The sequence below is a fragment of the Coregonus clupeaformis genome, chromosome 24 (genome assembly GCF_020615455.1).
Source record: "Coregonus clupeaformis isolate EN_2021a chromosome 24, ASM2061545v1, whole genome shotgun sequence".
Classification (NCBI taxonomy): Eukaryota; Metazoa; Chordata; class Actinopteri; order Salmoniformes; family Salmonidae; genus Coregonus; species Coregonus clupeaformis.
In genome coordinates, this window is record NC_059215.1 from 39,464,237 (window position 1) to 39,752,594 (window position 288,358).

The 288,358-nt window shown below is 45.4% G+C and overlaps 11 protein-coding genes across 15 annotated transcripts; 9 read left to right on the forward strand and 2 right to left on the reverse strand.

The window, feature by feature from the left end:
• Positions 1 to 5,435: 5,435 nt before the first annotated feature.
• Positions 5,436 to 74,734, forward strand: LOC121537237 (cadherin EGF LAG seven-pass G-type receptor 3-like). The gene is made up of 58 exons (XM_045206916.1): positions 5,436 to 8,619; positions 17,109 to 17,446; positions 17,955 to 18,243; positions 20,358 to 20,580; positions 21,216 to 21,331; positions 21,467 to 21,555; positions 22,114 to 22,271; positions 22,742 to 22,905; positions 23,107 to 23,232; positions 25,055 to 25,224; positions 25,437 to 25,622; positions 26,318 to 26,428; positions 26,583 to 26,751; positions 28,319 to 28,460; positions 30,519 to 30,639; positions 31,817 to 32,000; positions 32,262 to 32,363; positions 32,629 to 32,723; positions 32,842 to 33,051; positions 33,568 to 33,751; positions 34,198 to 34,347; positions 34,444 to 34,630; positions 34,913 to 35,080; positions 35,246 to 35,579; positions 36,214 to 36,388; positions 36,558 to 36,670; positions 36,794 to 36,873; positions 37,033 to 37,159; positions 37,412 to 37,531; positions 37,924 to 38,021; positions 38,321 to 38,412; positions 39,244 to 39,417; positions 39,702 to 39,899; positions 40,120 to 41,077; positions 45,136 to 45,341; positions 50,774 to 53,444; positions 53,598 to 53,675; positions 53,874 to 53,990; positions 54,178 to 54,670; positions 59,548 to 59,802; positions 66,098 to 66,282; positions 66,577 to 66,716; positions 66,893 to 67,003; positions 67,253 to 67,401; positions 67,483 to 67,647; positions 67,790 to 67,942; positions 68,047 to 68,129; positions 68,309 to 68,456; positions 68,580 to 68,693; positions 70,614 to 70,691; positions 70,871 to 70,966; positions 71,090 to 71,196; positions 71,381 to 71,450; positions 71,548 to 71,637; positions 71,909 to 72,052; positions 72,169 to 72,223; positions 74,184 to 74,302; positions 74,448 to 74,734. The coding sequence occupies exons 1-58, from the start codon at positions 5,436 to 5,438 to the stop codon at positions 74,475 to 74,477; spliced, it is 15,192 nt and encodes a 5,063-aa protein (XP_045062851.1). The 3' UTR covers positions 74,478 to 74,734.
• On the reverse strand, positions 43,818 to 46,735 carry LOC121538155. Of its 2 annotated transcripts, XM_041845949.2 has the most exons (4): positions 46,647 to 46,735; positions 45,021 to 45,454; positions 44,741 to 44,802; positions 43,818 to 44,572 (listed from the first exon to the last, which is right to left on the reverse strand). In XM_041845949.2, coding segments are annotated over exons 1-4 (1,044 nt in total). In that variant the 5' UTR covers positions 46,649 to 46,735; the 3' UTR covers positions 43,818 to 44,026. The 2 variants fall into 2 exon arrangements, with proteins under 2 accessions (XP_041701883.2, XP_041701884.2); XM_041845950.2 differs by lacking the exon at positions 46,647 to 46,735 and having other exon boundaries at positions 45,021 to 45,533.
• wdr6 (WD repeat domain 6) lies at positions 45,733 to 55,011 on the forward strand. Of its 2 annotated transcripts, none has more exons than XM_041845948.2 (6): positions 45,733 to 46,413; positions 47,462 to 47,585; positions 50,774 to 53,444; positions 53,598 to 53,675; positions 53,874 to 53,990; positions 54,178 to 55,011. In XM_041845948.2, exons 2-6 carry the CDS (start codon positions 47,513 to 47,515, stop codon positions 54,848 to 54,850), a joined length of 3,612 nt encoding a protein of 1,203 aa, XP_041701882.1. In that variant the 5' UTR covers positions 45,733 to 46,413; positions 47,462 to 47,512; the 3' UTR covers positions 54,851 to 55,011. The 2 variants fall into 2 exon arrangements, with proteins under 2 accessions (XP_041701882.1, XP_041701881.1); XM_041845947.2 differs by lacking the exon at positions 45,733 to 46,413 and adding an exon at positions 46,891 to 47,005.
• A 2,319-nt stretch (positions 74,735 to 77,053) lies between the features above and the next one.
• slc26a6 (solute carrier family 26 member 6) lies at positions 77,054 to 91,290 on the forward strand. The gene is given in 16 exon segments (XM_045206917.1): positions 77,054 to 77,095; positions 81,490 to 81,597; positions 82,985 to 83,074; positions 83,077 to 83,118; positions 83,388 to 83,470; positions 83,821 to 83,968; positions 84,112 to 84,144; positions 84,147 to 84,227; positions 87,901 to 87,978; positions 88,078 to 88,170; positions 88,619 to 88,725; positions 89,064 to 89,133; positions 90,106 to 90,165; positions 90,475 to 90,596; positions 90,764 to 90,920; positions 91,240 to 91,290. Coding segments are annotated over 16 exon segments (1,365 nt in total).
• A 12,722-nt stretch (positions 91,291 to 104,012) lies between these two features.
• mgll (monoglyceride lipase) lies at positions 104,013 to 133,284 on the forward strand. Its single transcript, XM_045207186.1, has 8 exons — positions 104,013 to 104,245; positions 105,708 to 105,852; positions 118,608 to 118,714; positions 120,378 to 120,514; positions 125,230 to 125,340; positions 125,592 to 125,681; positions 131,742 to 131,957; positions 132,125 to 133,284. The coding sequence occupies exons 2-8, from the start codon at positions 105,728 to 105,730 to the stop codon at positions 132,245 to 132,247; spliced, it is 909 nt and encodes a 302-aa protein (XP_045063121.1). The 5' UTR covers positions 104,013 to 104,245; positions 105,708 to 105,727; the 3' UTR covers positions 132,248 to 133,284.
• Positions 133,285 to 161,285: 28,001 nt separating this feature from the next.
• On the forward strand, positions 161,286 to 195,181 carry LOC121538150 (cAMP-dependent protein kinase type II-alpha regulatory subunit). 2 transcript variants are annotated; one of them, XM_041845943.2, is made up of 11 exons: positions 161,287 to 162,703; positions 185,105 to 185,140; positions 185,564 to 185,700; positions 188,878 to 188,984; positions 190,360 to 190,513; positions 191,760 to 191,861; positions 191,959 to 192,033; positions 192,152 to 192,217; positions 192,376 to 192,384; positions 193,397 to 193,535; positions 194,182 to 195,181. In XM_041845943.2, the coding sequence occupies exons 1-11, from the start codon at positions 162,457 to 162,459 to the stop codon at positions 194,304 to 194,306; spliced, it is 1,197 nt and encodes a 398-aa protein (XP_041701877.1). In that variant the 5' UTR covers positions 161,287 to 162,456; the 3' UTR covers positions 194,307 to 195,181. The 2 variants fall into 2 exon arrangements, with proteins under 2 accessions (XP_041701878.1, XP_041701877.1); XM_041845944.2 differs by lacking the exon at positions 192,376 to 192,384 and having other exon boundaries at positions 161,286 to 162,703.
• Positions 195,182 to 195,620: 439 nt separating this feature from the next.
• Positions 195,621 to 204,849, forward strand: LOC121537235 (N-alpha-acetyltransferase 80). Its single transcript, XM_041844919.2, has 3 exons — positions 195,621 to 195,733; positions 203,541 to 204,186; positions 204,235 to 204,849. Coding segments are annotated over exons 1-3 (819 nt in total). The 5' UTR covers positions 195,621 to 195,731; the 3' UTR covers positions 204,406 to 204,849.
• Positions 204,850 to 208,980: 4,131 nt separating this feature from the next.
• si:dkey-20d21.12 (uncharacterized protein LOC556245 homolog) lies at positions 208,981 to 211,273 on the reverse strand. Its single transcript, XM_041845942.2, has 4 exons — positions 211,008 to 211,273; positions 210,305 to 210,469; positions 209,971 to 210,174; positions 208,981 to 209,870 (listed from the first exon to the last, which is right to left on the reverse strand). The coding sequence occupies exons 2-4, from the start codon at positions 210,462 to 210,464 to the stop codon at positions 209,734 to 209,736; spliced, it is 501 nt and encodes a 166-aa protein (XP_041701876.1). The 5' UTR covers positions 210,465 to 210,469; positions 211,008 to 211,273; the 3' UTR covers positions 208,981 to 209,733.
• A 103-nt stretch (positions 211,274 to 211,376) lies between these two features.
• Positions 211,377 to 241,089, forward strand: LOC121538148 (aminomethyltransferase, mitochondrial-like). Its single transcript, XM_041845941.2, has 8 exons — positions 211,377 to 211,637; positions 223,047 to 223,259; positions 224,930 to 225,061; positions 225,169 to 225,247; positions 228,889 to 229,034; positions 229,215 to 229,395; positions 239,092 to 239,247; positions 239,498 to 241,089. Exons 2-8 carry the CDS (start codon positions 223,134 to 223,136, stop codon positions 239,674 to 239,676), a joined length of 999 nt encoding a protein of 332 aa, XP_041701875.1. The 5' UTR covers positions 211,377 to 211,637; positions 223,047 to 223,133; the 3' UTR covers positions 239,677 to 241,089.
• A 224-nt stretch (positions 241,090 to 241,313) lies between these two features.
• Positions 241,314 to 261,454, forward strand: LOC121538146 (interferon-related developmental regulator 2). Of its 2 annotated transcripts, XM_041845938.1 has the most exons (13): positions 241,314 to 241,759; positions 243,109 to 243,171; positions 246,445 to 246,561; positions 248,292 to 248,382; positions 256,978 to 257,102; positions 257,474 to 257,631; positions 257,744 to 257,797; positions 257,939 to 258,117; positions 258,415 to 258,523; positions 258,807 to 258,941; positions 259,110 to 259,238; positions 259,447 to 259,539; positions 260,662 to 261,454. In XM_041845938.1, the coding sequence occupies exons 1-13, from the start codon at positions 241,720 to 241,722 to the stop codon at positions 260,740 to 260,742; spliced, it is 1,374 nt and encodes a 457-aa protein (XP_041701872.1). In that variant the 5' UTR covers positions 241,314 to 241,719; the 3' UTR covers positions 260,743 to 261,454. The 2 variants fall into 2 exon arrangements, with proteins under 2 accessions (XP_041701872.1, XP_041701873.1); XM_041845939.1 differs by lacking the exon at positions 243,109 to 243,171.
• A 245-nt stretch (positions 261,455 to 261,699) lies between these two features.
• Positions 261,700 to 279,556, forward strand: zgc:136971 (S9 family peptidase). The gene is given in 23 exon segments (XM_041845935.2): positions 261,700 to 261,815; positions 262,064 to 262,249; positions 263,920 to 264,052; positions 264,235 to 264,322; positions 264,437 to 264,512; positions 264,719 to 264,870; positions 265,098 to 265,208; positions 265,210 to 265,236; positions 265,450 to 265,541; positions 265,688 to 265,725; positions 265,875 to 265,996; positions 266,274 to 266,334; positions 266,536 to 266,630; positions 266,714 to 266,765; positions 266,866 to 266,954; positions 269,768 to 269,903; positions 270,012 to 270,095; positions 270,312 to 270,392; positions 270,483 to 270,571; positions 270,731 to 270,939; positions 271,164 to 271,266; positions 271,418 to 271,524; positions 279,191 to 279,556. Coding segments are annotated over 22 exon segments (2,181 nt in total). The 5' UTR covers positions 261,700 to 261,815; positions 262,064 to 262,122; the 3' UTR covers positions 279,300 to 279,556.
• The last annotated feature ends 8,802 nt before the right edge of the window (positions 279,557 to 288,358 follow it).

The following is a 288,358-nucleotide window of genomic DNA, read 5'->3' on the forward strand; positions in this document are numbered from 1 at the left end:
CGTTGTATTTTGAGGATTACATTTTGTCTGTCATTGGTAATATGGCAATGTGGATTTATGTTCTGAATATTCCCTTATAGTGAATGATTTCATTCTAGGCATTTTTACATCCGTGTTTTATCTGAATGTTCACATTCATTAGAATATTTGCAATTTGATACATTCTATGGGAGTATGCTGGGGGGGGTTGTAGTGACAGAGCAATGGTGATAAATAAAAGCTGTTCAGGGACTGTAGGGAATATATAATGTTTGATATTTATTTCTGCGCTACATACATTTTCCACATTCTCTTTTTTTAAATGTCAACTCACTCTCTCTCTCCCACTCTTCAACCCTGTCTGCCATAGCTTATTAATCACGCACAACTCACAGGCCCTATAAGCTGTGGCAAGATTCACACAATCACCCCGCACATGCCACGCAGCTGTCGCCATATGTCATTATGACTTGTACGAAGAGAGGGGAGGGATGGAGGGTGGCTTCCCGGATAGCGGCCTTCTGTGTCAACCTGTCTGAGTGGCAGGACGGCCAGGGCCTTGGCCTCCTCCTCTAGCATAAATTGTGGGTGTAAATGACAACAGATGATTGGCTGGCAAACGACACTACACGTCAATCGATGTCCGTCCCCATCACACTTCCGTCACTTCTCATGAATGTATTACTGCCTCATCATTTCCAGTCGAGGCCATATGCACACCGGGCCTCCGCTACCACCTGCCACTCAGGATTTCAGTGAGGGGGGAAGGATCTGGCGACTCTGTGGCACCGGGCCTGGTCAGACAAGGATAGAGGGGCCGGGGGAGTGCAATTACCGAGTATGTGACTGGCAGGCGAAATGAGTGAAGAAAGCCTCAACACCGCCCCTCCCTCCCGGCACACTCAACCCCTCGGAGGGGTATAATCCACCAGAGGCTAAAAGTACCCCCACTTTCGCTGTTCCCATGGCAACTCACACTGTTGAAAAGCAGGGTCTTGCATGGCGGCTTGCGGTAGTTAGGAGACCCCCAGTGAGGAGTCAGAGCTTATTGATTCACCGTTGCGTGGAGGGGAGCCAACCAGCTAAATTTGGACACACCCGCATGTTGAAAAGGGTGCTGTGTCTATACATTCTAAAACGCACACGTGCACATACACACGCACACGCGTAGGCCTAAACGTGCATTAACCAAGTGGAGTGTATTTAGCTGACTAATTACTGTAGGAAGTATATTTTAAAAGATAATATGTAGACTAAACGGGCCGAGTGATGCAGCAGGCCTATTTGGAACGCCGCTGTCCATGGTGCTGTATGTAATGCGGTCGGATACGGCACTACTAAAAATAACCCATGTTAGCTTAGCCATTTCTCCTCGGAAAGAAATTCATGGTGTGGACTGCCCAGACTTACAGTTCTTTGGTTGAAGTGTTCGACAGGGCTTCCTAATGTAGGCTTCTTTCAGCATAGTTTACATGGGCGCTGTCCATGGTTTTGTAATGCTGAAATTTCCCATAGCCTACTCGTACGCTCATCTATCCCATCAAGTTTTCGTCTTATTTTATTACTTCCCTCTTTCCTAAGTTAATGATATTGACCCTGAGCCAGGTTGAAATGCTCAACATATAGGACTGATGGCTCATGGTTTTAGGCTACATTATGAACAGCTAAAGTTTTACAGCACCCTGCTTTGGTGTCACTTTACATTTCAGGCACTTTCCATTAATACAAACTTGTGTTTATATCCAGATACATTATTCATATTAAACGTAGGAAAAGCATGGAATCATAGCCTATAATGTAGCCTACTTGGATTTTCTTCATCCCACTATTTCAGTACAAGAGCCCGATTGTCTAGACGACTTTGCGCGTGTCGACATGTATCCGTCCTAATCACGGAGAGGGCGGCTCGCCAATATAACCTAGCCTACTTTTCACACCTATTATTGTTGGTGTGCAGGCAAGGCGAGCGATGATACCCAACAGGGCTGACTGCCTACCCCTCGCTTCCTCGCGCCTAATGACTGACTGTTCTCAGCTCGGAGAGAGCTAGAGCATATAGATCGCAGACGTTTGAGTTTTTTTGTGCACTTCATTACTGTGGTCGGAGCATGAATATTTCAACATACGTGGATTAGCTCCAACCGTGGCGGCGGCGACAGCCAGACTGAGAGAAACAGATTGGTTTTCATTGCAGAACTATTTTGTGCCACAACACATCCGATGATGCAAGCCAAGGCTGCCAGACACGCCTTCCCTCCCTCAGCCATTTCCAAAATGTGGGGATTTCATTTTAGGTTGTAGAATTCACCATCAGAATGAATTGTGTTACCTGAATTTGGAATAAAAATTATATTTCCATATTAACGACTTTTAATCCACTTTGTAAATACAATGAAATATATTGCTCATATCCATATAAATTAATGTTTGATTAAAATAATAAGTGAAGGGTGATGACCATATCGAAGGAAAAGCAATGAATAGGAAGCCTACTAATTACTCATCGATGTGTAGGCAGAGCATGACGTCATGGAGAGGCTCAATTCATTAAGCTAATTTTGTAGGCTATATAACATAGGCCTAACTGTCTTTAAAATGTATTAGGCTACAGAGACATAAAATGTGCAATAATAAATATAATTGACAGTGCCCTCTGCGTTATAATTTCATATTTAATAAAGCCTAAATATTTCTCATTATTACCAAAATGGAATTAGGTTTCATATGCTTCATGGCTACTATGCTCTGCTATAGCCTATATACAATTTAATTTATTTAGATTGGTTTATTAAAATATGAATGTGAGTGAGATATAGTTCCGAGTCGCCTTCCAGTTGTGGATATGGCGGCTACGGGTGGTGTAACAGCCCTGCGAGCTGGAATAAACCATTATCTCCTATTTCTGTGAGCAGAGAGAGAGAGAGAGAGGGAGGTGGAGGAAGAGAGCAGCGAGGGGGAGGGGTGTTGAGAGGAGGAGAGTGTAACGAGAGGATGGACAGTACCACCGGGGTCTGCTGAGAGCCATGTTGGATATGAATGAAAGGGAGAGATGCTGCACCCCTGACGCCGACAGACCGAGTTCTACCGAACACAGCGAGTAAATGCCAACTTCCCGGGCCCACGGAAAGACGGGGGAGCGCGGGGGAAGGTGTCGGGCAGTGCCGTTGGAGCTGGCTACCTAGCCGGCGACGGAAGAGAGAGCGAGAGAGACGCACTCGAAGAGAGAGAGAGAGAGAGGGAGAGAGAAAGAGAGAGGGGTGAGCGGGAGAAAGGGGGAGAGGAGAAAGGATTTTACCAGACTAATGGCTGCACTGCTACTGGGTTCCAGCCTGCTCTCACCACTTCTTCTCCACCTGCTCCTCAGCCCTTTGTTCGCGGTTAACCCGGGGAAGTTAGCAGGGCCCTGCGGTTGGAGCTCGGGACACTGCCCTGAGACACCGAGCCATCCAAGGGAAGCTGGGGTCTTGGCGAGCAGCAGCGGTTCGGTGATCTGCCCCAGGTGGACGTTACAATGGCTCCCATCGGGACGGCTCCCATCGGGACCAGAATGCCCAGTGTGGAGTCCTTTTATATGGCAATGCGCGCATGGAGACCCTTTTGAACCTTTGTGCACGGAAGAAGGAGGTGCGAGAAGGCCGTGGAATGGAGTCAGGCATCCCCACCCTGTAGGTAGGAGCAGGAGCAGCGGTGGGGAGAGGGGCGTTGTTTCACCTGTTTTCTCTTCGCTGGTTCAAAATGCCAAAAAGAGGTTTGTACAAAGGACTAGAGTTTGCGCGCGGTCACCACCCTGTCTGCCGGCCGCCAAACCCGACACAGGGAGAGTCTTTGTGCGCGGCCAAGACCGGGGACCTGCGACCAAGTCATCGGAGATTGCTAGAGATGTTAGAGGGGCTTCTGAAAGGTATACAAGGACCCTCCACCGGCCACTTCCCCCAACACAGCACATATCTACAGCTAAGCAACCACCTGGACCGCTGCCATGGGGCACTCCTCACTCTCATTTGGGTGATAATGCTTTGAAGGCTAGAGAGGTGGCCACCAGTGATTGTTCTCATTTGGGTAGTCACAATGTTATCGCTATCCCCACTGATGGTTGTAATCATTCATTTACTAAGGCCATTGGGAGAACGTGGAGGAGTGGGGCACAAGGGCCCTACCCATACTATCTCACTTCAGCCACCGCAGGCAGCGCGGCCAGATGTTACCAGTCACCCAGGATTACTGAAGGGGCCATGGTCCTCACAGGTTGTTACTTCAGCCGTGCCCGAGACAGGCTCCGCGCCAGCCCCAGTTCTGGGCATGCATTGGGTGTGGGCCGGAGGAGGGAGGGAGAGAAGGCACAAGGCAACAAACACGTGAACAAAAATGATCCGGATAAGGATTTGGCCTCTGTTTATCTAACAACCAAGCTTAAGGAGCTGGCTGCTCGTCCACAGAGAATATCAGTGTTGGCAGGCGGAGAACAAAGCGCTCAACCCCAGGTAGAGAGTAAGGGGTTACCCTGGGAGTCTCTCCCCGGAACGAGGTGTTGTGGTTTGCAGCGGATGGATGTAGGGGGAGGACTTTCAGCAAACATTATAGGTCCCAGGGGAAGCATAGCAGTGAGTAATCTCGGCATCCAATTTTCCCCCACCACAAATATCACGGACAGTCTCTGTTTGCCATCTAATGGAACCGGTAATGAAAATAGAAATTCACTTACCTCTACTAGCTCGTTTTCCTTATTCCATGATGACATACAGGCAGTAGATTCGGCTGCTCGAGCCAATGTTCCTCATCCTCAGTCTGAGCCAGCTCACAATGAGTCAGCTATCGTCACGCCTATATTGTCTTCCATCACCGCTCTCACTATATCAGCCTCTGGACAGGCTGGGGCAATTAAGTCTGGCGTTACTCACAGGGATCTTGTTACCACAAACCTCTTCTCATTCTCCATGGAGCTCAATCTGACTAAACGGGATAGTGAATCAGACTCACCTTCCCGGCCACGGGCTAGCCTCCTCTACACACCTCCTTCCCTTCACATAGGTTCAGCACCACAGGCACAATGGACAGCACCCATGAAAACTTCTACCCAGCTTTCTCCAAATAAACACGCATATTCGGCTCACCACTTTCAGCCATTCTTTTTGGAGAGTGTTCACAACGTCAATAATAATAACAACATCAGAAATTTCAACCAGAACAACAATAACAACAAGGAGAACAAAGAGGGGAATGTTCAGACGAATGATGAAAGTAATGATGCCAATAGTAGACAGGCGTCAGCGGATCTGAGTGGACCATGCTCACAGACACAGCAGGGCTCGGTCCCGGAAGAGTTGCTCCATGCTGCGTGTGTTGACAGCAGCTCTGGCGACAGCTTAACTACTGTCCAGGGGGGCACGCGCCCGCAATTAAAATCCGGTAAACTGGTGCCATTACAACAGGAAGGTGTCAGTCAGCCAGAGAGACATATGGGGGGTGAGGTTGAAGAGGGGTCTGGGGGAGGCGAATTACAGGTGGGGGAGGGGGAAAGACAGGCCAGAGTGGCACGGAGGGAGGAAGTGGAAGAGTGGGAGTCAGAGGGAATAACAAAGAGAGCTACAGCCCAGACAGATGCAACTGTAGAGGCAGAGGGACAGAGAGAGAAAGGTCAGGAGAGGGCCAGCCTCACACAGGCACAGAGTGGAGCAGCAGGAAGAGGGGGGGGGAAGAAAGTGTGGCAGGGGGATGAAAGCACACAGGAAGAAGAAGAGGAGGAAAAACACAGTTCAAGGGGAGAGAGAAGTCTGAAAAGGCAGATAGTGGAAGATGCAGGTGAGAAGGACAGAGAGAAAGAGGTTTTGGTGGTGGGGCGCGCTCGCCGAGCTGCCAACAGACACCCTCACTTTTCCCAGTATAACTTCCAAGTGCAGGTTCCAGAAAACCAGCCCCCAGGCACCTCAGTCATACCAATGTCAGCCACCGACCCAGACGCAGGTGACGCAGGCAGGCTCAGCTACACCATGGCCCCTCTCATGAACAGCAGATCCACTGACTACTTCCACATCGACCCTGACACGGGCCTCATCACCACCTCCCAGGTGCTGGACAGGGAGCACATGGACCTGCACTACTTCCGGGTTACGGCGTCAGACCACGGCTCTCCACGCCTTTCTGGCACCACCATGGTGGCAATCACCGTGGCCGACCGCAATGACCACTCGCCCATCTTTGAGCACACAGAGTACCGGGAGACCATCCGGGAGAACGTGGAAGAGGGCTACCCCATCCTGCAGCTCCGAGCCACTGACCTGGATGCCCCGTCCAACGCCAACATCCGCTACCGCTTCATAGGAGACACCGCTGCTGCCGCCCGGGCCGCATTCGAGATCGATCCCCGCTCAGGGCTGATCACCACGCGGGGCGTGGTCGACCGGGAGACCAACGAGCGCTACACACTCCACGTGGAGGCCAGCGACCAGGGAAGGGAGCCCGGGCCGCGCTCGGCCATCGTTAAGGTCTTCATCACGGTGCTGGACGAGAACGACAACGTGCCCCAGTTCAGCGAGAAGCGCTATGTGGTGGCAGTCAGGGAGGACGTCCGGCCCCACTCTGAGATCCTGAGGGTGAGCGCTACGGACCATGATAAGGATAGCAACGCGGCCGTCCACTACAACATCATCAGTGGGAACAGCCGGGGCCAGTTCTCCATCGACAGTGTGACAGGGGAGATCCAGGTAGTTGCCCCTCTGGACTTCGAGGCAGAGAGGGAATACACTCTGAGGGTCCGAGCCCAGGACAACGGCCGGCCACCGCTCTCCAATAACACAGGTATCATCAGCGTGCAGGTGACCGACGTCAACGACAACCCTCCCATCTTTGTGTCCACGCCGTTCCAGGCGTCAGTGCTGGAGAGCGCCCCCGTGGGAAGCTCCATCCTCCACATCCAGGCCATCGACACCGACTCTGGGGACAACGCCCGTCTGGAGTACAGGCTGACTGGCACCAGCCCTGACACGCCCTTCGTCATTAACTCTGCAACCGGCTGGGTTACGGTCAGTTCGGCCCTCGACCGGGAGTCTGTGGAACACTTCTTCTTTGGGGTGGAGGCTAGAGACTATGGCATCCAACCTCTCTCCGCCACAGCCAGCGTGACTATAACAGTGATGGACGTCAATGACAACAGGCCAGAGTTCCTGCAGAAAGAGTACTTTGTGAGGCTCAACGAGGACGCGGCTGTGGGCACCAGTGTGGTCGTTGTGACCGCGGTCGACCGTGATGTCAACAGTGCGGTCACCTATCAGATCACGGGGGGCAACACCCGTAACCGCTTTGCTATAAGCACAGCCGGGGGATCGGGGATGATCTCTCTAGCACTGCCGCTCGACTACAAACAGGAGCGCCGCTACGTTCTGACTGTGACCGCTTCTGACCGCACGCTACATGACACATGCCAGGTCCACGTCAACATCACGGACGCCAACACGCACCGGCCCGTGTTCCAGAGTGCTCACTACTCGGTGACCGTGAACGAGGACCGCCCCCCGGGCAGCACGGTCGTGGTCATCAGCGCCACGGATGATGACGTTGGCGAGAACTCTCGCATCACCTACTTCCTGGAAGACAACATCCCCCAGTTCCGCATCGACCCATCCAGCGGAGCCATCACCCTGCAAGCCGAGCTGGACTACGAGGACCAAATGACCTACACTCTGGCCATCACCGCCCGGGACAACGGCATCCCACAGAAGTCTGACACCACCTACGTAGAGGTGAATGTGAACGATGTGAACGACAACGCACCACAGTTCCTCAGCCCCAGGTACCAGGGCACTGTCAGTGAAGACGCCCCACCCTTCACTAGCGTCCTACAGATATCCGCCATGGACCGAGATGCCCATGCCAATGGCCGCGTCCAGTACACCTTCCAGAATGGGGAGGACGGTGATGGAGACTTCACCATAGAGCCCACATCGGGCATCGTACGCACGGTCCGTCGTCTGGACCGCGAGAGTGTCCCATTCTATGAACTGACGGCGTACGCCGTGGACCGTGGTGTGCCTCCACAGCGGACGCCCGTCCACATTCAGGTGACGGTTCTCGATGTCAACGACAATGCGCCTGTGTTCCCGGCGGACGACTTTGAGGTTCTAGTGAAGGAGAACAGCGCTGTGGGGTCGGTGGTGGCCCAGATCACAGCCACAGACCCAGACGAGGGGGCCAATGCCCAGATCATGTATCAGATCGTAGAAGGCAACATCCCTGAGATCTTCCAGATGGACATCTTCTCCGGGGAGCTCACCTCCCTCATAGACCTGGACTATGAGGCCCGCTCCGAGTACGTGATCGTGGTCCAGGCCACCTCAGCCCCCCTGGTGAGCCGGGCCACGGTGCGCATCCGGCTGGTGGACCAGAACGACAACCGGCCCCAGCTCCAGGACTTCCAGATCATCTTCAACAATTTTGTGTCCAACCGCTCCAACAGTTTCCCCAGTGGGGTGATCGGCCGGGTGCCGGCCCATGACCCTGATGTGTCAGACCGCCTGTACTACTCCATTGACCAGGGAAACGACCTGCACCTGCTACTGCTCAACCACAGCAGCGGGGAGATCCGGCTGAGCCGCAAGCTGGACAATAACAGAGCCTTGGTGGCCCCCATGCTCATTACTGTCACAGGTGAGAGACAGAGGGAGAAAGTGTGGCTGGATGTGTGAGAGGATGTTGAGAGAGATTTGTGTGTGAAAGAGAGGGTGTTGGTTTGTGTGTGTGTGGGAGAGAGAGAGGGTGGGGTAAGGGCCTGTCAGAAAATGCGAATGAGGGGTATTTGAGATACTTAGGCTCTTGTTCCATGATTAATGTTATTTAGTGAATTAAATGAAAGAGGCGATATGGGACATGGAATGATAAACTGCCTGGTAATGATGGTTTATGATTTATTTAACTGTACAACAGTCATGCATTTTTAGTGTGTTAAATAGCTTTTATATGGCCAGTGTTTTTTTTGTGTGACCTGCTAGCCTATTTACAGAGCTTTTATTCCAATTGCATTGTGGCCGCTTAATGCATATTTGTGTGCGATTATGAATGAGTGTCTTTGTTTGTGTGTATGCACGTATGTACAGTACATGTGAGTGTTTGTGCATCTCTCTTTCTCCCTCTGTACCTGTCCCTTTCAATGTTCCCTCTGCAGTAGGAGTCTCTGTTCATCCTTACCCTCCCTCCATCTCTCCCACACTCAGCCTCTCTCAGCCTCTCTCTGCCCACTCCTCTCCTCCAGGACAGGAGTGTTATGAGATTATAATGAAATACAGTCAGTCTGAGAGCAAGTCTGTCAGATTCATTGTGTGTGCTGCTGTCTGTGTCTTCCTGCCTGGCTCTCCCTCCACTCTCTTCTCCCCTTTAGATGCTCTCTCTCTCGCTCTCTCTCACAATCTCTCTCTCTCTCTCTCTCTCTCTCTCTCTCTCTCTCTCTCTCTCTCTCTCTCTCTCTCTCTCTCTCTCTCTCTCTCTCTCTCTCTCTCTCTCTCTCTCTCTCTCTCTCTCTCTCTCTCTCTCTCTCTCTCTCTCTCTCTGGCTCTATTGCTCTCTCTCTCTCTCTCTCTCTCTGGCTTTCATGCTCTCTCTCTCTATCTCCCTGCTCTTTACTAAGACTAGAGAGAGGGGAGATTAAGATGTAATATAGTCGGTCTAAGATCCCAGCAGGACAGCAGGCCAGGCCTGTACTCATCTGATATCTGTCTCCGTCCATCTGTCTGTCTTTCCTTCCCTGGGGCACCAACACACAACACCACTTCCCCTCTTTTGTGTGTGTGTGTGCGTGCGCGAGTGCTTGCATGTGTATCTGTGTTTGTGTGTGTCTGCACAGTACATATAAATTAGGTGTAGACAGAGAGATTTAGAGAAGAAAGGCAAATTATAGAGATTTGATTTGAGCATTAAATCAAGTCAAAATAAAATACAATTGTATTTATCACATGCTTCGTAGACAACAGGTGTAGACTAACAGTGAAATTCTTACTTACTTATTTTCAAAGTTTAAGTTAAGATAAAAATAGAAATAGTGAAATGAGGAATAAATACACAGTGAATAACGAATAGAAATAACAAGTAAAAATAACGTGGCTGTATATAGGGAGTATAAAATAACATTTCTATATGTAGGGAGTATAAAATAACATGGCTACATTCAGGGAGTATAAAATTACATGGCTATATACAGGGAGTAGAAAATAACATGGCTATATATAGGGAGTAGAAAATAACATGGCTATATACAGGGAGTAGAAAATAACATGGCTATATACAGGGAGTAGAAAATAACATTTCTATACATAGGGAGTAGAAAATAACAAGGGTATATATAGGGAGTAGAAAATAACATGGCTATATACAGGGAGTAGAAAATAACATGGCTATATATAGGGAGTAGAAAATAACATGGCTATATACAGGGAGTAGAAAATAACATTTCTATACATAGGGAGTAGAAAATAACATGGCTATATATAGGGAGTAGAAAATAACATGGCTATATACAGGGAGTAGAAAATAACATTTCTATATATAGGGAGTAGAAAATAACATGGCTATATATAGGGAGTAGAAAATAACATGGCTATATATAGGGAGTAGAAAATAACATGGCTATATATAGGGAGTAGAAAATAACATGGCTATATACAGGGAGTAGAAAATAACATGGCTATATATAGGGAGTAGAAAATAACATGGCTATATATAGGGAGTAGAAAATAACATTTCTATACATAGGGAGTAGAAAATAACATGGCTATATACAGGGAGTAGAAAATAACATGGCTATATACAGGGAGTAGAAAATAACATGGCTATATACAGGGAGTAGAAAATAACATGGCTATATACAGGGAGTAGAAAATAACATGGCTATATACAGGGAGTAGAAAATAACATTTCTATACATAGGGAGTAGAAAATAACATGGCTATATACAGGGAGTAGAAAATAACATGGCTATATACAGGGAGTAGAAAATAACATGGCTATATACAGGGAGTAGAAAATAACATGGCTATATATAGGGAGTAGAAAATAACATGGCTATATACAGGGAGTAGAAAATAACATGGCTATATACAGGGAGTAGAAAATAACATGGCTATATACAGGGAGTAGAAAATACATGGCTATATATAGGGAGTAGAAAATAACATGGCTATATACAGGGAGTAGAAAATAACATGGCTATATACAGGGAGTAGAAAATAACATTTCTATACATAGGGAGTAGAAAATAACATGGCTATATATAGGGAGTAGAACATAACATGGCTATATATAGGGAGTAGAAAATAACATGGCTATATACAGGGAGTAGAAAATAACATTTCTATACATAGGGAGTAGAAAATAACATGGCTATATATAGGGAGTAGAAAATAACATGGCTATATACAGGGAGTAGAAAATAACATTTCTATATATAGGGAGTAGAAAATAACATGGCTATATACAGGGAGTAGAAAATAACATGGCTATATACAGGGAGTATAAAATAACATGGCTACATTCAGGGAGTATAAAATTACATGGCTACATACAGGGAGCATAAAATTACATGGCTATATACAGGGAGTAGAAAATAACATGGCTATATATAGGGAGTAGAAAATAACATGGCTATATACAGGGAGTACCAGTACCGAGTCGATATGCAGGGGTACGAGGTAATTGAGGTAGCTATGTAATGTACATATAGGTAGGGGTAAAGTGACTAGGCAACAGGATAAATAATAGACAGTAGCAGCAGCGTATGTGCAAAAAAGTTAGTGTGTTAGTGCAAAAAAGGGTCAATGCAGGTAGTCCAGGTAGCCATTTGATTACCAGTCTTGTTTAGAAGTCTTATGGCTTAGGGGTAGAAGCTGTTCAGGGTCCTGTTGGTTCCAGACTTGGTGCATCGATTGCTGTGCGGTAGAAGAGAGAACTGTCTGTGGCTTGGTTGGCTGGAGTCTTTGACCATTTTTAGGGCCTTCCTCTGACACCGCCTGATATAGAGGTCCTGGATGGCAGGGAGCTAAGCCCCAGTGATGTACTAGGCCATACACACTACCCTTTGCAGCACCTTGCAGTCGGATGCCAAGCAGTTGCCATACCAAGTGCTGATGCAACCAGTCAAGATGCTCTCGATGGTGAAGCTGTAGAACCTTTTGAGGATCTGAGGGCCCATGCCAAATCTTTTCAGCCTCCTGAGGGGGAAGAGGTGTTGTTGTGCCCTCTTCACGACTTTGTTGGTATGTTTGAACCATGATAGAGCCATAGTGATGTGGACACCGAGGAACTTGAAGCTCTCAACCCGCTCTACTACAGCCCTGCCGATGAGAATGGGGGCGTGCTCGGCACTCCGTTTCCTGTATTCCACGATCAGCTCCTTTCTCTTACTGACGTTGAGGGAGAAGTTGTTGTTTCTGACCTCCTCCCTATAGGCTGTCTCATTGTTGTCGGTGATCAGGCCTACCACCGTCGTGTGTCGGCAAACCTAATGATGGTTTTGGAGACGTGCGCGGCCATACAGTTGTGGGTGAACAGGGAGTACAGGAGGGGACAAAGCATGCACCCCTGAGGGGTCCCCGTGTTGAGGGGCAACGTGGCAGTTGTGTTGTTGCCTACCCTCACCACCTGGGGGCGGCCCGTCAGGAAGTCCAGGATCCAGTTGCAGAGGGAGGTGTTCAGTCCCAGGGACCTTAGCTTAGTGATGAGCTTGGAGGGCACTATGGTGTTGAACGCTAAGCTGTAGTCTGCATTCTCACGCAGGTGTTCCTTTTGTCCAAGTGGGAAAGGGCAGTGTGGAGTCCAATGTAGTTTGCATCATCTGTGGGGTGGTATGAGAATTTGACAGGATCCAGGGTGTCAGGGATGATGGCGTTGATGTGAGCCATGACCAGCCTTTCAAAGCATTTCATGGCTACAGATGTGAGTGCTAAGGGTGATAGTCATTTAGATAGGTTACCTTGGCATTCTTGAGCACAGGGACTATGGTGGTCTGCTTGAAACGTGGGTATTACAGACTGGGTCAGGGAGAGGTTGAAAATGTAAGTGAAGAAACTTGCTGCTGGTTAGCGCATGGTAATCCATCTGGACCTGTGGCCTTGTGAATGTTAACCTGTTTAAAGGTCTTACTCACATCAGCTACGGAGAGCGTGATCACAGAGTCGTCTGGAACAACTGATGCTCACACGCATGGTTCAGTGTTGCTTGCCTAGAAGCGAGCATAGAAGGCTTGTCTGCTAGGCTCGTGTCACTGGGCAGCTTGTGGCTGGGTTTCCCTTTGTAATCCGTGATAGTTTGCAAGCCCTACCTCATCCGACGAGTGTCAGAGCCGGTGTAGTAGGATTCGATCTTAGTCCTGTTTGATGACATCAGAGGGCGTAGCGGGATTTCTTATACGGGTCCGGGTTAGTGTACCTCTCCTTGAAAGCGGCAGCTCTAGCCTGTAGGTAATGTTGCCCGTAATCCATGGATTCTGGTTGGGATACGTACGTACGTGTGGTCACTGTGGGGACGACGTTGTCGATGCACTTATTAATGAAGCCGGAGACTGATGTGGTAAACTCCTCAATGCCATCGGATGAATCCCAGAACATATTCCAGTCTGTGCTAGCGAAACAGTCCTGTAGCTTAGCATCCACTTCATCGGACCACTTCCATATTGAGAGCTTCGCTGGTACTTCCTGTTTGAGTTTCTGCTTGTAAGCAGGAATCAGGAGGATAGAATTATGGTTAGATTTGCCAAATGGAGAGTGAGGGAGATCTTTGTATGCGTCTCTGTGTGGGGAGTAAAGGTGATCTAGAGTATTTTCAACCTCTAGTTTCACAGGTGACATGCTGGTAGAAATGAGGTAGACATACTAGGCACATCGACGGTACCGATTTCAGACGAGTCCCCTGACACTTTTCCATAGAGTGGTCATAATAGTTTGTATGTCAAACCGTTCGGACGCTACAGACGTTTTTGTGAGAAGACCGATTTCCGGGATGTCTCATGGTCTGATAAACACCACTCTAGCTCTAACACCTTTCACCACAGATGCGGAAGTGCGACATAGGTGGATGCGGTGGACTGAGACTCATTCAATGATATCTCTAGCTTAAACTGACGGATCTTGATGTGGATCTTTTTATTATGTTACTTAGATTGACTCTAGGGGGTTTTAAAACGTGCGTTGTACACCTTTGTTTACCATCCAACATACATCATTGTGTTCTTGACTGATCATGCATGGAAGGGCAAGAGTTTACACAGTTTACAGTGTCCGTAAAGAGGTCCTTCTCTTCCTACTCCAGTTGTAGGATTTTCCCAATAAATAATCCCTCTGTAATGCACTTTATTAAACCCAAGAGACAGCAGGGTACAATACCCCTCTCTTTCCTCTGTCAACGTCATCCTTTACTTATTCAACAGACATAAATACATCCTGTAGTGAGTGTCCAGGCGTATTTTATGTGTGTGTGTGTGTGTTTGTGTGTGTGTAAGTACAGTATAGTCAATGAGTCATTTCTCATTATATACATACAGTAGTTGTCAAGTATTCAGACCCCTTGACTTTTTCCAAATTTTGTTACGTTTCGGCCTTATTCTAAAATTGATTAAATTGTTGTTTTTCCTCATCAATCTGCACACAATACTACATAATGACAAAGCAAAAACAGGTTTTTAGAAATTTTAGCAAATCTGTAGATAGATCTGTACATCTGGGTAGGAATGAGTGTTGAGGAGGATAATGTGTAGTTAAGATCAGTGAGACTTTAAGCATCTGTCTAAGTGCAATGCATTTTTATGCTTATGCCTTATGTGTGTGTTTGTTAATATGGTGGAGTAATGTGTGTGTGTGTACGTTTTTGTGTAAGCGTGAGTGTGTGTGTGCATCCGTGCATCTGTGTGTGTCTGTACGTGTGTGTGTTTGTGTGTGTGAGTGTGGTTTAATGTCTTGTAAAGATGCAATTTAAGCCTACAGAGAGCCCTTTTACTGTGTGGTTTATTCCGCTCTGCACTGAGAGTAATGAGTGCTCAGACCTCAGGGGGAGAGGGGCTTTTAAAACAAACAGAGCGCGGAAATCATCTGTCAGACCACTGCCTGTAGTGTGTGTGTGTGTGTGTGTGTGTGTGTGTGTTCACACGTGCAAGAGTGTGAATGCATGCAGGCTATGGATGCGTGCCTTTCTGGTTGTGTGTGTTTCTTTCTAGGTGACTGTGCTTACGCTACACTTGATGTTGTTAACTTTTAATAATTTCCATCCATTTGAAAAGGCCAACCCCTGTTCAGTTTCCCCTGATATGACTGGAGGGAAAGGGAGCTGTGTGTGTACATGAAATTAAAGTTGTTCAGGCGCAGGCTGAAGTGAGGGAGGAGCAAAGCAAGGCAAGGCTCCATCTCTTTAAAAGGGTTTCGTTACTGATATAGGCAGCAGGCAGCTTGCTATTTCCAGCTGAGCTTTAGGAAAGGAAGCATTACTTATGTCTAGGAGGCTGTAAAAGCTCTATTAGCCAAGTCTACCTGGAAGAGCCCCTCTCAACCCACCAGCCTTAAAACGCCCCTCCTCCGTTTGAAGTGTGGATTCACAACACGAAAACATGGATAGGAGCAAAACGAAACCCACAAAGTGTTATTTACAAACTCCTGTTTTCCCTCGGTGCTTAAAAATGCTAAAATAACCTTCATTTATGGTTTGGGGAGGGTTATACAAGTTTAAAGACTAGAACGGTAGCTTAGCTTTAGAGGGCCAGTGGCTATGCATTAGGTCTGGGTTTTATTGTACTCTCTGTAGCTACCTGCTTCTGAGTGAGTTAGCTACTAGCTGCTAGCTGGGTTATATTATTAAACTGCATGTACAGTATTCAGTTCCTAAGTTAGTTATCTGATGGCGCGGTTATTTTGTAGTCTTTGTAGGCTACCTGCTCCTGACTTAGCTAGCTGCAAGCTCGGTTATATTGTACTGTTTTGGATTAGCTTATATTGTAGCTCACTGTATGTACCTGCTACGTAGCTGGTTGCTGGACAGAAGCCAGGTATGGGGGCCAAATCACACACGATTATCCTCTTAACTACGATACTTCTCATTTCAATAAGAAAGGGTATCAGGAGTAATTAGGAATGCATTTTTGCAAGCTATTCAATGAGGCCATTGTAATATCCTTTGCCTGAGCAGTATCCCCTATTTTGTATTCTGTTTTTATAATTAGTTTCTCTTTTTACAATGAGAGAAAGTCGCCAATATCCAATGTTTTTTCCCATATTATTTCTTGAACATGGATAAATTAATTTAGGTTTAAGCCTTCCTCTTATAATCCTGTTCGACCCTCTGGCTGTTCATTTATTAACGTCTGGTGTGTGTGTATGTGTATGTATGTGTGTATGTGTGTGTATTGTGTGTGTGTGTGTGTGTGTGTGTGTGTGTGTGTGTGTGTGTGTGAGGTCAATAGGGAGTCAGCCTCCTCATAATCCTGTAATCAAACCAGCTGCCACCACACCCCTCCCCCCACAGTGTCAACATTCTCATTCTGCCTCCTTTCTCTACTTTTCTCTCAGTAGCTCCACCGACCCTCTCACTCTCTCTCTCTCTCTCTCTCTCTCTCTTTCTCCCTCTCTCTCTTTCTCTCTCGCTCTCTCTCTCTCTGTCTGTCTCTCTTTCTCACTCTCTCATTATTTTCTATCATCTATTTCTTGCAGTTTTCATATTCACATGCATGTAATTGTTCTTGTAGTATTATACTCAATTCATTTTTTGGGTCTTCTGTGGTTTCAAATTGTATTTTTATTTTTTTGATTATATTGTACTCTCATCATTGCTTTTATAGTAATAATTTTGGGCAATCTCAGGAAAAGTAGTCTAATTATCATGATAAAAGGAGGATAAAACTGCTCTTTGCACTGATAGACAATTTAAGTGTGTGTGTGTGTATGTGTGTGTGTGTATGTGTGTGTGCGTGTGTGTGTGTGCATGTGTGTGTGTGTGCGTGCGTGTGCACACACTTGTATGTATGAGTGGGGGCAGGGGAAGATTATGGTCAAGATCATGCACTTGTAAGACGGCGGCTCACGCTAACTAAATATATGTATCTCTAGAGATTGACGTTGCGACCTCATGCCCCTCTCTCTCCTCCCCATCCCCCCTCCCCTCCTCTCTCTCAGACGGTATCCACAGTATCTCGGCCCAGTGCATCCTCCGAGTGCTCATCATCACAGAGGACATGTTGAGCAGCAGCGTGACGGTGCGCCTTCAAAACATGTCCCAGGACCACTTCCTGTCCCCTCTGCTTGGTCACTTCCTGGAGGGGGTGTCGGCGGTGCTGTCCGTCCCTCCGGAGGACGTGTTTGTTTTCAATATCCAGCCGGACGGCGAGGCGGGGGGAATACTGAATGTTAGTTTCACTGCGGCGCTGCCCGGGGGTAACTTTTTCCCCTCTGAAGCCCTGGAAGAGCAACTCTACCTCAACCGGCCACACCTCACCTCCCTGGCACAGATGGAGGTACGGAGAGGAGGAGAAACAGACAGATCAGTCAGGAATATAATATGATATCATATATATATGCGAATAGACATTTGTCATTACACACTAATACACACATTACATTACATTTACGTCATTTAGCAGACATATAGATGTAAGCACCTACTGTAACTATCATGTCTACATGACCATAGTTTATGTACACACACACACTCTCTCTCTCTCTCTCTCTCTCTCTCTCTCTCTCTCTCTCTCTCTCTCTCTCTCTCTCTCTCTCTCTCTCTCTCTCTCTCTCTCTCTCTCTCTCTCTCTCTCTCTCTCTCTCTCTCTCTCTCTCTCTCCTCTCTCTCTCTCTCTCTCTCTCTCTCTCTCTCTCTCTCTCTCTCTCTCTCTCTCTCTCTCTCTCTCTCTCTCTCTCTCTCTCTCTCTCTCTCTCTCTCTCTCTCTCTCTCTCTCTCTCACACTACCACTGTCTTTCCCACCCATCCACTGAAGTGAAACCATCTGTGTGTGTGTTGTATAACAGGTGCTCCCGTTCGATGACAACGTGTGTCTGCGGGAGCCGTGTCAGAACTACATGAAGTGCATCTCGGTGCTTCGCTTCAACAGCTCTGCTCCCTTCATCTCCTCTCCCTCCGTCCTGTTCCGGCCCATCCACCCCATCGCCGGGCTGCGCTGCCGCTGCCCCGCAGGCTTCACTGGGGACTACTGCGAGACGGAGATCAACCTGTGTTACTCCAACCCTTGTTTCAACGGAGGGGTGTGTGCTCGCAGGGAGGGAGGCTACACCTGTATCTGCAGAGAAGACTACACCGGTAGACTACACAGCTAATGGGGTGTTGTCACTGCTTGTGTGTGTATGTGTGTGTGTGTGTGTGTGTGGGGGGTATGAAAAACGCTCCATATGGAGTGATGAAGGAGAGAGGGAGAGATGGAGCAGGAGATAAAGGGAGTGAGAGAAGGTAAGATAGGAAGAAGGAGAAGAGGCTTCTGAGGCAGAGAGAGGGAAAGAGAAGGATGTAGAGAGAGAAAGAGAGAGAAAGAAGGATGTAGAGAGAGAATAGGGAAGTAAGGAGGTAAAGACAGAGACTGAGGGAAGGAGGAAGAGAAAGAAAAAGAGAAAGTGAGAGGGAAGGAGGTAGAGCGAGCGAGAAGGAAGGAGGTAGAGAGAGAGATGGCCTCTGGGTACCATGTGTGGGAGCGAAGAAAGGGTAGTAGGGGGAGCGACAGCTTTGATGAATAAAACATCCTATGAATGAAGGGGTGTGAATGCATTAGCTGGAGAAATAAAACAGATATACAGAGAGAATGAGGAAGAGAGAAGAGAGGAAATTGAACGCAGGAGGGAAATATAAAGTAGAGCTAGGGAGAAACGGATCGAGGCCAATAGGAAGATTGTTTTAAGGATGTGCAGGAACAGGGATGAGAGAACGAGGGAGGAAGAGAGGAAGAGGGGAAGTCAGGATGGACTGCGGCGTGGGGAGAAGAAAAGAGGGAGAGGAGAGGGGGAGGAGAACAGAAATAGTGCTCTGTTTTTCCGTAGTAAAGAGAGTTAGAGAGGCACTAGTAGAATGGAGAGCGTAAGTGCAATCTATCCATCTTAGGGAGAGCTTTTGTACGGTAATTGCTCTATATCCATGTACGTCTGCAGATAATATGAATGTAGAAGCTGATCTCTGCTCTCTATCTTGTTTGAGTGGGCCTTGAGTGTGTTGAGTGAGTGCAGATTTGTACAGTAGAAAATGATAGGAGAGCATAAGTGAAGTGAAGTGAAGTGAAAAGAATCTTCTGTTCTTTGCCGGGGTGGATGAAAGAGTTGATCTTAGCTCTGTTCTGTCTGTCTGTCTCACCAGACAAATAATTCATGATTATTAATGTCTGTTTATTTATTTTAATATTAATGAGTCAGTGTGTGCGTGCGTGCATTTGTGTGTGAGCATACACGTGCGAGAAAGAGAGAGAGAAAAATAATGTAATTGGTGTGTGTGTGTGTGTGTGTATGTTTCTTGGGGGTGATTTGTAGTGTTGGTGTGTGTTTGGCAGGACCAGCTGGCAGTGAGTGCTTCTGCCTGGGGGTCCGGGGGAATAGAAAGGAGAGAGGAGGGGGGGAAAGTGGGGTGAAAGCCGTTTAAACTCTTGATGCTTTTAGGCGCAAAACCCTGGCATGTTTTAACACCATACCCATCATACCGGGGGGTACAGACAGTCAGTTTGTGTGCGTGTCAGCATGTGTGCCCATTCGTGTGTAAGGAAACATACAGTACTTGCACGAGGAAAAGTCCAGGGCACTCTGCGGTCTCACCCACAAAGCACAATCGTCTGGCTAGTGGTTGGTTTTTAAACCATGCCAGTGGCTGCATTCATCACAGTAGTGCCTCGACGCTGAACAAACATTGTGCCAACGCTGAGACAACATTAGGCCCGCCATACAAAGGCCTAGCCTGCAGGTTTAACATGATCAGCATGTCTCCATGGACCTCAGCAGGCCTCTAAACTGGAGGCCTGGAGGAGCAGTGTGTCTGCAGGGTGAAGGCAGTACATCACCACACTGTTTATGCACCAGCTCATTGTCAGTGAGGATGGCTGGAGCAGTCTAGCTCTCTAGCTGGGATATTGGACTCACATGAGTCTGACTATACGTGTTTTATTTGCTGGGGATTCAGCTGAGACTACTACGGCTATACTGTGGTTCTGTTAAGAAAAATATTTGTGTGTGTCCATTTGTGTTTATGCCTAGTTTATTACGTGAATAAATGGTTCTGTTTATGTGTGTATTAGGTGTAAGTCTGTTGTATGGTCCATATAGTTAGGATACTATGTGGACCATGCACACTTTAGGTTTCTGTATTTGTATTGATCAGTGCTGTATTATACAGTATTGTGTGTATGCACTGTATGTATAGTAACCTGTGTGCCCTGTCCTTCCCAGGCGAGCGGTGTGAGTGGGACAGGCGTCAGGGCCGCTGTGTCCCTGGGGTGTGTAGGAATGGAGGGATGTGCAGGGAGCTGTCTGGAGGGGGGTTCCGCTGTGAGTGCCCTGGAGGGGGGTACGAGCGGCCCTACTGCGCTGTCACCGCACGCTCCTTCCCCCCCAAGTCCTTTATCATGTTCCGAGGCCTCCGCCAGAGATTCCACCTCTCCATCTCTCTCACGTGAGTACCGAACATCTTTCTCTCTGTCTCATTCTTTTCAATCTTTCTTTTTAGCACCTTTCTCCAATTCCTGCTCTTTCGTTCATCTGTCATTTTGGCCCCACTTGGGACCTGTCCTGGCCCCTTGGCGTGTTCTGATTGGTCAGAGGGTGGTTGCTAGGGTGAAGTGGTCATAAATGTGATTTACATTTGATTAATTTAGGAGACGCTCTTATCCAGAGCGACTTACTGTAGTGAGTGCATACATGTTGTACTTTTTTGTACTGATCTCAGGTGTAACTAAATCCCATGACTCAGAGGTCCACTGGAATGGATGTTTTATTAAATACTACTTTTATATACTACTATATTCTAGTACATACTCATATAACCTTGCAGTGGAGTAACACTTTCAGTCTTATACCGTACCATGTGTTAAGAACACTGTAGTAGAGCTTATAGCACACATATAAGACCAGGGAAAACCCTATGATAAAAGGCTGACACCACATCATCATTGTTAACATAACAAACCTAGTATTTCACCCATGCAAGTGGACAAAAGTCTGGTTTTGGGTCTGGGCTGGTTACTGGGGTGGATGTGTGAGGGATGGTTATAACTCACAGCGCCCTTACATGGTTGTGGTGTGTTACAGCTTTGCCACCCTGGAGAACAGTGGCCTCCTCTTCTATAACGGCCGCTTCAACGAGAAACACGACTTCCTGGCTCTGGAGATCTTAGAGGGCCAGGTGGTGCTCAAGTACTCCACAGGTGGGTGTCTATTATCTGTGTGAGTGTGTGTGTGTGTGTGTGTGTGTGTGTGTGTGTGTGTGTCTGTGTGTCCAACCTATATAATGGTAGGTGAAACCCTGGTTTGAGTGTGACCTCTGACCTATCTGTCCCCAGGTGAATCGTCCACTCAGGTGAGCCCCTTCCTACCTGGGGGCGTAGCCGATGGCAACTGGCACACTGTCCACATCCATTACTACAACAAGGTGAGTCCCAGTGTGTGTGTGTGTGTGTGTGTCTCTACTACACATACCATGCATTTTTTACAAATTTCTCCACTCCTCCATTTTTTGTCAACCCTGTGAGTTCCCCTGCCATCTTAGCCCATGTGTGTGTTCCTTTGTATGTCAAACTTTCTGCCCTCTCTCAAATCAAATCAAATCAAATCAAATCGAAATTTAGTGTAGAATAACATTGAAACGCTCACTTACGGGCCTTTCCCAACAATGCACAGAGAAAAATAGAAAAATAATAGACACAATTATAACACAAGGAATAAATACACAATGAGTACAAAAAAAGTTAAGATCAGCGTAAAAAAACCCACACAAAATAGAAGAATTGGTTAGAAGCCCGTAAAACGGCTGCTATCCACTGCAGCGCCATCTTAGTCATCTCCGACAGCCCACTTGTGTGTGTACTGTATATGACTATCTCTCTTTGTTTCAGCACAAGCGGAAAGAGTACAGCAGGGTGTTTTGGTGTACATGCTTGTGTGTGTGTTCTGTATGTGTTATATTTCACTGTCCCTATCTTTGCCCCAGCCCAAGCGTAGTGTGAGTGGGGAGGCCCAGGGTCCGTCTGATGAGAAGGTGGCGGTGGTCAGTGTGGATGACTGTGACACGGCCGTGTCGCTACGCTTCGGAACGCAGCTCGGCAACTACAGCTGTGCTGCTCAGGGCAAGCAGACCAGCTCCAAGAAGTGAGTCTCTCTCTCTCTCTCTCTCTCTCTCTCTCTCTCTCTCTCTCTCTCTCTCTCTCTCTCTCTCTCTCTCACACACACACACACACACACACACACATGGGCGTCAATTGCAAGTCAGTGTCAGGGTTAAACGCTCAGCATTGCCACTTAAGCCTCTTCTCCCTGTCTAGACTTGACAAGTCACCACATCACTGCTGCTGTGCTCTGTAAGCTCTGGGGAAAGTACAAGGATAAAATCTAATAATGCTGTGTCTCTCTCTCTCTCTCTCTCGCTCCCTCTCTCCCAATCTCTCTCTCTCTCTCTCTCTCTCTCTCTCTCTCTCTCTCCCTATCTCTCTCTCTCTCTCTCTCTCTCTCTCTCTCTCTCTCTCTCTCTCTCTCGCTCTCTCTCTCTTTCTATCTCTCTCTCTCTTTCTATCTCTCTCTCTCTCTCTCCCTCTCTCTCTGTCTCTATTTCTCCTTCTCAGATCTCTGGATCTCACCGGTCCCTTGTTTTTGGGCGGAGTGCCCAACACGCCTGATAATTTTCCATTCCACACCCGCGAGTTTATCGGCTGTATGAAAGACCTCCACATCGACAACAGTCCTTTGGACCTGGCTGGATACATCGCTAACAATGGAACCCTACCTGGTCTGTATGGTTGTTCCACACTGTGAAATCAATCCTAACATTCACTTAAGCCAAATGTTATTTTAGTCATGCATTGATGTCATTGGGAGACGAAGTGAACATTTGACTTAAGTGGAAATTAGGATTCACTTCTGATGTACAGGAAGCTGCCATTTTGGTTGAGCTTGTTAAAAATGTAGTTGTTTTCTCTGGTTCTGATAGGCTGTAGTGCCAAGATGCCCTTCTGTAAATCCAACCCGTGTCAGAATGGAGGAACGTGCCAAGTGAGCTGGGAGACCTTCTCATGTGACTGCCCCCTAGGTTTTGGAGGGAAGGACTGCAGCCATGGTGAGAAACACCCTGATACTTATCGAGATTCCCTAAAAACATGCCACTTCGATACAGCTACGACCGGAAGTGACTTTTTCGTAGCAGGTTTAGAAAACTTACGCAGCAGGTTAGGAGAATTAACCTAGCAGGTTAGGGGAATTAGGTTAAGATTAAGGTTAAGGGTTAGGGTTAGCAAAAATGCTCTCCTTATCTACTATGTGCCCAAGAAAGCGAAGGTAACCTCCTTAAATCACTACCGCCTTGTAGCACTCACGTCGGTAGCCATGAAGTGCTTTGAAAGCCTGGTCATGGCTCACATCAACACCATCAACACCATCATCCCGGAAACCCTAGACCCAGTCTAATTCGCATACCGGCCCAACAGATCCACAGATGACGCAATCTCAATCGCACTCCACACTGCCCTTTCCCACCTGGACAAAAGGAACACCTATGTGAGAATGCTGTTCATTGACTACAGCTTAGCGTTCAACACCATAGTGCCCACAAAGCTCATCACTAAGCTAAGGACCCTGGGACAAAACACCTCCCTCTGCAACTGGATCCTGGACCTCCTGATGGGCCAACCACAGGTGGTAAGGGTAGGCAACAACACATCTTCCACGCTGATCCTCAACACAGGGGCCCCTCAGGGGTGCGTGCTTAGTCCCCTCCTGTACTCCCTGTTCACCCACAACTGCGTGGCCAAGCACGACTCCAACACCATGATTAGGTTTGCTGATGACACAACAGTGGTAGGCCTGATTACGACAACGATGAGATAGCCTATAGAGACCTGGCAGTGTGGTGCCAGGACAACAACCTCTCCCTCAACATGAGCAAGACAAAGGAGCTGATCGTGGACTACAGGAAAAAGAGGACCGAACACGCCCCCATTCACATTGACGGGGCTGTAGTGGACCAAGTTCCTTGGTGTCCACTTCACCAACAAACTATCATGGTCCAAACACACCAAGACAGTAGTGAAGAGGGCACGACAACACCTTTTCCCCCTCAGGAGACTGAAAAGATTTGGCATGGGTCCCCAGATCCTCAAAAAGTTATACAGCTGCACCATAAAGAGCATCCTGACCGGTTGCATCCCCGCCTGGTATGGCAACTGCTCGGCATCCGACCGTAAGGCGCTACAGAGGGTAGTGCGTACGGCCCAGTACATCACTGGGGCCAAGCTTCCTGCCATCCAGGACCTCTATACCAGGCGGTGTCAGTGAAAGGCCCAAAACTGCCAAAGACTCCAGTCAACCAAGTCATAGACTGTTCTCTCTGCTACAGCATGGCAAGCGGTACCGGAGCTCCAAGTCTAGGTCCAACAGGCTCCTTAACAGCTTCTACCCCTAAGCCATAAGACTGCTGAATAATTAATCAAATGGCCACCCACATTATTTACATTGACCTGTTTTTACACTGCTGCTACTTGCTGTTTATTATCAATGCATAGTCACTTTACCTCTACCTATGTACAAATTACCTCGACTAACCTGTACCCCTGCACATTGACTCAGTATTGTTATTTTATTGTGTTACTTTTTATTTTATTTCTTACTTTAGTTTATTTAGTAAATATTTTCTTAACTCTATTTCTTGAACTGCATTGTTGGTTAAGGGCTTGTAAGCATTTCACTGTAAGGTCTACACCTGTTGTATTCGGCGCATATGACAAATAAAAATGGATTTGATTTGATTAGATGAAAAGTAACTTCTGGGGATAGCTGTATCGAAGTCCCAATACCTATCCCGTGTAGGCTTTTTCTCACATATATGAACACACACACTCACACACCTCACTGACTGTAGTCCTTCTCCCCGCCCCCCCCTACAGTGATGCCCCACCCACATCGTTTCCTGGGAAACAGTGCCCTCTGGTGGGACCTGAAGAATGACGTGACCATCTCCACTCCCTGGTACCTGGGGTTGGTGTTCAGGACGCGGGCCAGGGATGGCACCCTGCTGCAGGCACAGGCCGGACAGTACACCAGCCTGGTCTTCCAGGTCTCTACACTCATACATGGAGACTCACCTGTGCTGCCTTACCTGCACTAGTTTATCTGTGTCTGTTTTTCTTCTTTGTAAATGGGTCAGTTTATGTTGGAGTAATACCAACCTGCAGGGGGATTCCAAACCATGCAATGTTAATATGTGTGTAGTCATCTACATGTGGGTTACTCTGTATATTCACCAATGTATCTGTGTTGCCATGGCAGCTGGTGAGTGGACAGCTGGTGTTCTCAGTGACCAAGGGGTCGACGCGGCCGGTGCGTCTGCGTCTGGACCAGGTGCAGGTGAGCGACGGGCGCTGGCATGACCTGCAGTTGGAGCTCCGAGACGTCCGCAGCGGGAGGGAGACGCGCTACGTGGCTACTGTCCGCCTCGACTTCGGCCTCTTTCAGGTGAGAGTCCCACGTTGTCCCTACTCACTGTTCTAAAGTCAGATTTAATCAGATTTCTTAATGGGTTAGGTTTTGATTGGGGGAGGGGTAAACTGATCCTTGATCTGCGCCTAAGGGTGACTTCTACCCGGAGGGACACATTAAGGCCGTGACCAGAATGACCAGTGACCCGTGACCCAATGATCCTCCCTATCACTCTGCAGCGCAGACGTCTCAATGCAAATCATAACCTCTAATCTGGCCCTGTAATCCTTTAGGTCGTTAATCCCAACATCCAATCTTAAAGCCAGTGTAATGGCTCTCTGCCTGGCTATACCCTGTCTACCTACTGCTGGCATTAAAACCTGTTTTGTAAATATTGACTCCAATGTACCACCACACACACACACACACACTCTTTTATGAGCTCTCCTGTACTCTTCACTTGCTTTCTATCAAATATTTGTGTGTCTGTCACTCTTTCTATCTATTCTGTTCTTTTCTCTCACGTATTCACTCTTTTCTCCCCCTCTTTCTCTAACTCCATCTAGTTGAAAGCACTGACTGTCATTCTGAATAAGAGCGTCTGTTAAGTGACATTTCTTTGTAAAAGTTTAAAAGTGTAGTCTCTCTCTCTCTCTCTCTCTCTCTCTCTCTCTCTCTCTCTCTCTCTCTCTCTCTCTCTCTCTCTCTCTCTCTCTCTCTCTCTCTCTCAGGGCACAGTGATAGTGGGGAATGAGATCCATGGGCTGAAGGTGAAACACCTTCATGTGGGCGGAGTCCTGGGCTCGGGGGAGGTGCAGAATGGGATACGGGGCTGCATCCAGGTAAGTGTCCGATCACCATGGCAACTGTATCTTAACCACTGCCCATGATTCTTTCTGGGACTCTTATATACTAGTAGTATGAATGCTATGTATGGTATAATGGTCTATGTTCTTACAAGACTCTATTTGACATGTATTTCGTCTGTGTTCTCAGGGGGTTCGTTTGGGGGTGCGACCAGATGCCCCGCCCCTACCCCGCCCTTCCAAGGCTGTCAAAGTGGAGACGGGCTGTAGCGTTGGCAACCCCTGTGTCTCCTCCCCCTGCCCGCCCCACAGCCGTTGTAGTGATGATTGGGAACGCCACACCTGTCTGTGCGAACCAGGTAAGATACTGCAAGAGAGAGAATGTGTTTGTGTGTTTGCGAGCGAGCGAGCGTGAAAGGATCTAATTTAATTCCTCTGTCGGCAAATTATACAAAACTATAAAGTGAGACGACTTAAAAGAGAAAGAACATTTGAGAGAAGGTGTGATGAAGAACAAGAGAGGGAGAGAGTGAGAGAGGACGCAATGAGCGCCGTGGGGGGGGGAGAGGAAATGGAGAGGCTCAGACATCCCTTCAGCACCATCTAACACAAACACCTCTCCCTATTAGCACAGTGTAGCAGCGCTTCATTACCACGGCGATGGCTTTCATTAGCACAATGAGCATTAAGTATAGAACAGGCCAATAAGTGTCAGGGGGAGACGAATCAAAGTTTCATAATGCCACACAGAAGTGCTCTGAATAATTCCCTCTCATCTTTGGCTGTGAGTATGCCAGTACAAAGGCAGTACAGTGGCACTGCGCCGCCCGTTGAATTAGCTTAATGGCTCTCTCCCGCACAGGAGAACATTTACAGCACTGTTCACAGACTATATACTGTACAGGCACACACACACACACACACACACATACAGGGCACTGCACGACAGCGCACTGACACAAGGACATCTGCTGTCAGTGTGCTGCTGTGAGGCGGTTAGTGTGTGTGTGTGTGTGTGTGTGTTTGTGTGTGAATGTATGTGTGTGTATTTGCCTGTTTGGGTATGCACAGGATAAATAGGTGCAATAAACATTTGTTTATTTTGATAGATTGCAGTTGTATCGACCCAGAGATGGCTAGGGGGAAAAGCTACACCACTCCATAATCAGAGAATATATGTTAATAATTTCCCAAAATGTAGGATTTAAGACTCCAGTAGATTGTCAGCACAAGGATAGTGTAATTGAGTACATTTCTATGCAGTCAAGGCCAACATCTCTGTTTTTGTCAGTTTCCTGATATCCTTATATGGTGAATTCAAGGACATTGTGTAATAGGCGTAGGATTTTTTGTGAGGCCCTTTTTTAAGAGGTGTTCACAGAAAGAGGTTCACAGCTCACAGCACTCACCTGGTTCTATAGGGAGATTCTTTTCAACTGGGTTCTCTGGTAAAAATGATGTGAGAAGAGCTCTATTAGGAAACTGTGGTTTTATATGGAGTTCTTTGATGCACTGATATCGTAAAGGATACGGTATCAGTGCATAGAAAACAAACAGCAAAACACCATAGAGCCCTACAGTCCACACATTTTGTAGGTTTCTTTAGTTAGGGCTATGTTCTTGAAAGTCTATGTATCTTTTGTGTGAAAGCTTTTTTTGTGTGTAGTATGCATAAATACATGAATGTCCAGAGCTTTGCTCTTGTTTTAGGCTTAAATGGTCCTTTTCAAAGGACTGCTTTTTATATTAAGGTGTGCGTGTGTTCTAGGTTTCTAACGCCTGTGTGTGTGTTCCCATGGTAATGGCAATGTGCGTGTTCCTGTGGTAACGCCTGTGTGTGTGTTCCCATGGTAATGACTATGTGTGTGTTCCCATGGTAACGTTTGTGTGTGTGTTCCCATAGTAACGACTATGTGTGTGTTGTAGGTTTCTATGGTAAGGGCTGCAAAGACGCGTGCCAGCTGAACCCGTGTGAGAACAATGCCCAGTGCCACAGGAAGCCCAGCTCATCCCACGGATACATCTGTGACTGTGGAGACAACCACTACGCACAGTACTGTCAGCACAGGTCAGTCTGTCAACCCTACATGAACTATAGATCAACCATACTACATCAACTATTCATCAACTATAGAACAACTATAGATTATCTATAGATCAACCACTACGGCCAGTACTGTCAGCACAGGTCAGTGAGTCAACTATACATCAACTTTAAATCAACTAGCTATTAACATAATATTATACATCTGTGACTGTGAGGACTTTAGATGACTGAACCCCGGCAATATGACTGAATCCCAAATGTCTCTGTGTGTTTATAATGTTAGTAACGGTACACCACAGCAGTGCCCGAGGCTGAGGCAGGGTTGAGACAGCAGGGCAGCAGTGTTCCAGTGCTCTGCTCTGTCTATCTGTCAAAGTGGCTTTTGTTGTCCTTTTTTCCCCACAAATATGCCCTATTCCACAGGAGAGGATAAGAGAAGGCTTACGTTTATCTGTGATGATAAAACACAGTGTATATCTGTGACCCGGGCGTCACCCTGCCCCCATGTGAAATCCCTCCCAGCTTTAGGTCTCAGATCTTTCATCTCCTCTGTTCCCTTTGATCTAGATACTGTGATGTACTCTGGCCTATATAGCAGACAGGGAGTGAAACTCAAAGAACTACCACTTTTAAAGGTCCAATGCAGCTGTGTTATCGCAATATCAAATATTTTCTGGGTAACAGTTAAGGGGCGGCAGGTAGCTTAGTGGTTAAGAGCGTTGTGCCAGTAACCGAAAGGTCGCTGGTTCTAATCCCCGAGCCGACTAGGTGAAAAATCTGTCGATGTGCCCTTGAGCAAGGCACTTAACCCTAATTGCTCCTGTAAGTCGCTCTGGATAAGAGCGTCTGCTAAATAATGTAAATGTTAAGTACCTTACTCTGATTGTTTTATGAGCAAAAGAACAATTTTTCAAACAAGAATTTTGCTAGGACTGTCTGGGAGTGGCCTGAGTGGGGAGGGGAAACTGAAAACGAACTGTTATTGGCAGAGAGGTTTGGAACTCTCTTTCTTATTGGTCTATTAACTAATTTACCGCATGGTGATGTCACCAGGCAGGCCAAAACTCCATCCCACCAAAACAGGCAAAAATTTCAGGTGGTCTTTTCAAACAGCTCTTTCACTGATATAAATGCAACATGCAACAATTTAAACGATTTTACTGAGTTACAGTTCATATAAGGAAATCAGTCAATTTAAATAAATAAATTAGGCCCTAATCTATGGATTTCACATGACTGGGCAGGGGCGCAGCCATGGGTCGGCCTGGGAGGGCATAGGCCCATCCACTGGGGAGCCAGGCCCAGCCAATCAGAATTAGTTTTTCCCCACAAAAGGGCATTATTACAGACAGAAATACTCCTCAGTTTCATCAGCTGTCCGGGTGGCTGGTCTCAGACGATCCCGCAGGTGAAGAAGCCGGATGTGCAGGTCATGGGCTGGCATGGTTACACGTGGTCTGCGGTTGTGAGACAGGTTAGACGTCCTGCCAAATTCTCTAAATCGACATTGGTAGAGAAATTAACATTACATTCTCTGACAACAGCTCTGGTGGACATTCCTGCAGTCAGTATACCAATTGCACGCTCCCTCAAAACTTGAGACATCTGTGGCATTGTGTTGTGTGACAAAACTTTACATTTAGAGTGACCTTTTATTGTCCCCAGCACAAGGTGCACATGTGTAATGATCATGCTGTTAAATCAGCTCCTTGATATGCCACACCTGTCAGGTGGATGGATTATCGTGGCAAAGGAGAAATGCTCACTAACAGAGATGTAAACAAATTTGTGCACAACATTTTGAGAAATAATCTTTCTGTGCATATGGAAAATTTCTGCGATCTTTTATTTCAGCTCATGAAACATGGGACCAACACATTACATGTTGCGTTTATATTTTTGTTCAGTATATATATAAAACACAGGAAAATCAAATTTTTGACTGCATTGGGTCTTTAACATGTGTGTCTGTGTGTGTGCGTGTGTGTGTTTCACTGTGTGTTTGTGTGTTTCACTGTGTGTGTGTGTGTGTGTGTGTGTGTGTGCGTGTGCGTGTGCGTGTGTGCGGTGTGTGTGTAGGATTGACCACCAATGTCCACGTGGTTGGTGGGGCTCTCCAACATGTGGGCCCTGCCACTGTGATGCCAGTAAAGGATTCGACCCCGACTGCAACAAGACCAGCGGCCAGTGTCACTGCAAGGTGACTTGCCTGCCACGACACACACACTCGTTCATATCAGCAGTAAATACTCTTACTGATAATCAACTCATATTTTAACCCCAGGCACTGATCCATGCTCTTACATACCTCAGCAGACCTATGATCACCCTTACCTACCGATTTCTAATCAACTCATAACTGTAACCCCAGCCTAACCCGTAATCCCTGTTTGTGACCTTAATCCCTAATCCTTGAAACTGATCCTAGCTCTAACCTGACACTGCTGTCAAAAAAGCATTATTTTAAGAGGCATTATCAGCAGCTTCATCTTGTTAATCTGAACACCCCCCATTATCCTTTAACACTCTTAACGCCAACAGACACCCCCTTATTCGTCATACCCCCCTCCACACTGTGACCCCATCTTAAATACTTTTTCAAGAACAGTACAGAAGCATGTATCATTGACTTTCAGTAGCACCGTTTATTTAACTGTAGTTTTCCATGTGTTTTCCTTGCTTCTGGGTCTGTTTTCTCACATAGAGTATTGTAATTCAAATGTTGAATTGCTCTTTTACGAGATTTTACGTGCTATGTGCTGGTTTTTCGAAATGCTCACCGGACAATATTTTTGTCTGTCTATTTTGTGTTTGTCTGTCCACGTCTCTGTATGTCTCTCTGAATCCATCTCTTTTCTGTGTGTGTTTGTCTGTTGACATGTTCTTCACTCTCTTTTTTTCATATAAATGTGTATGTATGTTTGTGCGTTTCTGTGTTTGTCTGTCTGTGCATCTATGTAAATGTGTATGTAAATGTTGATGTTGATGTAAATGTCTATGTATATGTTTATGCCTGTATATGTTTGTGACTTTGCTATGTATGTCCTTTCTGTCTATTTGGATGTGCTTGTCTTTGGTCTGAATGTGTATGCATCTGTTTATGTATGTCTACATGTGTCTGTCTGTCTGTCTGTCTGTCTGTCTGTCTGTCTGTCTGTCTGTCTGTCTGTCTGTCTGTCTGTCTGTCTGTCTGTCTGTCTGTCTGTCTGTCTGTCTGTCTGTGTCTGTCTGTCTGTCTGTGTCTATCTCTTTGCGTGCGTGTGTGTGTGTGTCTCTGTCTGTCTGTGTGTGTGTGTGTGTGTGTGTGTGTGTGTGTGTGTGTGTGTGTGTGTGTGTGTCTGTCTCTCTGTGTGTATATATCTGTGTGTGTGTACCAGGAGTTCCACTACCACCCGCGGGGCAGTGACTCCTGCCTGCCGTGTGACTGCTACCCTGTGGGCTCCTTCTCCCGGTCATGTGAACCAGAGAGTGGCCAGTGCCAGTGTCGGGCTGGCGTGATTGGTCGACAGTGCAACATGTGCGACAACCCCTTTGCTGAGGTCACACAGACAGGCTGCGAAGGTAAGACAGAGGGATTCCTCTCCTCCTACCTGTGATCTTCTCTTTGTCTCTTCCTCCCACGTCTTCTCTCTCATCTTCTCTGTGCTTCCTGGTTCTCTGGTTCCCTTATTCTCTCAAAAACCTATCTCTCTCTTGTCAAACCTCTCTCCTCTCAAACTAGTATGGCGTTCTCATTGCATTTAAGTAGCATTTTTTTTTTACTTCTAAGTGATATTGAGTATACTAACACTCTGTTTGCCCATTTTTCTCTCTCTGTGTTAGTCATCTATGACGGCTGTCCTAAGACCATCACCCTGGGGATCTGGTGGCCCAGGACTAAGTTCAACCTGCCAGCAGCCGTACCTTGTCCTAAAGGATCTGTGGGTTAGTCCCTCAACATTCTCCACATTCACTGTAGTTAAGTGGATGTCTGTAGATAGTATAATTCCTGAGTCTTCCAAAGAAGGAAAGATGATAGCAGCTCCCATTAAGACTCAGGATCTATAATGACTATTCCCAGTTAAACACCCCTTTTAACCTAGTATAGTATCTGTGTTTGAATGTATCCCCCTGTGTTGGTTTTTAGTGTTGTGGATGTGTTATAAAGGTATTAGTATGTATAGTATCTGATGGTGTCTGTTCTCTCCAGGTGCTGCTGTCAGACACTGTGACGTGGAGAGGGGCTGGCTGGAGCCAGATCTCTACAACTGTACCTCTCCTCCCTTTGTGGAGCTCAATGCAGCGGTAAAAATACTCTGCTACCCCATTGCTCATACTGATCAGAACTGTAAAGACTGAAATGGTGTATAATAAAGTGTGTGTGTGTGTGTGTGTGTGTGTGTGTGTGTGTGTGTGTGTGTAGCTGGAGTCAGTGGAGCGGAACGAGACAGAGCTCAGTACCATCATCGAGAAGAAACTGGCCCACCAGCTCCGTGATGTCACGGAAGCAACACCCCGTCTCTACGGCAATGACCTTCAGATTGCAGAGCGGCTACTGTCCCGCCTGTTGACCTTTGAGAGTCTGCAGACGGGCTTCGGCCTGACCGCCACCCAGGACGCACACTTCAACGAGGTGAGGGTTGCCCGGCAACACGCTCGTAACACACGTCAGTCGAGTTTGGAAAATGTAGTCACCGTTTTATTAGATTGTGTGTGTGTGTGTGTGTGTGTGTGTGAATGAACTGAATCTGATCTTGGCTTTGATCTCATCTCATGTGATGTGTCTCCACCTCACTAACTGTGACATTAACATCTGCTTTGCCTTTTGTCTCTGTGCTCCCTTTACCTCAAACTCCCCTCCCTCCCTCCCTCCCTCCCTCCCTCCCTCCCTCCCTCCCTCCCTCCCTCCCTCCCTCCCTCCCTCCCTCCCTCCCTCCCTCCCTCCCTCCCTCCCTCCCTCCCTCCCTCTTTCTCCCTCCTCTCTCCTGCCTGGATCATGCTTTTGATCTACCTTCTGCTACCTGTTTCAATCTCTCTTCTTCTCTCTCTCCCTCCACCTCTCCTCTCATCCCCTCTCCCTCTCCCTCTCCCTCTCCCTCTCCCTCTCCCTCTCCCTCTCCCTCTCCCTCTCCCCCCGCTCTGTCTCCAGAATGTTCTGCGGGGCTGCAGTGCGGTGCTGGGTCCCGGCAGTGCAGGGTTATGGCGGGCCCAGAGCCAGGTCCAGGGAGGGGCAGGGGGGCTGGCTGACCTGCTGGAGCAGTATGCCCAGACCCTGGCCCAGAACATGAAGCTAACCTACCTGAACCCAGTGGCCCTGGTCGCCCCCAACATCGGTGAGTCACTGCCCCCATGGAATAAAAGGCTGCTCTCTTTCCCTTTTTATGTGGTGTGCTCAGTACATTGTGTCAAGTAAGGTCTGACTCTTTGTATTGAGTGGTTGTTCCTGGTTTATTTCAAGGTCAAGTAGTCCATGCAAGTGTGAAGGCCGGCTAGTCCATTTTCTGTGTAAAAAAGAAAGCGAGAACCCTGTGAACAGCAGTGTGTCTAGATCCAAGTTTTGGTTTTGGCAGGAACAACTAAGTATCCACAACAAGTGTAAAAAACGTAGACTATTGACTGACGACCTTGACTTTAATAATTTGTGTATATATTTTTGGCAATGTAGTGCATAAACAAACAACGTGTTTCACGTGTAGCTTCATCAGGTTTGTTTTGTTATGTTGTGTGGTGAAACCTGGACTCTCATAAACTGGTGTGTGTGTGCGTGCGCGTGTTGCAGTGATGAACCTTGACCGCGTGGAGAACCACACCCACGTGCGCAGACGTTTCCCTCGCTACCACAGCCCTCTGTTCCGCGGCCAGGCTGTCTGGGACCCCCACACACACGTGGTGCTGCCCCCTGCTGCCCTGGTGCCACAACGACACCAGTGTAAGTAGAACACACACACGCACATGACAGTCGCTGAAACACACACACACACACACACCTTATTGTCACTCCTCTTATGTCTTATGCCTCTTCCAGTTTCAGCTTCACAGAACACAGCTCCCGCCCCCATCAGTATGTCGGCCAATCAGACAGGAGAATATGCTGCGGCCAGCCGTTCTGTTTCGCTGCCGGAGCCGCCCGTCACCATCGTCATCATGTTGATCTATCGTAGCCTTGGAGCGGCACTCCCCCCCAAGTACCACACTGACAGACGAGGAGTCAGGTAATTCATTGTGTGTGTGTGTGTGTGTGTGTGTGAATACTGTATATGCCTGCCCTCCAGTGTCTATCTCTCTGATGGCATCTGTTGTACCAGGTGTGTGTGTTTACAAGTGTTTATTTCTGTTTCATTTAGACTTTTCGAAGCACAGCATTGGAATTGTGCCACTGTGTTTGGTGGACCATAAAACCCTGTTTGGGCTATTATGTCCGTCCTACTAAATCTAAATCTCTCCCCCTCTCTCCCCCTCTCTCCCCTCTCTCCCCCTCCTTCTCCTCCCTACAGACTCCCCAGACATCCTGTAATAAACTCTCCAGTGGTCAGTGTGTCTGTCTACAACAACCAGACGTTTGTCGGGGGTCCGCTGGACTCGCCCCTGCAGCTGGAGTTCCACCTGCTGGAGACCGCCAACCGCAGCAAGCCCCTGTGTGTCCAGTGGAACCACAGCAGCCCGTGAGTGGAGCTTTGCATGACTTGAGTGGACTTGTGCTCTGTGGAAAATAGATAGAGTGTACAGACTGGTGAACTCTCTCTTCTTCCTCCTGCCTTTCTCCCACCAACCTCCTCTCTCCCTCTCTCTCCCTCTTTCTCACTCACCCCACTGCCCTCTCTCTCCAGGTTGGAGGTGGGAGGTTGCTGGACAGTGAGGGACTGCATCGTAGTATACAGGAACACGTCCCACGTGCGTTGCCAGTGTCAGAGGCTGGGCACCTTTGGTGTCCTAATGGACAGCTCCCAGAGAGAACAGCTGGAGGGGGATCTGGAGACTCTGGCCCTGGTCACCTACTCCTCTCTGTCTGTGTCTATGCTGGCGCTGCTGCTGACCGTCCTGGTGCTGTCCTGCCTCAGGGGCTTAAAGTCCAACACCCGCTCCATCCACTCCAACATGGCCGCCGCCATGCTGCTCTCTGAGCTCGTCTTTCTGCTCGGCATCAACCAGACCGAGCAGCAGGTACGTGTGTGTGCGTGCGGACGGGGGCTATGTGTGTGTGTGTTGGGGTGTGTGTGTTAAAGGGCGGTCTGGGTGTGTGTGGGGGGGTGTCTGTGTGTGTGTGTGTGTGTGAGACAGAGAGAGCGATCATAATGTGTTTATGTGTGTGTGTGTGTGCACCCAACCAAGACGGCACAGTATGCGTGGGTGCGTTCAACATGCGTGTGTTCCAACTGTGTACTGTATGTCCAGTACGTTAACAGTATGTTATATCATTGTCTTCAATGAGCTTGAATATCCGCTTTACTACAGAATCAGGATCACTACCATTAAAACCATACTTGAAAGTTATTCTGTTTGAGTGAGTAGACAAAATGAGCGTCTGGCTGCCAAGGCCTCTTTTTCTGGTTCTTTCTCTGTGCCTTGGTGTTCATTGGAGATGTGTACTGTGATGCTTACAGTATAACACCAGATGTTCTAACTGGTCTGAAAGCCAAAGGCCTTAAACAGAGGTTGGAAAACAAACCAATAGGACACCATCTTGGCAAGTTGGCACTGAACTCAGCTAGCACGCCCATAGGAATATATTGAAGGTTGTCATAACAGAATCTCTATACATGGCTCTGACTGTTCTCTCTCTCTCTCTCTCTCTTAGTTCCTGTGTACGGTGGTGGCTATCCTGCTGCACTATTTCTTCATGGCCATGTTTGCCTGGCTTTTTGTGGAAGGGCTCCATATATACCGCATGCAGACAGAGGCACGCAACATCAACTATGGAGCCATGAGGTTCTACTATGCCATCGGGTGGGGTGTACCTGCCATCATCACAGGTACTCACACATACTCACACACATACTCACACACACACACACACGTCTTAGGATGACAGCTTAGATATGACAGTTCCTTACATAGCCCTGTTTCAGAATGGATTTCTTAAAAACAGCCACACACACCTGTGCACACAGTGCTACCTCATCTTACTCTCTCACTGTTCAGGTTTGGCGGTAGGGCTGGATCCTGAGGGCTATGGCAACCCAGACTTCTGCTGGATCTCCATCTATGACAAACTCATCTGGAGCTTCGCTGGACCCATCGCCATCGTCATCCTGGTACTGTCTCACTCTCGTTCTGCGCCAGTCACTTCGTTAGGGCCGGTTCACTGTGTTTGCCTATGTACCTCTGTAGTATCTAGTCTCATGTAGGTCTGCCTCATTGCTGTCTCTTTGTTACAGATAAACGGTGGGATGTTTCTGATTGTGGCGCGCATGTCCTGCAACCCCTCCCAGAAAGAGACCAAGAAACTACCTGTCATGTGAGTGACCCAGAGAGGTTGAACAGATGGCATAATAGGCCAGGTTCTGCTGATGATGAGGAATACAATTCTATTGCAGTAACAGACCTTTAAATTCAGCCATAAAAGCCTTTTCATTTCCCTGGCTGACACGCTCTCTCTCTCTCTCTGTCTCTCCAGTGGCACTATACGCAGTGCCTTCCTCCTGCTGCTCCTGGCCACCTCTACCTGGTTCTTTGGGCTGATGGCTGTCAACAACAGTATTCTGGCCTTCCATTACATCTTCATTGTACTATGCTTACTGCAGGTACTGAACATGACGTGTGTGTGTGTCTGTGTGTGTGTGTGTGTGTGTGAGTGTGTGTGTGTGTGTGTGTGTGTGAGAGTGTATGCCCAATTAGACTGTGTGAGTTGCTTTTTGGTCTTGCTGAGTACTTGGTGGTGTGTTTTGGAGTTAATGTGTGTTATTGTGTGTTATTGTGGGTTATTGTGGGTTAATGTGGGTTAATGTGTGTTATTGTGTGTTAATGTGTGTGTTCCCCTCATCCCCTCTGCCCAGGGTCTTGCTGTGTTCCTGGTGTTCACGGTACTGAACGCCGAGGTGCAGGAGGTCTGGAAGTTGTCGTGTCTGGGTAGGAAGAGCCCCAACGAGGACACGCCCAGAGCCCCACAAATCCCTGTGAGCATGGCACCCTCCCCTCCACCACACACACGCACACACACACACGCACACACACATCTGGCTCCATTCTACCACACACATCACCCCCCAATCCACATCAGCACACCCTGGCCTTCCCTTAACATTACCCCCTCAGGGCTTTTCACTTGACCCAGATTCCACAATGTACTGTGCTTAGCCTACCTTATTAAGATTTGTACCACTGACTCATCTGGGGAATGATTGTTGCTGTGTTTTCTGTCATTTATTTGGACTCGACTAGCACGGTTTGACGTAGAATGTTGATGTGTGCTCCTGAATGTATTTTTGAACACGTGTGTGTTTTGTGTGTCTGTCTGTCTGTCTGTGTGTGTGTGTGTGTGTGTGTGTGTGTGTGTGTGTGTGTCCAGGGTCAAAACCCCTACAACAATGCGTCGTTGCTGGAGCAGAGCGGACTGCACCGCATCACCCTGGGAGCCTCCACTATCTCCTCTGTCAGCAGTGCTCGGTCAGTAGGCCATCTGAGATACACAGGGTCTGAAACATATAGGTGCGGTTTCCCAGACACAGATTAAGCTTAGTCCTGGACTAAAAAGCTATTTCAATGGAGATTCTCTATTGACCCAATAGTAGGGTCAACCTGTATCCGGGAAACTGACTTCCATTGTTAGTATACTGTATGTAGATCAGGCTTATGGAGCCTGCCTAATCAGGCTTATGGAGCCTGCCTAATGTAGTGGTCAGTAGTCTCAGTGTCTGTGATGGAATGTGTAAATACTTTGGTTAACACCTCCTTTCCCCCCACAGAGAAAACCTGCTGGCCCGCCAGACCTTGGAACACAATCTGGGACACACTGGCGCCACAGACCTGGACGTGGCCATGTTCCATAGAGACGGAGGTACCCCCCACCCCACACACACACACTAGGGCTCCACGATATGGGCAAAAAAATCGAATAGCGTTTTTTTTTTTTTTACAAATAAAACTGTTGGAATCATAAAAATACAATGATTAATATTAAGAAGCAAAGTGGAAAGCAGCATCGTTCTTGTTTGGAACAATCTGTTGACTGCATCTGACCTAACAGAACAACAGCATGCAAACGTATAGTGGCTCTAACAGCTTGGAGGAGGGACTGTGCTGCTTGAGTGGCAGGGGGCGGGGCTTGGTGTGTGACGTCACAGCCGCAAGAGGAGAGAGGGAAAGAGACGACAAACGAGTCAACTATAAAAACTGCTGAGTGGCCTTTTAAAATATTTCATGCGATATGGATCTATTGCGATATGGATTCTGCACATGTCAATATTGCACAATTTGATTAATTGTGCAGCCCTAACACACACACGCACGTGCACGCACACAGGACTCTAGGAATGTGCACATAAACATGCATTGTAAAACAAATAAACACATTCATAAACACTCTAGGGTTATAATACTGTATACAATACAAGTCAAATGATAACAAATGTGCATGACCTCTTTTTGCTTTTAATAGTAACTGAGACTATAACTGGTTCTATAACCTCTCTCTCTCAATTCAATTCAATTTAAGGGTTTTATTGGCATGGGAAACATATGTTTACATTGTCAAAGCAAGTGAAATAGATAATAAACCTATCTCTCTCTCTCTCTCTCTCTCTCTCTTTCTGTCTCTCTCTGTCTCTCTGTCTCTCTCTCTCGCTTTCCCTGTCTCTCTCTGTCTCTCTGTCTCTCTCTCTCCTCTCAGGTGAGGACTCGGACTCAGACTCAGATCTCTCTTTAGAAGAGGAACATAGTCTCTCCATCCCCTCCTCCGAGAGTGAGGACAACGTTCGTCTCCGTGGACGCATCCAGCGACGCTTCAAACGCACCAATCACAGTGAGCGGCTTCTCACAGAGCCCGCCCACAACGGCACCAAAGGTACACAGACAGACACTATGGAAATGCAAGACTGATAGACTCATAGATTCACAAATTAAAGCAATTCATACGTTATGTATGTATGTAAGTATGTGATACCTATAAATGCCATACCAATATGCAAACACACTCTGAAAATGTCAGACACAGAGATCCATAAATCAATAAAAATCATTATGCATTTAGAAGTGTGGCACTTCTACAAAACCCTCTCTCATATTGGATACAGTTGTGATTTATTTGGAATTGTTGGCCAATGGCAATTGTCCATCTTTGTGTATCAGACCTGGATGGCAATGATCTGCTCTCCTATTGGCCAGCACTGGAGGAGAGCGAGGTCCACTCCCTGCAGAAGTGGGGCTCAGAGCGCCGCCTAGTGGCTGACTATAGCAAGGACACCGCCAACAACAACCAGCCTGAGACTGTGCTGACCAGCGGGGACGAGAACGGCCTGACAGGACAGCCCAACCGCCACCGCAAGGGTGAGACACACACGCACATGCAGGCACATACACGCATGCACACACACACACATACACACTCAGCCCGACTACCACAGAAAGGGTCACAAACTCAGTAACATTGCCCCAGTAACCTTTCTATTCTGCTAATGACCAGCTATTATTACCATACAGATTAATGTAAACTCAAACACCAAAATACCTATTAACCCTTTTTTCTAATCTCTCCCTGCTGACTCAGGCATCTTGAAGAACCGCATTGACTGTCCCCCGGCCCTGCAGGGTCTCTCCACCATGGGTCAGGCCCCCAGCGAACTCTCCTGGTACCGCACCTCCACCCTGGGCCACAGGGGTGTCCCGGCAGCCTCCTACGGTCGCATGTACTCTGGGACAGGCTCCCTGTCTGGCACGGGCTCCTTGTCCCAGCCCGCCTCCCGGTACTCCTCCAGGGAGCACTTGGACTCTCTGGCCCGCCGCCAGCTCTCCAGAGACCCCCTGGGCCGCCAGGCTGGAGGAGGGTCCCAGAACCGTCTGGACCGCCAGGGTCCCCGGGACAACCTGGACCTGCTGCCCCGCCGGCGTGAGCCGGGCCTAGACAGAGCCTCCAGGGAGAACCTGAGCAGCTCCAGAGACAGGCTGGATGTCCACCAGCACAGCACCCACGCCTCCCAGGAGGACTTGAGTGGGAATGGGGGTGTGGAGCCCGGTCTGGGGGGGTCGCGCTCCCAGCTCAACACCCTGACACGGCGCCAGGCCTCCTCCCGTGAACACCTAGGAGGAGCGCTGATGAGCAGCCGCTCCCGCGAGCAGCTGGAGGCCAACGGGAGCGGCGGGGTAACCCAGTCCCAGCCCTGCAGGGAGTGGCTTCGCACCCTGCCCCCCCGCCAGCCCTCGCACCCCGACCAGCCCCCGCCCTCCTCCCCTCCTCCCCCCATCAGCGAGGAACCCCAGGAGCCCCCCCTACCCCGCCGCGGCCGGCTGGACTCTGCCCCCCAGTGTAGGTTTCCCCTCCCTGCCCCCGGCGCCCCCCCCAGCCGCCACCCGTCCAGCGAGCACCTGGACATCCTTTCCTCCATCTTGGCCTCCTTCAGCTCCTCCGTGCTCACACCCCCAGCCCCCTCGTCAGCACAGGGACCCTCCCCCTCCCCGCCCCACTCCGCCACCTCCCACAGCATCTCTGAGGTCTCCCCAGACTCTGAGTAAGTCCTGCACTCTCACTCACCTTCATCTACCTGCTTCCTCTCCTCTTCACACTCCTGGTCTGCTCTCTTTCTCTCTCTGTCCTCACACATCCATCTTTTTGGTCCCTATCAAAGATGTGGTGATTTGGATTATAAACATGTCATAGCCTGCATGTCAGGAGATGCACACTGAGTGTACAAAACATGATGAATACCTGCTCTTTCCATGACATAGACTGACCAGGTGAATCCAGGTGAAAGCTATGATCCCTTATCGATGTCACTTGTTAAATCCACTTCAATCAGTGTAGATGAAGGGGAGGAGACAGGTTAAAGAAGGACTGTGTATGTCTGCCATTCAGAGTGTGAATGGGCAAGACAAAAGATTTAAGTGCCTTTGTACGGGGTATGGTAGTAGGTGCCAGGCACACCAGTCAAGAACTGCAACGCAGCTGGGTTTTTCACGCTCAACAGTTTCCCATGTGTATCAACAATGGTCCACCACCCAAAGGACATCCAGCCAACTTGACACAACCGTGGGAAGCATTGGAGTCAACATGGGCCAGCACCCCTGTAGAATGCCTCGACGAATTGAGGCTTGGGTGGGGGGGGTGCAATTCAATATTAGGAAAGTGTTCTTAATGTTTTGTACACTCAGTGTACGTAGCATTGATCAGTTGTTATTTTGGCTTGTCACTGATTGTGGTCTCTCTTGTCTCTTCACAGAGTCAACAGAAGTGAAGGACAGTCTTGATGACACCCTCCATATCCCACAATGCATTATGTCTGTATTGGGGTTACCAAGGACTGTGTGGGGGCCGGGAATAGGTCAAGGAGCACCCTGGACTGCTGAAGCACCCTGGGATACTTGAGGATCTAAGTGTTGAAAAAAGGCAGACAGTGAGATGGAGTTTGGTTGGTTCGTTCTGTTGTTGACTATTTTCTGTTACAAGCAGCACCAAGTATGGGGAGGAGGTCTATATGATTGAAACAGAGGGATGGCTACCTTAGCCACTAATGTTTAACGAACTTCGATCCTCAGATTTAGTCATGAACACAAGGATCGGAATTGAACCTCTAAGAAAAAGAAGAACCTGTACATAACATTTTTATACATTTTGTATCTTTTTCATTAGAGAGGAAGAAAAAAAATATCTTGTGACGTTTTTGAAGATTGTGTCAATGTGTGGTTGTGAATGAGGTGTGAATGGAATCTGTTGCTAGGGGCAATAACCCTTAAATCAAAATACCGTTATCCTGAAACGTTTCCTCAAACCCGTCAACTATATGTATAAAACTAGGGACAGGGGTCGGTTAGTGTTGATTGGATGAGATTATCAGACCTGAGACATGATAGGACGAGGAAGGTGTTGGGGCGGGTGATTGTAAATAGGAATGAATTCTATGAAAGAGGGATCTGATAGAACAAATGATTGTGACAAGAAAGAAAGCAGATATAATTTACTTTGATATTTGAGAGGCTTGATGGCTTGATTATCTCATTCTTTAGTTGGTCAGAATACTGTTTAGATGGAAGTGTTCTGTTAATCAAAGAAAAGACCCACTGCATTTGAATGTCGATCATCTATTCTACAGCATAAAATATGTCTCTCTGTGCTACTATATATCAGAAACAAAACATACCAGTAAAAAAACGGCACTGTTACATATCGAATGGTTTCTCTGCCTGATATATGGTCCATTTTAGTGTACAAAACCCTCTGTTGGGAAAATGGTCACGTATACCTCTGGGGTTATAGGGGTATGAGAGGTAAAGAAAGAGCGGCCATGTTTAGGTTAGCACTAAAGTGGTGTTAAATATTGGCTCTGAGATTAAGGCAGATCAGAGAGGAAGAGGAGTGGGTAGTGAGGGGTGAGTCACCTGTGCACCAGTCGTTCCAGGACCATAACAGGAGAACACGTTGCACATGTAATAACGCCATACTAAACAGACGAGTGGAACAGAAAAAGTGGGTCAAAAAGAGAAATGTGTGAAAAAGAGGACAGAAGGAAACGAGGGAACTATTACTCATCATCAGAGGAAGGATGAAAAGACAGATTGTAGAAAGAAACCAACTTCTCTCACACCGACGGTCTGCAAATCTCTTTTCAACGACTTGCTTTCATCTTTAAATATAATAGTTAATATAAATGTGACAGTATTATTGCCAAAAATCTCCCCAGGGTCCCCAATATCCATCCTTAGCTATACTCCATCTATGTTTAACTGCTCCAGTTCTTTTGCCACTGGTCAGTTCTTTTTTTAAACATTATTTATTATTGCAGTACCTTTAACTTGTACAGACATAAGATTTATTTAATTTATTACTTTGTCATTTTGTGTGAGAGGATGTTATTTATAAAAGAGTATGCAGCGGTATTTGTTCAAATGTCGTTTTTTTTTACATGTAATGTTTCGTATGGCCTGACTCTCCCACTGTGACAAAGTGCATTGAGAGAAAAGGAAGTGTGTGAGAGGAGGAGAGTGAAGAGGAAAGTCATTGAAGTGTAATGATGGAGGGAGGGAGAGAGAGGGGAATGGGGGACTGTCAGTTTGTGTGCTTATTCTGGGGTATGTGCTATCCCATCGGCATGAGGGGAATTTGAAACATCTGCTCCTCAGTTACCGACATAAAAAGAAAAAAAGAACTATTCCTAACAAGATGTTGTTTGAGTCCTATTTTCTTTGAGTGACATTCCCTGGTGAAAACAACAGTGTTGGCAGAGATCAGTTTTGACAGTTTGTTTCCGGAGGGACTCGCTCTTTCAGGTATTTTTATTTGCCAGGTATCTTTTCAGATTCAGAGATCTCTACCAGCCCATTACAACAAAACTCCTACAGATCCTGAGCAGCAATGAAAATGACTACCAAAACAAAGATGTCACTTTGTACCTGAAATACCTGAAACTGTCAAAAACTGTACAATTATCTTCATAAAAAAAATAAAATCAACAACAAAATAACAGTCAAATGATTTGATCGTGATTATCGTCCTCTGTGTCCTCGCTACTCGAGGACGGTCGTACCTCTTCCCCCATCTTCTTCAGTTTAGCCTGGTAGTATCTCTTTTTTAGCCTGTAGGCTTTCTCCTTCTGCCTCACCGCCTTCCTCTTGTCTTCTAGAACCTTCTGTTCCATCTGTAGAACTCTGATTCTCTGCTCATGTTCCAACTCCGACAGTTCCAGCATGCGCGGCCCATACCGTGGGTCCTCAGCCTCTCGCCCTGCTGCCGCTGCCAGAGAGGTGAGGGGTTGCAGGGTTGCCCGGGGGATGTAGGGCAGGTCAAAGTTCACACGGCAAGAGTTGAGCAGGCTGGAGGATGAGGCAGATGGGATGGGCAGAGGGGGGAAGGAGGGGGACGTCCCAGACCAGGAGGTTTCACTGTGGGTGAGAGTGGAGGTGTTGGGCTGGCTGGTGGAGAAGGGGATCCGGAGGGGTCCATCACTTCCTGCTAGTGCTGTGGAGGAGGCGATGCCGATGCTCATGGCTACATGGTCTTTACTCTCATACTCCTGGGAAAGACAGATTGGGTTATATTTAAACTATACTGTCACACATTGTGTGCTCTTATTATAGAAGCACTTTCAGTTAATATTGAACTGTATTGACATTTTCATATGTAAGATCATCATACACTAGAGGATTGTCTATGGAGATGTGCTCTAGCTGTGACACGTTACCTCATTGTGACTGTTATCAGCATCCTCCTGGTCACTCCCACTGGTCCCTGCAGTACATGTCACTAGATCACACAGAGACAGAGAGAGCGAGAGACAGAGACAGAGAGCGAGACATCAGTTTGTAATGTTCTCCCCTAGCACCATATATATTTATGTGAGAAAATTGGTTGACAACACATCAATCTATCATCTAAGGAATGCACATTTTATAAATGTGTGAACTCAATATAGATGAGCTCAGCTTAGCGGAGTGGCAGTCCTGAGAGTAGTGTGGTACTACCTGCTGTGGGGGAGCCAGGCCTGAGGCTTGCGTAGCCCATCTCTCCGTCCATGTCATCCTGGTTGGAGATGAGGTTGGGCACCATGGCTGTGATCTCCTGCTGAACCTCGGTCAGGGCTATGACAGGCATGCCGGCGACCACCTGCTCCTGGCGCCGGTGCAGCGCCTGGCGGCTCTCCACCTTCAGCCTCTTCCACAGGGTCTTCATGGTGCCCACCGAGCTGGGTGGCCGGTCGGGGAAGGCGGCGTTGAAGGCTTCCACCACCTCGCCCCACACGGCGTTGCGGTGCACAGTGGTGTTGGTGTCCTTCCTGAAGTCCTGTACTGTGTGCACCACACCCTGGATCCTCTGCAGGAAGTAGAGCTTCTGCTGCATGGTGAAATTGGGCGTGCGGTACGACATGATCGTTGGTCGCCAGGGCAATGGGGTGGACCTGAGGGCAGTGTTGCCAACTTAGCAACTTTGTTGCTATATTTAGCGAGTATTCAGACCCCTCTAGCGACACATTTACAAAAAAAAGCGACTAGCGACAAATCTAGCGACTTTTTCTGGTGTTATTGGAGACTGACGTGAAAGCACGTATCGTTCTTACTCTTCTCAACGAGCAGCGGGTGCTGCCGTCCCAAAGCACTCACATGCGGCCCAGTCCTCTCTCCTACAGCGTCCATCACAATTACATGCACATGGTCAATTATGCAAATTAGGCGATGACGTCATTTAGTGACTTCTAGCGACTTTTAGAACAGCCAATAGCTACTTTCCTTACTGAGGAGTTGGCAACACTGGCTGAGGGGAGGGTTCTAGTCCTGCTCGGGTCTGTGTGTGAGAGAGGGATTACGGGGCCGCAGTGAGCATTCTCTTCCCAGCAACATACTGTATGAATTTGATTTAGGTTTTAAGTCTTCGTGAGGTTGTTCTTTCCATGAGCAGCGAGTTGATTTTTAAACTAGGGTGTTTTCAGTGACAGTGTTGGTTGTTTGGTTTAGTCCAACTTGATGTCCTGTCAGAGATCATGTGGAAGAACTGCTAGGTGCATGTCATCTTTACTGGGATAACCAGCTGTTATGCAGTGTTAAACTACAGCAAAAGGTGGGTGTCCACTGTCATGTCAAATTACAGCATGAACCGTGTTTTATGGAGCTGTGGTCCAATCTGTGATTATTCTTAATCTCTGGGTTGGAATAGAAGGAAACATCAGAATGACATTCAGATTGATATGGATACCTTACAGCAAGGTTGAGATTTTTAAGAACACGTGCCATCATTCCCAAGGGATACCGCATTTTTGCATTCACCTACAGGGCTGTTCAATGTCGTTCCTGGGGGGCCGAAACACTAATGATTTTCATCCTCTCCTTCTATTAAGGGACTAATTCAGACCTGGGACACCAGGTGAGTGCAACTAACTACCAGGTAACGTTAAACAACCAGAGCGTTTCGGGACAGAAACAGCCTTTATATCGAATGCCTTGCTTGCTACCTAGCAGGTTAGCAAGATGACAGTAATAATGCTAGCCAAGCTAATACACCTAGAATTCCCCATTTAAATGCACTTATTTGGATGTACATTTTAATTGTAAAACATGTTAAAACAAATAAATATATGATTTGTTATTATTACTCACATGCAACAAGACAGCCAATAACAGCGCTGAATAATCGTGGACAAACACTTTGTTGTCCTGCCACCACCACCACCACCACCCCCTCCTCACGTTCGGCGGCCGGATATGGAATTTAAACAACAAACCTGCGTATCTTACGCAAATGGCACTTTCGACTATTTTCTAACCAATGGGTGTCTGCTTTATTGTGAAGTGCGTTGCATTATGTCAGTGTAGCCATATTTGATTTGATCCGTGCGGGAGAAACACATGGGTAGCTAGCTAGTTCTTCAGAAGAACATAACAAATGTGTTACAAAGGACAACGAATACAATTATTTGCAAGAAATTAAAATATTTTCCTGGCATCTAGCTAGATATGTAAGTAACTAGCCATATTATTTCCAAGACAGTAGCCCTGACATGACTAGCTACCAAAGACAAATATTATTATAACTAGCTAGCTAGCTAACCCCCTTCCATCTGTGTGACAACCTTAGCTAGCTACCTAACGTAATAAAAAGTTATTAGCATGTTGTCAGCAATATTGTATTTTCATCCCATGCCTTGGTGTTGACAAGAAATCAGAAGTTATTGTAAATTAGCTAGCTATAAATTGTGACTGTCACTGTACTGCACTGATTGGCAATGGCAACCTCATTTTTTTTCGGATTCTCATTCATAAGAGAAACATTGAAATAATAAGATAATGAATACCAGCTAAAGCCACAAATTATCAAGCGCACACGTAGCTAGCTAACAGGTTGATGTCATCTCACTATGCAACATGATTTTGGATGAGAAGATTACTAGCTAATGTTTCTGTTTGTGTGCCAGGTTATCAGGTGCTGTTGAGGGGAGGCTTTCAGCAGGGAGTATGTCACAGTGATGATGGAGACTGCAGCCCTAGTAGTTCCTATCACCGCTCTGGAGTTCCTAAGGGAGGAGTCCCTGCTGACAGGTAGGGGATCCCTGGCTAGTTACAGAATTATAACGTGATATGTGATTTCTTCATACAGCGTTACAGTTTGGCTAATGGAAAGCGCCTGAACCCATTTTTCAAATAACCAGTTCTTGTCGATACTTTCTTCGTTTTCGATTATAAAGAATAGTGTATCTTTTAAATGTCCGTGTCCAGCAGATAAGCTCGAAGTGATTTTAATTTTGGAAATCTGTTCCAAAGTATTCCCACACATAATAAAGAGATGCATGTGATCATATACATATGTAAGCAAGGTTTGAAATGATTATGTTTTATTTAACCTTTATTTAACCAGGTAAGCCAGTAGAGAACAAGTTCTCATTTACAACTGAGACCTGGCCAAGATAAAGCAAAGCAGTGCGATAAAAACAACAACAACACAGAGTTACATATGGCATAAACAAAACGTACAGTCAATAACACAATAGAAAATCTATATACATATATAAATCTATATACAGTGTAAAATAAAAATAACAAATGTGCAAATGTAGTAAGTTATGGAGGTAAGGCAATAAATAGGCCATAGTGTAAAATAATTACAATTATAATTTAGTATTAACACTGGAGTGATAGATGATGTGCAGAAGATGATGTGCAAATAAAGATACTGGGGTGCAAATGAGCAAAATAAATAACAATGTAAATAACAATATGGGGATGAGGTAGTTGAGTGAGCTAATTACAGATGGGCTGTGTACAGGTGCAGTGATCGGTAAGCTGCTCTGACAACTGATGCTTAAAGATAGTGAGGGAGATAAGTATTTCCAGCTTCAGAGATTTTTGCAGTTCGTTCCAGTCATTTGCAGCAGAGAACTGGAAGGAATGGCGACCAAAGGAGGTGTTGGCTTTGGGGATGACCAGTGAGATATACCTGCTGGAGCGCATACTACGGGTGGGTGTTGCTATGGTGACCAATGAGCTAAGATAAGGCAGGGATTTGCCTAGAACGGATTTATAGATGACCTGGAGCCAGTGGGTTTGGCAACGAATATGTAGTGAGGGCCAGCCAACGAGAGCGTACAGGTCACAATGGTGGGTAGTATATGGGGCTTTAGTGACAAAACGGATGGCACTGTGATAGACTACATCCAATTTGCTGAGTAGAGTGTTGGAAGCAAACTTGAGTAGAGTGTTTAGTCAAATATGATATCTGTTTGGGCTTCTTGCGGTCAATTTGCAGTCTACAAATTATTTGTAATTATGTTCTGGCCCCCTGACCATCCACTCAATAAATAATCGGCCCGTGGTTGATGATACCTGCTTTACACAAGCTACGTATCAATGGCTTTCGCCCAGCTGGAACAGCTAGCAATAGTCGGACTAGCCAGTGATTTATTAGCCAATCCCTGGCTAGACAATACAAGACTGTCCTTACTGCCTTGTCAAAGCTGGCAGGCATATTCACAGTCATTTTCAACCTCTCCTTGTCCCAGTCTGTAATCCCCACATGTTTTAAGATGACCACCATCATTCTTGTCCCCAAGAACTCTAAGGCTTCATTCCACAATTACTACCGCCCTGTAGCACTCACTTCTGTAATCATGAAGTGCTTTGAGAGGCTGGTTATGGCACACATTAACTCCACCATCCCTCACCCACCTACATAAGAGGAATACCTATGTGAGAATGCTGTTCATTGACTACAGCTCAGCATTCAACACCATTGTCCCCTCCAAGCTCGTCACCAAGCTTAGGACTCTGGGTCTGAACACCTCCCTCTGCAAGTGGATCCTGGACTTCCTGACGGGCCGACCCCAGGTGGTGAGGGTAGGCAACATCACCTCCACCACGCTGACCCTCAACACAGGGCCCCCACAGGGGTGTGTGCTTAGTCCCCTCCTGTACTCCCTGTTCACTCACGACTGCATGGCCATGCACGACTCCAACACCATCATCAAGTTTGCTGACGATACGACGGTGGTAGGCCTGATCACAGGCGATGATGAGTCAGCCTATAGGGAGGAGGTCAGTGACCTGGCAGTGTGGTGCCAGAGCAACAACCTCTCCCTCAACGTCAGTAAGACCAAGGAGCTGATCGTGGACCACAGGAAACGGGGGGGGGGCGAGGAAGCCCCCATCCACATCGACGGGGCTGCAGTGGAGCAGGTCAAGAGTTTCAAGTTCCTCAGTGTCCAAATCACTAAAGACTTAAAATGGTCCAAACACATGTGCACTGTTGTGAAGAAGGTGCAACAGCGCTTCTTCTTCCTCAGGAGGTTGAAAAAGGGCCCTCAAATCCTCAACAAGTTCTACAGCTGTACCATTGAGAGCATCTTGACTGGCTGCATTATTGCTTGGTATGGCAACAGCACCGCCCTCGATCGCATGGTGCTACAGAGGGTGGTGTAGACAGCCCAGTACATCACTGGTGCCGAGCTCCCTGCCATCCAGGACATCTATATCAGGCGGTGTGGAAGGAAGGCCCGGAAAATTGTTAAAGACTCCAACCACCCAAGCCATAGACTATTCTCTCTGCTTCCGCATGGCAAAGCGGTACCGGTGCATCAAGTCTGACATCAAAAGGCTCTTGAACAGCTTCTATCCCCAATCAATAAGACTGATAAAAATCGAACAAAATAGCTACACAGACTATCTGAGTTAACCTAGCATCTTTATTGACCTTTTATTTTTGCACTGTCTCTATGCACACTCACAGGGCAATACACACTTGCATACACATTCACTCCATCTGCTCACTCACACATAATATGCACATATATTTATACTGACTATACACACTCCCACTCACATACAAGCTGCTGCTACTCTGTTTATCTTATATCCTGTTGCCTAGTCCCCTTACCCCTATACATATCTACCTCCATCACGCCAGTATCCCTGCACATTGTAAATATGGTATTGCAACTGACCCTGTATATAGTATGCTTACTTACTTATCGTGTTCTTCATATTTCTTCTTATTTCTCGTGTGTTTTTTCTAGTATTACATTGTTATTGATTATTGCATTGTTGGGTTTTGAGTTTGTGAGAAAGGCTTTTCATTGTACTTGTTCATGTGACATTAAAAACCCTAGCATGACCAATCTGATCTGGGCCATGTTCCAAATACTTATAAATTGCATCCTTCCTCTCTTCCTTTGTCCCTTTCTATGTTCTGTCATTAAGTTTGATTAGATATTTGACATGTGCATGCGTCCATACAGGTGAGGGTCCGATCCTGACAGTGTACAGCCTCCAATCTCAGCCCAAAGCCTTCACCTCACTGAGCGTGCTCCTCAACTACCGCATCCATGGGATTCGTCCCAAACCACAGACAGGAAATAGACGGACCAGTGACCCAGAGGATGATGTGGTAGTGTTTGGGGGGAAGGCTGTGCGCCTGCTGAGGCTGAGTGCTGGAGGGCAGAGGCTGGAGCTGCTGGGCCCCCTCATGGAGCTGCAGGACTGGGCCCTGGATGTCCGCTGGGTCTCTGGAGAGAAAGGGCTACTCGGCGTGGCTCTGGCCCACAATGCTGCTCTGTTGCTGGACCCTGTTGAGGGCCGCGTCCTGGCCCTCTGCTCTTGCCAGGAGGGGTGTTTGCTGTACACCGCCCTGCTTCTGGGTGGGACCTGGGAGGACTCTGTCCTGGTGGGGGGGACCGTGTTCAACCAGCTGGTGCTCTGGAGGCCAGGAGTGGCACAGCCAGACGGGAAGGCCCCAGTGGAGAGGCGTCTGCCAGGTCACAGTGGTGTTATCTTTAGCCTCTGTTACCGCCGGGAGACTGGCTGGCTGGCATCCGCCTCGGACGACCGCAGTGTGAGGGTCTGGGGGGTGGGGGACCTGGGGGGTGCTGGAGGGGGGTGTGGAGACCCCAGCCCGACGTGTCTGCGGGTGCTGTATGGACACCAAGCCAGGGTTTTCTCCGTCAAGCTGTCCCCTGGACGGGTGTACAGCGCTGGGGAGGACGGGGCCTGTCTGCTGTGGGACTGGGGAGGTGGGGGGAGGGTGGCTCGGACACTGAAAGGCCACCGGTCCGGGGGGGTGAGGGCACTGGCGGTCAGTGAAGGAGGGGAGGGCCGGGGCAGGTGGGTGGCCACCGGAGGGGCAGATGGAGGGATCCGCCTGTGGCGGGTGGGGGGTGAGGAGGAGAAGGGGGAGGCTGAGCAAGGGGAAGCGGAGAGCCTGGTGGACCTGGGCTTCCAGGGCCGAGGCGTGCCGAAAGTGGTTGGTGTGGTGGGGGACGGGCACTGGATCCAGGGCAGGGTGGTGGTGAACACAGACCATGGGGAGGTCTACCTCTATGAGGGGGGGCAGTGGGGTCTCCTATGGGAGGGGGGTCCTGAGTTCCAGTCCTACTGTGTAATGGTGGTGCTAAAGGTGAGGGGTTGGGGGGCAGCTGCGTCCAGGGAGGGGCTGTGTGCTGTAGGCAGCCTCAGTGGAGGAGTGCAGGTCTTCCCCCTGTCTCAGCCTGGCGCGGGGGTGTTGCTGAGGGCAGGGCCAGGGAAAGTCCACAGTGTGCTGTGGGTGAAGGGCCAGGCAGAGGGGCAGAGGCAAGGGGGGTACCTGCTGGCATCCGGAGCAGAGGGGCTGGTCCATCGTTGGCAGGTGGAGGTAGAGATGAGAGACACTGGACTGGCTCTCAGGGTGGAACCTCTCTCTCCTCTCCTTCTGCCTCCCTGTGCCAAACGCTGGCTCACTGCTGTAGTTTACCTCAACCGCCCACAGGGGGCACTGTGGGTATGTGGAGACAGGAGAGGGTCACTGCTGCTGTTTGAAGAGAGTGAACACCATCAAGAGAAGAAGAGGGGAGATGGAGAAGAGCACGAGGATGAAGAGATAGGAAGAGAGGCACATAATGGGATGGTTGGAAGCAATGATGAAAAGGGGGATGTGATAGTCAGAGAGGGGGGTGAGGAGAGAGAGGCCAGCAGGGCAGGGCTGACCCTCCAGCCTGTGAGCTCTCTGTTTGGGGTGCACGGGAAGCAGGGGGTGACGTGGGTGTGTGAGCACCGGGGGCTGCTGTACAGTGCGGGGAGAGATGGCTGTGTGAGGGTCCTCCGTGTCGGACCAGAGGGACTGGAGGTTTTGAGGGTCCAGCGGGCCTGCAAGGGGATGGAGTGGCTGGAGAGAGTTCTGCTTCTGGATCCCCAGGGCTCAGAAGAGGACCAGAGGGTCCAGGAACCAGAAGGGACTGGGAGTGGGAAAGAGGCCCGCTTTGTGATCGTGGGCTTCCACTCGGTTCACTTTGTGGTGTGGGACCCTGTGAGGCAGGAGAGGCTGCTGTCAGTGCCCTGTGGAGGAGGCCATCGGTCCTGGTGCTACTGCCCCCACCAGGATGGCCTCTCTACGGGCCAGGGGGCACTGGTGTTCATCAAGCAGGGGGTGGTCCTGGCCTCTGAACCCTCTGGTGAGGCACCCAGCCGGGCAGGGAGCCTGGGCCTGAGACAGGGGCTGCACGGCAGGGGAGTGGGCTGTGTGTGTCGCTTGGGGGTGGTGGGGGAGGCTGGAGAGGGCCACTGGGAGGTGCTGGTGACAGGAGGAGAGGACACCAGCTTGACCGTCCTGGCGGTCCGACCGCAGACGGGCGCAGTCAGAGTGCTGTCGGTCATCACCGACCACATCTCGAATGTTCGGACTCTGACATCAGTCAAACGTTTGGATGGAAGGACTGACAGAGGGACAGATGAACAGACAGCAACACAGTCCCTCTCTGCACTGCTGGTATCTGCAGGTGGGCGGGCACAGATGCAGTGCTACCGGCTGCTGATTGGAGAAAATGGACAGTTAGGCTTGCCCTCCTGTCAGGTGATACAGGTGGCCAGCCACCGATTGGACGATCAGTGGGAGAGAATGCGGAACCGACACAAGACTGTGAAAATGGACGCAGAAACCAGGTGAGTGTTTGAACTTGTACTTTATATAAATGCTTTCTTTCATTCCAAGATATCCTCTTACTTTCTACCAGAACACACCAACACACAGATACTGTCTTGCAGCTGCTCTCACAAGCACAATCTGTTGTTTTACTCTGCTGTTTGTGTTTGCAGGTACATGTCCATTGCCGTGGTGGATGATGGGACAGAGTCAGTCCTCCTGGCATTGGCCTGCAGTGATGGAGCTGTGAGGTAAGCGTGTACTACACAATCATTATTTTACCAGTCAAATTCATGTGGTACACACAAAAGATTATGACCTAGTGTTTTTATTGGACCCCTTTCCTAAAATATGTCTGTGTCTCTCTCTCTCTCTCTCTCTCTCTCTCTGTCTCTCTGTCTCTTTCTCTTTCTCTCTCCGTGTTTCTCTCTCCTTTCTCTCTCTCTCAGGCTCTTCTCAGTCAGTGAGGTGAGGGGGAAGTTTGAGCTCCTGTGGGAGAGTTTCCACCACCAGAGATGTGTACTCAGCATCGCCACCTGCAGCCTGGAGGATGGACAGGGCAATCGGTGAGGCACTGGGGGGGCTGACGGCTCATGTCAGGTGGCAAAGCCAACACATCCTCATTGCAATTCATGCAATTTATGCAATTCATGCAATTCATGTTCTGAATAACCAACAATTTCCTGCATCATCATTTTGACCTCATCATAATAACATCTGCCTAACATTCTCTCACCTGTCTGTCTCCCTCAGATGTGTGTTCCTCTTCAGCGCAGCCACAGATGGAAGGATAGCAGTGTGGGATATGAGCACCATGGCCAACTCAGAAGACAAGCCCCATACTGTGGCCCTAGCCCCAACCAGCCCCTGTCTAACAGTCCCCGCCCACCAGAGTGGAGTCAACACCCTGGCCGTATGGGAGGAGGGCCTGGGGGCGGGACATACAGACGGAGCCCGGATAACATTGGCTAGTGGAGGAGATGACGGACAGCTGTCAGTGGCACTCATCAGGGTGCAGTACCTGGGGGAGGAGGTAGAGGGCAGCAGAGTGTATCTACAGCTCCAGTCTCAGTGGTCAGTGGCTTTAGCCCACGCTGCCCCTCTGACCGCCCTGAGGATGCTGAGCCCAGGCCTGTTAGTGTCCACATCCCCTGACCAGAGGGTGTGTCTGTGGAAGCTGGCCAGTACCGGACTCAGCCAACAAGGAGCGCTCATCTCCCATGTGGCAGATGCAGCAGGGCTGGAGGTGTGGATTGGGGCTGATGCTGGGGTTGGGTCTGTGTGTGGGGACAGGGGCTGGGTAGTTGTCTGTGGACAGGGGTTACAGCTGCTGAAGGTGACAGACATGGAGGATGGAGGGAACAGAGAAGATAAAACTAAAAGAAAGAGATGTGTGGGAGGGAGGGAGGAAGACAAGATAACATGACCTGTTGTGAACAGGACCCAGTGCTTTCAGACCCATGAACTAGATTAGATTATTTTAATATCTGAAATTTGCATGGATTACATCTAAATGACCCAAAGATCCCAAACACCTTAATTTTATAATGTACATTTGGATTTTTAAATAAACTTTATTTAAATCAAGATATTTATCTCTAATTATTTATAGATGTATGACTGCTTGAGGTGTACTGCTTCTGCTTGTGTGGTAATAATACTATGGGTCCAATTGACTGTGTGATTGTGTGTGGGAGGGGGTAATGCAAGTACTCCACCATTGTAATGTGAAATGGAGGTCTGGATGGGGGTCAGTGCACAGGTTTACAGGGAGGCAGGACTGCAGCAGATGAACATGAATATTTTAGTCACGTCTCCAATTGCTTTTCATTCACCACCCATCAGAGTGCCAACTTCACTGATGAGATACAGAGAGAGAGAATCAGAAAAAGGGGAAGGAAATGGACAGCAGAGGTGAATGAGGAGAGAGTGGGAGAGAGGGGGGGAGGGGAAGAGAGAGCAGGAGAGAGGGAGGGAGAGAGAGAAAGGGGAAGAGAGAGAGGGAGGGTGAGAGAGAGGGAGAGTAGTTGTTGAAGAGCCAGATGGAGGAGGGAGGTGATGCCTTCTGACCAATGACATATACAAACAAATGTATATGTGAATACTCTATGGGAAATATCTGGATTGGTGTTGTTTCAGAAAAGACCTGGATTTCAACTGTAGTATGCTGAAATCACATGGAGAAAGATATGTGAAGCGTGAGAGAAGACTCATGGAAGGGATCTATTGATGTGTGGAGGGAGTCGGTGCTGAAGGGTGAAGCAACTTCACTGTAAGCTCAGTTGAACAGAAGGCATTGTCTGCTGAAAGGCTAAAGAGAGAAAGGAAGAGTTTGTGTGTGTAGTGGTGTGAGGGATGCCTCGGCGTAGCCGGACCCAGGACAATGAGGCTGAGGTGACCCCCCGAGGGAGGAGGAAAGAACCCCAAGTTGAGGAGCTCTGCACACCCACCAAAGAGGTACAGTACTACAAACTGGTGACATTCTTGACCAAGTTGTTGTGTGTTATCATGGAGATAAACTGAACTCTCTGCTCTGTCATCACAGGCCACAGGATCTATGATGTCACGGGATCGGTTGCCTATGATTGGCTCCTCTGGAAGTAAACCTACAGGTGCAGTGAACTAACTATCAGGCCTTTTCCCAATTAGATTTGCTCCTGTGTCCTCTCTGGTCTCCTTTTTGAAAAATGTCAAAGATCATCGAGGAAAGGCGGCAAGGAGAGAGAAAATGCGCTTGTATGAAATTAGATTCTCCTCCAATCGCGCGTCATCAGGCAAATGACGTTTACAGGGTGGAATCCCAAAATAAATGTGTAAAGTGATAAAAACTAATTTAGCTAGTTGTGCAAGACATTTTATAGATAAAGGGGGAAGTAGAATATCGTTTTTTAAATATTTACATGCTTTTCTCCTCCGAGAAAACAATAGCTGATTCAAAAGGGGTGTGGCAGATTTCAAAACTCTTCCGTGAAGGAATCCGGTAGGATACACTTGTGTTTGCTCGCCATAAGGAGGCTATCGAGAAGGGGAGGACCGTCTTCCGTTTGCCTACTAACGAATTGACACACTCCTCGAGCACTTATCAGTGTCCAGGTCACGGAGGAGAGAGGACGGACCTTTGCCCAAACAAGAAAACCCCCTTGTGTTGCTATTCTCACTTCCAATCCAGTATGTATTTGAAGACGCTCCCTAGGAACAGCAGTGAACAGACATACTCCCTTTCCAATAAAGAAAAGTGCTGGTATGTAATATAGACACTGTAACATGAGTGTTAACATTATCTGTCCTTCTGCTCCATTGTATTGACCGCTGGTCCTGGACCAGTGTCAGATACTAACTGGTCTAAGAGACCTGTTCCTCTCTCCTCTCCTCTCTGTTGGCTCTCAAGTGTTTGTTTTCCTCTGGCTTTGTCCTCTGTCAACGCACAGACACTTGATCATATCAACAGAGACACACAGGGAAAGGACAGCATGTTAGAACAAGGGCAAGGAAATGCACATGAAAAATGATACACCTTGTACATTAAATATACAAAACATTAGGAACACCTTCCTAATATTGAGTTGCACCCCCTTTTGCCCTCAGAACAGCCTCAATTCGTCGGGGCATAGACTCTACCAGGTGTCGAAAGCGTTCCGCAGGGATGCTGGCCCATGTTGACTCCAATCCTTCCCACAGTTATGTGAAGTTGGCCAGATGGGAAACTGTTGAGCAGGAAAAACCCAGCAGCGTTGCAGTTCTTGACACAAACCTGTGCGCCTGGTACCTACTACCATACCCCGTTCAAAGGCACTTAAAGCTTTTGTCTTGCCCATTCACCATCTGAATGGCACACATACACAATCCATGTCTTAATTGTCTCGAGGCTTAAAAACCCTTCTTTAACCTGTCTCCTCCCCTTTATCTACATTGATTGAAGTGGATTTAACAAGTGACATATATAAGGGATCATAGCTTTCACATGGTCAGTCTATGTCATGGAAAGAGCAGGTGTTCCTAATGTTTTGTACACTCAGTGTATAGCCTATGCAGGTATGAATATCTTGATTTAGTAAAACACTTTTATACACTTGAATAAGATGTCACATTTACATACATTTATAAAACTGTATACTATACAAATTCAAAGACAACCTTGCCCTATGTCAACTGTACAGTGGGGAAAAAAAGTATTTAGTCAGCCACCAATTGTGCAAGTTCTCCCACTTAAAAAGATGAGAGAGGCCTGTCATTTTCATCATAGGTACACGTCAACTATGACAGACAAATTGAGATTATTTTTTCCAGAAAATCACATTGTAGGATTTGTAATGAATTTATTTGCAAATTATGGTGGAAAATAAGTATTTGGTCACCTACAAACAAGCAAGATTTCTGTCTCTCACAGACCTGTAACTTCTTCTTTAAGAGGCTCCTCTGTCCTCCACTCGTTACCTGTATTAATGGCACCTGTTTGAACTTGTTATCAGTATAAAAGACACCTGTCCACAACCTCAAACAGTCACACTCCAAACTCCACTATGGCCAAGACCAAAGAGCTGTCAAAGGACACCAGAAACAAAATTGTAGACCTGCACCAGGCTGGGAAGACTGAATCTGCAATAGGTAAGCAGCTTGGTTTGAAGAAATCAACTGTGGGAGCAATTATTAGGAAATGGAAGACATACAAGACCACTGATAATCTCCCCTTGATCTGGGGCTCCACGCAAGATCTCACCCGTGGGGTCAAAATGATCACAAGAACGGTGAGCAAAAATCCCAGAACCACACGGGGGGACCTAGTGAATGACCTGCAGAGAGCTGGGACCAAAGTTACAAAGCCTACCATCAGTAACACACTACGCCGCCAGGGACTCAAATCCTGCAGTGCAAGACGTGTCCCCCTGCTTAAGCCAGTACATGTCCAGGCCCATCTGAAGTTTGCTAGAGTGCATTTGGATGATCCAGAAGAGGATTGGGAAAATGTCATATGGTCAGATGAAACCAAAATAGAACTTTTTGGTAAAAACTCAACTCGTCGTGTTTGGAGGACAAAGAATGCTGAGTTGCATCCAAAGAACACCATACCTACTGTGAAGCATGGGGGTGGAAACATCATGCTTTGGGGCTGTTTTTCTGCAAAGGGACCAGGACAACTGATCCGTGTAAAGGAAAGAATGAATGGGGCCATGTATCGTGAGATTTTGAGTGAAAACCTCCTTCCATCAGCAAGGGCATTGAAGATGAAACGTGGCTGGGTCTTTCAGCATGACAATGATCCCAAACACACCGCCCGGGCAACGAAGGAGTGGCTTCGTAAGAAACATTTCAAGGTCCTGGAGTGGCCTAGCCAGTCTCCAGATCTCAACCCCATAGAAAATCTTTGGAGGGAGTTGAAAGTCTGTGTTGCCCAGCGACAGCCCTAAAACATCACTGCTCTAGAGGAGATCTGCATGGAGGAATAGGCCAGCAACAGTGTGTGAAAACCTTGTGAAGACTTACAGAAAACGTTTGACCTGTGTCATTGCCAACAAAGGGTATATAACAAAGTATTGAGAAACTTTTATTATTGACCAAATACTTATTTTCCACCATAATTTGCAAATACATTCATTAAAAATCCTACAATGTGATTTTCTGGATTTTTTTTCCTCATTTTGTCTGTCATAGTTGATGTGTACCTATGATGAAAATTACAGGCCTCTCTCATCTTTTTAAGTGGGAGAACTTGCACAATTGGTGACTGACTAAATACTTTTTTCCCCCACTGTATATCTGTGACAAATGAAGTTATTTTAAAGCTGAAATCCGTAAAGGGGGAAACAGCACCTTTGTTATTGTTTTTGTTTTGTTGATGAACTGAAAGAGAGAGGAGCATCCAGCATCTTGGTAAAGAAAAGCAACATTACATATTCTGCTGTTCTAATCGTGCGTCCTAGGGAAGAAACAGTGTTCATTGTTTGAAGTAATTGTTGTTGTAATATAGCAAACAGACGTGGCAGTTTCACCAACTGTGGATTTCAGCTTTAAATCAGTCCATTTGAACATTTACTGCCTTATCTTTTCAACATGGTTTAAACTGAGAAGAATCTCTCCTCCTCCACAGTCAAGCCTACTATGACAACCCACCAGCGCCCCTCTCAGGCCACACGGAGGAAGCGCACCCAGCCGGCCCAGACCTCTGCCAACATCCCCCCTGACAACATGACCCCGTGGGGCGGGCTGTCCCTGTCCGAATCCTCCTTCACTAGCATCCCTCCGCCCCCACCCCCGCCCGCCCCTCTCCCCACAGCCCTGTCCCCCCAACTCCCCCGACACCTGTCAGGGGGTGTAGGTGTCCGGAGCCCTGCCCCCTCGCCCCCAGTCACAGCGCCCACGGAGGGGGGCAGGGCTGTGAGGGTGAGGCGCAGGGTGCTCCCCCAGCACAGGCTCCCCCGTGCCCCCCGCTTGCCCCCCCTCAGACCTGTCACCAACCTCAGCTTCTCTCGCAGCTTCACCTTCTCCTTCTTCGAGCTGCCGCTGCACCAGTCCCCCCACAGCCGCGCTGAACGCATCCGAGACCTCATGCTGCTGCTGAGACAGATCCACTACTGACTGACCACAACACACCATGACCTAGAACAGCAACTCAGGACTGACCACAGCATGACCATTACCTAGGACAATACTTGACCACTCACCAGGACAATGGTCCAGTTCTGGTTGCATCACAACCTCACCAAGGTCAAGCACTTGCACCGGTGGTCAGGTACTGTCCTTCTGAAATACGGGACAACTGTCCAGCACTGACCACCTTGATGGTACACCAAGGACCACACCAGGACCATGGTCATGTGCAGATCATCTGAACCATTTCTGATAAACTCTGTCCAGGGATACTGCTTTTAAAGCACATTTATTCTCAATGTTTGTATGTTATAGTGCCCAGTGATTACAGTACTAAACATTTGTGTGTGTGTGACGTGTGTTAAGAATGTTTTGTTATTGGCTGTCTGGATCTGGGGGTGGGGCTTTGAGACAGTATATTAAGGATTAAATAAGGTAATTTATTAGATTAAAACATATCAACAAAAAATCACAGATAAAAAAAGTAAATTTTCCCCCCAGACATGCTGAAACAAATAAAACTCAGAATTATTTGATGGTAGAGTTTTATGTAGTCTGGTATGCTAACCATAGTCTATCTAAATTCATGTTTGATACATTAGCTATAACGTGGCAAATGGTTCCATTGCAGGTTGGCAATCATTCTCTCCCAAGACATGGTAATATAAAGACCTGTATTTCTCTCTCAAAATCATAAGATTATAGCATTTCATTTAGTCATCATAACACTTTAAATGATATAAAGAAAGTTAATGTTTGATATAATGTGTCAATGTTTATAATGTAAGGTTGGCAAGAATTATCTCCTGAGACTGGGTAAAACATTTTAAAAAGTCTCTATTTGTCTCAGAATAATTTGTTTTAGTCACTATGTCACTTAGTGTGTGGTGCCGACGAAGATGATGGCCTCGCGACTAGCTCTTAGGAAACTTTGCAGTATTTTGTTTTTTTATGTATTATTTTTGACATTATTAGCCCAGAAAGTGTTTTGCATCATTACATACAGCCGGGAAAAACTATTGGATATCAGAGCGGCGGTAACTCACCAGCATTCCGACCAGGAATACGACTTTCCCGAAGCAGATCCTTTGTTTGCTCTCCCTAGGGCAACTGAACTGATTCCAACGGCTGACCCAAAACATCGCTGGTGGAGGAGAGGCACTCGGAGCGGCCTGCTGGTCCGACTTAGGAGGCACGCACACCACCCACCGCTTCCAAGTATTCTACTTGCTAATGTTCAATCTTTGGTTAACAAAGTCGACGAACTACGGGCAAGGATTTCTTTCCAGAGAGACATCAAGGCCTGTAACATACTCTGTTTCACGGAAACATGGCTCTCTTGGGATATTCTGTCGGAATCGGTCCAGCCAGATGGGTTCTCAGTTCATCGCGCAGACAGGAATAAATATCTATCCGGAAACCAGAAGGGCGGAGGTGTGTGTTTCATGATTAACGACTCATGGTGTAATTGTAGTAACATAGAGGAACTCGAGTCCTTCTGTTCACCCGACCTAGAATATCTCACAATCAAATGCCGACCGTATTATCTCCCAAGAGAATTATCTTCTGTTATAGTCACGGCTGTGTATATCCCCCCTCAAGCCGATACCACGACGGCCCTCAAAGAACTTCACTGGACCTTATGCAAACTGGAAACCACATATCCTGAAGCTGCATTTAGTTTAGCCGGGGATTTTAACAAAGCAAATTTGAGGACTAGGCTGCCGAAGCTCTATCAACATATCGACTGTTGTACTTGCGCTGCTAAAATCCTCGACCATTGCTATTCAAACTTCCGGGATGGTTATAAGGCCCTCCCCCGCCCTCCTTTCGGCAAATCTGACTACGACTCCTTTTTGCATCCCCCTTCCTATAGGCAGAAACTCAAAAAGGAAGTACCTGTGCTATTCAACGCTGGTCTGACCAATCGGAATCCACGCTTCAAGATTGTTTTGATCACGCGGACTGGGATATGTTCCGGGTAGCTTCCGAAAATAATTTAGACATATACACTGAAACAGTGACTGAGTTTATCAGGAAGTGTATAGGTGATGTTGTGCCCACTGTGACTATTAAAACCTACCCTAAACAGAAACCGTTGATAGACGGCAGCATTCGCGCAAATCTGAAAGCGCGAACCAGAAATTCAACCATGGCAAGGTGACTGGGAATATGGCAGAATACAAACAGTGTAGCTACTCACTCCGCAAGGCAATTAAACTGGCAAAACATCAGTATAGAGACAAAGTGGAGTTGCAATTCAACGGCTCAGACACGAGACGTATGTGGCAGGGTCTACAGACAATCACGGACTACAAAAAGAAAACCAGCCACGTCGCCGACACCGACGTCTCACTTCCAGACAAGCTAAACACCTTCTTCGCCCGCTTTGAGGATAAGACAGTGCCACTGACGAGGCCCACTACCAAGGACTGTGGCCTCTCCTTCTCCATGGCCGACGTGATTAAGACATTTAAGCATGTTAACCCCCGCAAGGCCGCGTCCTCTGGCTGGCTGGTGTGTTCATGGACATATTCAATCTCTCCCTTTCCCAGTCTGCTGTTCCCACATGCTTCAAGAGGGCCACCATTGTTCCTGTACCCAAGAAAGCAAAGGTAACTGAACTAAATGACTATCGCACCGTAGCACTCACCTCTGTCATCATGAAGTGCTTTGAGAGACTAGTCAAGGATCATATTACCTCTACCTTACCTGTCACCCTAGACCCACTTCAATTTGCTTACCACCCCAATAGATCCACAGATCCATAAAATTGCCATCACACTGCACACTGCCCTATCCCATCTGGACAAGAGGAATACCTATGTAAGAATGCTGTTCATTGACTATAGCTCAGCATTCAACACCATAGTACCCTCCAAGCTCATCATTAAGCTCGAGGCCCTGGGTCTAAACCCCGCCCTGTGCAACTGGGTCCTGGACTTCCTGACGGGCTGCCCCCAGGTGGTGAAGGTAGGAAACAACATCTCCACTTCGCTGATCCTCAACACTGGGGCCCCACAAGGGTGCGTGCTCAGCCCCCTCCTGTACTCCCTGTTCACCCATGACTGTGTGGCCAAGCACGCCTTCTACTCAATCATCAAGTTTGCAGACGACACAACAGTAGTAGGCTTGATTACCAACAATGACGAGACCGCATACAGGGAGGAGGTGAGGGCTCTGGGAGTGTGGTGCCAGGAAAATAACCTCTCACTCAACATCAACAAAACGAAGGAGATGATCGTGGACTTCAGGAAACAGCAGAGGGTGCACCCCCTATCCATATCGACGGGACCGCAGTGGAGAAGGTGGAAAGCTTCAAGTTCCTTGGCGTACACACCACTGACAAACTGAAATGGTCCACCCACGCAGACAGATTGGTGAAGAAGGCGCAACAGAGCCTCTTCAACCTCAGGAGGCTGAATAAATGTGTCTTATCACCTAAAACTCTCACAAACTTTTACAAATGCAAAAATGAGAGCATCCTGTCGGGCTGTATCACCGCCTGGTACGGCAACTGCACCGCCCACAACTGCAGGGCTCTCCAGAGGGTGGTGCGGTCTGTCGAACGCATTACCGGGGGAAAACTACCCTCCAAGACACATACAGCACCCAATGTCACAGGAAGACCAAAAAGATCATGAAGGACATCAACCACCCGAGCCACTGTCTGTTCACCCCGCTATCATCCAGAAGGCGAGGTCAGTACAGGTGCATCAAAGCTGGGACCGAGAGAATGAAAAACAGCTTCTATGTCAAGGCCATCAGACTGTTAAATAGCCATCACTAGCACATTAGAGGCTGCTGCTGCTTATTGAAATCACTGGCCACTTTAAGAAATGGAACACTAATTTTAATAATGTTTACATATCTTGCGCTACTCATCTCATATGTATATACTGCATTCTATTCTATAATATTCTTCTGTATCTTAGTCCATGCCGCTCTGTCATTGCTTGTCCATATATGTATATATTCTTAAATCCCATTCCTTACTTTTTTGTGTGTATTGGGTATATATTGTGAAATTGTTAGATATTACTGCACTGTCGGAGCTAGAAGCACAAGCATTTCGCTACACCCGCTATAACATCTGCTAAACACGTGTATGTGACAAATACAATTTGATTTGATTTGATTTATGTTCTACAGTGTGATGTGGCAAATGGTTATAATGGAAGGCTGGTTTGAGAACTAAGATAATTTATCCAAAGACCTTTATGCATGTCAGCACAGCAGAAGAATTAACCCACACCTACAAATAATCAAACACACCTGTCCTCACTCACTGTTAGAGATACCTGAGCTCACCTACACAGAGACGTGCACACTCATACTCACACCTAAAACCTAATCCACAGACACACACACACACACAGACATGCCCACCCTTGCTAACTGACATATGTGGGTATCTGATATCAGTGGACGGTGAGACTGATAGGAAGAGGCGTTGATGTTGTTCATTTGGACCTTGTCCTCAGGATGACAGTCTTATAACCCTGTGGTCTCTATGAGTCCATGGGCAGACACATCATGGTGGCATCAGGCTAGGGGCCAGGGATTCACAACATTTCTTTCCCATCAAAATGTTATTGTCATCGTTGTCTCAAGTTCCAGAGAAACCGCTGCAATATTTTAAACAAATGTCAGGGGATCAGACTTTTAATAGAGGATGATTTTGCTCTCTGTTTTTGAAAACCTGCCCCCTGAACATGTGAGTTGTTGGTACAGTAGGTATAATTATAATACTGTACCAACTCTACTACTTTGTGCCATAAGAGTTGAAATACAAGTTAAATCATATGATGTTAAACTTATGTCTACCTTTATCATGCTGATTGAAAGTTATACATTGGCATTGTTGACTACTCGATTCTGATTGGCTTGAAGGGAAGTCAATTTGATCCATTTTTATCACGTCCGTGAGACATGACATATTCCGTTCTCCATGGCTTTGCACTCCTTTTGTCATTCTAAAGCACATTGGAACAACAGATTCTGAATACAACTGAATCTAGTTCTCTTTTCCATTCTCCCACTGATAATGTTATTCAATTTGGAGCTGAGTTTATTTTATTATAAAGAGAGGCATCCGATAAATAACCAGACTTCCCTTACACATGTGACTCACAGTGTTTCATTTCCTCCGCATATCAAGTTCTTGGAACGGCCCGAAAAAGATCCAGGTCCCACTGTAGATAAGATCTTGTGGAAGTATTAAGTAATAATTCATGATATGAATGTAATCAGGGGCATTTCTACTCTAATCAGTATTTATTACCGGTTCCATTTATTAGTTCTGCTATAAATACAACATTTGGTTCCTCTCAAATATCTCATAACATATTTGAGTATTCGAGTAGTTTTGTGTTTCCCTGATTTCATATGTGTGTGGAATGTTTTCCTCAGGTCTCCACACTGGTGTTGGCTTTGAGGGATTGGTTCAGTCTAGTAGAGGCTGATGCCTTGTAATCCACCAACCATTATACTAGAAATAAATGAGTTTGTTAGATAGCTGAAGTCCTCCTGTGAACATGACAGTGTGGTGTTTAATCAACTGTAGATGGGCCAGGAGATCAAGGAGTTCGTTTGGGTTCTCCTTCCTGGGAAAGGCCCTACTTTTAAGCCATGGCTCTTTGGTTACATCCCAAATGGCACCCTATTCCCTATATAGTGCACTACTTAGGGTGCCATTCTGTCTGAATGCGAGCCATTATAAAAGAGGTGTTCAGCAGCATTTAATAGTTGAGGGGAGGGGAAGGGATTTCCCGCTGCTCTGAGTACAGTTCAAGGCTTCACTCCACCCTCCCCGGCACACGTGGTGTACGGTAAACACACTCACATGACACCAGCCTGCTCATTCTCTGGATATGGTTTTGTACAGGTTTTATCTTCACCTAGTATTTACTCTCCCACACACACACATTGTTTGGCTATTTTTCTATTTAATTACTATGCTATTATTTTGCACATTCACTCTAATTATATCTAAACTGGTTCACTGAACTATTCATACACAAAATAGAGAGAAATTAGCAAATGGAAAACTGGCAGCAGTCAGTGAATGCTGACCGTCCTTATATAGCAGTGCTGGAGAGTGTTCCTGCGCTGTGCCCTTGACTTCAAGATGGACAGTATTATTCTTAATCCTCTCCAGCCTGTCCTACCTGATCACACAGCCATGCTGGACGAAGCACAGTTGGATATACTGGGTCAGCGGTTGGGAAAGACGTCCCGGTCGGTTTGGGAGAGGGTGAAGGCAGAATGCTGGTGAGTGACAGTGGAGCCTTGTTTGCCCCAGCGCTGTATTCATGCTCTATATATTCATTGTGCCGTGAATGTTAACCCTACCCCCAGTAGTCTTGGGTGTCATGAGGGACATACTGTATATTATTATGAGGGACAGTATCACATTATTGGTGTTTCTTTTATATATTACATTTCCTTTTACATTAACAAATTTTTTATTTGGCCTACATATTCATGTGTGCCCACTTCAACAGAGAGGAATTAACCCTTTATGTCTACGATTTAACCCCAACTATGGTGTGTCTCCTCTCCCAGGTGTTCTGGTCCCAGGCTGAAGAGCTGTATGTTGTCATTGGTTCCTGTCCTCGCCTGGCTGCCTCGCTACTCCCTCAGAGAAAACGCCATCGGAGACCTGATTTCGGGCATCAGTGTGGGCATCATGCACCTACCTGGAGGTACCACTGACTACCTTGAGCTACTGATATGAATGAGATTGATATGCACATGGTATACCAACTTCCCATGTCTGCTTTAGCCCAGATGCTTAATTTGGAACTGTCATTTCACTGTCTGTGTTTCTCTCTTTCTCTTTCCCTCCCCCTCTCTCTATCAATCTCTCTCTCCCACAAAGGCATGTCTAATGCGTTGCTGGCTGGGGTGCCTCCTGTGTTTGGTCTCTACACCTCTTTCTATCCATTGGTCATCTACTTCATCTTTGGGACATCCAGACACATCTCAGTGGGTGAGTGTTAGCACTGACCTCTACGTCACTCTCATCACCTGAAGTGGTGTGCATATTCAACTTCCCTCATTGGCATTAGTTTTCTTTCAGCTAGTGCTGAAAGAGTGAAATGTTGGTAGAGTTCAGTTAACCTGAGCGAGAAAAGAGTGCAAGGCTTTGAATATAATATCTGTATGTTTCTATGCATGACTGACACACAGGTACTTTGAGTATAATATCTGTATGTTTCTATGCATTACTGACACACAGGTACTTTCGGCATTCTTTCTATCATGATTGGCACTGTGACGGGTAGCGTGGAGTTGCTTAGCAACAGTGTTGAGGAGCAGGACGGCGACAGAGAGATGGCCAGAGTGTGTGTGGCAGTACAACTTACCTTCCTTTGTGGCCTTATACAGGTGAACACACACACACACACACACACACACACACACGTCTTAGGATGACAGGCTATATATGTTACTTATCCCCATCTACAGATAGTGTTGTTCTTGTTGAGAGGAGGGGATGTGTGTCACTGGCTGTCTCAGCCCCTGGTGAGCGGCTATACCACGGCAGCAGCCCTCCATATCACCATCCACCAGCTGCCTCTACTCGTTGGCATCTCATCCGACAGACACAGCGGTTTCCTGGCTGTAGGCTGGGTGAGCTTTGTTTGTGAGTGTGTGTGTGTGTGTGTGTGTATGTGCGTGTATGTGTCTGTGTGCATGTATAGGAGACAGAGAGAGTGCGAGAAAGTGTGTGTGTGTGTCCCTGTCTTCATTCCTGTACCCCGGTGTGTGTCAGACGCTGGTTGATGTGCTGTCTAGAGTGACTAACGCAACGCCTGGGACGCTGGTCGTCTCCGCCGTCTCCATGGGGATCCTGGTGGGAGGCAAGATGCTGAATAGACTCTTCAAGACCAAGCTACCCATGCCCATTCCATGGGAGCTGGTGCTGGTGAGACACACATATACACACACACACACACACACACACACACACAGTCAGAGTTGAGTCAGAATTGCATAAAGGTATTTCTGTCCTCTTCATTTTATCCTCAGATAATGCTGGCCACCTTCCTGTCAGTGCAGTTGGAGTTGTCAGGACAACATAGTGTCCAGGTTGTAGGACACATACCCACTGGGTCAGTCCTACTGTCTCTCTTCATCTGTTTGTGCCATGTAGAGAAAACAAGACTGAAAATGAATTTACTTGTGACATAAAACCTTATTATTACAGTGTTATGTTCACAGGCTACATGAGATGGATACAAAAATATGATGAAACTACCAGTATGTCCCCTCTATCTCTCTGTGGCTTCAGCCTGTCCTCCCCAGCCCTCCCCTCTCTAGCCCAGGTCAAGGAGCTGTTTGGTCCGGCTCTGTCCCTGGCTGTGGTGGGCTTTGGCTTTACCTCCTCCATGGGCAGAATATTTGCCCACAAACATGGTTACGCCATGGACAGCAACCAGGTAACAGAGAAATGAGCTCTGAAATTGTCTCATAATGAACTCATTATCCTCACACCACTGTTTGGAGGACCAGTTTCTCTCTCCCGCTATTTCACTGCTATAATTGGTCTCTCCCTGCTGTAGGACCTGTTGGCGATAGGCCTCTGCAACACAATTGGAGGGATGTTCCAGTGTTTCGCCGTCAGCTGCTCTTTGTCACGCAGTACGGTCCAAGAGAGTGTTGGGGTGAAAACTCAGGTAGCGTTTTATTTTTTATAGCTGGAATTCCTAGCAGTGAAACTGCCACGTCTTTTTGGTATATTACAATAACAAAGAAGTTACTTCAAACAATGAACATTTTTTTTCCCTCTGACATTGCATGTGCGATAGAACACCAGATGTACTGCGATTTTTCTTTCTACCGCGCTGGCGGACGCTCCTCTCCTCCATTTCCTCAACAAAACAAAAATAATAACAAATGCACTGGGGTTTCAGCTTTAAAGCTGCAATATGTAACTTTTTGGGCGACCCAACAAATTTCACATAGAAATGTGAGTTATAGATACACTACATGACCAAACGTATGTGGACACCTGCTCGTTGAACATCTCATTCCAAAATCGTGGGCCTTAATATGGAATTGGTCCCCCCCTTTGCTGCTGTAACAGCCTCCACTCTTCTGGGTAGGCTTTCCACTAGATGTTGGAACATTGCTGTGGGGACTTGCTTCCATTCAGCCACAAGAGCATTAGTGAGGTTGGGCACTGATGTTGGGCGATTAGGCCTGGCTCGCAGTCGGCGTTCCAATTCATCCCAAAGGTTTTTGATGGGGTTGAGGTCAGGGCTCTGTGCAGGCCAGTCAAGTTCTTCCACACCGATCTCGACAAAGCATTTTTGTATGGACCTCGCTTCGTGCACTGGGGCATTGTCATGCTGAAACAGGAAAAGGCCTTCCCCAAACTGTTGCCACAAAGTTGGAAGCACAGAATAATCTAGAATGTCATTGTATGCTGTAGCCATAACATTTATCTTCACTGGAAATAAGGGGCCTACCCCAAACCATGAAAAACAGCCCCAGACCATTATTCCTCCTCCACCAAACTTTACAGTTGGCACTATGCATTTGGGCAGGTAGCGTTTTCCTGGCATCCGCCAAACCCAGAATCATCCGTCGGACTGCCAGATGGTGAAGCGGGATTCATCACTCCAGAGAACGCTTTTCCACTGCTCCAGAGTCCAATGGTAGCGAGCTTTACACCACTCCAGCCGACGCTTGGCATTGCGCATGGTGATTTTGGGCTTGTGTGACCTACCACTTCGCGGCTGAGCCTTTGTTGCCCCTAGACATTTCCTCTTCACAATAAAAGCCCTTACAGTTGACCGGGGCAGCTCTAGCAGAACAGAAATTTGACGAACTGACTTGTTGGAAAGGTGGCATCCTATGACGGTGCCACGTTGAAAGTCACTGAGCTCTTCAGTAAAGCCATTCTACTGCCAATGTTTGTCTATGGAGATTGCATGGCGGTGTGCTCGATTTTATACACATGTCAGCAACGGGTGTGGCTGAAATAGCCAAATCCACTAATTAGAAGAGGTGTCCACAAACTTTTGTTTATATAGTGTATGTCATTCTCATTGAAAGCAATGCGCTATTTCTATGCTTCCCGTTTTTATGTTTAGTTTTTTGCATCTTTTACTTTTGATTTCGTACACCAGCTTCAAACAGCTGAAATTACAAAGTGTTTTGGTTATGGAAAATATATTTCACAGCAGTTTAGATGTTACAATGATTCTCTACACTATACTTGCTTGTTTTGTCACATAAACTGAAATTAGGCAAAGTATTAGAATTTTAGCAACCAGGAAATGGTGGAGAGATTTCCGCATATACACATCAGGTGAATGGAATTGTTTTTTGTGATAGACACACTATAGTATTGAAATGAGAGGGATACATACTGTAGTATTACATGTGAGAGGGACACAGAATTTAAAGTCTGGCTCTGGAATTGAACTCTGGTCTCCTTTGGGGAATATGTAGTCCATAGTTGTCTGTGTGCTAGACCAAACTCCGGCACAGGTAAAGACTTAATCTCACATCTTCCCTCTCTTATATGTATCTCCCTCTGTTTCGCTCTCGCTTTTCTAATCTCTCCCCCTCGCTCCCTCTCTCCACAGGCGGCTGGGCTTCTCTCTGCTCTGATGATGCTCACCATCTTGCTGAAGATTGGACATCTCTTTGAGCAGCTGCCAATAGTACTCAAGTCATTTATAACACCTTCTACAATCCCTTCTCTAACACTGAAATCAGATGTTTTGTCTGTGTTTGCGTTCATTTGTTTGTTTTTGTGTCCATATGCTTCTGTATCATTCCCTGCCTTTGTGTTTGTAAGTGTTTATAGGTGTTGCTCTGTCTCTATGTGTGTCTGTTACAGGCAGTGTTAGCAGTGGTCATTGTGGTAAATCTGCAAGGGATTCTGGGTCAGTTTCGGGAAGTCCCAGTGCTCTGGGCATCTGACCGCTTGGACCTGGTATTATTCAACAACAACCTCCATATAACATCCATCATCCATCCCATATGCCATCACTGATCACCCCATAAAGGCCTCTAATCCAGGGACTTTCCTATGTCTCTCTCCCCTCTCTCCCTACAGCTGGTGTGGTTGGCCACCCTGATATCCACCCTGCTTTTCAACCTGGATCTGGGCCTGGCTGCTGCTCTGGCCCTCTCTCTGATCACTGTCATCTACAGGACTCAACTGTGAGTGTGTCGTTCATGCGTTAGGTTGGGTGCATGTTATGGGATTCGCACAACACCTATGGTAATTGTTCATGTCTTTTCTTTCTCATTCTTTCTTTTGTATTGACTCATTACTCGCTCTGTCTGTTTATGTCTCTCTCTCTCTTTCACTCTCTCTCTCTCTCTATCTATCTCTCTCTCTCAGCTCCCACAGTGCAATGCTGGGTCATATTCCTGGGACTGACTGCTACAGGGACCTACATCTCTATGCTGAGGTAACCTCTATGATAGCCACCTTTTCACCTGAACTAACTAACCAGTCCCAGCTGTGCTGCTGATGAACAACACCCTGGCCTGCTCTGTGTTTTACAGGCCAGGCCGATTCCTGGAGTAACTGTATTCTCTTGCTCCAACCCTCTGTACTTTGCAAATGCTGAGCTGTTCTTCAGCTCTCTCAGAAAGGTAGGTAGGCTACATGCTACGAGACATAAACTACAACTTAACAGAGACAATATAACATAAACTACAACTCAACCCAGACAATATAACATAAACTACAACTCAACCCAGACAATATAACATAAACTACAACTCAACCCAGAACCACCACATTCCACTGTTTGTTTCTGCACAGTTGTGCATTCCTTCACGTACATACTGTAGGTTGACAGCTGTAATTCATGCAATGTGAAAGTCTATGAACATTAGCAAGTGTGTGTTTTTGTGAATACAGTCGGTGCAGCGTGTTCAACTGGAGAATGCAGCCCTCATTGAGATCCAGCCCTTACCTCAAATGTCAGGAGCAAGGCGCAGTATGGTGCTAGAGTTTAGCTCAGTCATCTTCATGGACTCTGTGTCAATCAAAGCACTATGTAAGGTGAGCCCAAACAGTCATTTCCTGAAACGAATAACAGAGAGCGTGAGATAGGGAAAGGGAACAAGGGATATTCCATACTGTGCTGTGTAACACACTGTGTTTTTCCATTGTGGCAGCTTGTGGAGGAATTGGAGGAGCAGGGGGTCAATGTGTTTCTGGCTGCTTGCCAAGGTAAATTCCCCTCAAACAACCTGTTACTGCCATAACAACCTCACTTACTTATAAAACTCCCTGGTCTACCCTCAAAACAGTGATTGATGTACTGTAACATATATATATATATATATACAGTGGGGGAAAAAAGTATTTAGTCAGCCACCAATTGTGCATGTTCTCCCACTTAAAAAGATGAGAGAGGCCTGTAATTTTCATCATAGGTACACGTCAACTATGACAGACAAATTGAGGAAAAAAAATCCAGAAAATCACATTGTAGGATTTGTAATGAATTTATTTGCAAATTATGGTGGAAAATAAGTATTTGGTCACCTACAAACAAGCAAGATTTCTGGCTCTCACAGACCTGTAACTTCTTCTTTAAGAGGCTCCTCTGTCCTCCACTCGTTACCTGTATTAATGGCACCTGTTTGAACTTGTTATCAGTATAAAAGACACCTGTCCACAACCTCAAACAGTCACACTCCAAACTCCACTATGGCCAAGACCAAAGAGCTGTCAAAGGACACCAGAAACAAAATTGTAGACCTGCACCAGGCTGGGAAGACTGAATCTGCAATAGGTAAGCAGCTTGGTTTGAAGAAATCAACTGTGGGAGCAATTATTAGGAAACGGAAGACATACAAGACCACTGATAATCTCCCTCGATCTGGAGCTCCACGCAAGATCTCACCCCGTGGGGTCAAAATGATCACAAGAACGGTGAGCAAAAATCCCAGAACCACACGGGGGGACCTAGTGAATGACCTGCAGAGAGCTGGGACCAAAGTAACAAAGCCTACCATCAGTAACACACTACGCCGCCAGGGACTCAAATCCTGCAGTGCCAGACGTGTCCCCCTGTTTAAGCCAGTACATGTCCAGGCCCGTCTGAAGTTTGCTAGAGTGCATTTGGATGATCCAGAAGAGGATTGGGAGAATGTCATATGGTGAGATGAAACCAAAATAGAACTTTTTGGTAAAAACTCAACTCGTCGTGTTTGGAGGACAAAGAATGCTGAGTTGCATCCAAAGAACACCATACCTACTGTGAAGCATGGGGGTGGAAACATCATGCTTTGGGGCTGTTTTTCTGCAAAGGGACCAGGACGACTGATCCGTGTAAAGGAAAGAATGAATGGGGCCATGTATCGTGAGATTTTGAGTGAAAACCTCCTTCCATCAGCAATGGCATTGAAGATGAAACGTGGCTGGGTCTTTCAGCATGACAATGATCCCAAACACACCGCCCGGGCAACGAAGGAGTGGCTTCGTAAGAAGCATTTCAAGGTCCTGGAGTGGCCTAGCCAGTCTCCAGATCTCAACCCCATAGAAAATCTTTGGAGGGAGTTGAAAGTCCATGTTGCCCAGCGACAGCCCCAAAACATCACTGCTCTAGAGGAATGGGCCAAAATACCAGCAATAGTGTGTGAAAACCTTGTGAAGACTTACAGAAAACGTTTGACCTGTGTCATTGCCAACAAAGGGTATATAACAAAGTATTGAGAAACTTTTGTTATTGACCAAATACTTATTTTCCACCATAATTTGCAAATAAATTCATTAAAAATCCTACAATGTGATTTTCTGGAGAAAAAAAATCTCATTTTGTCTGTCATAGTTGACGTGTACCTATGATGAAAATTACAGGCTTCTCTCATCTTTTTAAGTGGGAGAACTTGCACAATTGGTGGCTGACTAAATACTTTTTTCCCCCACTGATATATATATATATATATATATATATATATATATATATATATATTTCATATTGTAAAATTCTGCACAATTCTTATACCTCTCAGGACATTGATAGTACTGTTTTTGGTGTAAGACGTAATGGCAGCTACAGTTGCTTTAGAAATCAGTTTCAGATTGTAGGGTAATGTGCATCTCAGTTTCAGATTGTAGGGTAATGTGCATGTCAGTTTCAGATTGTAGGGTAATGTGCTTGTGTGTTACCTGTGTACTGTAGACAGGCTGGTGAGTCAGCTGCAGGCCCAGGGCTTCATCCCAAACACTCTGCCCAGGTCCTGCCTCTTCCCCTCAGTGCACCACGCTGTCCAACACTGCCAGATATCTCCTCCCTTGGCTGTGAGTATGTTAACTTTTTCTGTATGCATTGCTAGTGGCATTGCTACCTAGTGTCCTATATCTACCAATTTGTCTGTTGGAATTAGTCTGCTTGCTTGTGATTGTTTTCTACCTCTGCATTGATGTTGTTCTTCTGCTCCCATAGGACCACAACACAGAGCTGAGTGAGTGTTGATGTGCAGCATGCAGCTCATGGAGTGGATGGGAAAATGCCACTGTGGAATTCCTACCTCAATCAGAATATACAGTAGACTGAACTCCCAGCTCAAGCTGGCGTTGCGATAGGACTATGAAAATGCTTTCCTTTGAGCTCAATCTCTAATGCTGTAGTTCAAAGTCTTCTTTTGAGCTATGAAAAGAGAGCAGCAGTACTGTACTACTACTGTACTGCTACTGTACTACTACTGTGTTTCTACTGTACTACTACTGTACTGCTACTGTACTGCTACTGTACTACTACTGTACTGCTACTGTACTGCTACTGTACTACTACTGTGTTGCTACTGTACTACTACTGTACTTCTACTGTACTGCTACTGTACTACTACTGTACTGCTACTGTACTACTACTGTACTACTACTGTGTTTCTACTGTACTACTACTGTACTGCTACTGTACTACTACTGTGTTTCTACTGTACTACTACTGTACTGCTACTGTACTGCTACTGTACTACTACTGTACTGCTACTGTACTGCTACTGTACTACTACTGTACTACTACTGTACTGCTACTGTACTACTACTGTACTTCTACTGTACTGCTACTGTACTGCTACTGTACTACTACTGTACTGCTACTGTACTGCTACTGTACTACTACTGTACTGCTACTGTACTACTACTGTACTACTACTGTACTGCTACTGTCTACTACTGTACTACTACTGTACTGCTACTGTACTACTACTGTACTGCTACTGTACTGCTACTGTACTACTACTGTACTGCTACTGTACTGCTACTGTACTACTACTGTACTGCTACTGTACTGCTACTGTACTACTACTGTACTGCTACTGTACTACTACTGTACTGCTGGCATTGCCTGGGTGGGTTTGTGCTACACAGAGATAAATAATGACTGACTGACTCGCCCTCTTGTGACAATGTCATTCAGAAGGGTACAAATGAAATGTCATTCAGGAGGGTACATTTTGATGTTTTTCTCAACCTTGCTCAGTGAAAGGTTGTACAGTATATGTACAGTATAATGACTTCAATCCACATGCTGATAGCCTACTACGGTTAAGTTGTGAACTATGAGACCATACTGTCACATCATTCATTCTGCTGTGTGTTTTAGAAGAAATGGAAACAGAAGCTGTTTCTATAAAAGCTTTATTGGAGCAATATGGCATCGTGTGTTCAATTCTTTGTTGCATACAGAATGGTTTATTCTTTTTCATTATAACCAAACTGTATCATCATTGTGTTTTACCATTTAAAATCTTTGTAAGCTTACTCTGTCTGCAGCTCCACTAAAACATGGATTTAATTGGAATGATTGACAGGTGCAACACCCCTGTTTGATTACTTATCATTAGTTGGGTGGACAACACCTCAATTAAACTCTATGTCAACCCTTGAATACTGAAGAAAGTAATACTGTTTCAACATATATCATCAAGCTTCAGATGGAAATTAAAATACTATTAAACATGAATAAATGTTAAATATCCACTGCACATCAGAAGGGGGGGAAGAGTACAAGAGTACAGCGCATAGTTGAACTTAACTTCAAATGGAGGGACTGAAGAGCTGCCTACACTGTATATAATAAGTCTAGCAGAGATCATAAAGAAAGAGGCGGTTTATATAAGGGGCTCTGCAAGAGGCGTGAACTGGAGGGCAAAGTTCAAAGGTCACCCAGGGCTGCTGGGTATTTCCTTTGACCCCTATAAAAAAAACCTGTTTCAATGGAAGTTTGGTTCAAAACATTCGAATGACCAACAAACTCCAACACAACAGGTTCATTATTTATCCCTCACGGTCCCCATTATTGCGGCCATATCTGTTTGTGCACACAACCAGGTCATACACCATCCACACAGGGTAAGCAAAAACAAGGGTAATATCCCTGACTTGACTGAATTATGTCCTCTCTCTAATCAGGCCCAGATAAGACTCCTGACACCTCTTTCTAAAGACCTACTGTCTCACTGACTTGTAGCGTCAACAGCACACCTGTCTGTCCATCTCGAATGGGATGAAGTGATTGACTGGGACTTTGCTGTCCTCCTCCCCACCTGCAAGAGTATATCTGTGTTTTGTCTTCATTCAAAGTCCGCTGTCATAAGATACTTGGACAAGAGGGAATACTCAGTGACAGAGGAGGTTAAAGAGGAAACCAGAGGACTTTCTAGGAACAGAGGGTCTCAACTGGATTAATAACGGAAGAATGACCCCTCTTAACTCAAACAAAGTCATACAAAGGCTCAGACACTTTGGACACAGATTCATAAAGTATTTGGATTACCATATTTGGACAACCTGAACACTGATGTACAGACCTGCAGTAGATTGACCTTGAAGGAGAGGAACATCTTTTCAGAAGTTGAAGCTACATCAAGTGGGATATTATTGCTGATCATTGAGAATCAACCTGAAGCCAGTTTCTATTGAGACATAAGACATTTAAGTCATAAGATCACAACACATCGGAGCACAGGGAGAGAGTTGATATCAGACAAGTTTGAAGGAAGTATCAGAGGTGACCTCTACACAGATGGGACTCTAGTGGGTCAACCCATGGAGGAGAGAAGGCGTGTGGGCTACCGCATGTACAGAGAGGTGCTGGATTAAGGAAAAGTGGACAAATTTGCAGAGAAATCAGATGTTAAAGTCCCTCTCACTGAAAAACTCAAGAGTCAATGAGGTAAGGTAACGTTCACCTTGAATACAACTGAAAATAATCTAAATGAAATGAAACTGTGACGAAATAGCGTTAATTGTTGACCTCTCTAGAATGCTGTGTCTCAGACATGACTCACTACTAATACCATTTGTAATTCCTGGAAAGACTCAGTGTATCCTTGTGTTGTTTTAGTACAGTATGTGTAAGAGTTGCTGAATGTGCGTCTTAGTTCTCCCTATGACTCAGTATGTCTTGTGTGCCTGTTTCAGTGCTTAAAGAGCTACTGAACATGCCGATTGGCACATGTGTTTTTCTGTTGCTCATTTGAAAAAACGAGATTTCAGTCTTGGAGGTGTGTTTCCTAACCGATTCTGCGTTTGGTTAATGATATTTGTCCCCCCATGAGACACTGGAAGCCTATTTCACTTCCTCAAAATCCCCAGAATGAAAAATGTTGACGTTTTTACCGAGGATGTTTTAATTTTTACATCTAACTAAGGTGTTTGGTGCAGTATTTCTCAAGTAAAAAGATACGTGACTTGTTGTCTTATGTAAACAAAGTCAGAGCTGCTGGGCAGGTCTGTCTCATTGCCTATGCTATTGGATAGAGAGCAATCACCACAGCTGTTTCTGACATATATCGATGCCACATAGGCCATTTTCGAAGGGAATTGTTGCTTTTTAAAGGCAGTCACTCTTTAAAGATAAATGAAAAATAAAGTACTCAATTTACTGTCAGGTCGTTCTTGAATTGCGGTGGCATTTGGGCATTACAGTTTTCTCATTTGTTAAAAAAAAGATGTATTTGGGTACATCTTCCCATTCTAAATCAACTAATATGGCAGCTTAATTACTTTTTTAAAACCATTATGATAACATTATGGTGCCACCAGTAGGAGTAGTAACACCAATGCACCAATGAGACATTTTTGGTTATTGAGGATTTTCTTAAATGGAGGCCACAGATGCAGGTCAATAACCCTTTAAAAATAATTTACTAAAGTGATATCATTAATAATTTGACAAAGCTTGAAGAATATTAGCGAATCATTTTCTTTAATATAGACCCCTCCCCCGATAACAGTTTGCCTCTGGAGGGAATGCTCAAAGTCCTTGTATATCTTTGTAATGAGTGATTTTCAAGGCGTTAACACCAATGACATGAAACTGAAGGACAGACATTATACTAGTAAAAAATATAGGTATTTTAATTAGCCTTCTTTGTTTTATTTATCTTTACAATATATAATTTACCTTTGTTCACTTTCTAGCATTCAAAATAGATATCTCTAAATCCCCAAAGAATGTCACTACAACTATACATATTGAGATAAGCTTACATTAATATACTGTTTTGCAGTATAAAGGATTTTCATTATGTTTTATCATTGATAAACAGTTCAATATAAACAAAAACATGATTGATGTGTAACTATTTGTCATTTGAAAGTGTTTTTAATGGTTGCAAAGGCAAGGGACGCAAATGCCATCGCAATTCAAGAACGACTCTGTTATCATACCAGGGTTCGAATTTTAGAACTGGAACTGGTGCTGGTACTCAAGCAGTAGAACATTTGAGGAAGCAAATCCCTGTACCCTCTTCCACCACTGGCCTGGATACAGTGCCTTCAGAAAGTATTCACACCCCTTGTCTTTTTCCACATTGTGTTGTGTTACAAGGTGGGATTAAAATGGATTTAATTGTCATTTTTTTGTCAACGAGCTACACAAAATACTCTGTAATGTCAAAGTGGAAGAAAAATTCTAACATTTGTAAAAAAAAAATATATATGAAAAACAAAACACTAATATATCTTGATTACATAAGTATTCAACACCCTGAGTCAATACATGATAGAATCACCTTTGGCAGCGATTACAGCTGTCAGTGGCAGCGATTACAGCTGTCAGTCTTTCTGGGTAAGTCTCTAAGAGCTTTGCACACCTGGATTGTACAATATTTGCACATAATTCTTTTTAATATTCTTCAAGCTTTGTCAAGTTGGTTGTTGATCATTGCCAGACAGCCATTTTCAAGTCTTGCCATAGATTTCCAAGCCGATTTAAGTTAAAACTGTAACTAAGCCTCTCAGAAACATTCAATGTCGTCTTGGTAAGCAACTCCAGTGTACATTTTGCCTTGTGTTTTAAGTTATTGTCCTGCTGAAAGGTGAATTTGTCTCCCAGTGTCTATTGGAAAGCAGACTGAAACAGGTTTTCCTCTAGGATTTTGCTTGTGCTTAGCTCTATTACGTTTATTTTTATCCTAAAAATCTCCCTAGTCCTTGCCGATGATGAGTATACCCATAACATGATGCAGACACCACCATGTGTGAAAATATGAAGAGTGGTACTCAGTGCAATGGAGGCTGGTGGGTGGAGCTATAGGAGGATGGGCTCATTGTAATGGCTGGAATGGAATAAATGGAACAGAGTAAAAAATGTGGTTACATACAATACATTTTTGCACTCCCGTTGTGCTGTGCTCACTTGAACAGGAAGGCAGCCTTCTTGTGGGCAAATTTTGTCATGAAACTTTGTCATCAAAGTCTGTCATTCTCTGGATTTATGGTGCATTAAAGACAACTGGGAACTTGGAAAAAAACAAGGTCTAATCATGACGTTAGTGATCTTCAGGTCAGAGCTCTAGAAAGAGGCCAGAGTTTCCGACTTGGAATTCTGAGTTAGATGACCGTTCAAAACGTATTTTCCCAGTCGGAGCTAGTTTTTTTTCAGAGTTCCCGGTTGTCTTGAACTCACTGAAGTCTGAGATTTCCCAGTTCCGAGTTTCCAGTTGTTTTGAATGCTTCAGAAGTCATGCTGCATTGATAGCATGGCCAATGTATTCAACCTTTTCTGGCCCATGGTGTTGCGTGTGAATGTTTATCCTTTTAAGCTTGCAAAAGAGACCCTTAAACCCAGACTTGGACCACACACCCTCTCAACCGAATAGCAGGGTGTCACAGTTTCTGCCGAGGCTGCTCCTTCTCCTTGTTCGGGCAGGCTTCGGCGGTCGTCGTCCCCGGAGTACTAGCTGCCACCGTTCGTTGTTTCTGTGTTCGTTTGGTTTGGTCTGTTTTGGTACACCTGTTTCTCATTTTGTATTGATTATGTGTCCTTTAAGTTCTCGTTGTTTCTGTCTTGTGGTTGTGTGTAGTTGTTCATTGTCAGCAGGTGTTTCCATGTCAGTTTGTGCTCTATTCATGATAGAGAGTCCGCACTGTTGTGCGTGTGTTGTATTTTTACGCTGAGTGCGTTATTTTCCTTGTGCCTCCGGCTCTGTTTGTAGCCGTTCATTCTGTGGCTTTATTAAAGTAATTTTGGACTTGCATCTGCATCCTGCATTTGATTCCCACACCACACCTACGCCCGTTCTGACACAGGGGAAGCAAAATAGTGATTACTTTGCAATGTATTCCTTCCAAACCACTCATTGTTGAATTTGCGATTTCTAACTTGTTGTGTAATGTTTATGTCCAATGGCCAATGAGCACCGATACGTTTTATCTATAATTTCTCTTCATATGACAAGGATTGAAAAGGATTTGCCAGTAGATTGTCGATGTGATTCATGATGATGACTGCTTGTGTAGCTTGCTAGCTAAGATTTGGACGGGCACTTCTAATGTAACTCTATAGCAGCACCCTAGGGGGCTTGAACTTTCTAGCTCTCCCTGTAGATTTTGCAGTGACGTAGTGTCCCAGAACACTGAGCCAATCACGGCGCAACTAGAGAAGATTACCAACCCCTACGCTCTGTATTTTCCGCTGGCTGCTCCTCCACCACAGAAAGCACTGAGCTAGGCTGAAACACCTGCATTTTGGAGATACCTTACTCAAGAAAGCAAAAAAGAGACCATGTTTGTATGCAGCTTTATTAACTCTTACATTGTTTGCAAACTGATATGTGACATGTATTAATGCCAAAATAACATGCAAAACAGGCACAACAGTTGGGGCTGAAAACAAGTGGGGCTCTGCCCCACCTGTCCTGAATGACGTGTCGCCACTGCTTGTTAAGCACGTTTTACTCCTGAACTTATTTAGGGTTGCCATAACAAATGGGTTGAACACTTATTGACTGAAGATGTTTCAGCTTTTCATTTTTAAATAATGTGTTTTCTACAAATGTTCTACAAAAATAATTACACTTTGACATTATGGAGTATTGTGTGTAGGCCTGTGACACAAAATAGCACTTTAATCCATTTTAAATTCTGGCTGTAACAAATCAAAATGTGCAAAAAGTCAAGGGGTGTGAAGACTTTCTGAAGGCACTGTAGTTTGAGCTTGTCTGAGTCTCAGTCTGTGTGTGTGTGTCCTCTCCCAGGTGTTCTGGTCCCAGGCTGAAGAGCTGTATGTTGTCATCTGTTCCTGTCCTCTCCTGGCTACCTCCCTCAGAGACAACGCCATCAGAGACCCGATCTCAGGCATCAGTGTGGGCATCATGCACCTACCACAAGGTCTGATTGCCTGACTAAATAAAACCTATATTTTAAACATGCTTTTATGTGTCTTATATTATAGCTCTGTTGCCATCTTTAATAACCATATAATAACCATCTTTAAAACCATATAATAATCATCTTTAATAACCATATAATAACCATCTTTAATAACCATATAATAACCATCTTTAATAACCATATAATAACCATCTTTACTCCTCTTTTTATCTCATCCTCATTAACTTCATCTTTGGGACGTTCTAACGCATCTCTGTGGGTAAGGACGGTGCTATGTAGAGAGTATAAACTATGTTTTATAGCACACACAGAGACCACTACACATGCCTTATTTAGTCATCCATTGAACAGAACACTGGTGGTGCCAGGAAAATAACCTCTCACTCAACGTCAATAAAACAAAGGAGCTGATTGTGAACTTCAGGAAACAGCAGAGAGAGCACGGCCCTATCCACATCGACGGGACCGCAGTGGAGAATATAATGACGCAGGATGAGACCCAGATGCAGACACAGGAGGCAGATGGTTTGAGTCACTGATATTTATTAAAATACAAGGGGCAGGCAAGAGGCAGGTCGAGGACAGACAGAGTCCGAAAGGTACAGGGCGGCAGGCAGGCTTGAGGTCAGGGCAGGCTGAATGGTCAGGCAGGCGTGCTCTGTGTCAGGGCAGGCAGAAAAGGTCGGAACCGGGAGGACTAGAAAAACAGGGACTAGGAAAAAACAGGAGTATGGAACAACACTCTGGTAGGCTTGACGAGACAAGACAAACTGGCAACAGGCAGACATAAAACACAGGTATAAATACACAGGGGATAATGGGAACAAATGGGATACACCTTTTTGGGGGTGGAGACAAGCACAAGACAGGTGAAACAGATCAGGTTGTGACAATCTCAAGGCCATCAGACTGTTAAATAACCATCACTAGGCGGCTTCCACCCGGTTACATAACCCTGCACCTTAGAGGCTGCTGCCCTACATACATAGACATGGAATCACTGGCCACTTTAATCATGTTTACATAATTTTGCTTTACTCATCTCATATGTATATGCTGTATTCTATTCTATTCTACTGTATTTTAGTCTATGCCACTCCGACATTGATTGTACTAATATTAATATATTTCTTAATTCCATTCTTTTACTTTTAGATTTGTGTGTATTGTGTGTATTGTTGTTAATTGTTAGATATTACTGCACTGTTGGAGCTAGAAACACAAGCATTTCGCTACACCTGCAATAACATCTGTTAAGTATGTGTATGTGACCAATAAAATTTGATTTGTTTGATTTAATGTTCTGCCTATGCTCTTAGAAAAAAGGGTTCCAAAAGGGTTCTTCAGCTGTCCCCATAGGAGAACCCAGAAACCAACATAGGCACCCTGAGGGTGAGCCTGGTGTCCATCATTGGCCTCATCATCGTCAAGGAGCTCAACACCTACCTGGGGGGAAAAAACTGCAAGTACCCATCCCTGCAGAGCTGCTGGCGGTGAGTCACAATCCCACTCCTCCTACACCCAACAGAGGACAATAGATGACTGTAGTTCCCACCCTGAACATTTGACCAAATGAATGGCAGGGAGAAAAAATTGGTGTGTTCACAAACAATGGATGACGAAGTGGAGTAGGAGTAACCCTTTTTTTGTAAAAAAAATAACAACTGTATTTTGACCACATTAAAACAGCCCCAACATTATTTTGTCAATTTCTAATGTGGGTTCAGTCATTGACGTCATCTCTCTGTCTGTCTGTCGACAGGTCATCATCGCCACGGTGATCTCCTGGCAGGTCAACCTTGAGGGGGAGCATGGAGTGGAAGTGGTGGGAGAGATCCTCTCTGGGTGAGGAGAGGAGTATTATACTGCACACACATAGAGATACACAACCACATAGATACACAACCACATAGATACACAACCACATAGATACACAACCACATAGATATACAACCACATACATAGACAACCACATAGATACTGTACACAACCACATAGATACACTACCACATACTGTACATGCATAACCACAAAGTATCACAGCCATAACAGCCCACATCCCAGATACTCAGTCACATAGTCTAACTACACAACCACTCACACAGATGACAGTATACTTAGCTACACAACCACCAAAGTACAATACACAACATCATGATCACACAAAGATATCTACGCTTGTTTCTCTTCCCCAGTCTACAGCCCCATGTCCTGCCTACAGCCTCTCTGTTTGGTCAGGTTATAAATGATGCCTTCGTTCTGTCTGTGGTTGGCTACGGCATTGCCATCTCTCTCGGACAAATCTTTGCCCTAAAACATGGCTACAAAGTTGACAGCAACCAGGTGAGAAACACTGTCAAAAACGGTGTGATTGGATATCTCTCTGGGTATAGATGTTGTAATGTGTGGCATGCACTGCTTGTGAATGACTGCATGTGCTATTCACTTCCCTATTTACTAAAGAAAGTGGTCTCTTCCTGGTTTAGGAACGGATAGCCCTGGGTCTCAGCAACTCCATCTGAAAGGGGTTTTCCAGTGCTTTGCAATCAGTTGCTCGATATCTCGTACCATGGTTCAGGAAAGCACTGGGGGAAAGACACAGGTACAGACACCTCTCATTATGACAGTAGTCATACATTATTCTGTTGCACTGATAAGTGGGTTCATTAAAAAATCCCTCAAAGCATTCATTAAAACCCACCCATGTGTCATTCATTACAACACAAATAATTTGTTGTCTAGCACTTCATTTCAACTGCCAGGGCTCATTATTACTATGCAAGTACAAGAGGGTTGAAGTCTGTTTTAATGCTCAATGATCCAATTGCAGAATCTCCACATGAGACCTGGACGAGACAGAACAAAGTGAGGGAAATTATGTGGGAGAAACTGAAGATAGACTACAGGAAGACTGAGGTGGAGCGCGCCCACAGGACTGGAAAACCCACCACCGGCCCAGGTGACAGGCCCAGGTCGATAGTGGTCAAGTTCCTGAGGTTTAAGGACAAGGTAGCTGTTCTGGAAAGAGCCAAGAACTTGAGAAGAATGTACATCTTCCTCAACGAGGACTATCCTGAAGCTGTGCTCCTGAAGAGGAAATAACTTATCCCAACCATGGAAGCTGCCAAAGCGTACAGGGACATTGCTTACATCCACTATGACAGGCTCATTGTCCACCCTCCCTCCCAAATGCCTGGAAGGGATGAGAGAGCCAAGCCTATGGGCTTGTAGCTTCAACCCCGCAGCACACACACTTACACCAACTGATTAATGGACTGCTGAATGTATATATTTTTTATCTTGCTCTGTTTGCTCTTTTCCATATTATGTCTATCTCTGATAAGCTACCCAGGAAAAGGCTGAAAATAGCCCATATTAATATATGTAGCCTTAGAAATAACGTTAATGAAATCAATAACTTGCTAACATCAGATAACGTTAATATATTAGCCATTTCTGAGACTTACTTATATAATTCATTTGACGATACAGCAATAGCAATACAAGGATATAACATCTATAGAAGAGACAGAAATGCTTATGGGGGAGGTGTTGCTATATATATTCAGAGCCATATCCTTGTAATGCTTAGAGAAGATCTTATGTCAAGTGTTATTGAAGTGTTGTGGTTGCAGGTTCACCTGTCACATCTAAAGCCTTTTATTTTGGGGTGTTGCTATAGACCACCAAGTGCTAACAGTCAGTATCTAAATAATATGTGTGAAATGCTTGATAGTGTATGTGATTTAAACAGGGAGGTCTACTTTCTTGGGGACCTCGATATTGACTGGTTTTCATCATGCTGTCGGCTCAAGAGAAAGTATCTCACTGTAACCAGTGCCTGTAATCTGGTTCAGGTTATTAATCAACCTACCAGGGTGTTTACAAACACTACAGGAACAAGATCATCCACATGTATTAATCACATTTTTACTAATACTGTAGAACTTTGTTCTAAAGCTGTATCCGTTCCCATTGGATGCAGTGATCACGATATAGTGACTTACTGCAAATGGAGAAGTTATGTGACTAAACTCAACAAAAAGAAGAAGAATCTGTATTATGAAGCCAAGATCAATGATATAAAGAATGGTGATAAAACACTTTGGAGTACTTTAAATGAAATTATGGGCAGAAAGACAAATTCAACTCCATCTTTCATCGAATCAGATGGCTTATTCATCACAAAACCCTTTGATGTTGGCAATTATTTGAATGATTACTTCATTGGCAAAGTGGAAATGCCAACAATGCACAGTGAGCCATCGTACTCATGCATAAAAAAAACAGATAATGAAAGAAAAGCATTGTAAGTTTGAATTTTGTAAAGTTGGTGTGGGAGAGGTGGAAAAATTATTGTTATCGATCAATAATGACAAACCTCCTGGCATTGACAATGTAGATGGAAAGCTACTGAGGTTGGTAGCTGACTCTATAGCCACTTCTATCTGTCATATCTTTAATCTGAGCCTAGAGGAAAGTATTTGTCCTCAGGCCTGGAGGGAAGCCAAAGTAATTCCACAACCCAAGAGTGGTAAAGCGGCCTTTACTGGTTCTAACAGCAGACCTATCAGCTTGCTGCCAGCTCTTAGAAAACAGTTGGAAAGAATTGTGTTTGACCAAATACAATGCTATTTCTCTGTAAACAAATTAACAACAGATTTTCAGCATGCTTATAGAGAAGGGCACTCAACATGTACGGCACTGACACAAATGATTAATGATTGGTTGAAATAAATTGATAATAAGAACAGCTGTACTGTTAGATTTCAGTGCAGCCTTTGATATAATTGACTATAACCTGTTGTTGAGAAAACGTATGTGTTATGGCTTTTCAACCTCTGCCATATCGTGGATTCAGAGATATCTAATAGAACTCAGAGGGTTTTCTTTAATGGAAGCTTCTCTTATGTCAAACATGTAAAGTATGGTGTACCGCAGGGCAGCTCTCTAGGCCCTCTACTCTTTTTCTTTTTTACCAAAGACCTGCCACTGGCATTAAACAGAGCATGTGTGTACATGTATGCTGATGATTCAACCATATACACATCAGCAACCACAGCTAATGAAGTCACTGAAACCCTTAACAAAGATTTGCAGTCTGTTTTGGAATGGGTGGCCAGTAATAAACTGGTCCTAAACATCTCTAAAACTAAGAGCATTGTATTTGGTACAAATCATTCCCTAAGGTCTAGACCTCAGCTGAATCTGGTAATGAATGGTGTGGCTGTTGAACAAGTTGAGGAGACTAAATTACTTACCTTAGTTTGCAAACTGTCATGGTCAAAACATATAGATTGAAAGGTTGTAAAGATGGAGAGAGGTCTGTCCATAATAAAGAGATGCTCTGCTTTGTTGACACCACACTCCACAAGGCAAGTCCGGCAGGCTCTAGTTTTATCTTATCTTGATTATTGTCCAGTCATATGGTGCTGCAAAGAAATACCTAGTTAAGCTACAGCTGGCCCAGAACAGAGCCACACATTGTAGCGTAGACGCAGGGAGCCAGGAAGCAAGTGCAGTTGGTGAGTTTAATAACGAAGACCATGAAGATATACAAAACAAGAGCAGCGTACTGGGCATGAAAAACAAAACCAATACTGCCTGAAGACTGAGGCTACTGAGGGCTAAATAAAGGGGAAGTAATCAAGGTACTGATGAAGTCCAGGTGTGCATAACGATGGGGAGCAGGTGTGCGTAATGATGGTTGCCAGGTGTGCGTAATGTGGGTTGCCAAGACCGGTGGTTAGTAGACCGGCGTCGTCGAGCGCCGGAGCGGGAGAGCGGGTGTAGGCGTGACACACGTCTTGCTCTTCATTGTAATCAGAGGGCTAATATTAATACTATTCATGCTAGTTTCTCTTGGCTAAGAATTGAGGAAAAATTGACTGTGTCACTTCTTGTTTTTATAAGAAACATTAATGTGTTGGAAATTCCTAAATTGTTTGCATAGTCAACTTACACACAGCACTGACACACACACTTACCCCACCAGACATGCCACCAGGGGTCTTTTCACATCCCCCAGGTCCAGAACAAATTCAAGGAAACATACAGTATTATACAGAGCCATGATTGCATGGAACTCCCTTCCATCTTATATAGCGCAAGTGAACAGCAAACCTGGTTTCAAAAAACAAATAAAGCAACACCTCACGACACAACACCTCTCCCCCATGTGACCTACTTGTTATGTGCATTTGGCGTCGGCTAATGGGGATCCTAATATATCAAATCAAATCTTTCTTTCTTTCTTTCTTTCTCTCTTCTCCCAGGTGGCTAGTGCTCTTTCAGCCATGGTGATTCTAGTCATTGTGCTGTGGATTGGGGCTCTCTTTGAAGAACTGCCAAAGGTACCATTCTATTGACTGTTGGTTTATACACTCTTCCTGTTAGCCACTGAGGTGGTTCTGTGTGTGATTGTGATTGGTGGCTATCTTTCTGTCCAACAGGCAGTGTTGGCAGCCATCATTTATGTGAACCTGCATGGCATGATGAAGCAGTTCATGGATATGGTGTGAGAGAGAGAGAACGAGAGAGAAAGAGTCAGGGGGAGGAGGGGTCAACAGAGATAGGGGCGAGATGAATGAGGAGTGGAGAAAGAGAAGAGAGGGGTCTTAGATTTGATTTCAAGTTAGTTTATTGGTTTTTCCCTCACAGAGATAATATGAAAAAAGTGCTTTCTAGAACCTAAAATTGTTCTTCGGCTGTCCCCATATGAGAATCCTTTGAAGAACCCTTCTTGGTTCAAGTTAGAACCCTTTTGGGTTCCATGTAGAACCCTTTCCGCAGAGGGTTCCAAAAGGGTTCTACCTGGAACCAAAAAGGGTTCTACCTGGAACCAAAATAGGTTCTCCTATGAGGTCAGCCGAAGAACCCTTTTGGAACCCTTTTTTCTAAGAGTTCATAGTAGAAACAAAAGTCTCAGGGGTAAAGTGAGAGCGTGTGGTGAGGTGTTTGTTTTCCTGTCTGTCCTCCTCCCTCTCGCTCTAGCTGCTGTGGGTGGCCACTCTGATCCTGACCGTGCTCTTCAACCCTGTCCTATGCGTGGCAGCCTCCATTGCCTTCTCCATGCTCACGGTCATCTACAGGACCCAGCTGTGAGCACACAATCACTCACACACATGCACGCACGTCCGCACGCAGATACAGACAAGGACACATGCAGACACACACAGACACACGTATTCCCAACCACTATAAACCACACCCCACATTAACTCCACTCTATCACAGACAGACTCCACCTAACCAGGAACCTCCAACACTGCTCATTTTAATGTATCCCTCCCACACATCATTAAACCATTCACTCTTTATAGTCATTTTAACAGATTTAAAGGGGCTCAACATCTCATCTGCTCCACTTACTGTGCTAAATTGTGTACTAAATTGTATGTTAAATCTATTTGTCAGTTTGTCTATTTGTCAGTTTCAGGCCAAAGTACTCCCTTCTAAGGCAGGTCCCTGAGACTGACATCTACAGACCAGTGGAGGACTATAATCAGGTATGCGTCCATGGCAACAATATATATAAATATACAGTACATATTCAGTTACTCTCTAATCATACCGCCACTCAATCAATGGGGAATCTTTAACTTGTAGGTACCAGGGCTATGTCTATGAAGATGTTTCACTTACATGTTCTACAGTATATCAGTTGTGAGGTGTAATTTAACTAGGCTCCGGGGTGAAGTATCCCCTAGGTACATATCTAGGATCAGCTTCCCCTCCACCAATCCTACCATTAGTGGGGAAAATTGCAACTCTGTGTAATGATGTGTATCATCATTTCGTATTATTCTGTACGTAAATCTGAGACACTCCATTTAGTATGATATGTTATGTTACGTTTCATATGGTATGTATTCATTTGTGGATGTCCATCATCCATTTCCTATGATATGTTACGAATTGAATTTCGCACAACATGTCACAAATTTGCAAAACGTGTGATATGTTACAAATTCCGATTTGTTGTGGTTAACGTTAGCTAGGTGGCAAGGTGGCTAACGCTAACATTAGATAGCTGGCTAATGATAGGTAGGCTAGGGGTTAGGGGTTACATTTACGGTTAAGGTTGGGGTTAGGAGTTAGGTTAAAGGATTAAGGTTAGGATTAGCTAAAAGGGTTAAGGTTAGGGTTAGGGTTAGAGGAAGGGTTAGCTAACATGCTAAGTAGTTGCAAAGTTGCTAATTAGCTGAAATGCTAAAATTGTCCACAATGAGATTCAAACACCTTGGGGTTGCTAGACGTTTGCGTTATACGGCCACCCATCCACCCCGACGAACCACCCTCCTTTCGTTTTTGCTTTAAGTAACCTTCTATCTTATGTAACCATACCAAACGTAACATATCATGCTAGTTTGAGTATCCCGGATTTAAGCTTACTATGTTACGTACAGTCTATGAGACCAGTCTGCTTTAACAAGTCTATTATAACAAGAGCATTGCTGTAAAGTACCATTCTCTCTCAGGTGAAGGAGGTCCCTGGGGTAGTGATCTTCCGCTCCTCTGATACCCTCAGACAAGGTGAGGTCACAGGATAAAGGTCACACAACGATGACACTACTCAATACAAGCCAAGCAATCAGAACAACACTGCAATTACTATGCACTACACAAGGAATTAATATGCCCTACACAAGCATACTTTGACAAACTGGTGAAATGCCTGACCCATTTTGCTTACATTCTGCTGTGTGTGTATCGAGAGGTTGAGAGACATTGTTAAGATGTCATCAATTCCTCTCTCCTCTCTACACCCCCCATTATGCTGTCATGTTCCATGGCAGGAATGGAAAAATATGACAAAATGTCTCACTTCCTTGCTATTGTGTCTGCAGAGTGGGATTGACGTCACTAAGCTCATCTCCCAAAAGAAGAAAGCGGAGGCCAAGAGATTGAGGAAGAAAAAGAAAGATGCCAGGAAAGCCAAGAAAGAAAAAAGAAGAACGCACAGGAACTGGTGAGGAGGAGTGACACTGAGAAGATAGGGAGAATACCAGTCTGTTTGTATAGCTCCAATGTAATCTACCAATAGGGTCTAAGGTTAGGATAGTATTGGATTAATATGCAGTTAATGTGATGAGTGGGTGTCTTATGAATGATCCATCCATGTGTTGTCCTGTCCAGGAGGGGGAGCCAGACAGTTCAGAGAAGGATGTGGAGAAGGATTTTGGCCACAGTGGAGGAAGGGAGTAAACCCATCTCTACACTTCCTCGTGCCATCATCCTGGACCTAAGTCCAGTAAATGTCCTAGATACCGTGGGCGTCATGACGATATGCAATGTGAGTCGTCTGTCTGCCTGTAGTCATAGCAGGAAATTATTATTGAATTCAATTGAGAGAGAGAAAGAGAGAAAAGAGAGAGAGGGAGAAAGAAAGAGGTAAACAGGCAGAACAGGTTGAGTAAGATTACCTCTTTCTTTCTTTCTCTCTCTTTTCTCTCTTTCTCTCTCTCTCTCAATTCAATTCAATAATGATTTACTGCTATGACTGCAAAAATGCAATGTTCTCAAAACGAGACACAGAATTCAAGCAAAAAAATTATGGAGCAGTCTCTCTCGCTCTGACCCCGACCTTTGACCTCTCTCTGGTGCTGTTTCAGATCCAAAGGGACTATGGTGATATCGGTGTAGAGGTGTGGATGTCAGAGTGAGTGTTACATTTTCAATTTACTATTACCAAAACCTTCATGCTGAACATACAGCACTGTAAAAGCAATGCATACCGTGGATGCTGAAAATAGTGTTGTTTGTGTGTGTTTCCCATAATGTTTTCTGAGATATTTACTTTGATTCTCTTATGTAATTAGGGGATTACTTATCATGACTGATTATACAGGCAAAATCACTAAAGTGGCCAATGTTTATGTAGTTAGGAATGTTGATTAACCATAATTATGAATGTTTGATCACATCTCTCACTCTTCTCCTTCCTCTATCCCCCTACATCTGTCCCGCTCCCCCTGCTTCCCTCCCTGCCTCCCTCCCTCCCGCTCTCTCGCTCTCTCTCTAGCTGGTGTTATTGAGAACCTGGAAAGAAGAGGATTCGTCAGTGAGAAAGTCACTAAAATGTGTCTCTTCTCCTCAATCCACGACGCTGTGCTTTACTGTCAGACAGACAGGGCCCAGATGGACAGTGATGACGAGGTGAAACACTCAAACACACGAGCATGACACATGCACACACACACTCATGCATGTACACGCATGCACTACAACACACACTCACAAACACACTCACGATTACTCACATCCTTTTACAGTTTATAACCTGTTTATATTGTACACATACACTGAGTGTACAAAACATTAGGAATACCTGCTCTTTCCATGACATAGTCTGACCAGGTGAATCCAGGTGGAAGCTATGATCCCTTATTGATGTCACTTGTTAAATCCACTTCAATCAGTGTAGATGAGTTGGGTTAAAGAAGGATTTTTAAGCCTTGAGACAATTGAGACATGGATTGTGTATGTGTGCCATTCAGAGGATGAATGGGCAAAATAGAAGATTTAAGTGCCTTTGAATGGGTATGGTAGTAGTTGCCAGGCGCACCGGTTTGAGTATGTCAAGAACTGCAACACTGCTGGGTTTGTCACGCTCAACAGTTTCCCTGGTGTATCAAGAATGGTCCACCACCCAAAGAACATCTGGCCAACTTGACATAACTGTGGGAAGCATTGGAGTCAACATGGAACGCCTTGTAGAGTCTATGCCCTGACGAATTGAGGCTGTTCTGAGGGGGGGAAATGGGTTGCAACTCAATATTAGGAAGGTGTTCCTACTGTTTTGTACACTCAGTGTATACACAAATGGTTCTCTACAAATATTTTGTTTTGTGGGGTTTAGGTTTTGGTTGCTGGCAGATCTGTTTTAGTGTTTAGTTGCATGGATGGCTATTTTACAGCTCCACAGGGAGATCTTACATGTTTATGGTAATTGTTCAGAAAACACAGTCAGGGAACATTTTACGAGTGATCGATCAGTTATACTGATAAATGCTGAAAACCCTTATCTGAAAACAGTCAAGGGGCTCTATTTTATCAAACCTTACGCAATGGTAAGTCTAAGCACTGGCGATAGCGCTATAGGTCCAGGGGTGTGTCAGAAATACTTTTGCTATTTTCACAGCCAGAATTATGAGCGCAGTAGCTGGCGGTGGCGTGAAAGCTCTGGGTTTAGATTAACAAACAAGTTGTATGTGTGATGAGGGCTTGGCCACTCACTGGCCAATCAACACATTCCATAGTCTAATACTGCATGCAATTGTCTCAAGTTCTCTAGGTTATTGACGGGCTTTGCGTTGTCATCAACTCCAATTCAGCTGGGGGAATGGAACGTTCTAGTCCTGGTCCATTGTGGTGTCCTAGTCCATTGTGGATTGATACTACAGTTTATTAAATAGTATAGGCTACAGTAACAAGTAACGTAACTGTCTGCATCATGTCTACTTCCAGCTTATACATACTATAAACATTTTATGGACACAATCTATTTGACAATAGTCATATTTTGTTTGTTTTTAGTCCTGTCCTTCCTCTACCCTCAACCTCTGTCATGAGCCCTCTCACTCCACCGGGTTACCACCTTAATTTGTTTCCACTCTGCTCACCTCTCTCTCTCTACTCAGCCTAACTAGCTCCACCTGTCCCTGCTCTGCTCGGCTCTAATTACTCTGCCAGCTGCGCTGCATTACCCACTAACCTCTCCCAGTATTTTAGGCCCTGTCTTTCAGCTCTCCGGTGTCAGATCGTCTGCAAAGCTCACACCCCGGAACCTGTTCGCTCGCGGCTTCTGGCTCACCCTGGTTTTGTGACCCCCGGACCTGCCTGTTTTTTGGATACTCATCTGCCTCAGGAGATCCAGACCTGCTTCTGCCATTACGACTCCTGACTACTCTTCAATCCCGGTAACTCTGACCAGCCTTCTGCCTTCCTACTACGTATTTTGGATTTCCCTTGAACTGTACTGCTGCCTGGTTTCATTCCGCCCTGTTGTGTCTGTGTCTCCCCCCCCCCAGGACTTCTGGACCACCCACCACCGGCTTCATTGGACGCATCGCTGCCACTGGGGGGGGGCACAGACCCAGCGTATTGGACGGGATCCCTGTTACCCCTGGAGCCTTCATTCACTCCCTACTTCCCTTTTCCCTTAAGTTTAATAAACTTTCTGGTGTGACGCAATTGTGGTCCTCTGGTCGTCTGTCTGAATCGTGACAGTACGATCTGACCATCATGGACTCAGCGCACACTTCCCCCGACATGGAAACCGAAGAGCCTGAGCAACCCACCGCCATGCTACGCCTGGAACACACTGAGAGAGAGCTAGGCCGCATGAGCGGCGTCATCTCCTCTCTGCTTCAGGTCGGCCACCAACAGCATCAGCAGTTCCAGCAGCACCAGCAGCAGTCCCAGCAGCAGCAACAACAACTCGCCATGATCATTCAACTCCTCACCAACCTGACCCCAGCCAGTCTGCCCACCAGCCCTGCCCCGAGTTACCTGCCCCGGTCATTGCAGCCGCTGCTCGGAACCCAAGATTGGAAACCCCGAGCGGTTCAACGGCGATTCAACCCAGGTCCGGCCATTCCTGACTAGCTGCCGACTTCAGTTCTCCTTGCAGCCAAGGACCTTCGCCACGGAGGGGGCTAGAGTTGGGTATGCCATCACTCACCTGACGGGCCGAGCTCGACTCTGGGGAACAGCAGAGTTCGAACGTCAAACCCCCGCATGTGCAACCTTCGACCTGTTTGCTGAGGAGATGCTGAAGGTGTTTGACCTGGATTCACCAACCGCAGAGGCGTCTCGTGAACTGTTCAGTATTCGACAAGGCAGACGTACAGTCGCAGACCATTCCATCGACTTCCGAACCCTGGCTAGACGAAGTTCTTGGAACACACCATCGTTGGTGGACGCGTTCTTCCATAGTTTGGCTGACTATATCAAGGACGCAGTTGGTCTCCCATGAACTGCCTTCCACTCTTGATGAAGCCATCGCACTGACTGTCAGGATCGACAGAGGGATACAGACCCGTCGTCGTGAGAGGGGGCGCCAAGGTCCACCTACTACCGGCATTCGGAGAGATCCGACTGGGCTCCTGTCATCTACTGCCACTCACCCAGGTCAGCTTGATCAGTCTGAGCCTATGGAGATTGGGCGAGCCTCTCTCACTCCTGCAGAGCGCCAGCGACGCTTCACCTCAAACCTCTGCCTCTATTGTGGAGGTGATGGACATCGTGTGGTAACCTGCCCTTTAAAGGGCCGAAGCTCACCGGGCATAGGGGGAGTCCGGTTGAGTTCAATGACCATCCAGTCCTCCGACCGCAAACCCCTGCTGCAAGTTCACCTCCGCCTCTCTGACTCAACTCACACCCTGGCTGCTCTGGTGGATTCTGGCGCCGAAGCCAACATAATGGACATCAAGCTGGCACGCCAACTGGGACTGGAGAACCTCCGTTTGACACCTCCTATTCCTGCCCGGGCACTGGACGGACACTTACTCGGATCGGTCACTCATGTCACGGCCCCGGTCTCGATGGGTCTGTCCGGGAAACCATCAAGAAACTATCCAGTTTCACCTGCTCCCCTCTCCAGGCCAACCCCTCATCCTGGGTTACCCATGGCTCCGCCGGCACAACCCCTCAGCTCGACTGGGTGACCGGGGGTGATCAGGGAGTGGGGAGAGGACTGCCACCGAACCTGCCTGCTTGCTGCCGCACTACCCCCTCGGCCAGTACCTACTAACTCCGCTCCTGACCTCTCCAATGTCCCAGAATGCTACCATGGTCTCAGAGAGGTGTTTAACAAAGCTAGAGCCACACTCCTCAGATCCGTTGCCAGCTACACTACCGGGGCCAACCGTCGGAGGAATTCCTGCTCCCACCTACCATGTTGGTCAAAGGGTGTGGTTGTCATCGAAGAACCTGCCACTCAGGGTGGAGTCGCAGAAGCTGGCACCTCGGTTCATTGGCCCATTCCCTATCATAAGAGTGATTAGCCCAACTGCTGTCCGGCTCCAACTGCCTAATTCCCTGAGGGTGCACCCCACTTTCCATGTGTCTAAGATTAAGGCCATCCATGAGAGTCCGCTGGTCCCTGCTGCGCCTTGTCCTCCTCCTCCACGGCTCGTCGATGGTGGTCTGGTTTGCACCGTCCGCCGCCTGCTTCGGTCCAGACGGAGGGGTAGGGGTCTCCAGTACCTCATTGACTGGGAGGGCTATGGACCTGAGGAAAGGACCTGGGTGCCAGCTAGTCGGATTGTGGATAGGACTCTCATCACCGCTTTCCACCAACGGCATCCTGATCAACCTGCAATCCGTAGGGGCCGCCCCAGAGGGGTCCCTAACCGTCCTGCCCGCTCGGCTTCCTGTCCTGTGCCTGATCCTGTCTCGGGACCTGTCCCATCTCCCGACCACGGCCCTCCGGCTTTCTCCGAGGATGAGGACGTTCACTCGGACCGTTCGGAGGAGTTCTAGCCCTCCTCCGGCTCCCCTCCTCCCGCCCGGCGTGGTGTTGCTCTTGGGACTTCTGGGGCCGTCCCTTGGGGGGGGGGGGGTTCTGTCATGAGCCCTCTCACTCCACCGGGTTACCACCTTAATTTGTTTCCACTCTGCTCACCTCTCTCTCTCTACTCAGCCTAACTAGCTCCACCTGTCCCTGCTCTGCTCGGCTCTAATTACTCTGCCAGCTGCGCTGCATTACCCACTAACCTCTCCCAGTATTTTAGGCCCTGTCTTTCAGCTCTCCGGTGTCAGATCGTCTGCAAAGCTCACACCCGGAACCTGTTCGCTCGCGCTTCTGGCTCACCCTGGTTTTGTGACCCCGGACCTGCCTGTTTTTTGGATACTCATCTGCCTCAGGAGATCCAGACCTGCTTCTGCCATTACGACTCCTGACTACTCTTCAATCCCGGTAACTCTGACCAGCCTTCTGCCTTCCTACTACGTATTTTGGATTTCCCTTGAACTGTACTGCTGCCTGGTTTCATTCCGCCCTGTTGTGTCTGTGTCTCCCCCCCCCCAGGACTTCTGGACCACCCACCACCGGCTTCATTGGACGCATCGCTGCCACTGGGGGGGGCACAGACCCAGCGTATTGGACGGGATCCCTGTTACCCCTGGAGCCTTCATTCACTCCCTACTTCCCTTTTCCCTTAAGTTTAATAAACTTTCTGGTGTGACGCAATTGTGGTCCTCTGGTCGTCTGTCTGAATCGTGACAACCTCTCTCATCTAAATCTAGTTTGATTTCTATTTACCATATATTTTTAACTGTGCTGTTTCACAAAAATTCTGAACCTATATACATTTTACGGACACAGTATATTTTACATGAGTTATCTTGTTGTTATTAGTCCCACCCTTCAGCTCCATTCAACCCCTCCCATCTATCTCTTAACACCATCCATATTGTATTTCTATTTGCCATATATTTTCAACTGTACTGTGATGTTTCACAAAAGTTCTGAACCTTTCTATTCTCATAGTTTCTACAGATTGTAAATTAAAGATAAACATTTTTGCGAAAAATATTATTATATTATTGATCGATTGACTATGACTTTTCAGATCACCCAGTAGTGCTATCTGCAGGGTTAGCTCCAGGTAAATATTGCAATCCTTTAGCCATTCCTGGACCTGTGACCAAAAACAAGCTACATATGGACAGTACCAAAACAAATCATATAATGACTCTGTCTCTTTGCAGCAAAATCTGCAGAGCTGGGAAGGTTGTATCCCCCATATATATAACATTCTATTGGTTGCTAGATTTTTGTATATTCATTTAAATTGAAGAATTCTAAGTTTTGAATACTGCGTCGTTTTGCGTATCAGTTCATAAACCATGTGCCATGGAATCGGTACATCGAAAATCTCTTCCAAACTATTTTGCAATCTATATGGCATAGCTGTCCATTTTTTGGTCCTTAAATGAAACTGGTATACTTTTTTATTTATCACAATTTTATTTAACCAATTTTGGTCTTTCATGTAGGGCCGACAGACAAGTTCCTTACAGCCAGTGTTTCCTCAATAGCCTTTTGGAGTGTTTGGAGTGTTGGCAGTCAACATTGTTATAATTGGCTTCAACGAGCTACGTGTGTTTATGCATCGCACTTCTCCTAAAATAAAAAACGTCAGGCTCCCGTAAATTGTATTGTATGTGTGAGGCACGTTCTCAATAAGCAAAATATAACCTAGGCCTACCGTTGATATTGCATTGTAGGACTGAATAATTGAAATAAGTTTGGAGGAGCTCATCTTTGGTAACCAGTTGAGAGGGGCTCTTAGAAGATGGGGATGGATACTTGAACAAGCAAAATGAAGTATGCAGGTAGGCATATGTGTGTATGTTTTAGGATGTGCAGTATATTTTCAATTCAAGGCACTCATTTAAACACCTTTTATGGATAGCTACTTTGCAAGGCCAGGATAAAAAAGACAAGATGCATTGCTGTTGAACCAGCCTTAGTAGCCAGTGTGCTACTAAGGCTGGTTGACGAAATTGCAAACTAACGTGCGTAAATAGAGCCCAAGAGGTATTTGGAGTACAAATCCTTTGACCTAAGCCTCTCTAAATCATTTTGCTGAGACTATGTTATGAAGGTTGCAAAGGTTACTGGCTGTGTTGAAACAGGATACATTTTAACAAGATCTTCCTCTCAAACCGTCGAACTCAGTTTGGGGCTGCTGACGTTATGAGCAGGGTGGCCCCAAACAACTATGTGACTTAATATACAGGACAGGAGTGGTCTACAATGTACGTGACTCTGTTACACTGTAGTTGTTAACTATTTATACCCAAACCAGCCGTGGTATATATCTCTCTCTTTCTCTCTCTCTCTTTCTCCCTCACCTCTCTGTCTGTCTCCCTCTCTGTTCTCCAGGAAATGCAAGCAACTCATTTCTGAATACAGAGGGTAATGGAGACATCTTACTGTATGGTACATGTGTACCACAGGAGGCTGGTGAGAGGAGGACAACTCATAACAATGACTGGAATGAAGTGAATGGAATGGTATCAAACACAAGGTCAATTTGGTTTTATGTGTCGATACCATTCCATTCATTCAATTCCAGACATTACTATGAGCCCATCCTCCCCAATTAAGGGGCCACCAGCGGCCTGTGATGGGTACTTATTAGCAAGTTCAGAATGCTTGACATTCGTACTTGTGTACTCATATTTTTGGACACAGAAAGAAAGTATGAAATGAACAATGTATCACAAAGAGACACACAAACGTTGAGACACCCAGATTGATGTACATTGAAACAGAATAATGTCCTTCTATGACCTTCCTATAACCAAATAGATACACCTTTGAGAAAACTTTTATATTGAAAGATATTTACATATTCTGTGCTAAATAAAGGATTTTATATTTATTGTTTAAATTGTTAATACATATTTTTTTTTCTCAAAAAACATTTCCTCTTCATACCTAGCTATATATTTGTTCTGAGTACTAGGAAGAATAGATATCTGTTATTATTGTCACCATACAGTCAGATCCAAAATTATTGGCACCCTTGATAAAGATGAGCAAAAAAGACTATAAAATAAATAAAATACTATAAAATAAATAATACATTTACATTTACATTACATTTACGTCATTTAGCAGACGCTCTTATCCAGAGCGACTTACAAATAGGTGCATTCACCTTATAGCCAGTGGGATAACCACTTTCCATTTTTTTTATTTTTTTTATTTTTTTGGGGGGGGTTGGAGTAAAGGGGGGTGGGGGTAGAATGATTACTTTATCCTATCCCAGGTATTCCTTAAAGAGGTGGGGGTTTCAAATGTCTCCGGAAGGTGGTGAGTGACTCCGCTGTCCTGGCGTCGTGAGGGAGCTTGTTCCACCATTGGGGTGCCAGAGCAGCGAACAGTTTTGACTGGGCTGAGCGGGAACTATGCTTCCGCAGAGGTAGGGGAGCCAGCAGGCCAGAGGTGGATGAATGCAGTGCCCTCGTTTGGGTGTAGGGACTGATCAGAGCCTGAAGGTACGGAGGTGCCGTTCCCCTCACAGCTCCGTAGGCAAGCACCATGGTCTTGTAGCAGATGCGAGCTTCAACTGGAAGCCAGTGGAGTGTGCGGAGGAGCGGGGTGACGTGAGAGAACTTGGGAAGGTTGAACACTAGACGGGCGGCGGCATTCTGGATGAGTTGTAGGGGTTTAATGGCACAGGCAGGGAGCCCAGCCAACAGCGAGATGCAGTAATCCAGACGGGAGATGACAAGTGCCTGGATTAGGACCTGTGCCGCTTCCTGTGTAAGGCAGGGTCGTACTCTCCGAATGTTGTAGGGCATGAACCTACAGGATCGGGTCACCGCCTTGATGTTAGCGGAGAACGACAGGGTGTTGTCCAGGGTCACGCCAAGGCTCTTCGCACTCTGGGAGGAGGACACAACGGAGTTGTCAACCGTGATGGCGAGATCATGGAACGGGCAGTCCTTCCCCGGGAGGAAGAGCAGCTCCGTCTTGCCGAGGTTCAGCTTGAGGTGGTGATCCGTCATCCATACTGATATGTCTGCCAGACATGCAGAGATGCGATTCGCCACCTGGTTATCAGAAGGGGGAAAGGAGAAGATTAGTTGTGTGTCATCAGCGTAGCAATGATAGGAGAGGCCATGTGAGGATATGACAGTGCCAAGTGACTTGGTGTATAGCGAGAATTGGAGAGGGCCTAGAACTGAGCCCTGGGGGACACCAGTGGTGAGAGCACGTGGTGCGGAGACAGCTTCTCGCCACGCCACTTAGTAGGAGCGACCGGTCAGGTAGGACGCAATCCAAGAGTGAGCCGCGCCGGAGATGCCCAGCTCGGAGAGGGTGGAGAGGAGGATCTGATGGTTCACAGTATCAAAGGCAGCAGACAGGTCTAGAAGGACAAGAGCAGAGGAGAGAGAGTTAGCTTTAGCAGTGCGGAGAGCCTCCGTGACACAGAGAAGAGCAGTCTCAGTTGAATGACCAGTCTTGAAACCTGACTGGTTTGGATGAAGAAGGTCATTCTGAGAGAGATAGCAAGAGAGTTGGCTAAAGACGGCACGCTCAATAGTTTTGGAGAGAAAAGAAAGAAGGGATACTGGTCTGTAGTTGTTGACATCAGAAGGATCGAGTGTTGGTTTTTTGAGAAGGGGTGCAACTCTCGCTCTCTTGAAGACGGAAGGGACATAGCCAGCAGTCAAGGATGAGTTGATCAGCGAGGTAAGGTAAGGGAGAAGGTCACCGGAGATGGTCTGGAGAAGAGAGGAGGGGATAGGGTCAAGCGGGCAGGTTGTTGGGCGGCCTGCCGTCACAAGTCGCAAGATTTTATCTGGAGAGAGAGGGGAGAAAGAAGTCAAAGCATAGGGTAGGGCAGTGTGAGCAGGACCAGCAGTGTCATTTGACTTAACAAACGAGGATCGGATGTCGTCAACCTTCTTTTCAAAATGGTTGACGAAGTCATCCACAGAGAGCGAGGGGGGATTCAGCAGGGAGGAGAATGTGGCAAAGAGCTTCCTAGGGTTAGAGGCGGATGCTTGGAATTTAGAGTGGTAGAAAGTGGCCTTAGCAGCAGAAACAGATGAAGAGAATGTAGAGAGGAGGGAGTGAAAAGATGCCAGGTCCGCAGGGAGTCTAGTTTTCTTCCATTTCCGCTCGGCTGCCCGGAGCCCTGTTCTGTGAGCTCGCAATGAGTCATCAAGCCACGGAGCTGGAGGGGAGGACCAAGCCGGCCGGGAGGATAGGGGACATAGAGAGTCAAATGATGCAGAAAGGGAGGAGAGGAGGGTTGAGGAGGCAGAATCAGGAGATTGGAGGGAGAAGGATTGAGCAGAGGGAAGAGATGATAGGATGGAAGAGGAGAGAGTAGCGGGAGAGAGAGAGCGAAGGTTGCGATGGCGCATTACCATCTGTGTAGGGGCAGAGTGAGTAGTGTTGGAGGAGAGGGAGAGAGAAAAGGATACAAAGTAGTGGTCGGAGACTTGGAGGGGAGTTGCAGTGAGATTAGTAGAAGAACAGCATCTAGTGAAGATGAGGTCAAGCGTATTGCCTTGTGAGTAGGGGGGGACGGTGAGAGGGTGAGGTCAAAAGAGGAGAGGAGTGGAAAGAAGGAGGCAGAGAGAAATGAGTCAAATGTAGACGTAGGGAGGTTGAAATCCCCCAGAACTGTGAGGGGTGAGCCATCCTCAGGAAAGGAACTTATCAAGGCGTCAAGCTCATTGATGAACTCTCCAAGGGAACCTGGAGGGCGATAGATGACAAGGATATTAAGCTTAAATGGGCTAGTGACTGTGACAGCATGGAATTCAAATGAGGAGATAGACAGATGGGTCAGGGGAAAAATTGAGAATGTCCACTTGGGAGAGATGAGGATTCCTGTGCCACCACCCCGCTGACCAGATGCTCTCGGGGTATGCGAGAACACATGGTCAGACGAGGAGAGAGCAGCAGGGGTAGCAGTGTTTTCAGTGGTAATCCATGTTTCCGTCAGCGCCAAGAAGTTGAGGGACTGGAGGGTAGCATAGGCTGAGATGAACTCTGCCTTGTTGGCAGCAGAACGGCAGTTCCAGAGGCTGCCTGAGACCTGGAACTCCACGTGGGTCGTGCGTGCAGGGACCACCAGGTTAGAGAGGCAGCAGCCACGCGGTGTGAGGCGTTTGTGTAGCCTGTGCGGAGAGGAGAGAACAGGGATAGGCAGAGGCATAGTTGACAGGCTGCAGCAGATGGCTACAATAATGCAGAGGAGATCGGAATGAAATGAACTAAACATCTGGGAAAGGAGAGAGCGGGGCCTCCCTCACCACAACTCCCAAATATAACTCTCCCAACTTCCACCTCCGAAACTATAATTGTTGTAAACTACAGCGGTTCAATGTTTTCTAGGAATAGACTAACTTAGTTTATTCAGCTAGCTAACTAGGTGCAGTATTATTCCGTGAAAAACGTCCGGGCACCTCGTCATAAGACGCCACAGCCAGCTAGCATGCCGGTCTCCAACAACACGGTTTAGCGCCAATACTCAGCCACAACAAACCACCAGTGTATCAACACGCAAGCAGATCGTTCGTGTCCGTGTCTAACGTTGTGGGTTAGTCCCGACAGCTTGAGCGAGTCCGTCGTCAACTTATTCAGCCAGTTAGTTAGCTAGGATAGTTAGCAAACTAGCTAGCCATTGCTTTCAGACAAGATAATACAAATACTGAGCTATATTGTATGCTAAAAAAAACGGGGAAATTATATTATTTTATACTAATACAATTACTCAGAGAAAGAGATTTTGTTTAACAAGTAATATTTATTTTCCTAAAAAAGATGGGGCTATTTTGCTTCCACTGGTCCTGGGGCCCTTGTTAAGGTCAATGGAATATAAAATGTAGTCAAATAAAAAAAGGCCCATAATAGTGTCAATCAAAATAATGACTGAATGTTCAATATTATCTTCATGTGCTGTGTCATATAGTCTTAATTTACTGATGTAGCTAACAGCTTGTGATCAGGATGCAGAAGAATGATGTATAGGGAAGTTGTTTTCTCATGCTCTACCACCAAAGGCAGTGTTCAGTGTCAACACCATATTTGCCCATATTTGCCTATATTTCTTAAAGGAACAGTGTCACAAGAAAGTGTTACAAAAGGCTGTTTCCATATCCTTACCAATGCATTAGCCTACAATCTCCACATCCAAACCCATGTACACCATTCCAGGGCATCATAATTACTTGACTTTTTTCCTTTATGTACTCTAATGTTTTCTTACTATGTAACCTACCTTTTATTACTTCAAGGACAATAAAGAGTCAAGGGGGACAAGACAATAATAGGGTCAAAACAAAATGCAGGTTTCTCAAGTTTCTCAGCATATTTTAAAAAGACATGCCTTGGTTGAATTATCGAGTCTGCTTAGAAAAACCTGTACAACCACATCGAGGTGTCAAGCATTTGTTTAGGGGGTTAACAGGACTTGCTCTCTCTTTCTCTCTTTCTCCCTCTCTCTGTGTGTGTCTCTCTCTCCCTCACTCTCGCTCTCTCTCTGTGTATGCGTGCGTGCGTAAAGCGGGTGTATATGTGTATGAGAAAGAGAGAGAACATTCCATTTCCATAGAAAAACGGCTGAATATCTAATGTTCCAGAGCTGAACAACCATAACAATCTATAATTTAAACTGGACAAATCCAGTATTTTAACATGAACATTTAACAACAAATGTTTATTCTGGGCCTCTGGAATAACATAATCTATTTTATTCATACATTCTCTGTGTTCCCATAACCTCTAGCTAATACCAGCTCTGCTCTGGACATGCAGAACACGTGGATTGACAGATGGAAAATATATGTTATATATATATATATAGAGAGAGAGAGAGAGAGAGGGAGAGGGGGGGAGACCCCATTTGGGGCTCAGCAGAAGCACAGAGCGAGTAAAGAGGAGGGTTGGTCTAGTACCAGAAGGTGCCTCCGCCACTGGGAAACGCGTTTCAGTCAGTGTGTTTTTGATGTTTCCTCGCGCACGCCTCTCTACTATTCTTCACCCTACCAGCAGCCACGCAACATCAGCCGAAAGCGCGGAGAAGGCAGAGCCGTGTGTGAGAAAGCGCAACTTTACAGACCTTTCAGGACAATAAGGTTGGTCAACTTTTTTTTGACATTCATCATCATTACAAAAACTAGTCCTGCATGCATTGCTTCCATTTCGTGTTGTCACCTCAGCCTCTGAATACTGTTTCAACAGACACAATGTTGCTTATAACAATGTGACAAATGTGACGAGTATGCCAATTACATCACAAAAATGTCACGTTTTGTTACATTGTTATAAGTAGCAACATGGTTGTTGAAACAATATTCAGAGGTGGAAGGGGGACCCATATGGCCCAATATAAATATCCCATTCAGCCTGTCAAAAATAACATCAAAGGGTTTCTGGCATTTCTGGCTAAATATTTATCTCAGTTAAGTCACAGGAGGTTGAGTTTTTTGTAGGCTATTTGACGCCACTTTTGACAGTGCCAAAACTGGTAGTGTGAGTCGACAGTGTCACATCATGTCTCTTGAGACTGTAATCTATCTAGTCCCTATCTACCAATATTTATATCAGTGGCACTGCCATCAATAGATCATTGACCCATAAGCTATTCCAAGGCGCACATTGGATAAAATTAACATTTGGTATCACAAGCCTACATCAACTTGACGTAGGTTATTATTAGGCTATAGCTGAAACTAGACCTCAGGAAATAGCGCGGTCTATTTTTATTGACAGACTCTTTTCCACGACATTCATTCTGTAGCCTACATTCTTCATAAACTTCCGTCTTATCTAACTTTGCTGTTCAAGTATAGACACCTGAGTTGCCTAAACCGTTCACATGATTGGTTAACTGTCTCCACCGACCTAGGTACATCTGCTTTTAGTTTTAATGCACCGTATTGCTGGAACAAAATTCTAAATAAATTTTCATCTTGATGTTCTGGTGCCGTTCAGCAATTTAAAGTATTGATTGTGGACTTATTTGTGGAGGAATGTAACTGTTTTTCTGGGTGATTTGTCGTGTTTTATTTGTGATTCCCATGACAGTATTTCTGTATTTTAATGTGTATATGTTTGGGTATAATGTGTAGGCTTATATTTATGTTGTATATACACTTTTGTAAAAGAGACCTAGGTCTCAATGTTTTCCCTGTTAAAATAAAGGTTAAATAAAAAATTCACTCACCTTGACAGCACTGTAGCCTATTGTTACTGTAACATAGCCTATATGGCAACCCATTGAATGTGCACTTGCCATTGCCATAAAACTCAGCTGCGGTGCGTGGAGGGGGTGGGGTTGTAGTGGAGCGTGAATGTGATCACAGTCACCCGAGGAGAGGAGAGTTGAACATAGGTTTATGGTTCCATGACGTATGTCGCTGTATTGAATTGAAAGCATTCCTTCGGAGCCGCTGAGTCGCTTTCTGCTGAGCGCCAGCTGGCGAATTAATTAAAAATAGCAAACAATGAATGTCTTGGTCACTTGCTTGTTTTTCGCCGGTCTGTCATACCTGTACAGCACCGACCTACTATCCGTTCTCCATGTTTATGTTGCAGAGTGGGTCCTAGGCGCCTACATGCCTGAACCAGAAGATCCGCGGCGGACTCCGCAAGGTGTCTCCTACGCCGACCTGAAGCACTTCGTCAACGCCGACGGACAGCACTTGTTCTGCCGCTACTGGGAGCCGGAGGCCCCCCCAAGGTCAGTGGATGAAATGTCATGTGAGGTGTAAAACCAGACATGTATGGCATGCTAGAGACTATGACAGACTCAAATAAGATAGACCCTAATGTTTTCCATTCGGTGAGTTATATGCTCCTCTGCTTGCCCCCTGCCCCCTGCCCCCTCACCCCATAACACCCATCTAAAATAGAACAGACTCCACTACATCAGAGAGTTGGCCCTGGAAACAGAGAGGCCCACACAACATCTGGACTGTAGTGTCACACCAAACCATGGAACCTGCAGTATAACGGACTCTTAACCGCTAGGCTACCTGCCATTTTAGTTTTCTATAAACCACTGCTTGTGATGTGAGCCTAATCCTTGTTTGTGGGCGGATTGAGAATCTCTCTCGCATCACACACACAGCTCCTGTCATATAGGCTACAACATGTCACTGCTAGTTTATGAGCCGTTTACATACCTGCTCTGCAGTCTAGTGGCTGTTACTTTGGCAACCATTTATCCTCCTTAGCAGCACAGTCCTACTACAGACATACAGTTACTGTGGTTACCACAGTAACAGCCGCTAGACCACAGTGCAGGCATGTAAACGGTTGCTGTTGTGTAAGATGTGGGTCTACTGTACTTGCTGTAATATGCCATTCACCAACTTGCCCCCCGCCCCCTTACCTCTCAGACCTTCTTCTCCCCTACCAACTCCCTTACCAACCCACACGTGCACTCCGTTCCATCAGAGCAGGCCACCTTGTTATCCCCAGGTCGAAGCTCCAGCTTCGGCGACAGGGACTTCTCCAGGGTTGCTCCTAGGTATTGGAACTGATTCCCTCCAGCCATCCGTGAGTCGGAGTCCATCACTATCTTTCAGTCCCTCCTAAAGCCCCACGTCTTTGACAAGGCCAACCCTTAAACACCCCCACCCCCCTCCCCCCCACATACAAGCAAAGCAATACACTACAAAGACACTCCTCTCTTCACCATACTGAGCAGCACCTAACCCAAACCCTTACCCCACCCCTTACCCTAAACCGGGTTCGTATCCAAATCCCAACCCTACCCTCCCCATACACTGAGACATCACACTCTTTCCCTTCATTGAGCCCACCCCTCTCTTTAGTCATGTTTTTGTTTTGACTTTTAATTTCTAAAATTGTAAAGTGACTTTGGGTCCTTGAAAAGTGCTATAGAAGTCCCATTTATTATTATTATTATTATTATTATTATTATTATTATTATTATTATTGGTCCCTAGAGTACCGCTAATTTAATTACTTCTATTAACAGTAGTGTGGGTCAGTTTATAGCAGTGCACTTTTATAGTAGTTTGTTTAGCACGAGTTATAGTTTAGACTGGAGGCTAATTTTGGCATCTCATATGGGGTGGGAAAGGCAGATAGAAACATATTTTAGGGCTTTCTGTTCATGTGGTGGCATCATCTATAAAAAAAATAACATTTGGTATAGATATCTACAAGCTATCCTATGGATTCTCCCCTTTATGATAAGGAATTATGTGATCTTCAGCCTCATGTTTTAAAGATTGGAATAAAATAAATGCTTGTTTACAAATGTAACATCAAATTCATGCAACTTCTACCATACATGTCCATTGATGACATCGCTGACTGGGCATTTAGAGATTAGAGAGTGAGGAACTGCTGGTGGAAAGAAGTAGGTGAAAGGTGCCGGGAGAGGGGAGGGCACCTTTACAATGATTGACAGATCTTTCAATAAATAATCTGGGGGCTTTGAACCAATGAGATCTGATGCTGTCTGTGTATACAAAGGGCCGTAGGTACATACAGTGCCTTCAGAAAGTATTCATACCCCTTGACTTATTCCACATTTTGTTGGAATAGCCTGAATTAAAAATGGATTGAATATATGTTTTTTCTCACCCATCTATACATAATAAATAATGACAAAGTAAAAACATGTTTGTACATTTATTTACAATGAAATACCGAAATATCTCATTTACATAAGTATTCACACCCTTGAGTCAATACTTTGTAGTAGCATCTTTCGCAGTGTTTAAAGCTTTGAGTCTTTCTGGGTAAGTCTCTAAGAGCTTTCCACACCTGGATTGTGCAACAACATTTGACCATTATTATTTTCAAACTTCTTCAAGCTCTGTCAAATGTATTGTTGATCATTGCTAGACAACCGTTTTCAGGTCTTGCCATAGATTTTCAAGTAGATTGAAAGGCTGGTCATGGCTCACATCAACACCATTATCCCAGAAACCCTAGACCCACTCCAATTTGCATACCGCCCCAACAGATCCACAGATGATGCAATCTCTATTGCACTCCACACTGCCCTTTCCCACCCGGACAAGAGGAACACCTATGTGAGAATACTATTCATTGACTACAGCTCAGCGTTCAACACCATAGTGCCCTCAAAGCTCATCACTAAGCTAAGGACCCTGGGACTAAACACCTCCCTCTGCAACTGGATCCTGGACTTCCTGACGGGCCGCCTCCAGGTGGTAAGGGTAGGTAACAACACATCTGCCACGCTGATCCTCAACATGGGGCCCCTCAGGGTTGCGTGCTCAGTCCCCTCCTGTACTCCCTGTTCACCCATGACTGCATGGCCAGGCACGACTCCAACACCATCATTAAGTTTGCTGACGACACAACAGTGGTAGGCCTGATCACCGACAACGATGAGACAGCCTACAGGGAGGAGGTCAGAGACCTGGCCGTGTGGTGCCAGGATAACAACCTCTCCCTCAACGTGATCAAGACAAAGGAGATGATTATGGACTACAAGAAAAAGAAGAGGACTGAGCACGCCCCCATTCTCATTGACAGGGCTGTAGTGGAACAGGTTGAGAGCTTCAAGTTCCTTGGTATCCACATCACCAACAAACTGTCATGGTCCAAACACACCAAGACAGTCGTGAAGAGGGAACAACAAAGCCTATTCCCCCTCAGGAGACTAAAAAGATTTGGCATGGGTCCTCAGATCCTCAAAAAGTTCTACAGATGCACCATCGAGAGCATCCTGACTGGTTGCATCACTGCCTTGTATGGCAACTGCTCGGCCTCCGACCGCAAGGCACTACAGAGGGTAGTGCGTACGGCCCAGTACATCACTGGGGCCAAGCTTCCTGCCATCCAGGACCTCTATACCAGGCGGTGTCAGAGGAAGGCCCTAAAAATTGTCAAAGACTCCAGCCACCCTAGTCATAGACTGTTCTCTCTGCTACTGCACGGCAAGCTGTACCGGAGCGCCAAGTCTAGGTCCAAAAGGCTTCTTAACAGCTTCTACCCCCAAGCCATAAGACTCCTGAACAGCTAATCATGGCTACCCAGACTATTTGCATTGTCCTCCCCACCCCCTCTTTTACACTGCTGCTACTCTGTTTATTATCTATGCATTGTCACTTTAACTCTACCCACATGTACATATTACCTCAATTACCTTGACTAACCTGTGACCCCGCACATTGACTCTGTACCGGTACACCTGTATATAGCCTCCCTACCGTTATTTAATTTTACTGCAGCTCTTTTATTATTAGTTATTTTTATTTTTTACTTATCTATTTTTTACTGAACACTTATTTTTCTTAAAACTGCATTGTTGGTTAAGGGCTTGTAAGTAAGCATTTCACTGTAAGGTCTACACCTGTTGTATTCGGCACATGTGGCAAATAACATTTTATTTTATTTTATTTGAGATTTAAGTCAAAACTGTAACCCGGCCACTCATGAACATTCACTATCTTCTTGGTAAGCAACTCCAGCATTGATTAGGCCTTTTGTTTTAGGTTATTGTCCTGCTGAAAAGTGAATTCATCTCCCAGTGTCGGGTGGAAAACAGACTGAACCAGGTTTTCCTTTAGGATTTTGCCTGTGCTTAGCTCTACTCCATTTTTTAAAATCTTGATAAACTCCCCAGTCCTTAACGATTACAAGCATACCCATGACATGATGCAGCCACCACTATTCTTGAAAATATAGAGAGTTGTACTCAGTAATGTGTTGTGTTGGATTTGCCCCAAACATAACACTTTGTATTCAGGACAAAAAGTGAATTGCTTTGCTACATTCTTTGCAGTATTACTTTAGTGCCTTGTTGCAAACAGGATGCTTGTTTTGGAATATTTTTATTCGTACAGGCTTCCTTCTTTTCACTTTTGACTGTGCCTTTAAACAGCTTGGAAAATTCCAGAAAATTATGTCATGGCTTTAGAAGCTTCTAATAGGCTAATTGACATCATTTGAGTCAATTGGAGGTGTACCTGTGGATGTATTTCAAGGCCTACCTTCAAACTCAGTGCCTATTTGCTTGACATCATGGGAAAAGCAAAATAAATCAGCCAAGACCTCAGAAAATAAATTGTAGACCTCCACAAGTCTGGTTCATCCAACTTATTGTGGGAAGCTTGTGGAAGGCTACCCGAAATGTTTGACCCAAGTTAAACAATTTAAAGGCAATGCTACCAAATACTAATTGAGTGTATGTAAACTTCTGACCCACTGGGAATGTGATGAAATAAATAAAAGCTGAAATAAGTAATTCTCTCTACTATTATTCTGACATTTCACATTCTTAAAATAAAGTGGTGATCCTAACTGACCTAAGAAAGGGAATTTTTACTAGGATTAAATGTCAGGAATTGTAAAAAACGGAGTTTAAATGTATTTGGCTAAGATGTATGTAAACTTCCGACTTCAACTGTATATAGTACCAGTCAAAAGTTTGGAGACACCTACTCATTCAAGGGTTATTCTTTATTTTTTACTATTTTCTACATTGTAGAATAATAGTGAAGACATCAAAACTATGAAATAACACATATGGAATCATGTAGTAACCAAAAAAGTATTTTAGATTTTAGATTTTAGATTCTTCAAAGTAGCCACCCTTTGCCTTGATGACAGCTTTGCACACTCTTGGCATTCTGTCAACCAGCTTCATGAGGAATGCTTTTCCAACAGTCTTGAAGGAGTTCCCACATATGCTGAGCACTTGTTGGCTGCTTTTCCTTCACTCTGCGGGCCAACTCATCCCAAACCTTCTCAATTGGGTTGTGGTCAGGGGATTGTGGAGGCCAGGTCATCTGATGCAGCACTCCATCACTCTCCTTCTTGGTCAAATAGCCCTTACACAGCCTGGAGGTGTGTTTTGGGTCATTGTCCTTTTGACAAACAAATGATAGTCCCACTAAGCGCAAACCAGATGGGATGGCATATCACTGCAGAATGCTGTGGTAGCCATGCACCTTGAATTCTAAATAAATCACTGACAGTGTCAGCAGCAAAGCATCCCCACACCATCACACCTCCTCCTCCATGCTTCATGGTGGGAACCACACATGCGGAGATCATCCGTTCAGCTACTCTGCATCTCACAAAGACACAGCGGTTGGAACCAAAAATCTCATATTTGAACTCATCAGACCAAAGCACAGATTTCCACCGGTCTAATGTCCATTGCTCATGTTTCTTGGCCCAAACAAGTCTCTTCTTATTATTGGTGTCCTTTAGTAGTGGTTTCTTTGCAGCAATTCAACCATGAAGGTCTGATTCTTGCAGTCTCCTCTGAACAGTTGATGTTGAGATGTGTCTGTTACTTGAACTCTGTGAAGCATTTATTGGGCTGCAATCTGAGGTGCAGTTAACTCTAATGAATTTATCCTCTCCAGCAGAGATAACTCTGGGATTTCCTTTCCACACTCAATTAGCCCATGTCAGTAAAAAATAATAATAGATAGGTAAATTAGTCTAGTTAGTCCAGCCAGCTATCTAAACTTGTAGTAATCATGGCCGAATTACCGACTGGGTAGCTTAAAGGCTGGCAGATGGCAATACTGAGTTGTTTAATTATTATTATTATATGTTTTTGCTGGTAGATCAGCTTTAATATTGCAGATAGATTGTGGCTTCCATTAATGTAATTGTGTGCATCATTTCCAATCCCCCATATTTATTTTTTGTAAATATATGTATAAAATATATTTGTTATTTTCCCCTAACCCTACCACCCCTCCCCTAATTACAGTACATTAATGGACAACAACACTTAGGCGTCTACTTCCAGCTTATACATACTATTTACATTTTATGGACACAGTATATTTTACAATAGTTATCTTTTGTTTGTTTTTAGTCCCATCCTTCAGCTACCCTTAACCCCTCCCATCTATCTCTGAAGACCATTCAGTTTTGATTTCTATTTGCCATATATTTTTCAACTGTGCTGTTTCACAAAAGTTCTCAATTTATATACATTTTACGGACACAGTATATTTTACATGAGTTATCTTGTTATTTTTAGTCCCAACCTTCAGCTCCACTCAACCCCTCCCATCTGTCTCTGAACACCATCCAGTTTTGATTTCTATTTGCCATATATTTTTTAACTGTGCTGTGATGTCGTTTCATCTTACCATCCAAAGGCATTGTATGCAGCCGGCTATACACTCGTATCCCCCGTGGACCGGTTCGTACATAAAACATTCTCCATCCAGGATGCAAAGGAGTCAATTTCCTCCTTACCTCGATTTAATGGTGAGAAGGTGAAAAAATGAAGTGGAAAATATGTATACATTTCTTTATGAAACACCATTTTCCACCACCATGCTAGAGTGGCTAATACCTAGGAATACTAGTCCCGGCTGTTGTGTATCGCGTACATCCAATCAGGTTGCAGCACTGTTGTTTACCCCTGGCTAAACGTGGGGAGCAAGATTAGGAAGAAGCATTAGCCACTCAAGCATGGTGGTGGAAAATAGTGTTTCATAAAGAAAGTACGCATATTTTCCCTGTTTTTTTCTGCCTACGAGTGTATAGCCGGCTGCATACAATGCCTTTGGATGGTAAGATGAAACAACTTAATATCGCCATCCTGCAGGCTTTGGGCTGCTACCGACCGGCACACAGGGCAGGTGCCCAGGGGCCCAGACCTTCAGGGGGCCCCATTTATTTTGTTAGTCAATCTCACTCAGATATCATATTAAGCCATGGCAAAATGTGTAGAATTGCAGGAAATTAGCTTTAAAACTTCAAAAACAGTTGTTCTGTAAAGCAAACTTATTTGTTTACCTTTTGTTAATAAAATACTTTTTCTGCTAACAGATCCCTCTGTACAGTACGTATGCAATTATAGTTTTTAATCCCAGTGCTGAGTTAATGTGAGTTGAGATGTAGTGGCTAATTGTATAGCTCAGGTGTTCCCAAACCTTTTTGGCCCACGACCCCATTTTGATATCTGAAAATGCTTGTGACCCCAACCATGTGAAAACAATTGTGTAATTAAGTAAGTATCTCTGATTGTCTTCTCAACTCACTATCACATACTTTTAATGTGGGGCTATGACAGTCAGTGGCAAATTAGTCTGGCATAATGTATCTTATCTCACCACCACTAATGAGATGGGTGTGCTTGATGCATGTTGCGTTGAAGCTTCTCAAAGTCAGGGGGCGTGGTCGACAGTGCGCACCTCATCTCTGCTGTCACATCCAACCTGGATCGATATTTGGTTTTAATGCAGACGAGAGCACTGAATCCAGCTTCACACAGATATGGCAAAGGAGCTTTATGGTGCTTTCAAGAAAACTGTGAACTCTAAAAAATACAAGGTCAAATCATGACGTCAGTGATCTTCAGGTTAGAAAGTCAGAGCTCTAGAAAGAGGCCCGAGTTCCCGAGTTGGAATTCTGAGTTGGATGAACGTTCAAAACAATTTTTCCCAGTCGGAGCTTGTTTTTTTCTGAGTTCCCTGTTGTCTTGAACGCACTGAAGTCGGAGGTCAGAGATTTCCTAGTTCCCAGTTGTTTTGAACGCGGCATTAATGCTCAGAGGGAGACGGCAGGGTATTCCCTTTGAGTCAGGAACCAAAACTCCTCCGTAGTGACCCGTTAATGCATTCAGTCACATGAAAGTTCCATCAGCTGTTCGATTTCACTTACCGGCATGTCAACTGAGCAAGGAACACAGTCAAATGGATTGGAAAGTAGGTCCCAAAGTGCTCTTCCAAGCGTTGGAGGTGAGCAGTCATCACTCGTGTGGGACACTTACTGATGCTGTTTTCTGTTTAGAAACATGCACAGCCGAGGGAAGGGGCATGGTTGGCTTTTGAAAGACTCTGTCTCCAATAAGAATTATTTCCTCTGAATCGACTGATTCGGTCACTCATCTGTAGAATGTTTTTGTATATCCTATGTCTGTTACATATAGGCAAGGAGACACATTTTCTTTTCATTACACATGAGAAAAAAGAAGAAACCTGCACACTGTTCTTGCTAGTATCACTGCTCTTTATTAAGCTTTACGTATCGGCCTCAAGGCCTTCGTCAGAGCTCTGAGCTATTCAACTGTTACCATGCACCTGCAACAAAGGTAGCTCAGATGCCTTTTGAACTTTTCATTACACAGAAAGTCAACCAAGTCTGGTTTTTTACATCCATTGTGAATGACAACAGTTCCTCTTTCAATGCAAAAAATATTACCAACATTCCCCCTCGACAACCACCAAGCCTCGGTGTGAAATAGAGCATTGTCATGCTCTGATCCAATATCTCCACATAGTTTTGCAAACAGGCGTGCGGCAGTGGACGTGGTTTGATGTAGTTTACAATCGAAGTTACCTGCTGCAGTACATCTCCGAGTTCTGTGCTCAGCTCTTTTGCCGCTAGTTGCTCTCGGTGTATCATACAATGTGTCCATATGGCAGAGGGAGGGAGTGCAGAGGCTTGCCCGCCATCCTGCCATAGGAGCCCCATCTGTGCAAAAGCCCACCATTCGATCCCATGGAATCTGTTTTTTGTCAATATAGACACGCAGCACACTGAATATCCCCTGTGCTGTTTCATGCTCGGGAATTGTGAGACAGAACAATATGTCCTCGTGAATAGCATTCGCCGACATGTATAGCAAACAAAAGTCAATGCATGGGCATCTCGGCCTTCACAGCTAACGTCCATTTGGAGAGCATAAGCTGTGGTTTTTGAGTCGTTCAGTCAGAGTTTCCTCTTGATTGCTAGCAATAACATAAATTCTTTGTTTAACAGTGTTATCTGACAAAGGTATTGATGTGAGTTTCTGTGCCTCTGCTCCCCACACATTGTTTTCACCATATCAACTGCAGCCAGTAATATCAAAGACTCTGCTATAGTGTGTGGTTTCATAGCGTAGCGGGCCTAGTCATTCACCGTGGGAATGATTCAAGTGCAACGGTCAAGTGCGGCCTTTTCCCATGATGTAAGGGCGCTCTCTAGTTGAATTGTATCTTTTAGATTTGAATAATTTTCATTTAGATTTTTAAGGTTAACCACATTACAATGATTTTGAGAAACAAAGACGATATTATGATATATATATTTTTGTATATATATTTTTTTTCTCCAGGATTTGGGAAATTCCCCCGCGAGCCCATTTTTATATCAGGCAACCCCACATGTGGCCGCGACCCCGAGTTTGGGAACCGCTGGTATAGCTAATAGGCTCATGTGTTTCTAGATCGACTGAGGTGAATGAAGCTACAGCAACCAATGTGATAATGGCTTGTTGTTGCTGTTCTCCAAATAGCATTTTATAATTTTTTATTGTATAGAAATGCTGTAAATGAGCTTCAACTTTCTTCAACTTTCTTGGACATTTGAAGAATTTCCAATACCCCCTGTCCGGACCTCACTAAAACTAAGACCCTGGCTACGGCCCTGGCTCCACACACACACACACACACACACAGACTAGCGGTTAGAGCGTTGGGCCAGTAACCGAAAGGTTGCTTGTTCGAAATCCCGAGCTGACAAGGTGAAAAATCTGTCCTTGAGCAAGGCACTTAAACCTAATTGCTCCAGGGTCATGATTGATAATGGCAGACCCTGGCCATGACCCCACTCTCCGAGGGTGTCTCAGGGAGAGTTGGGATATGCATAAAACACATTTCCAATTCATACATGCGTGTTAATACACACTTATACCATGGCATTGTTGAATACTCATTTCTGATTGGCTTGAATGGCATTCTAGAGCGTGCATTATGTAAGATTTATCAAGGAGGGGCTATGCGTTCTGTGGAAAATAATGAATGGTGTGGAAGTTGCATTATTTTCCAGAGAACGCACAGAGCCCCGAGTTGATTATCCCTTTTATATCATAATGTAACACATTTGCCACTAGAAATTTGTTCATTTGCCACTAGAAATGTCTTAAACATCTACCAAGTTTACTAAATAGCTACAGCAGTTACTTGGTAACCAAACAAACAGAATTGTTAGTTTAGCTAACCAAGCCATCAGTCCTAGCTTGCTATTATGAACATCAAATTCAACAATACCAATACTGTTTTCAATTTGACTTTTGCTTTCAAAAGCAGCTCAAATAAAACATGTACAAATGTACTATAGCCGTGCAAATATACTGTGCGTTATAGGGAAATAATGCACGCTCTGCCCTTCAAGCCAATCAGAAAGGAGTATTCAACAATGCCAGGGTATAATTGCCTATAACACACAGTGTAATTGCATGGTATAATTCCATGTTCTATTATTTAGCTGCTTTTGAAAGCAAAATTCTAATTGAAAACATTATTGGCATTGTTGAATTCGATTTTCATAATAGCAAGCTAGGATGATGGTTTGGTTAGCTAAGCTAGCAAGTCTGTTTGTTTGGTTACCAAGGCAACTACTGTAGCCATCTAGCTAGCTAGTAAACTTGCTAGTTACTTCAGTGAATGTTGTCACATTTCTACTGGCAAATGAATACATTTCTAGCGGCAAATACAGTATGTTAATTTATAGCCATGGTATAAAAGGGATAATCAACTCAGGGCTCTATGCATTCTCTGGAAAATAATAACTCTGTGGAAGGTCAGTTCCACTCCGCTAACGCGTCATGCAACACACCTTCCACGTTATGCACTATTTTCCAGAGAACGCATAGCCCCTCGTTGATTATCCCTTACACACAGTACATGTGTGAAATATGACAAATATAAACACCCACCAAATTATGTATTATTAATTACACACACACACACACACACACACACACACACACACACACACACACACACACACACACACACACACACACACAGTCTGCATATAGTTAAGTGGGGCATTACACAATTGATGTTGATGTTTGGAATCAGGTTTGCAAGAATTTCCTTACCAAACAAGGCAGGCTTGAATGTTTGTCTTACAGCTTTTTTTCTCACTTTCCTTCTCTTTGGCTTTCTCACTGTCTATTACTCTACATACTTTTTCTGCAAGTCTTTCTCTCACATACATACACACACACACACACACACACACACACACACACATTCACTCACTCTCTCACTCACTCATTCACAGCTGTAGGATCTTAATTTGAGGCAGTTTGCTACTGCAGGAAAATAATCCTGCAGCAACAGGACATGTAATTATTATGTAGATTATAATTAATGGACATGTTTGTAAGGGTTGATACATCTTTCGTGATCAAAGTGGAAATTACAAACTTCAGAAGCCTTTTTAAACCTCAAATACACTATACGTTTTACATTTACTGCATTGCAGGAAAGTTTCCCTGCAACAGGGTGATCAAATTAAGATCCTACATCTGTACCAAGACGTGCTCATTTGGCTGCTCTGGTTGTAGCAGTATTCACCGTGCTGTCCTCAGACCCCAGCCCAGTCTAGTTAGGGTTTTAACCCTGGAGTGTTGGGTGGCTCAGTCCCTTAATCTGATTAAGATGCCAGTGTTCAGGCCCTGGCCCATCACAACCTTTACATCTACCTCTCCCTACCTCGACCACACACGTACAGGTTGATATGCCATACAGAGTGACTAGTCAGAGTTCAGTCTGCATCTCATAAAGAGGATTATCATCTTGCCTTGTTTTATGCTGTGCGAAAACGTTATGTTCTTTCGGGCTAGAGGCAGCATTTGGGTCTAAGCCACATTCTGGGAGACAAGTGGGTTTCAAATTCCTTGGAGAGAGAGGAAGAGGGAGAGATAGAAAGAGAGAGGGAGGGAGTGGGAGAGAAAGAGAGAGGGAGGAAGAGAAAGAGGGAGGGAAAATTTCGACTCCCCACTCCCATGACACTGAATATACTCACCACAATCCACTGAGATAGGCTCTATAGAAGTCCTATTGTCCCATGTGTGTTGGGAACATTATGTTCACACAAAGGCGCTCTTTGAGCAACTCCTCAGCCAACAAGTGCACGGTAATCTCTAGCTAGCCGGAGGCTCTGAAATAAGAACGAGAGAATGAAAAAGAGAGAGAGAAACTGGAACAGAGAAACTGCTAATGAAGCTTAATGAACAGCTACTCGCTCCCTCTTTTCCATCTCTCTCACTCTCTTCCTTTCACTCTCCTTCTCTGAACACATTCAGACTAATTGCCACTGACTGAGAGCTTCACTCAGTTTTGTAAACTGGTTATAAGCAGGAACTAAAGCCACACTGGCAAGCTGGGTTGGTTCGCCGCTCTTTCCCATGGCTATGTGTCTGTTATTGGAGATTCCTCCTTTGTCTGGTTCCAGTTAACCCTGCTGCTTTGTGGGCAAAAAAGGGTGTGGCACTGTTCAGATAACTGCTTTCACTGGAAGACCAGATGTGGAATGTTTTATTATGATGAAACTCAAGTCCCAACCACGTCCTTCAGATAGAGAGATCACCCACTCGATTAGCGACAATCAAAATAATCTGAGAGCCCTCATCAACAAATTGCAACACTCCCTCTGAATTTTTTTATATAATACAAGCGGTGTGCATGAAATGTGACTGACTTCACTCTTCTTCCTCGTGTCCTGCAGGGCTCTGGTGTTTGTGGCACATGGGGCAGGAGAGCATTGTGGGCCGTATGATGAGATCGGCCAGACCCTGAAGGAGCACTCCCTGCTTGTCTTTGCACACGACCACGGTGAGCCAAACACCCTGCAGCAGTGCTGTAGTACTTGGATCCAGGACTCGGACTTGACTCAGACTCAAGTCGCAATTGGACTCGACCAATTGGACTCGACCACTTGTGACTTGGTTGTCAGAAAATCTCTCTCTTTTGCATAATTCAACATACTAGCTACAACAGCAAATGTTAGATAGCTGTATTATCCTTTTAGCATTACAAATGTGCAACACTGTAATGAAATGTTGCTTACAAAATGGTTGGAAAGCAACTTTTGGCACTTCCAAGGGACTTGGGCATCAACTTGGACTCGAGGCTTAGTGACTTGACTACATCACTGCCCTGCAACACTTCTTAGTACAGCCACAAGGGTAGCACTTTATTTTACGGTACAGAAATTGCCACAACAAATACTGGAGAAGTCCTACCCATTGGAACCACATAATTTACTGCTAGTAAAATACCAATGGAAACCTTACCATAGACAAATGTGATACCACGACAATATGTTCATTATCGCTAGAACAGTTTGGAAGTTTCAGTTTAGAATTGGAATGGTGACCCTGAGTGAGTGTCACCCAGTCTCATAGTGAAATAGAGCAGGTCCCAGTTGAGTTGGGGAACAGCTCTAAAGTCAGCGCCAAATGAGAGTTGGAACTCTGTGTTTCCCTCTGATCTAATGAGTGACAGATCCTAGGATGTTAGCCAACACCACACCACAGAGAACTCTGGATATGTCATCTTCATTAATGAATCATTCATATTGTATCAAAGTAGAACTTGACTTAATAACAGGGATTTATAAGGTTATTATACAGTAACGAGAATGGTGTTAATAAATGTTACGTTAAAGGGATTTATTTTTATTTTGTCTTCGACAGTCAAATGTTTTCCATTGAGTTTCAAAGTAATCACTGAAATATTGAAATCACTAGGTGAGAGTGGGATTTTTGACATGTACGAGCATGCACACAGACACACACTCTTTACTGCAGAAGAACAATGAACAACAGACTGACAGACACCAATGGCTTCCATTGCACCATTATCAGTGGAAGCTATTATGGGGAGAGAAACAAGTGAGAGAGAGAGAGAGGGGGGATGGAAGGATGGAGAATGAGAACGGGTGAATGGCACATGTTCTGAATGTTGAAACTGTAGCTGGTGTTGTGGTGCCATGGCAACGCATCTTTTACACAGCTTCTGCAGCATGTTCAGAGCAAGGTGTTGGAAGGTAATGGGAGGAGGGAGGGACAGCTGGCATGATAACATAGGATGGATTGACACGTAGGGAGATGAGAATGGCTCTCCCTCTCTGTCTCATCTGGCTCATCTGTACAGAGAGTAATGAAGGGTAAAGTGGGAAATGTATTACAATGGTCCCTTGTCTTGTCCTCATCTCTCTCCCCCTCTAAATATCTCTCTCTCTCTCTCTCTCTCTCTCTCCCTCTCTCTCCCTCTCTCTCCCTCTCTCTCTCTCCCTCTCTCTCTCTCCCCCTCTAAATATCTCTCTCTCTCTCTCCCTCTCTCTCTCTCCCCCTCTAAATATCTCTCTCTCTCTCTCTCCCTCTCTCTCCCTCTCTCTCTCTCTCTCTCTCTCCCTCTAAATATATATATATCTCCCTCTAAATCTTCTCTCTCTCCCTCTATATCTATCTCTCCCTCTTTTTCACTCCATCAGTTGGCCATGGCCAGAGTGAAGGAGACAGGATGAATATTAAGGACTTCCAGGTGTTTGTCAGAGACTCCCTCCAGCACATTGATCTGATGAAAGGACGACACCCCGACCTGCCTATCTTCATCATCGGACACTCTATGGTACGGTACCTTCTGTAGTCTACTCCCTGACCAAACACTGGGGCCACTCTATGGTATGGTACCTTCTGTAGTCTACTCCCTGACCAAACACTGGGGCCAATCTATGGTATGGTACCTTCTGTAGTCTACTCCCTGACCAAACACTGGGGCCACTCTATGGTATGGTACCTTCTGTAGTCTACTCCCTGACCAAACACTGGGGCCAATCTATGGTAGGGTACCTTCTGTAGTCTACTCCCTGACCAAACACTGGGGCCACTCTATGGTATGGTACCTTCTGTAGTCTACTCCCTGACCAAACACTGGGGCCACTCTATGGTACGGTACCTTCTGTAGTCTACTCCCTGACCAAACACTGGGGCCACTCTATGGTACGGTACCTTCTGTAGTCTACTCCCTGACCAAACACTGGGGCCACTCTATGGTATGGTACCTTCTGTAGTCTACTCCCTGACCAAACACTGGGGCCACTCTATGGTATGGTACCTTCTGTAGTCTACTCCCTGACCAAACACTGGGGCCACTCTATGGTATGGTACCTTCTGTAGTCTACTCCCTGACCAAACACTGGGGCCACTCTATGGTATGGTACCTTCTGTAGTCTACTCCCTGACCAAACACTGGGGCAACTCTATGGTAGGGTACCTTCTGTAGTCTACTCCCTGACCAAACACTGGGGCCACTCTATGGTACGATACCTTCTGTAGTCTACTCCCTGACCAAACACTGGGGCCACTCTATGGTACGATACCTTCTGTAGTCTACTCCCTGACCAAACACTGGGGCCACTCTATGGTATGGTACCTTCTGTAGTCTACTCCCTGACCAAACACTGGGGCCACTCTATGGTACGATACCCTCTCTAGTATCTTCCTTGACAAAACACTTGGGTCACTTTCGTGAACTAACACTCACACTTGACTTTTTGCCCCCTTACTAGCTCTGACTTTGCTGATAGTAACTGTATTGAGGGAAAATGTACTTACTGCGCCTGTGATATGTGGTTGTCCCACCTAGCTATCTTAAGATGAATGCACCAACTGTAAGTCGCTCTGGAGAAGAGCGTCTGCTAAATTACTAAAATGTAAAATGTCACTCTATGGTACGGTACCTTCTCTAGTTTCTTCCTTGTCCAAACACTGAGGCTGTATTATTGCCAACGGCTATGGTGTTTACCTCTCAATACAGGCGAAACCGTTTTCTCAGAAGTCATAGGGCTATATCCATTACACAAACATTATACAAGGACTTTGTTCAACACACCTACACTCAGTGTGACTCAGATGACCACAGATGCTCTGACATCACAGCTTGTGCGTCTATGCTCATGGGAAACGGTGTCCTTTGAAAGTCTAGCTATGTAAATACCAACAAGGCCAAGTCAGGCCTTAAAAGGGATTTAACATATTTATCATTATAGACCTCATGTCCCTTCCCTGCTGCTCTTTCCTGTCTATGTTTGCTTGTTCTGCTGTTCTATGGCTGAACTCTGCTTCTGTGACGTAAAGCACCTGAACAATGGAAACCACCTATAGCCTATACGTCGAGATCCTCGTTGTGATAACATCCTTTAGATTCCCTCATGCACCACCAGCTGTGCACAATTAGCCAGCCTTCCCCTAGGTTTGACATGCAGTTAAAATTAGACTACTTTGCTTTACTATGACCGGAACGTAGTCAGTTTTAGTAGAGTAAATGTTTAAAATGTCTGAGCATAAACATTTAAACAGGACGTTTTAATGGAAGTTATTGTAATGGAAAAACCTGTGGAGTGAGTACGGCCTGGCATTTTACAGGCATGTGGGCCGGTTTCCCAGACACAGATCAAGCATAGTCTACGACTAAAAGTATTCTCAATGGGGAAGCTCCATTTAAAGTCCTTTTTAATCAAGGACTAGGCTTAATGTCCGATGCCATTAAACTGAAATGTACGAGCAGTGTCATGGGCAAATTCCACACCCACTATTATCAACATTAAAGCCCTGAAGCTTGTGGTCTCGGTCAACACAAATGACATGTTTCAGATTACAATATTTTTTCCTTCTTTTTTTTTTACCCCTTTTTCTCCCCAATTTATTGATATCCAATTGCGATCTTGTCTCATCGCTGCAACACATTGGTGCAGCTGGCTCGGGAGAGGCAAAGGTCTAGTCATTCGTCCTCCGAAACATGACCCGCTAAACCGCGCTTCTTAACACCAGCCCACTTAACCCAGAAGCCAGCCGCACCAATGTGTCAGAGGAAACACCATTCAACTGATTACCAAAGTCAGCCTGCAGGCGCCCGGCCCACCACAAGGAGTCGCTAGAGCGCGATGAGCCAAGTAAAGCCCCCCCCGGCCAAACCCTCAGACGACGCTGGGCCAATTGTGCGCCGCCCTATGGGACTCCCGGTCACAGCCGGTTGTGACACAGCAGCCTGGGATCGAACCCGGGTCTGTAGTGACGCCTCAAGCACTGCGATGCAGTGCCTTAGACCGCTGTGCCACTCGGTAAGCCACAGAGGAGAATCTAAATCCAGATACAGGCTAGTCCAGATGCATCTGGTCCCAAATAATCCTTTACTGCAATGCATGCACTGCCCACTGATGAATTGACCTGTGACGCTCACTGACCTCACTGCCCTCACTGCACTCAACAACAAAGACCAGTGTACCCTCTAATCGAAGCTAAACCTTGCCCACACTGCCCACTCTTTTACTGACCGTTCACTGCTGTTCTGATTAATGAGCTATACAGACCCTTTCTCCTTACTGACCAAATCCTCACTCTATCCCTCCTTCTCCTCCTCTCTTTCTGTATTTACTGACCACCTGACTCATTCCTTCCTCCTTCCCCCTCTCCTCCCCTGGCTCTGTATGTTTGGCCCTCTTCCATGTCCCACTTCTTCAGTGCTAGGCCTTTATGTAATGTCAGTATGTTAGCGCCTTACATAACCACAATCAAAGTCTTCATAGTGTCAGGGGACACAACACAATGCAAGTATTCTTTCCCTCAGTGCAAGAGGGGATGAGCTTGTGTGTGTGTGTATTTCTGGTGGAGGCCTCTCTTGGTGTAATCAGTTCCTTAAAGAGCACTTCTGTTCCCCTCACTCACCCTTCCTGCTCAACCCTCCAAAGGCCTCTCTCTCTCTCTCTCTCTCTCTCTCTCTCTCTCTCTCTCTCTCTCTCTCTCTCTCTCTCTCTCTCTCTCTCTCTCTCTCTCTCTCTCGCTCTCTCTCTCTCTCTCTCTGTCTATGTCTCTGTCTCTCTGTCTCTCTCTCTCCATTCTTAGCTCCTTCAGTCAGGAGTCCTTACCCCAGAAAGGTTTTCTGGGTATAGAAGGCAGTGACCCAACATGGCCAGCTTGGTGCCGATATCACTGTCAACCCCCCCAATAACACCTCAGAGCTAGCAGGGTGAATTCACTGTAGTTCACTCACTGTTTGACGGGTCAGTTGAATCAGGCTGAAACTAACCCTGGACGGGATTTCACAAAACAGAATAAGCAATACTCAATCAACAACTTATTTGTGGTCTCTCGATTAGTTATTAGAGAGATACATAGAGACACATTTATTCAATTCAATTGTATGGTTATCGCTATATAGATTTAGCCATGTTTTCGATGTTCAGTGCATTTGTGTTTGTGGAATGTCTTTCATTTCATTCGCTGGTGGGAAATGTATTTCTCAACATCCCATCTCTTTAGAGGCTCACTTGATAGAGGGCCCCACTCTCATGAATATTCAAACATCTGACAAAGAGAGGGCAGACAAACACTGTTCAAACAAATTTTCCTCCCAAAACCCTCCACAATTATCCGTGCCAAATTGATTGATTCTAGGAAGCCATTGCGTAACTCCTAATTAGTTTACCCTCGTTTTTTGATTTAAAGGAAAACTCCACCCAAAAACTATCTTTTGGTATTTGTTTCATTAGTCCATTGTTGATATAGTCCCAAAATGTTTTGCGTTTCAGCAATCAAGTTTTCAAGATATATAACTTTCAAAATACAGAAATACACTGAGTATACAACACATTAAGAACACCTGCTCTTTCCATGACATAGACCAGGTGAATCCAGGTGAAAGCTATGATCCCTTATTGATGTCACTTGTTAAATACACTTCAATCAGTGTAGATGAAGGGGAGGAGACCGGTTAAAGAAGGATTTTTAAGCCTTGAGACAATTGAGACACGGATTGTGTATGTGTTCCATTCAGAGGGTGAATGGGCATGACAAAAGATTTAAGTGCCTTTGAACGGGGTATGGTAGTAGGTGCCAGGCGCACCGGTTTGAGTGTGTCAAGAACGGCAACGCTGCTAGGTTTTGCAACTCAGTATTAGGAAGGTGTTCCTAATGTTTGGTATAGTGTACAGCCGGTTTGATGCATTTTGCATCATATGATGAAGGCCTTAAGGCTGATCGGTAAGCTTAATAAATAATTGATACTAGCAAGAGCAGTGTGCGGGTTTCTCTTTTCTTTCATGTTATTCAATTGTTACCATGCACCTGCAACAAAGATAGCTCAGATGTGCGAGTGCCTTTTGAATTGTATTTCTGTATTTTGAAAGTTATGTATCTTGAAAACTTAATTGCTGACATGCAAAACAGTTTGGGACTATATCAGCAATGGATGAATGAAACAAATACCAAACAATCGTTTTTGGGTGGAGTTTTCATTTAAATCACAAAAGATGTTATAACTTCTCTTCCTTTTCCCTTTTTCTTCAGGGTGGAGCCATCTCGATTCTGACGGCGTGTGAACGACCAAATGACTTTGCCGGCGTGGCTCTGATCGCTCCTATGGTCAGGGTGAACCCAGAGTCTGCCACGCCCTTCAAGGTGGGTTTTGCTCATAGAAATATGCTTTACTTCCTGTCCACCCATTACCCACGTATTCTTGAATGGGGATGCCCGTTCTAGGATTATATTTCTGTGGTTTCACCTGCACCCAGTCCCCTCACATTTACCCTGTCACCAATGTTAACAATTCCATACCATGTTATTAGTCCATTTTACAACCACTGACCTGAGCTGTATTAGCTCCCTACATGCCTTAGTAATCTCTGTGGATGTTCCGCTTTGTTCTATAGGTGTTCCTGGCTAAAGTCGCAAATCACATTGTGCCCAGTCTCTCGCTGGGCTTCATTAAGTCTAAATGGATTTCACGGGACCAGAAACAGGTAAGTCTGGTCTATGGAATGTGTGTGTTTGTGTGTGTGCATGTGTGTGTGCACACACACACGAACAAAGACAGGTAGAGATAAGAGTGTACAGGAGCCTATGTCTGTCGTGTGTGTCTTTTTTCATGTTTGGCGTCCGGAATTGGCGGCAGAGAGAAACATTTGCTGTTTTTCAGCTATTTTCCCACAATTCTATATATGTTTCCATGGAGCTGAGAGAAAGTGTTGCAGTGTGAAGGCTAATTTGCTGCACATGTACGCATTTTGCCATGGCTATTTCTGTGTTCTTATGCTCATACATTAATACAAAACCAATGGGGACCCCAATCGGGGCCTCTGGGCATGTACCCTGCGTGCCCCGTCAGTAATCCAGCCATGCCAAAATACTCCTAAATTCATTGTTGAGACTTTTCGATTCTCCCTGACAGTTTAGCTTTTATTTTGGTGATTTCTAGATCTCAAAGATGATGCAGCCACCACCGTGCATAAAAATATGAAGAGTGGTACTCAGTGATGTGTTGTGTTGGATTTGGCAGTTTTATTTTAGTGCGTTATTGCAAACAGGATGCAAGTTTTGGAATATTTGTATTCTGTACAGGCTTCCTTCTTTTCACTCTGTCATTTAGGATAGTATTGTGGAATAACTACAATCAAATCAAATGAAATGTTATTTGTCACATGCGCCAAATACAACAGATGTAGACCTTATAGTGAAATGCTTACTTACAAGCCCTGAACTAACAATGCAGTTTTAAGAAAAATAAGTGTTAAGTAAAAAATAGATACGATAGGCTAAATAAAAGTATACTAAAATAAAAATAGAAAAAATAATAATAATTAAAGAGCAGCAGTAAAATAACAGTACAGAGGCTATATACAGGGGGTACCGGTACAGGTTAGTCAAGGTAATTGAGGTAATATGTACATGTACAGTGCCTTGCAAAAGTATTCATCCCCCTTGGCGTTTTTCCTATTTTGTTGCATTACAACCTGTAATTTAAATTTATTTTTATTTGGATTTCATGTAATGGACATACACAAAAGAAAAAAAATTACTTGCTTCAGAAAATTCTAAAAAATAAATACCGGAAAAGTGGTGTGTGCATATGTATTCACCCTTTGCTATGAAGCCCCTAAATAAGATCTGGTGCAACCAATTACCTTCAGAAGTCACATAATTAGTTAAATAAAGTCCACCTGTGTGCAATCTAAGTGTCACATGATCTGTCACATGATCTCAGTATATATACACCTGTTCTGAAAGACCTCAGAGTCTGCAACACCACTAAGCAAGGGGCACCACCAAGCAAGCGGCACCATGAAGACCAAGGAGCTCTCCAAACAGGTCAGGTACAAAGTTGTGGAGAAGTACAGATCAGGGTTGGGTTATAAAAAAATATCAGAAACTTTGAACATCCCACGGAGCACCATTAAATCCATTATTAAAAAATGGAAAGAATATGGCACCACAACAAACCTGCCAAGAGAGGGCCGCCCACCAAAACCCACGGACCAGGCAAGGCGGGCATTAATCAGAGAGGCAACAAAGAGACCAAAGATAACCCTGAAGGAGCTGCAAAGCTCCACAGCGGAGATTGGAGTATCTGTCCATAGGACCACTTTAAGCCGTACACTCCACAGAGCTGGGCTTTACGGAAGAGTGGCCAGAAAAAAGCCATTGCTTAAAGAAAGAAATAAGCAAACACGTTTGGTGATCGCCAAAAGGCATGTGGGAGATGACCCAAACATATAGAAGAAGGTACTCTGGTCTTATGAGACTAAAATTGAGCTTTTTAGCCATCAAGGGAAACGCTATGTCTGGCGCAAACCCAACACCTCTCATCACCCAGAGAACACCATCGGCAGGGACTGGGAAACTGGTAAAATTGAAGGAATGATGGATAGCACTAAATACAGGGAAATTCTTGAGGGAAACCTGTTTCAGTCTTCCAGAGATTTGAGACTGGGACGGAGGTTCACCTTCCAGCAGGACAATGACCCTAAGCATACTGCTAATGCAACACTCGAGTGGTTTAAGCGGAAACATTTAATGTCTTGGAATGGCCTAGTCAAAGCCCAGACCTCAATCCAATTAGGAATCTGTGGTATGACTTAAAGATTGCTGTACACAAGCGGAACTCATCCAACTTGAAGGAGCTGGAGCAGTTTTGCCTTGAAGAATGGGCAAAAATCCCAGTGGCTAGATGTGCCAAGCTTATAGAGTCATACCCCAAGAGACTTGCAGCTGTAATTGCTGCAAAAGGTGGCTCTACAAAGTATTGACTTTGTTTCACAATAAAAAATATTTTGCATCTTCAAAGTGGTAGGCATGTTGTATAAATAAAATGATACAAACCCCCCCCAAAATCCATTTTAATTCCAGGATGTAAGGCAACAAAATAGGAAAAATGCCAAGGGGGGTGAATACTTTCGCAAGCCACTGTAGGTACAGTGAGGGAAAAAAGTATTTGATCCCCTGCTGATTTTGTACGTTTGCCCACTGACAAAGAAATGATCAGTCTATAATTTTAATGGTAGATTTATTTGAACAGTGAGAGACAGAATAACAACAAAAAAATCCAGAAAAACGCATGTCAAAAATGTTATAAATTGATTTGCATTTTAATGAGGGAAATAAGTATTTGACCCCCTCTCAATCAGAAAGATTTCTGGCTCCCATGTGTCTTTTATACAGGTAACGAGCTCAGATTAAGAGCACACTCTTAAAGGGAGTGCTCTTAATCTCAGTTTGTTACCTGTATAAAAGACACCTGTCCACAGAAGCAATCAATCAATCAGATTCTAAACTCTCCACCTAGCCAAGACTAAAGAGCTCTCCAAGGATGTCAGGGACAAGATTGTAGACCTACACAAGGCTGGAATGGGCTACAGGATCATCGCCAAGCAGCTTGGTGAGAAGGTGACAACAGTTGGTGCGATTATTCACAAATGGAAGAAACACAAAATAACTGTCAATATCCCTTGGCCTGGGGCTCCATGCAAGATCTCACCACGTGGAGTTGCAATGATCATGAGAACGGTGAGGAATCAGCCCAGAACTACACGGGAGGATCTTGTCAATGATCTCAAGGCAGCTGGGACGATAGTCACCAAGAAAACAATTGGTAACACACTACGCCGTGAAGGACTGAAATCCTGTAGCGCCCGCAAGGTCCCCCTGCTCAAGAAAGCACATATACATGCCCGTCTGAAGTTTGCCCATGAACATCTGAATGATTCAGAGGAGAACTGGGTGAAAGTGTTGTCGTCAGATGAGACCAAAATGGAGCTCTTTGGCATCAACTCAACTCGCCGTGTTTGGAGGAGGAGGAATGCTGCCTATGACCCCAAGAACACTATACCCACCGTCAAATATGGAGGTGGAAACATTATGCTTTGGGGGTGTTTTTCTGCTAAGGGGACAGGACAACTTCACTGCATCAAAGGGACGATGGACGGGGCCATGTACTGTCAAATCTTGGGTGAGAACCTCCTTCCCTCAACCAGGGCATTGAAAATGGCTCGTGGATGGGTATTCCAGAATGACAATGACCCAAAACACACGGCCAAGGCAACAAAGGAGTGGCTCAAGAAGAAGCACATTAAGGTCCTGGAGTGGCCTAGCCAGTCTCCAGACCTTAATCCCATAGAAAATATGTGGAGGGAGCTGAAGGTTTGAGTTGCCAAAAGTCAGCCTCGAAACCTTAATGACTTGGAGAAGATCTGCAAAGAGCAGTGGGACAAAATCCCTCCTGAGATGTGTGCAAACCTGGTGGCCAACTACAAGAAACATCTGACCTCTGTGATTGCCAACAAGAGTTTTGCCACCAAGTACTAAGTCATGTTTTGCAGAGGGGTCAAATACTTATTTCCATCATTAAAATGCAAATCAATTTATAACATTTTTGACATGCGTTTTTCTGGATTTTTTTGTTGTTATTCTGTCTCTCACTGTTCAAATAAACTTACCATTAAAATTATAGACTGATTATTACATTTACGTCATTTAGCAGACACTCTTATCCAGAGCGACTTACAGTTAGTGAGTGCATACATATTTTATTTTATTTTTCATACTGGCCCCCGTGGGAATCAAACGCACAACCCATTCCCTCCCCTACCCTGGACGAATTGTGCGCCGCCCCATGGGTCTCCCGGTCGCGGCCGGCTACAATAGAGCCCGGATTCGAACCAGGATCTCTAGTGGCACAGCTAGCACTGCGATGCAGTGCCTTAAAACCACTGCACCACTTTGTCAGTGGGCAAACGTACAAAATCAGTAGGGGATCAAATACTTTTTTCCCTCACTGTAGAGGTAAAGTGACTATGCATAGATAATAAACAGAGAGAAGCAGCAGCGTAAAAGAGGGGGTGGGGGGACAATGCAAGTAGTCTGGGTAGCCATTTGATTAGCTGTTCAGGAGTCTTATGGCTTGGGGGTAGAAGCTGTTAAGAAGCCTTTTGGACCTAGACTTGGCGCTCCAGTACCGCTTGCCGTGCAGTAGCAGATGGAACAGTCTATGACTAGGGTGGCTGGATTCTTTGTCAATTTGTAGGGCCTTCCTCTGACACTGCCTGGTATAGAGTTCCTGGATGGCAGGAAGCTTGGCCCCAGTGATGTACTGGGCCATACGCACTACCCTCTGTAGTGCCTTGCGGTCGTAGGCCGAGCAGTTGCCATATCAGGCGGTGATGCAACCAGTCAGGATGCTCTCGATGGTGCAGCTGTAGAACTTTTTGAGGATCTGAGGACCCATGCCAAATCTTTTCAGTCTCCTGAGGGGGAATAGGCTTTGTCGTGCCCTCTTCACGACTGTCTTGGTGTGTTTGGACCATGATAGTTTGTTGGTGATGTGGACACCAAGGAACTTGAAGCTCTCAACCTGCTCCACTACAGCCCTGTCGATGAGAATGGGGGCGTGCTTGGTCCTCCTTTTCCTGTAGTCCACAATCATCTCCTTTGTCTTGATCACATTGAGGGAGAGGTTGTTATCCTGGCACCACACAGCAAATGTTGTTAATCCATCCTCAGTTTTCTACTATCACAGCCATTAAACTCTGTAACTGTTTTAGAGTCACCATTGGCCTCATTGTGAAGTCCCTGAGCGGTTTCTTTCCTCTACGGCAACTGAGTTAGGAAGGTCTTCTGCATCTGTGTAGTGACTGGGTGTATTGATATACCATCCAAAGTGTAATTAGTGACTTCACCATGCTCAAAGGGATATTCAGTGTATTTTTACCTATCTTCCAATAGGTGCCCTTCTTTGCGAGGCATTGGAAAGCCTCCCTGGTCTTTGTGGTTGAATCTGTGTTTGACATTCACTGCTTGACTGAGGGACCTTACAGGTTATTGTATGTGTGGGGTACAGAGATGAGGTAGTCATTCAAAAATGATGTTATACACTATTATTGCACACAGAGTGATTCCATGCAACTTATGTGACTTATGCAAATATTTACTCCTGAACTTATTTAGGCTTGCCATAACAAAGGGGTTGAATACTTATCGACTTAATAATTCCGAAAAACATAATTCCACTTTGACATTATGGGGTATTGTGTGTAGGCCAGTGACACAAAATCTCAATTTAATCCATTTTAAATGCAGGCTGTAACACAACAAAATGTGGAAAAAGTAAATGGTTGTGAATACTTTCTGAAGGCACTGTAAGTTGGCTAGTCTTGGTAGCTAGCTAGCTTGTTATATATGCTGGTTGTTAGCTTGCGTAACTGGGGCGTGAATACTTTCTGAAGGCACTGTACTTTCTGTCTGGTTTTAGTCATTTAAGTTTGCACTGAAAGTGTTTTTCTATCCCGAAAATGTATTTCAAAAAAAGTATAAAACGTTTTTATTTTGGTGTGGCGGCAACAATTTAGCAGCGACCCACCACCGTGAGTGTTAGATACTGTATACTGATTGTATTCAACCCATATCTTATACAGTAGTATGCACATCATGGGTCAATATTGAGAAAGCCAATCGCCCTGTGGGTTACTATCAGTGAACGTCTAAGGGAAATGCTCAGTGATCAATCAACGGTCTCTTCCTTTACCCTGCAGGTTGAAGCATATGACACTGACGAGTTGAACTATCACGGTGGGATGCGTGTGTCGTTTGCCACGCAGCTGATAGGCGCGTCGGAGCGGATCGAGAGAGAGATCCCCGCCATCACCTGGCCCTTCCTGCTTCTCCATGGTGACGTCGACAAGCTGTGTGACATCGGAGGGTCCCAGATGATGTTTGAGAAGGCCCCGAGCACGGACAAGAAGATCAAGGTGGGACTAGCACCAGAGCCATATATATAGATCAAATATATTTAGATAAATATATAATAGAGAGGGGGAACAGAGAGCGTGAGAAATAGGGAACACAGAGAGGGGATGAAACAGATAGAGCGCTAATGAGAGGTGAGCTAATCGTGTGTGTGTTTTCTCTCTCTCAGGTGTATGACGGAGCATACCATGCCCTGCACCATGAACTCCCAGAGACAGCGGCGTCAGTGCTGAACGAAGTCACCAGCTGGATCTCCGAGCGTCTCCCTGCGTCTCCTTCTCAGGGGTCCTAGTCTCCTCTTCCTCCTCCTCTTCCTCTGCACCCCCCATCCCTCCCAACCACGCTCTCCATGCTGTATTACCACTGTATGAACCTCAAACCTTTCTACATTTGGACTGACCATTCGCAATACTAATGTCAACTTGTCAGTGACCTTTGGCCCCCAGGGCCATTGTAGGGAAGTCTTGATTTCCTAGGCTCTACATTAGGGACAACAGCTGTGCCCCAGATGCCAGGCGGCAGTTCATGGTACATATATCAGCCATATCTCCCTGAGTTCAAAGAGAACCATGCTGAGAGCTGGGCCAAGCGCAATTCACAGAGGTATTTTTGTCATTTGTAACCACGGTGATCACCAGGCCGACAGAAACGTGTTGAATTCCCACCATGCTGCGGTGCTCCCTTTTGTGTGTTGCCATGGAGACAACTGGCCTTTGTTCTCCCCTCCATATCTCAGATCCTCTGTTCATGGAGTCAAACATCTTGGACTCGTTTGAACACCCAATGCCCCAGACTGCCAGACAGCTGCCCCCAATGGTTATTTGTCAGAACTGCAGGGTTTAGGTGGCTGCAGCCCAAGACAGAGAAGCTGCCCGTTACTATGGCAGCATCTCAGAAAACCCCAATGAAAAAAAAAGGTTGAATCCATTGGAGCGCCACAGTAAAACAAGGCATGTTGTTACCCATTATACAGTAGATTCTGTGTACAGACAAAGGCATCGCTTCGCTGCAGTTGTCTCTGCATTGATAAAGATGACAGGGCCTTAATGTACCACCTGCAACATCAACATTTATGGGTGTTCCCCATAGTCTGCATTGGACTAATACAGATTGTAATGTATTGTTATGAGTGGAAAACCCGCCTATCTTGTAACATTGATGATTGATGGCCAATCTGATGAAAGCTCTCTGCTTATATTGTTTGCACGCTGGTTTGAGCATCAGATTGACTTGACAGATGGCCCCAGCATGGAACACATAGTTCTTGTGCTGGAGCTAGTCAGTCTTTGTGTGGTTAACAAACTGTCAATAAACAGCAGAAAGAAAGAAGGTCATGGTGTCCTTCTTCCCACGCCAACATCAACCAATGAGGAGCTGACAGGAATAAGAGAAGACTTATTCAGGTACAGTACAGTAGCTGGCAAAACTAAGCTAACTCTGGTGAAGTTAACTGTGAAGCTAACTTACTGAAGAGGCTAGCTAGTCAACTCTAAGGAGCCAACAACACTGGTGTCGGAAGTGCTTCATTTTATACTTTTTTTTATTTTATACTTTTTTTAAAGGTCCCGAACAGTGAAAATCATGTTTTTCATCAAATATTCAGATGAAACCAGTTCATAGTAGGTTGACCCAAGTATGAAAGATGACTGTATCTGGTACATTGACAAAGTTGATCATAGAGTTACTGGTTCCCTCCCCACATGTCAAACGCTTGGATTCAGGAGGCAGGCATTACTTCTGGCTTTATGCAATGTCACTTAAAGCCAGACATTTTATACACCAATGGTAGCATCCTGTAATCTTAACTAATTTAAATATGTAACGCCTTAAAACCGTCATCACATGTGCATATCATACAGCTTTGTTTACAAACTGTAAGATAGCTCAAGCAGAACGATACTGGTAACTAACCTCTTTTCATCTGTGTTGTAACTTTTAGCTAGCAAGCTACTTACCAGCATACCGGAAAAAGTACACTGTGTTGGAACTGGATGCCATAGTGTTAATTTAAAGTGGAACTGACAGCGTTTTAGCAAAATGAAATCTTATTAAAATTTGTTCATTGGAAGAATATTACACATTTTTTAAACATTTTTTGAGAAGCGAGCACTTAGATATGGTCATTTTCACGTTTTGATAAATTAATAGAATGTTTGGGAATGACGTATAGTAAGGCATTTGTGAAATTTATATAACAATATAAAGTGGGAAAGTGGCTGTGCGTTTGGACAATTAATAGTTACTGCAGTAAATAAAACCTAATAGAAACATCTGTCTTGTCCAGAAGACAAACTTTCAAACTTTCAGCTAGTTGGCCGTCAAAATTGCACTAATAAACGATGGTGAATAGTAGCCTGCTCGTCCTTCTGCAGCTTGCCTGCCAATGCATGCTTGTACCAACACACGTTTTGACAACTGAATGGGAACTTGCCTGCCTGCCTGCCTGCCCATTTGATTGATACCAAATACATTTGACTGACAACTAAGAGATATGCTAACTGTGGATAACAGTCATTCAAGTTCAGCATAGCTAGCTAGCAAAGCAATTCATGTCTTGCTAGTTAACCAAATGACACCTACATCTCTAGCTGTAGCCACCGAAAAACGATATGAGGGGGAAAAGTCAGTCACTCACCCACTGCTCCAATGACATGACATCCTCCCAGCAGCTAGCTAGCTAGTTAACGTTAGCCTCCGTGTTTTTAGCTTGCTAAATAAATAGCTAGCTACATAAATAGATACACTAGCTTTGATGGGTGATTTGAAGGAGTCAGGCGCAGGAGGGTAAATCACAGAATAACATGATTTATTCAGGAATACAGGGTACGCAGGAAAGCGGCAAAACAGTTCAGTGCGCAAAACAGGCGCACTGGAACCAACAAGGCACACAGGGAAAATAACCCGGCGAATACAAAATACAAGGAGCTCCACCGAGCTTCACTATCCTCACAATAAACAATCACACACAAAGACAAGGGGGCAGAGGGAACACTTATACAGGTACTGATGAGGGGATATGAACCAGGTGTGTGTAATCAACAAGACAAAACAAATGGAATGATGAGATGAGGAGCAGCAGTGGCTAGAAGGCCAGTGACGACGAACGCCAAAGCATGCCCGAACAAGGAGAGACAGCCTCGGAGGAAGTCGTGACAGTATCCCACCCCTTGACACGCAGCTCCAGCAGTGCGCCGACACCGGCCTCGGGGACAACCAGGAGGATAATAATAATAATAATAATATGCCATTTAGCAGACGCTTTTATCCAAAGCGACTTACAGTCATGCGTGCATACATTTTTGTGTATGGGTGGTCCTGGGGATCGAACCCACTACCTTGGCGTTACAAGCGCCGTGCTCTACCAGCTGAGCTACAGAGGACCACAAGGATGCGAAGCAGGGCGAGCCGGATGGTGACGGTGGAAATCCCGCAACAGGGAGGGATTGAGGATATCCCTCACCGGGACCCAGCACCGCTCCTCCGGACCGTACCCCTCCCAATCCATGAGGTACTGAAGCTCCCCCACCCAACGCCTCAAATCCAGGATGGAACGGACGGAGTACGCCAGGGCCCCCTCGATGTCCAGAGGGGGCGAAGGGACCTCTCGCACCTCAGACTCCTGGAGCGGACCAGCCACCACCGGCCTGAGGAGAGACACATGGAACGAGGGGTTAATTCAGTAATCAGAAGGGAGTAATAACCTATAAGTAACCTCGTTTATTCTCCTCAGGACTTTGAACGGCCCCACAAACCGCGGGCTCAGATTCCGGCAGGGCAGGCAGAGGGGCAGATTCTGGATTGAAAGCCAGACCCGATCACCCTGTACAAAGACTGGGGCCTCAATGCTGTGGCGGTCAGCGTTGTCCTTCTGGCGACGCACGTCTCCTCCGCATGCCAAAGTCAGTCATCCACCGTAGGAGCTTCGTTCTGGCTCTGATGCCACGGTGCCAGAACTGGCTGATAACCTAAAACACATTTAAATGGCGTTCGGTTAGTGGAGGAGCGGTCGGAGAGAGTTCTGGGCATATTCGGCCAATGGCAAGAACACTGACCACTCCCCCAGCCGGTCCTGGCAGTAGGACCGCAGGAACCTACCCACATCCTGATTCACCTGTTCCACTTACATTTACATTACATTTACGTAATTTAGCAGACGCTGTTATCCAGAGCGACTTATAAATTGGTGCATTCACCTTATAGCCAGTGGGATAACCACTTTACAATATGTTATTTTTTTTGGGGGGGTGGGGTAAGGGGGGGGGTAGAAGGATTACTTTATCCTATCCCAGGTATTCCTTAAAGAGGTGGGGTTTCAAGTGTCTCCGGAAGGTGGTGAGTAACTCCGTTGTCCTGGCGTCGTGAGGGAGCTTGTTCCACCATTGGGGTGCCAGAGCAGCGAACAGTTTTGACTGGGCTGAGCGGGAACTGTGCTTCCACAGAGGTAGGGGGGCAAGCAGGCCAGAGGTGGATGAACGCAATGCCCTCGTTTGGGTGTAGGGACTGATCAGAGCCTGAAGGTACGGAGGTGCCGTTCCCCTCACAGCTCCGTAGGCAAGCACCATGGTCTTGTAGCAGATGCAAGCTTCAACTGGAAGCCAGTGGAGTGTGCGGAGGAGCGGAGTGACGTGAGAGAACTTGGGAAGGTTGAATACCAGACAGGCTGCGGCATTCTGGATGAGTTGTAGGGGTTTAATGGCACAGGCAGCGAGCCCAGCCAACAGCGAGTTGCAGTAATCCAGACGGGAGATGACAAGTGCCTGGATTAGGACCTGTGCCGCTTCCTGTGTAAGGCAGGGTCGTACTCTCCGAATGTTGTAGAGCATAAACCTACAGGATCGGGTCACCGCCTTGATGTTAGCGGAGAACGACAGGGTGTTGTCCAGGGTCACGCCAAGGCTCTTTGCACTCTGGGACGAGGACACAACGGAGTTGTCAACCGTGATGGCGAGATCATGGAACGGGCAGTCCTTCCCCGGGAGGAAGAGCAGCTCCGTCTTGCCGAGGTTCAGCTTGAGGTGGTGATCCGTCATCCACACTGATATGTCTGCCAGACATGCAGAGATGCGATTCACCACCTGGTTATCAGAAGGGGGAAAGGAGAAGATTAGTTGTGTGTCGTCTGCGTAGCAATGATAGGAGAGGCCATGTGAGGATATGACAGAGCCAAGTGACTTGGTGTATAGCGAGAATAGGAGAGGGCCTAGAACTGAGCCCTGGGGGACACCAGTGGTGAGAGCACGTGGTGCAGAGACAAATTCTCGCCACGCCACTTGGTAGGAGCGACCTGTCAGGTAGGACGCAATCCAGGAGTGAGCCGCGCCGGAGATGCCCAACTCGGAGAGGGTGGAGAGGAGGCTCTGATGGTTCACAGTATCAAAGGCAGCATACAGGTCTAGAAGGACAAGAGCAGAGGAGAGAGAGTTAGCTTTAGCAGTGCGGAGAGCCTCCGTGACACAGAGAAGAGCAGTCTCAGTTGAATGACCAGTCTTGAAACCTGACTGGTTTGGATCAAGAAGGTCATTCTGAGAGAGATAGCAAGAGAGTTGGCTAAAGACGGCACGCTCAAGAGTTTTGGAGAGAAAAGAAAGAAGGGATACTGGTCTGTAGTTGTTGACGTCAGAGGGATCGAGTGTAGGTTTTTTGAGAAGGGGTGCAACTCTCGCTCTCTTGAAGACGGAAGGGACATAGCCAGCGGTCAAGGATGAGTTGATGAGCGAGGTGAGGTAAGGGAGAAGGTCTCCGGAAATGGTCTGGAGAAGAGGGGAGGGGATAGGGTCAAGCGGGCAGGTTGTTGGGCGGCCGGCCGTCACAAGTTGCAAGATTTCATCTGGAGAGAGAGGGGAGAAAGAAGTAAAAGCATAGGGTAGGGCAGTGTGAGCAGGACCAGCAGTATCATTTGACTTAACAAACGAGGATCGGATGTCGTCAACCTTTTTTTCAAAATGGTTGACGAAGTCATCCACAGAGAGGGAGGAGGGGGGAGGGGAAGGAGGATTCAGCAGGGAGGAGAAGGTGGCAAAGAGCTTCCTAGGGTTAGAGGCAGATGCTTGGAATTTAGAGTGGTAGAAAGTGGCTTTAGCAGCAGAAACAGAGGAAGAAAATGTAGAGAGGAGGGAGTGAAAAGACGCCAGGTCCGCAGGGAGTCTAGTTTTCTTCCATTTCCGCTCGGCTGCCCGGAGCCCTGTTCTGTGAGCTCGCAATGAGTTGTCAAGCCACGGAGCAGGAGGGGAGGACCGAGCCGGCCGGGAGGATAGGGGACATAGATAGTCAAAGGATGCAGAAAGGGAGGAGAGGAGGGTTGAGGAGGCAGAATCAGGAGATTGGAGGGAGAAGGATTGAGCAGAGGGAAAAGATGATAGGATGGAAGAGGAGAGAGTAGCGGGAGAGAGAGAGCGAAGGTTGCGACGGCGCATTACCATCTGAGTAGGGGCAGAGTAAGTAGTGTTGGAGGAGAGCGAGAGAGAAAAGGATACAAAGTAGTGGTCGGAGACTTGGAGGGGAGTTGCAGTGAGATTAGTAGAAGAACAGCATCTAGTAAAGATGAGGTCAAGTGTATTGCCTGCCTTGTGAGTAGGGGGGGACGGTGAGAGGGTGAGGTCAAAAGAGGAGAGGAGTGGAAAGAAGGAGGCAGAGAGAAATTAGTCAAAGGTAGACGTAGGGAGGTTGAAGTCACCCAGATCTGTGAGGGGTGAGCCATCCTCAGGAAAGGAACTTGTCAAGCTCATTAATGAACTCTCCAAGGGAACCTGGAGGGCGATAAATGACAAGGATGTTAAGCTTGAATGGGCTAGTAACTGTGACAGCATGGAATTTAAATGAGGAGATAGACAGATGGGTCAGGGGAAAAAGAGAGAATGTCCACTTGGGAGAGATGAGGATTCCTGTGCCACCACCCCGCTGACCAGATGCTCTTGGGGTATGCGAGAACACATGGTCAGACGAGGAGAGAGCAGTAGGAGTAGCAGTGTTTTCAGTGGAAATCCATGTTTCCGTCAGCGCCAAGAAGTTGAGGGACTGGAGGGTAGCATAGGCTGAGATGAACTCTGCCTTGTTGGCCGCAGAACGGCAGTTCCAGAGGCTGCCGGAGACCTGGAACTCCACGTGGGTCGTGCGTGCAGGGACCACCAGGTTAGAGAGGCAGCAGCCACGCGGTGTGAGGCGTTTGAATAGCCTGTGCAGAGAGGAGAGAACAGGGATAGACAGAGGCATAGTTGACAGGCTACAGAAAATGTCTACAATAATGCAAAGGAGATCGGAATGAAATGAACTAAACATCTGGGAAAGCGAGAGAGCGGGGCCTCCCTCACTTACGTTTCACTGAAACACCCAAATATAACTCTCCCAACTTCCACCTCAGAAACTATAATTGTTGTAAACTACAGCGGTTCAATGTTTTCTAGGAATATACTAACTTAGTTTATTCAGCTAGGTAACTTGGTACAGTATTCTTCCGTGAAATCCGTCCAGGGCACCTAGTCATATGACGCCACAGCCAACTAGCATGCCGGACTCCAACAACACGGTTTAGCACCAATACTCGGCCACAACAAACCACCAGTGTGTCAACACGCCAAGCAGATCATTCTTGTCCGTGTCTAACGTTGTGGGTTAGTCCCGACAGCTTGAGAGAGTCCGTCGTCAACTTATTCAGCCAGTTAGTTAGCTAGAATAGTTAGCATACTAGCTAGCCATTGCTTTCTGCCAACGAAGAAACCCGTCCACCCAGTACGTAATAAGGAGTAGTTAACTCACCTCCCGAGCCGATACTCCTCCCATCTATCCTCTTCACCTTCCGCATAGCCTGGTGAAGGTCGGGGTCCCGGTGTTGGGCGGTTCCGAATTGGCCCATTAGTTATTCCGACAGGGTCAAGTTGTGCGTGATGGGGTGAGGGAGGGGGCACTCCTGGTCGGGGTCGGATGACTCTGTGCCAAACCCCCTCCAGGTGCTCTTTCTCGATGACTCCTGAAACACCTGGCGTAACTGCTGTGGGAGACAAATCACGTATTTACCTGATTTATTTAATATGAATAGTTATCAATTAATATGCTGAACAATAGTAGAGACAGTTATTTAGTGCAAATGCTGTGCTTCTGAGAAAAGATGGTTCCCTCTAGCTCCCTGCAGCTGGTCTGGGCTGTAGTCAAGGACATGGAATGGAGATAAACTTGAGGAACAGATAGACCTGTATTGTTTCCATTTCTCATTGCTTCAGAGTAACCTGGTCACACGGTCAAGACAAAGATCCTCAGAGTGACCACATCCTGTATTTTACTATCTTCCAAGGGCACCGCTGTGTGGAGATATGACCCGATACACATAGCCACAAGAAGAAAACAAGGTAGCTCCTGATCTGCCGAGGAGGGGTGGAACCAGCCATGACTAGGCATTTTTAGGTCCACTATATAAGACGTCAGCATTTCTTGTTCGTGGGGCTCTCAACGAATCATCTATGGGTGGGTCGTTGACCAGCTCCATTATTGCAATAATGAATCGATATCAAATAAAGATGGATTTTTTGAAGAAATTACAAAGTCTCTCTCACTTGATTAGAATTTCCACTACATTATTGGCGATGAGGAAGGAGATCCCGACCTTCACCTGCTGACCACTCCTGAGGACCTGGGTTAAACTGTGCACAGGGGTTACACCAAAGTGAATCAAGGAAACTCACACTCCACTGAGGAGAAGCTGATACCTGCCTAAGGTTCAAGGAGAGGGGTGTTTGGCGGGTGAATACGGGATCTCGAACATAGAAAAATAAACGGTGAGACTGACATTTCTCAGAAACAATTGATAAAGAAATCACATGGTCCTAAGGGGGCTTCTGTGATTCTATGTGGACCTACGGGGTGCCATCATGGATAATTATTTGGGGTCCTAAGGGTAGGCCACTTAATTAAAGAAAGACGATGTCTTACGGAGACTGTCGTTAAGAATCTATGTAGTCCTAAGGGGAGCTGTCATAGATAGTTATAATAATTGTTTGGGGTTCTAAGGGGACTGCCACTCAATTAAGAAAGACGAAGTCTTACGGAGACTGTCGTTATGAACTATGATGTCCTGCGTGGTACTGTCATTTAATTAACAAAACTGAGTCCTGCGTGGTACTGCCGTTAAAGGAAAGAAAAACTCTATAAAAAATGAGTAGCAATGCATTGAAATGATATGGTATAAAATAGTAAGGTGCACCTGCGATAGCTATATATAACCCCATTAAATAATGTGTGGACGCACACAACAACAGAATGATTGTGAATGAATGATTGCATAGTGATGAACTGTCAGAGGAAGGCCCTAAAAATTGTCAAAGACTCCAGCCACCCTAGTCCTAGACTGTTCTCTCTGCTACCACACAGCAAGCAGTACTGAAGCGCCAAGTCTAGGTCCAAAAGGCTTCTTAACAGCTTCTACCCCCAAGCCATAAGTCTCCTGAACAGCTAACCACCCCAGCCCACCCCCTCTTTTACGCTGCTGCTACTCAAATCAAATCAAATCAAATGTTATTGGTCACATGCGCCGAATACAACAGGTGCAGACATTACAGTGAAATGCTTACTTACAGCCCTTAACCAACAGTGCATTTATTTTTAACAAAAAAAGTAAAACATAAAACAACAACAAAAAAAGTGTTGAGAAAAAAAGAGCAGAAGTAAAATAAAATAACAGTAGGGAGGCTATATATACAGGGGGGTACCGGTGCAGAGTCAATGTGCGGGGGCACCGGCTAGTTGAGATAGTTGAAGTAATATGTACATGTGGGTAGAGTTAAAGTGACTATGCATAAATAATTAACAGAGTAGCAGCAGCGTAAAAAGGATGGGGTGGGGGGCAGTGCAAATAGTCCGGGTAGCCATGATTAGCTGTTCAGGAGTCTTATGGCTTGGGGGTAGAAGCTGTTGAGAAGTCTTTTGGACCTAGACTTGGCACTCCGGTACCGCTTGCCGTGCGGTAGCAGGGAGAACAGTCTATGACTAGGGTGGCTGGAGTCTTTGACAATTTTGAGGGCCTTCCTCTGACACCGCCTGGTATAGAGGTCCTGGATGGCAGGAAGCTTGGCCCCAGTGATGTACTGGGCCGTACGCACTACCCTCTGTAGTGCCTTGCGGTCGGAGGCCAAGCAGTTGCCATACCAGGCGGTGATGCAACCAGTCAGGATGCTCTCAATGGTGCAGCTGTAGAATTTTTTGAGGATCTGAGGACCCATGCCAAATCTTTTCAGTCTCCTGAGGGGGAATAGGCTTTGTTTATTATTCTGTTTATTATTTATGCATAGTCACTTTAACTCTACCCACATGTACATATTACCTCAATTACCTCGACTAACCAGTGCCCCCGCACATTGATTCTGTACCGGTACCCCCTGTATATAGCCTCCCTACTGTTATTTTATTTTACTGCTGCTCTTTAATTATTTGCTATTTTAAATTTTTTACTTAACACTTTTTTTTATTTTCTTAAAAACTGCATTGTTGGTTAAGGGCTTGTAAGTAAGCATTTCACTGTAATGTCTACACCTGTTGTATTCGGCGCATGTGGCAAATACAATTTGATTTGATTTGATTTGAACTGTTTAACTCATGTTGACTATTACAGGAATGATGGAAATCACTCAACCATTTTCTGATCTCACCCATGGCCACAAGATGGCGATGAAGGACAATATAAAGTGGACTCCTGAGGGTTTGCAGGCAGTTGACAAAATTTGACACAGTTGCTGACCTTTTCTCCTTGTTTAGGTTTGCCGGATCATTCTAAACCATTTAATCATTTGGTGTTTGAATTTTTTATTTTTTTATTTTTTTTATGTCATCTGTCCTTATACAGGATCACAGTGGGAAGCAGCGGCCCGTTGCATACTACTCTAAGAGACTTGACAGTGTGGTGAGAGGGTTGGTGCGTTGGCTCAGAGCTGTAGCAATGTCAATGTGCCATGTCCCTACCAACTGACGATGAGGGTGAGCCCCATGATTGTGCTGTCCTAGTTGACCAGATCTGTAAGCCACGCCCCGATTTATCTGACGTGCCTTTAATGAATGCTGATTTGGAACGATTCGTTGATGGTTCCGCTCAAAAATCCCCTCAAGGCGAACCATTAGTGGCGTATGCAGTAACCACGGCTGCCACTACCTTAGAAAGTGCTAAAATACCACCCCATCTGTCAGCTCAGGCTGCAGAATAGTCTGCTCTTATTTTGGCTAAGAATAAAACTGTTATGATTTATACTGACAGCAGGTATGCATTTGGGGTTGTGCATGACTTCGGTACACTCTGGAAACAACGGGGGTTCCTCACATTTTAGTCATTTAGCAGACGCTCTTATCCAGTGCGACTTACAGTTAGTGAGTGCATACATTTTTCATACTGGCCCCCCCGTGGGAATCAAACCCACAACCCTGGTGTTGCAAGCACCATGCTCTACCAACTGAGCTACAGGAGGCCTGTCATCTGGTGAGACAATTTCACATTCTAAATTGGTTGAAAACTTGTTGGAGGCTATTTTGTTGCACTTCCTGTCTCTGTTAAAAACACGTCTTCTTTACAGGATGTGTCTGACCTGTAGTCTACAAAATGTACTGTCCTGCCGGCCTTGCCTAGGTCCTGTTTCCCATGTGTCAAAGAGAGGAGTAGTGGGAAGTTTCCTGTATTTGAGGAGCAATTTTGTGCAAAATGTGTAAACCCCTTTCCTACAGAACAGATTGACACTGATGGGTTGCGAGGATCAAATGGTAAACTACTGTGCTGCACATAACAATGTTCTGAAGTCTATTTTCCCCAGGATAAAAGCGGCTTTGCCTGAACCAAAGGGAAGACAACTCCACAAATTGCAGCCAGGAGATTGGGTGGTCATCAAAGACCTCCACAGAAAGACTTGGCACCAACAGCGCTGGACTGGTCCATTCCAGGTGCTCCTGATGGTTGCAGAGAGGTCGACGTGGGTTCATGTCAGCCACTGCAGGTAGGTGCCCCACAACCCAGACGACGTGGCCAGGGAAGGACCAGGACTGGACTCTACGCATCATGTTTGTTGCTTTCGTGGTCAGTCTTCTCTTTGCAGATGTTGTAAGGGCCCTGGGAGAAGTGGCCACAATGTAACTGAAGAATACCAGCATAGTCCCACGGCGGGGCTTAAATAACTGCCGCTCCAGCTCGAGCCAATGGCAGGCTCAGGACAGGAGTCCAGCAAATGATAGCCGCCCCATTGTTTAAGAGGACTGAGATCGATGCAACAAATGATGATTGTCCTCCTTGTACAGATGAAGAGCTTACTTCTGTATAACTTTTTAATTGTCTAAATGATTCCCTTAAGAATGTTTTGCACCATGTGAAGGTGAAGTTAATTAGAGAGTAAGAATTCACATTTTAAATGATTTTAGACTGATTAAGATTTGGTAAAGGGAAAACTAATGAAATGTTTATGTTATGAATATTTGTTAATGGTGTTAATACCGTGTTTGATTTATTGTGTGTGTTTTTTGGTTTAGTGGATTTTTCACAGGTTAGAAATGATACACCTTAAAGGGCACATAAATTACATTTTCTGAAGTTTCTATTGCCAGAGTTTTGGTTGCACACGTAGATTATCCTGATAACAAATGTACTGAAAAACCCAATGTAAACCTGGTACACAAATTATCTGAAATGTCTTTAACTATTGTCTGACGGTCCAGGGTAAACACTAATGATTAGGAAAAAGTTTGTAATTTAGCAATAGTCCTATGTGTGATTTGGACCATGACAAGGACAGAGTATTGATTATGCTGCTCATCCTCATGTTAAAGTTTTGCTGCAATATGTCTTAAAACTGGTAACAAATTCAAGGCCAAATGTAATGTTAAATGTTGCCATGACCAGGGCCAGAATACAGGATATGAAGGATTAGCTGAGCTACCTTTTACTGCTGAGGACAGTGATGTTTGACCTGTTGCATAGTTAGATTCGCCTGTTGTAGAAAGAGGTTTGTTCACAAGGTCGGCTCAGTAGGAGTGGAATATTGGCTGAACGCCCAGACGCTGTGATTGCCAGGTGTTCTCTCCTGAGCAGCCGCACTGTTGGAGCAAACGCTTTCCTGAGAAAGAATCCACTTGGCTATCTTTGTTATACCTAATCATCAGCAGACACTGGCTAGTTAGAACTGTATATGGTATGTGTAGAAGGTAAAAGGTTTGAGACTCAGTAACCCGAAGGGAGGTTCCTCATAAGGATGATATACATGTCATATGTCACATCTGGAAGTTAAAAAAAAATTAAAATCTTTACATATGGTGTGAATTTGTCATATTATTTTATAGAAAATGGAATCTTCTAAGAGGGGAATGTGGGAGAAAAATCACGTATTTACCTGATTTGTTTAATATTAATAGTTAACAATTAATATGCTTAACAATAGTAGAGACATTTATTTAGTGCAAATGCTGTGCTTCTGAGAAAGGATGGTTCCCTCTAGCTCCCTGCAGCTGGTCTGGGCTGTAGTCAAGGACATGGGATGGAGATAAACTTGAGGAACAGATAGACCTGTATTGTTTCCATTTCTTGTTGCTTCCTTGTAACCTGGTCACACTGTCAAGACAAAGAGCCTCAGAGTGACCACATCCTGTCTTTTACTATCTTCCAAGGGCACAGCTGTGTGGAGATATGACCCGATACACATAGCCACAAGAAGAAAACAAGGTAGCTCCTGATCTGCCGGGGAGGGTTGGAACCAGCCATGACTAAGCATTTTTAGGTCCACTATATAAGACGTCAGCATTTCTTGTTCGTGGGGCTCTCAACGAATCACCTACAGGTGGGTCGTTGACCAGCTCCATTATTGTAATAATTAATCGATATCAAATAAAGATTGATTGTTTGAAGAAATGACAAAGTCTCTCTCACTTGATTAGAATTTCCATTTGACTGCTCCCTCTGGAGCTCGTTGACTGGACTCAGGACTGGTGTCTGGTTAGATCCGGCTCTCGCCCGGTCGCTCTCGAACCCCCCACAGGTGTCCTCCTCCGTGTCTCCTGGAACAAGTGCCTCAGTCAGTCATTGAGAGAGTTTCATTCTCCCCCCGGCCTGATGAGGAATCCCGGTTGCCCTGCCACGCCTCCTTGGCTTCATCCCATCCCTTCCCCTACGGTGTGCGCTTTCGAGTGCGTCTCCAGGTGGGCTCTGGGTGCGCCAGTGCTTGACGATTAGGGTTGTTCGGTCTCCGTCTTCTATCGGGGGCACTCCCTCACCCCGCCTTCCTCCACAGTACCTTCATTTGGGGAACAACCCCGACGATCAGGGTGGTCTTCCTGGCAGGGGTATGGAAGCTGACTCGGGCTGAGTGGTAGCGTTTGGTGTCTTTGTGGATGCAGGACACAGCAGTTTCCGTCTCGAGATGGGGCGCGTTGGACAGGATCTCCTCCAGTACCAGAGACACCATGCTTCCCGAATCTAGGAAGGCCTCCCAGTCTGTTCCTCTTACGCGCACCAGCACACTCCGAGCTGGGGCCAGCTCTGCGTGCCAACATACCTGTGGCGCAGGACATTCCGTCTGGTTGCGGGGGTGGCTGATGATTCAATGGGCAGTGTAGCCATATGACCATATGTGTTGCACTTGAAACACTGTATAGGGCCCTGAGGCTTGGCCTTACTAAAAGTCTTGCCTATGGGGCTGGGTGCTGGCCTTGTCAACCCTCCGGCTAGCCATGGGACGTACCACTGGAGTGGTCTTCTCGCCCCTGCTAATGGCAGCAAGGCTTTTAGTAGACAAGTATAACTCGATGCACTGGACTAGGTGGTCAACTGTAACTGCATTTGCCTGACCGACTATTCTCTGCATGGTGACTGGTAATTCCCTCAAACACTTGTCTATGACCAGGGTTTCTAAGATTTCGGCGGTGGTTTACCAGACGGATAAGTTGGTAGAGCTGGCCCCTCGGTGTCTCCTCTTCGGCGTACTTCCAGGCATGAAACCTTTGGGCCCGGTCTCTGGGGTTCAGCTGATAGCGGGACTTAATCTCCGCCTTCCGACGTTCGTAATCCACGGCAGCCCCTTCTTCAATGTTGTAGTACGCTGCCTGTGCTTTGCCTGTGAGCAGGGGAGCCAGGAGGCCCGCCCAGTCGTCCTGAGGCCATCTCTCTCTCTCTGTGCCATTCGTTCGAAGGCCAGAAGATAGGCCTCCACATCGTCGTCCTCCGACAAACGTGGAATCAGCACGCTGATGTTGGGCCTCCTACGATCCCTGGGAGACAGGCGGTCTGCTAGCTCGGACCTGAAGAGGTCTAGGTTCTCCTGTTGGGTGATGGCGCAGGCCGTTAGCTGATGTAGCAACGCTTCGCTCATGTCACAAACCCGGCTAGAAACTCCGGTCTCAGATGTGGAGAGCTGGGGGTACTACCCCTTAGCCACAGAGGAGGTGTTGTAGGACCCAAATGAAACACCCAAGGCAATACTCCAGGCAAGTAGATTTAATGTTCCAAAACAGGAGGCAAAACAAAACAACTCCACGAGGGGAGAAAAACAAACTAAAGATAACTTTGAACAACTTACTAGGACAGACACGGTGGGACAAAGCAGGAGACACATAGTCAGGACGCAATAACCAAGTGAGAAACAAGGGGAAAACACACAGCTAAAATACACAAGGGGGAAACAAGGCACAGGTGACCTGGATCAAGCTAATTAGGACACATGAGGAAGAACTAAGGCAGAGGGGGAACACAGATGACCTCTAGAGGCCCGGAGACAAACAGGAGGCAGGAAGCTGACACACACGAGGAAGAACTAAGGCAGAGGGGGAACACAGATGACCTCTAGAGGCCCGGAGACAAACAGGAGGCAGGAAGCTGACAGGACCCCCTCCTCTAGGAACGACTCCTGACGTTCCTTCCAGAACACCCTGGCCCCAGGGTGCGAAAATCTCGGATCAAACCTGGGTCCAGGATGTCCCTGGCTGGAACCCAGGAGCGCTCCTCCGGCCCGTAGCCCTCCCAGTCCACCAGATACTGCAGAGAGTTCTGGACCCTCCGGGAGTCCAGTATCCGGCGGACTGTGTAGGCTGGCTGGCCGTCAATGATCCTGGGAGGTGGCGGGGGTCTGCGTGGGGGGGCAAAGGGAGAAGACAAGACAGGTTTAAGGAGTGAAACATGGAAAGTGGGGTTAACTCTAAGGGAGCGAGGGAGAACCAAACGATACGACACAGGGTTAACCTTTCTAGCAATGCGGAAAGGCCCGATGTATCTCTGGGAAAGCTTCCTGGATTCGACCCGGAGGGGCAGGTTCTTTGTGGCCAACCAAACTCTCTGACCAGCTCGGAAACTAGGGGGCGTCCGGCGGTGGCGATTAGCCTGACTTTGGTATCTCTGGGAGGTCCGAAGGAGGGCACGCCTGGCCTTCTTCCAGGTCCGCCTACAGCGTTGGACAAAGCGCTGGGCCGAGGGAACACCAACTTGCGCCTCCTCCTCTGGAAACAATGGAGGGTTGTAACCGAACTGGCATTCGAAGGGGGACAATCCGGTGGCTGAGGACTGGAGGGTGTTGTGGGCATATTCAGCCCAAATGATATAGGTGGCCCAAGACGTGGGATTACTGGCCGCCATACACCGCAGGGTGGTCTCCAGATCCTGATTAATCCGTTCCGTTTGGCCATTAGACTCTGGATGGAACCCCGACGATAGACTGGCTGTGGCCCAACAAGCCTGCAGAAGGCCCCCCAAAACCGGGGACGAGAATTGGGGACCTCGGTCAGAGACCACGTCCAGGGGAATACCAAATATCCGGAAGACATGGTTCATGAGGAGCTCAGCAGTCTCCTTAGCCGAGGGCAGCTTGGGCAGGGGAATAAACCGGGCAGCCTTAGAGAACCGGTCTACCACCACTAGGATGACGGTGTTGCCCTGGGATAGAGGAAGTCCCGTAACAAAGTCCAGAGAAAGGTGTGACCATGGCCTTCGAGGAACAGGTAAGGGATGGAGCAGTCCCCTGGGGTCGCTGGCGTGTCGACTTTCCCTGGTTGCACACAGGGCAGGCCTCAACATAGACCTGCACGTCCTTCTTGATGGACGGCCACCAAAACCGCCGTCGGAGGAACTCCAGTGTGCGAGCACTGCCTGGATGGCATGTCAAGGGCGACTCATGACCCCACTGCAAGACGCGGCCCCGAACAGAGAGAGGAACGTACAGGCGACCGGCAGGACCACCGCCTGGATCGGGCTCCTGGACAAGAGCTTCTCGTACCCCTCTTTCTAGTTCCCACTGAAGAGGTGCGACGATCCTAGACCTCGGAATAATCGATGCCAAGGGCTTCTCTTGTAACTCGGGAGAATAGACTCGAGACAGAGCATCCGGCTTGACGTTCTTGGTGCCAGGTCGGTAAGTCAGGAGGAACTGGAATCGATTAAAGAAAAGGGACCATCGTGCTTGCCGAGGGTTCATCCGCTTAGCCTGTTGGAGATATTCCAGGTTCTTGTGGTCTGTGAGAACCTGGAAAGGGTGCTGAGCCCCCTCAAGCCAATGGCGCCACTCTTCCAATGCCAGTTTTACCGCAAGCAACTCTAGATCCCCCACGTGGTAGTTGCGCTCGGCCTCAGACAGGCGGCGAGACATGAAGGCACAAGGGTGTAATCTCCCATCCGCACCCCTCTGTGACAGGACGGCTCCCACCCCCACCTCTGAGGCGTCCCACCTCCACCACGAAAGGTCTCTCTGGGTCAGGGGTCACCAGAATCGGAGCAGACGTGAAGCGGCGCTTGAGATCCTCGAAGGCCCCTGCTGCTTCCGGACCCCAGTGAATCTTGGTCCCTCCTCCCTTGGTAAGCGTCGTCAAGGGGGCTACCACCGAGCTGAAATTCTTAATGAACTTCCGATAGAAGTTAGAAAAGCCAATGAACCGTTGAACCTCCTTGACCGTGGCAGGTGTGGGCCAATCGTGGACCGCCTTGACCTTCTTGGGATCCATCTCTAGGTGCCCGGGAGTGACAATAAACCCGAGAAACTGAGTCTGAGAAACATGAAATTCACACTTCTCAGGCTTAACGTAGAGGTGATTGTCAAGGAGCCTCTGGAGAACCCTGCTAACATGCCCTCATGCTCCTTCAGTGACCTCGAGAAGATGAGGATATCGTCCAGGTACACGAAGACGAACAGATTAAGCATATCCCGGAGAACATCATTAATCAGGGCTTGGAATACTGCGGGGGCATTGGTGAGCCCGAACGGCATCACCCGATATTCATAGTGCCCCGTGGGCGTGTTGAACGCCGTCTTCCATTCGTCTCCTTGCCGGATCCGCACGAGATGGTAAGCATTGCGGAGATCCAGCTTAGTAAAAATGGAAGCCCCTTGAAGCAGCTCAAAAGCAGTGGCCATGAGAGGAAGGGGGTATCGATTCCGAACCGTGATCTTGTTGAGTCCCCGGTAATCAATACAAGGCCTAAGACCCCCGTCTTTCTTTTCAACAAAAAGAAGCCCGCCCCAGCCGGGGAAGTAGAGGCATAGATGAGGCCGGCTGCCAAGGACTCCTTAATGTAGGTGTCCATAGCTGCGTGCTCGGGGAGGACAAGGAAAATATCCGACCTCTAGGAGGGCAGCACCCAGGAGTAGATCAATGGCACAGTCATACGTGCGATGAGGCGGTAAGGAAGTAGCCCGGGCCTTGCTGAACACTGCCTTGAACCGATGGTAAACACTGGGGACTCGGGAGACGTCAACAGACTCTTGAAACTGGGTACTAGGGGCTGAGGGACTCTGAAGCATGCAGGTGAGTTGGCAGGCGGGACCCCAGCTTAGAATGGTGCCCGTAGGCCAGTCGATCTGGGGATTATGTCTGCATAGCCAAGGGTGACCCAGGATAATAGGATACTCGGGAGAGTCAATGAGATAGAAGGTCTCCTCCTGCTGGTGTTGAGAGATGGTAAGTCGCAGGGACTGAGTCGCCTCGGTAACCTTTCCTGGTTCCAGAGGTCTGCCATCTAAGGCTGTAACTGCCTGGGGTTGAGGAAGTAGTTGGGTAGGGATCTTAAGTTCCTTAGCCAAGGTTACATCCAGGAAATCACCTGCGGCACCGGAATCGATCATAGCCTGGACCCGATGCTGGTGGCCCCCCAGGACAGAGTGGCTGGAATAGCCAGGACAGCGTTAGTAGGAGGCGCTCTAACTCTCCCCATCACAGCCCTCCTGTAGCTGGGCGGGACAGGCGTTTCCCGAAAGCTCGGGGCAAGTGGAGCGGAAGTGGCCGGCAACCCCGCAGTAGAGGCACCGACGTTCCCTCATGCGACGTTCCCCTTTCGTTGGGAGAAAGCCTGGAACGGCCTAACTGCATGCTCTCCGGGGAATCCTGGAGCAGTTCAGGAGCCGGGGCAGCTCTGAATGACGGAGTCCAAACAGGAGAAACAGAGCTGCTCAGAGGAACTTGGGAATGAGACACCTGACGGCGAGCCGTTCTCCGCTCTCTTAGACGATTGTCCAGGCGGATGGCCAAGGCTATGAGGGACTCGAGATCACCAGCTGGTTCTCGGGTGGCTAACTCATCTTGAAGGGGGCTCAGATAACCCTCCCTGAAAGCAGACCCTCAGCGCTTCATCATTCCATCCGCTCCTTGCTGCTATGGTCCGGAAATCAATGGCAAAATCTGCCGTGCTTCGGGGCCCCTGACGGAGAGACAGTAGGCGCTTGGAAGCCTCCCGCCCACTGACAGGATGATCGAACACCCGCTTGAACTCTTCTACAAATGCAGCGTGGGAGTCACAACAGGCCTCCTGGGACTGCCACACCGCAGAAGCCCAGGCGAGCGCCTTGTCTGAAAGAAGGGTAATGATGTAGGCAATCTTGGAACGGTCTGTGGGAAAACTTGAGGGTTGGAGCTCGAAGGTGAGGGAGCATTGGGTGAGGAAACCCTGGCAAGAGCTTGGATCCCCAGAAAAGGGCTTGGGAGGTGGTAGTCGGGGCTCCGCCAACCGAGACGACCTGTCGTCACTGGGGGGTGACCTGGGGGAAGGGAGAGGACCAGGGAGGCGTTCAAAGAGCTGGCGGAGGGAACTCATCATTTCGGCCAGGAGTTGAGAATGACTAGCCATCAGCTCCTCTTGTCGGCTGAGAACGGCTTCATGGCGCTGGAAAGAAGCCTCATGTCGAGTGATCACCGCCAACAGGTCCGGGGAACTGAGTGTTTCTGGGTCCATGATTGACTTGGTTATTCTGTCACAAACCCGGCTAGAAACTCCGGTCTCAGATGTGGAGAGCTGGGGGGTACTACCCCTTAGCCACAGAGGAGGTGTTGTAGGACCCAAATGAAACACCCAAGGCAATACTCCAGGCAAGTAGATTTAATGTTCCAAAACAGGAGGCAAAACAAAACAACTCCACGAGGGGAGAAAAACAAACTAAAGATAACTTTGAACAACTTACTAGGACAGACACGGTGGGACAAAGCAGGAGACACATCGTCAGGACGCAATAACCAAGTGAGAAACAAGGGGAAAACACACAGCTAAAATACACAAGGGGAAACAAGGCACAGGTGACCTGGATCAAGCTAATTAGGACACATGAGGAAGAACTAAGGCAGAGGGGAACACAGATGACCTCTAGAGGCCCGGAGACAAACAGGAGGCAGGAGGCTGACACACACGAGGAAGAACTAAGGCAGAGGGGAACACAGATGACCTCTAGAGGCCCGGAGACAAACAGGAGGCAGGAAGCTGACAGCTCATGCCTATCAGCGGGTGTAGTGGGCTTCCGAAAGATAAAAAAGAATCACAGCCACCGGAAAGGGGATTGATTGTGGTCTTGCCTCAAGGTGCCTGCATTCTCCACCAGTTGTGATGGATCAGCTTGTCCGAAACACCCTAACATAGGCGGAAAGCATGAAATGAACAGACCGGAGGTAGTGGTTGTGGTTCCTTTTCTTTTGTATTGTCAATAAATGGGTTTTCTTTCACCCAACAAAATGATTACAGTACAGGATAGCGTCCAATGCTGAAACAACAGCGGGAAAAAAAGGAATAAAAAATAAACGAAGCAGTTGACCAAAAGGCCGTGGCCAAAAAGGGAAAACAAAACAACAAAAGGCTTCACCCGTCTTTAAACTATCGTCTACACATAATATTTACAGGGGGAACGCTTCTCTCTACCTATAGCCTGCCTTGTTTAACAGAGAGCCAAGGTGCATCAGATGAAGACGCTTTCTCTGAAGTGGGAATGTACAACGTCCTCACAGGTCCCCGTGTCTGCTCCCAGCCCCGAGTTTACCTCCTGGCACACCTATATAGAGGGAGACACCACACAATTAGTGGGCCCAGCTGTGTACTAATTGGCTTTACACTGAGTACCTATCCCCTGAGGAGGGTGCTGTCATGTCGTCTTCCTCCGGCCGGTCACTGAACTCTCACAATATATATATACAAAAAATACATGGGGGATTGGAAATGATGCAGACAATTACATTGATGGAAGCTACAATCTATCTGCAATATTAAAGCTGATATACCCCCTAAATAAATATATATACAGTGGGGCAAAAAAGTATTTAGTCAGCCACCAATTGTGCAAGTTCTCCCACTTAAAAAGATGAGAGAGGCCTGTAATTTTCATCATAGGTACACGTCAACTATGAAAGACAAAATGAGAAAAAAAAATCCAGAAAATCACATTATAGGATTTTTAATGAATTTATTTGCAAATTATGGTGGAAAATAAGTATTTGGTCAATAACAAAAAGTTTTGTCAATACTTTGTTATATACCCTTTGTTGGCAATGACACAGGTCAAACGTTTTCTGTAAGTCTTCACAAGGTTTTCACACACTGTTGCTGGTATTTTGGCCCATTCCTCCATGCAGATCTCCTCTAGAGCAGTGATGTTTTGGGGCTGTCGCTGGGCAACACGGACTTTCAACTCCTTCCAAAGATTTTCTATGGGGTTGAGATCTGGAGACTGGCTAGGCCACTCCAGGACCTTGAAATGCTTCTTACGAAGCCACTCCTTCGTTGCCCGGGCGGTGTGTTTGGGATCATTGTCATGCTGAAAGACCCAGCCACGTTTCATCTTCAATGCCCTTGCTGATGGAAGGAGGTTTTCACTCAAAAATCTCACGATACATGGCCCCATTCATTCTTTCCTTTACACGGATCAGTCGTCCTGGTCCCTTTGCAGAAAAACAGCCCCAAAGCATGATGTTTCCACCCCCATGCTTCACAGTAGGTATGGTGTTCTCTCAGCATTCTTTGTCCTCCAAACACGACGAGTTGAGTTTTTACCAAAAAGTTATATTTTGGTTTCATCTGACCATATGACATTCTCCCAATCCTCTTCTGGATCATCCAAATGCACTCTAGCAAACTTCAGACGGGCCTGGATATGTACTGGCTTAAGCAGGGGGGACACGTCTTGCACTGCAGCATTTGAGTCCCTGGCGGCGTAGTGTGTTACTGATGGTAGGCTTTGTTACTTTGTTCCCAGCTCTCTGCAGGTCATTCACTAGGTCCCCCCGTGTGGTTCTGGGATTTTTGCTCACCGTTCTTGTGATCAATTTGACCCCCACGGGGTGAGATCTTGCGTGGAGCCCCAGATCGAGGGAGATTATCAGTGGTCTTGTATGTCTTCTATTTCCTAATAATTGCTCCCACAGTTGATTTCTTCAAACCAAGCTGCTTACCTATTGCAGATTCAGTCTTCCCAGCCTGGTGCAGGTCTACAATTTTGTTTCTGGTTACTTTGACAGCTCTTTGGTCTTGGCCATAGTGGAGTTTGGAGTGTGACTGTTTGAGGTTGTGGACAGGTGTCTTTTATACTGATAACAAGTTCAAACAAGTGCCATTAATACAGGTAACGAGTGGAGGACAGAGGATCCTCTTAAAGAAGAAGTTACAGGTCTGTGAGAGCCAGAAATCTTGCTTGTTTGTAGGTGACCAAATACTTATTTTCCACCATAATTTGCAAATAAATTCATAAAAAATCCTACAATGTGATTTTCTGGATTTTTTTCCTCAATTTGTCTGTCATAGTTGATGTGTACCTATGATGAAAATTACAGGCCTCTCTCATCTTTTTAAGTGGGAGAACTTGCACAATTGGTGGCTGACTAAATACTTTTTTTCCCCACTGTATATATATATATATATATATATATATATATATATATATATAGTACTAGTCAAAAGTTTGGACAACAATCATGTAGTAACCAAAAAAGTGTTAAACAAATCAAAATATATTTTATATTTGAGATTCTTCAAAGTAGCCAAAGTAGAGTGTGCAAAGCTGTCATCAAGGCAAAGGGTGGCTATTTGAAGAATCTCAAATATAAAATATATTTTGATTTGTTTAACACTTTTTGGGTTACTACATGATTCCATATGTGTTATTTCATAGTTTTGATGTCTTCCCTATTATTCTACAATGTAGAAAATAGTAAAAAAATAAAGAAAAACCTTGAATGAGTAGGTGTGTCCGAACCTTTGACTGGTAGTGTATATTGGTGCACAATTTCTATTTAAATTATCAAAGGCACTTTTTTTGTGGAATGGCCCACATGAATGTTGCCATTCTTCTGATTCTCAAGTGTGTGCTTGTGGCGTACACAAAGACTCAACGTCTGTTTCTAAGAAAATAGCCTTGGAACCCAATCTGACCAAGAATCCACTTGAACAAACCACATTTCCATGAAAATTATAGTTTATTTTGGTAAGTGATTCGTGTTGCTTTGTGCCTTATTCCCATGACCTGTGTGAAAATAACTTTTACTCCTTGGTCACTTAAAACTGACAATACATTCCTGAAGGGCTTAAGCTACATTCTCATGTGACCCATTAGAATCAGCCATGCCACGCAGCAGTCAGTCTAGACAGAGGCTTGAGCCAATCAAAAGAGTTGTTGTTGAATCACCTCATACAGTAGGTTTTCTCTGCAGACCTAGGTCAAATAGATAAATATTTTAAAATAGTTTAGCTGCACTTGATTTGGCTTACCTACAATGGAATCAATTCAATAGTCCCAAAAGTGCAAACTCCAAGTTAATTGAGTGCACCTCAAATACAGTATTGGATATACAGTATGTATTTGACCTAGGTCTGGTGTTATGATGGTTTTGGTTACGTACAAGATGTTGATGAGAGACTGATGAAAGATGTTGGAACACTGATTAATTATCTGTCGTTTGTATTCCTCAAACTGAAAATTTTTGGAAAACTAACTGCTGTATATGTTGTATGATATATATTGAAATTACTTGTGACCACTGAAAAACAAGCAATTTACTAAACTAGCTAAAACCTATTCAAACAATATTACAAAAAAACCTTGACTGTTGAACTATCAGATTTGAGCTATTACCTTGCCTTGTTTCCTTTTCTAAACTGTTGACTGTGATCACAATCAGGTCTGTCACTATGGGGATGGTGGGAAGTGAGAGATGCTTGTCTGTTTGATAGCTGGGAAATTATTATGATATTCTCATCAAGGATAGCCCAGGCATCAGCAAGTAGGTTATTATAGTAGATTGACAAAATTGCCTATTTACAGTATTTATCATTAAATATCCAAGTTGAACATAAAGGTCCCTGTAGGTGCCATGTGATATTCCACATTGGCCAGTAGATGGCGATATAATGCCACATTTCTCCCAGCCATGTAAAGGGCTCTGTCTGGCATTTCTGATTCTAACTCAACAGAGGACACAACTACGGAAGTCCAGAGAGGACATATAAAAACAAATTGTAATCCCTTGTTATGTCGAGATCACAATTTATTTATCTCATGATCACGACATAACAAAAGTTGTTTTGTCGAGATCACGAGATAATCAAAAGTACCACGCATTAGCCATTCATTTGTTCAGATGCATGATAACCACTTCATCAAGGAGCCCTGTGGCTGCGTAGATCACAATTGTATTTATTTATTAGGATCCCCATTAGCCTACGTTAATGGCAACAGCTAGTCTTACTGGGGTCCGACACATAACTAAAAAGATATTACAGACAAAATACTTTACAATTTACATACATTTAAAAACAATAACATGTAACACAATGCAGGGCATTTAAGCCCTGAATGATGCTTGACAGGCATCACCGTCTCCCAGGCTGCGTGCCGCCCCCAAGACCACAGCCAATCGCATGCAAGGAACAACGCAGCTAACTTTGCGAGCTAGCTAGTTAGCTATGTAGTCTAGTTAGATAGCTAGCTAGTTATCTATGCTAGTTGTTAACTTGCATAACTGATATGTGTTTAATTACATGCTTTGTGGATAATATTTACATTTACAGTGGGTGAACTCCGTTCCTGACAGGCTGATCAGATTCAATTTCAGCCTCAGAGGCTGATAAGTCAGGATGCTGGCTTGGAGGCGGTTTCATAGGTAAGGCTCCTTGCAGGCAGATTAGCTGTCAAAGTGCTTTATAGGCAGATGCATATCTGATCCAGGGGGTGAGCTCCAATCCTGGCAGGCTGATCAGATTCAATAGCAGCCTCAGAGGCTGATGTCAGGATGCTGCTTAATAGGCTGTTTCATAGGTAAAGCTCCTTGCAGGCAGCCTACTAGGCAGCATCCTGACTTATCAGCCTCTGAGGCTACTATTGAATCGGATCAGCCTGCCAGGAATAGAGCGCACCAGTCTTGATCATATACATAAGGCACCGATAATCTGCCTGCAAGGAGCTTTACCTATGAAACAGCCTACAAGGTAGAATACTGATTTATCAGCCTCCGAGCCTGCTATTGAATCTGATCAAGCTTTGAGGCTGAAATTGAATCTGATCAGCCTGTCAGGAATGGAGCTCACCCACTCTGTAAATGTAAATATTATCCATAAAACATGAAGTGTCCCTTAAACATATCAGTTATGCAAGCTAACAACCAGCATATATAACAAGCTAGCTAGCTAACAAGACTAGCCAAGTTACAGTGCCTTCAGAAAGTATTCACAACCATTTACTTTTTCCACATTTTGTTGTGTTACAGCCTGCATTTAAAATTGATTAAATTGAGATTTTTTTTCACTGGCCTACACACAATACCCCATAACGTCAAAGTGGAATTATGTTTTTCAAAATTTTTACAAATTAATACAAAATGAAAAGCTGAAATGTCTTGAGTCAATAAGTATTCAACCCCTTTGTTATGGCAAGCCTAAATATATTCAGGAGAGATAAATAATAAGTTGCATAGACTCACTCTGTGTGAAATAACAATTTTTTACATTAATTTTTAATGACTACCTCATCTCTGTACCCCACACATACAATTATCTGTAAGGTCGAGCAGTAAATTTCAAACACAGATTCAACCACAAAGACCAGGGAGGTTTTCCAATGCCTCGCAAAGGGCACCTATTGGTAGATGGGGGAAAAAACTGACATTGAATATACCTTTGAGCATAGTGAAGTTATTAATTACACTTTGGATGGTGTATCAATACACCCAGTCACTACAAACATACAGGCGTCCTTCCTAACTCAGTTGCCGGAGAGGAAGGAAACCGCTCTGGGATTTCACCATGAGGCCAATGGTGACTTTAAAACAGTTTAAGAGTTTAATGGCTGTGATAAGAGAAAACTGAGGATGGATCAACAACATTGTAGTTACTCCACAATACTAACCTAATTGACAGAGTGAAAAGAAGGAAGCCTTTACAGAATAAACATTTTCCAAAACAAGCATCCTGTTTGCAACCAGGCACTAAAGTAATACTGCATAAAATGTGGCAAAGCAATTAACTTTTTGTCCTGAATACAAAGTGTTATATTTGGGGTATATCCAATACAACACATTACTGAGTACCACTTTCCATATTTTCACGCATAGTGGTGGCTGCATCCTTTTTTACATTTTTAGTCATTTAGCAGACGCTCTTATCCAGAGCGACTTACAGTTAGTGAGTGCATACATTTTTCATACTGTTATGGGTATGCTTGTAATCGTTAAGGACTGGGGAGTTTTTCAGGATCAAAAAGAAACGGAATAGAGCTAAGCACAGGCAAAATCCTATAGGAAAACCTGGTTCAGTCTGCCAAATCTATACTGGAGTTACTTACCAAGAAGACAGTGAATGTTCCTGAGTGACCGAGTTACAGTTTTGACCTAAATCTACTTGAAAATCTATGGCAAGACCTGAAAATGGTTGTCTAGCAATGATCAACAACCAATTTGGCAAAACTTGAAGAATTTTGAAAAGAATAATGGGCAAATGTTGCACAATCCAGGTGTGTAAAGTTCTTAGAGACTTATCCAGAAAGACTCACAGCTGTAATTGCTGCCAAAGGTGCTTCTGCAAAGTATTGTGAATACTTATGTAAATGAGATATTTCTGTATTTCATTTTCAATAAATGTGCTAACATTTCTAAAAACATGTTTTCACTTTGTCATTATGGGGTATTGTGTGTAGAATGAATATTTTCTGAAGGCACTGTAGCTGCGTTCTTGCTTGCATGCGATTGGCTGTGGTCTTGGGGGTGGCATACAGCCTGGGAGACAGTGCTGCCCGTCAGGCATGTTCAGGGCTTAAATGCCCCACGAGGGCTTAGACGCCCCAAGAGCTCTTAGCTCATGGTAAGGGACATTTAGCTTGCTAACATTCTAACTTATACACTGATAATGAGCTCCAAACACAAATGAAAGCATGATGTTAGCATGAAATGTACCATCCCGTAGTTTAGCAATCAATAAAAACATACGCGCTGATCCACCATGGGCTCTGCTGCCTCAGCCATACTGTCAATCTATTATCAATGCATCCACTCCTGTTTATAGAGTTTATCTCATGATCTCGACAAAACAACTTTTGTTATGTAGTGATCATGAGAAAATGATCTTGTGATCTCGACACAACTAGGGAATTTCTGTTTTATTCATATGTCCTCTCTGGACTTCTGTAAACAACTCACATAGATAAACATTTAAAACATTAAACTAATACATACAAATCTATCATATTGTAACATGCCATATCAACGTACAGAACTGTTCTGTTTCTTAAAGCGATTTTGTGAATTGTCCAGTCATTTCATGATATGGGGTTGACACCATTGATGCCATATTGGGAGCCCAATAGAATGGTGAATTCAGAATGGATGTCTGTGATGATGAACACAGCATGAAATCCAAACCCATTAGTAAGTCTGGCTGTGTCCCCCTTATTCCACTGTTTGGTTCTCTTTCAATCAACAAACAAACACAGTTATAAATAGCCAGGCCATAATGTCACACTATATACACAGACTGCTGGGACCCACATTACTGTAATGACAAACCTTGTTCCTAAAAATAACTAAAAAAAAAAAAAAAGGAGTGCTGTGAGCCAATTGGAGGGGTCCAAAACATCTGGATCCCCATCTGTCACTGTCAATCATTCTCAGGGCTGCATCATTTTTACCCAGTAAAAAAAAACATTGCCTGTGCTAAAAGATTAACCTCCCCAGGGAATGAATCACTGTTTTACCATAGAGATTAACCACTAGTATTATGTAGCTCATTTTGCATGGCCTGGGGAATATTGTTCAGAACGACACTGTTGTTGTAGCATAACTGTATACTCTTTGGCTGTAGTACTACTTTATCCACCAGAGGGAGACTCAAGGCAAGACTCTCTACAAGTGGTTGGTTAGTCTGAAGAATTAAAGTCAGCCAGGTCCAATGTGATCATGGCAACGGCTTTACTTATGCCTCTGAGGTAAGGGAGACCAGGAATACGTGCAATATATTTGTCCTACAACCTGTTACATGCATGTGGGAAAGCCATCCATAATTTGGCTCTGGTGATTATGTGGGGAGATTTTCTTAACACAGTTCTTCTAAGAAAGGCCATAACTAGGGTCTGTTTGATTTGGCCCATATAGGCCAAATATGGTCAAAATATATAGGGCCTAAATAGACAGGGCCTACCGGTTGGAGCCCAATAAAACAGACAGGGCCAACTACAGGTAATACAAAATACTGTTATCTTGAAAGAAATACAAATACACTGTGTATTCTTATTGAAATGCATTGACCAAATGTATATCGATTATAATACAATTGTGTTCCCAATCCCTTCCCTTTGATTTGCTTTGCGCTCCACTCAATGGTCGTGTTCGAGAGCATCAAAACCATTATGTATCATGGGTAAATTGTGACCGACTGAGTGATCTACAAATAATATTGAGTAGTTATTTATGATGCACGGTGATTTGTAGATTAGTCAATCTTTACTCGCCTTCAAAGTCGGCTGCAATGTCGAACGCGCCCATTCAGAAAGACGTCACTGGCCACGTCTGTCGCCCCTCCTTTATCATCCCTCCTCTGTGCACGCCCCTTCGGCCTTAAAACGAATGCGATAAAACCTTTCATGTCATGAGTCTTCGAGGGGATTGGTAGATCAACCGTGTCTACGTTCAGTGACCACGCCCCCGAAATAACGCTCGTGTGGTGGAGCAAAAAAGAAGAGCCTCAATTGCAGACAGAAACGGATTTACCGAATATCACGAGTAAAGCTACCAACATACCATACATTTTTATTTTACGTTGTTGAAAAACTGGATAATTTGGATTCAAGGTAACGTCTGGGTTGTCCTTGCCGCTGCTTGTTTACAGATCTTGGGATACGCCGGTTTCGGATTGTCTGAACTCAGCAATCTTACATCAGACGCTAACTAGCCAGTTTGTTGAGTAGTTTAGTTACCGGTAACTAGCTAAAGTAACGTGATCGATTAGATTTTACCGCTGTTACTTATGCGTATAATACTAAGTCAGCCCTCGGGTATTTAATTAGATGTTCTAGTTAGCTTCTTTCTCGGAACAAACAGGTTAGTTTAGTTAGCTAACCTGGCTAGCTAAAGTTAACTGTTACATTCACAAGTCCCACCCTCCAAAGTACCATTAATTATATGCTAAGTTAGCTGGCTAGTTTGCTAGCTGGTGTAGTAAGGTAGCTACGTCGTCTGTTTGCTAATCAGCAAACTAGCTAGTTTAACTCAGATTGGATATAAATAGTTAGCTATCTAGCAAGGTAAGTTATTCAGTGCTGTTGATATTGATAGGATATACCATTAGCTGGCGGGGTTTAGTCGCTACCCTGGCAAAGAGACGGGCGAAAAAGAGGCGAAATAAAGAGATCAGGGAGGCCACCGAGGCCGTTTATTTGTGTTAATGTTAACGGGTCAGCTGTCATAACAGCAACTATCTAGCTAACGTTAACTTGTCCAACTTGACAGCTCAAACATCATAAACTAACGTTAACGTCACTGGTCATATTTCTTTCTTTACACAAGACCGACCTCCCTTCGACAAAGAAGTGTCACTATTTGCTTGGACATTATTGTTAGCTAGCTAGCTAAGAACATTTGCAACCTCTCCAGTGAACTGCTCATCAATGTCATCAAGCTAACCCAGTTTCTGTGAAGCTGTTGCCAGTGTCAGCTATCTCCCGGTAGCAGTAGCTAACTAGCGTGCTACACATGGACAGATATTGAATTCGTAGCTAGGTACATTTCTATTTTTGTACGAAAAACACAGTATACCTGAACATATTTCTAGTTAGATAGCGCCATCTAAACACAGTCATGAGTATCGAGATACCGGTGGGATTGACGGAATTGCTGCAAGGCTACACTGTGGAGGTACTTCGACAGAGGCCACCGGACCTGGTGGAATTCGCCGTGCAATATTTCACGCGCTTGCGGGACACCAGAGGCCAGGATGGGGCCGGTGCTGCTGTCAAGCTCGGGAAAGGAGTGATGTTTGATGGGGAGCCGATGCAAACAGAGTCAAATGGAGACGAAGACGGGTCCGACGAGTCTGATTTCGAGCGTAAGTTACTGCCTGATAAGGCCTTCCACCTAATATGGCCCAGACTGAATACGATCATGCTTAGTTGGTCATTTCAAACAGATGTGATAGAGATGAGTACAGATGGACTAAAAGTCTGCACTCCCGGTAGCACTTCAGGACTGTAGTTGGAGAACCTTAATTAAACTAGTAAGTCTTATGACTGCCAACTGTCTGTGACATCCTATAGGCTACACATGTTATATTAGATGCCACTGCTGATCTTATGTGGTTGGTTAATTGTCATCAATGATGACATAAGTGCATGCACCACACACCCAAGCCATGAAAACCATATTTACAGGAGAAGAAAGAAAAATGCGGCCTGCATAATGTCTGCCAGCCCTGGCCGGACATAAGATGCCAAGTTGAAATTGTATTGTCACATGCACAAGTACAGTGAAATGCTTAACTTGCAAGCTCTACCCAACAGTACAGTAATCAATATCAAAATAGTATAACTAATTCAAAGTAAAAAATATACAGTGCGTATAGTAATCTACACCCCCTTGAACTTTTCATATTTTGTTGCGTTTCAAGTGGGATTGAAATTGTTTTAATTGTAATTTTTGGTGTCACTTCATTTTAAGGGGTCCTTATGAACATATGTAATTACACTGTAACAAGTATTGTAATTAATTGTAATAATGTAATTACAATGTAATAACATTTAACTGGTGGTAATTGCAGTCTAATTATAGGGGTGTAACAAAGAATGCTTGTTACCATGCTTGTTACAAAATGTTAGTGTCCTATAGCCTCCCACTGCACAATATTTCTGCCTGCACAAACCACATGGTAAGTGTTAGCCAATTGAAAACCTACCACTCTGCAATATAGGGCTATGGAGTCTGGAGGCTCTGGAGTCTGATGGCAAAAACGGGTTTAGAAACAATTTTACAATTTAAAAAAATATTTTAAATTGTTGAATCATTTAATGGTGCATTTGACAATAGGTCGATTGCTTTAACCATCAATTAAACATTTCTAGACACAATAATACAAAGTTATGGTTAAAATTGTTAGTAATTTGTGCTTGCCAAATTGTATGCCTATAAAGCTTGGTTGAATAATGTTTTTAGGGCTGACACCAATTAGTCGATTGTTTGGTCGTTAGGCTGTTGGTCGACCAAGATTGTTTTAGTTGAGCAGTAACATACAGTACCAGTCAAAAGTTTGGACACACCAACTCATTCCAGGGCTTTTCTTTATTTTTTAAAACTATTTTCTACATTGTAGAATAATAGTGAAGACATCAAAACTATGAAATAACACATGGAATAATGTATTAACCAAAAAAGTGTTAAACAAATCAAAATACATGTTATATTTGAGATTCTTCAAAGTAGCCACCCTTTGCCTTGATGACAGCTTTGCACACTCTTGGCATTCTCTCAACCAGCTTCATGAGGTATTCACCTGGAATGCATTTCAATTAACAGGTGTGCCTTGTTAAAAGTTAATTTGTGGAATTTCTTTCCTTAATGCGTTTGATCCAATTAGTTGTGTTGTGACACGGTATGGGTGGTATACAGAAGATAGCCCTATTTGGTAAAAGATCAAGTCCATATTATGGCAAGAACAGCTCAAATAAGCAAAGAGAAACGACAGTCCATCATTACTTTAAGACATGAAGGTCAGTCAATCCGGAAAATTTCAAGAACTTCGAAAGTTTCTTCAAGTGCAGTCGCAAAAACCATCAAGCGCAATGATGAAACTGGCTCTCATGAGGACCACCACAGGAATGGAAGACCCAGAGTTACCACTGCTGCAGAGAATAAGTTCATTAGAGTTAACAGCCTGCTGGCTCCCCTACCTCTGCTGAAGCACAGTTCCCGCTCAGCCCAGTCAAAACTGTTCGCTGCTCTGGCACCCCAATGGTGGAACAAGCTCCCTCACGACGCCAGGACAGCGGAGTCACTCACCACCTTCCGGAGACATTTGAAACCCCCACCTAAGGAACACCTGGGATAGGATAAAGTAATCCTTCTAACCCCCCCCTTACCCCACCCCACCCCCCCAAAAAAAATTAAAAATTAAAATTGTAAAGTGGTTATCCCACTGGCTATAAGGTGAATGCACCAATTTGTAAGTCGCTCTGGATAAGAGCGTCTGCTAAATGACGTAAATGTAAATTGCAGCCCAAATAAATGCTTCACAGAGTTCAAGTAACAGACATCTCAACATCAGCTGTTCAGAGGAGACTACGTGAATCAGGCTTTCATGGTCGAATTGCTGCAAAGAAACCACTACTAAAGGACACCAATAAGAAGATGAGACTTGCTTGTGCCAAAAAACATGTGCAATGGACATTAGACCGGTGGAAATCTGTCCTTTGGTCTGATGAGTTCAAATTTCAGATTTTTGGTTCCAACTGTCGTGTCTTTGTGAGAGGCAGAGTAGGTGAATGGATGATCTCCGCATGTGTGGTTCCCAGCATGGAGGAGGAGGTGTGATGGTGTGGGGGTGCTTTGCTGGTGACACTGTCAGTCATTTACTTAGAATTCAAGGCACACTTAACCAGCATGGCTACCACAGCATTCTGCAGCGATACGCCATCCCATCTGGTTTGCGCTTAGTGGTACTATCATTTGTTTTTCAACAGGACAATGACCCAAAACACACCTCCAGGCTGTGTAAGGGCTATTTGACCAAAAGGAGAGTGATGGAGTGCTTCATCAGATGACCACAACACTTCATTAACACTTGACATAAGATCTTCTCTAAGCATTACAGGGATATGGCTCTGAATATATATATATATATATATAGCAACACCTCCCCCATAAGCATTTCTGTCTCTTCTATATATGTTATATCCTTGTATTGCTATTGCTGTATCATCAAATGAATTATCTAAGTGAGTCAGAAATGGCTAATATATGAACGTTATCTGATGTTAGCAAGTTATTGATTTCATGAACCTTATTTCTAAGGCTACAGTGCCTTGCAAAAGTATTCATCCCCCTTGGCGTTTTTCCGATTTGGATTTCATGTAATGGACATATTCAAAATTGGTGAAGTGAAATGAAATAAATAACGGAAAAGTGGTGCGTGCATATGTATTCACCCCCTTTGCTATGAAGCCCCTAAATCAGAAGTCACATAATTAGTTAGATTGCACACAGGTGGACTTTATTTAAGTGTCACATGATCTCAGTATATATACACCTTTTCTGAAAGGCCCCAGAGTCTGCAACACCACTAAGCAAGGGGCACCACCAAGCAAGCAGCACCATGAAGACCAAGGAGCTCTCCAAACCGGTCAGGGACAAAGTTGTGGAGAAGTACAGATCAGGGTTGGGTTATAAAAAAAAATATCTGAAACTTTGAACATCCCACGGAGCACCATTAAATCCATTATTAAAAAATTGAATGAATATGGTACCACAACAAACCTGCCAAAAGAGACCAAAGATAACCCTGAAGGAGCTACAAAGCTCCACAGTGAAGGTTGGAGTATCTTTCCATAGGACCACTTTAAGCTGTACACTCAACAGAACTGGGCTTTACGGTAGAGTGGCCAGAAAAAAGCCATTGCTTAACGAAAAAAATAAGCAAACGTTTGGTGTTCACCAAAAGGCATGTGGGAGACTCCCCAAACATATGGAAGAAGGTACTCTGGTCAGATGAGACTAAAATTGAGGTTTTTGGCCATCAAGGAAAACGCTATGTCTGGCGCAAACCCAACACCTCTCATCACCTCGAGAACACCATCCCCACAGTGAAGCATGGTGGTGGCAGCATCATGCTGTGGGGATGTTTTTCATCGGCAGGGACTGGGAAACTGGTCAGAATTTAAGGAATGATGGATGGTGCTAAATAGAGGGAAATTCTTGAGGGAAACCTGTTTCAGTCTTGCAGGATAATGACCCTAAGCATACTGCTAAATCAACACTCGAGTGGTTTAAGGGGAAACATTTAAATGTCTTGGAATGGCCTAGTCAAAGCTCAGACCTCAATCCAATTGAGAATCTGTGGTATGACTTAAAGATTGCTGTACACCAGTGGAACCCATCCAACTTGAAGGAGCTGGAGCAGTTTTGCCTTGAAGAATGGGCAAAAATCCCAGTGGCTAGATGTGCCAAGCTTATAGAGACATACCCCAAGAGACTTGCAGCTGTAATTGCTGCAAAAAGTGGCTCTACAAAGTGGTGAATAGTTATGCACGCTCAAGTTTTCAGTTTTTTTGTCTTATTTCTTGTTTTTTTTCACAATAACAAATATTTTGCGTCTTCAAAGTGGTAGGCATGTTGTGTAAATCAAATTATACAAACCCCCCCCCAAAATATATTTTAATTCCAGGTTGTAAGGCAACAAAATAGGAAAGATGCCAAGGGGGGTGAATACTTTCGCAAGCCACTGTACATATATTAGTATGGGCTATTTTCAGCCCTTTCCTGGGTAGCTTATCAGAGATGGACGTAATACTGAAAAGAGCAAACAAAGCAAGAAAAAAAAAAAAATACATTCAGCAATCCATAAATCAATTGGTGTGTGCGCTGCAGGGTTGAAGCTACGAACCCATAGGCCTGGCTTTCTCATCCCTTCCAGGCTTCTGGGAGGGAGGGTGGACAATGAGCCTGTCATAGCGGATATAAGCAATGTCCCCACGCACTCTGGCAGCTTTCATGGCTGGGATAAGTTCTTTCCTCTTCTGGTGCACAGCTTCAGAATAGTCCTTGTTGAGAAAGATATCCGTTCTTCTCAAGTTCTTGGCTCTTTCCAGAACAGCTACCTTGTCCTTGAACCTCAGGATCTTGACCACTATCGGCCTGGGCCGAACTGTTCTTTAGGTCCTGGACCTCGCTCCATTATTTTATTAGTCGAATCCACCAGTATTTGGAAAAAGCACTTGAAGCGATTTTCTTGTTGTTGTAACAACTGCTTGTAGAACTCTTTGTTTGTTTAAAAGATCCCTCACGTGTGATAGACACCACTGTCCTCGACAACGGTACTCCCGCCGGCTTTGGTCTTTGTCATGGTAGCTAGCAACGTAGGTTACGCTGTTACTCCTCACATTTCCAGACAGGGCAGGTCACAGGGAAGATTGAAAACAACAAACAGCAGGGATCTAGACCGCCACAAACCCTGGACAATCCGCAGTCCCAGCCACAATGGCTAACCACGTCGCGGGCTGCGTTCAAGCCCTCAACCCCGCTAGCTTGATATGCTGCTAGCTAGCAGCTAGGCTAGCTGCAACGCCAAATAGCTCCTCAGACCTGTCCTTGGTCGGCAGGATCACTGGCCAGAGACTAGCAATCCCAGCAACTGATGCCAACTGTGTCGTGGGATCCAAACTAAAAAGTTAGCTAGCTACTAAGAACTTCCCAATACACTTTCAAAACAACAAATCCGAGCTCTTCCTCGTTGTGGAAGGCTTATATTTAGCCTAGGTATAACTTCACAAGCCCTGAATTCAGTAGATTATTCCTTACTGTTTGAAATGCAGTGTATTTACCTTTTAATTGTGCAACACAACTTATTTAGAGAACGTTGAAAAAAATCTGTATGATTATTTGGTCATATCGGCCAGCCCTAGTTCTTTGCACTCTGGGAGGGGGACACCGTAGAGTTGTCGACCGTGATGGAGAAGTCTTGGAGCGGGCAGGCCTTCCCCGGGAGGAAGAGCAGCTCAGTCTTGTTGAGCTTGAGGTGGTGGGCCGACATTCAAGCTGAGAATTCCTCTCTTAGTGTAGAAACCCTCACTCATGCATAACACATAACTACTCTCAGCCACTGACACGCTTGGACACTTCTTAAAATGTTATTGGCATATTATGGCAGACCATTGGTCCTCATGATAATGGAGGTTCACATCGTCGAACTTGACACATTGAGGGGCATAATCAAGTTTTATATCTTGTTTATTGTGTAATCGACCGTAGCTGAAGTAATATTCAGCTCCATACTTAAAGGGGCAATCTGTGATTGCTACATCCATTTATTGACTAAATTTATGATATACCCATTTTGATTCTTGAAGAATATAAATGCCTCTTGAGCTAAGTTCAGTTGTCCCAAAATATGCTTGTTTGACATGGTTAAAACTGTCATTTTGAATTCATGGATGGTCAGTCCTTGCATCCATAGCTCTGTATGAATTTGAGTGGTTACATTTCTCCAGCCCTTAGGGGTGACCACTTTGTTATTGTTTGAACTGCAGTTTGCCCCTTCAAGCTACTTAAAGGTGCTACACATAGGATTTTTGAGTATTTTTGCTTTGTAATTTCAGAGAATTACCATTATATATCTGGCGCTAACAGTGGAATGATAAGTGTTTCACAGTATTACTTACCCGCAAGTGTTGTGATTGGCTGTGTTATTCACCTATTGATTTCTCCCGCCGGAGTGGCATCTGTTGTCAAAATGGGAAAGCTGTTTTGACTATTTAGTGACAATGTAGAAATTTCTGTCATTTCCTGGTTGCTAAAATTCTACACTTTGCTCAATTTCAGTGTATGTGAGAAAACAAGCACTGAATATTGTAGGGAATCATTGTACCATCTAAATCGCAGTGAAATATATTTTCAATAACTAAAAAAATGTACAGCTGGGGACCAAAAGTAAAAGGCTCAAGCGTGAGTCTCCACCATGTTATGGGGAAATGGGATGTGGGAGAGATTTGTTTTGAATGCAGCCTAGTGCTGTTTCAATTCACCAAGCTTCCACATAGCAGTGAAATTCTGAGAGATTCTAGGTGTAGCACCTTTAAAAGGAATTAATATATAGTCAAAAAATAATAATAATAATAATAATAATAATAACTTGCCTCAATAATATTGTCATCGAAGTAGAAGTGCCATTATGGCTCATTTGAACCAATAGCCCCCTAACTTTTCTGCATATTTCGTTCTTTCCTCACTGACCTTGGAGTAGTGTTTTGTTATTGCGAGGAGCAGTTTACTGCTGCATTTTCAGTCATGTTTTGAAAAGCATCTGAACTTTGCCACTTCCTAATTCCGTGCCCATCTCCTGTGGCGGAAAAATGAGGAAACAGAAGAAAAGCCCATCCTCGCTTTTATTTGCAGTTCACACGGCCGGCGCTCACATGCCAGGTTGTGCACTATGAAGTCACCATGTTGAACACGAGCAGTCACTGTGTTGTCACTTGTTCATGGACCTTATGCGGCTTGGCCTCTCTACACTGAATGATATGGAAACCATCCTCTTTCATCATTCTAATTACACTGAACAAAAATAAACGCAACATGTAAAGTGTTGGTCCCATGTTTCATGAGCTGAAAAAAAAAAATCCCAGAAATGTTCCATATGCACAAAAAGCTTATTTCTCTCAAATTTTGTGCACAAATTTGTTTACATCCCTGTTATTGAGCATTTCTCCTTTGCCAAGATAATCCATCCACCTGACAGGTGTGGCATATCAAGAAGCTGATTAAACAACATGATCATTACACAGGTACACCTTGTGCTGGGGCAATAACAATAAAAGGCCACTTTAAAATGTGCAGTACGTCCAACCGGCCTCACAACTGCAGACCACCTGTAACCACGCCTAGCCCAGGACCTCCAAATCCGGCTTCTTCACCTGCGGGATCGCCTGAGGGGGTGCTGAGGAGTATTTCTGTCTGTAATAAAGCCGTTTGTGGGGAAAAACTCCTGATTGGCTGGGCCTGGCTCCCCAGTGGGTGGGCCTGGCTGCCAAGTGGGTGTGCCTATGCCCTCCCAGGCCCACCAATGGCTGCACCCCTGCCCAGTCATATGAAATCCATAGATTAGGGCCTAATGAATTTATTTCAATTGACTGTTTTCCTTACAGTTGAAGTCAGTTGAATAATAGTAGAGAATTATTTATTTCAGCTTATATTTTGTTCATCACATTTCCAGTGGGTCAGAAGTTTACATGCACTCAATTAGTATTTGGTAGCATTGCCTTTAAATTGTTTAACTTGGGTCAAACGCTTCGGGTAGCCTTCCACAAGCTTCCCACAACAAGTTGGGTGAATTTTGGCCCATTCCTCCTGACAGAGCTGGTGTAACTGAGTCAGGTTTGTAGGCCTCCTTGCTTGCGCACACTTTTTCAGTTCTGACCACACATTTTCTATAGGATTGAGGTCAGGGCTTTGTGATGGCCACTCCAATACCTTGACTTTGTTGTCCTTAAGCCATTTTGCCACAACCTTGGAAGTATGCTTGGGGTCATTGTCCATTTGGAAGACCCATTTGCGACCAAGCTTTAACTTCCTGACTGATGTCTTGATGTTGCTTCAAGATATCCACATAATTTTCTTTCCTCATGATGCTATCTATTTTGTGAAGTGTGCCAGTCCCTCCTGCAGCAAAGCACCCCCACAGCATGATGCTGCCACCCCCGTGCTTCACGGTTGGGATGGTGTTCTTTGGCTTGTATGGCACCCCCTTTTTCCTCCAAACATAACGATGGTCATTTTGGCCAAACAGTTCTACCAGAGGACATTTCTCAAAAAAGTACGATCTTTGTCCCCATGTGCAGTTGCAAACCGTAGTCTGGCTTTTTTATGGTGGTTTTGGAGCAGTGGCTTCTTCCTTGCTGAGCGGCCTTTCAGGTTATGTCGATATAGGACTTGTTTTACTGTGGATATAGATACTTTTGTACTTGTTTCCTCCAGCATCTTCACAAGGTCCTTTGCTGTTGTTCTGGGATTGATTTGCACTTTTCGCACCAAAGTACAGTCATCTCTAGGAGACAGAACGCGTCTCCTTCCTGAGCGGTATGACGGCTGCGTGGTCCCATGGTGTTTATACTTGCGTACTATTGTTTGTACAGATGAACGTGGTACCTTCAGGTGTTTGGAAATTGCTCCCAAGGATGAACCAGACTTGTGGAGGTCTACAATTTATTTATTTTGAGGTATTGGCTGGTTTCTTTTGATTTTTCCCATGATGTCAAGCAAAGAGGTACTGAGTTTGAAGGTAGGCCTTGAAATACATCCACAGGTACACCTCCAATTGACTCAAATGATGTCAATTAGCCTATCAGAAGCTTCTAAAGCCATGACATCGTTTTCTGGAATTTTCCAAGCTGTTTAAAGGCACAGTCAACTTAGTGTATGTAAACTTCTGACCCACTGGATTTATGATACAGTGAAATAATTTGTCTGTAAACAATTGTTGGAAAAATTACTTGTGTCATGCACACAGATGTCCTAACCGACTTTCCAAAACTATAGGTTGTTAACAAGAAATTTGTGGAGTGGTTGAAAAACTAGTTTTTGACTCCAACCTAAGTGTATGTAAACGTCTGACTTCAACTGTATATGAACTGTAACTCAGTAGTGTTTATATTTTTGTTCAGTGTACTGTACATATTGTTATGGAATGCATAATAACCTCTGACATAGCTACCAATGAGACTGCAGAAAGGTTCTCTTGTTGCATGCTTTGATAAATGCCTCCTCACTGATGTAGTTAATAATCTGTGCCTTTGTGCCCCAGATAACCTGACATTAATTTAATACTAACGGTCCACTGTAATATCATTAACGGTGAAAATGAAATCAAGTTGAAAACACACCATCAAGACTGTCCTTCCCTGACTCTTTTCTTGTCCTGGCACTCTCTCACTCACTCACTCACTCACTCACTCACTCACTCACTCACTCACTCACGCAGTAGCCATCAGGATTAACACACACAGATCTTACACTCCCTGCACTGGGTGTGACGGGATAGCTTCTCAATCTGTTTATACAAGGTGGTTTAGGGCAGTGTTTCCCAACTCCTCGAGTACCCCCCAGACAAACTCACCTGATTCAACTTATCAACTAATCATCAAGCCCTGAATGAGTTGAATCAGGTGAGTTTGTCCAGGGCTACAACAAAAATGTGTGCTGTTGGGGGGGTACTCGAGGACTGGAGTTGGGGAAACACTGATTTTAGGGAGAGTGGGTTTAACGGGACAGAGACATAGAGGCTGTCAGGGTGGGGTCACTGGAAAGGTACTGGAACCGAGGGGGCTATCGCCTTGCTCTCTCTAACAAATGTATATTTTTATACATCCCCAGTACCAATATATGTATGGTATTTTTGTAGAGTAGGCATATAATATACAGTGAGGGAAAAAAGTATTTGATCCCCTGCTGATTTTGTACGTTTGCCCACTGACAAAGACATGATCAGTCTATAGTTTTAATGGTAGGTTTATTTGAACAGTGAGAGTTAGAATAACAACAAAAACATCCAGAAAAACGCATGTAAAAAATGTTATAAATTGATTTGCATTTTAATGAGGGAAATAAGTATTTGACCCCTCTGCCAAACATGACTTAGTACTTGGTGGCAAAACCCTTCTTGGCAATCACAGAGGTCAGACATTTCTTGTAGTTGGCCACCAGGTTTGCACACATCTCAGGAGGGATTTTGTCCCACTCCTCTTTGCAGATCTTCTCCAAGTCATTAAGGTTTCGAGCCTGACGTTTGGCAATTCGAACCTTCATCTCCCTCCACATATTTTCTATGGGATTAAGGTCTGGAGACTGGCTAGGCCACTCCAGGACCTTAATGTGCTTCTTCTTGAGCCACTCCTTTGTTGCCTTGGCCGTGTGTTTTGGGTCATTGTCATGCTGGAATACCCATCCACGACTCATTTTCAATGCCCTGGCTGAGGGAAGGAGGTTCTAACCCAATATTTGACAGTACATGGCCCTGTCCATTGTCCCTTTGATGCGGTGAAGTTGTCCTGTCCCCTTAGCAGAAAAACACCCCCAAAGCATAATGTTTCCACCTCCATGTTTGACGGTTGGGATGGTGTTCTTGAGGTCATAGGCAGCATTCCTCCTCCTCCAAACACAGCGAGTTGAGTTGATGCCAAAGAGCTCCATTTTGGTCTCATCTGACCACAACACTTTCACCCAGTTCTCCTCTGAGTCATTCAGATGTTCATTGGCAAACTTCAGATGGGCCTGTATATGTGCTTTCTTGAGCAGGGGGACCTTGCGGGCGCTGCAGGATTTCAGTCCTTCACGGCGTATTGTGTTACCAATTGTTTTCTTGGTGACTATGGTCCTAGCTGCCTTGAGATCATTGACAAGATCCTCCCGTGTAGTTCTGTGCTGATTCCTCACCGTTCTCATGATCATTGCAACTCCACGAGGAAAGATCTTGCATGGAGCCCCAGGCCGAGGGAGATTGACAGTTCTTTTGTGTTTCTTCCATTTGCGAATAATCGCACCAACTGTTGTCACCTTCTCACCAAGCTGCTTGGTGATGGTCTTGTAGCCCATTCCAGCCTTGTGTAGGTCTACAATCTTGTCCCTGACATCCTTGGAGAGCTATTTGGTCTTGGCCATGGTGGAGAGTTTGGAATCTGATTGATTGATTGCTTCTGTGGACAGGTGTCTTTTATACAGGTAACAAACTGAGATTAGGAGCACTCCCTTTAAGAGTGTGCTCCTAATCTTAGCCCATTACCTGTATAAAAGACAACTGGGAGCCAGAAATCTTTCTGATTGAGAGGGGGTCAAATACTTATTTCCCTCATTAAAATGCAAATCAATGTATAACATTTTTGACATGCGTTTTTCTGAATTTGTTTGTTGTTATTCTGTCTCTCACTGTTCAAATAAACCTACCATTAAAATCATAGGCTGATCATTTCTTTGTCAGTGGGCAAACGTACAAAATCAGCAGGGGATCAAATACTTTTTTCCCTCACTGTAGGCTACAATCAGTGTTGGCGAAGCTTTTGAAAATATAGTTAACCAAGCTACCAATTACTTAACACTGGAAGAAGTTAAGCTACACTAAAGCTACCCTAAAGAAAAATATAGTTAACTTAACTCAAATTACTTTGAAAAAGCAGTTCACTACATCCAAACAACTTCATGTTACATTGTCATATCTAAATCAGAAATTTCATAGACTACAAATTGCAAGAACAGATCACTCTGCACTCGGATGTTAACAGTGTGTAATTTAGCCTATTAAACACAAACAGTTTCAAGGGGAAATTAGACGGGTCTTATAGTGGAAAAAGAAAGACAATTCTTGCCTACTTCCCCATATTTTATGTTTTGCAAAAAAAGTATTGCAGTGCCAGTAGTTAGCTACACCACTACATGGCAAAAAAGTAATTAACTACTGAAAACACTACCAAGATTTGAATTTAGTTCAACCACCACCAAGCTACTGCAAAATTTAGTTAATTCCCAAACACTGGCTACAATACATGAAAATAGACATGGAAGATGTCTGACTAACATTTTCCAGGTTTTTCTTTGAAACGACCTTGTCCTGTCAAAGCAGAGGGAATACTGTCCAGGCCGCAACCTCGGCCCTGTCCTCACTCTAAACCAATTAGTGAGAATAAAGTGGACAGGCAGCGACCTTGCCTAATCAGACAGTAGATAAGCGCAGGGGTTCAGTAGTAGTTCACTAAGGGTGTTTTCACATAGTCCTCTTTAAAATTACCGTTCTGAGGCCTTGCTTCAGGGGCTCTTTTGAGGGGTCTGAGTGCCTTTGGAGTGTTCACACTGTGCAAAAAAATTAAGCGAACCGCACTGAGTTCACAAACATTGTCTGAACGGGACCAAGTGTGAAAACACCCTCCTCAGCCATCCACAAGTGGCTTTGATACCAGTGTTTTTGCATAGCTTCAATCATTTATCTGAAAGGGCACCAGCACCACACTGATTATCTATTTCCAGGAGCAAGTCTAGTCTACCCAACTCTGTCCTGGCCAATATGTTCTTATTTGGTTGCTAGGCATTCCGCTCAATGCCATACCCACCTAGGGCACTATTTTAACAAACCTAACGCAATGTTAAATCTAAGCGCTGGCGGTATTCTGGTGTCAGAATAATCTTTCAATTTTCACAATCAGAATTAGCGGCGGTGGCACGAAACGGCTGGGTTCTGATGAATGAACAAGTTAAAGGTGTGTCGAGGCTTGACTCCTCACTGGCCAATCAGAATGTGCTCCATGGCAAAAATATTGGTTGCTTCAACTTGTTTTAAATATGCTATGTCTAAATACAGTTATAGAAACTATAATTGCTCCCGTGGGCATATTATTAGGCCTAAAACAATGTAGACTATGGAGTGTTTTACGCACATCCAAACTTTTCACATGAGCTTGAAAAAGATCCAATATAAAGAGAAAGGGGGAATGTCCAGTCTCTGTTACTGCTCCCAAATATACACTAAGTATACAAAACATTAGGAACACCATCTTAATATTGAGTTGCACCCCCTTTTGCCCTCAGAACAGCCTCAATTCTTCGGGTCATGGACTCTACAAGGTGTCAAAAGTATTCCACAGGGAAATAAATAAATATGACTTTGGATGACAACATAATGATGTTTGTTTCCTAAATAAGTGAATCCGCTTCATGTTTTGTTTCTTTGCCATGATACTAACGCTATCACGATACTGGTATCGTCCCTAATAGCCTACCATCGGCGTTAATATGGCCAGTAGCGACTTTGCCACGTGAAAGATAAACAAACAGGCAAATATAACTGACAAGCGAATTCAGTACCACGGACAGTTATCGGAATAACCACGATTTGACAGTTACGTCCAACAGAAGAAAGTAGAAGATACAATAAGCAGCCTTTTTAAATAACTTGATGTTCCTAAACAGGCTTCCTATAGTCACTGACACCTTTCATGCAATGGGCATCGCACATAATGAGTCCAAACTTTTCACAGAAGCTGGACAAAAATAATGTCCAATATAAATAAAAAATGTGGAATGTCTGACTTTTTCTGCTTGTGATATTTTAATAAAACATTGGTGATGTACATAAGGCTACTGTGTGCTCCTCCGCTGGCTAAATCTATTCCATAACCAACTGCGTTAACGCTAAGACCTGCTTTTGGTCTGTCTTAAATATCCCTAGTTGCGCTCAGTGAAATTGGAATATTGGCGCATATTTTTAAGGACACACCTAAAGTATTTCCAACCCTCTCACCTCAGCGCAACAAGCTGATGTTAGGCCAGGTTCGGCATTGTACCCGTCTAAGGGCTGGAAAATGCCAGCGTGCCAGTTTTTACAAATGAACGTGCATTTGACACTTGTGCCACCTTACCAAAAATAGAGCCCCTAGTATTCCTTTGATACACCAGTGGGCAACAACCTTGTCTGAGTCAAGATCACTTTCTGAATCAAAATGCAACCCGAGATCTACCGCTCAGATTTTATGTAAGTCTAAGCAACCACCTATTAAAAACAGTTATGTAGCAATGTGGTTTGTGTAGTAGGCTATAGGCCCAATACATTATCACTGCATATTGGCTACGCTTGAATTGCCCTGCCAATGTTGTTCTTCTCAGACCATTTTGAAATTATATTTCAAAATTGTAGATATGATCACACTGGTAATAGATTATTTGTTGTATTACTTGAGGCACAGCTAAGTGAGCATAATTATTTGTTATTTTTACTGGACTGATGGCCTGTATCTGATGGTCAGTCTTAATAGTGGGAGGGAGCAGCGGTGAGGCTGCCTCTCACCCGACTCACCGTTCCTCCGCTCTCTCTCCCTCCGCTGAGAAAAGGGGACACAGACTTCCAGCTGATGGCGAAACTCATGTCGCAATGCATTATTTCTGCGCCAATTCATGTTGTTAATCCGATTTCCAGATAAAGTGAAATATTGCTCCATATAAAAGAGACAAGCCGCTAATAATAACAATGCAAGCTTATCGAAACCCTGTAGTACACACGTTGTAGCATGTGTGGAAGTAGGGAGAACACACACTTTATGGCTTAGAAAAGTGCTGAACAAAGTGTTGACAGTACTGAAATAACAACGTAAACATGAATTTACTCATAAAACAGCAGTGCTTTGCTGTATTCGTTGAGTCTCATGTCATGGTTTTAAAAAAAATTGAAATCTCACAGTATCAACTATGCTGTGCGCTCAAGGCTTCTTTTTACAGTCTATGGCTCGAGGAAACTGCAGACACGGTGATCTGAGCTATCTGATTGGCCAGCGGTAGGCCTGTAGGTGCACTTGATTTGCTCTCTGGGCCTGCCGGGTAGGCGGAGTTCTATCTTCAGGCACATTAAATGGTTCAAAATGGGAACACTGCCTTCCCGGCGCTAGGGCTGCTGAATCAAGTATACCCTCCGTCAACAGCACGAAACAAATAAAAAAAATGGGAACGCAAGTCTTTATCGTTTGGTTTTTTACAGAAATGTTTGGTGATCGACTAGGAATGACTTGGAGATCGACCAGTTGATCGTGATCGACCGGTTGGTGACCACTGGTTTACACGCTTTCAATTGTGAAGTTTAAACATAAGTAGAAAGCTTTGTTACTGTAAATGGGCACATGTGAGTAAGTGCTGTTTATGTTACCACCAACAGGACTAGGTTTGAACATGGCAGTTGTTAGACCCTCGAATGTGTCACCGCTGTTTCTCGGACCACACAACAAGCTTCCACTTGACTTAGGCTATAGTCTACCAATGTTGGCCAAAGTCTTAGCTAGTGCATCCGCCATAAAATTGGCACCCAGACCGCTCCGACATGAAGGGGTTAACAACGCAAGCACTAAACAGGACAGGGCCACTTCCTTTTAAGGACTTTAGTCTGGAGAATGAGATGGGGGGGGGGGGATGTGGAGTGCGGAAGAGCGAGTGTTGGGCATAGTAAAGGAGGCAAATTGACAGGGGAGAGGGAAAGCCGGAAAAGACATGGGGAGATAAAAAATAGAATTAATTTCCATTAGTACCACAGTTGAAGAAGAGCTGAAAATTCGGAGTAATCTCTTGTACCCCAGCATGTAGTGGAAATCCAAACTGCCTGTGTGTGGAATGTATGTGTAATGTTCTCTGTCACACTGTAAACTTGTGATGGGTGTGGGAAAAGGAGACACTTGAGTACATGTTTTCCCAGCATTTGGCCTGCCCTAGCAATTTCACTGACGTACCATACCATAAATGTTTTTCCTCTTACTTAAATTTTTTCTTATTACCGCTGACTTTGCTGATAGCTACGTTATTGAGGAAAAATGTACTTACAGTGATATGTGGTTGTCCCACCTAGCTAGCTATCTTAAGATGAATGCACTAACTGTAAGTCACTCTTAGTCTGCTAAATGACTAAAATGTAATCAATTATTTTCAGCACTCCTTGCTTAGCATGGCTCGTTGTGGTGTGTGTGTCCAGGGCCTCTACAATTTGGTACCAAAACAACAATTTATCACCGGCTTTTATGTACAAACTCGGCATCCACAGATGACTCTCACATGACGAGAGGTTTCTAAAGCGGCAGGAAATGCACCGTCTCACTCGCCGTGATCACTTATCTACGCCTCCTCGCCACACCACCATCTTGATGTTCAGGGAAAATGGTGGATTAGACTGTGTGTGTGTGACCGGATTTACTCAGCCTAGTGACTAGTCTATACAGTGCTGTCAAAGTGCTGAGCGGTGCTCTTTGGGGAAGGGCCACATTGACTGGTGACGTCTGTAAATGTAAATGCAGCACATTATTGATTGCATGGAGGACTATAGGGGTGAATGAAGAGAACTGCAACGTTCCTTGGCCCATCATCAGGACTGTTTGGAACATGTTTGCATTAAACAGAGATGTGTGTGCGTGTTATGTGAGAAGAAGAACAGCAGTGCTGAAATTGGACAGGACTTGCTGGAAAACGGTGGCAATTGTTACCAAGTAGACTATCCTGGCTAAATAAATACAAATGACAGGCCTATAATCATACAGAGGAAACACACACAGTTGTGCCCTCTTGAGAGAGTCAGTGACTGTATGCATGTGTAAAACGTGTATAAAAGAGGAACATAGTGAAGTGTGAGTTAAGACTAACCTTGGCTTGGTCCTCACTGATCACTGGTTAAGAGGTTGTGTCAAAACAATCAGTTTAGCAGATGTCCAGCATCAGCACAGAGGAGCATTAGCAACAAGCTTGCAGACAGAACAATTACTGCGTCTGAAACGGCGCCCTATTCACTATGGCTGATTTGGAAACGGGAAACCATTTCAGACGCAACCAATGGCCCGCCTTCCAGCTCGTCTATTGCTGCTGTGCTGCCGCGTATCTCAGAGGATATCTTTAATCCATAGGCTATAAGCTACGTAAGGGATAATCAACGAGGGGCTATGTGTTCTCTGGAAAATAGTGCATGATGTGGAAGGTGTGTTCCATGACGTGTTAGCAAAGTGGAACTGACCTTCCACAGAGCAGGCATTATTTTCCAGAGAACGCATAGAGCCCTGGAGTTGATTCTCTTTTATACCATGGCTATAAATTAACATATTTGCTGCTAGAAATGTGACAACATCCACCGAAGTAACTAGAAAGTTAGCTACAGTAGTTGCCTTGGTAACCAAACAGACTTGCTAATGTAGCTAACCAAGCCATCATCCTAGTTTGCTATTATGAAAATCGAATTCAACAATGCCAATAGTTGACTGTAAGTCGCTTTGGATAAAAGCGTCTGCTAAATGGCATATTATATTATTATAATAGTGTTTTCAATTTGACTTTTGCTTTCAAAGCAGCTAAACAATTTAACATGTAAGAATGAACTTCATAGCCATTGAATTATACTGTGCGTTATAGGGAAATAATGCACGCTTTAGAAGGAGAAACAAGTATTCAACAATGCCATGGAATAAATCTTATTAATGTGGTGGTTCCTGTAGTCATTATACACTTCTCCAGGCATTGTGAGATCTGATAATCTGAGCAGTGTGACAGCCTTGACTACAATAAAGATTATTTGAATGGTGAGTCAGTCGTATACAGCTGTGGCAGTATCTGAGAGAGCGAAAGAGAGGGCTCCCAGCCAGTGCCCTCTGTTGTCCTTACTGCTTTCATGGCTGGCTCCGCCCCGGTGGCAAGGTCGGCCATGTTCGTTTGGAGACACGGATGCCCTGTTCCCGCGGCACTCTAAGCACAACAGTATGCCAACTGAGTGTGTTCTGACTTAACAACCAATCCCCTCCTAGTCTCTTGCCCTACAGCCACACAACAACACTTCCCTTCTTAATGTCCTTGTGTGTTCCTGCTCTGCCCAATAGGGCCCATTGACACTGGTTGCTACCTCACAGCCCTGTCTTTTATAAACAGTCGCTCTGTCTGCGCATATAAGATAATACTCTATCATGTTCATGTGGTGCCAAGAGAAACACTCTTCCAGGCGTTGTGAGATCCTATCATCTGCACAGCGGGGCTGTCAAAGACTGGCAAGAACGCAACCAGTGAGCCCAACCAACCACTGACTCTACCCATGTTTGATGACCATGTCACCCCCCCGTTAGTAGTGTTCCACTCCACATCAACCACAAAGCCACGCCCTCTGAGTCTGTGGTCGCCGAGGAGACACGTGAGGCGCACCGCTCCCTCCCCGGGCTGCTCTTCATGTGACCCAGTGCTTATCAGACAGGCCTTGACTATAACACTGGGTAGGGGGGAGGGAGGGGAGAGAGTACGTGAGAGATAAACAGGGAGGGGAGGAAGAAATGGAGTAAGAGGGAGAGCGAGAGACTGACAGACAATGAGTGGGAGTGGGGATTGAGAGGAGAGAAAGACGGTGAGGGCAACATTAAGGAGGGAGGGGTGAGGGGAGCCTGCTTAACGAACAGCAGGACAGTCAGTTCACAGCCGGTCTGGTCAATATTCACACAGTCCATTATCACCTTTTTGTTTATGCTCTGTACTGAACAGTGAGATGCAACAAACCACTCACACCAATGTTTATTTGTTTGGAAGTGCTCTCTGACTGCTCCCCTCCGCTCTCTCACGTGGGCAGGCTGAGGAGAGCAGTGCTACTTTGATCATCCTCAGCTCTAGCTGCAATTAGCAGGGCCAGCAGACAGTGATAACGTGTAATAGAAATAAATTTAGACGTCAGCCAGCGCAACATATTGTCATGACTTGCCTAATATGAATTGCTCTTTTTCCCTTCATCATTGGGGCAGGGGAGGGGAGGGGGGAGAGATATAGAGGGTTAATCTGGCACTTAGGAAGAGGTAGTTTCAGGAGGAGGGGGGGTTGTTATGGCAATGAGGTCTTCCTTGTATTTTGTTGTCATGGCAACTTCAGGCACTTGATATCCCCCATACGTGACGACAGGCGAGAGCACTTCACACACTCTACTTACAAACCTTGCAGCGCACGCAAACACACGTCCTTGCACAATGGCACACTTAGTCTACACTCATTACCCGTTTCCCAGAAATGCACTTTAGTATAATGATTATCACACCCTGAAACAACCATTATGTTAATATAAATCAATAAACATAATAAAACGATACAGATTGAAAATGCATAAAGTAGCCTGGCACTAGCCTGCTGTTTCACCTTTCCCTCTCACATGATAAATCACTTATTAAAATTTATGCCTGGCCAGCTGATGCCCTTTGTGCCAGATTCTGGCGAAGGCCACACTGGCCATTACTTTATTTAACTAAAGTGAAGTAACAAATCATCAGTTTTTTTAAAAAAGTTGCTTAGTCATGCCTATATTTTCTAAAATCCCATTGTACACACAATTTTCAGTCTGTGCTCAGGGTTTGGTAAGATGAGCTGATCTCTGATCAGTTTTGCCTTTCGGATCACAATTTTAAAAACTTTTAAAACTTTTAAAAACTTGGGCCTGCACTGTTGGCGCTCGTAGCATAAGAATTTCACTGTACCCTGCGATTACATCTGCATGTGACATGGACAAGAGGGGACCTGATACCAGATCAGCACTCCTACTCTGAGGCCCAGTTGTGTGACTGACTGTCCTAAAGACTGACAGATCTAGGGCAATTAAAGTCCTACTCCAGTCTCCTTTTCACCTTAATTATCACCTGATTTTACTTATGGGCAATTCCATGGTAGCAGAGTGACGCTGATTCCGATTTTTCACTTAAAAATGTATGCCAAACGACCAATGATTGCATAGTTAAACAAACTCTATGCACAATGATGACTTTTAAAAAATGTGCAGATGCAAAGTTTGGTAACAGAATGACAGCACAAACAGTCATTCTGTTACCAAACTTTGCATCTGCACTATTCTTCAAGTAAATGTGTTTGTAAAATTTTCTGTGGAAATTGTTATTGTGTGGTTTGTTTTAACTTTGCAATCATTGGTTTTTGTTTGACATACATTTTAAAGTGAAAAATCTGCGTCTCAGCATCACCCTGTTACCGTGGAATTGCCCGTAACAAAAGGCACATCTCAGTCGGTGTTCCAGGGATCCTCATGGGGAGGGGAGGAAATGAACTAGCCACTGTGGCAGGTAGATTAAAAAAAATAAACTAAAAAACATTTTCGCCATAATTACACCAAACAAATCGCTAACGGATGAGCATGCTTTGTAATGTTTCTAAAACAAGAAATGTATTGCTATTAAGAAGAAGTAATGTGGTATATTGCTCAATTTCATTTTTGTGACCTGAGTCTTTTAACCAATGTTTGTTCAAATAAATAATTTAGATACAATAGTCAGAACAGATAAACAGTTCTACAAATGAACATCAAGAGTCGACGAAGTGCCTACCCTCCCACAAAATGCTGAGTAATATACGGCTAGGCTATGTATTGTTACAGTTCAGGGCTCTACTCTGATTTGTCTTTTACAAGGAGTACATTAGTTGACATTTTAGGAGCACACATACATTTAGGAGCACAATGGAAGTATTTGGGTGTGTTTTAATGAGGACAAATGACTAAAAGTTAATGAATAAAAGGTTTGTGGAGTGTTCCATGCTCAATCAATCACAATGTACCCCCAGATATTTAAGTCATTAGGTGAGACAATGTTTAAATGCACCTTTAAGGGGCGGGCCGTTACCGTGGTAACAGGGCACTCTGTGTCTGTCAGAGGATCACAGCAGACAGTTGCAGAAAACGCAAAGTAATATTGAAAAACAATCTAGCGTGTGAACAAAACAATGTAACTAGCCAAGAAACACAAGGACAAACTTTAGTAGCCTTTTGGGTCAATTCGACCAATGTGGGCTTTGGATTTTTTTTTTTGAATGTTCCCAAATGCTCAATGACCACCTGCCAACGTGGCTGGTGAAATATATTCTTACCCGCCAATGCCAAAATCTACCCACATTTTCCGGGTGTTAACCCTGGGGGTGGGCCTTTCCTCTTTTGTTCTCTATTGCTCCTCTATTGTTCCCACAAGCAAGGGGGGAGGCCGATGATATCAGAGGGCACCATCACACCAACTCTTTAAATGGCCTACTCCTTGAAGTTTGAAGTTGTCTAAAAAACACTTTTTTTTTTACCCTTAAAGATGCTCTCCAGGATCTTAAGCACAGCAAATGTGCTTAAATTGGATTCGTAACATATCATCCGAATTGCAAAAAATAAATTGCGGGACGTAACATCATACGAAATGGATGACGTAGTACACAATTTGACTTAGTAGACAAAGAAACAGGGACCACTTTTGGATCGTGAGCACCACTTTCAAAACTACTGGCTGAAATTATACAAAAGTTTAAGAGTGCATCTTTAAGAGTGTGTACATTGCTGTTTTTATACTTGCGACGTTGCTTTTCAAAAATAGCTGGAAGACGTCTTTAAGCTGTAGGCCTTGGACCCTAGGGAATAAACTATGAAGTGTGTCCCAATGAGGGAGAGAAAGGGATAGGTGAGGGGGTTGAAATGTGTGCCTGCGTTCACATGGCCCAGTTAATGGTTGCTGACAGCTTGGTAATAGAGTGTGAAGGGAGACAGAGTGATGGAAACCCTAGGCTGTGGTATTGACACTGTCCTGTCATTGCCACCCCCCTCACGGACCCCACAGAACACACACACACACAGTACACACACTCGCATCACAGGCCTCTATCTCTCTCTACAGTAGCTTTCCTCCCTTCACTCATTAAACATTAATATTCACAACCGGAGTACACTGGATACATATTCATGATCAACACTGGCCTTCCAGGCAACCCATGTTCCGCTGTTTGTCGACCCTACTGTCACAGCCCTAAGAGTCTGCATCTAAGACACCCACGCAACAGGCTGTGCGTTGGGAATTTGGGAAATGTGTGGGTTTGGTGGTGTGCTTTTTTTATTTTGTGTGATATATTTTGTCTGGCTTTATAGCAGTGTAGAGTGTGGATACATAAACGTGTGTGTGTGTGTCGGTCAGGTCTCCTTTCATGTGTTTGAGATGATTCTCTCTGCCGGTTCGAGAGCGCTATGCTAGGTCGTAACCACAGGCTCTACAGTTGCAGCGACGTGTGAACTGTGAACAGGAGAGAATGCTCACTACTAACTTTCTCTCTCTCTCTCTCTCTCTCTCTCTCTCTCTCTCTCTCTCTCTCTCTCTCTCTCTCTCTCTCTCTCTCTCTCTCTCTCTCTCTCTCTCTCTCTCTCTCTCTCTCTCTCTCTCTCTCTCTCTCTCTCTCTCTCTCTCTCTCTCTCTCCCTCCCTCCCTCCCTCCAGCCCCTCCTCCCAGCAGATACAACCGCAGAGTGTCAGGTGAGTTCTGTTTGACGTCACTACTCCCTAATGTAATCTGCAGCAGCGACGTTTTGCATGTTAAGTGGGTGTAGCCGGAGATCTTTGCTCTGGTGCAATCTTACCGGCCCTCCTTATGCCTCCTTTGGTGTTGACACTAAGTCACTACTGGTTGTCTTAGTGCATCACTGTATGCTGATAACTACTCAGGGTGCGTCACACTGGTATTAGTCCCCTGAAGTGTGCTTTACAATGTGTTCACTCGTTGTGACTAGCACTATGACTCTTTAGGTGAATTGATTCTGGTCCCAATATGTGTGACAGTATAACCCCACCCCCCACCCCCAGTCTTTGTTACAATGTAAGTGTTACAGTAATATTGTTCCCCCAGTATGTGTTACACCCCCCCCAGCATTGTGTTACAATTTAAGTGTTCCCCACTAGTGTGCGCGGAGGCCTTTAACCCAGACGACGATGACGAGGTGGAGGAGCCGAGGGTGGTGCATCCCAAAACAGACGAGCAGCGCTGTCGACTGCAGGACGCCTGCAAAGATATTCTACTGTTCAAGACCCTGGAACAGGTACGAAGACAGACACGCCGTAACCACAGTGACGGGAAACCCCTTCACATTATTCGAGGTTATAATGAGCCACACAGTCATATGCGCTTCTGTTCTAATAGGTTGTAGTTCACATCAGCACATTCACCACCTAATACAACACTCATTAAATTCAAAAGGATTGCAATGAGTCGTTCAGTCTTTTGGAATAAATGGTTACTGCTCCCATCTGTATGTCCTGGTATTTAGTTTGTTTATTTCCTGGTACACTCAGTAATACACATTAATACACAAGCTGCCAGACGGGCACAACTCACACCTTCTATCATTAACCCCCTAGAGTCGATGTCCACGGAAATCTAATTAGCATAGTACAAAAATCAGCATCAAAATCCGTCAGTTTAAGCTAGATAAGCTAGAGATACAGTATCTGTTTTTTATGCGTGGGCTGCGACTCAATCCACCGCATCCGCCGATGTCTCATCTGCGCTGAAAGGTGGCAGAGCTAGAGCGGTGTTTGTCCGACCATGAGACATCCCGGAAATCGGTCTTCTCACGTCTGTAGCGGCCAAACGGTTTGGCCTACAAACTATTATGACCCCTCTATGGAAAGATGAGACTCCCACGGACACGATGGTGTTCTCCGTTTTGCACTACGCCCCCCCACAAGCTCACTCTATGGAAAGGCGAGTCTCTCATGAACACATACGCGTCGGTTGTTTTGCTCTAGGACGCCTCCCAAGACTAGTCTGAAGGTAGCTGGGTACCAGTTTTTCAAATTTATAGAAGTATATATGGAGATAGTTTAGTGCCTAAAATAAGGGGTTAAAAACATCAACAACACTCAGTGGTCCTGTTCTGTGAGATTGTGTGGCCTGGCACTTTGCGGCTGAGCCGTTGTTGTTCCTAGACACAATAACAGCACTTACAGTGGACCGGGGCAGTTCTAGCAGGGCAGAAATTTGACGAACTGACTTGTTGGAAAGGTGGCATCCTATGACGTTGCCACGTTGAAAGTCACTGAGCTCTTCAGTAAGGCCATTCTACTGTGAATGTTTGTCTATGGAGATTGCATGGAAGTGTGCTCGATTTTCAAATAGCCGAATCCACTAATTTGAAGGGGTGTCCACATACCTTTTTATATATAGTGTATATTACTTATATAGGTCTATCTCATTAGTATCTTATTAATCATTTTAGCCAATGTTGGAATGATGCATTTCATTGTTTTGCTTACTTTGTGTATTATAATTAGCTCATGTGCTTTTCTCCACGAGGAGAAATATAATATTATTTGGTCTGTAACCATGTTTGCCAGTCAGTCTCTTCCCATTCAAAATTTTTTTTTAAACAAAAGGTTCAGGAAAACACCAATGGAATTCCAGTTGATACTGCGAGGGTTGTTTTGTTTGTCCAATGCGCTCTCTGTGCGTCGGTATATTGTCTATAAATGTGGATCCTCGTGATTGTGTTTTCCTTACTTTTTAGAACACGTAGGCCTAATAAAATACTACAAATGGTAGGCTAACTGCGTTCCTCTTTCTCTCTCTCTCGCGCTCTCAATTTTCAATTAAATTCAGTGGACTTTATTGACATGGAAAGTTAAATTACTTACATTGTCAAAGTATACATATAACAAAAAATAGTAGGACCAACAGCAATAAGGCATCAATAATAGTAGTTGTGGAAATGTGATTACCATTAACAGCAACTACAACAACAATATTAATGAGAATAACAATACATTAAAGCAATAGTAGTAGACCAGTCTCAACATGACTGAGAAGCCACATGACATGATATGAAAGCCAAAACAAAACAAAATGGGAAATATTATTGACATCACATTGCACTTTTCACTGGCTGTCCCTCAGGTTGTGGCAGGAGGACACATATTTGGCTTTTCACCCAATAAATATTATATTTTTTCTTCGACTTTTATAGTTTCAATTTCTATGTACTGAATTATAATTTTGGGAAAGAAAGATTCTCTTAGGTCGGAGTATTTATCACAGTGTAATAGGAAATGCAGCTCTGTCTCTACCGCTCCCCTGGAGCAGGGTGAGCACAGCATGTCCTCTCTGGGCAGCCAGGTTTGCCTGTGACGACCGCTCTCTATAGCCAGACTGTGCTCACTGATTCTGTACCTAGTCAGTGTTTTCCTCCGTTTTCTATCAGTGGTCAGATAGTCTGCCACCATGTACTGTCTGTTTTAGAGCCAAATAGCATTGAAGTTTACTTTGATTTTTTTGTCGTCTTTCCAGTAGGTGATATATTTTTGTTGTTGCTTTGTGATGATTTGGTTGGGCCAGATTTTCTGAGTGCTGTGTCTCTCTCTTTGTGTGTGGTGACTTAAAGAAGAGTAAAGTTAAGGGCTCAACATCTTGCTGAATTTATCTGAACAAACGTCTACCTGAATTTCTGTCGCGGTCCATTTTGAAAGTGCTGAACGAATAGGCCTACCTCGTCGTAGCTCGTTTGCATTCCATAAATGTAATAATGTTTGTGTATGGTTCAAAAGTCAAAACTCATGTCGGCATTCGTTATTATTGAAGGAGAATGTGGTTCTTATCGAGTTACTCAAATCCACAAGGAGTCAGAAACCGTATGTCAGCCGTATCAGCTGTGGTTTTTAAAAAGGCAGTAAATGAGGCTAAAAGAACAGTTTCGCTGCCAGACGAGGCCCTGGTGATAACCAAGTATAGCGGTGGTAAGGATTCACTCCATGGTGCTGAAAGGAAAGCTCCGCTGTTGGGACAGCTTTATGTAGGCCCTAACAGTTTGTGGGCTCCGTTTGTCACTGTTATAGTGCAATTAATGTATTGCTTAGTGTTGTGTTGTCTAGTGGCTTTGCTGCCATGCATCTAAAAAAAATTGGGTGAGTAAGGCCAAATTCTATGTTTCATCAAATATATATATATTTTTTTTTTTTTGGGGGGATACCTTAAGGGGGCCTAAAACTCAAAATCAAATGGCTAAATGATCCTTGGTATGACAATCTTAAAACAATTCCATATTGTAGAACCCACAAATGCGAGTGAAATGCTCGCACTGTGGAGCCCTGACCACCTGCCAACGTGGCTGGTGAAATAGACATCTACACGCCAATGCCAAAATCTACCTGCATTTGGCAGGTGGCGGATGTTAATCACCCCCTCCTCTCCTGCCTGCCCTGCCCTCCCCTCTCCCCCTTCACAGGAGCAGTTCTCAGAAGTCCTGGACGCCATGTTTGAACTGCGCGTCCAGCCGCAGGAGCATGTCATCGACCAGGGAGACGACGGAGACAACTTCTACGTTATCGAGAGGTGTGTGTGGTGTGCGTGTGCGCAGTTACTCAGGAATCCTAACAATCTAGGTATTCACTAGAAAGCAGCATTCATAACAAACACACCATCACTAGTCCTCCAACAAGCCCCCCTTGTGCCTGATCCTCTGGGCCTATTTTTTTTATTTATTTTTTTCACCTTTATTTAACCAGGTAAGCCAGTTGAGAACAAGTTCTCATTTACAACTGCGACCAGGCCAAGATAAAGCAAAGCAGTGTGATTAAAAACAACAACACAGAGTTACATATGGGGTAAAACAAAACATAAAGTCAAAAATACAACAGAAAATATATATACAGTGTGTTCAAATGTAGCAAGTTATGGAGGTAAGGCAATAAATAGGCCATAGTGCAAAATAATTACAATTAGTATTAACACTGGAATGATAGATGTGCAAGAGATGATGTGCAAATAGAGATACTGGGGTGCAAATGAGCAAAATAAATAACAATATGAGGATGAGGTAGTTGGGTGGGCTAATTTCAGATGGGCTGTGTACAGGTGCAGTGATCGGTAAGGTGCTCTGACAACTGATGCTTAAAGTTAGTGAGGGAGATAAGAGTCTCCAGCTTCAGAGATTTTTGCAGTTCGTTCCAGTCATTGGCAGCAGAGAACTGGAAGGAATGGCGGCCAAGGGAGGTGTTGGCTTTGGGGATGACCAGTGAGATATGCTCCACGGCTGTGTCCCAAATGGCACCCTTTTCCCTATATATAGTGCACTACTTTTGACCAGAGGCCTATGGTCAAAAGAAGTGCACTACATAGGGAATAGGGTGCCATTTGGGACATAGGCAATGAGTGGGCTTATTCTCTCTGCACCTTAAGCTCCCTCCTCCGTCATGCTAGTGCCTCAGCCTGGGAGGCTTAGGGCTAGATGCACGTCATAAGCATGTTAAACCTATTCCCTCCCTACGCTCTGCCTTGCAAAGCATCATGGGAAACCTACATAGCCAAGTGATCATCATACTAATCCGCCCAAACAAAGTTAATGCTCCATCGGCGACCACAAAGTAAATTCCCAGAACTGAACTCGTAGTACCCTTAGTCCCCCCTCCCCCCCTGGTTGGTCAATCCCAAGAGTGGAGCCTAATACTGGTCTTAAAAAAACCATTAACTGCGTACTGCATGCAGCTCCAAGCTACAGATTAGAGATTTAGATCAGTGATCAACTTTATTGTAGATGAAGAGTAGTCTGCATGGTTTCCAAATATCTCATATGTAGTTGCTATACTCAATATAGTTTGAGTTCTCAAATATTATTAGACAATTTTTGTCTCTCTCTACTCTATCTCCCCCCCACCCCTCCTCTCTCGCTCTCTCTCTCACTCTCTCCCTCCTCCTCTTCTTCTTCCAGAGGAATCTATGACATAGTGGTGCTGATTGATGGCGTAGGGAAGTGTGTGGGCCAGTATGACAACAAAGGCAGCTTCGGGGAGTTGGCGCTGATGTACAACACCCCCCGCGCTGCCACTATCATCGCCACCCAGGAGGGGGCGCTCTGGGGCCTGGTGAGAGACACACACACACACACACAATACCCTGACCCTTGACCTCTAGTTCATGCTGCTGTGCCCAGCCACAGCACCTCCCTGTGGACAGAGAATAATAACACAGTGGACATATATTAGAGATGCAAAATTTACTGTTTTGTTCTGTTTTTAAAGACCCATTCCAGCTATTTTTGAACTTTTCCTGTTGAATAACGATATTCCAAGTATAAATACAGTAAAGTACACACACAAAACAATATATTTTGAGCAAAATAGTGTTTCTAGACACAATTGCAAAATTCAAGGAGTTGACAGTTCAAGTAGTTGGTCTGATGGGTCCACTCTGTCATAGGCCTCCCCCTTGCTTGCGGGAACATTAGAGGACAAAAGAGGAAAGGCCCATCCCCTTACTTGTGCCATGTCATGAGAACCACTGCACCAGCTACTGAAATGCACCTTTTGTTAAAGGCCCAGTGCAGTCAAACATGTGATTTTCCTGTGTTTTACATATATTTCCACACTGTGAAATTGTGAAAATTATTAGAATGCCCTTTTAGTGTAAGAGCTGTTTGAAAAGACCGCCTGACATTTCAGCCTCTTTTAGTGGGATGGTTGTGGCTTGCCTGGTGACATCACCAGGCAGTAAATTAGTTAACAGACCAATAAGAAATAGTTCCAAACCTCTCGGCCAATAACAGCTAGTTTTCCGTTTTCCCTCCCCACTCAGACGACTCCCAAACAGTCCTAGCAAAATTCTTGCTTATGAAATTGCTCTTTGCTAAGAAGCAATTTTTGTTTATTTTGGACCATTTTAATTGAAAATAATCATAGTAAGGTACTTAATTGTTACCCAGAAATGATTTGCTATTGAGATAAAAATAAATAACCCTGCATTGGACCTTTTTAAGTAAATCAGGTGATAAATTAGGTGCTAGGGAGGCTGGAGTGGGTCTTTTTAATGGGTAGTAGATATATCTTAGATTTTGTGCTTTGAGATTGATTTGTGCTTTAAGACTTTTTATGTAATGAAAAGTGCTATAAAAGTTGATTAAATTATTCATTATTTATATTATTAGATCATAATTGTAGATATTATAGAAGATTAGTAGATATTACGGTAGATATATCCATACCTTTCCCCCACTAGATATGTTTAACATGAGATGGAAATAGCCTGTCTGTGTGTGTAGCCTGTGTCGGTGCGATTGAGTGTCCTCTTGTCTGTCTGTGTGACCGTGACCGATGCTGTCTGTGACACTACCAGGACCGGGCCACTTTCCGTAGGCTCATTGTGAAGAACAATGCCAAGAAGAGGAGGCTGTACGAGCAATTTGTGGAGTCTGTGCCTCTACTGAAGTCTCTGGAGGTGAGGAGGGGAAGATGGATGGATGTGAAAAATGTATCACTGATATTAATTTGATATGAATTTGCTTTTCCTTATCAAACATCTTTACCTCTCTTAGTTATCTGAGAGGATGAAAATTGTGGATGTATTAGGAATGAAGACGTTTTCCGATGGAGAACGCATCATCATGCAGGTAGGACTTTCTCCGTTGTTAACATAATGAAGGTTGTTTTGGCCTTACTGTAAAGCTGACTGGTAATGATGACCATGAAGAGTTGTAACTGTTCCTGTTGGTTTGGGTTGATTTTTAGGGGGACAGGGCAGATTGTTTCTACATTGTGGAGTCCGGAGAAGTGAAGATTATGATGAAGAGCAAAGTAAGTCTACTTCCTTCTTTTCTCATCCTCCTCTCATTTCTGTCTGTGCCTCATCACCAGATAATGTTCAAAAATGGCTTTATTTTATGTTCAAGTCACCCTGTTTTTTTTCTCTCCTTTTTTCTCATATGTACTTCATAACAAACCTGCACCCAAAGACAAAGATGGTATGACTAATAATATGAATTGTAGTAATATTATTAATATGAATAATAATATAAGTTGAGCACAGCGATCCTTTTGAAAAAATCTGAAAACAATTGTGATTCGATTTCAGAATATTTGTCAATCACAATCCGCAAAATGTTATTTTAATGTTTTAGCTAGCTAAGTAGCTATGGTTCCTAACGTTAGCTAGCGCTAGTTGGCTGTACCTGTGCCCAAAACTCCTTCTCATCCTAATAGCTTCTCCATCTGATAACTTCTTAGTAAATGGTGAGCCAACCATTTGTTTCCACCACTTTTATATAAGACAGAACGGTGCAAGACAGAAGGTTTCCAGATCCTTTCTACCTTCTGCTATGAGTCTTTTTAATCTTAACATTTAGTTTTCATAACGCATTGATGTGCTGCTTTTAGTGTCTGCATGTCCTTTATTGTCTATTTATTGGTGTTGTATGTATTAGCTGGTGCAGTCAAATTTCCCCTTTGGGAATCAATAAAGTACTTTTTCTCAATAAAGTGAGTTTTCTCATGGCTCTGTCCAGACTTGGGTTCAAATACTATTAAGGGTATTTCAATTACTTTCTAAGACTTTTTGAAAGTAAGTATTTTCATATTTCTTCTATGATATTTAGTTTTATATTTTTTCTACAAGCATCTGGATATTGGAATTCTATTTGAAAGTACACTTGGAAAGTATTGGCATGTATTTGAAAATACTCAAATACACAGACAAGTGTGCTTTCAAATACATATATTTAAATACACCATGCATTTAAACTTAATAAGTATTTAAATTACAAATACCCATATATTTGAACCCAGGTCTGGCTCTGTCTTGTCCCGCTGCAGCAGACATAGCCTAGTGAACAACACGTTTGGGCTTCCTTGGCACTCTGTGGCTCGTGCTCCATGCTAAAACATAATTTTTTGAATATTCGAATCGGCAACCAAAGATTTGAATCCTCTACAAATTATTCAAATCAGAGTAAACAAATTGAATCCCCTCTCCCCCAGACAAAGGCGAACCAAGAGGATAATGTGGAGGTTGAGATCACCCGCTGTAGCAGGGGTCAGTACTTTGGGGAGCTGGCCCTGGTCACCAACAAGCCCCGCGCTGCATCAGTGTACGCTGTGGGAGAGGTCAAGTGCTTGGGTAAGGCCCCTCCATACATTTACAGATATTTGTGTGTATGTGCGTGTAAGCGTGTGTGGGTACGCGTGTGTTTGTTTAATTTGACACAGACACACGCATGGGTGACAGATAGATATTTTATATTTGTTGTGTCTCCCTGAATCTCTTAATGGTAGATTACTAGCTAGTAAGTGTTCTAGAGGAGTATCTCCCCCCTAAACGCATAGATGCAAAGCTGTTCCCTCAGACATACTAGTGAAAGGGTTAAGCTCTCTTATGACTTCAAAAGTGTTTGAACATCTCACAATTCTCCAGGTGTATGGTTAGGGTACCAAAATTGTCATATGAAAGAAGTAGAAATACTTGCACACTTTAGCATGCTCCGCTATAGTTTTATTGAAATGTTTCGACTGAAAGGTCTGTGGTGATTAAGCTAAGCATAGCAAAGAACAGTCAGAAATAAACTATACAGGAGCATAGGCTACAACAGGGTGATATTCATTAGTGCACACCGTAGCGAAACTTTTTGCAATGGAACACGAAAACAAGTTCAGGTAGTCCCTCCCCGTTTTGGCCTGTTTGCTTCCGTTTTGTTCTTAGTGAATATGACCCATGTCTCCATCTCTGTTGTGCAGCTGTGTGAGTGATGTGTCTCTGTGTTTTTCAGTAATAGACATTCAGGCGTTTGAGCGTCTGCTGGGTTCCTGTAAGGAGATCATGAAGAGGAACATCACCCACTATGAGGAGCAGCTGGTAGCTCTGTTCGGCTCCAGCATGGACCTGAGAGACTGACCACCCTTCTCCGTGCCTTACACACAAACGCAGATTTACATTCATTAACAGAGACATAGACATTCAGACACACCCACTTACATAGTATAAGTACACCCTGACACACAGAATTTCTAGCTGAACACTCATAGGTGTACACACACTTTCTACTCACCCCTAAATATCACACAGACACTCTTGCAGTTGCTTGAACCTGCTTCAGGCTCTCTGTATGAATTGAAAAAGCAACGTCCCTGCTGCTACGACCCTGACACCGCCACAGCACAGCAAGGACATACAACACACACACACACACACACACACACACACACACTCATTCGCTCTCCCAGACATGCAGTCTTGTCCTTTCTCTCTCACACATGCACACACACACCAACAAACCTCAACCAAGGACACATGCACACACATAGTTACCACCCACACTTGAAAAAACAGACACCTGGTGAAAAAGAAAATAAATGTAAAAATAGCAAAATAAAAAGTTACAAATGCACACAAAAAATGAAAAAGTTTAAAGATACGTTTTAGAAACATTTTATGAAGATAAACAGAAGCTTTGATAAAATATGATTTAAGTAAAGTGTTTCCTCATTGGGATTGAGTCCTTTCTGAAAGCTCTCCTACTGTTGTTGATTGATTCAGTTAGTGCCGGTGATTACCACAGAAGACCCTAAATTTCAGGGCTATTGTTATCATTAATCCACACATGTTGTATTGATTAATGTATTATTATATATTCATTATTTTGTTTTACTTTGACGAATTCAGATAAAACACCATCTCCGACAATGTAAAACAAAAATATTGTGCTTATTTCTCCTTGATCATCCTGAATGAGTTGTCCTGGATAAGAATAAAGCAAACATTTTATTATATTGCTGTGTCAGTGTGTTGGTGGTATTGGGGATCTATGGTTTTGAGGGATAGTTGGATTCTGAAGGAAGTGTTTCTTCACTGGCTTTCCAGCTCTTCCCATTCTCTATCCCTGACTAAAGATGGAAAATATACATGTAATACATGTTATGGTTTCCTGATTATGGAATAGCTATTGTTTGATATGGGGGGTGGGGGACTGTCAATCCTATGTAATCCCTTGAGATAATATCCATTGAGATAAACATGGGAGATATCCAATGATTTACTGTATATGGCCTAGTTCCAGTCGTTTTCTAAAATATGCTATGATACCTCCCATACGCTGGGTGGAGGAATTACGTTTCTTGTCCACATGGAACCAGTGCTCACAGCCAAAAACGGTCAATGTTTCCCGGCAGTGCACTAACTGGTTAAATCCTGATCGCAGACCAGTGAAAGCGACTGAACCATTTCCTGATTAGTTTGATCAAAGAAAACCAAAACCGATCCAGGAACGGCGCGTCTCAGTCTCGAGACCACTTTCAGCGGGAGAAGCGTGAAACCCTGAGAATGTAGGTATTAGCTGTGGCATTAGGCTATAAGAGCATACATTTTCGCACAATAGGTCTTGGATATTTGGAAATATGTTGAAAGAAAGTTTTCTGGATGAATGCTTGAAGTCGAGGCGGCATTTAGAATAGTCAGTGTGTCAGAAACAGACTACCGAACCAGCACCATTTATGTTGCCTTTGATGTCGTTCACCGAGATGGCCACAAAATAATTTGTTGCATTCTGTACTGTAAACGCAATGCATTTAGGACAAAAAACGTTTACATTGTGTCAGCGCTGTCACTCATTTTTAAATCTGCCCATATTTGGTAGTGGAAGTGAAGGGTGGCAGTTTACACCTACTGTGTTCTGTGTAGCGCCAATCATCCTGACATCTTTCAGTAGACCATGTTTCTCATTATTTCACCCAGTTTTAAGTTGTATGTTTTATTTTCCAACACCCAGTTTTCAAGACAACAATGTCATACCTGCAGCTTAAACAACACCAATACTAAAACCAATTGAGAAAGATTGACCATAGTAGTGGACATAAGGCTCTGGCGGTGGTGAAATCTTTTAGATTGGAACCAGTGAGTGATAGCTTGAGATCAGAACAGTGTTTCAAAGAAAATACTATTTTGCAACTGGTGTCATACAGCAGATCAAAGACAAGCTCCACTTCATAATGCTTTGATGCAGTAAACCAGGGGCCCGCCCAGTTAATCAAAACCAGTATCCACATACAATTTAGATAACTGCAGCAGTGGCTTTATTGTAAAATACCAAATAGTGTACAGATCACTCTTAAGAAAAAAGATTGCAGTCAGCGTGCGGTATAACTGCAGTATGATGCAAATACTGCGTCCAAAATAACACTGTTTTTTTTTACTGCAGTAATTTTGCAGTGTTACTGCGTGCAAAATACCACAGTCGACTGCACTTTCAAAACTGCAATCTTTCTTGTATGGGCATAATTACATCTCCCCACTAAATTCCACATTATTTGGAAAAGTATAGGCCCACAATTTATCAGTGCTTGTTTAAACATCTAATTTGTAACTATGTATCAGCAGACATTAACCCACTAACAATTTACTGGAAGAGTCAGCTCTTGCTATGTTTGTCACTAAGGAAGTGTGTTATTTAACACTTAATGAGATAATGAGTTTGTGATTGAGCGGCTGTCATAACTCATGTATTTCCTGTTTTTTAATGTCTGCAGTAGTATGTTCAGTGTCATGTCATTAAGCTATTGGCATACTCTCTCCTCTCTGCCTGCCCTTCACTAGTCATCTTTGCTAGTAGAACTTGGCTCCAGGTAAGATGCTGGCCATTGCTAGGGCGTGCTGTTTCTTTTGTATATTGCTTGGTGATAGGCCTAGTATAGTACAAATATGTGTTTCTCAGCCGGTTTTAGTAGTCTTTTCTATATGGATGCAAATGTAAAATGTTTAAGCATAGCAGCATACGTTTTCCCTTAGCCCATGTTGTCTATAATATGTAATGCTCAGCAAATACTCTGCATTTAAGGCAGCGTTTCCTAAACTCTGTTATCGGGACCCCAAGGCGTGCACGTTTTGATTTATGCCCTAGCACTACACAGCTGATTCAAATAATCAAAGCTTGATGATTAGTTCATTATTTGAATCAGCTGTGCTTAGGAAACGCTGATTTAAGGGATGGCAGGGCTCCTGTTCAATGCTACCCAGTGTTGCAGCCTGGTCTCATAGACTACACATAACATAGGTATGGTTACTTAACGCAAAAATGAAAGGAGGGTGGGCATATAACGCGAACGTATAGCAACCCAAAGGTTGCGTGTTCGAATCTAATCACGGACAATTTTAGCTAATTAGCAACTTTTCAACTACTTACTACTTTTCAGCTACTTTGCAACTACTTAGCATGTTAGCTAACCCTAACCTTAACCCTTTAACCTAACTCCTAAACTTAACACTAACCCCTAGCCTAGCTCATGATAGCCAGCTAGCAAGCATTAGCATTAGCCACCTAGCTAATGTTAGCCACAACAATTTGGAATTCGTAACATATACATTTAGCGAATTTGTAACATATTTTATGTTTGGCAAATTCAAAACATATTGTACGAATTGTAATTCGTAAACATTACATTTTACATTTTCGTCATTTAGCAGACGCTCTTATCCAGAGCGACTTACAAATTGGTGCATTCACCTTATGATAGCCAGTGGGACAACCACTTTACAATCGTTTTTTTATTTTTTATTTTTTTTTGGGTGGGGTAAGGATTAAGGATTACTTTATCCTATCCCAGGTATTCCTTAAAGAGGTGGGGTTTCAAGTGTCTCCGGAAGGTAGTGAGTGACTCCGCTGTCCTGGCGTCGTGAGGGAGCTTGTTCCACCATTGGGGTGCCAGAGCAGCGAACAGTTTTGACTGGACTGAGCGGGAACTGTGCTTCTGCAGAGGTAGGGGGGCCAGCAGGCCAGAGGTGGATAAACGCAATGCCCAGGTTTGGGTGTAGGGACTGATCAGAGCCTGAAGGTACGGAGGTGCCGTTCCCCTCACAGCTCCGTAGGCAAGCACCATGGTCTTGTAGCAGATGTGAGCTTCAACTGGAAGCCAGTGGAGTGTGCGGAGGAGGGGGGTGACGTGAGAGAACTTGGGAAGGTTGAACACCAGACGGGCTGCGGCGTTCTGGATGAGTTGTAGGGGTTTAATGGCACAGGCAGGGCACAGGCAGGGAGCCCAGCCAACAGCGAGTTGCAGTAAAACAGACGGGAGATGACAAGTGCCTGGATTAGGACCTGTGCCGCTTCCTGTGTAAGGCAGGGTCGTACTCTGCGAATGTTGTAGAGCATGAACCTACAGGATCGGGTCACCGCCTTGATGTTAGCAGAGAATGACAGGGTGTTGTCCAGGGTCACGCCAAGGCTCTTTGCACTCTGGGAGGAGGACACAACAGAGTTGTCAACCGTGATGGCGAGATCATGGAACGGGCAGTCCTTCCCCGGGAGGAAGAGCAGCTCCGTCTTGCCGAGGTTCAGCTTGAGGTGGTGATCCGTCAACCACACTGATATGTCTGCCAGACATGCAGAGATGCGATTCGCCACCTGGTTATCAGAAGGGGGAAAGGAGAAGATTAATTGTGTGTCGTCTGCGTAGCAATGATAGGAGAGGCCATGTGAGGACATGACAGAGCCAAGTGACTTGGTGTATAGCGAGAATAGGAGAGGGCCTAGAACTGAGCCCTGGGGGACACCAGTGGTGAGAGCACGTGGTGCGGAGACAGATTCTCGCCACGCCACCTGGTAGGATCGACCTGTCATGTAGGACGCAATCCAAGAGTGAGCCGCGCCGGAGATGCCCAACTCGGAGAGGGTGGAGAGGAGGATCTGATGGTTCACAGTATCAAAGGCAGAAGGATAGGTCTAGAAGGTCTAGAAGGACGAGAGCATAGGAGAGAGAGTTAGCTTTAGCAGTGTGGAGAGCCTCCGTGACACAGAGAAGAGCAGTCTCAGTTGAATGACCAGTCTTGAAACCTGACTGGTTTGGATCAAGAAGGTAATTCTGAGAGAGATAGCAAGAGAGTTGGTTAAAGACGGCACGCTCAAGAGTTTTGGAGAGAAAAGAAAGAAGGGATACTGGTCTGTAGTTGTTGACATCGGAGGGATCGAGTGTAGGTTTTTTGAGAAGGGGTGCAACTCTTGCTCTCTTGAAGATGGAAGGGACATAGCCAGCGGTCAAGGATGAGTTGATGAGGGGAGGTGAGGTAAGGGAGAAGGTCTCCGGAAATGGTCTGGAGAAGAGAGGAGGGGATAGGGTCAGGCGGGCAGGTTGGTGGGCGGCCGGCCGTCACAAGTCGCAAGATTTCATCTGGAGAAAGAGGGGAGAAAGAAGTCAAAAGCATAGGGTAGGGCAGTGTGAGCAGGACCAGCAGTGTCATTTGACTTAACAAACGAGGATCGGATGTCGTCAGCCTTCTTTTCAAAATGGTTGACAAAGTCATCCACAGAGAGGGAGGAGGGGGGGAGGGGGAGGAGGATTCAGCAGGGAGGAGAAGGTGGCAAAGAGCTTCCTAGGGTTAGAGGCAGATGCTTGGAATTTAGAGTGGTAGAAAGTGGCTTTAGCAGCAGAAACAGAGGAAGAAAATGTAGAGAGGAGGGAGTGAAAAGATGCCAGGTCCGCAGGGAGTCTAGTTTTCCTCCATTTCCGCTCGGCTGCCCGGAGCCCTGTTCTGTGAACTCGCAATGAGTCGTCAAGCCACGGAGTAGGAGGGGAGGACCGAGCCGGCCGGGAGGATAGGGGACATAGAGAGTCAAAGGATGCAGAAAGGGAGGAGAGGAGGGTTGAGGAGGCAGAATCAGGAGATTGGAGGGAGAAGGATTGAGCAGAGGGAAGAGATGATAGGATGGAAGAGGAGAGAGTAGCGGGAGAGAGAGAGCGAAGGTTGCGACGGCGCATTACCATCTGAGTAGGGGCAGAGTGAGTAGTGTTGGAGGAGAGCGAGAGAGAAAAGGATACAAAGTAGTGGTCGGAGACTTGGAGGGGAGTTGCAGTGAGATTAGTAGAAGAACAGCATCTAGTAAAGATGAGGTCAAGCGTATTGCCTGCCTTGTGAGTAGGGGGGGACGGTGAGAGGGTGAGGTCAAAAGAGGAGAGGAGTGGAAAGAAGGAGGCAGAGAGAAATTAGTCAAAGGTAGACATAGGGAGGTTAAAGTCACCCAGAACTGTGAGGGGTGAGCCATCCTCAGGAAAGGAACTTATCAAGGCGTCAAGCTCATTGATGAACTCTCCAAGGGAACCTGGAGGGTGATAAATGATAAGGATGTAAAGCTTGAATGGGCTAGTGACTGTGACAGCATGGAATTCAAATGAGTAGATAGACAGATCTGTGTCAAGGGAGATAAAGAGAATGTCCACTTGGGAGAGATGAGGATTCCTGTGCCACCACCCCGCTGACCAGATGCTCTCGGGGTATGCTCTCAAGGTTTTACTGTTAACCTATAAAGCGTTACATGGGCTTGCTCCTACCTATCTTTCCGAGTTGGTCCTGCCGTACATACCAATACGTACGCTACGGTCACAAGACGCAGGCCTCCTAATTGTCCCTAGAATTTCTAAGCAAACAGCGGGAGGCAGGGCTTTCTCCTATAGATCTCCATTTTTATGGAACAGTCTGCCTACCCATGTGAGAGACGAGACTCGGTCTCAACCTTTAAGTCTTTACTGAAGACTTATCTCTTCAGTAGGTCATATGATTGAGTGTAGTCTGGCCCAGGAGTGTGAAGGTGAACGGAAAGGCTCTGGAGCAACGAACAGCCCTTGCTGTCTCTGCCAGGCCGGTTCCCCTCTCCACTGGGGTTCTCTGCCTCTAACCCTGTTGCAGGGGCTGAGTCACTGGCTTGCTGGTGCTCTTTCATGCCGTCCCTGGGAGGGGGTGCGTCACTTGAGTGGGTTGAGTTACTGACGTGATCTTCCCTGTCTGGGTTGGCGCCCCCCCCTTGGTTTGTGCTGTGGTGGAGACCTCTGTGGGCTATACTCGGCCTTGTCTCAGGATTGTAAGTTGGTGGTTGAGGATATCCCTCTAGTGGTGCGGGGGCTGTGCTTTGGCAGAGTGGGTGGGGTTATATCCTTCCTGTTTGGCCCTGTCCGGGGTTTCTTCGGATGGGGCCACAGTGTCTCCCGGACCGCTCCTGTCTCAGCCTCCAGTATTTATGCTGCAGTAGTTTATGTGTCGGGGGGCTGGGGTTAGTTGGTTATACCTGGAGTACTTCTCCTGTCTTATCCAGTGTCCTGTGTGAATTTAAGTATGCTCTCTCTAATTCTCTCGTTCTCTCTTTCTCTCTGAGAACCTGAGCCCTAGGACCATACGTCAGGACTACCGGGCATGATGACACCTTGCTGTCCCCAGTCCGCCTGGCCTTGCTGCTATTCCAGTTTCAACTGTTCTGCCTGCGGTTACGAAACCCCTACCTGTCCCAGACCTGCTGTTTTCAACTCTTAATGATCGGCTATGAAAAGCCAACTGAGAGACCTGAGCCCTAGGACCATACGTCGGGACTACCGGCCGTGGTGACTCCTTGCTGTCCCCAGTCCGCCTGGCCTTGCTGCTATTCCAGTTTCAACTGTTCTGCCTGCGGTTATGGAACCCCTACCTGTCCCAGACCTGCTGTTTTCAACTCTTAATGATCGGCTATGAAAAGCCAACTGAGATTTATTCCTGATTATTATTTGACCATGCTTGTCACTTATGAACATTTTTGAACATCTTGGCATGGTTCTGTTATAATCTTCACCCGGCACAGCCAGAAGAGGACTGGCCACCCCTCATAGCCTGGTTCCTCTCTAGGTTTCTTCCTAGGTTTTCGCCTTTCTAGGGAGTTTTTCCTAGCCACCGTGCTTCTACACCTGCATTACTAGCTGTTTGGGGTTTTAGGCTGGGTTTCTGTACAGCACTTCGAGATATTAGCTGATGTAAGAAGGGCTATATAAAATAAAATTGATTGATTGATTGATATGCGAGAACACATGGTCAGACGAGGAGAGAGCAGTAGGAGTAGCAGTGTTTTCTGTGGTAATCCATGTTTCCGTCAGCGCCAAGAAGTCGAGGGACTGGAGGGTAGCATAGGCTGTGATGAACTCTGCCTTGTTGGCCGCAGAACTCCACGTGGGTCGTGCGTGCAGGGACCACCAGGTTAGAGTGGCAGCAGCCACGCGGTGTGAGGCGTTTGTATAGCCTGTGCGGAGAGGAGAGAACAGGGATAGACATATAGTTGACAGGCTACAGAAAATGGCTACAATAATGCAAAGGAGATCGGAATGAAATGAACTAAACATCTGGGAAAGCGAGAGAGCGGGGCCTCCCTCACTTACGTTTCACTGAAACACCCAAATATAACTCTCCCAACTTCCACCTCAGAAACTATAATTGTTGTAAACTACAGCGGTTCAATGTTTTCTAGGAATAGACTAACTTAGTTTATTCAGCTAGCTAACTTGGTACAGTATTCTTCTGTGAAAACCGTCCAGGGCACCGAATCCTATGACGCCACAGCAAATTAGCATGCCAGCCTCCAACAACACGGTTTAGCACCAATACTCGGCCACAACAAACCACCAGTGTGTCAACACGCCAAGCAGATCATTCGTGTCCGTGTTGTACGAAATGCAATTCGTATCATATCATACAAATTGTAATTCGTAACATATCAAACTAAATGGATGATGGATATCCACAAATTAATACATACCATACAAAACATTATATATCATACTAAATGGAGTGTTTCGCATTTACGTTCAGAATAATACGAAATGCTCTGAGACCAGGTTGAGTGTTGTGTAAGGGAGCCACAGATTTTGATAACATACCAGATCATAGACTTATGTCAAGTCATGAGTTTGTCTGAAATAGTCATTTGCAAAGTTGTGAAGGATGCTGCTCTGATAAATGATAAAACTAGTAGAAAATGTGCATTATCATCATTCTAGCAGAATTTCTAACAATGATATAGGAAATCTAGAATAATTCATTGAGGATTAGGCTAGGATTGTGAGCTTTCTATAATGACAATAGTGTTCACATCATCTTGTATTTTAGGTGATGTTCTGTACCAAGAAATTACCACATTGTTGTTTTCGCAATATTGTTTTGAAATTAGGTTGGTTTTGGTCTATCAAATAAATGCTGTGTCATAAGTAACTGTCCTTTGTGACACGCTGGGGTATTTAGTAGTTCAAGTGCAGTCGTCTGATGATGTAACCAGGTGCATGTGCATGAAGATGGATCCCCTTCCTCTGTGTGTTCTGACCCTGGCTGTCCCCTGTTGTCTGGGGGGGATCACAGGTGTGACGGCAGGGGGGTGCGGGCGATCCCTCTGCACCAGCGCCCAGACCTGCTGGAGCCCTGTGCTGACTTGGTGAACAGCGAGTGGCAGCGGAGCCGCGGTGCCCGGGTCCACACCCTCCAGAAGTCCTGCCAGGAGTTCCCTGTGGCCCTGGTGCTGCTGCAGGGCTCTGGGAACAGGGACGGTGGGGACGGGGAGTCCCTCCTGGGGCACGTCCGGCTGTCCCGTGTGGTGTCCCGCCCCGGGAGCCTCTTTGTGGAGTCGGTGGTGGTCTCGAAGGCCCAGAGGGGGAAGGGCTACGGCCGTACGCTGATGCAAGAGACGGAGCGTTACGCTAAGACTCGAGGGTTCAAGAGGCTGTGTCTGACCACCCATGACAAGCAGCACTTCTACACCCACCTGGGCTATGTGCTGTCCACACCTGTGCAGAACGCTGGGGTCATGGGGTCCTTCATGCCCATGGACGTGCTGGAGAGGTTCTCCAGGCTCCCAGGGACAGACGACACCCAGGGTGAAGTACAGGGAGGCCCACCATCACCACCCCAGCGGCCTCCTTCCTCTGTAGTGCCTCCGCCTCCTCCTCCTCCTCCCACACCTTCTAGTGTTCCCCCTCTTCCTCCTCTTTCTAGTCTTTCCACTCCTCCAGCTCCTCCTCCCTTTATACCCCCTCCTCCACCACCTCCCCTTCCTCCCTCTGCTCTATCTCCACCTCCTCCCTCTTGTCTACCTCCTCCACCTCCTCCTCCCTCTATTCCTCCTCCTCCTACTCAGTGTCCGGCCCGGCTGGTGGTTCAGACCCTTGAGGAGACGCCCTACAGAGACGCTAAAGGAGTTCCTATCTTCTGGATGCACAAGGACATCTGAGTTTGAGGGCCTGGCTGACCACAGGCCATGTCACCCATGTCACTCAGCCTCACACAAACATGCAGAGGTCAAAGGTCATGGGGGAAAGGTCAGTCCCTCTGGCCTATCTAGTAGCACATCCTGTAGGGTTTGACAGACTGAGAAGGAAGGATATTTTAATGGTCTGGCTGGCTCTCTTGTGAACTGTGTAGTCCCTGAGACTTGACAGAGATATACTTGCTGCTGTAGACTGAGATAATACTTGACCAGATAATACCAAACCAAATGTTTGTGCTCAGATGTGCCTTAAGTGCCAAAGTAGTTTTTCTTCTTGTCCTGAAATTGAAAATGTATGAATTGAACGGTTCATTTTGCCTGATCAAACTAAATAATTATCTCTGGAGCTATATTTTGTGCCTAATGTTTCATTCATTTTGGTGTTGAAATAAAGAACAGTGTATTTGAGTGTCTTGCTACGTGTTTTTCATGAGTCACCATTTAAGATTGCTAATTGCTAGTGATCAGCTGATAAAAGCATAAAATTAAAGCTTCTATGTAGACAATCTCCAAGGGTCTTTAACTATTAACATCGGTCACTATTGAATTTAGTTTGAACAGAAATCTGTCTATCTGTCTGTTCTCTTTAGGAATGACAAGACATTAGCCAGTGAACAGCCATGCTGCTACACAACTTCCCTCTCACCACCCTCCTCCTCTCCACCATCCCTGTCACTCCCCAGTGGGGGGCTGTTGGTGAGGCTAGCCTCTCTGCAGGGCCAGTGGTCCAGGTCATGCCCTTCACAATGGTCTGGAACATTCCCACAGCGCGCTCCCAGGAATGCTACGGCATCCACCTGGACCTGGGGGTCTTCGACATTGTGGAGAGCCACCACTAGAACTTCAAGGGCCAGAACATAAGCATCTTCTACCGCAACCAGCTGGAGCTCTACGCTTACATCTCCCAGGAAGGTCTTCAGGTCAACGGAGGGGTTCCCCAGAGGGGCGACCTGGAGGCCCACCTGGCCCTGGCCCAGACTCAGATCTCAGCCCTGCTCAGGCCGGGCTTCAACGGCCTGGCCTCTGTCAACAGGGAGCAGTTGCGCCCCCTGTGGTTGAGGGCTTTGGCATGAAGCTGGAGTACCGCCGGCTGTCTAAATCACTAGTGAGGCGTGAATACCCAGAGCTAACCAAACCGGAAGGGAACTCCCTGGCCCATAAGGAGTTTGAGAGGGGCAACAGGGCCTTCATGTATTGGACGCTGCGGTTAGGAGTGTGCCTGCGACCGAGGGGACTTTGGGGTTTCTACGGCTTCCCTGAATGCTTCAACCATGCCACAGGAAGCAGAAAGGACACAGCTACACAGGCCACCGCCATCCCAAGACCAGGCAGAAGAATGACCAGCTAGCATGGCTGTGGTGACAGTCCACCGCCCTCTACCCCGGTATCTACCTACCCCAGCGGCTGACAGGGTCCTCTGATGTCACCCTCCTGGTCAGGCATAGGCTCCTGGAAGCCCTGAGGGTGGCGAACCAATACCCCACTGCCATCCATGCCACTCCTGTACTGCCCTATGCCAGACTGGCATTCGCCCACACCCTCCACTTACTCAACAAGATAAAGTATAACATTACTGTTACCACTGATGCACTTATGTTATGAATATTATACAGTCTTTGATATAATACCTGGCACAATGTACTGTTCTCATGGATTATATGGCTTTGTGGAATACTGTACACTTAGAACCTAAGTTTTAGGTAAAGTAATCAAGCTGGTATCCCATTAATCTGGGCATGTTGACAGTGACATATGGGCACACCTGGCAGGAGATGCCAGCACACTCCGGGAACGATATTCTGTCCCTCTTACGTCTTCCAGTGTGTATGCATTTTTGTATTTGGTTTATGTGTGTGTGTGTGTGTGTGTGTGTGTGTGTGTGTGTGTGTGTGTGTCAGTGGAGGCTGCTGAGGGGAGAACGGCTCATAAAGGCTGGAACGGAGCATATGGAATGGCATCAAACATATGGAAACCATGTGTTTGATGTATTTGATACCATTCCACCATTCCGCTCCAGTTATTACCACGAGCCCATCCTCCCCAATTAAGGTGCCACCAACCTCCTGTGGGGTTCGCTAAGTCAAAGGTCAGATCCTATAGACCTCAGTCTGTACATGTACATCCACTATAATATACACATATTATACACATACATACCTCTACAGACATTATTACCTTGACTGTGTATGCAGTTCAGTTTCTATTAGATAATTTTTTATGTTTAGTATTTGTAAATGAATCTCTCTCTCCCTCCTCTCCACAGCGTCAGTGTGTGATACTGAGGGACTACATTCATTCTAAACTGGGAGAGTACATAAGCACCCTGAAGAGAGGGGTGCAGCGAAGAGCGAACCGATGGCAACGATCGTTGTGCCAGACAGGACCCATACTCTGACCACATGATCCGCCTTTCTGACCCCTGTCATGACCTCAGTCGCCTTCTCACTAACTTCCTGTGCCAGTGCTATCAGGGCTGGGCGGGTGAGGAGTGTCAGGAAAGGATAGCCTCTATCACCAATATATACAGTATCTCACAAAAGTGAGTACACCCCTCACATTTTTGTAAATATTTGAGTATATCTTTTCATGTGACCACTTTGCTACAATGTAAAGTAGTGAGTGTACAGCTTGTATAACAGTGTAAATTTGCTGTACCCTCAAAATATCAACAACACACAGCCATTAATGTCTAAACCGCTGGCAACAAAAGTGAGTACACCCCTAAGTGAAAATGTCCAAATTGTGGCCAAAGTGTCAATATTTTGTGTGGCCACCATCATTTTCCAGCACTGCCTTAACCCTCTTGGCCATGGAGTTCACCAGAGCTTCACAGGTTGCCACTGGAGTCCTCTTCCACTCCTCCATGACGACATCACGGAGCTGGTGGATGTTAGAGACCTTGCACTCCTCCACCTTCCGTTTGAGGATGCCCCACAGATGCTCAATAGGGTTTAGGTCTGGAGACATGCTTGGCCAGTCCATCACCTTTACCCTCAGCTTTTTTAGCAAGGCAGTGGTCGTCTTGGAGGTGTGTTTGGGGTCGTTATCATGTTGGAATACTGCCCTGCGGCCCAGTCTCCGAAGGGAGGGGATCATGCTCTGCTTCAGTATGTCACAGTACTTATTGGCATTCAAGGTTCCCTCAATGAACTGTAGCTCCCCAGTGCCGGCAGCACTCACGCAGCCCCAGACCATGACACTCCCACCACCATGCTTGACTGTAGGCAAGACACACTTGTCTTTGTACTCCTCACCTGGTTGCCGCCACACACGCTTGACACCATCTGAACCAAAGAAGTTTATCTTGGTCTCATCAGACCACAGGACATGGTTCCAGTAATCCATGTCCTTAGTCTGCTAGTCTTCAGCATACTGTTTGCGGACTTTCTTGTGCATCATCTTTAGAAGAGGCTTCCTTCTGGGACGACAGCCATGCAGACCAATTTGATGCAGTGTGCGGCATATGGTCTGAGCACTGACAGGCTGACCCCCCACCCCTTCAACCTCTGCAGCAATGCTGGCAGCACTCATACGTCTATTTCCCAAAGACAACCTCTGGATATGACGCTGAGCACGTGCACTCAACTTCTTTGGTCGACCATGGCGAGGCCTGTTCTGAGTGGAACCTGTCCTGTTAAACCGCTGTATGGTCTTGGCCACCGTGCTGCAGCTCAGTTTCAGGGTCTTGGCAATCTTCTTATAGCCCAGGCCATCTTTATGTAGAGCAACAATTCTTTTTTTCAAATCCTCAGATAGTTCCTTGCCATGAGGTGCCATGTTGAACTTCCAGTGACCAGTATGAGGGAGTGTGAGAGCGATGACACCAAATTTAACACACCTGAGACCTTGTAACACTAACGATTCACATGACACCAGGGAGGGAAAATGGCTAATTGGGCCCAATTTTTACATTTTCACTTATGGGTGTACTCACTTTTGTTGCCAGCGGTTTAGACATTAATGGCTGTGTGTTGAGTTATTTTGAGGGGACAACAAATGTACACTGTTATACAAGCTGTACACTCACTACTTTACATTGTAGCAAAGTGTCATTTCTTCAGTGTTGTCACATGAAAAGATATATTCAAATATTTACAAAAATGTGAGGGTGTACTCCCTTTTGTGAGATACTGTATATATAATATCCAAACACACCAAGACAGTTGTGAAGCGGGCACGACAACACCTTTTCCCCCTCAGGAGACTGAAAAGATTTGGCATGGGTCCCCAGATCCTCAAAAAGTTCTACAGCTGCACCATCGAGAGCATCCTGACCGGTTGCATCTCCGCCTGGTATGGCAACTGTCATAGACTGTTCTCTCTGCTACCGCACAGCAAACGGTACCGGAATGCAAAGTCTAGGTCCAAAAGGCTTCTTAACAGCTTCTACCCCCAAGCCATAAGACTGCTGAACAATTAATAAAATGGCCACCCGGACTATTTACATTGACCCCCCCCCTCAATTTATTGAACTGCATTGTTGGTTAAGGGCTCGTAAGTAAGCGTTTCACAGTAAGGTCTACACCTGTTGTATTCAGCTCATGTGACAAATACAATTTTATTTGAATATCACCTCTTTTGTTTATTTAGTTGGTGTACAGTGGCATCATTGCAATTCCACCAAGTGTATCAAATTGAAAACGTGCTAAGGCACTACCTCAGCGTATTCATTCTATACAATTCAGTTCCACTCGTGACATGTTTCAGTTTTGATAGTCAGACAGAATTTCCCAAATCAGCAAAGTGTTTCAGTAACAAAATGGCTGTGACATTTCATCATACATTTCCTGTCAAATGCATACATGTAAAAGAATACCACTTCTAAAAGTTACAGCTGTGTAAGTCACAGATCACATGGGCATCTCGAACCTCAACCATTTCTGTGTCCCTGTGCAGTTGTCTGAGTACATTCATTGTCAGTTCAAGAGTGTGGTCCTTTGTGCTGTGAAGTCCCTAAAGATGCTATAAAGTGTTCAGAACCCTACAATCATACTGTATGAGTCTATTCTTTGTGAGATTTGCCTAGCAAATCAAACAACTTATAAATATACAGTATATGGAAATTCTCTGTGGGTTTTCTAACACCCGGGCTCTTCTCATATGGGAGTAGGGGCCAGGGGTTGTTTCTGGACGGACCCAAGTTCCAATACCATGTGCAGGGAAGGGATTTGACTTGATGTTGGGACATGTAGTGTAACAGTTGGTGTAACAGTCTCATTGTCCAGGGGCCCCTAGGACAGGTCCCTCAGGGGCCAGGGGGTGAAGGGTGTTCCTTTCGGTGACCTCTGCTCCTCAGGGTCCTCCCGTGATGGCTGAGAGGTTATGGCGCAGCGCCTGCAGCTCCTGGATGAGTTGGGAGATCTTTAGGGCTGCAGCCTGTCTCTCCATCACTGCCTTAGTCAGGGACCGGAGAGCGCTGCCCTGCTGCACTGGAGGGGGGACGCAGAAACACAGTCACATAAAGGGACACCAAGGCAAAACGTGCATCGTTGGATTTCAGATCAAGAAAGAGTAAGTGAATAGCTTTACCTAAGAAATAGAAGATAACAAGCAGCATCAATAGCATCAGTGCTATCATGGTGTATCGAAACGAGGTGGGCGTCAACAGGTCTCGGAGCGTACTCTGACATCGACTTCTCATTGGATGCCCTGTCTGACAGACAATCGGTCTGTCCCTGAGATGGAGGTTCCCATTGGTGGAGGGAGCAGGAGGAAGAGGAGGTCGTCTGCTGCCTGAAGAGACCATAGAGACAGTGGAGATTATAGCGACTATAAGCAATGGGGAGCAATGAGCAGCACATTTCAGTGGTGCCTTTGGATGCAAGTCTATAGTTACACGATACAGCCTGGCAATGTCTGGTACCTTTGTGGTTGTATACTGGGTGGGTGCGGTGTAGGTCGTTGATGGACTCCACGGAATGTAGCTCGATCTCAGTCAGGTCCCTATCACTGATCCGAGTAAAAAATACTGGAGTGGTAGGGGATGATACTGAAGTGATAGGGGATGGAGGGGGTTTTGCCATTTACCCTGGAGGGAAGGAGGGAGAGAGAGAGAAGAGGGTGACAAAATTGAACCCACATGGCCTGTCGTAGACACCAGGTTTCTAAATGTTATTGCTGATAATCAAAATAAAACTGTTATCAGGAACTTGGAATTTGGACTCAGGGCCAAGACCAGTGGAGAGGTGATTGAGAACAGGCCCTTTGTCTGACTGATTGTTTCCACATGTCATGCCAAAATAAGAAGCCATTTCAGCCATGCAGCCTAGTTGATAACAGAAGAAATGTACTGTACAATAATGCTATAAGCACACTAAGCTGCTACATATTGGCATTGATAGGCAGTCACTATTATTTTGATATAAGGGACACAAATTCTCTTACACACAAAAACACATGCATGATTCATCAAATCAGACACTTCTACCCCATTTTTTATTCTGGTATCCAGGCTTCACCCAAAAAACACAATATCCATTAGTTTTCTCCACACAATCAATCAAGTGTCCAGCTAGTGCCATCCACCAAGCCAGCCACCTTGCCTTCTTCCCTCTCTCTGCTCTTACCTTCTGTTAACATAAAACAGAGGAGAAAGATACTGGATTCACGTGTCTCTGTGTGTGTCTCCTCAAGAACACAAAGCTGCTTTCAATACGTTCCCAATACGTGTCAACAACAAATGATGGAAAAGGTCAGGTGAATGCAGGATCATGATACACACAAACAAAATATTCATCACAACTGTATTAGCCTTCTGAAGAGAGTCCAGGTTGAAATATTGCCTTGTCACATGGAAGCGAGTCGAGTCGAGTCCCAGTGTTTTGTGTCTGTGTCTTGTGCCCCCAAACCCTGCCCTGCTCCCTGCTGCTAGCCCCTACCCTAACAGCTTCTACCCTAAAATAGAAGCTGGAACGAAGGTGGTATTAATAGCTGCTACTGGGCCATAGGTTCATTCAATTATCCAACAGGGGCAGAGGAGATACAGTAAGCAACAGAACCCAGAGCAAAGTGAAAGGTCCCCGAATATAAAAAGACTGCTTTTTAGTGTGTTAATATGTTATTAATATGCAATTCAACAAGTGATCTAATGACAGTTTAAAGCTAACAGTTTATCTATTCAATGTGAGACACAGCAGGCTATATTGAAGTGGATGAGGAGGTGCAATGGACTGGAACACATTGCTACTGCTTGAGAGGTAGGCTACGATCCACCCAGATCCAGAAATGTTGCAGTTTTAAATAAAGTTTGCTCCAATTCTACACATTTTGCCATGGTGCGGAGATAAGTTTGAGCAATTTTACAACTCATTTCATGCAATTCTACTCATTTTGCCATGGGGTGGAGAGGAAAATGTGCTGTTCTACAGCTAATTTCCTGCAATTCTACACATTTTGCCATAGGGTGGAGTTTGCAGTTTTTAATATGATATCTGAGTGAGTCTGACTAACAAAATCAATGGGAGGCTCTCTGCCGGTAATTCGACCATAATTACTAAATTTATATAGCTGGCTAATAGACTAACTTGGGCTAATTGGGCTAATTGCCTGACTATCAGTGACTCAGTAACAAGAGAAAAACTGTTGATGCGCAACCAAATTTTGAAATTGCACCTTGTGTATTCTACTATTCTTACTTGCAACAGTAAGTTAAGACCCCGACTGAGTAGAAAACACATTTAAAACATTACAATTATTTGATCAAAGACAGTAAGACAGAGCGTGCAAACATTTTGTTATAACATCTTCATTACTATACAATCAAATCTAATTATATTTGTCACATACACGTGTTTAGCAGATGTTATTGCGGGTGTAGCGAAATGCTTGTGCTTCTAGCTCCGACAGTGCAGTAATATCTAACAAGTAATATCTAACAATTTCACAATATACAGTGGGGAAAAAAAGTATTTAGTCAGCCACCAATTGTGCAAGTTCTCCCACTTAAAAAGATGAGAGAGGCCTGTAATTTTCATCATAGGTACACGTCAACTATGACAGACAAAATGAGAATTTTTTTTCTCCAGAAAATCACATTGTAGGATTTTTAATGAATTTATTTGCAAATTATGGTGGAAAATAAGTATTTGGTCAATAACAAAAGTTTCTCAATACTTTGTTATATACCCTTTGTTGGCGATGACACAGGTCAAGGTTTTCACACACTGTTGCTGGTATTTTGGCCCATTCCTCCATGCAGATCTCCTCTAGAGCAGTGATGTTTTGGGGCTGTCGCTGGGCAACACGGACTTTCAACTACCTCCAAAGATTTTCTATGGGGTTGAGATCTGGAGACTGGCTAGGCCACTCCAGGACCTTGAAATGCTTCTTACGAAGCCACTCCTTTGTTGCCCGGGCGGTGTGTTTAGGATCATTGTCATGCTGAAAGACCCAGCCACGTTTCATCTTCAATGCCCTTGCTGATGGAAGGAGGTTTTCACTCAAAATCTCACGATACATGGCCCCATTCATTCTTTCCTTTACACGGATCAGTCGTCCTGGTCCCTTTGTAGAAAAACAGCCCCAAGGCATGATGTTTCCACCCCCATACTTCACAGTAGGTATGGTGTTCTTTGGATGCAACTCAGCATTCTTTGTCCTCCAAACACGACGAGTTGAGATTTTACCAAAAAGTTATATTTTGGTTTCATCTGACATTCTCCCAATCCTCTTCTGGATCATCCAAATGCACTCTAGCAAACTTCAGACGGGCCTGGACATGTACTGGCTTAAGCAGGGGGGACACGTCTGGCACTGCAGGATTTGAGTCCCTGGCGGCGTAGTGTGTTACTGATGGTAGGCTTTGTTACTTTGGTCCCAGCTCTCTGCAGGTCATTCACTAGGTCCCCCCGTGTGGTTCTGGGATTTTTGCTCACCGTTCTTGTGATCATTTTGACCCCACGGGGTGAGATCTTGCGTGGAGCCCCAGATCGAGGGAGATTATCAGTGGTCTTGTATGTCTTCCATTTCCTAATAATTGCTCCCACAGTTGATTTCTTCAAACCAAGCTGCTTACCTATTGCAGATTCAGTCTTCCCAGCCTGGTGCAGGTCTACAATTTTGTTTCTGGTGTCCTTTGACAGCTCTTTGGTCTTGGCCATAGTGGAGTTTGGAGTGTGACTGTTTGAGGTTGTGGACAGGTGTCTTTTATACTGATAACAAGTTCAAACAGGTGCAATTAATACAGGTAACGAGTGGAGGACAGAGGAGCCTCTTAAAGAAGAAGTTACAGGTCTGTGAGAGCCAGAAATCTTGCTTGTTTGTAGGTGACCAAATACTTATTTTCCACCATAATTTGCAAATAAATTCATTAAAAATCCTACAATGTGATTTTCTGGATTTTTTTTCTCAATTTGTCTGTCATAGTTGACGTGTACCTATGATGAAAATTACAGGCCTCTCTCATCTTTTTAAGTGTGAGAACTTGCACAATTGGTGGCTGACTAAATACTTTTTTTCCCCACTGTATACCCAATACACACAAATCTAAGTAAGGAATGGAATTTAAGAATATCTACATATATGGACAAGCAATGACAGAGCGGCATGGACTAAGATACAGTAGAATATTATAGAATGGAATGCAGTATATACATATGAGATGAGTAGTGCCAGATATGTAAACATTATTAAAGTGACTAGTGTTCCATCTTTGATGCACCTGTACTGACCTCGCCTTCTGGATGATAGAGGGGTGAACAGGCAGTGGCTCGGGTGGATGATGGCCTTGATGATCTTTTTGGCCTTCCTGTGACATTGGGTGCTGTAGGTGTCCTGGAGGGTGGATAGTTTGCCCCCAGTAATGCGTTCAGCAGACCGCACCACCCTCTGGAGAGCCCTGCGGTTGCGGGCGGTGCAGTTGCCGTACCAGGCGGTGATAAAGCCCGACAGGATGCTCTCAATTGTGCATCTGTAAAAGTTTGTGAGGGTTTTAGGTGCCAAGCCAAATTTCTTCAGCCTCCTGAGGTTGAAGAGGCTCTGTTGTGCCTTCTTCACCCCACTGTCTGCGTGGGTGGACCATTTCAGTTTGTCAGTGATGTGTACGCCAAGGAACTTGAAGCTTTCCACCTTTTCCACTGCGGTCCCGTCGATGTGGATAGGGGGGTGCACCCTCTGCTGTTTCCTGAAGTCCATGATCATCTCCTTTGTTTTGTTGACGTTGAGTATGAGGTTATTTTCCTGGCACCACACTCCCAGAGCCCTCACCTCCTCCCTGTAGGCTGTCTCGTCATTGTTGGTAATCAAGCCTACTTCTGTTGTGTCGTCTGCAAACTTGATGATTGAGTTGGAGGTGTGCTTGGCCACACAGTCATGGGTGAACAGGGAGTACAGGAGGGGCCTGAGCACGCACCCTTGTGGGGCCCCAGTGTTGAGGATCAGCGAAGTGGAGATGTCACCACCTGGGGCGGCCCGTCAGGAAGTCCAGGACCCAGTTGCACAGGGTGGGGTTTAGACCCAGGGCCTCAAGCTTAATGATGAGCTTGGAGGGTACTATGGTGTTGAATGCTGAGCTATAGTCAATGAACAGCATTCTTACATAGGTATTCCTCTTGTCCTGATGAGATAGGGCAGTGTGATGGCGATTGCATCGTCTGTGGATCTATTGGGGCAGTAAGCAAATTGAAATTGGTCTAGGGTGACAGGTAAGGTAGAGGTGATATGATCCTTGACTAGTCTCTCAAAGCACTTCATGATGACAGAGGTGAGTGCTACGGTGCGATAGTCATTTAGTTCAGTTACCTTTGCTTTCTTGGGTACAGGAACAATGGTGGCCATATTGAAGAATGTGGGGACAGCAGACTGGGAAAGGGAGAGATTGAATATGTCCGTAAACACACCAGCCAGCTGGTCTGCGCATGCTCTGAGGACGCGGCTAGGGATGCAGTCTGGGCCGGCAGCCTTGCGGGGGTTAACATGCTTAAATGTCTTACTCACGTCGGCCACGGAGAAGGAGAGGCCACAGTCCTTGGTAGTGGGCCTCGTCAGTGGCACTGTGTTATCCTCAAAGCAGGCGAAGAAGGTGTCGGCAACGTGGCTGGTTTTCCTTTTGTAGTCTGTGATTGTCTGTAGACCCTGCCACATACGTCTCGTGTCTGAGCCGTTGAATTGCGACTCCACTTTTTCTCTATACTGATGTTTTGCCAGTTTAATTGTCTTGCGGAGTGAGTAGCTACACTGTTTGTATTCTGCCATATTCCCAGTCACCTTGCCATGGTTAAATGCGGTGGTTCGCGCTTTCAGTTTTGCGCGAATGCTGCCATCTATCCACGGTCCTTCTTCTTCTTCTTCAGTGGGGTTTATCGGCGGTTGGCATCCAAAGTTATGGTGCATTACCGCAACCTACTGTACTGGAGTGTGGGCCAGAGACAGGGAGAAACTAAATCCTACCTGCCAGCCCCGTTGCTTTAAAAAAAGCTAACAAAATATTTGAGACTACATCTAATGACGTTCTACTCAATATACTCTTTAAACTAATTTCCTGTATCCCCTTCTCCTTCATACTAGATCTCATCCTCTCTCTTTCCCTCTGATACTGCCCACACTGTAACAATACATGCTCCACGGTCTCTGTTTCCTGACAATAATCACACTTTCCTGTTGGATGCTTTCCTATCACATTTAATGTCTTATTCAACTGGCTGTGTCCCAAAATAACCTCCTCTCTTCTGTCCCTTCCTGCCGTCCTCCCCTCCCCGACTTTCCTCTGTACTTGAAATAAATGCCTTCCCTTATTATCTCTATTCCACTGCTCCTGCCATCTCTGCACCAACACTGTATATATCAGTATTTTTGCCTCTGCCTTGCTCATTGAAACTTCAACGTCAACATCCCCACTACTAAGTGCTTGTTTAGCCAGTTCATCTACTGCCTCGTTCCCCTCCACCCCCACATGGGCTGGGACCCAACTAAATCTTATCTGAATACCCATCTGTTTAATCCTGCCATTGGTTTGTAGCACCTCATAAAGCAGGTCTTGTCTGCTACATGAGCTAAAGGACTGGAGACTCATTAACACTGCACATGAATCAGAGCAAATAACTACTCTGTCTTGTTTGACTTCCTCCATCCACCTCTCCAAGTTTCTCCCATATAACCTTAATGTAACGATCCCGGCAGTCTGAGTCGGGTCCTGTCTGTGGACTAGTTGTTATGTTCGTGATCTCCAGTTTCCCGAGGGTTCTGGAACGCTCCGGGGAGCTCTCTTGATTTCCGCACCTGCATCCCATCAGCAATCTGCACACCTGGTCCTGATCATCACCCTTCTTAGGCTCTGGCCTAACATCCATTCCCTGCCGGATCGTTAGCCATGAACAGTAGGTTTACCAGAGTATCAGTCTTAGAGCCTAGCGTTAGTTTTGTTGTTTTTGCACCTTGTTGGTTTGTTGCTTACTTACCCCCGTTTTGTTCCATCTGCAGTCACCCGTCCGGAACCTTCATCCAACCTCTGCCTGGTGGTCGGCGGCTGCCGACCCAGGATGGGATCAACCACTGCACCCCCCAACAACTAATCAACGCCGCCCGCTCTGTTCCCTGGATTATTCAGCATCACTCTTGAACTTGTAAATAAACACTCACCTTCGTTTCAACTTACCTTGTCCTGGTCTGCTTCTGGGTTCTGGCTTAGCAACTCGTGACAGAACGATCCGGCCAGTAATGAACCCAGCGGACCTGGACTCTGTTCGCCATGCCATTACCCAGCAGGAGAAGATGTTGGGCCATCATAGCACGGTACTACAGGAGATCGCGTTGTCAGTTCGGAACCTTTCTACCGGTCTGACGGAGGTCCAGAACCAACGCAAGTGTCCGGTGGAAGATCCACTACCGGTTTCACCCATCTCGCCTGCCGCTTCTGAAGCTGTGTCCTTCCGTGAGCCCAAGGTTCCGACACCGGATAAATATGAGGGGGAGCTGGGAAGATGCCGTTCCTTCCTTATGCAGTGTGGATTAGTGTTCGATCTACAGCCCTACTCTTATGCCACAGACAAGGCTAGGATAGCCTTTGTGATTGAGTTGCTGCGTGGTCGAGCGCTGGAGTGGGCTTCAGCCGTTTGGGAACGACAGGATCCCTGCATGGCTTCATACCAGGGGTTCACGGCCGAGATGAGGAAGCTCTTCGACCATTCCGTCCGAGGGAGGGACGCAGCTAGGCGCCTGTTTTCGCTTCGCCAAGGAACTCGCAGCGTGGCCGACTTCGTGATCGAGTTCAAGACGTTGGCTGTGGAGAGTGGGTGGAATGAGGAGGCTCTGCAAGCGGCCTTTTACCAGGGTCTGTCGGAGCAGCTCAAGGATGAGTTGATCTCCTATCCGGAGTCTAGTGACCTGGACAGCTTGGTAGCCTTGTCTATTCGGGTGGATAATCGAGTCCGAGAGCGAAGGAGGGAGAAGCAATGGGCTCCGTCCAACCGATCAGCTTCTCAGGTTCCAGTCGGGTCGTCAAACTGCGCGGCTCGCTAAAGTTGGGAGGACTTTTAGCGAGCCAGTTTCGACCTCTCAATACCTCTGTCAGACCCCGTTTCCCGGCTACCCTTATGAACAGGAATCAGAGCTTAGCGATTAACGCTTTTATCGATTCAGGTGCCGATGGAAGCTTTCTAGATGCCGAGTTGGTGGAACAGCTGGGGCTTTCCAAGGAGCAATTGCCGGAAGCCATTGAAGCTACCACTCTGGACGGCAGTAGTCTGGCACGTATCACGATGAGGACTGAACCGGTTAAGATGCGGTTGTCGGGGAATCATTCTGAGATGATTTCATTCTTCATTCTGCCGTCTTCCCAGGTTCCTCTGGTCCTTGGATACCCCTGGCTGAAGGAACACAATCCCACGTTCGATTGGGTGACGGGCAAGGTAACGAGTTGGAGCCTTGATTGTCATGCTAACTGTCTCAAGACTGCCTGCCCCCATTCGGTTCCCAGTCAGGTGATTGAGGCTAAACCCCCAGATTTGTCCCTGGTTCCCGAGACATATCACGATTTGGGGGAAGTTTTCAGTAAGCAGAAGGCTCTGTCACTCCCTCCCCACCGACCATATGATTGTGCCATCAACCTGTTCCCTGGAGCTGTCTACCCCAAGGGAAGGTTATACAGTATCTCCCGACCTGAACGTGAGGCTTTGGAGACCTACATCAAGGAGTCCCTAGCTGCTGGTCTCGTTCGTCCCTCGTCATCACCCCTGGGGGCAGGATTCTTCTTTGTGGGTAAGAAGGATGGCTCTCTTCGACCGTGTATTGATTATCGGGGGTTGAATGACATCACGGTCAAGAACAAGTATCCCCTGCCCTTGATGAGTTCTGCCTTCGACTCCTTACAGGGTGCTACGGTGTTCACCAAGCTAGACCTACGCAATGCGTATCACATGGTCCGGATCAGAGAGGGGGACGAGTGGTTGACGGGTTTCAATACACCGATGGGTCACTTCGAGTATCAGGTGATGCCGTTTGGACTGACCAATGCTCCAGCGGTATTCCAGAGTATGGTGAACGACGTCCTGAGAGATATGATCGGTCTCTTTGTGTTTGTTTACCTGGATGACATTCTGATCTTCTCGAAGGAACCTTCCGACCACGTCCAGCATGTCCGGCAGGTTCTGCAGCGATTGTTGGAGAATCGCCTGTTCGTGAAGGCCGAGAAGTGCGAGTTTCACGCCCACACGACATCCTTTCTCGGGTACATCATCTCCAGGGGAGAGATTAGGATGGACCAGGAGAAGGTTAGGGCGGTTCTGGAATGGGCCCAGCCCGGTACGAGATTGCAGCTCCAGAGATTTTTGGGGTTTGCGAATTTCTACCGCAGATTCATCCGGGATTACAGCCGTGTGGCCGCTCCGTTAACTGCCTTGACTTCCAGTATCAGGACCTTCAAGTGGAATCCGGAGGCGGATCGAGCGTTTCTGGATTTGAAGAGGCGATTCACCAACGCACCGATTCTCTCTCAACCGGACACGGCCCGTCAGTTCGTCGTTGAAGTGGACGCGTCTGATGTGGGAGTTGGCGCCATCCTGTCGCAGCGATGCTCCACGGACAGTAAACTCCATCCCTGCGCCTACTACTCTCGTCGCCTTTCGCCTGCGGAGAGGAATTACGATGTGGGTAACCGGGAGCTTCTCGCGGTGAAACTTGCCTTGGAGGAGTGGCGCCACTGGTTGGAGGGGGCGGAGCAACCGTTTATTGTCTGGACTGACCACAAGAATCTTGCTTACGTGCAATCGGCTAAACGTCTCAACTCCCGTCAGGCCAGGTGGGCGTTGTTTTTCGGACGATTCAAGTTTTCCCTGACGTTCCGACCTGGATCTAAGAACGGCAAGGCGGACGCCTTGTCCCGGATGTTCTCCAAGACGGAGGAGAGTGGGTCCAAGACCGAGACAATTCTCCCCCGGAACTGCGTCGTGGGAGCAGTTATGTGGAAGATTGAGGAGGAGGTGCTGGCGGCCCTTCGGACTCAGCCCGGTCCCGGTAACGGTCCACCCGGTCGGTTGTTTGTGCCTGAGTCGGTTCGTCCTGCTGTCCTCAAATGGTCCCACGCCAGCAAGATGGCTTGTCACCCTGGCGTGGCTCGGACAATGGCGTTTCTTCGCAGACGTTTTTGGTGGCCTGCCATGGCCGAGGATACTCGGGGTTATGTTGCTGCCTGTCCAGTGTGTGCGCAGAATAAGAGTACCAATCGGCCCAGCTCTGGACTACTTCACCCCCTTCCTATTCCCCGGCGACCATGGTCGCATCTGGCCCTGGACTTTGTCACTGGGTTGCCCGCTTCTGAGGGGAACACGGTCGTTCTGACTATCGTGGACAGATTCAGCAAGTTCGCCCACTTTGTGCCTATTGCCAAGCTTCCCTCTGCCTCGGAGACGTCCGAGATCCTGGTTAGGGAGGTTTTCAGGGTCCACGGGTTGCCCAGTGATATCGTTTCCGACCGTGGCCCTCAGTTTACCTCTGCTGTCTGGAAGTCCTTCTGTTTGGCCATTGGAGCTACAGTCAGTCTCACATCTGGTTTTCACCCCCAATCTAATGGTCAGGCGGAGAGAGCCAACCAGAAGATGGAATCCACGCTACGCTGTCTGGCCTCTTCCAACCCCACCTCCTGGGTCTCTCAGTTGCCTTGGGTTGAGTATGCCCACAATACTCTCCCTACATCTGCCACTGGGATGTCTCCCTTCCAGTGCCTGTATGGCTACCAACCTCCCTTGTTCCCTTCTCAGGAGAAGGAGCTCTCAGTGCCTTCTGTTCAGGTCCATATTCGTCGTTGCCACCGGACCTGGCATCGGGCCAGAAAAGCACTCCTTAGAGTTTCGGACCGGTATCAGCTCCAGGCGAATCGTCGCCGGATCCCCGCTCCCACCTACACCATCGGAGATAGGGTCTGGTTGGCCACACGGGATCTTCCTTTACGGACTGAGTCTAGGAAGTTGTTACCGAAGTTCATTGGTCCGTTTGTGGTGGAGAAGGTGATCAATCCGGTGGCAGTTCGACTCAAACTCCCGAGGACGCTCAGAGTCCATCCCACCTTTCATGTCTCCTGCCTCAAGCCTGTTTTCCTCAGTCCTCTGTTGCCTCCTCCGCCTCCTCCTCCTCCTCCTCGGATGATCGGAGGTGGTCCTGCCTACACGGTGCGTCGCATCATGGATTCCAGACGGCGGGGCCGGGGTTTCCAGTATCTCGTGGACTGGGAGGGGTATGGTCCTGAAGAGAGGAGTTGGATTCCGCGGCGACAGGTCCTAGATGCTGACCTCATCAGTGACTTCTACCGCCTCCATCCTGGCGCTCCGGGGAGTCCGCCCGGTGGCGTTCGTCGGAGGGGGGTACTGTAACGATCCCGGCAGTCTGAGTCGGGTCCTGTCTGTGGACTAGTTGTTATGTTCGTGATCTCCAGTTTCCCGAGGGTTCTGGAACGCTCCCGGGGAGCTCTCTTGATTTCCGCACCTGCATCCCATCAGCAATCTGCACACCTGGTCCTGATCATCACCCTTCTTAGGCTCTGGCCTAACATCCATTCCCTGCCGGATCGTTAGCCATGAACAGTAGGTTTACCAGAGTATCAGTCTTAGAGCCTAGCGTTAGTTTTGTTGTTTTTGCACCTTGTTGGTTTGTTGCTTACTTACCCCCGTTTTGTTCCATCTGCAGTCACCCGTCCGGAACCTTCATCCAACCTCTGCCTGGTGGTCGGCGGCTGCCGACCCAGGATGGGATCAACCACTGCACCCCCCAACAACTAATCAACGCCGCCCGCTCTGTTCCCTGGATTATTCAGCATCACTCTTGAACTTGTAAATAAACACTCACCTTCGTTTCAACTTACCTTGTCCTGGTCTGCTTCTGGGTTCTGGCTTAGCAACTCGTGACACTTAAGCATACCTCATCTCCCACCTTCCTCCTGGTAAAGAACACTGTTTGAGTTTTCTCTACAGAGAACCTGAATCCCCACATTAATGCCCACCACTCTACCTCATCAATTGCTTCCTGTACCTTCCTGACTATGTATGGCACATTTCTTCCCCTCTTCCATAAGGCACCATCATCTGCAAATAATGACCTCCCTATATCCGGCTGTACTTGAGAGTAAACATCATTGATCATGATTGAGAACAACAGAGGACTAATCACGCTCCCCTGTGGTGTACTGTTATCCACCAAGTAGCTGCCTGATAAAGACTTCCCCACCCTCACCTGGATAGACCTTCCAAACAGGAAATCCTTTATCCAGTTGTACGTTCTTCCTCCTACCCCCATAATATCAAGCTTGATTAACAACCCCTCCTTCCACATCATATCATACGCCTTCTCCACATAAAAAAAAGACAGCTACAACAGTCTCCTTGTTCAACTGAGCCTTCCTGACTTCTGCTTCTAAGCAGAGCACTCGATCCATATTTCCCCTACCCTTCCTGAACCCACTCTGATGTGGCGATACTAGCCCTCTGCTCTCCAGGAAGTAAGTTAGCCTCTCCGTAATCATACGTTCCATAATCTTACATACATGCGATGTTAAAGCTATTGGCCGATAGCTTGTTGGCATCGTGGGTCCTTCCTGGGCTTCCGGATTGGTACCACTACTGCCTCCTTCCAACTGCCTGGTAGTTTCCCCTCCTCCCACACTGCTGTACAACACCAATACCTTATCCAGTGCCTCATCACTAAAGATGGGAAAACATAACACAGCACACCTCATCTTTCCCAGGTGAAGTTAACCCAGCCTTACCTATTGCTCTTTTCACCTCTGCCCTGGTAAATGGTGCATTCAACGCATCATTTACATCCTCCCTCCTATCCAGAACTCCAGGATGCTCCTCTCTTGTGTTCTCTCTACCCCTCTGCCCCTCCTCTGACAGATTTGCGGAGCTATGCACTTGGACAAATGCTTTGGCCATCATCTCTGCTTTCTCCTCATCTGTTACTGCCACATCCTCCCTATCCACGGTTTCTAGTCACCTATACACTTCCTGATAAACTATTACAATATGCATCATATTTATGAATATAAATAAAAAAAATACAAGTGTAGAAACAAATAGTTTACAGCCCCGCCTGTGTAGTGTTTTTCTCCATGTTTGAAGAATGTCTAACTTAATAAACTACATTTCCCAAAATACATTGCTCTGACCAGGGTCGCTGTTTTGCAGAGAAAGCAGAATTCTGAGTACGGAGTCTAAAGTGTTGGCGACAGCGAAGTGTTTCTGGAACGTGATTTCGTCTGCAAGGAAGATACGATGTGTGCTCGGATGCTGTCTGGCGGCCGCAGGTTCGGATTCGGTTTCCGAGTTCCGAGGGAGTGTCTACAGAGCGCTGGACTCGGATTAGCGGAGAGGCGGGAGAGGCATGCTTCAAATTCAGAGGTACTGTTCCATCAACCTGCAGGGCAAATTTCTACAGCTCACTAAAAGCCACCCAAAACGTAACAATTCTAAAGGATTTGTATATGCAGTTGGCCTTGTGCTAGAAAGATTGAATATTAATTTCAACCTTCTTTTGGTTAATTTTTTCATATTTTAATAATTTAGCAGACGCTCTTATCCAGAGCGACTTACTGGAGTAATTAGGGTTAAGTGCCTTGCTCAAGGGCACATCGACAGATTTTTCACCTAGTCGGCTCTGGGATTAGAACCAGCGACATTTCGATTACTGGCACAACGCTCGTAACCACTAAACTACCTGCCGCCATATATAAGATCTCGATGTATTTTGTTATCAAACTTTGATTTTGTTCTTATTTTGATGCATAAACTATTGCAATATGACAGAACAGTGATCATGTGGTCCTCTGTAGCTCAATTGGTAGAGCATGGCGCTTGTAACACCAGGGTAGTGGGTTCGATCCCCGGGACCACCCATACGTAAAAGTAAGTAGCTTTGGATAAAAGCGTCTGCTAAATGGCATATTATATTATATGTTTTTCTTGCTCCATATTGTTTCCCCCTCTTATTTGTGGCACACTTGGTCATGCAAATCAAATCTACATCTGTCCCAGCAGAATGCCCCCGAGCCTGCACAGATCCCCTCACTTGACTGGCTGCTGCAGATTATGATTTTATTAAAAGCATGAGAGTAGTGGCTTCTGTCATTGGGTTATAGATAGCCCTGCCTCAGATCCCTTATCTCAGAACGAATCTTTTGAATGAACACTCCATCCCATTCATACTCCGATTCTCAGTTCTAGTGAGATTTCATTTCATAATTTAGGCTGCTGAAGATTTATTGTAAAATGTAATAGAATGTTATGTCTTTCTCCAAGGCTACAGCACCCCACTGCAAGTCAGGGTCCTTCACCGAAATTCACCTTGGATAATAGTATCCCTGTAAAAAAGTTAGGGGTTGAGTACTAATCAGTTTTAAGAGTGGCATATAGTATTTTATTTAGACCTGGTTTACACCTCTCACAGCTATTTACTGTAGTAAATAATGTATGTAGGCCTATTGTTCACTCTTTACAGTAGATGCATAAGAGGAGGTAGAGAGGCATCCTGAACACTGAGCACATCGTACCTATCAAGCAGTAGAGATTAGCAGTGTTCGTTTTGACTGCAGAGAGAGAGTTAGGGAGAGGTGACTTGGACTTGTTTCGCAAAAGACCTGTAAGCAGGCCAACATCAGCCCCCAGAGTGCACTGCTCACTGCCCAGTGATAAGAGCAAACAGTGGCTGGGTTAAAGGTCAAAGGTGACAGTAGAAGAAGTCTACATAATAACCTGGGTGCATTTATTACAATCGCGCACCAGACTCATACTGTACACTATGGCTGCTGAAGGAGACTCATTTATCACCGACATTATTACTGTTATATATTATAGGACGATGACCTGTATTTTTGTATGGTTATGTTATGGTTATGATAATAACATTAATCTTTCCAGTCAGACCTGCTGCTGTCCTCCACACAGTTATATGTTCTCACCTACAATGATGTCAATTACAAATGTCTGAAAGCAAAGGCACACACATGCATGGCCACACACAGACACAAGCACATACACACACACTCACTCTTCGCCCACTTTTTTATCTCCAGGGCACGCTCACCCTCTTCACCAATGACAAGGGAGGAATTAATGATGATCTCATCGTCACCAAGACAGACCAAGGCTACCTCTACGTGGTGTCCAACGCTGGCTGTGCAGACAAGGACTCCGCCAACATGAAAGTCAGTAGTCTGCAAACATCCAAGTTTTGGATGGATTTGTAATCCTTTGATAATATGTCATGTCTGTATGTGTTTCATGTATCTGATACTTTCTGTGCTTGCTGTAGGCTAGATTGGCAGAGTTCAAAGCTGCTGGCCATGATGTGGATCTGGAGTTTCTGGAGGAATGTTTAATTGCTGTTCAAGGTAAGTTATCTTATGCAGTGCTTAATTTGAGCCGGATCCTGCCGGAACAGGATCCGGCACCTCTCAGATTTGACAAAGTTTGTTCCGGCACCAATTTGGCCAAATCCAGTACCTCTCGCGGCATGATTTATTAATTATTTCACTGTTTGCACTGTAGACATTCTAATAAAAGCGATCAGCGTTAAATCAAGTTGCCTCCTCGTTATTTCTCCCACCCCGCAGAAAGACCATCATGTAAAAGCGTGGTGATCCTTCTATGTAATCATCCTATCCTGCCAGACTGATTCCAGACCTGCTCTCTTACAGTTGGGAAGAAAAGTATTTAGTCAGCCACCAATTGTGCAAGTTCTCCCACTTAAAAAGATGAGAGAGGCCTGTAATTTTCATCATAGGTACACGTCAACTATGACAGACAAATTGAGAAAAAAATATCCAGAAAATCACATTGTAGGATTTATAATGAATTTATTTGCAAATTATGGTGGAAAATAAGTATTTGGTCACCTACAAACAAGCAAGATTTCTTCTTTAAGAGGCTCCTCTGTCCTCCACTCGTTACCTGTATTAATGGCACCTGTTTGAACTTGTTATCAGTATAAAAGACACCTGTCCACAACCTCAAACAGTCACACTCCAAACTCCGCTATGGCCAAGACCAAAGAGCTGTCAAAGGACACCAGAAACAAAATTGTAGACCTGCACCAGGCTGGGAAGACTGAATCTGCAATAGATAAGCAGCTTGGTTTGAAGAAATCAACTGTGGGAGCAATTATTAGGAAATGGAAGACATACAAGACCACTGATAATCTCCCTCGATCTGGGGCTCCACGCAAGATCTCACCCCTTGGGGTCAAAATGATCACAAGAACGGTGAGCAAAAATCCCAGAACCACACGGGGGGACCTAGTGAATGACCTGCAGAGAGCTGGGACCAAAGTAACAAAGCCTACCATAAGTAACACACTACGCCGCCAGGGACTCAAATCCTGCAGTGCCAGACGTGTCCCCCTGCTTAAGCCAGTACATGTCCAGGCCTGTCTGAAGTTTGCTAGAGTGCATTTGGATGATCCAGAAGAGGATTGGGAGAATGTCATATGGTCAGATGAAACCAAAATAGAACTTTTTGGTAAAAACTCAACTCGTCGTGTTTGGAGGACAAAGAATGCTGAGTTGCATCCAAAGAACACCATACCTACTGTGAAGCATGGGGGTGGAAACATTATGCTTTGGGGCTGTTTTTCTGCAAAGGGACCAGGACGACTGATCCGTGTAAAGGAAAGAATGAATGGGGCCATGTATCGTGAGATTTTGAGTGAAAACCTCCTTCCATCAGCAAGGGCATTGAAGATGAAACGTGGCTGGGTCTTTCAGCATGACAATGATCCCAAACACACCGCCCGGGCAATGAAGGAGCGGCTTCGTAAGAAGCATTTCAAGGTCCTGGAGTGGCCTAGCCAGTCTCCAGATCTCAACCCCATAGAAAATCTTTGGAGGGAGTTGAAAGTCTGTGTTGCCCAGCGACAGCCCCAAAACATCACTGCTCTAGAGGAGATCTACATGGAGGAATGGGCCAAAATACCAGCAACAGTGTGTGAAAACCTTGTGAAGACTTACAGAAAACGTTTGACCTGTGTCATTGCCAACAAAGGGTATATAATAAAGTATTGAGAAACTTTTGTTATTGACCAAATACTTATTTTCCACCATAATTTGCAAATAAATTCATAAAAAATCCTACAATGTGATTTTCTGGATTTTTTTCCCTCATTTTGTCTGTCATAGTTGACGTGTACCTATGATGAAAATTACAGGCCTCTCTCATCTTTTTAAGTGGGAGAACTTGCACAATTGGTGGCTGACTAAATACTTTTTTCCCCCACTGTATTTGTACATAGAGGTTATGGGGGGAGAGCCAGTGGGGTAAGTAGCTGATCTTGACACAGGTCTTGGTAGTGGTGGTCAGCTAGTGAAGAGGTCCATACGTAATCACGTCACGTAGCCTAGTCTAGTCGTCTCTCTACTGAATTTGAATAATGGGAAAGCCCCCCCAAAAAATGTATAAGAAAAGGCAATCGAGTTTGACATTTTTCAAGTCCAAAAATCCAGAGAAAGATGGTGAATCGAACCCAGAACGAGCCAGAGAACTGTCAGTGCCGGAGGAGAGGAGTGAGGGGCAAACTGTTCCTGATGGCGATGCTAATCCCGCCAGTTCAGCATCACCACCGGCACCTCCACTAGCTAGTAGGCCTACTAGCGAGTCAGACTCAGCGGGAGAGGAAGACTGGGAGCTGGGGGGAGGGGGGCAGTGCATCCACTGACGAAGTGCTTGGAGCAGGTGCAATTTGCAGTTCAAGAACAAGCAAACATATAACCCCTGGCTTGTCATGCAGAATTCAAAGTTGGGCTGTACAACATGCAGAAAGGTAGGGAGCTTCGGTCTAGAAACGACTGGAGGGATTAAACTAGCAAAAGAGTGGGTGGAATGTACAGTAAATTAACATCCTATGCATCAGACGTATAAAAAAATAAAAAATAAAAAAAGAACCCTCAGAAGAAAGGTTTTTGAATATGCCTGAACCAAGCCACATTTGGTGGCAGCAAGCCTTGTAGTCAAGGCTAAAGAGGACACCCAGGTTATAGTTAACACAAAAAATAAAATAAAAAATAGACACTATAGCCAGTCATCCGAACAACCTTAGAAGGAGGCTAAACATCACAGCCACATGGCTTTGAGCAAGAAGTTGACTCTCAGGAGTTAAATAGACTTGATTTGGGGAGAGTCATTGTGGGAGGTTTTGAAAACTAAGGTAGGACATTTTATTCCCTTTACCTTCACAGCACAGAACACGTTTGTAATCTGAATATGTGCTTCATATTATCACATAGGCAGGAGGCCTATATATTCTCATATGTGTGTTCAGCTGTAGCCTACATTGATTTATTTTATTTGAAGTTATATTCCGATATTGTGATATTTGTTCTACTGCTACATTGATGTCTTGAAAATTATATGAAATTCGGGTCTTGTAAGCCCCACAGCTGAGTATGTGTGCATATGGCGGGTGTTCTGCAGTGTCATCTAAAAATGTTGATGTACATTAATGTCTAGACAATTAGGCTATAAGAAATTCAGACTTGTGTAAGCCCCGCAGCATTACTCAAGTATGTGGGCATACTGCAGTGACGGCTTAAATGTTTTGAATTAATTAGCACCTTGGAGAGTGCTGTCCGTTTCACCACCATAGATAGTAGGCTACTTGGCTGCTACATTGTGTTTGACACTTTTTTTTCTCAATGTGTTCCGGTACCTCAGAGCCCCCAGGATAACCCCCCGCCACCCCTCTCGCGCTCACTATGTGTTCCGGTACCTGCCGATTTACAAATTAAGCACTGCTCTTATGACAACAGTTCAACTCAGTATGTTTATATCTGAAGGTTCCACAACGTTGTGCCCTCCTGAACATGGCCCTGTGTTAAAGTAGTGTTTGACCTGAGTTGTATTCATTAGGCACCAAATGTAAGAAAACAGACTGAAACAGGGAGCGACTACCTGAACTTGTCCAATAAGAAACATTTTCCATTGCAAAACATTTTGCTACAGTGTGCACTAATGAATACAACCCTGTACATGTCCTCCTCAGGTCCCTCCATGGCCAAGGTGCTCCAGTTGGGTCTGACAGATGACCTCAGCAAGCTGACCTTCATGACCAGCACCCTGGCCACAGTGTTTGGGATCCAGGGCTGCAGGGTGACCCGGTGTGGCTACACTGGAGAGGACGGAGTGGAGGTGTGTCTTTCACTCTCTCTTTCTTAGTACTTTAGTAGAGGTGGATGTTTTTGTGTGCTCTGTGCATTTCTTTCAAGTATCCTTTGTCTGAAAGTAATAGGCCTTTGTAAACAATAATGTGTTTATTTCCCTGTGTTGCAACCTTTGTAGTATTAGTCATTTCCTCCTCCTCCTGCTCAGATCTCAGTGCCTAAGTCTGGCGTGGTGGCCCTGACGGAGCACCTGTTGGGCAACAGTGAGGTCAAGCTGGCCGGACTGGGGGCACGAGACAGTCTGAGGCTGGAGGCAGGCCTCTGTCTCTATGGCAATGACATCGATGAGACTACTACCCCTGTGGAGGCAACCCTGGTGTGGACTATAGGTGACTCCTCAATATTATACACTCCCTTATAGAGCATATTACATTTACATTTTAGTCATTTAGCAGACGCTCTTATCCAGAGCGACTTACAGGAGCAATTAGGGTTAAGTGCCTTGCTCAAGGGCACATTAACGTCATTTAGCAGACGCTCTTAGCCAGAGCGACTCACAAATTGGTGCGTTCACCCTATAGCCAGTGGGATAACCACTTTACAATTTGGGGGGGGTTAGAAGGATTACTTTATCCTATCCCAGGTATTCCTTAAAGAGGTGGGGTTTCAGATGTCTCCGGAAGGTGGTGAGTGACTCCGCTGTCCTGGCGTCGTGAGGGAGCTTGTTCCACCATTGGGGTGCCAGAGCAGCGAACAGTTTTGACTGGGCTGAGCGGGAGCTATGCTTCCGCAGAGGAAGGGAGCCAGCAGGCCAGAGGTGGATGAACGCAATGCCCTCGTTTGGGTGTAGGGACTGATCAGAGCCTGAAGGTACAGAGGTGCCGTTCCCCTCACTGCTCCATAGGCAAGCACCATGGTCTTGTAGCGGATGCGAGCTTCAACTGGAAGCCAGTGGAGTGTGCGGAGGAGGGGGGTGACGTGAGAGAACTTGGGAAGGTTGAACACCAGACGGGCTGCGGCATTCTGGATGAGTTGTAGGGGTTTAATGGCACAGGCAGGGAGGCCAGCCAACAGCGAGTTGCAGTAGTCCAGACGGGAGATGACAAGTGCCTGGATTAGGACCTGTGCTGCTTCCTGTGTAAGGCAGGGTCGTACTCTCCGAATGTTGTAGAGCATGTTAGTGTGTGTGTGTGTGTGTGTGTGTGTGTGTGTGTGTGTGTGTGTGTACAGTACCAGTCAAAAGTTTGGACACACCTACTCATTCAAGAGTTTTTCTTAATTTTGACTATTTTCTACATTGTAGAATAATAGTGAAGACATCAAAACTATGAAATAACACATATGGAATCATGTAGTAACCAAAGGAGTGTTAAACAAATAAAAATATATTTTATATTTGAGATTCTTCAAATACCCACCCTTTGCCTTGATGACAGCTTTGCACACTCTTGGCATTCTCTCAACCAGCTTCACCTGCAATGCTTTTCCAACAGTCTTGAAGGAGTTCCCACATATGCTTAGCACTTGTTGGCAGCTTTTCCTTCACTGTCCGACTCATCCCAAACCATCTCAATTGGGTTGAGGTCGGGGGATTGTGGAGGCCAGGTCATCTGATGCAGCACTCCATCACTCTCCTTCTTGGTAAAATAGCCCTTACACAGCCTGGAGGTGTGTTGGGTCATTGTCCTGTTGAAAATGATAGTCCCACTAAGCCCAATTCAGATGGGATGGCGTATCGCTGCAGAATGCTGTGGTAGCCATGCTGGTTAACCCTCCCGTTGTCCTCATATTCTGTACACACCCCGTGTCCTCCGGGTCGAACTGTCCCGCCTTCAATGAAGCCCCAATTAGCACATGTGGGACAGTATGCATGTGCACAGGCTTTGCAGATATATTTGTTACACCTGCAGCACACCATGTGTGTTTTGGAGTCCTTCTTGGGTGGGCAGATCTGACACCTCTTACTCTGCAGTGTGCTCAGAAGTGCCAGATTCTTGTTTTTCTTTGGCAGGTAGGACACCAGAGTGATGGTGGGCATGAAGGCGAACTTGGACGAGAACACCTCTCGTCCCTTTGACGCCAGCAGTGCAGGTGGGAGCTCAGGTTTGTTCTTTCGATCCGTGCCAACCATGGTGATGTTCCTCTGGAGGAGCTGCTGTCCGAGTTCATAAGAGGTGAAGAAATTGTCGCATGTCACATTGCGGCCCCTAAGTACCTCGGTCACGTCAAGCACGACCCGCAGCCCCTGCTTCTTCTCTGGGCCTCCGCCGGTGGTATTGCCAGTGTAGACTTGCATCTTCCAGGCGTAGCTGGATTTTGCGTCGCAGGCCACCCATGACTTGATCCCGTATTTCGCCAGCTTGCTTGGCATATACTGCCGGAAAGGACAACAGCCTTTGGGAGGGGGGAATGGGACAGAAGAGATTGTTAGCAATCGTCGTCGCCAAGTGCTACTATTATTACGAGTGTCGGTGTGTCACAGAACACAGGCACAGAGGTGATGGTCAGTGAACAGTGGTGTGTGGGGGAAAAGAAACAAACAGAATACTTTTATTACGTATACACTACCTCTGAATGAAACCAGTTGCTCGTCCACTGTCACCTCAGGCCCTGGGTTGTAGAGACACGGCAGCCACTCCACCCACTTGTCCCACACCTCTCTTATGGCTGCCAGTTTGTCAGTCGCACGTCTCGCAGGTCTTGACTGGCGGTCGTCGAACCGTAGCAGTCTCGAGAACGTGTGAAACACTTTGAGCGGCATGGTGGCACGGAATATCGCCCTTCCGCTCTCCGCGTCCCACAGACTAGCCGCCGCCTCGCCGCGTGACCTGTACACGCCGGCTAAGATCAGCAGCCCTATGTAGGCAAGCAGGTCGGTCTCATCTATCCCTTTCCAGTCGTCTCCGTATTTTCCAACCCCCTCCAGATTTGTCATGTCCACGACAATTTCATCTATTGCTCGTGTGATGAACTGGTGGAACGTTGACGCAATGTCGCAGCCCTGCCCAACTGCGTACGGTGTAGGTCCGCCGGGGTTGGGGGTCGCCACCGTCGTCTCGTTCTCTGCCAACCTGCCCGGTCTCTCATATGCCACCGAGGACCATTTGATTTGGCCATTTGATGTCGCTCCTTCGCCTTCGCCCGTTTCCTCCTCTCGCTCTTCCTCTGAACACGAGGACGACGCGTCATTGTGCTCAGGGTTGTATTCCTTGCAGTCTTCCTCTTCTGACACGTCTTATGCTTTCTCCTCCTCGCCGGAATCGCAGTAGTCTTCTTCTTGCTCCACGTTTGATGAACATATCTGCTGTAGGACCTGTTGGCGGTGAACAAACGGACACTCATCGCTTCGGGCGCCTTGGCTTGCCGGTCAATGCAGCCTGTCTTCTTTGGCGGACCGGGGGAGGGGGGAGGATGGCTCTGGACCTCTACCTACCGCAGTATTAGTATCTTTTGGTTTCCCCACAGCCTCCTTACATGGTCAGGAATGTCGACAAAGCAAAGTCTGTCACTTTTCAAACATTACAAAAGAAACTAACACTAAAACACACCACAGTAATTCTCCGTGGATCATTTTGACCCCAGGACAACGGGAGGGTTAAGTGTGCCTTGAATTCTAAAGAAATCACAGACAGTGTCACCAGCAAAGCACCCCCACACCATAACACCTCCACCTCCATGCTTTACGGTGGGAACTACACATGCAGAGATCATCCGTTCACCCATACCGCATCTCACAAAGACACAGTGTTTGGAACCAAAAATCTCCAATTTGGACTCCAGACCAAAAGACACATTTCACCCGTCTAATGTCCATTGCTCGTGTTTCTTGGCCCAAGCAGGTCTCTACTTCTTATTGGTGTCCTTTAGTAGTGGTTTCTTTGCAGCGATTCGACCATGAAGGCCTGATTCACACAGTCCCCTCTGAATAGTTGATGTTGAGATGTGTCTGTGACTTGAACTCTGTGAAGCATTTATTTGGGCTGCAATTTCTGAGGCTGGTAACTCTAATTAACTTATCCTCTGCAGCAGAGGTAACTCTGGGTCTTCCATTCATGTGGTGGTCCTCATGAGAGCCAGTTTCATCATAGCTGTTTTTGCAACTGCACTTGAAGTTCATGAAATGTTCCATATTGACTGACCTTCATGTCTTAAAGTAATGATGTAACGATCCCGGCAGTCTGAGTCGGGTCCTGCCTGGTGACTAGTTTTCCTGTCCGCGATCTCCAGTTTCCCGAGGGTTCGGGAACGCTCCGGGGAGCTCTCTTGTTTTCCGCACCTGCATCCCATCAGCAATCTGCACACCTGGTCCTGATCATCACCCTTCTTAGGCTCTGGCCTAACATCCAGTTCCTGCCGGATCGTTAGCCATGAACAGTATGTTTGTCAGCGTATCGGCCTCTGAGCTACTAGTGTTAGTTTGGTTGTTTTGCACCTTGTTGGCTTGCCGTGTACTTACCTCCGTTTGTTTCTATCTGCAGTCTCTCACCCGGAACCTTCTCCCAACCTCTGCCTGATGGTCGGCGGCTGCCGAGCCATTACCGGACCAACCACTGCACCCTCAACAACCCATCCACGCCACCCGCTCTGTTCCCTGGATTATTCAGCCTCACTCTGGAATCTCTTAAATAAACACTCACCTTTGTCTCAACGTACCTTGTCCTGGTCTGCTTCTGGGTTCTGGCTTAGTAAACCGTGACAGAACGATCCGGCCAGTAATGAACCCAGCGGACCTGGACTCTGTTCGCCATGCCATTACCCATCAGGAGAAGATGTTGGGCCATCATAGCACGGAGCTACAGGAGATCGCGTTGGCAGTTCGGAACCTTTCTACCGGTCTGACGGAGGTCCAGAACCAGCGCGAGTTTCCGGTGGAGGATCCACTACCGGTTTCACCCATCTCGCCTGCCGCGTCTGGAGCGGTGTCCTTCCGTGAGCCCAAGGTTCCGACGCCGGATAAATATGAGGGGGAGCTGGGAAGATGCCGTTCCTTCCTTATGCAGTGTGGATTAGTGTTCGATCTACAGCCCTACTCTTATGCCACAGACAAGGCTAGGGTAGCCTTTGTGATTGCGTTGCTGCGTGGTCGAGCGCTGGAGTGGGCTTCAGCCGTTTGGGAACGACAAGACCCCTGCATGGCTTCATACCAGGGGTTCACGGCCGAGATGAGGAAGCTCTTCGACCATTCCGTCCGAGGGAGGGACGCAGCTAGGCGCCTGTTTTCACTTCACCAAGGAACTGCAGCGTGGCCGACTTCGTGATCGAGTTCAAGACGTTGGCTGTGGAGAGTGGGTGGAACGAGGAGTCTCTGCAAGCGGCCTTTTACCAGGGTCTGTCGGAGCAGCTCAAGGATGAGTTGATCTCCTATCCGGAGCCTAGTGACCTGGACAGCTTGGTAGCCTTGTCTATTCGGGTGGATAATCGTGTCCGAGAGCGAAGGAGGGAGAAGCAATGGGGTCCGTCCAATCGATCAGCTTCTCAGTTCCCAGTCGGGTCGGGTGGTGGACCAGAACACGTCGATCATTCTCCACCACAAAGGATTAGTGGAGAGGTCCTCTCTTCCGATTCTGAACCCATGCAAGTGGGGCGGCACGGGTTAACCAAGGAGGAGCGTCAACATAGACGTAAGACCAACTGCTGCCTCTACTGTGGTAGCTCGGGACATTACATCTCCACTTGTTTCCGGCGGTCGTCAAACTGCCCGGCTCGCTAAAGTTGGGAGGACTTTTAGCGAGCCAGTTTCAACCTCTCAGTACCTCTGTCAGACCCCGTTTCCCGGCTACCCTTGTGAACAGGAATCAGAGCTTAGCGATTAACGCTTTTATCGATTCAGGTGCCGATGGAAGCTTTCTTGATGCCGAGTTGGTGGAACAGCTGGGGCTTTCCAAGGAGCAATTGCCGGAAGCCATTGAAGCGACCACTCTGAACGGCAGTAGGCTGGCACGTATCACGATGAGGACTGAACCGGTTAAGATGCTGTTGTCGGGGAATCATTCTGAGATGATTTCATTCTTCATTCTGCCGTCTTCCCATGTTCCTCTGGTCCTTGGATACCCCTGGCTGAAGGAACACAATCCCACGTTCGATTGGGTGACGGGCAAGGTAACGAGTTGGAGCCTTGATTGTCATGCTAACTGTCTCAAGACTGCCTGCCCCCATTCGGTTCCCAGTCAGGTGATTGAGGTTAAACCCCCAGATTTGTCCCTGGTTCCCGAGACATATCACGATTTGGGGGAAGTTTTCAGTAAGCAGAAGGCTCTGTCACTCCCCTCCCCACCCGACCATATGATTGTGCCATCAACCTGTTCCCTGGAGCTGTCTACCCCAAGGGAAGGTTATACAGTATCTCCCGACCTGAACGTGAGGCGTTGGAGACCTACATCAAGGAGTCCCTAGCTGCGGGTCTCGTTCGTCCCTCGTCATCACCCCTGGGGGCAGGATTCTTCTTTGTGGGTAAGAAGGATGGCTCTCTTCGACCGTGTATTGATTATCGGGGGGTTGAATGCCATCACGGTCAAGAACAAGTATCCCCTGCCCTTGATGAGTTCTGCCTTCGACTCCTTACAGGGTGCTACGGTATTCACCAAGCTAGACCTCACGCAATGCGTATCACATGGTTCGGATCAGAGAGGGGGACGAGTGGTTGACGGGGTTTCAATACACCGATGGGTCGCCGGTATCAGGTGATGCCGTTTGGACTGACCAATGCTCCAGCGGTATTCCAGAGTATGGTGAACGACGTCCTGAGAGATATGATCGGTCTCTTTGTGTTTGTTTACCTGGATGACATTCTGATCTTCTCGGAAGGAACCTTCCGACCACGTCCAGCATGTCCGGCAGGTTCTGCAGCGATTGTTGGAGAATCGCCTGTTCGTGAAGGCCGAGAAGTGCGAGTTTCACGCCCACACGACATCCTTTCTCGGGTACATCATCTCCAGGGAGAGATTAGGATGGACCAGGAGAAGGTTAGAGCGGTTCTGGAATGGGCCCAGCCCGGTACGAGATTGCAGCTCCAGAGATTTTTGGGGGTTTTGCGAATTTCTACCGCAGATTCATCCGGGATTACAGCCGTGTGGCCGCTCCGTTAACTGCCTTGACTTCCAGTATCAGGACCTTCAAGTGGAATCCGGAGGCGGATCGAGCGTTTCTGGATTTGAAGAGGCGATTCACCAACGCACCGATTCTCTCTCAACCGGACACGGCCCCGTCAGTTCGTCGTTGAAGTGGACGCGCGTCTGATGTGGGAGTTGGCGCCATCCTGTCGCAGCGATGCTCCACGGACAGTAAACTCCATCCCTGCGCCTACTACTCTCGTCGCCTTTCGCCTGCGGGAGAGGAATTACGATGTGGGTAACCGGGAGCTTCCGCGGTGAAACTTGCCTTGGAGGAGTGGCGCCACTGGTTGGAGAGGGGCGGAGCAACCGTTTATTGTCTGGACTGACCACAAGAATCTTGCTTACGTGCAATCGGCTAAACGTCTCAACTCCCGTCAGGCCAGGTGGGCGTTGTTTTTCGGACGATTCAAGTTTTCCCTGACGTTCCGACCGGGATCTAAGAACGGCAAGGCGGACGCCTTGTCCCGGATGTTCTCCAAGACGGAGGAGAGTGGGTCCAAGACCGAGACAATTCTCCCCCGGAACTGCGTCGTGGGAGCAGTTAGGTGGAAGATTGAGGAGGAGGTGCTGGCGGCCCTTCGGACTCAGCCCGGTCCCGGTAACGGTCCACCCGGTCGGTTGTTTGTGCCTGAGTCGGTTCGTCCTGCTGTCCTCAAATGGTCCCACGCCAGCAAGATGGCTTGTCACCCTGGCGTGGCTCGGACAATGGCGTTTCTTCGCAGACGTTTTGGTGGCCTGCCATGGCCGAGGATACTCGGGGTTTTGTTGCTGCCTGTCCAGTGTGTGCGCAGAATAAGAGTACCAATCGGCCCAGCTCTGGACTACTTCACCCCCCTTCCTATTCCCCGGCGACCATGGTCGCATCTGGCCCTGGACTTCGTCACTGGGTTGCCCGCTTCTGAGGGGAACACGGTCGTTCTGACTATCGTGGACAGATTCAGCAAGTTCGCCCACTTTGTGCCAATTGCCAAGCTTCCCTCTGCCTCGGAGACGTCCGAGATCCTGGTTAGGGAGGTTTTCAGGGTCCACGGTTTGCCCAGTGATATCGTTTCCGACCGTGGCCCTCAGTTTACCTCTGCTGTCTGGAAGTCCTTCTGTTTGGCCATTGGAGCTACAGTCAGTCTCACATCTGGGTTTCACCCCCAATCCAATGGTCAGGCGGAGAGAGCCAACCAGAAGATGGAATCCACGCTACGCTGTCTGGTCTCTTCCAACCCCACCTCCTGGGTCTCTCAGTTGCCTTGGGTTGAGTATGCCCACAATACGCTCCCTACATCTGCCACTGGGATGTCTCCCTTCCAGTGCCTGTATGGCTACCAACCTCCCCTGTTCCCTTCTCAGGAGAAGGAGCTCTCAGTGCCTTCTGTTCAGGGGCCCATATTCGTCGTTGCCACCGGACCTGGCATCGGGCCAGAAAGGCACTCCTTAGAGTTTCGGACCGGTATCAGCTCCAGGCGAATCGTCGCCGGATCCCCGCTCCCACCTATACCATCGGAGATAGGGGTTTGGTTGGCCACACGGGATCTTCCGTTACGGACTGAGTCTAGGAAGTTGTTACCGAAGTTCATTGGTCCGTTTGTGGTGGAGAAGGTGATCAATCCAGTGGCAGTTCGACTCAAACTACCGAGGGCGCTCAGAGTCCATCCCACCTTTCATGTCTCCTGCCTCAAGCCTGTCTTCCTCAGTCCTCTGTTGCCTCCTCCGCCTCCTCCTCCTCCTCCTCGGATGATCGGAGGTGGTCCTGCCTACACGGTGCGTCGCATCATGGATTCCAGACGGCGGGGCCGGGGTTTCCAGTATCTCGTGGACTGGGAGGGGTATGGCCCTGAAGAGAGGAGTTGGATTCCGCGGCGACAGGTCCTAGATGCTGACCTCATCAGTGACTTCTACCGCCTCCATCCTGGCGCTCCGGGGAGTCCGCCCGGTGGCGTTCGTCGGAGGGGGGGTACTGTAACGATCCCGGCAGTCTGAGTCGGGTCCTGCCTGGTGACTAGTTTTCCTGTCCGCGATCTCCAGTTTCCCGAGGGTTCGGGAACGCTCCGGGGAGCTCTCTTGTTTTCCGCACCTGCATCCCATCAGCAATCTGCACACCTGGTCCTGATCATCACCCTTCTTAGGCTCTGGCCTAACATCCAGTTCCTGCCGGATCGTTAGCCATGAACAGTATGTTTGTCAGCGTATCGGCCTCTGAGCTACTAGTGTTAGTTTGGTTGTTTTGCACCTTGTTGGCTTGCCGTGTACTTACCTCCGTTTGTTTCTATCTGCAGTCTCTCACCCGGAACCTTCTCCCAACCTCTGCCTGATGGTCGGCGGCTGCCGAGCCATTACCGGACCAACCACTGCACCCTGAACAACCCATCCACGCCACCCGCTCTGTTCCCTGGATTATTCAGCCTCACTCTGGAATCTCTTAAATAAACACTCACCTTTGTCTCAACGTACCTTGTCCTGGTCTGCTTCTGGGTTCTGGCTTAGTAAACCGTGACAAATGATGGACTGTCGTTTCTCTTTGCTTATTTGAGCTGTTCTTGCCATAATATGGACTTGGTCTTTTACCAAATAGGGCTATCTTCTGTATACCCCCCTACCTTGTCACAACACAACTGATTGGCTCAAACGCATTAAGAAGGAAAGAAATTCCACAAATTAACTTTTAAGAAGGCACACCTGTTAATTGAAATGCATTCCAGGTTGAGAGAATGCCAAGAGTGTGCAAAGCTGTCATCAAGGCAAAGGGTGGTTATTTGAAGAATCTCTAATATAAAATATATTTTGATTTGTTTAACACTCCTTTGGTTACTACATGATTCCATATGTGTTATTTAATAGTTTTGATGTCTTCATTATTATTCTACAATGTAAAAATAAAGAAAAACCCTTGAATGAGTAGGTGTGTCCAAACTTTTGACTGGTATTGTATGTCTGTGTTTGTGTCTCTGTTTGTGTTAATTGGGTTGTTTGAATGACTTGCAGGAAAGCGGCGGCGTCAGGCGAAGGATTTCCCCGGTGCGGAGATCATTGTCCCCCAGATAAAGGCGAAGACGGCGAGGAAGCGTGTGGGCCTGGTGTCCACGGGACCCCCTGTCAGACAGCACACCCCCATCCTCAGCCCAGAGGGAAAGGTCATAGGTCAGTTAGAGCATCTCTACTAGCTATTACAAGATACAAGAACAATCATAATCATACATAACAAATGTATTATACCTACTTAGGATCAGGATACCACCCCTGATGATTTTTGGTTATTGTTTATCTTTCAGTAGGCCTACACTGTAGTGTTATTTAGGCCCAAATGTGACACTGTTCCATTGAAATGCAGTTGTGTGTGGATTGCTTTTGAGATTAAATTCAACTTTATTTTCATGTTTTTTTTCATCAGGTGAGGTCACCAGTGGTTGCCCCTCCCCCTGCCTGAAGCAGAACGTTGCCATGGGTTACGTGGATGCGCCGTATGCCAAGAATGGAACTCCCATTCAGGTGGAGGTGAGGAAGAAGGCAGTGAAGGCAGTGGTCACCAAGATGCCCTTCGTGCCTACAAACTACTACTCTGGCCAGTAGATCTGTCTCTCAATGGACACCCAGTTTATGAGATCAGCCTGCTTTGCCAGTGGACAGTGACCTGAACAGACAGACCTTCTCCCACTGACCACCAGAGATCAGTCTATCAGTCTATCAGAGCAATGCTTGCCCCTTGTGTTTACCTCGATCAGTGACACTCAAACCTGAAGGACTGCAAGGCTTCTTTAGCAATAGAGAATGGGTTATGAGTGTGTGTGGCCTTGCCTGCACCCACAACTCAACACAACTATAAATACAGCTACACCCTTGACGATGAGGCTTTTCACTCCTGTTATCTGAAGCTTGTTCATGGTCTTTAGACCACAGTGAGTTGTGTGAATGAGCCATACGGTTTGAAGGACAGGGTAATCACTGACTCACAAAAGCAGCATAACATGCTATGTAAACCAAGAGACAAAGCATGATGTCACATGTAGAGGACTAGTGTGAAAAATTTGTTTTTTCCTTTCTAATACTAATTAGATGTTGAATCTAAACGTGCATTTTGCAGGCTTAGTGACACAATGACGTGTGTTACATAAATGTTTACCAATTGCTAACTGAAATACTATATATCAGCAGGACCAAACTCTCCATATGATTCCAAATTGTGATATTTTGTCATTAGGCTTCTACAATGATCCTAGTTGTCACATTCCCAACAAACTAAAACTAAACAATACAATACATGGTATGTAGTGGCAGGTAAACGCAAGTAAACACAGTTCATCCTCTTTTTTTTTTTCTTCAACAAATTACGCACCTTTTACGGAAAAATTAATTGAAAGTATAGAGACCTTTACTTTTTTCACCTATTTTTTTTAACCACTAACTCACTGATGATATGCAGTAACGTGTGGCCAAAAATCAGTACCTTTCTTACAAGATAACTTTAGAAACTAGAAGTGGAACTATTGGAATGTAACTTAGAGGTGTTTGTGGTCTTGCATCTCCCCTGTACTACTGAACTATTGTCTCAATGTTTTGAGATTCACATGTGAATGCCTTAATTTCTATAACTAGGTAATTATATAGTTTTTGTATCTAGCACCCTTATATTTTCCTTGTAATATAGGTTGTAATTCACAATATATTACACCTTTGCCTTTGTTGTGGAATGCCCTAACTTTGTAGAAATTGCTTTGCATTTTTGGAGGTCACTATTTTCATGTCATATGACTCCACTAGATCCAAGTTAAACATTATCTTTCATTAATCCCATTTGCCAAAATTCGCTCATTAACTGGGAATACAATTACCATATTTGTTTGGACTATATTCACGTTTTATGCATGCATTAATCAATGGAGATTGATTAATGCACTGTGTTTTGTCCTTTTAATTGAGATTGTGTTGTTTATACATTAGTATATAAATGATTAAACACGATAAAAGGCACAAAATAAACCAAGAAATTCGTTTCAAACTGCTAGTGTAATTTCCATTCCTCACTACACAACTCCTCAGAGAAGACAACCCAAACAAAACCCAAAAAGCTTGATTAGATTTCTGGTATTGTGGGTACTGTAGTTTAATCGAAGATGAATTCATGCTTTGGGCACTTGAATGAGAATCATCATATGACTACAATACCCAGTTTCGCCTACAATATCTAAAAAGAGGTGGAGCTTGTCCGGTCTGAAAGCGGTTACCGAGGAGAAGATGGTGGAATTTGGAACAGCAACGTGCTCGATACTCCATCCCAAACACTTTGAAAAATATTTTATATCTCAACCTGGCATTAGATATCGTTTACCCGGAGACAATCACAGATAATATATTCTGAAATATTGACGAAAACGACATTCATCGAGTTGTAAAGCCAACTCCACGATATTATCTGCGGTGGTGCCACTGAAAACACGACGTGGGGGGGGGGTCTTGTTAGCTTGGCTAGCCAAGTTTTGTCTATATTTGTTTTGGAAATCTGGTGTCATCGCACAAACTAAGAACTTGAATATATCGTATCCTCTGGGGTTGTGTTCAAGAGACTGACACCGGGGGTGCCCTGCTGACAAGTGGAGAAGAAAACTGACTGGCGACATGCCAAGGATTAAAAAAGGGAAACGTGGTCCAAACAAGGGTAAGCTAACTGCTAACTTTTTTACTAACACATGATCGATCATGTGTAGCAGAAGGGCTAATATATCTTATCTACAGCACAATCTAAGATGACATAGCTAGCTAAGTGTTGTGCAACTGCCAGAACTGATTTACATATGGAACTAAGTTACTAGCTACTTTCTTATAGAATCGCAATTTGTTTGATACTAACACATTATAACTGCTATAAGACATATTTGTATGCTATGCAATGTTTTATGTTTGCATTCCTAACTAGCCAATTTGTTAATCTTGCCCAGTACATTTGCAAGCAAGGTTGCCTTAAATAACTTGGGTTTGTATAATTTACCACTTGATCGTTCAAAGTGACATTACAACATAGTGTAACATAACGTCTGCTCTAAAGCTAGACACGAATGAATGGTAAAACGCTTGTCCCTGAGATTCTTTTTAGCAGGGCTCGTGTCAGTCATTTGCCTGTGATGGGCCAACACGACACGAGCCTGGGCCTTTGACCGGCTGTGCTGTGCTGTCAGATTTCACACGTTTAGATCGGAATGAGGGACATATCGCTACAATTCTTTTGAGGACTGTGTGTGCTTTTCGTTATACATATTTTGTGCCAACCGTAGGTTTGTCAGAGCTTGTAGCTATGTACCTAGTAGGGCGTTCTACTCGCCGCCCCCGTCAATTGTGGTTTGATGTGGGTAGTGCACATCACGTGCAGACGCAACACGTCTCCTGTGTATTGTGCAGAGATTTCAATTGCATACTCCCCACCTCTCTCCTTGTCTCCTTCTCAAAACCCATTGGAGGAGAAGATCAGAGGGGAGGGACCTCCTGGCTTTCTCATCCAATGGATCTTGAAAAGGATATGATGAGAAGAGGAGTATGCCATTGAGTTCTTCCCTGTGTCAGACTGCTGAATGCTGAAACTCAGTTTTGCCAGATGTACAGGTGGCCAAATGTCAGTAGTGGTAGAAACCTCCAAATTACAGATCATAATAAACTTCTGCTCAACTAGAATGCATTAGCTAGCTAGCTATCTCCAAGTAAAATCCAGGTTTATCGCAACCACTGACTAATCTTATTATAGTAGATATTACACTTACACACAGAGCTCTCCATATGACAATACTAAAGATGGCAGAATTCATTTTATTGATGTTCAATTTATGAGAATGATCAAACTGTAGAAAAGGTCCCAACAGGTTTACAGAGAAGACTCTCTGGGGAAAGCAAGAGATGCATTTCTGAAAGCAACATGAGGAAGTAGAGGTTTAGTGTCTGTCCAATAGTCTCTTCCTCCATCCATGGCCAACCTGCTATCCAACCATCCCTCCCTTCTCCACCTGAACCCCTTTACAGGCTGTCTCCGACAGGAGGTTCTACAGTTGCAGCTGTCGTCCAAGGGCCCCCTGTCTCTTAAAGGTAACGCAGCAGAGCTCCAAACCCTGGCCTGCTTCAAACCTTATTACTCATTTGTCACCTGGACCCATTTTCTGCCTATGGCCATCTGTCAACTATTCCTGTTTGACCATCACATCCCAATACTTCCCCACCCTATTAACTCCTCTTTACCATTAGATGGTCATTGTCACAATTAATATGGTCTTGCATGGGTCATGCCAATGACGTTACAGGTGTAGTAGCTACTTTCAACCATTCCAAACCATGTCTTCTGGGAGTTCACTGCCATATGTTTTTCCCTGCCTCACATCACCTCGGCTGGTCCCATGTCCCAGGATTCCCAGCATTGTCGCCCCCTCTGTCCTGCTAACTGTATCACCAGATGGATACTCCCAGCTCCACCCTCCCCTTTGCACCCCACCCCTCCCCTGATTGTGATGTCATGTTAGCCAACTCACTGACCTCACTCTTCTCATAGAGGCTTTATTCAGAATGCTGCATGGCACTCTCTCAAAACCATAGCATTACCATTCGTCAGCTTTCCTATCGCATACACCCTGTGTTGTGTTTTGTATTGATGCTCTATGCTTCAGGTTCTTTCTTCAGAGAAATCTGTTTGTAATTCCAGTCCTGTTGTGATGTGCCAGAATCTGACTTAGTTTTTTAACCTTGAGCAGCCGGGAAGTTGCTTATGAAATGCTGCGTTAAAGACCCAATTGGCGAAGACTACGTTTATATGCGGGCACAGGAAGCCCATGCTGGTATGTGCGAGACTGTATGGTCCCCAGTAAGGGGGAGGCGGTGACGACAATTAGGTCCCGCCCTTTCCTCTCACTGGACATATCAAGGGAAGAATAGCCCTGCCACTCTCAAGCGCCTCCCCTTGGCATGACTGAGGTGCACTGCAGATAGTTGTGGAAACGTTGAGTGATTACTATAGGCTGACACGTGTATGGTGGTTTGGAACACAGGCACACACTGCCTGGGGGTCAAGGTTGCTCACCAGTAAGTCACGTGACTGATAAGGGCCCACTCAGGTACTGTATGATCACTAAGAACAGAGAGGTGAGATATGGGAATGAATGAGAGCAACACTTATTGAATTTGATCAATGGCAGTCATTGTAGAATATAAACTAAATTAATGGACATGTTTCCTGGAACCCATTGTTTATCTGTGGACTTCATAGTAAAGGTGGTCATACTATTATATAAGCCTGAGGACACTACAGTACTGTTGTCGTCAGCTCATGCCTCAAAGTTCTTCCTGTGTTTTTAGTGACGTTTTTCTCAGCCCTGTAATTTTAAAGGCTTCCCCTAGCCCTAGAGCCATTGAACAGGAAGGGGATTGTATCACTGGATTCTCTCCCTCCAGGTCTGTCAGCCCGGTGAACTTTCCCCCAGTAAAGCTCTCTGCTGGGGCAGGGCAGGCCAGATGACTGGCTGGGTTAGTGGGACAGAGATTTAGGTAGGAGTGGGGGGGGGTTGAGCTGGGGCTGGGTCATCCTGGCCAGGACTGGGTTAGGCTCCCATGCTGGCTCAGGGCTTTCTAATGTTGTCAGGATTACCGTGGGCCAGTCACATGGTCTGTGAGGAGAAGCGGCCGGTCATTGTGTGTGATGTGCGGGTCAGGCAGGTCGTGTCAGTGTGACCCAGAGGTTACAACCTCACTGTGGAACATGGAAGCTATGGCGTCTACAGGGAACAGTACTGTATGAAGAGGAAAGGTCATACCTGTATCAGTGCCAGTGAGGTCATGGATCTCATTGATATCCGTAAAGCCCTCCATGGAAGACAAACTGTCAAATCAAGATAGAAAAATACATGTCAAATGTTATCCCATTTACCAGAAATGCTGTGGATTTAATTGAAGCACATTTACAAGTTGAGAGACTTGTAAGAGCTTGACCTATAGAGCCATCCCTCACTTTCAATTAATGCAATAAATTTGCCCAATAGTTGTCAGTGCAGAACCAGTAAAATGCTAATAATGTAATCGAGACTATGGTGTCTCTGCCACCTGTCAGGTTAGGGCCACAGTCAGGTAGCTGTGCTACTGGCAGTGCCAGTCAAATCAGATAAAAGTTGATTGTTTGTGTACACAGATTTGCAGATTTTATCGCAGGTTATTTTCCTGGCACCACTCCGCCAGGGCTCTCACCTCCTCCCTGTAGGCTGTCTCATCATTGTTGGTAATCAGGCCTACCACTGTTGTCGTCAGCAAAATTGACGATTGCGTTTGAGACACGCGTGGCCACGCAGTCATGGGTGAACAGGGAGTACAGGAGGGGGCTGAGCACGCACCCCTGTGGGGCCCCCGTGTTGAGGTTCAGCGTGGCGGAGGATGTTGTTGTCTATCTTCACCACTTGGGGTTGTCCCGACAGGAAGTCCAGGACCCAGGGCCCTGAGCTTAGTGATGAGCTTGGAGGGCACTATGGTGTTGAAGACTGAGCTGTAGTCAATGAAGAGCATTCTTACATAGGAATTTCTCTTGTCCAAGTGGAATAGGGCAGTGTACACTGCAATGGCGATTGCGTAGTCTGTGGATCTGTTGGGGCGATATGCAAATTAAGTCGGTCTAGGGCGTGATTTCTTAAACTATGGTTCGGGAACCAAAGTGAGCCCTGGGCATGTTAGAGGTGGGTCACGAGTTATGAGAATACATCTATAATCACACAATATTTCGTCTTAATTTGGGCTTATGAAGGATGATTTGGGTCTCGGGAGGATGGTCAACTTTTCATTTGGGTACCGAGCTGATAAAGTTTATGAACCGCTGGTCTAGGGTGTAAGGTGAAGGTGATATGGTCCTTAACTCGCCTCTCAAAGCACTTTATGGTGACAAGTGAGTGCTACGAGGCGATAGTCATTTAGTTCAGTTACCTTCACTTTCTTTGGTACAAGAACAATGGTGGACATCTTGAAGCAAGTGGGGACAACAGACTGGGAGAGCGAGAGATTGAATATGTCCGTGAACACTCCAGCCAGATGGTCAGTGGGCTCGGCTGTGTCTGAAGGATTACCCTGTGGGCAGCGAGCGCACGCGACTAGCGTTCCCAGTTTAGCTACGTGTGATGTGCACGTGTCAGCACTGTGGAGAGAATAGACCCTGCTCTCTATAAGGAGAGGTTCCTGGGGTATCATGACGACACCAACAGCTGAGCCACTGACAGAGACAAAGTTAACTTCTAGCTCACTCTTCTCCTCCTCCCTGCCCCCCTCCGGTCCCTCTTTCCTGCTCTCACTTCCTCTCCTCCTTCTTTCTCTCCTCAATTCTTTCTCTCATTCTCGTAGGGGGGAGGAATGGGGTGAAGGGTGAGTCAGCTGCCAGTGATGATGACCTGGCGTCTGATGTGCTCAGTCACTACAGCAGTGCCAGCGAGAGCGCCTCCGTGTTGGACGAGGGCACAGGTGGGTGCACGCACATACATACAGTTGAAGTCGGAAGTTTACATACACTTAGGTTGGAGTCATTAAAACTCGTTTTTCAACCACTTCACACATTTCTTGTTAACAAACTATAGTTTTGGCAAGTCGGTTATGACATCTACTTTGTGCATGACACAAGTAATTTTTCCAACAATAATTCACTGTATCACAGTTCCAGTTGGTCAGAAGTTTACATACACTAAGTTGACTGTGCCTTTAAACAGCTTGGAAAATTCCAGAAAATGACTTTAGAAGCTTCTGATAGGCTAATTTACATAATTTGAGTCAATTGGAGGTGTACCTGTGGATGTATTTAAAGGCCTACCTTCAAACTCAGTGCCTCTTTGCTTGACATCATGGGAAAATCAAAAGAAATCTGCCAAGACCTCAGAAAAAAATTTGTAGACCTCCACAAGTCTGGTTCATCCTTGGGAGAAATTTCCAAACACCTGAAGGTACCACGTTCATCTGTACAAACAATAGTACGCATGTATAAACACCATGGGACCACGCAGCCGTCATACTGCTCAGGAAGGAGACGCATTCTGTCTCCTAGAGATTAACGTACTTTGGTGCGAAAAGTGCAAATCAATCCCAGAACAACAGCAAAGGACCTTGTGAAGATGCTGGAGGAAACAGGTACAAAAGTATCTATATCCACAGTAAAACAAGTCCTATATCGACATAACCTGAAAGGCCGCTCAGCAAAGAAGAAGCCACTGCTCCAAAACCGGCATAAAAAAAGCCAGACTACGGTTTGCAACTGCACATGGGGACAAAGATAGTACTTTTTGGAGAAATGTCCTCTGTTCTGAAGAAACAAAAATAGAACTGTTTGCCATAATGACCATCGTTATGTTTGGAGGAAAAAGGGGGCTGCTTGCAAGCCGAAGAACACCATCCCAACCATGAAGCACGGGGGTGGCAGCATCATGATGTGGGGGTGCTTTGCTGCAGGAGGGACTGGTGCACTTAACAAAATAGATGGCATCATGAGGAAGGAAAATGATGTGGCTATATTGAAGCAACATCTCAAGACATCAGTCAGGAAGTTAAAGCTTGGTCACAAATGAGTCTTCCAAATGGACAATGACCCCAAGCATACTTCCAAAGTTGTGGCAAAATGGCTTAAGGACAACAAAGTCTAGGTATTGGAGTGGCCATCACAAAGCCCTGACCTCAATCCTATAGAAAATGTGTGGTCAGAACTGAAAAAGCGTGTGCGAGCAAGGAGGCCTACAAACCTGACTCAGTTACACCAGCTCTGTCAGGAGGAATGGGCCAAAATTCACCCAACTTATTGTGGGAAGCTTGTGGAAGGCTACCCAAAACGTTTGACCCAAGTTAAACAATTTAAAGGCAATGCTACCAAATACTAATTGATTGAATGTAAACTTCTGACCCACTGGGAATGTGATGAAAGAAATGAAATCTGAAATAAATCATTCTCTCTACTATTATTCTGACATTTCACATTCTTAAAATAAAGTGGTGATCCTAACTGACCTAAGACAGGGAATTTTTACTAGGATTACATTTCAGGAATTTTGAAAAACAGTTTAAACGTATTTGGCTAAGGTATATGTAATCTTCAGACTTCAACTGTACACACACACACACACACATACACACACACACACACACACACACACACACAGGAAAGTCACACCATGCAGTTGGCATCATTGACTTGTGTGTCTTGTCCAGCACAGGAGGAGGTGGTGAACCAGTAGATGAACAGACTGCCCAGGAGGAGACAGAAGACAAGCTGAAACAATGCATAGATAACCTGATGGACAAGAGGTGGGTTTCACAGGATTTGAAAATGTTTTTACAGAAGGACTCACTGTACACATTCTAACAGCACAAAAAACTACAACCACCAAAGTTGCTAGTACTTGGGTACGTGGACATTAGGAACATATAGTGCCTTCAGAAAGTATTCACACCCCTCAACTTTTTCCACATTTTGTTAAAGCAATTATTTAAAATTAATTTAATTGAGATTGTTTGTCACTGGCCTACACACAATAATATCCCATAATGTAATAGTGGAATTATGTTTACAAATTAATTAAATTAAATGTCTTGAGTCAATAAGTATTCAACCCCTTTGTTATGGCAAGCCTAAAAGTTCAGGAGTAAAAATGTGCCTAACAAGTCACATAATAATTTGCATGGACTCACTGTGTGCAATGATAGATGTTTGAATGACTACCTCATCTCTGTACCCCACACATACAATTATCTGTAAGGTCCCTTAAACATAGAATCAAACACAAAGACCAGGGAGGTTTTCAATGCCTCACAAAGAAGGGCACCTGTTGGTAGATGAGTAAAAAAACAAAAAAAAAACAGACATTGAACATTCCTTTAAGCATGGTGGAGTTATTAATTACACTTTGGATGGTGTATCAATACAGCCAATCACTACAAAGATACAGGCGGCCTTCCTAACTCAGTTGCCAGAGAGGAAGAAAACTGCTCAGGGATTTCACCATGAGGCCAATCAATGGTGACTTTAAAACAGTTACGGAGTATAATGGCTGTTATAGGAAAAAACTGAGGATGATCAACAACATTGTAGTTACTCCACAATACTAACCTAAATGAAAGAGTGAAAAGAAGGAAGCCTGTACAGAATACAAATATTCCAAAACATGCATCCTGTTTGCAATAAGGCACTAAAGTAAAACTGCAAAAAATGTGGCGAAGAAATTGACTTTGTCCTGAACATATTATGTTTGGGCAAACACAGCACATCACTGAGTACCAGCATGGTGGTGGCTGCATGATGTTATGGGTATGCTCGTCATCGGCAAGGACTAGGGAGGTTTTAGCATAAAAAGAAACGAAATGGAGCTAACCACAGGCAAAATCCTAGAGGAAAACCTGGTTCAGTCTGTTGCTTTCCAACAGACACCGGGAGACAAATTCACCTTTCCGCAGGACCAATAACCTAACATGCTGACCAGACCGCACACGCACCATCGCGTGCATGTTGATTTTGTCCACCCACACCAGACGCGATCAGGACACGCAGGTTGGAATGTCAAAACGAACTCTGAACCAACTATATTAACTTTGGGACAGGTCGAAAACCATTAAACATGTAGGCAATTTAGCTAGCTAGCTTGCTGTTGCTAGCTAATTTGTCCTGGGATATAAACATTGGGTTGTTATTTTAACTGAAATGCACAAGGTCCTCTACGCCGACAATTAATCCACAGATAAAAGGGTAAACTGAGGGAGTTTCTAGTTCTCTCCTCCTTCAGGCTTCTTCTTCTTCTTTGGACTTTATATGGCGGTTGGCATCCAACTATAACCTTTTAAGGATCGGACCCTTTTTTTCAATTTTCGCCTAAAATGACATACCCAAATCTAACTGCCTGTAGCTCAGGACCTGAAGCAAGGATATTCATATTCTTGATACAATTTGAAAGGGAACACTGAAGTTTGTGGAAATGTGAAATGAATGTAGGAGAAGATAACACATTAGATCTGGTAAAAGATAATATAAACAAAAAACATGTGTATTGTTATTATTATTTATTTTTTCATCTTTGAAATGCAAGAGAAAGGCCACAATATAAATTGCAGTTTAGGTGCAATTTAGATTCTGGCCACTAGATGGCGGCAGTGTGTGTGCAAAGTTTAAGATTTATCCAGTGAAGCATTGCAATACTGGACTATTTTGTATCAAGTCTGCCCAAATGTGCCGAATTGGTATATTGATACATTTTCAAGTACATAACTATAGAGAACATACATTATGTATTACCATTTGGCAAATCTGACCATAACTCTATCCTCCTGATTCCTGCTTATAAGCAAAAACTAAATGTATTACAGGAAACATCCGCACTGAGCTAAAGGGTAGAGCTGCCGCTTTCAAGGAGCGGGACTCTAACCCGGATGCTTATAAGAAATCCCGCTATGCCCTCCGACGAACCATCAAACAGGCAAAGAGTCAATACATGATTAATATTGAATCGTACTACACCGGCTCTGACGCTCGTCGGATGTGGCAGGGCTTGAAAACTATTACAGACTACAAAGGGAAGCACAGCCGCGAGCTTCCCAGTGACACAAGCCTACCAGACGAGCTAAACCACTTCTATGCTCGCTTCGAGGCAAGCAACACTGAAGTATGCATGAGAGCACCAGCTGTTCCGGATGACTATGTGATCACGCTCTCCGTAGCCGATGTGAGTAAGACTTTTAAGCAGGTCAACATTCACAAGGCCGCAGGGCCAGACGGATTACCAGGACGTGTACTCCGAGCATGTGCTGACCAACTGGCAAGTGTCTTCACTGACATTTTCAACATGTCCCTGACTGAGTCTGTAATACCAACATGTTTCAAGCAGACCACCATAATCCCCGTGCCCAAGGACACTAAGATAACCTGCCTAAATGACTACCGACCCGTAGCACTGACGTCTGTAGCCATGAAGTGCTTTGAAAGGCTGGTCATGGCTCACATCAACACCATTATCCCAGAAACCCTAGACCCACTCCAATTTGCATACCGCCCCAACAGATCCACAGATGATGCAATCTCTATTGCACTCCACACTGCCCTTTCCCACCTGGACAAGAGGAACGCCTACGTGAGAATGCTATTCATTGGCTACAGCTCAGCATTCAACACCATAGTGCCTTCAAAGCTCATCACTAAGCTAAGGATCCTGGGACTAAACACCTCCCTCTGCAACTGGATCCTGGACTTCCTGACGTGCAGCCCCCAGGTGGTAAGGGTAGGTAACAACACATCTGCCACACTGATCCTCAACACGGGGGCCCCTCAGGGGTGCGTGCTCAGTCCCCTCCTGTACTCCCTGTTCACCCATGACTGCATGGCCAGGCACGACTCCAACACCATCATTAAGTTTGCTGACGACACAACAGTGGTAGGCCTGATCACCGACAACGATGAGACAGCCTACAGGGAGGAGGTCAGAGACCTGGCCGTGTGGTGCCAGGATAACAACCTCTCCCTCAACGTGACCAAGACAAAGGAGATGATTGTGGACTACAGGAAAAAAAAGAGGACTGAGCACGCCCCCATTCTCATCGACGGGGCTGTAGTGGAACAGGTTGAGAGCTTCAAGTTCCTTGGTGTCCATATCACCAACGAACTATCATGGTCCAAACACACCAAGACAGTCGTGAAGAGGGCACGACAAAGCCTATTCCCCCTCAGGAGACTGAAAAGATTCGGCATGGGTCCTCGAGAGCATCCTGACTGGTTGCATCACTGCCTGGTATGGCAACTGCTTGGCCTCCGACCGCAAGGCACTACAGAGCGTACGGCCCAGTACATCACTGGGGCCAAGCTTCCTGCCATCCAGGACCTCTATACCAGGCGGTGTCAGAGGAAGGCCCTCAAAATTGTCAAAGACTCCAGCCACCCTAGTCATAGACTGTTCTCTCTGCTACCGCACGGCAAGCGGTACCGGAGTGCCAAGTCTAGGTCCAAAATACTTCTCAACAGCTTCTACCCCCAAGCCATAAGACTCCTGAACAGCTAATCATGGCTACCCGGACTATTTGCACTGCCCCCCCACCCCATCTTTTTACGCTGCTGCTACTCTGTTCATTATTTATGCATAGTCACTTTAACTCTACCCACATGTACATATTACTTCAACTACCTCAACTAGCCGGTGCCCCCGCACATTGACTCTGCACGGTACCCCCCTGTATATAAAAGTGGGGGAAAAAAGTATTTAGTCAGCCACCAATTGTGCAAGTTCTCCCACTTAAAAAGATGAGAGAGGCCTGTAATTTTCATCATAGGTACACGTCAACTATGATAGACAAAATGAGAAAAAAAATCCAGAAAATCACATTGAAGGATTTTTTATGAATTTATTTGCAAATTATGGTGGAAAATAAGTATTTGGTCAATAACAAAAGTTTCTCAATACTTTGTTATATACCCTTTGTTGGCAATGACACAAGTCAAACGTTTTCTGTAAGTCTTCAAGGTTTTCACACACTGTTGCTGGTATTTTGGCCCATTCCTCCATGCAGATCTCCTCTAGAGCAGTGATGTTTTGGGGCTGTCACTGGGCAACACGGACTTTCAACTCCCTCCAAAGATTTTCTATGGGGTTGAGATCTGGAGACTGGCTAGGCCACTCCAAGACCTTGAAATGCTTCTTACGAAGCCACTCCTTCGTTGCCCGGGCAGTGTGTTTGGGATCATTGTCATGCTGAAAGACACAGCCACGTTTCATCTTCAATGCCCTTGCTGATGGAAGGAGGTTTTCACTCAAAATCTCACGATACATGGCCCCATTCATTCTTTCCTTTACACGGATCAGTCGTCCTGGTCCCTTTGCAGAAAAACAGCCCCAAAGCATGATGTTTCCACCCCCATGCTTCACAGTAGGTATGGTGTTCTTTGGATGCAACTCAGCATTCTTTGTCCTCCAAACACGATGAGTTGAGGTTTTACCAAAATGTTCTATTTTGGTTTCATCTGACCATATGCCATTCTCCCAATCCTCTTCTGGATCATCCAAATGCACTCTAGCAAACTTCAGACGGGCCTGGACATGTACTGGCTTAAACAGGGGGACACGTCTGAAACTGCAGGATTTGAGTCCCTGGCGGCGTAGTGTGTTACTGATGGTAGGCTTTGTTACTTTGGTCCCAGCTCTCTGCAGGTCATTCACTAGGTCCCCCCGTGTGGTTCTGGGATTTTTCGCTCACCGTTCTTGTGATCATTTTGACCCCACGGGGTGAGATCTTGCGTGGAGCCCCAAATCAAGGGAGATTATCAGTGGGCTTGTATGTCTTCCATTTCCTAATAATTGCTCCCACAGTTGATTTCTTCAAACCAAGCTGCTTACCTAATGCAGATTCAGTCTTCCCAGCCTGGTGCAGGTCTACAATTTTGTTTCTGGTGTCCTTTGACAGCTCTTTGGTCTTGGCCATAGTGGAGTTTGGAGTGTGACTGTTTGAGGTTGTGGACAGGTGTCTTTTTATACTGATAACAAGTTCAAACAGGTGCCATTAATACAGGTAACGAGTGGAGGACAGAGGAGCCTCTTAAAGAATAAGTTACAGGTCTGTGAGAGCCAGAAATCTTGCTTGTTTGTAGGTGACCAAATACTTATTTTCCACCATAATTTGCAAATAAATTCATTAAAAATCCTACAATGTGATTTTCTGGATTTTTTTTATCTCAATTTGTCTGTCACAGTTGAAGTGTACCTATGATGAAAATTACAGGCCTCTCTCATCTTTTTAAGTGGGAGAACTTGCACAATTGGTTGCTGACTAAATACTTTTTCCCCCACTGTATAGCCTCCCTACTGTTATTTTATTTTACTTTTGCTCTTTTTTTCTCAACACTTTTTTGTTTTATTTTACTTTTTTATTAAAAATAAATGCACTGTTGGTTAAGGGCTGTAAGTAAGCAGATCACTGTAATGTCTGCACCTATTGTATTCGGCGCATGTGGCCAATACATTTGATTTGATTTGACCATATAATTTTTGTACGTTTACACACTCCCAGGAATGTCATACATGATGGATCATTAGCTTATACACTAACTTTCACACATCTAGATGGCCAGGCGGGGTGGGTGTGGAGCTAGAGACAGCAGGGGTTCAAACAGTAGAACCCAGTTCCTACAATTGAATATAAAAATGGGTTTTATCAAACTAAACTGCTACATTTCATCTTTGGGACCCTTAGGATGACAAATCAGAGGAAGATTACTGAATGTATCAAACCAGTTGCTGTGATATGATTTTTGTTGTGCACTCTCCTCAAACAATATCATGGTATTTTTTCACTGTAATAGCTACTGTAAATTGAACAGTGCAATTAGATTAACAAGAATGTAAGCTTTCTGCCCATATAAGACATGTCTATGTCCTGGAAAGTTAGCTGTTTCTTACAAAAGTCATGCTAATCACATTAGCGCACGTTAGCTCAACCGTCCCATACGGGACACCAATCCCGTAGAGGTTAAGGTGCATTACCACCACCAACTGGACAGGAGTGTGGACCTTCGCTCATCTTTCGATCACCAACGTGGGTATACAGTGAGGGGAAAAAAGTATTTGATCCTCTGCTGATTTTGTACGTTTGCCCACTGACAAAGACATGATCAGTCTATAATTTTAATGGTAGGTTTATTTGAACGGTGAGAGAAAGAATAACAACAACAAAATCCAGAAAAACGCATGTAAAAAATGTTATGAATTGATTTGCATTTTAATTAGGGAAATAAGTATTTGACCTTTCTGCAAAACATGACTTAGTACTTGGTGGCAAAACCCTTGTTGGCAATCACAGAGGTCAGACGTTTCTTGTAATTGGCTACCAGGTTTGCACACATCTCAGGAGGGATTTTGTTCCACACTTTTGATCTTCTCCAAGTCATTAAGGTTTCTAGGCTGACATTTGACAACTTGAACCTTCAGCTCCCTCCACAGATTTTCTATGGGATTAAGGTCTGAAGACTGGCCAGGCCACTCCAGGACCTTAATGTGCTTCTTGAGCCACTCCTTTGTTGCCTTGGCCGTGTGTTTTGGGTCATTGTCATGCTGGAATACCCTTCCACAACCCATTTTCAATGCCCTGGCTGAGGGAAGGAGGTTTTCACCCAAGATTTGACGGTACATGGCCCCGTCCATCGTCCCTTTGATGTGGTGAAGTTGTCCTGTCCCCTTAGCAGAAAAAAATACCCCCAAAGCATAATGTTTCCACCTCCATGTTTGACGGTGGGGATGGTGTTCTTGGGGTCATAAGCAGCATTCCTCCTCCAAACACGGCGAAATGAGTTGATGCCAAAGAGCTCGATTTTGGTCTCATCTGACTACAACACTTTCACCCAGTTCTCCTCTGAATCATTCAGATGATCATTGGCAAACTTCAGACGGCCCTGTATATGTGCTTTCTTGAGCAGGGGGACCTTGCTGGCGCTGCAGGATTTCAGTTCTCCACGGCAAAGTGTGTTACCAATTGTTTTCTTGGTGTCTATGGTCCCAGCTGCCTTGAGATCATTGACAAGATCCTCCCGTGTAGTTCTGGGCTGATTCCTCACTGTTCTCATGATCATTGCAACTCCACGAGGTGAGATCTTGTATGGACCCCCAGGCCGAGGGAGATTGACAGTTATTTTGTGTTTCTTCCATTTGCGAATAATCGCACAAACTGTTGTCACCTTCTCACCAAGCTGCTAGGCCATGGTCTTTTAGCCCATTCCAGCCTTGTGTAGGTCTACAATCATTGGAGAGCTCTTTGGTCTTGGCCATGGTGGAGATTTTGGAATCTGATTGATTGCTTCTGTGGACAGGTGTCTTTTATACAGGTAACAAGATGAGATTAGGAGCACTCCCTTTAAGAGTGTGCTCCTAATCTCAGCTCGTTACCTGTATAAAAGACACCTGGGAGCCAGAAATCTTTCTGATTGAGACGGGGTCAAATCATTATTTCCCTCATTAAAATGCAAATCAATTTATAACATTTTTGACATGCGTTTTTCTGGATTTTTTTGTTGTTATTCTGTCTCTCACTGTTCAAATAAACCTACCATTAAAATTATAGACTGATCATTTCTTTGTCAGTGGGCAAACGTACAAAATCAGCAGGGGATCAAATACTTTTTTCCCTCACTGTATGCTCCTAAAAACCAATGAGGAGATGGGAGAGGCGGGACTTGCAGCGCGTCGAGCATCACAAATAGAACCAAGTTCTGTTTTAGAGCCTGGCTACGCAGATGTGCGCGAGCAGTGTGGGTGCAATGATTGAATAACGTGTATGTGCACATTTATTTTGCAGCGCATGCAACACGGGCGGTCTGGTCAACCTGTTGGACACAAGGCCAAATATACACTGGACAACAATGAATGTTTTTGAGTGGCCTAGTTACAGTCTGGACTTAAATCTGCTTGAAAATCTATGGCAAGACTTGAAAATGGCTGTCTAGCTATGCTCAACAACCAACTTGAGAGAGCTTGAAGAATTTTAAAGATAATGTGCAAATATTGTACAATCCAGGTGTGCAAAGCTCTTAGAGACTTACCCAGAAAGACTCACAGCTGTAATCGCTGCAAAAGGTTATTCTAACATGTATTGACTCAGGGGGTTCAATACTTATCTAGTTAAGATATATTAGTGTTTTATTTTATTATTTTTTCAATAATTTTTTTGCAAATGCTGGAGTATTATGTGTAGATCGTTGACAAAAAAAGACAATTAATTCCGTTTGAATCCCACTTTGTAACACAACATGTGGAAAAAGTGGTGTGAATACATTCTGAAGGCACGAAGATCAGCTTCAACAATGGTGTAGTTGTCCTCTCATAACTACAGCATTAGAGATGTGTAGAGACATACTGACGTGGCCCTTCCTCCTGTCCCTCTCAGTGCAAAGACGCGCCTGGCAGCCCTGGACTCTCTGAGAGGGGCCTTTTCCTCCAGGCTGCTCTATGACTTCCTGATAGAAAGACGCCTCACCATCAGCGACTGCCTGGAGAGGAGCCTGCGCAAGGGTGAGACACCACGGCACTGTGTGTGGGGGTTGTGGTTGGGAAAGGAACGATGGCTCTATGAATTATGGTGGTAAATATAGTCAAACGTACATCACTTTAGGTGGTGCTGGCCTGACGAAAACTTTAAAAGATGAGCAGGACCTACACTTACTCTACCATACCTTTATCTGGCTGGAAAATTAACAATATTTCCATCCAAAATGGACCTTCGTCAAGTCTGATTTTAGGCTCTATGAATTCAGTTATTCTAATTGACCAAGTTCCATGATAGCCTGACTTCTCTTGTTGATCTTGTAAAAGGTATCTTACCCTCTACCCTTTTCCATCCCTCTACTCTGTTTCTGTCCCTTTTCACCATTCTCCTTTCTCAGGAGGTGGAGAGGAGCAGGCTGCGGCGGCCACAGTGTGTGCCCAGCTGTGTGTGCAGCTAGGCGGGGGGGACGAGGGTGAGGAGGGCTTCAAGATCCTACGGCCTGTCCTCAGCGCCATCATGATTGACGGCTGTGCCAGTGTGGCTGCCCGCCAGAGCGTGAGTGTCACCATTGGCCTTCATCACACTCCTGTTGTCGACTGCAGTTTTCCACTAAGAGTGCATTCTTGTAAGTCACAGTTGAAGTTGTTCATCCCTCTTTCTCTTGCAGTGTGCCAGAGCTCTGGGTATGTGCTGTTACGTTTCTGCTGCGGAAGACGGAGAGGTGAGATTCTCTAGAAATCCTTTTCATTCTATTTCTCTGTAGCTGGGAAAGAGATGTAGTATGGAAAATCAAGTTCCAAAAATTATCTCTCGCGCGCTTTTTCTCTCTGTCATTATTTTTCCCTGTCTCCCTCTGTGGCAGGACTTAGTGAAATCCATCAGTCACCTGGAGAGTGTATTCACCATGTCGTACCCCAACCGTGAGGGCATCCTGCCCACCCCTAACGCCGGTGCCCCTGGGCTCCACAGCGCCGCCCTGCATGCCTGGGCCCTGCTCGTCACCCTCTGCCCCGCCTCCCGCCTCACTGTGCTGCTAGACCTGTGAGTGACAGACAGACAGACAGACAGACAGACAGACAGACAGACAGACAGACAGACAGACAGCGGGCTGCGTCTCAAATGACACCCCCTTTCCCTATTTAGTGCAGTAGTACTGTACTGCATATTTGACTAAAGTAGTGCACTGTACGGCACTACATGGGGAATAGGGTGTTATTTGAGACACAGCCGGGATCTTGCCATTAAGAGGAAGAAGAGCAAGATGGCACCCTTAATAAAAAAGTGACTATAACCTGCCGTGTTGCCCATCTCATGTCCTCTGTCCCCTCTTGTGCTCAGACATCTACCTAAGCTACAGGCCTGCCTGGAGAGCAGCGACGTGAACTACAGGATAGCTGTTGGGGAGACCATAGCCTTGCTGGTTGAGTTGGGAAGAGATATAGACAGGGTATGTTTTGCCTATTGAACAACCAGGGGCTGTATGTATCAAGCATCTCAGAGTAGGAGTGCTGATTTAGGATCAGTTTTGCCTTCTAGATCACAATTAATATGATTACATGGACATTGGGGACCTGATCCTAGATCAGCACCGATGTTCTCAGACACTTTGTAAATATAGGCCGTGGTCTTACTCGCTCACCAGCTCAAACACAATATGGAGCCAATGTAGATCCCATGGAGAGGAAGTGGGGAAAATATCCCTGCTGATCCTTGTGTGTTTTTCTATGTAGGAATTTGCGTTTGAAGACAGCGACACGCTGTGTGAGTGCCTAAAGGGCCTGGCCACCGACGGGAACAAACACCGTGCCAAGAACGACAGAAGGAAACAGCGCACCATATTCAGAGAGGTGCTACACTACATCGAGGTAAAGAACCACAAGTCACTCTGAACATTAACCGGCACAAGGTTCTAATGTTGCTCAAGAGTTTTTAAATCACACCAGACCAGTCACTGTAACTGGAGACCATTGGTCGGTTGGTGCGAGAAATATGTAATGTTGATTCTAATGACATTCTTGCCCAACGTCGTGCAGAATGAGGACTTCCCGGAGGAGAAGATCCGCTTTGGTGTGGAGGGCATCTACATCGACAGTTGGATGCGCAGGAGGGTCTACGACGCCTTCAAAGAGGTGCTGGAGTCTGGAGTGAGACACCATCTTCAGGTTTGAACAAACATCTAAGTCTATAACTGTGTTGGTAGGATATAGTCTTTTTATAGCTTAGATATCAACCATCTCTGCAATCAGTAATGTTCTGATCAAATCTTTCTGTAAGGTTTTTGATGCTTGCTTGCCTCTTATTTATCCTTTGGAAATGGCTAGTTACCAGGTCGCTATGATATAAATGGTGTGCCTGCTCTTGTCTCTCCAGTTTAACCCGCTGCTGAGGGACATATTTGGCCTGGGACCCCCTCTGATATTGGACTCCTCTGTCAAATCCAGCAAGATCTCCCGTTTCGAGAAGGTGACCCCATGGCCTATGACTGTCTGCAAACCCACCTACCACCAGCACATAACCACTCATCATAAAACCATAACCACTGCTCTACCACCAGAAAATACCCACTTAACCTGACACATACCGGTTCAACAACCACATGGTGCATACCATGTGGGCTCTCCACTGTCTAATTATACTGAACAAAAATATAAACACAACATGCAACAAAGATTTTACTGAGTTACAGTTCATATAAGGAAATCAGTCAATTGAAATAAATTCATTAGGTCCTAATCTATGGATTTCACATGACTGGGCAGGGGTGCAGCCATGGGTGGGCCTTGGAGGGCATAGGCCCACCCACTTGGCAGCCAGGCCTAGCCAATCAGAATGAGTTTCTCCCCACAAAATAGCTTTATTACAGACAGAAATACTCCTCAGCAGCCCCACAACCCCCCTCAGACGATCCACTAGGTGAAGAAGCCGGATGTAGAGGTCCTGGGCTGGCGTGGTTACACGTGGTCTGCTGTTGTGAGGCCGGTTGGACGTACTGCCAAATTCTCTAAAACAAAGTTGGAGGCAGTTTATGGTAGAGAAATTAACATTACATTCTCTGGCAACAGCTCTGGTGGACATTCCTGCAGTCAGCATGCCAATTGAAAAATCGGTGGCATTGTGTTGTGACAAAACTGCACATTTTAAAGTGGCCTTTTATTGTCCCCAGCACAAGGTGCACCCGTGTAATGATCATGCTGTTTAATCAGCTTCTTGATATGCCACACCTGTCAGGTGGGTGGATTATCTTTTCAAAGGAGAAATGCTCACTAACAGGGATCTAAAAAAAATGTGTGCTCAACATTTGAGGAAATAAGGTTTCTGTGCGTATGGAACATTTCTGGGATTTTTTAAAATTTCATCTCAATGAACATGGGACCAACACTTTACATGTTGCGTTTATAGTTTTGTTCAGTGAAAATACATGTTGGTTAAACTAAACGTACTGGTCCATTTTGATTTAGCAGTACCATGAAATGTTACGTGTTTGCCTAGTCTTCACAGGACTCAATAGAAACCAGCCCTCCATGTTGGCATTCTTCATTTTGAAGGGTGTAAGTCTGACCTGTTGATTTTATTTTCCTCTCACAGCATCTTTTCAACTCAGCGGCATTCAAAGCCAGGACTAAACTAAGGAACAAAGTGAGGGACAAGCGAGCAGATGTGATGTGAGGAATGGAGGAGAGGAATTGGTGGAACGTGCCGTGGCCAAATAGGACGAAGACCGGTGAAAAGAATACAGGGGTGTATTCATTGAGCCAAAATGTTTGGAATGTTGCAGACCAATGTAATGAATAGAGCTGACATGATTTCCTATTCCAAATGACAGACAATCCTATCTGTTCTACACAGTACATTTCTGTAGTGTAACGTTGCACCCTTCTGTCCAGCCCCCCGGCCCAAACTGTCATCCTGCTCCCAACCCCTCGTCTCACAGGACCCAGTGGCTGCTGCCAAACCAGGGACTTTGCAGACAATTCAAATGTGTGTTTTTATTTCATTTAACACCACAATAAAACAAAAAGGTAGTTTATTTTACCTTTTTTATTAATATTTTGGAAGAACATCTAAACCATTTCTGGTAATGTATTTTACTTTCTAATTTATTGAAAGTGGGAGAACAGTACATGATTTTTAAAGTAAGTTATTTTTACAGACTTAAAATATGGGAAGAGGACTAAGAATTAAGAGTTGTCATTAATGTATATTTTTATGCAGGTTGTGCATATAATCATGCATATGTATATACAAATACAAAATGTATGTATTCAAGGAGTGCATTGAAGAATGGAGATGTATTTTGACAAGCAATGCTATGTAATAACCCAAAGGGTAAGGCAAATTAATTATGGCTACATTAAATGTAATAAACACTCACACTAAGGCTGTTGTATCTGTTGTCCTAAATTATTTTCCTTAAGTGGGTTTAAAAATATATATGTTGACATTGTAATGCAAATACCAAAGGCAAGGCATGAAAATGGTCCCAATTATGGATCGTTGCGTGATTCAAATTGTTTTTTGTGAATGGTTATTGCAATCTGGGATCCTTTGGACCTCCCTACCGTTTTAAATGTCAACTTCAATGGGTTGACGTCCCAAGGATCCATTAAACGTTTCAATTTGTGAATCCTACTAACGGCTTCATGTGTTGCTGCTGCCTCTTTACGTTTGGTCTCTTCCATCAACCCCTGTATTGCTCAATCTAAAATGGTATCGTCCGCCGTGTCAACATGGAGTTCCTGGTAAAAGACGTCAAACTATTCGTACATTAAAAAAAAAAGATTTATAAGTAAACATTTCGCACAAAATTGATACTTTAATTCCATCTATGTTAATCTTAACATTAGTCAGTTCTCTCTAACATTTAAAGTTAAGCAGATACATCGATGTTCGTTCGTTACATGCATGCAGTCACATGGCTTTAATTTCACCTGTGTTCCCACTGTAATCGATAAATGTGATTAGTTAGCTAGCTAATGCACTGTAAAAGTGTTTCCAAAAACAGTCGACAGCTGCAGGTCTAGCTAACGCTACTGCTCCTAGGCACGAATGGAACCCGATGCTATCAGCACTTTGTACCGCGAATATAGTGGGTATCCCACCCCTATTTCTGCCTTCGTGACGGCGAATGACTACATGGCACTATTAAACGGCACGAGTTTCACTTTATCGACAGGTGAGACACTGCGCACACACACACACAATAGAGATGTATAGAGATCGCAACGTTGTAACTGTCCCATTATGGCATCTGTGAGCGCACAGGCAGCGCCTGAGGCCATCTCCATTTTGAAGTAGTCAATTTTCTTCTACTTTTGAATTGGGAAACAAACTGAAAGGGTGTATACTGCTACCAAAGATGGTGGATAAACGAATATAGTTCACTCAGGCCGTTTACCATTGAAAGAAATGGTCAGTTCCGGTCTGCTTAACTGGGTTGTCCCATAGACACCAATGCAATAGCAGCTGGGTTTGGTCTGCTTAGTTCATTTACTGTAATGTAACCAGAAAAAATTAGGGAGTGGGGTGTCTCGCTTCCTCTTCGGTCTCTGCTGCTACCATAGAGATACATAGAGGATCCATCTTTGTGTCTGTGCAATTATAGCGAAGATTTCTATAACTAACCCAAGATCGACCAGAGCCTGTCATTTTCAATGGGAGTAAATTAATCATAGTGGGCAGAACAAGCAAGGAGGTTTGCAGAGCGAAGCACGAGCTAGTGAGATCCTATTGGGGCGTTCAAGTATTTATTTGCATATTTCCGTTAGGGAACGACTACTCTGTGATGGGCGCGTGTGCAATAACTCAATTCGCCCTTGGACTCCTTCTAAACAATGTCATTTTTTACAACTTTGGCAAAGGGTAAAGTCTACAAAATGCAGTCCACTCTGTTTGTTACAGATTCTAGTTTTGGAAACAGGAAACTGTATGGAGATCAATGTTTCATTGATGAGGAAAGTAGCCAAATGTCGGCCAAAATCCATCTCGCTCCATCTTCTCCACTGCCGGCCACTTGGCTTCCTCACATCACCATATTTGGTAGTGAGTGGAAATGCCAACCGGATGCTTCACATTTATACATCCAGTGAAATATCTGACTCATTGTTCTATCTGTGATTATAGCGTCTGTGACAGCATGGGCAGCGCCATTGAGGCTATCTCCATTTTGAAGTAGTCAATTTTCTTCTTCACGATTGGCTGAACCCTCCTGATGACCTGGTTGGACATGACTCCAACAGGGTCACCAGGAGGGATCAGCCAATGAAGTTGAAGTACCACCCAGTTGACTACATTAAAATGGTGGAAGCCCTCAATGGCGCTGCCCATGCTAAAATTGCCTTTTGGCCACTAGAGGCCTCTATAATTCTCTATGGCTGCTACCTGGAGTGTGTTGTTTGAACAGATAAAGCCAAGGTTGGCGATTTACTGCCACCTGCAGTTATGGAATGTTTGCTCCTGACCTGGATGGAATTATGTGATCCTCCCTTAACCCATAGGAAGTCCCACCAAATTGACTACTTAAAAATGGTGAAAGTCCTCAGTGGTGCTGCCCATGCTAAAACAGGCTTTTGGGCACTAGGCCTCCATACATCTCTATGACACACACTCACTCACACACTAAAGAACACTGAACAGTAGACAAATTGGTACCCATAAAAAACATATGCGCACAAGCAGTTCTCCCTGATTTTGATATTTATAAACCTTTATGTGTATTTTGTTCTTTTTTGACTGCATGTATGCTATTATGTTTGCTTGGTTAAAAAAATGTTTCAGTTTTAATTACTTTTAAATGTGTTGATAAAAAATCATAATTACAAACTCTCCTTCACCTGCACCTCTCAGAGTGGAGTCAGAGTGAGACAGTCCGGGGAGCCAGACTGCACTATGCCCAGCAGTGGACACTGATTCAAAACTACAGTAAAGAGACAGACATAGACATCCTACCACCAAGCCCCTGCAGCCTTTTACACGGAGAGTAAGTAGGCAGACAGACAGACAGACACTCCCCCACTTCACTCATTCACCATCCCTGTGTCTGGTGCTGACGACGTAATGTGTGTAAGATGATTATATAGTGGAGGTATTATTAAAGATAGGATAGGTCCTTCTCCAAGCTGCAGTTTTCAAGCCTTCCTTTTTTCCTTCCTGCTCAAATAGATTGCTGAGTTCCTATTCCCCGTCTGGAGCGCTGAAGGCGGTTGTCAGGGAAACCAGCAGTCAGGGTGCGGGACATCAGTTCCTAGAGGTAAGGATGGAGTGGTCTGGGTGTGTCAGTCATAATTTGGCTCAATTCCTTCACCCACCCTGATACAATACGTACTGGTTTGCTTTTACTTTTATATGGTTTGTTCTTTTTCAGGTATGGAGCAACTATGGCTTAAAAAAAATCCTCCATCTCACAGCTCTCAACAAACATGGGAGAGTGTATGAGGATGGTAAGGCCTTTTCTTGAGTGATTTACATGCCTACAGTGTTCTGTGTATTTTGTTTGATGCTAGACCTGTCCACTGTGGACCTAATCAGGGCCATTTGCTTTAATTTATCAGCCACACTCTCTCTCCGTCTGTCTCTGTGTCTGTCTGTCTGTCTTTCTCTGTCTCTTGTTCTCCATCTGTCTCTGTCTGTTTGTGTGTGTGTGCAGCTCAGTTTGGCTGCCTGGCCTGGTCTGCATGTGAGAGCAGGGTGCTGTATGTAGCTGAGGGGAAAAGGTCTATAGCAGATTCATCAGCTTCAGCGTCCAGCCCATCAGCTGGAGACCCAACAGCAGGGCCCTCAGGAGGCCCTTCTGGGAAGGTATCAGAAACACCCTGATCAATTCTCCTGTATTAATTGCTAAATGACGTAAATGTAATGTAATGTTAATTGTCTTTGTATGTTTAGCCATAAATTCAATTGGACGTAGTCCTTAAAGTTGCATTTAGGTGGTTTTGGAAGTACTCTTAGGATGACTATTATGTTGTGTAAACATGATTAGTGCTTTTTTCATGGCTTCAACGCCCTTCCTTTCCCCTGTTGTGCAGCAGGACAAGAGTGTGTACTGGGAGGACTGGGGTGAAGGCTTGACCAGTAAGAGTGTCCCAGTGCTGTGTGTGGCCGACGTGGCCAAGGGCACGGTAACAGTGCTGCAGGGATGTCCCTTCATACGTGTCCCCAGGCCAGGTGAGCACAAACAGGACCTCCAACACACACACACACACACACACCAATAAAGGCATTGGCAGAGCATCCTATGGTATTTGCAACTTCACTGTAAGGATCATCAGTCACATGACATGTCTTGTAGTCATGTAATTCTATGTAATATCGTGTTATGCCATGAAATGTAATGTACAGTAATTGTTGTCATGCTGATTGTTTTTCTGGTTAACACAGGGTCTCTGGGCCCATGATGGCGAGGGTGTGTTTTTTGTGGGCTGGTGGCATGAGCCCTTCAGACTGGGCCTGAGGTTCTGCTCCAATAGGAGGTGAGGAACAGCCTGTGTAGTCTACTATGTTTACGTCATCTCATTAATCAATATCATCAGAGTAATATTGGACTGATCAAGATATGCCCTTATGTGTTATTTTAGCGAAAGACTAGAATGATAACTCTTTGAAATTCTGGTTTCAGGTCAGCTCTGTTTTGTCTGGACCTGGAAGGAAACTGTGGTGAGGGTTTTATGTGTTCTTGATTGGTTCATTGTCATGGTAAACAACTTGTTAATTCACCATGAATTCACAACGAATTAACAACAAAGCTTCTCTCTCCTCCTCTCAAACCTCCATCCTGAACCCCCTTCTTGTCTTTCCTTACACAGAGTGTCTGTCTGGGGACACCAGCTCCGTCTCATCCCCCCGTCTGAGCCCTGATGGACGCTACCTGGTGTACCTGCAGGGACAGGTCTTTGGGCCCCACAGCCAGTGTCTCAGCATGCAGCAGGTGAGTCCCCAGCCCGACCTCCGACCTCCAGCCTCCAACTCCCAGACCCTTGTCCAGACCCTTACCCCCGCTCCCAGTCTAGCCCCTAGTCCTCAGCGTTACCTCCTGACCGCTGCCCAGCCCTTTAAACAAGGAGCCGTTACTGCCTTATCAGAGAAGAAGCAAGGATGTTCTGGAGGACAGTGGGGAGTGCTGCTTTGGGAATGTTGCTTATACTTCGCTGGTGGTATTCTGCAACACACATACTGTTATATCCTTATCTTATCTCTGTCCACAGTATGACCTGGAGACAAGGAAGATCTCGGTGCTGGTGGACGTAGTCAATAGGCCAAAGAAAGGTACAGAATTTGAATAACTTTAACGCAACATTGGGAACTTGACAGAGAGTGGCACCCCATTCTTACTGCACTTTCAATCTCTTGCTTCTCACCCATTTCCTTCCCCGGACCCCATCTATCAATCCCCCTCCCTCTTTCCCAATCTCTCCCTCCCGTTCCCGTGCTCTCCTCCTCACTCTCCTTCACTGTCTGTGTCCCTAGATGAGTTTGCTGGGCTGTATGAGGCTCTGCCACCTCGTTGCTGGGCGTCAGACAGCCAGAGAGTGGTCTTCAGTAGCGCCCGGAGGAACTGGAGGGTATAGTACAAACACGCACACAAGCGGATGCAATTAACTTCATACTCTATGATCTCACTTTCTCATCTCTCCCTCTCTCCCAGGACCTCTTTGTAGTGGACAGGATCACTAGGAGAGTAACCCGCATGTCTGACCGTAAGCTCTCCTCTCCTTATATGATTATTAGTCTCAGGCCTCTCAAACTGAAACTAGTCAGAACTGTAGCAAACCGCTCAATCTTTCTCTCTCCCCTCAGCTGAGAAATTTGGGAGCTGGAAGCTGCTCACCATCCAGAAAGACCTGATGGTGGTCCATTGTTCCCATCTGAATGAGGCCCCACGCCTGGTAATACAGCATTGTGGTCATTCATGTACCGTTCTGGTCATTCAGGTTACCACTATACAACGCTCTGGGCATTCAGGTTACCCCTATATCAAATCAAATCAAATTTTATTTGCCACATGCGCCGAATACAACAGGTGTAGACCTTACAGTGAAATGCTTACTTATAAGCCCTTAACCAACAATGCAGTTTTTAAGAAAAAATAAAAAAGGTTTAAGTAAAAAATAGATAAGTAAAAAATTGAAAATAATTAAAGAGCAGCAGTAAAATAAAATAACAATAGGGAGGCTATATACAGGGGGTACCGCTCTGGTCATTCAGGTTACCCTTATACAACGCTCTGGGCATTCAGTTTACCCCCATACAACGCTCTGGGCATTCAGTTTACCCCCATACAACGCTGTGGTCATTTAGGTTACAGTGTTTTCCACTAACGCCGGCTGTCGGCTATACAGCCGGTTACACACTCATTTTCAGACGGGTACTTTTTCCACTTAAATTAACTACACTACTTTTTTACAATTCGCCCCCTCCCGCTAGAATGAACGATATCTATCTTCTAGCAATCTGTTGATAGGACAGGCACATGTCAGTCACAAAGTGAGCGATGACAGGGAGACACTGCTGGGTTGACAGTCTGCTGTTTGTCCCGTCTCCCGGTACCTGGGTTGTGTGTGTTGTGTACACTGTAGTTGCAGTCATATTTTTTTTACACGGAGGGAGAGAGCACAGAGGAGGCTGGTGGCAGGAGCTATAGGAGGACAGGCTCATTGTAATGGCTGGAATGGAATGAATGGAACAGAGTCAATCATGTGGTTTCCATATGTTTGATAATGTTCCATTTATTCCATTCCATGATGCTCCTTCATCGTCTATGTGGGTCAATTTGCACCTCCCATATAATGAGGTAACGATGAGTCGAAATCCACTTAGCATATTATTTTCTGGCACATTAGTTTATTTTCTTTCGCGTGTTTCATGTGCAGCCACGAAGTGCTGGAGCATAGGCTTACTGTGATTTGATTGATGAACAGCAAGCTTGACTAGTTTATAAATGGTGTCGAACTGACTGAAATAAGTCGATCTCATATATCCTTGCCATTCATAAATCATACAACGTAGTAATATGTCCATGGTATTGTATCGGGACAAGTAAACTAAAGATCTCATTTGTATTTTTGATATGAACTCTATCAGGACTTGCCAGACAGTGACGTTAAAGTGAGTGACTCGTCAGTAGCCTCCCGAATCGCATCAGTTAGAGAGACGTTTATTTGGCTTCCTAATTTGCTTTCTTAATAGGCTTTTTGGTGATTAACTGCAGATAAATTCTGAAAACATTCTATGAGGATGGTGAATCCTCCTCACTACAGAACAATAGGTAGGCTAGTGGAACAATAGCCTCACTCTGGTCCAAAATATGATGAAAGAAAACGGATTGAATTGTTTTCAAAGCTAATGATACTTATATGTTATTTTCAGTGTTGACAATGGAGTAGTGAACTGCTGCTTTCTATGTAGCAAAGCCCATGATTAACATCTGCTTCATTCTTCAATTATACCTGTATTGCAGATAGCTGAGAAAATGCCTTTTAAAATGAAGCTTGAAGCCTGTGTAAGTCAACAGACTCTTACAAGATTATTTAAGAAGAAATATGTGGATCAGTTGTTAAACAAGTATTTTTTTAGAGCAAATAACATACTGCAATTCACAAAGAGAGTTGCAATTGAAATTCTTAGACTAATTGAACTGATATCGTTCTATCTTCTCTTAACATGTATGGACCCAGAACTTAATTGAGCATCTGTTCTGTTTATTTTTACATTTGAAAAAGTGCGCGTCACACCATTTATTTAATTTAAAATGTAACCTTTAATTTTAAAAAATCAAGATAATTTGGGCTATTTACTTAATAAATACATCATTTGAAGAACAAACATAATTGTGGCAATTCATATCTTGCAGTAAAATACTTTAATCTCAAGAGAAGAGGATAAATGTTAAAGGTTTAATGTTCTCTAACTTAGAAAATAGTCCTGATCATATAGACCTAGGCCTAGACAATATCCCAAAAAACTAACAATGCACTGAATTCATACATTTTCAGTAATTAAAATGTTAAACACAATACCACAACAAATGTTTCCAAACTGGGAGGTATTATATTATTATTATTATTATATTATAGGTAAACTCAATAATGTATTCAATAATTTCGCTGAGTATTTAGAATGGAATCAAGGCGTTAGAATGTACTATAGGCCACCAAAATAGAGCTTATTTGGCAGAAAATTCTTAACCACTTAAACGGGGGATCTTGGCTGGCTACTTTTACATTTGGTTGGCTACTCCATGTGCTTGTGGAAAACACTGTGGTTACCTCTATACAACACTGTGGTCATTTAGTTTACCCCTATACAATGTTCTGGTCATTCAGGTTACCCCTATACAACGCTCTGGTCATTCAGGTTACCTCTATACAACGCTCTGGTCATTCAGGTTACCCCTATACAATGTTCTGGTCATTCAGGTTACCCCTATACAACGCTCTGGTCATTCAGGTTACCCCTATACAACGCTCTGGTCATTCAGGTTACCCCTATACAACGCTCTGGTCATTCAGGTTACCCCTATACAACGCTCTGGTCATTCAGGTTACCCCTATACAACGCTCTGGTCATTCAGGTTACCCCTATACAACGCTCTGGTCATTCAGGTTACCCCTATACAACGCTCTGGTCATTCAGGTTACCTGGTCATGTCCTATCATCTACAGTTACAGTACATTACCATATAGGCATTGGTTCATTGCAGGCAGTGGCTTTTCTTCCGTCGGCCGGGGGGGAGGGGGAGGTGTCCTGGGACCCTCTGGACGAGTCGTGTCTGCATGGTGCTATCGTCGATAATCTGGACATCAGCCCTACGCCCCAGGAGGAGAACCCAGAGTACTGTAAGTCAGTCAATGGTGGTTCAGAACTTGTCTGGTCATCATATCTGTTTGTCTTTGAGAAACCAATACATTTATGCTGATGAAGTAAATTGTGTGTCTCTTATGCAGCTGGTCTAGACTTCGGGGCTCTGCTGGTTACATCAGACCACCTTCCTTCAGGCACCAAAGTCCCTCTGGTGGTGTTTGTCCATGGTGAGCGAAACCTCTGGAGAATCTAGCTCCTCGGCCCGTATTCATAAATCGTCTCATAGTAGGAGTGCTGGTCTAGGATCATATCCTCACTGTATATATCATTTAATTTGTATAAAAGATCAGCACTCCTATTCTTAGACGCTTTATTTATATGGGCCCTGATCTATGAAAGAGATCAGTGAAGACTCACTGAAGCTTATTTGTGTTCTTTCCCAGGTGGGCCGCACTCCCAGTTCTTTACAGAGTGGAATGTCACCACAGCAGTCCTGGTCAAAGTTGGCTTTGCTGTACTCATGGGTAAGATTGTGGACTTCCTCCTTGGCTCACACCCACACACACTGTTATCATCCACTGATATAATATTGTTTCTCTCTCTGTGTTTTGTAGTGAATTACCGGGGTTCCACTGGCTTTGGCCAGGACAGCATCCTCTCTCTGGCTGGTAACATCGGCAGCCAAGACGTCAAGGATGTACAGGTACCGAGTGAGCTCTCAGCTGAAAATAACTACAGCCAGAACCTTCAATACAACAGTGTTTCTCAACCCAGGGTGCCAGTCAGGTTGCTAATTTTTGTTCTAGCGCAATACTACTAACACATCTGGTTCAACTAACCTCTTCCTAAATATCATTCCCAGAGGGCTGTGCTAACTGCCCTCGCTGACCAAACTGCTGAGAAGCTCGTGACCCTTGACCCTGATAAAGTGGTGGTGATGGGTGGGTCCCACGGGGGCTTCCTGGCCTGCCACCTGATTGGCCAGTACCCAGACTTCTACAAGGCGTGTGCTGTCAGGAACCCAGTCATCAACGCTGCCACCTTACTGGGAACCAGTGACATCGTGGACTGGTGAGACTGACACTCTGTCTGTCTCTGTCTATCAGTGTATAGGACTGGAGAGTGGAGACTTTAAAACACTAATTGAAGTGCACTAGTTGGGGGACGGAAAGTGTGCGCACTGTATATTTAAGAGACTGTAAAAAATAAAAGATGTTAAAAAATACAAGTACTATGCAAATACAATGTGATTAGTTGATGGATAGTTATCCTGTGTCTCCCTCTACCTTCCCTAGGCGTTATTCCAGTGTGGGGATGCAGTACTCTTATGACCAGCTGCCCACCCCAGAGGCTCTCACTACCATGCTCCAGAAATCCCCCATCACCCACGCACCTCAGGTTTGAGCGCACGCACACATTCATGCACACAAATACACACACATACACTGACTGTGTACCTTGCAGTAGATTGACCGAGTGTGTTTAAAGGGCTCCCCTATAGCTGTCAATGAGACAACCATATCATTTAGTTTCCTCTGTGTGTGTCCAGATCAAGGCCCCAGTGCTCCTGATGCTGGGGGGTAAAGACAGGAGAGTGTCCCCTCACCAAGGTCTGGAGCTGTACCGCTCTCTGAAGAGCAGGGGCTCCCCCGTCAGGTGACAACCGCTTGTTATATTATCCATCATCATCCAGCCCACATGAAAAAATACTTCAGATTACTATAGAATACTACAGTACTTACCATAGCATCCTGTAGTAAACTGTTGTATACTGTAGAACACTATACTACACACTGTAGTATCCCTCGATCATGTGTATTACTTACTGTAGAATTTTGTAGTATACAGTAGAATACTATAGTAAATACTCCAGTATTATCCGCAAAACAAAACACTGTAGTAAATACTCCAGTAATGTCCGCAAAAACACTACAGTCTGCAAAAACACTACAGTTTTTAAACTATTGTAAAAACGACAGTATCTAATTTGCATATACCCTACCCATTCCCCTCCCTATATCCCAATTTGTGCCACCCATAAGTGAGAAACCTACATGCAAAGTATAGACCATATAATGTGTTCCCTACAGGTTATAGAAAAGAGCAGAAGCTTTGAACTATCTGTTCAGATCCCAGTCCTACCTACAGTTGAAGTCGGAAGTTTACATACATTTGGGTTGGAGTAATTAAAACTAGTTTTTCAACCACTCCACACATTTCTTGTTAACAAACTATAGTTTTGGCAAGTCGGTTAGGACATCTACTTGTGCATGACACAAGTAATATTTCCAACAATTGTTTACAGACAGATTATTTCACTTACAATTCAATGTATCACAATTCTAGTGGGTCAGAAGTTTACATACACTAAGTTGACTGTGCCTTTAAACAGCTTGGAAAATTCCAGAAAATGATGTCATGGCTTTAGAAGCTTCTGATAGGCTAATTGACATAATTTGAGTCAATTGGAGGTGTACCTGTGGATGTATTTCAAGGCCTACCTTCAAACTCAGTGCCTCTTTGCTTGACATCATGGTAAAATCAAAAGAAATCAGCCAAGACCTCAGAAAGAAAATTGTAGACCTCCACAAGTCTGGTTCATCCTTGGGAGCAATTTCCAAACGCCTGAAGGTACCACGTTCATCTGTACAAACAATAGTATGCAAGTATAAACACCATGGAACCACGTAGCCATCATACCGCTCAGGAAGGAGATGCGTTCTGTCTCCTAGAGATTAACATACTTTGGTGCGAAAAGTGCAAATCAATCCCAGAACAACAGCAAAGGACCTTGTGAAGATGCTGGAGGAAACAGGTACAAAAGTATCTATATCCACAGTAAAATGAGTCCTATATCGACATAACCTGAAAGGCCGCTCAGCAAGGAAGAAGCCACTGCTCCAAAACCGCCATAAAAAAGCCAGACTACAGTTTACAACTGCACATGGGGACAAAGATCGTACTTTTTGGAGAAATGTCCTCTGGTCTGATGAAACAAAAATAGAACTGTTTGGCCATAATGACCATTGTTATGTTTGGAATTAAAAGGGGGATGCTTGCAAGCCGAAGAACACCATTCCAACCGTGAAGCACGGGGGTGGCAGCATCATGCTGTGGGGGTGCTTTGCTGCAGGAGGGACTGGTGCACTTCACAAAATAGATGGCATCATGAGGAAGGAAAATGATGTGGATATATTGAAGCAACATCTCAAGACATCAGTCAAGAAGTTCAAGCTTGGTTGCAAATGGGTCTTCCAAATGGACAATGACCCCAACCATACTTCCAAAGTTGTGGCAAAAAGGACAACAAAGTCAAGGTATTGGAGTGGCCATCACAAATCCCTGACCTCAAGCCTATAGAAAATGTGTGAGCAGAACTGAAAAGGCGTGTGCGAGCAAGGAGGCCTACAAACCTGACTCAGTTACACCAGCTCTGTAAGGAATGGGCCAAAATTCCCCCAACTTATTGTGTAAAGCTTGTGGAAGGCTACCCGAAACGTTTGACTCAAGTTAAACAATTTAAAGGCAATGCTACCAAATACTAATTGAGTGTATGTAAACTTCTGACCCACTGGGAATGTGATGAAAGAAATAAAAGCTGAAATAAATCATTCTCTCTACTATTATTCTGACATTTCACATTCTTAAAATAAAGTGGTGATCCTAACTGACCTAAAACAGGGAATTTTACTAGGATAAAATGTCAGGAATTGTGAAAAACTGAGTTGAAATGTATTTGGCTAAGGTCTATGTAAACTTCCGACTTCAACTGTACTTACAGGTTATGGAAAATTTGCTCTTTTGGTATTTCTCCAGTAGATTTCCTCAAAGAGAAAGCCTCCACTTCTATGTCAAAGAAAATAAAACAAAAACACCATAGTAAATACTACAGTAATGCCCGGAAAGACACAGTAAACACTACAGTATACTAAAGTCTGCAATACTACAGTTTTCTTTTACTGCAGTATTTAAACTATAGTTAACTGTAAATACTACAGTATACTACGGTAAATACTACAGTATTCACTGTAGTGTTTTAGCAGACTTCAGTCACTACAGTAAATACTATAGTTTATACCATAATATATTATAGTATTTTTTTAATGTGGGTGAATGGAGTTAATTTTTCTTTTAAACTCCAATACTGCACTGATTGCCCTACTAATCAAATCATCAAATCAAATTGTATTTGCCACGCGCACAATTGTGTCCAGCGTCGTCCGGGTTGGGGGAGGGTTTGGCAGGCCGGGATTTCCTTGTCCCATCACGCTCTAGCGACTCCTTGTGGCGGGCCGGGAGCCTGCAAGCTGACCTCGGTCGCCAGCTGGATGGTGTTTCCTCAGACACATTGGTGCGGCTGGCTTCCGGGTTAAGCGATGCATCAAGAAGCAGTGCGGCTAGGCAGGGTCTTGTTTCGGAGGACGCATGGCCTCTCCCGAGTCCGTAGGGGAGTTGCAGCGACGGGACAAGACTGTAACTACCAATTGGATATCACGAAATTGGGGAGAAAAAGGGGTAAAAGTACAACAAATAATTAAAAAAATATATATATATAACAAAAGGAATAAATACTCAATGAGTAATGATAACTTTGTTATATACACGGGGTACCAGTACCGAGTCGCTGTGCAGGGGTACGAGGTAATTGAGGTAGATATGTACATATACAGTGCATTTGGAATTTATTCAGACCCCTAGACTTTTTCCACATTTTGTTACGTTACAGCCTTATTCTAAAATCGATTAAATTACTTTTTTTCCCTCATCAATCTACACACAATACCCCATAATGACAAAGTGAAAACAGGTTTTTAGAATCTTTTGCAAAAGTATTATAAATAAAAAACTGAAATACCTTATTTACATTTGCTATGAGACTCGAAATTGAGCTCAGGTGCATCCTGTTTCCATTGATCATCCTTGAGTTGTTTCTACAACTTGATTGGAGTCCACCTGTGGTAAATGCAATTGATTGGACATGATTTGGAAAGGCACACACCTGTCAATATAAGGTCCCATAGTCGACAGTGCATGTCAGAGCAAAAACCAAGCCATGAGGTCGAAGGAATTGTACTTAGAGCTCCGAGACAGGATTGTGTCGAGGCGCAGATCTGGGGAAGGGTACCAAAAGATTTCTGCAGCATTGAAGGTCCCCAAGAACACAGTGGCCTCCATCATTCTTAAATGGAAGAAGTTTAGAACCACCAAGACTTTTCCTAGAGGGTCTGAATACTTATGTAAATGTGATATTTCAGTTTAAAAATATATAACTTGCAAAAATGTCTACAAACCTGTTTTTGCTTTGTCATTATGGGGTATTGTGTGTAGATTGATGAGACAAAAATAAGAATTTCATCAATTTTAGAATAAGGCTGTAACGTAAAAGTCAAGGGGTCTGAATACTTTACGAATGCACCGTAGGTAGGGGTAAAGTAACTAGGCAACAGGATAGATAATAAACAGTAGCAGCAGCGTATGCAATGAGTAAAAATAGTTAGTGCAAAGAGGGTCAATGCAGATAGTCCGGGTAGCTATTTGGTTAACTATTTAGTAGACTTATGGCTTGGGGGTAGAAGCTGTTCAGGGTCCTGTTGGTTCCAGACTTAGTGCATCGGTATCGCTTGCCGTGCGGTAGCAGAGAGAACAGTCTGTTACCTGGGTGGCTGGAGTCTTTGCCAATTTTTCGGGCGTTCCTCTGACACCGCCTGGTGTTGAGGTCCTGAATGGCAGGGAGCTCAGCCCCAGTGATGTACTGGGCCGTACACACTACCCTCTGTAGCACCTTGCGGTCCGATGCCAAGCAGTTGCCATACTAAGCGGTGATGCAGCCAGTCAAGATGCTCTCAATGGTGCAGCTGTATACAGTGGGGAAAAAAAGTATTTAGTCAGCCACCAATTGTGCAAGTTCTCCCACTTAAAAAGATGAGAGAGGCCTGTAATTTTCATCATAGGTACACGTCAACTATGACAGACAAAATGAGAAAGAAAATTCCAGAAAATCACATTGTAGGATTTTTTATGAATTTATTTGCAAATTATAGTGGAAAATAAGTATTTGGTCAATAACAAAAGTTTCTCAATACTTTTTTATATACCCTTTGTTGGCAATGACACAGGTCAAACGTTTTCTGTAAGTCTTCACAAGGTTTTCACACACTGTTGCTGGTATTTTGGCCCATTCCTCCATGCAGATCTCCTCTAGAGCAGTGATGTTTTGGGGCTGTCCCTGGGCAACACAGACTTTCAACTCCCTCCAAAGATTTTCTATGGGGTTGAGATCTGGAGACTGGCTAGGCCACTGCAGGACCATGAAATGCTTCTTACGAAGCCACTCCTTCGTTGCCCGGGCGGTGTGTTTGGGATCATTGTCATGCTGAAAGACCCAGCCACGTTTCATCTTCAATGCCCTTGCTGATGGAAGGAGGTTTTCACTCAAAATCTCACGATACATGGCCCCATTCATTATTTCCTTTACACGGATCAGTCGTCCTGGTTCCTTTGCAGAAAAACAGCCCCAAAGCATGATGTTTCCACCCCCATGCTTCACAGTAGGTATGGTGTTCTTTGGATGCAACTCAGCATTCTTTGTTCTCCAAACACGACGAGTTGAGTTTTTACCAAAAAGTTCTATTTTGGTTTCATCTGACCATATGACATTCTCCCAATCCTCTTCTGGATCATCCAAATGCACTCTAGCAAACTTCAGACGGGCCTGGACATGTACTGGCTTAAGCAGGGGGACACGTCTGGCACTGCAGTATTTGAGTCCCTGGCGGCGTAGTGTGTTACTGATGGTAGGCTTTGTTACTTTGGTCCCAGCTCTCTGCAGGTCATTCACTAGGTCCCCCCCGTGTTGTTCTGGGATTTTTGCTCACCGTTCTTGTGATCATTTTGACCCCACGGGGTGAGATCTTGCATGGAGCCCCAGATCGAGGGAGATTATCAGTGGTCTTGTATGTCTTCCATTTCCTAATAATTGCTCCCACAGTTGATTTCTTCAAACCAAGCTGCTTACCTATTGCAGATTCAGTCTTCCCAGCCTGGTGCAGGTCTACAATTTTGTTTCTGGTGTCCTTTGACAGCTCTTTGGTCTTGGCCATAGTGGAGTTTGGAGTGTGACTGTTTGAGGTTGTGGACAGGTGTCTTTTATACTGATAACAAGTTCAAACAGGTGCCATTAATACAGGTAACGAGTGGAGGACAGAGGAGCCTCTTAAAGAAGAAGTTACAGGTCTGTGAGAGCCAGAAATCTTGCTTGTTTGTAGGTGACCAAATACTTATTTTCCACCATAATTTGCAAATAAATTCATTAAAAATCCTACAATGTGATTTTCTGGATCTTATTTTCTCAATTTGTCTGTCATAGTTGACGTGTACCTATGATGAAAATTACAGGCCTCTCTCATCTTTTTAAGTGGGAGAATTCGCACAATTGGTGGCTGACTAAATACTTTTTTTCCTCACTGTAACTTTTTGAGGATCTGAGGGACCATGCCAAATCTTTTCAGCCTCCTGAAGGCGAAGAGGCGTTGTCGTGCCTTCTTCATGACTTTGTTGGTGTGTGTGGACCATATTAATTCCCTAGTGATGTGGACACCGAGAAACTAGAAGCTCTCGACCTGCTCCACTGCAGCCCTGTCAATGTGGATTAGGGCGTGCTTGGCGCTCTGTTTCCTGTAGTCCGTGGTCAGCTTTCTTGTCTTGCTGACGTTGAGGGAGAGGTTGTTGTCCTGGCACCACACTGCCAGGTCACTGACCTCCTCGCTATAGGCGGTCTTATCGTCGTCGGTGATCAGGCCTACCACCGTTGTGTCATCAGCAAACCTACTGGTTTTGGAGTTGTGCGCGGCCATGCAGTCATGGGTGAACTGGGAGTACAGGAGGGGACTAAGCACGCACCCCCGAGGGGCCCCCGTTTTGAGGGTCAGCTTGGCGGATATGTTGTTACCTGTATTGCCGCTTTTCCTGTTTGATGGCTCATTGGAGGCCATAGCGGGATGTCCGAATTAGTGTCCCGCTCCTTGAAAGCAGCAGCTCTATATGTTTGCTCTATGCAGATGTTGCCTGTAATCCATGGCTTTTGGTTGGGATATGTACGGTCACTGTGGGGATGATGTCTGTGCTAGCGAAACAGTCCTGTTGCTTAGCATCCGCTTCATTGGACCACTTCCATATTGAGCGCCTCACTGGTACCTCCTGTTTGAGTTTTTGATTGTAAGCAGCAATCAAGAGGATCAAGTTATGGTCAGATTTGCCAAAGGGAGGGCAAGGGAGGGCCTTGTATGCGTTCCTGTGTGTGGAGTAAAGGTGATCTAGAGTGTTGTTGCCTCAAATTGCACAGGTGATATGCTGGTAGAAATTAGGTAATTTTCCCTGCATTAAAATCACCGGCCACGAGAAGCCTCTGTATGTGCATTTTCTTGTTTGCTTATGGCCCTATACAGCTCATTGAGTACGGTCTTAGTGCCAGCATTGGTTTATGGTGGTAAATAGACAGCTACGAAAAATATAGATGAAAACTATCTTGGTACATAGTATGGTCTGCAGCTTATCATGAGGTATTCTATCTCAGGCGACCAAAAACTCGAGACTTCCTTAAAATTAGACTTTGCGCACCAGCTGTTGTTAACAAAGAGACGCACTCCTGCCCCTCTCAGTTTACCCGAGACTGCTGTCCGATCTTGCCAGCGAGGTGTATTGTCCTTGTTCAGCCAAGACTCAGAGAAAAATATAGGATATTACAGTTCTTCAGGTCCCGTTGATAGGATAGTCTCCAACGTTCGCCAACAAAACAGACGGCAATGGCGGTCTAGATGCGCGCCGACATAGTCTAATCATGAAGACGCCTCGCTTGCCTCTCTTTCGCCGCTGCTTCCTCTTTCGAGTCCTGGGGATCAGGGCCAGGTCCGGGGTAAACATCCAGAACTGCCGACTCGTTGAAGTAGAAATCTTCATCCAAATGGATGTTAGTGATTGCTGTTCTGATGTCCAGAAGCTGTTTTCGGTTAAAGAAAATTATGGGGGAAACATTATGTACACAAAAAGTTTAAGATCAGCGGGAAAAAAATTCACACAAAATAGCAGAATTGGTCAGGAGCCCGTAAGATGGAAGCTATCCACTGCAGCGCCATCCTAGTTTAGCAATGTTATTAGATGGTTCGTGGACCTGTGTGAACTCCATATTCATTAGGCACCAAATGGAAGCAAAACAAACTGAAACAGGGAGGGACCTGAACAATAAGAAATGCTTGTTTTTGTGTTCCGTGGCAAAACGTTTTGCTACGGTGTGCACTAATCAATACAACTGTGTTACCCCCTGCAGGTTGCTGTGGTTTGCGGAGGACGGCCACTCTCTGGCCCGTGTGGACACTCAGGCTGACTGCTTTCTCAACGTGGTGCTGTGGTTCCAGCAGCACCTCCACCTGCACTGAGCCTCTACTGGTATGACTGGACACACACACAAAGAAGTGAACTGTGGAATTAAGACATCCACACTTGTGTAGTGTACTCCCGTTGTACAGTTCAGTTGAGAACGTCATTGTTACCAGGTTCTTCCGGTGTGTTCTTTTTCTATGGTTGCATCATGTTATCATGCCAACAATAAATGTTTTGTTGAATATATGACAACCTTTTGCGTTGATTGTAAATTGTGCACAACCCTCTGTGAGCTCCATGAGGCAGTGGATGATTTACTTAACTGCAGATGTGGATTCCTGTGGATTTGTCTGGGAAGCATCCAAAACACCAGTGTTGGGGAAGCTACTCTAAAAATATAGTTTTCCAAGCTACCCATTACTTCACACTGGAAGAAGTTAAGCTACACTAAAGCAAAACATAGTTTACTTAACTGTTTTGAACTCCAAGCACAGATGGGACACATGGAAATTAATTTGCTTAGGCATTAATCATGCAAACACATGTATTTATTTATTGTGACATGGCGTCAGTGAGATTCAAACCTATGATCTTCTGTTCCCTATCCATGGAATTAGTCCACTGCATCTCCAGAATGGAGCTAGCGTGCCATGTTTTTTAACTCATGCAAGGCTGTTCATTTTAGTCTATTCAAACAGACCCCATTTCAAAGGAAACAAACACTCATTAAGATTAGGTGTGGCCAATTAGTGGACACAGCCAACACACCTGAACACACTTAACAAGATGGAGGATAGAGAACGTTTTGTAACATTCTTAGAACGTTCTCTCAATGTTACTAATGTTTCCTTGTGGTTTTTATGGAAAGTTGTATTAACGTTCTGAGAACGTAATGTATGTTTGTAAATGCACCATTCACAGAAAGTTGTGGGAAGGTTGTGTGCAAAATAACCATAGGACAACCACACTCTCACCAAGCGCTAAGAAACATATGGTTCTCAGAACGTTAACGTTATGTGCTAGCTGGGTAGTTCGCTATATCCAAACTACTTCGTGAAAATTATCATATGAAAATCTGAAATGTCATATACAAATTGCAAGAACAGACCACTTTGTGGTCATATGTTAAAATAATGTGTAATTGATCTTATTAAACACAACAACAATGTTTCAAGTGAGAATTAGGCAGGTCGGTAACACTTTACTTGATACCCAGTGTCATAACACTTTATGACACGGTCATAACCATGTCATAATATTTCCTAACAGCTGATATAACTTATCATAACCTGTCATAATATGGTCATAATACTGTCAGGACCCATATATTTAGACCTGTTGTGCCATATATTGCATTATTTTATGGCTGACTATGACACCTACATAAGAGTGTCAAAACCCACATTTATTCAAATTAGTTTTTTCCCCGCCAAGAATTGTCCTTTTGTATGAAAGTTTGTTTCTTAAATCCTTTGTTGTTGTTGTAATGAATTCTTTACGGTCATGTTTTTTTACGTCATATTCTAAATAGCTTGTAGAAAATGCACTTTATGACACTGTCATGAAGCATTTTGACCATCCTGTGTCACTTTACTTGGACTAAGAAAATACACTTTATGACACTGTCATGAAGCATTATGACCATCATAATCATATAAGCCAGATAGGCCTATCACATACATGCCCTTATGTCAGTCATCAGTCAAAAAGAGGGTGTCTCCTGAAATCTGCTCCTGCATTCATCCCGGTCATCAGCAACAGAGCATTGGGGTAGGTGCATGTCTGACATTAATGTGCACAATTGCACTGATAATTTCATACGGTCAATAAAAAAAAAAAATGATGTAATGGAATGTTTTGCCTTGTGTGGTAGGTTTTGTGGGTTTGACACTCTATGTAGGTGCAATAACAGGTGTAAATATATGTGTCATGACAGTGTTATGACCATATTATAACAGCTTTTGACAAGTTATGTCTGCTGTTATGACATAATGACAAAGTTATGACTGTGTCATAACGTGTTATGACGCTGGGTGTCAAGTAAAGTGTTACCTGCAGGTCTAATGCCGAACAAGAAAGGAAATGATTGCCTACTTCACCTATATATATATATATATATATATATATATATATATATTTATTTTTGTGTGAAAAAAAGTAGTGTCGTTTCAGTAGTTAGCTACATGGCAAAAAAAAGCAATTAACTACTTAAAACACTACCTAGATTTGAATTTAGTTCACTACTCCCCAACACTGCAAAACACCATAGTCAACTGCAGACAAAAACATATACCTGCTGTGTTCAGACAACACTCACTCCCACAAGGGAACAGTGGCACCTCAACAGATAATGTAACATACACAGGTGACACAACCACACCTTCATAGATACCATTCACACTCGGTATGAAGGTAGAACTGACACTCTCTCTTCATGGTAAAGTAGTCTGTTTCAGGCAGATGGTGTAGAATCCAATACTTCAGCCCTCCTTTTGTGAGATTGAAAGAACTCAAAACAATGTGTCACAGAATCTGAGGAGGGGGAAAAAAGCAGTTTTAAAAATGTACTCCTGTTTAAAATTTTCCTCATGACAAATTTAATTGAATATGAATTTTAATGTTACTGTTGGGCTAAAACAACAATACTTCTAGATTACTATAATTTAAGATGGGTTGAACCCAAGCCGCCATCGCTTAACCATATTTCATGGTCGTCTGTAAACATGTGGTCCTGGTTAATAATCTGATCTATCCAACCGGATATCAATTTACCATCCTGTGGAATACAGTGCAGTTCTGGTATCCACCACCAGAGAGCAGTACTGGGTGGTGGTGCTGATGGCAGCATGGCTAAATCATCATCGTGTCCTCACCTCTGCTGTTGACGTTGGCTGCTGTCCATGCTGAGAGCGAGGGGAGGCAGAGAGGTAGCAGTAGTACCCTGATGGCTAAAACATAAGATCAGAACCCAGTAGAGAGAGAGATAGAGAGGCAGGCAGAAGGAAACACAAGCACTGTAGGGGGACAGGAGTGGACCCAGTGGCACAGAGCGAGAGAAGTGGGCCGATCTGTAGAAATATGGCTGTTTTATGCTGGCCTTTGTGTTACTGTTCTGTATTTCAGTGGTGGCCTGTGTGAGGGTTGTTTCTGCTGTGGTGTATTGTGTGTCATGTACATGTGTTGATGTCATAGTGTATTTTTGTATACCTCCCTGCCTGTTACTCATTGTTTATCAGAATCTTAGTCTGTACCCAGCTAGCACATTTCCTTGGAAATTGTGGGAAAGTATGTTTTTGGTGTCCCATTGGTTCTGCGAATGAAGCCATAAGTTTCCTGACCGGTAAAACTGAACTTTAAAAAAAATAATCTGAGAACGGAAGTGAACATTTATCCTGTTCTGGGAACGTACATTTTTAGGTTGATTAATCATTAATATTAGGTGTGGCCAATTAGTGGGCACTGCAAACACACCTGAACACATTTAACAAGATAGAGGATAGAGTTTTGTTGACGCTGAGAACGGAATGTATATGTTTTTAAATAACATTCTTAGAACGTTCTTTGAACGTTACTAATGTTTTCTTGTGGTTTGTATGGAAAGGTTTCATAATGTTCTGAGAACATGACTTTAAATAGAACCATGAGGAATCCTGCAGAAAACATTATGCTGAAGTACTGAAATTCACACAGAAAAACGTTGATTCTTAATGTTCTCGGAACAATTTGAGAACATGACCCACCTAAGAAACATATGGTTCTCAGAATGTTATGTGCTAGCTGGGTATGCGGCACCATTCCCAGAACGTTGTGGGAAGGTTGTATGCAACATAACCATAGGACAACCACGCTCTCACCAAGTTCTAAGAAACATATGGTTCTCAGAACGTTATGTGCTAGCTGGGCAGAAATCTGTGGAAATGACCACAGGGTCTCGCTACACAACTCCACACCACAGTCATCTGTTCCATTGTATTCTCTACTTATACACCAACCGCACTGTTAGAGATACTGTGGAGTCAGACACTCCTGTGTGTGTGGCTGGGAGAGTGGGCTTCTCCAAAGGGGCTGTGTGACCATAAAGCCTTGAAGGCCAGTGTGATGGGAACTGGGCAGCAGCTACCTAGTTTGATTCAGGTTCACAGCACTGCTCTGTGAAGACTGGACCTTTGACCAGCTCCCTGTAGCTCGTCCACACATCTGAGGCCCAACCCACTGTGAGGTCAGAAGTTATACATAACAGGATGCCTGTGAACCCATCCAGCCTTTGGACCAGCTGACCAGGGTCACCAGGCGGTCAGCAAGACCACCTGTAATACAGAGAGGACCCGAGGGGGACCAGTGAGTGCCAGCCTCACGATAGTTGTGTTTCCTCTGACCTGAATGTAGCATTTTTCATCTGAGGGACATAGAGGATGGATGGGTAATATAAGGTTTTTAACAGCAAGAGAGATGCATGTGTTAAGAATTCCCAGTCGGAGAATGAGAGATTCTCAGCTTTGTGTTCAATAGGTCAATAATGGGTCACATACTTCTGTCTCACTCTCTCTCTCTCTCTCTCTCTCTCTCTCTCTCTCTCTCTCTCTCTCTCTCTCTCTCTCTCTCTCTCTCTCTCTCTCTCTCTCTCTCTCTCTCTCTCTCTCTCTCTCTCTCTCTCTCTCTCTCTCTCTCTCTCTCTCTCTCTCTCTCTCTCTGGGGCCATATGGAGTTTGTGCTAGCTAGGGCCACTTCAGCCCTCAAGGTGATGCTAGTAGCCAAGGGGAATGATTACATACAAGATGGAGGGGTTTTAAGAATGTGTGGGAGAGCTGTCTGCAGCTGTAGGTTTGAGAGCAGCACCAGCCCCCTCAACTCCTCTCCAGTTGTGTTCTTCAGTCCTCTTCTTACCCTTTCCAGGTCCATTTTTTCCCACCTTACTTTTAACCTAAATCCAATGACATGGTGACATTTTTTGTTGATTTCACGTTGAATTCACAATAGATGACAACTCAACCAAACGTAAGTCAAAACTAGATATTGAACTGACATCTGTGGCCAGTGGTTAGTGCTCTGTATGGAAGTGTTCAGTGCTGGAATGCACAGATTGTCTGACTCTTTCCTCCTGTCAAACTGTCAACGTATGGGCGGTAACACTTGTCCTCTCCCACCAGTAAAGTGGTAAGCTGAATACTCAGTAAACAGCAATTATGTTTGGAAGTGGGAAAAGAGGGTAAACAAGAACAGAGGTTCAACCTTGACCAGTCAAACGTGTTTATGTGGATGAGTTTATGAGTTAGAACTGTTGTGGTGAACTTAAGCATTGCTCACGCATGGAACATTCTGGAAATTATTATAGAAATTGATTTTGCGATAGGAAACGGTGGACGGAGAAAACAAAATGCAAATCCAGAATGTTTTAGTTCCTAACGCAGCAATGATAGGAATTACGAGTAGGCGTGTGTGTGTGGGTGTGTGTGTATCTGGGTGAGAGGCTAGCAGGGGTAACCGCTCTCAGTGGTATAGGAAACAGAGTGGTATAGGAAACAGCTGTAGTAAACTCCAGATTCTTCTCAGTGCTATATCTTGAGTGCCACCTCCACTCACTTCATTTATCCAACCATACATACACTCACACATCCATCACTGTGGCAGTCAGTCACCAGACACACACATAAACACACACACACACACACACACTTGAGTAGACCCTTTTGTTGGTGATTTGTCGCCACTTGGGCTGTGTTTTAATGCATAAGTCTATTAGCAGTGGGGGAGGCCATCTCTCACACCTAACCCTGGGTAAAGAGGGTTCCCAAATTACCCCTCTCATGGCTCTAAGAGCATCATCACTTTGCATGATGAAATGTGCAGAGGCGACCCACTCCCCTTCAACCAATCTCTCTCTTTCCCTCTTTCCAGGGAAGTACTGTACTTATCAGAGAAAGAAAATAAGCGTGCATATTTTGTCAACACACACAATTGACATTTCCTTTCAGCAGTGGGTTGTTTTGTAAAAGTAGGTGCTGAGAGCGACACATGTCTTGGAGCTGTGGTGCCAAGTGGGAAACTGAAAGGAGACCGCAATAACAAACCTGGGTAACGTGATCACCCATCGGTACAGGGCCAGAACCTTAAATAGAACCCTGGGAGAAGCAGGTCTGGTTTGGTTTGCTGTGTGCGTTCTCTCTCACCATCGCCAGGTCTCCAGGTCAGGGAATCAGGTTAGAAAAATGTTTGAAAGAACCTGAGGTATCCCTGACAAGTTTAGACTGGGAGCTGGTGTGTGTGTGTGTGTGTGTGTGTGTGAGAGAGACACACACACACACACACACACACACACACTGCATATCATCTCTGACTTTAGGAAGCTCCCTCAACACATCCATCCCTCTGTCTGTCATGCTTGTGCTGCTTTTCAGGTTTCAGTCAGTAGATCTGAGGAGCAGCCTCGTGATCCTGGGTCTGGGTCTGACCGACACAGCTAACTGTTACCCATCACTCAGCATCAGGCCTTAATGAGCCAACACATGCGGGGTTAAAACAAACAGAAGCGGTTTAATAAGAACACTGATCCACTGTTCTTTATGTTGGAGGCCAGTTCAGCACTATAACAGGAAGGACTCTGTGTAATTATATGCAGTAGTTGAGTATTTGTATTGTCTTGATTTCATTAATGGCCTTTAATTCAGGCCGGCTGCAGGGCTCAGATGTGAGATGAGCTGTGTTTTAACTCTGGCTCCCTCACCACGGCGCGGTGCCCAGAATTCTCTCACTCCTCTAACTCGCCCACTGCCTTTTCATTTCTCTCTCTCTCTCTCTCTCTCTCTCTCTCTCTCTCTCTCTCTCTCTCTCTCTCTCTCTCTCTCTCTCTCTCTCTCTCTGTCTCTCTCCTCTTATTACTTCCTCTCTTTCCATAATTACTGTAGATAAGCATTTTTCAGATCTTCATTGTTATTTGGGATTAGATTTGTTTGGCTTGGAATGATAGGATTTTCCTGTGCACATACAGTGCATTCGGAAAGTATTCAGACCCCTTCACTTTTTCCACATTTTGTTATGTTACAGCCTTATTCTAAAATGGATTAAATAAAAAATGTCCCTCATCAATCTTCACACAATAGCCCATAATGACAAACTGAAAACAGTTATTTCAAATGTTTGCAAATGTATAAAAATCAAACAAACAGAAATACCTTATTTACATAAGTATTCAGACCCTTTGCTATGAGACTCGAAATTGAGCAACCTGTTTCCATTGATCATCCTTGAGATGTTTTTGCAACTTGATTGGAGTCCACTTGTGGTAAAAACCTGTCTATATAAGGTCCCACAGTTGACAGTGCATGTCAGAGCAAAAACCAAGCCATGAGGTCGAAGGAATTGTCCGTAGAGCCCGGAGACAGGATTGTGTCGAGGGACAGATCTGGGGAAGGGTACCAAAAAGTGTCTGCAGCATTGAAGGTCCCCAAGAACACAGTGGCCTCCATCATTCTTAAAAGGAAAAAGATTGGAACCATCAAGACTCTTCCTAGAGCTGGCCACTCGGCCAAACTGAGCAATCGGGGGAGAAAGGCCTTGGTCAGGGAGGTGACCAAGAACCTGATGGTCACTCTGACAGAGCTCCAGAGTTCCTCTGTGGAGATGGGATAACCTTCCAGAAGGACAACCATCTCTGCAGCACTCCACCATTCAGGCCTTTATGGTAGAGTGGCCAGACGGAAGCCACTCCTCAGTAAAAGGCACGACAGCCTGTTTGGAGTTTGCCAAAAGGCACCTAAAGGACTCAGCCCATGAGAAACAAGATTCTCTGGTCTGATGAAACTAAGATTGAACTCTTTGGCCTGAATGCCAAGCATCACATCTGGAGGAAACTTGGAACCATCCCTACGGTGAAGCATGGTGGTGGCAGCATCACGCTGTGGGGATGTTTTTCAGCGGCAGGGACTGGGAGACTAGTCAGGATCGAGGGAAAGATGAACTGAGCAAAGTACAGAGAGGTCCTTGATGAAAACCTGCTCCAGAGCACTCAGGACCTCAGACGGGGTGGAAGGTTCACCTTCCAACAGGACAACGACCCTAAGCACAAAGCCAAGACAATGCAGGAGTGGCTTCAGGACAAGTCTCTGAATTTCATTGAGTGGCCCAGCCAGAGCCTGGACGTGAACCCAATCAAACATTTATGGAGTGACCTGAAAATAGCTGAGCAGCGAGAGTGAGAGATGAAGAGAGGGGGAAGAAAGAAGAAGAGGATTGTATGAGGAACCTTCCTAAGAGGTGTGACTCCACTTGGGGAAGACTAAAACACATTGCCTGCCAGTGTAGATGTCGGGTTAGAGTACAGACGTTGGGGAAGGGTCACGTCACCACCAGCAGCATCTCTTCATGAATCATGGGTAACATGTGAGTGGCTCGTTCCCTCTCTGATAAACGAAAGCACTTTCTAGATTAAATTCCAAACCTGGAAACAGTTTGAGTCTTTCCCCCTTGGAGGGACCAGGGGACAGCACGCCAAACCCTGGACCACCCGATACAGCTCACCTCAAACACCCCATCCCCCCCTCGCCCCCCAGACAGCTACTGAGAATAACTAACCACCCACCCCCAACCGCAGAGCACATCTAAACACATCCAACACATCATCCCTTTCCCCAGAGGCCATATCGTAGTTCAAACATCCTAGACACCCTGCCCCACCTTTCCTCCTGACTGGTTGAGGGAAGTGAGTAAGTGTGTGCGCTAATGCTCTTGTGTCTATGTGTGTGTGTGTTTGCCTGTGTGTATGGTAAGTACAGTGGGGGAAAAAAGTATTTAGTCAGCCACCAATTGTGCAAGTTCTCCCACTTAAAAAGATGAGAGAGGCCTGTAATTTTCATCATAGGTACACGTCAACTATGACAGACAAAATGAGACAAAAAATCCAGAAAATCACATGGTAGGATTTTTAATGAATTTATTTGCAAATTATGGTGGAAAATAAGTATTTGGTCAATAACAAAAGTTTCTCAATACTTTGTTATATACCCTTTGTTGGCAATGACACAGGTCAAACGTTTTCTGTAAGTCTTCACAAGGTTTTCACACACTGTTGCTGGTATTTTGGCCCATTCCTCCATGCAGATCTCCTCTAGAGCAGTGATGT

Excerpts from the sequence above, each read along its gene's own strand:
- LOC121537237 (XM_045206916.1), top strand. The coding sequence starts at position 5,436 with ATGGGGGGTGAGGTTGAAGAGGGGTCTGGGGGAGGCGAATTACAGGTG. Across the intron at positions 37,532-37,923 it reads CCAGAGCCCCACAAATCCCT|GGTCAAAACCCCTACAACAA; the intron begins GTGAGCATGGCA and ends GTGTGTGTCCAG. Across the intron at positions 66,283-66,576 it reads AGGGTGAAGGCAGAATGCTG|GTGTTCTGGTCCCAGGCTGA; the intron begins GTGAGTGACAGT and ends CTCCTCTCCCAG.
- LOC121538155 (XM_041845949.2), bottom strand. Across the intron at positions 44,803-45,020 it reads GCCTGGCTCCCCCACAGCAG|TGACATGTACTGCAGGGACC; the intron begins GTAGTACCACAC and ends TGTGTGATCTAG. Across the intron at positions 44,573-44,740 it reads CTGATAACAGTCACAATGAG|GAGTATGAGAGTAAAGACCA; the intron begins GTAACGTGTCAC and ends TGTCTTTCCCAG.
- wdr6 (XM_041845948.2), top strand. The coding sequence starts at position 47,513 with ATGATGGAGACTGCAGCCCTAGTAGTTCCTATCACCGCTCTGGAGTTC. Across the intron at positions 53,676-53,873 it reads TGCAGTGATGGAGCTGTGAG|GCTCTTCTCAGTCAGTGAGG; the intron begins GTAAGCGTGTAC and ends TCTCTCTCTCAG. Across the intron at positions 53,991-54,177 it reads GAGGATGGACAGGGCAATCG|ATGTGTGTTCCTCTTCAGCG; the intron begins GTGAGGCACTGG and ends TGTCTCCCTCAG.
- mgll (XM_045207186.1), top strand. The coding sequence starts at position 105,728 with ATGCCTGAACCAGAAGATCCGCGGCGGACTCCGCAAGGTGTCTCCTAC. Across the intron at positions 118,715-120,377 it reads TGTCTTTGCACACGACCACG|TTGGCCATGGCCAGAGTGAA; the intron begins GTGAGCCAAACA and ends TCACTCCATCAG. Across the intron at positions 125,341-125,591 it reads AGTCTGCCACGCCCTTCAAG|GTGTTCCTGGCTAAAGTCGC; the intron begins GTGGGTTTTGCT and ends TTTGTTCTATAG.
- LOC121538150 (XM_041845943.2), top strand. The coding sequence starts at position 162,457 with ATGAGTATCGAGATACCGGTGGGATTGACGGAATTGCTGCAAGGCTAC. Across the intron at positions 162,704-185,104 it reads CGACGAGTCTGATTTCGAGC|CCCCTCCTCCCAGCAGATAC; the intron begins GTAAGTTACTGC and ends CCCTCCCTCCAG. Across the intron at positions 185,141-185,563 it reads ATACAACCGCAGAGTGTCAG|TGTGCGCGGAGGCCTTTAAC; the intron begins GTGAGTTCTGTT and ends GTTCCCCACTAG.
- LOC121537235 (XM_041844919.2), top strand. Across the intron at positions 204,187-204,234 it reads CTAGTCTTTCCACTCCTCCA|TCTGCTCTATCTCCACCTCC; the intron begins GCTCCTCCTCCC and ends CCCCTTCCTCCC.
- si:dkey-20d21.12 (XM_041845942.2), bottom strand. The coding sequence starts at position 210,464 with ATGGCAAAACCCCCTCCATCCCCTATCACTTCAGTATCATCCCCTACC. Across the intron at positions 210,175-210,304 it reads CCCAGTATACAACCACAAAG|GCAGCAGACGACCTCCTCTT; the intron begins GTACCAGACATT and ends TGGTCTCTTCAG. Across the intron at positions 209,871-209,970 it reads TGTTATCTTCTATTTCTTAG|TGCAGCAGGGCAGCGCTCTC; the intron begins GTAAAGCTATTC and ends TCCCCCCTCCAG.
- LOC121538148 (XM_041845941.2), top strand. The coding sequence starts at position 223,134 with ATGTGTGCTCGGATGCTGTCTGGCGGCCGCAGGTTCGGATTCGGTTTC. Across the intron at positions 223,260-224,929 it reads GGCATGCTTCAAATTCAGAG|GGCACGCTCACCCTCTTCAC; the intron begins GTACTGTTCCAT and ends TTTTATCTCCAG. Across the intron at positions 239,248-239,497 it reads CCCAGAGGGAAAGGTCATAG|GTGAGGTCACCAGTGGTTGC; the intron begins GTCAGTTAGAGC and ends TTTTTTCATCAG.
- LOC121538146 (XM_041845938.1), top strand. The coding sequence starts at position 241,720 with ATGCCAAGGATTAAAAAAGGGAAACGTGGTCCAAACAAGG. Across the intron at positions 241,760-243,108 it reads GAAACGTGGTCCAAACAAGG|GCTGTCTCCGACAGGAGGTT; the intron begins GTAAGCTAACTG and ends ACCCCTTTACAG. Across the intron at positions 257,632-257,743 it reads GTGTGGCTGCCCGCCAGAGC|TGTGCCAGAGCTCTGGGTAT; the intron begins GTGAGTGTCACC and ends TTTCTCTTGCAG.